The sequence below is a fragment of the Varroa destructor genome, unplaced genomic scaffold, assembly GCF_002443255.2.
Source record: "Varroa destructor unplaced genomic scaffold, Vdes_3.0 BEIS01000006.1, whole genome shotgun sequence".
NCBI lineage: Eukaryota > Metazoa > Arthropoda > Arachnida > Mesostigmata > Varroidae > Varroa > Varroa destructor.
The window spans coordinates 17,687,387-17,975,744 of record NW_019211459.1 but is presented as its reverse complement, the minus strand read 5'-3'; the positions used below and the strand labels follow the sequence as shown (position 1 = coordinate 17,975,744).

At 41.4% G+C, this 288,358-nt stretch overlaps 14 protein-coding genes and 4 long non-coding RNA genes across 82 annotated transcripts in view; 9 read left to right on the top strand and 9 right to left on the bottom strand.

The window, feature by feature from the left end:
* Eph (Eph receptor tyrosine kinase) overlaps positions 1 to 16,376 on the top strand; it is a 328,008-nt gene extending 311,632 nt beyond the window's left edge. For 3 of the 6 annotated variants that reach the window (XM_022809914.2, XM_086993023.1, XM_086993024.1), the window contains 6 exons: positions 6,100 to 7,057; positions 7,373 to 7,449; positions 7,975 to 8,013; positions 10,073 to 10,581; positions 10,903 to 11,613; positions 11,889 to 16,376. In XM_022809914.2, coding sequence (XP_022665649.1) covers positions 6,100 to 7,057; positions 7,373 to 7,449; positions 7,975 to 8,013; positions 10,073 to 10,581; positions 10,903 to 11,613; positions 11,889 to 12,143 — 2,549 coding nt within the window. In that variant the 3' untranslated portion in view covers positions 12,144 to 16,376. The remainder of the gene's footprint in view (positions 1 to 6,099; positions 7,058 to 7,372; positions 7,450 to 7,974; positions 8,014 to 10,072; positions 10,582 to 10,902; positions 11,614 to 11,888) is intronic. The other 3 variants (XM_022809916.2, XM_022809919.2, XM_022809918.2) reach the window with 3 other exon arrangements.
* A 3,476-nt stretch (positions 16,377 to 19,852) lies between these two features.
* Positions 19,853 to 47,300, bottom strand: Su(dx) (WW domain containing E3 ubiquitin protein ligase suppressor of deltex). Of its 2 annotated transcripts, XM_086993025.1 has the most exons (13): positions 46,326 to 46,736; positions 38,292 to 38,436; positions 36,105 to 36,344; positions 33,878 to 34,318; positions 28,861 to 29,315; positions 26,610 to 26,846; positions 26,027 to 26,221; positions 25,487 to 25,585; positions 25,079 to 25,256; positions 24,532 to 24,886; positions 24,197 to 24,341; positions 23,841 to 23,955; positions 19,853 to 23,545 (listed from the first exon to the last, which is right to left on the bottom strand). In XM_086993025.1, the coding sequence occupies exons 3-13, from the start codon at positions 36,172 to 36,174 to the stop codon at positions 23,373 to 23,375; spliced, it is 2,463 nt and encodes an 820-aa protein (XP_086849151.1). In that variant the 5' UTR covers positions 36,175 to 36,344; positions 38,292 to 38,436; positions 46,326 to 46,736; the 3' UTR covers positions 19,853 to 23,372. The 2 variants fall into 2 exon arrangements, with proteins under 2 accessions (XP_086849151.1, XP_022667261.1); XM_022811526.2 differs by lacking the exon at positions 38,292 to 38,436 and having other exon boundaries at positions 46,326 to 47,300.
* A 270-nt stretch (positions 47,301 to 47,570) lies between these two features.
* On the top strand, positions 47,571 to 64,109 carry LOC111252899 (uncharacterized). 2 transcript variants are annotated; one of them, XM_022811527.2, is made up of 5 exons: positions 47,571 to 47,771; positions 48,545 to 52,449; positions 53,143 to 54,164; positions 54,459 to 54,816; positions 55,334 to 64,109. In XM_022811527.2, exons 2-5 carry the CDS (start codon positions 51,580 to 51,582, stop codon positions 55,766 to 55,768), a joined length of 2,685 nt encoding a protein of 894 aa, XP_022667262.1. In that variant the 5' UTR covers positions 47,571 to 47,771; positions 48,545 to 51,579; the 3' UTR covers positions 55,769 to 64,109. The 2 variants fall into 2 exon arrangements, with proteins under 2 accessions (XP_022667262.1, XP_086849152.1); XM_086993026.1 differs by lacking the exon at positions 47,571 to 47,771 and having other exon boundaries at positions 47,817 to 52,449; positions 55,334 to 59,313.
* A 4,006-nt stretch (positions 64,110 to 68,115) lies between these two features.
* Positions 68,116 to 75,500, bottom strand: Art7 (arginine methyltransferase 7). Of its 5 annotated transcripts, none has more exons than XM_022811529.2 (13): positions 74,638 to 75,500; positions 74,044 to 74,215; positions 73,589 to 73,679; positions 73,069 to 73,233; positions 72,744 to 72,907; positions 72,357 to 72,526; positions 71,683 to 71,848; positions 71,405 to 71,532; positions 70,898 to 71,108; positions 69,976 to 70,124; positions 69,255 to 69,435; positions 68,718 to 68,842; positions 68,116 to 68,470 (listed from the first exon to the last, which is right to left on the bottom strand). In XM_022811529.2, exons 2-13 carry the CDS (start codon positions 74,155 to 74,157, stop codon positions 68,281 to 68,283), a joined length of 1,854 nt encoding a protein of 617 aa, XP_022667264.1. In that variant the 5' UTR covers positions 74,158 to 74,215; positions 74,638 to 75,500; the 3' UTR covers positions 68,116 to 68,280. The 5 variants fall into 5 exon arrangements, 4 of the variants coding, with proteins under 4 accessions (XP_022667264.1, XP_022667265.1, XP_086849162.1 ...); XR_015330299.1 differs by having other exon boundaries at positions 68,330 to 68,470; positions 69,269 to 69,435; XM_022811530.2 differs by having other exon boundaries at positions 73,589 to 73,660; positions 74,044 to 75,500.
* Positions 75,501 to 75,652: 152 nt separating this feature from the next.
* On the bottom strand, positions 75,653 to 82,548 carry LOC111252902 (acyltransferase PGAP2-like). The gene is made up of 2 exons (XM_022811532.2): positions 81,141 to 82,548; positions 75,653 to 79,765 (listed from the first exon to the last, which is right to left on the bottom strand). Exons 1-2 carry the CDS (start codon positions 81,279 to 81,281, stop codon positions 79,139 to 79,141), a joined length of 768 nt encoding a protein of 255 aa, XP_022667267.1. The 5' UTR covers positions 81,282 to 82,548; the 3' UTR covers positions 75,653 to 79,138.
* Positions 82,549 to 84,772: 2,224 nt separating this feature from the next.
* RpL6 (ribosomal protein L6) lies at positions 84,773 to 87,786 on the bottom strand. 4 transcript variants are annotated; one of them, XM_086993055.1, is made up of 6 exons: positions 87,743 to 87,786; positions 86,766 to 86,878; positions 86,260 to 86,415; positions 85,773 to 85,904; positions 85,237 to 85,515; positions 84,773 to 84,964 (listed from the first exon to the last, which is right to left on the bottom strand). In XM_086993055.1, exons 2-6 carry the CDS (start codon positions 86,874 to 86,876, stop codon positions 84,839 to 84,841), a joined length of 804 nt encoding a protein of 267 aa, XP_086849181.1. In that variant the 5' UTR covers positions 86,877 to 86,878; positions 87,743 to 87,786; the 3' UTR covers positions 84,773 to 84,838. The 4 variants fall into 4 exon arrangements, with proteins under 4 accessions (XP_086849181.1, XP_086849183.1, XP_086849182.1 ...); XM_086993057.1 differs by lacking the exon at positions 87,743 to 87,786 and adding an exon at positions 87,686 to 87,710; XM_086993056.1 differs by lacking the exon at positions 87,743 to 87,786 and adding an exon at positions 87,626 to 87,650.
* Positions 87,787 to 90,010: 2,224 nt separating this feature from the next.
* LOC111252551 (uncharacterized) lies at positions 90,011 to 97,854 on the top strand. 8 transcript variants are annotated; one of them, XR_015330300.1, is made up of 5 exons: positions 90,011 to 90,248; positions 91,236 to 92,677; positions 92,847 to 92,951; positions 94,662 to 95,494; positions 95,643 to 97,854. XR_015330300.1 is itself a non-coding variant. In XM_086993039.1 (4 exons), the coding sequence occupies exons 2-4, from the start codon at positions 91,324 to 91,326 to the stop codon at positions 94,814 to 94,816; spliced, it is 1,614 nt and encodes a 537-aa protein (XP_086849165.1). In that variant the 5' UTR covers positions 90,011 to 90,248; positions 91,238 to 91,323; the 3' UTR covers positions 94,817 to 97,854. The 8 variants fall into 8 exon arrangements, 6 of the variants coding, with proteins under 6 accessions (XP_086849165.1, XP_086849164.1, XP_022666407.1 ...); XR_015330301.1 differs by having other exon boundaries at positions 94,662 to 95,795; positions 97,381 to 97,854; XM_086993039.1 differs by having other exon boundaries at positions 91,238 to 92,677; positions 94,662 to 97,854.
* A 1,758-nt stretch (positions 97,855 to 99,612) lies between these two features.
* LOC111252552 (uncharacterized) lies at positions 99,613 to 119,800 on the bottom strand. 7 transcript variants are annotated; one of them, XM_086993045.1, is made up of 5 exons: positions 108,505 to 111,220; positions 102,550 to 102,714; positions 101,495 to 101,745; positions 100,769 to 101,324; positions 99,613 to 100,532 (listed from the first exon to the last, which is right to left on the bottom strand). In XM_086993045.1, the coding sequence occupies exons 3-5, from the start codon at positions 101,740 to 101,742 to the stop codon at positions 100,182 to 100,184; spliced, it is 1,155 nt and encodes a 384-aa protein (XP_086849171.1). In that variant the 5' UTR covers positions 101,743 to 101,745; positions 102,550 to 102,714; positions 108,505 to 111,220; the 3' UTR covers positions 99,613 to 100,181. The 7 variants fall into 7 exon arrangements, with proteins under 7 accessions (XP_086849171.1, XP_022666411.1, XP_086849173.1 ...); XM_022810676.2 differs by having other exon boundaries at positions 102,550 to 102,697; XM_086993047.1 differs by having other exon boundaries at positions 102,550 to 102,697; positions 108,612 to 111,220.
* A 4,381-nt stretch (positions 119,801 to 124,181) lies between these two features.
* On the top strand, positions 124,182 to 126,760 carry LOC111253571 (uncharacterized). 3 transcript variants are annotated; one of them, XM_086993063.1, is made up of 4 exons: positions 124,182 to 124,623; positions 125,181 to 125,274; positions 125,480 to 125,738; positions 125,941 to 126,760. In XM_086993063.1, exons 3-4 carry the CDS (start codon positions 125,532 to 125,534, stop codon positions 126,103 to 126,105), a joined length of 372 nt encoding a protein of 123 aa, XP_086849189.1. In that variant the 5' UTR covers positions 124,182 to 124,623; positions 125,181 to 125,274; positions 125,480 to 125,531; the 3' UTR covers positions 126,106 to 126,760. The 3 variants fall into 3 exon arrangements, with proteins under 3 accessions (XP_086849189.1, XP_086849188.1, XP_086849190.1); XM_086993062.1 differs by lacking the exon at positions 125,181 to 125,274 and having other exon boundaries at positions 124,187 to 124,623; XM_086993064.1 differs by lacking the exons at positions 124,182 to 124,623; positions 125,181 to 125,274 and adding an exon at positions 124,633 to 124,771.
* A 6,519-nt stretch (positions 126,761 to 133,279) lies between these two features.
* Positions 133,280 to 190,450, bottom strand: LOC111253570 (dual specificity protein phosphatase CDC14C-like). 9 transcript variants are annotated; one of them, XM_022813174.2, is made up of 12 exons: positions 186,736 to 190,443; positions 153,672 to 153,844; positions 151,418 to 151,510; positions 145,042 to 145,335; positions 144,521 to 144,658; positions 141,274 to 141,431; positions 141,017 to 141,100; positions 139,535 to 139,957; positions 138,782 to 139,123; positions 137,799 to 138,251; positions 136,348 to 136,442; positions 133,280 to 136,121 (listed from the first exon to the last, which is right to left on the bottom strand). In XM_022813174.2, the coding sequence occupies exons 1-11, from the start codon at positions 186,791 to 186,793 to the stop codon at positions 136,373 to 136,375; spliced, it is 2,286 nt and encodes a 761-aa protein (XP_022668909.1). In that variant the 5' UTR covers positions 186,794 to 190,443; the 3' UTR covers positions 133,280 to 136,121; positions 136,348 to 136,372. The 9 variants fall into 9 exon arrangements, with proteins under 9 accessions (XP_022668909.1, XP_022668914.1, XP_022668907.1 ...); XM_022813179.2 differs by lacking the exon at positions 137,799 to 138,251 and having other exon boundaries at positions 138,794 to 139,123; positions 186,736 to 190,441; XM_022813172.2 differs by lacking the exons at positions 133,280 to 136,121; positions 136,348 to 136,442 and having other exon boundaries at positions 137,078 to 138,251; positions 186,736 to 187,382; positions 187,471 to 190,450.
* Positions 179,447 to 210,128, top strand: LOC147754941 (uncharacterized). 12 transcript variants are annotated; one of them, XR_015330314.1, is made up of 5 exons: positions 185,032 to 185,171; positions 193,216 to 205,034; positions 205,445 to 205,557; positions 206,213 to 206,335; positions 207,141 to 210,128. It is a non-coding gene; the product is annotated as an uncharacterized LOC147754941 (long non-coding RNA). The 12 variants fall into 12 exon arrangements; XR_015330309.1 differs by lacking the exons at positions 185,032 to 185,171; positions 205,445 to 205,557 and adding an exon at positions 190,331 to 190,461 and having other exon boundaries at positions 193,216 to 193,278; positions 204,933 to 205,034; XR_015330308.1 differs by lacking the exon at positions 185,032 to 185,171 and adding an exon at positions 190,331 to 190,461 and having other exon boundaries at positions 193,216 to 193,278; positions 204,933 to 205,034; positions 205,445 to 206,335.
* On the bottom strand, positions 198,953 to 229,235 carry LOC111252790 (monocarboxylate transporter 9-like). Of its 7 annotated transcripts, XR_002674351.2 has the most exons (16): positions 228,883 to 229,234; positions 227,635 to 228,498; positions 224,603 to 224,705; positions 216,665 to 216,808; positions 216,269 to 216,405; positions 215,746 to 215,911; positions 215,428 to 215,558; positions 214,955 to 215,224; positions 214,667 to 214,732; positions 214,265 to 214,425; positions 213,554 to 213,683; positions 213,175 to 213,316; positions 212,454 to 212,660; positions 212,231 to 212,262; positions 211,765 to 212,032; positions 210,791 to 210,979 (listed from the first exon to the last, which is right to left on the bottom strand). XR_002674351.2 is itself a non-coding variant. In XM_086993033.1 (15 exons), exons 2-15 carry the CDS (start codon positions 227,803 to 227,805, stop codon positions 199,145 to 199,147), a joined length of 1,896 nt encoding a protein of 631 aa, XP_086849159.1. In that variant the 5' UTR covers positions 227,806 to 228,498; positions 228,883 to 229,235; the 3' UTR covers positions 198,953 to 199,144. The 7 variants fall into 7 exon arrangements, 6 of the variants coding, with proteins under 6 accessions (XP_086849159.1, XP_022666971.1, XP_022666972.1 ...); XM_086993033.1 differs by lacking the exons at positions 210,791 to 210,979; positions 211,765 to 212,032 and adding an exon at positions 198,953 to 199,191 and having other exon boundaries at positions 212,242 to 212,262; positions 228,883 to 229,235; XM_022811236.2 differs by lacking the exon at positions 211,765 to 212,032 and having other exon boundaries at positions 212,242 to 212,262; positions 228,883 to 229,235.
* Positions 229,236 to 229,367: 132 nt separating this feature from the next.
* LOC147754940 (uncharacterized) lies at positions 229,368 to 234,135 on the top strand. Its single transcript, XR_015330322.1, has 2 exons — positions 229,368 to 229,519; positions 233,074 to 234,135. It is a non-coding gene; the product is annotated as an uncharacterized LOC147754940 (long non-coding RNA).
* Positions 231,012 to 233,423, bottom strand: LOC111252752 (uncharacterized). Of its 2 annotated transcripts, XR_002674334.2 has the most exons (4): positions 233,104 to 233,423; positions 232,407 to 232,762; positions 231,591 to 231,832; positions 231,012 to 231,094 (listed from the first exon to the last, which is right to left on the bottom strand). XR_002674334.2 is itself a non-coding variant. In XM_022811126.2 (3 exons), the coding sequence occupies exons 1-3, from the start codon at positions 233,421 to 233,423 to the stop codon at positions 231,714 to 231,716; spliced, it is 795 nt and encodes a 264-aa protein (XP_022666861.1). In that variant the 3' UTR covers positions 231,162 to 231,713. The 2 variants fall into 2 exon arrangements, 1 of the variants encoding a protein (XP_022666861.1); XM_022811126.2 differs by lacking the exon at positions 231,012 to 231,094 and having other exon boundaries at positions 231,162 to 231,832.
* A 5,080-nt stretch (positions 234,136 to 239,215) lies between the features above and the next one.
* On the bottom strand, positions 239,216 to 259,242 carry LOC111252957 (UDP-xylose and UDP-N-acetylglucosamine transporter-like). Of its 4 annotated transcripts, none has more exons than XM_086993044.1 (4): positions 259,220 to 259,242; positions 242,046 to 242,428; positions 241,444 to 241,648; positions 239,216 to 240,850 (listed from the first exon to the last, which is right to left on the bottom strand). In XM_086993044.1, exons 2-4 carry the CDS (start codon positions 242,408 to 242,410, stop codon positions 240,374 to 240,376), a joined length of 1,047 nt encoding a protein of 348 aa, XP_086849170.1. In that variant the 5' UTR covers positions 242,411 to 242,428; positions 259,220 to 259,242; the 3' UTR covers positions 239,216 to 240,373. The 4 variants fall into 4 exon arrangements, with proteins under 4 accessions (XP_086849170.1, XP_086849169.1, XP_022667396.1 ...); XM_086993043.1 differs by lacking the exon at positions 259,220 to 259,242 and adding an exon at positions 258,969 to 259,159; XM_022811661.2 differs by lacking the exon at positions 259,220 to 259,242 and adding an exon at positions 245,681 to 245,822.
* On the top strand, positions 244,259 to 251,881 carry l(3)07882 (Nucleolar protein 14 homolog l(3)07882). Of its 5 annotated transcripts, none has more exons than XM_086993027.1 (7): positions 244,259 to 244,502; positions 247,239 to 247,395; positions 247,643 to 247,888; positions 248,443 to 248,639; positions 248,912 to 249,309; positions 249,621 to 249,844; positions 250,027 to 251,881. In XM_086993027.1, exons 2-7 carry the CDS (start codon positions 247,285 to 247,287, stop codon positions 251,401 to 251,403), a joined length of 2,553 nt encoding a protein of 850 aa, XP_086849153.1. In that variant the 5' UTR covers positions 244,259 to 244,502; positions 247,239 to 247,284; the 3' UTR covers positions 251,404 to 251,881. The 5 variants fall into 5 exon arrangements, with proteins under 5 accessions (XP_086849153.1, XP_022667389.1, XP_022667394.1 ...); XM_022811654.2 differs by lacking the exon at positions 244,259 to 244,502 and adding an exon at positions 245,329 to 245,465; XM_022811659.2 differs by lacking the exon at positions 244,259 to 244,502 and adding an exon at positions 245,985 to 246,126.
* A 63-nt stretch (positions 259,243 to 259,305) lies between the features above and the next one.
* On the top strand, positions 259,306 to 260,555 carry LOC147754939 (uncharacterized). The gene is made up of 2 exons (XR_015330321.1): positions 259,306 to 259,750; positions 260,202 to 260,555. It is a non-coding gene; the product is annotated as an uncharacterized LOC147754939 (long non-coding RNA).
* A 233-nt stretch (positions 260,556 to 260,788) lies between these two features.
* LOC111252637 (uncharacterized) lies at positions 260,789 to 269,399 on the top strand. Of its 3 annotated transcripts, XR_015330320.1 has the most exons (5): positions 260,789 to 261,190; positions 263,112 to 263,492; positions 266,077 to 266,238; positions 266,925 to 267,127; positions 267,796 to 269,399. It is a non-coding gene; the product is annotated as an uncharacterized LOC111252637 (long non-coding RNA). The 3 variants fall into 3 exon arrangements; XR_015330319.1 differs by lacking the exon at positions 266,077 to 266,238 and having other exon boundaries at positions 260,941 to 261,190; XR_015330318.1 differs by lacking the exons at positions 263,112 to 263,492; positions 266,077 to 266,238 and having other exon boundaries at positions 260,966 to 261,190.
* Positions 269,400 to 288,358: the final 18,959 nt, after the last annotated feature.

The window sequence follows — 288,358 nt, the reverse complement described above, 5'->3', positions numbered from 1 at the left end:
AGCATAAAAGGCGCTGCTGCCCCGGGGCATCTGCCCATCCAACAGTTAACTCAGGTGAGTTAAGGCTATCGCATTGGTGTTGTTCACACTCTTGTTAATTGCTAATCATTTTCACCTTTGTGTATCTGCCGCTTTCGCTCAAGGCATATTGGCGTTGCTCAGCCTGAAAATGCGACATAACCCCGAGCTATTAAACGCAAGCTTGATAGTCGCCCAACGACGAGGCAGCGTCGGCTTTCCATTGATGTTCCCCTACTAAGCGATGCAGGAAGAGTTTTGTGGTAAGAACCGATGGACAATTGACAGCTACAGCGGCTTGTGAACAATCTAAAAGGAGAAAGGTGAAATCGAAGGAGGTTACTTGGTAAAGCCAACTGCAGGTTCTGCAAGGTTCAGAGGACAGAGTAGCTGCCTTCCAACTGCTGTTAAAGGTCGTCTAGTCGTTCATGGTATTGTTGCTGATTCTCCCCTTGATGTTGATGCTACCTACTGTTACGGATTCTGCTGGCTTTATTATCGCTTCGAGGGCTATCTTTGCCGCTTCTGAGGACGATGTTGGCGAAAGCAAATTCCTTTCTACGTATCGAATTTTTCGTCGCCTCCTAGGCAGGGCGGATATGGGCGCGAACATGGCTCTACTCATGAGAGGTTCTAGGGCAAATGAGAGTACGCAGCAATTGAGAAACACACTGCTGTCATCGCACCGCTACCGTTGACGTTTCTGTTCATTGATCCAGTTACGTGCACGAAATTTTCCACCGACACGTAGAATAAATAGCGTTTATCGATACCGCTCTTATCCGGCAAAAGTGTGCTTCGGTTAAAATTGCTAGGTTCGCCAAACATATATACGTACGCGACGTACGTACGTGCGAACAGGTACACTACAGGGTTTTCATCACCGAAGGCACCAATAGTATTATCTGAACACGAAACATGCTATCGGAGCAGGCATGATTTGGCAGAAGCTACGTTCATACTTCCGCAAAGAGCTCTTTTTGTTTTAAATTAAAAGCACGGATAAATAACATTCTATTTTTTATATAATAGGTATATTTTTATGTCGATGGAAGGACGATTGAATTATGCGTTTGTACAGTTTGGGTATTACTACGTCAAGAAATACTGCGCACAAAGCGTTATTTATGTGCTGTTCTAAGATGTGCACAAGGGAGCTGCCGGTGACCTTCAGGGTTTGGAATGTCCATCTGCCTTTCATCTGGGTTTCATCTGTTTTTCGATAAAAGAAAGCTTTACTAAAAGTCAAGACCGTTGTTGAAGATCAACGCTGCAGACCTTTTATTATACATACTTCTTTTCTCTCGATAAATGCGATTATTATTATTTGTGACGTTCCAAATGCTAAGACTTCTTGAATCAACTAGCAGTATCAGAAATAGGCGACTTTGCAGGGGAACCTGAAAAACGTAGTTTTCGATATGGCAGAACGTCCTTGCAAGGATTGCTAGCTATATATAGGCCGTAATAGCGTTGCACTGTACCAGAAAAGGTTAATTAAGGGCTGCGTGAACTGTAGATATTACGTAGGTTTTCGCTTGTTCACAGCAGACCTCTAGAGTATTAACCAGTCCTGCTACGACAATTTATTCCGTTCGTGTATCGCATACAGCTTTAGATAATCTGTTGTTTACTCAAGTCGTTTTATTTGGAGGTGTGCATGGGGACATATCCAGACAAACACAATGACATAATGAAGGCCTATGATGACAGCGGTGGCACAGGGGTGCACTTTTTTTGTGAAAGAAAAATCATTGTTTGGTTTTTTGTTCACATGCAAATAAATCTTCTCCGGGTAGAGGAGGTTGCTTACTGTCTTGCGCGGAGCAGGGGTAGGCTCATGGGCGGTGATCTTAGGCGGGGTTATACTCGAGCAAGACAAAGGGACATAAAAGGTACCAATGGTGGTCAAGCGTAGCCTTCTCCTCTGGCCCTCGTCTATGGTGGCGGCAGTAGATGAGAATAAAGCAGTTCAGAAGGAGGTTGGACACAGCAGACCACAAGGCAGACAAAAGAAACGAACAGGCCTATGCATATTTAAAGAACAATTGGAGAGGGCCTATTTGGAAAAAAAACGCAGGCAAAGTGGGGCTAAGGGAGAGCCAGTGAACTGTAAGTTTCAAACTGGAGGTTTCCCTACGAGACATAAGGGGGCGCTGCAAAGAGACCGTTGCCTAGGGGTCGGTGCGCCCTTGCTCCTGGATTTATTCTAAAAATCAGAGCAGAGCAGTGAGAAGAGTCCGCTTAGAGTTTATGGTGGAGGAAAAAGGGACTACGGTCTGGCTTTATAGCTCGTGGAAAACGAGAATAAAAGACGGAAAAATGGTTGAGTGGTGGAAAAGAACAATGCTAACACTTTGTTAACGTCTCTCCTTCTACTAAAAAGCCGTCATGAAACATAACGTATTCGAGGACGTAATAAAGTGAGAGGATTAAAGAAGAAGTGAAGCAAGAAGCAAAGAAGTCCTCAATGCGAGCACTCTCGATTACCTTTGCTTCAGCACCTGGAAAACTCATCGATCTTGGGTGAGATGCCGCCGAGCTTCGGCATTACTTTTACCTTTCATTGCGGGTATGCAGTTTATCGACAAATAGCTGACTCGACTCCAGTCGACCCGTTCTCATGAGTAAGCGAAGTATTGAAAGTATAGCTCATTTGTTTTGTATGAGCAGATTACTCGAGCTATGGACAGTTGTCCGGCTGACAAAAAAAGCAGGCGGACGGGCGGACGGACGGGTGGCAAAGCTCTACCGATAAACTTATTACATTAGCAGTGGCAGCAAACGCTACGAAGGTTTAAATTTGAAAGGGTTCGAGTACGACGACTAAGATGTACGGTACTGCGAAGCTGTGACGCAAATAATGACGATGCTAACGATCATTGGTGATCTTCTGATTCTGCTAGTACGTGAGTATTTGTTTCTATAAGTGAGTGCGGATCCAGTGAATATTTGCTTAAATGTGCGGTGATGGTAATTGTCGTTCACACGAAAAAAAAGTATAACAGGAGACGTATATATGAGCATCGCTGCACTGGAAGGTACACGAGGCAGGCAGACTGAGATGAGTGTTGCGTATAAGACGACAGACTAAAAAAAGGTTGTATCTCGTGTATCCAGATAAGTTTATAACGAGATTATGATGACCTTAAAGGGTACTATGTAACTCTGGAGAAGCTGTTGCCAAGCGTCCTGTACTAAACCTTTATGATGCCATATGTCATTCCCTTTTTCTCGTCCTTAGCAATAATGGATTACCGTATTGGTTCTGACAAATATTTCGACTTACGTTTATCTGTGCTACTGCCTTAGCGCACTGAATACAAGCGTCTTTGTTGTCGGCATTCTCCCCCTCGTAAAAAGTAAAATGTACAGGAAAATACCTTGTGTTGAGCAATGTAATCTGAATCATTTTACATTAGTTCAGCTTTCGGTTTGTTAGCCAGTGGCTGGCTATTCCTCGAGTTGGCTGAAGATGAACTAGTCAACATTAGTCGTTGTAAGCAGGGACCGTTTGCATTGTAATAAGACTAGTCCTACCGTCATTTGTACGCAACGGAGCCGCAGTCCAAGCTACTGGCCATCAAATCCAGCAATTGACAAGGAGGGTCCAACGTTGCCACGACCGCGACGGATTCGTTCGGTACAAGGCCGCCCCACTAATTTGACACTCCAAATTGCAAAACGACGAAAAAGGCGAAGGAAACGCACCAGGGAGACCACCGGCCGATGCTTTCCGAGTACTGCAGCATCAGGACCAACGGGAACAGCAATGGGTTTGTCGTCCCTTTGGGGCTCTCCCGAACTCTGTCCCTTCCACGTGCTTCCGCTCGCAAACCCACATTCGCACCATTTGAAATCCATATAACTAGATTGGCGGTGTTACTACCACTGCTGCTGCTGCCGATTAAGTTGATTATTATTTCGAATTAGCTACCAGAAGCTTCCACCCATCTATTCTCACTATGCCCTTCACCTAGCGGCGTGGCTACGTGCCATGACTCGTTCCTTCGCCAGTACAGACACGCTTCGTGTGGATCGCCTCACCGCTTCGTAACGGTGGACTCCGGCACGAACGTCGATCGGGGCGATGAAACGAAATCGGGTAATATAAATTCTATGCAAAAGACCACTGGACCAATCGACAACGGTTCGGTCAGCAACAGCGGCAACTAAAGCACCGACGAACCCAGGAACTAACGTGGCGGTAAAATAGACGGCAGAGATAGGGACGGCAGAACTGGGTTGAGCCGTGAGACTCCCGAAACTTCCCCTTCTACGCCAGGGGAATTCGCTCGTGTCCCGGGGGTGTCATTGATGTAATGAAATTTGCCGCTCTTGTCGGGCAACTTTTGGAGCACTGCGCAGACAACGGTGCTGCCGCAGTTCATGGCAGCAGCAGCCGCAGCGATGAACGACAATGACATCGACGTGGATGACGGCAAGGAGTCAGTCGACTGAGAGACGCAAAAGTTCTAAGAGGAACGGAAAAAATGAAGGCTGCATGATTCCACGGCAAATGGACTCATCTATTGACCCATGCTTAACAAACGAGGAACTGTTTCTAGATATATTGAAACAAATATAATAGGGTTGAAATAGTGACGGGTAATCGTCGTCAAATACACTTGTCTGGATAGGTTCAATTTGTGTGTCCGATTTCACATTTCCTTAATGTAGTGCGTGCATGTTAGGTTTTATGCTACTTTTATATTTGCGAGGTCAGTAAAAAGCGTTTTGCGTATGTTCTAATCGTATGTATTAATCGTACCGATGCTACATCGGCGTTCTCTCTGTGTTCGCTCGGTGCAGCTCTATGCTAATAGTTTATTCTACGTATATTCAGTGTAGTGTCATTATCTGACAAGCAGATCATTGCAAGATAAAAGACATCTTTTATAAAACGAAACCTTCTGACCCAGGGAAGTGCATTAGACAAAAAGAAAGGATTACACAGGATTTATCCGTATCCCTGGACACGCCTAGGCGTTCTAGCACCTGTATGCAATATATAGTTGATCTCGCCGATGACAACCAATGATATAGGCTGATATTTGAACCGAATGTTCAGTATATTATATTGCTCTTGGCGGATTATTTGTCCTTGATTAGGTACGGGATGGACTGGATCATCACCCTCTAGGCGCAAAGCGCTATACGCAAGCCATTGAGGCCTACAGCCGACTGTAGTAACCGTAGTGGTGCTCATCTACCGATCCAATTTTGACAGATAGGCCCTAATATGGCCCAGGTACGAAGCAGTTGTCGCTCCCAGGGACCCCAAATGTATCACAGTGCGATATCAGCACTCGTCTGTGTACAGTGGATCAAACGTACGGTCATCACCCTACGAATGATCATATTTCAATAAGCAGTAGTCTGAATAGTAGAAGGAAATTAGACATGTAAGAGCGTTTTGTCTGTTATTTGCACTACAGCACAGAATGGCTACTATCGCCGCTTATTGCTGGAGTAGACTCGTAGGGTGCTTCGGTCAGAGTAGTTAAGTTCCGATGGAGCCCTGGCAAATATCCAGAAGAGTTCTGCCCGCTTGAAACTGGTTAGCTGACGAGGAATGACAACGAGCAACGATAGCTAAGCACGGCCATAGGCCCGTCTGCGAATCGAACAGGCCAAAACGGCAGAGGGAATAGACGGTGTGTAAAAGAGAGCAAAGAACCTGCTAGTTCAGGTAGAAGCTAGCTTGAACGAGCAGGAAAGAACAGAAGCTGCCATTGCGTATAGTGCGCGAACATCTCGATAAATAGTCCATTGGTTTGGCTCGTTCATTGTCACGTATGCATAGCGACCTACCCATGCTTTTGCGAGCAGCCGTTCTCTAATGGCTCGTTTAATACCTGAAATAATCGCGGTAGCGTTTGCACGGGATTGCATGCATTATTGACCGTCTTTAAGAGCATCGTACTAATGGTAAAAACATACATTACGTTACATGCTGTCACATCTGATCCAACCTATAGATAATATCTACGTATTATTATGTATTGATATAGTACATATCGTTTAACACAATGTGTGTTATTGCGATGTCCCCCCTTTTATTTCATTCTGTTTTTGCAGCGTGTCCACACGGAATGTTCAAATCGACGGTTGGCGACGCTCCCTGTCAGCCGTGTCCACGTAACAGTGAAGCACTGATCGAAGGTTCTCCCGAGTGTCAGTGCATCGAAGGCTTCTTCCGTTCACCCAGCGATCCAAAGTCAATGGCGTGTACCCAGCCGCCTAGAGCGCCCCAGAATCTCACGTTTGCGTTTGTTGATCAGAGCACCGTAATTCTAGTGTGGAACCAACCGAGAGATGATGGCGGGCGACGCGATACAACATACCGTGTGCGCTGTGACGCGTGCGGTGCCCAAGCAACCTATACGCCCGCTCAGAGCGGATTTAACGAAACGCGCGTGACGGTGTCAGGTCTTAGTCCTGTGACTCGCTATCGCTTTGAGGTGTTCGCCGAGAACGGTGTTACGCCGGTTGCTGGAGAAGAACTGCGCAAGGCAGAAATACTTGTTCGTACCGAGCCATCAGTGGCATTCGTCATCAAGAAGGTCTTCGCTCGACCTGTGCGTATAAACGAAATCATGCTCAACTGGGACCCGCCGAAGAGTGCAAGTAGCAGTACTGACACTACAATAGAGCGTTACGAGATTCGCTACTTTCCGCGGAAGTTCTCAAAGAACGAAACGATCGTTCAGACAAATATGACACAGATTTCCATTGGCAACCTCATGGCAAACACCGAATACGGCTTCCAAGTGCGCGTTCGCACGCAACGAGGTTTTGGCGAATACAGCGAGGCATTGTACCGTACAACGGGAATCCAACAGGGCTCACCCTTGGCGGGAATCGGTGGCATGAGCGGTTCGGCATCGGTCGGGGGTTCCGGCCATTCAGGCTTGCGCCAGTCAGAAGGAGCTACTGATTCTAGTACCAGTGGTCAAGTGACCGTGATCGTCGGCTTGTCTGTTGTCGTAGTAATTGTCATCATTGCGTTAGTAGTGGCCTTCCTTTACGTGAAAAGGTACGTAGTTTTTCACTGATAGCCAGCGTTCATTTTGAATGAATGCTTTCGCTAGAGTTCATAGCCGACCTGTTTAACTTGTCTACAGCATCCAGCGTCAATCGTACGTAAATATTAACCCATATAAGCGTGAGTAGCATGCAAACGGGCTACTCTCGACGACACTGACGGAAGTCTAAAGCTTCACGTGATATATATACATATATACATAGCTAGCAGTTGTTACAATCCAATGAAGGTGTATATTATGTAAACAATCGATTTGTCACTATCTAAAATCAACAATGACGGCGATTGTGTGTAATTTATCTTCAGGAATAATGAAGAGTGTAATAAGAAACAGCCAAGCGACTGTGACACTCTCGAGTATCGGAACGGGGAAGGTAAGAAAAGTAAGTGCAATCTCTAATGCTTTTGCCGCTTTTCATTGAATCCATTTTAATTAATCGATTTCTCAACATTTCGGCTAGATTATCGTGAGCAGCATGAATCTCGTTACAACTCGTAGTTAAAGAAAAGCTGTGGTAAACAAACGTAAATGGGGCAAACGTCTACCCTATGTTGCTTCCCCTCTTCCTTTCCTACGCATGACTAGTAAAAGCTCTTTGAGTTCCTTTAACCTGCTGCACAAGATAAGTTACAGAAAAACAAAGGTAACAGATTTTATGATTGGTGCTTCTGTATTTTTTTCTATATATATATATATATATATATATATATATATATATATATATATATATATACATGTTTTATATTTGCAAGCATTTGCGTTCTATCCCACTCTAATTATACCTGTATCTGTGCACAGATATTGCTTTAATAAACTTTCATAGACACTCAAAGATGCGCAATACTGGCCATCGGTTCTGTTTCTTACTCAGCTAACAATTTGCCTGCTACTTAACATCTGTTCGCAGTGGTGGATCAAGGGCCCCTGGTGCAGACAACGCCTCTCTGTAAGTATACCCCACAACCTTGTCGCTATAGATTGTTATATTAAAGTCGAAACCTTTAAACCGATATAGTTGTGAAGCTCCATAGAACCAAGGGTTTATTGCTATTTTGGCAATACTTGGCCGATTGGTTAAGCATGACCTCTAAAAAATTGCACATATTTCTAGCGTTCCGTACAAAACATCGGAGAACCATTACTTCAAAAAAAATGCTTCAAAGACCACTTTTCATGTGCCTTCTTTGGCGGTGTACTCGCTGCATACTGATCAAATCACCGTTGATTGATTCTACTCAAAAGATCAGATGTTTATTGAAGCTATGCAACCTAGTAACCTATATAACCCTTCATAATGTCGTTATTCTATCAGTAACCTAAGTAAGCTAAACTTATTCCTGCCTCTTCTAACTAACTTGCGCATATAGGTTTAAGGTGAAATGGGTATCATAAATATAAATACAAAAATTTGTTACCGTACTCACACATACTCTTTACCTAATCGTTAGCTACAATTTTTTCTGTATTGCCCACATTTGTATTGTGTTGTACATATTGTATTGTAAGCCCACATTTTTTTTCATAGTTTATTCATTTTTTCATGTTTATTCATACTTGCATCGAAGGATAGTGAGTCTACAAAGCTATCGGTACAGCAAGTATAACCCTTCATTCAAGCACCTGAAATTATTCAATGCAGAAAAGCATAAAGACAATTTTATGCGAACCCAAAATGTGCGTGCTATATCAGTTGAAAGGCCAAACCTGCTACGAGAATAACCCAAGTGTTCCCTAGCGGCAGTAGAGGCCGTTGATGTTCTTCCGTCATCGTTCGAGTTAGATGGCATTGAGTCGGTACCTCCCCGTTAGACGACGTTATGACAATACCAGCGCGGACCAGTGTCCCAGGCTCCAATCCCATTTTTTCGGATGCATCTTTGAACGCGTGTTTCGCGACCCTTCGAGGGCGTCGTCTTTCTATGCACTCTGCTTGTGTATGTCTTCCTTGCTTCCTCCCCTCAGTTGCCCATTTTTACCCCGTTCTTCCGCTATGGACAACTTGTGTACGACAACCATTGCAACACTGAATAGCGTGTCTGGCTCCTTACCGGGCGTGACTGGATCCGTTTCCGTAACCACGATATACACGCGGACGCTCTGCTTGTTGTGCCCGTCCACATGGATACTAACTGACCGAATGGCCATGCGGGTAACCGGGTATCTGGCGTGCAGACGGATCAACGTCCATACACATCACTTCCATAAATAATGCACTAAGAACCTCTCCCGATGGGTGGTATGCGGATGCTTCCCGTCGACTGCCGCCTGCTTCTATTGCGGTGACGAACGTAGCTGCCACGTCCGCCGTGGTGCCGAAAAATAAAGGGTTGCTTTCCTTAGTTGAACCTGCGACTAGTCGCAACGTCGAGGAAGCTCTAGTTCGCTTTTGTTCGAAAGTAGCACCGCCCGGCCGCTACGACATAAACGAGAGGAACGTTGGATGACCAGCAGAGCAGGACAATGGCGGAACAATGATGTTAGTTAATCGATCAGGACTGGCAGCCTGTGCCAGTCGACGTACTGATAATACAAACAAGAACACACCTATACAGATAAATAGGCGGACTGCATACGAGATGTAGGGTGCTTGAATTGTTTCAGAACAAAACTTGTCCATGTTACCTATGATCCTAAACCAAAAACGTCTGTATTCGCTTGCTATAGTCGACGAAGTTCACAAATAAGAAGGTGAAACCTATTTTGGAACCAAAGCGACCTAAAGCCCTCGACTGACACAAAGCAACTTCCACGAAAATGCCCTAGATAGTAGATACATGAGATTGCCAACTAAATGCGCACTATCTGGCTTTTTAATAAATCACGTATTAAATTCTTGCTTGTACACATTTATCAACCTCAATACTTTTCGACGCCTTACAGAAGTAGCAACCTTTACGGGATCACTCAAGAAAACACTTGAATGGCTTAAACGTTTGCAAAATAAATCTACCATTACAAGTATTAATTTGAGTTCGTGCTCCTCCTGCTTTTATTTTATATTGCAGTTACCACGCCGCTATTCACGAACTGTGGGACGATTGGCAGTCGATCATACGTTGACCCACATACTTATGAAGACCCACAGCAAGCTATGCGAGAGTTCACTCGCGAGATTGACCGAGAAGCCATCAGCATCGAGGACGTGATTGGGGCAGGCGAGTTCGCAGATGTGTGTCGTGGGCTGCTGCGACAGACCACGCAGCGTGGCGAAGTACGGCTAGTTCCCGTTGCCGTTAAAACTCTGAAGCAAGGCAGTACCGAAAAGGCGCGCAACGACTTCCTCACCGAAGCGACGATCATGGGCCAGTTCGACCATCCAAATGTCATCTACCTCGAGGGCGTAGTCACACGAACATCACCCGTCATGATCATCACCGAGCTCATGGAGAACGGATCTCTAGATCAATACCTTCGAGATAATAAGGGCCAATTCAACATGATTGAGCTGGTCGCCATGTTGCATGGCATCGCCTCAGGCATGCAGTATCTGTCGTCAATGAACTTTGTTCATAGAGTAAGTTAGCTTTAAATGCTACTCGTTTGTTGTAGATATATGACACATATGTCCTATAGAATGCTGTATGGTAGCAAATGGCGCACAGGAAGTCGAGTATTTTCAAATAAATTTCTATATGACTATGACGACATTAAATGGTTGAAAAGCCTGAATTAAAGAGAGTTTTGTGGTCGTAGTGCATTCAGTTGTAGACTCTTATTAACTTGCTTATATTCCACCGCTTCTAATTTACGCGCCGGTACAACACCCGTCATAGCTTATTGTTCTGAACAGTATCCCACTAACACCAAACGGTCATCTGTATGTATCTTTTTACAGGATTTGGCCGCACGCAACGTACTCGTTAACGCCGAGCTCGTGTGTAAAATTGCCGATTTCGGTCTCTCGCGCGAAATCGAGTATTCTGCATATTCTGGCAGTAAGGGCGAATATCGAACATCGGGCGGAAAGATCCCGGTACGATGGACAGCGCCGGAAGGCATCCAGTTCCGAATCTTTACAACGGCCAGTGACGTCTGGAGTTTCGGCATCGTCTGCTGGGAGGTCCTATCGTTGGGCGAGCGGCCCTATTATAACTGGCCAAATCAGGATGTCATTAAAAAAGTGGAAGACGGCTATCGGCTGCCTCCACCCCGCGACTGTCCTGAGGCTTTGCACATGCTCATGGTCGATTGTTGGCGGTCCGATCGGACACTTCGACCAAGCTTTACTAGTATTGTAGGCACCCTCGAAGGTCTTCTTAAACAACCAGGCACACTTCGACGACTGGCCGTCAACAACAACAAGCAGCAGCATCAACTTCTGCAAGGCGGTGGAGCTTGCCACCAACGTTCACAGCATAGCTCGACGCTACAGCTCAACAATGTAGGCGTTGCAGGGTCCGGCCTGAGTGGTATGGTTAGCCTAGGAACCCAGCCCCACAGTAGCATGCAGCATCTTCAGCAACAGCAGAGCGCCATCTATGGCTGTACGCCGAATTCAGTAACGTTAGGCGGTGCGCACTCCACGATGCAGCTGCATCATAACGCAGTAAGTTTACAGTACAGAATTACAAGACGTTAATTTAATTGGAAAGTGCCACCTGTAAGATTCTTTGTCGCGGTATTAATATTTTATGTGATTTGGCTGAGGTATTCAATTGCGGATGCTACCCCTATTGCCTCAATCAGAGGCTAATTTAAAAAAAAAAAATAGCTTCAGTCCGATATCACGGTTTTGCTATTGCCCAACGTCTGTTCGAATAATAACAGAGCTATGAATCTAATTGAATCCTATTCGATGCTTGACGCTTTTAATACTCGCAGGCCAACGCGCGTTCAGTGGAAGAATGGCTCACAATGATTAAAATGTCACGCTACCTTGATCATTTTCTACGTGGAGGTTTCACTACCCTTGAATCAGTTGCGCACCTAAGTCATTCGGACTTGGTTCGGATCGGCGTCCAGCTCGTCGGCCATCAAATCAAGCTACTCAACGAAGCCGAACAGTTGCGAGCAGGACGTCAGGCAGGTGCTCATGACCTCAAAAGTCAACAAGGACATGATGGCTTCCTTGTATGAAAAGAAGAAATACAAGGCACTGTTTTCTGCCGGCGCACATTGGTCTCAACCGAATACATCGAATATAGAGAAATAGCCGCACTGGAGATTAGCGCGAATATATAAATGATAATAGTGAACTAATCACATACGATAATTGCCCGCTTAAAGCATACGCGGTCAGGCTAAGGGGTCACATGAAGGGGCGTAGAGGCAATTGGGGGGAGCAACACGTCATCAACGACAGAAAAAAGGTTGCCGAAGGAAGCTGACGTTGCTCAATGAATATACAGCACGGGTTAGAAGACGCGGAAGTACGTTAAAATGCAACTAAATATAAGGCAGATTAAGGTGACGACTGTGCAGATTTCGCAAATGCATTGGCTGTATGGGCTTGTAGTCTTCGAAATGCTTGGGCGTATGGCCCATGGCCAAAAAAAGGGCACCGTACTGCTCACGGTCGAGCTATGCTGGCGTCCTAATCGGACAAAAAAAGCTCGCTGGCCCGACGAACACAAGGCGGATAGACTCTAGCTACACACAACGACAAGACTGATGCAAAGTCACATTCCTACATAAACAGAGATAATGAAAAATAATAACACACAGGGAAAAAGGGAACGAAACGCGCAAGAACGCAAAAGTGAAAGGAAGATTGAATGAAAGAACATTACCATGCCGATAGTGGTCATGATAGCTGATGAGGGCCTTAGTCGACCACCGATTGGCTTTGGTTAAAAGCTCAGCCGAGTCTGCTATGGTCGTCAGGACAAATTGTGTTTAGGCGTACCAAAAACATCGGATTCCTGTCGCGATGACTGACCGACGTCAAGGCAGACACCCTCATCCGCGCATTAACAGCGTGCGATCAAGCCCAGCAATCGAATGGTGTTAGCTATACATATATATATATATATATATATATATATACACACATATATATATATATGTATATACATATATATATATGTGTGTGTGTGAAAAGAGCGGATCTAGTATATAGAGTACATAAAATAGAATCGAGGAAATGATGCGAGGTTTGATCTTTAGACGCAAAGGAGGATTGGTAGCGGCGGGTAGAAGAACACCTCCCGGATCCCCCTGCTCTGGGATCGACTGCGGCGGAATAAATGAGGTAATTTATCGAGACTAATATTTAACAGAGTGTACTAGCCGCTGCATAGATGAAACACGTAGTGGAATTGCATGGTATTTAGCTGTTAACGAATGCTTGAGTCAAATGGAATGGAGTTATTTGCAAAAACGAGCGAGATTGATAAAAACGTAAGGCAAGCAATGAAAGGAATTGTTTCAGGGGGTAAAAGAGGAATGCTTCGTACTGCTGCTACTCTGGATCACACGTGATCTATGATATGTATTTTAGCAAAGGATAAGAAATCGAGGAAAGAATGAACAATATAAAACGTCATTAACGCATACATTAGAAGAGATATATTTATCAAAAACAAAAGAACATATATTGAGCAACACTGTTATATGGGCCACACACACAAATGCACATCGATGTATTGTTGGTGACCCGCTGTACTTGGGCGGCCACCATGTTCAGCTGAGATCTGAAGCCAATAAATAATGACAATAACCAATAAATTAGCAACATGTTGACCAGAATGTAGCCCCTTCCCGACCTGATGCCCCCCGTCAAGGAGGAAGCGCATTGGACTGGCTAAAAAAAATGTTTACAAATCAACCCAGATGCAGAGACACATCCCAGTAAGCACTGCATTGCAAAATACAGATGTACTGTACATACATACTAGCCGTTATATATATATATATATAAAGCACGACTGCTAATTAAACCAACAATTATTATTACCGATTAAGATAATGATGATGCTGAGCAGTAATCCTGTAATAACGACAGACAACGAGACATGTGATTTACGTGAGGAAAGAATGAGTAAATCCGAAGGTCATGAGGTAAAATGCGCGTTCTCGCCCTGTTTTTCCCCACGAGAATGAAAGCAGAGCACTTCTTGCCAGCCACAGTCGTGCAAATGTGTCAACTACTAAAGAAATACCTCCTAATTGTCGATTTTTAAAGGTAGCGCATGCGGTACCCAATAATTGTTGAGATGACTCACAGAGAGATGAGTTGTACTTAAGAGCGTAATTGTTGAAGCCTGAACACGTCTATCCATTCGATTTTGATTTTCAAACATACTTTTCTCCTTGGATGTAGAAATCTATCTACCTCGTTTTTTTTCCTTTCTCTGAGCATCAGGCCATCATGGAAGCGTCAAGGCGTTTACATTCTGGTCATCATGGTCTTCGTTAGTGTACATATCTGACAATATTATTGACGATGATGGCGAGTAAAGCAATGGGGTGACAATGATGATTTAATTTAAAAGAATACAGTATATGAAGTAAATTCACAAACGGCAACAAATGTGTTTGTTTCTAACAAAGGAATAGTAGCTAGGGAAAAAGTTCTCTAGCGGGGCCACGACCACAAGACACAGTGTCAACAACACATATCAGTCAATTATGCCAACAACATTGTAAAAGCATGATACTGAGCAGCACTGTTCGGGCGATGACTTCATCGATTACTTAATTTATCGTCATTGTTTGAGGTACTAGCGAAAAAGGCTCAATTTTAAAGCGCGTCGACGCGCTTATACATGCGACAATGTACCGTAAACGCACTTCGCGCGATACCATTTAACATAATTTTATGTCGCATCACCTCTCAAATAATGTTTCACCGGTCAGTGTTCCTGAGGACTGTGCAATATTGTTAGCCATATGGTGGGTCACTTGGACTTTGACCACTGGCTTCATTTCATTACAGCCTTTATGTTCCAGCTTGTAGCATATCTATAGAGGTATTTATTTCTGCAGTCTTACTTCTGCTTTCCTCGTTCGTCTTAAATCTATCAAAATTTAGCAATTTTAGAAAAATAAACACGTGTATAATGCTATGTATATGTGTATATATGGCTCCAAAATCGATTGGTAAACGAAATCAAAATATTCCTCTATTTGAAACTTCAAAGTTTGTCGTCGATTAGATGCTCACTAAGTGTTTCTGTAGATTTATGTATATATTCTCTATATCGAAATGCTGCTAACAAAATCACAATGAAGTCGAAATGACTCACCAGTACCATGACGCGTTCCAGGAAAGAAAATTTACCATGGCTATTTAGCATATGTATATTTAATAAACAACTTTCAAATATTTGTGAGGTGATGCTGGGTACTCGGGTCGCGAATGTGTTCCCTCGCAAGTGACCCAGCGGTGACCGCTGTTCTAACTGAGGCGAAATAGTGGAACCCGAAAATGTTGGAAGCGAAAGCCAACATGATGAGAACGTATTGACAAACGCGGAAATGGCCGATTGTTGAAGCTAACTTTCGTTCCGCACAAGAAAACGTCTCCCGCTATAATAAGGTGGAGGAACTTGTATTATAATTAGTTGTACATAAACCGTGTATATAGAATAATAATTATACCAATGCAATGGAACGCAAAACGATGATAACAACAGTAACATTAACGAAAAACCAGGCCGCCGTAAATAGGGACTTAACCGGCTAAGCTGGTCGAAGAGACGGAAAAAACTAATTGGCGGATAGAAAGTTGATTGTAAGTGAAAGTAAATTATTTCGGTTGAGAAAAAAAATCATCAATACACATACAAATAGAAACTGGTCCGAAATGTCAACGTGGGTATAGACGAGGACGGGGCAAACAAATGAAGCATACGACGATTTATTAAGTACTACTAATAATAACAATAACGAAATGATGGTCGTAACGACGAGACAAGGCGAAGCTAATGAGTGAAGCTAGAGATAATAATAATAATAATAATAATAAGTAATAATAATAATAATAATAATAATAATAATAATAATAATAATAAGTAATAATGAAAACAATTAAATGATGGCGAAGTGCAGATTATATACAAGATGCAAGACAGAAAATATGGACGAGAACATTGAAGGGGGCTGAGGTTTGGGTGTATTCAAGCCAAGCATAAGCCACTTCAAAAGGTAACTATGAGTAAACCTGCTCCCAGACGGGAGCTTATACTTCAACTAACTTGGTTAATGGAATAGTGGCAGATGTCAAGCAAGTACTCTCTGGCACCAGGGACTTCAAGTTACTTCCCACATTGCCAGCAAAAGCCGCAGAAAGTGTTCCGTCACTTTGGTTGTATATATGTTTTCCACCGGCTTTGTTTGGTAAGAATAAATTACGATTAACAAAAACTATATTTATTGTTTTTTACATTTGTACAGTTTTACATTTGAGCTTAAATACGGTGTGTCTATCAGTCACAAAATAGCTCATATAGAAACTAGGCAAGCTATATTTATAGTGGGTAATTACACTCGAAAATATCCGTTGAGTCAAATGGTTTACAAAAATAGGTATAACTGGTTTACAAATGTTATTTGAGTGTATTAAGTTAGATAAAGACCATTGATTTACGCATCGCCAAATGCGGAGGACTCCTGCTTCATCCAGATATGAAGGTTCCAACACACAACTTACTTCTTTAAATCGCGTTAAAGTAAACCGAGTAAACAAGGTGTACGTCTACAAACAAGGTATACACTAACGGTACCGTACGAGACAAACTGCAATCTACAATTACAAATTACATAAATTTACAATTTTGCTGTAGAAAAATAAGCCCACTATTGCGACCATTCCGTGAGTGACTTTCATATTTAGATATCCCAAATGTATCTGGACGTCCAGGCTAAAAGCACCCTGATTAGTTCGATGCATGAGACATAACAAGTCGTTGTCCAAGTTATAATACACAACTTAACGAAATAGGTTATTAAGTCGCTTCGTTCGAGCGGTAACTTCCACAGCTACGTTAACAAACATGTTAAGATGATCGTATCTTATCATCTACAAATAACTAAACACAATAGCGTTTCTGCTTGAGATGATGTCTACCAGCAAAATCCTCTTTTGGGAAAATTACGAAAAATTCACTCTAGAAGCCCACAAGCTCTGCAGATGTGGTACGTAATTCAGATTGATCACAGAATATGATTGTTTATTTAATGACAAAAAATTCAGATATATACAGATCTGCTGACGCACGCTCAACTGGAATAAATTCATTGTTCTACCCAATTTCACTACTTCGGACTCCATTTTGTAGCAGCCAATTTCAAACATATATTATTTATTAGAACGTTCAATTCTAAGGCCTTTATTTTTTTTTAACTACGCTGAGTTTCTTGGACTGTATTCGAAAAAAGTGTTTAGGCGTTCGACGATCATCGCTGCTAAAATGAAAATTTTCAATAAATATAGAGAAAAATACTCTTGTGACTTTAGCGTTGTACATTAATTCGAATATTTCTAAAATGTATAACAAAAGAAAAGCCAAAAATTTAGCCGAAAGGTTTACCCTCTGTGCGGAGAGCTATTAAGCTGCTAGACTGACTTTAATTTATCCAGTTTGACTGGTTGATATCACGGTCGAGTCTAGCGTCTAATATATCTCGGGTACGCTCCGAAAGTTTCATTCATGAAAAAAAAATTTCACCATATTTATTTTTTATCCATTTATAATGTTTTCATCAATCTGGTCGATGCGATCTACGCAATTTGATGGTTATAAACCTACATCCAGCTATTGTGTTGCAGTTCTCCATAGTGCCTGTTGCGACATTGCTTAGCATTATTACATTATTTCAATAGCCCCGCTATTTTAGATTCGTTGTAACAGTGACTATACGGAATTTAATAGTATGTTTTTTCCTTTTTTTTTTTAATAGTATGAAAGGATTTTAATTTAACGATTCTGTTCCTCTATAAGAATCTATTGGAACTTACCTCGTTAGTTTCTTTTAATCAGGCCATCTTTCTGTCTCAACTGTCCCACGGCGAAAAACAGCTGGACAGACTTAACCTCATCTATATATTATAATCCAACACAAAATCGTGACTGTCGAGACAGACTAACTCAATTTTAGCCTTATCTCAAAGAGCCCTACACAAAAATCGACTTTCCACTAACAGCGTTTATGTGTTCCCTTAGAGTCGCCGTTCCGAAACGAAATAAAAATCTGCGAAGTACAATACTTTTGCGAAGCTGTCAGGTTTTCAATGTTTTTGTTGGTAAGAACATATAAGTATGCAAGTTTTTACAAAGAATATCTTGTCTTTGGCGGCACCCTAAACGGTCTCAACGTTTACCGTTTGCTGGCCAGGGAAAGCATAGAAGCTCAAGTCACCGGTATAGACCTTATGTCAAACTCCAGCTAAATAAAAGTTTTTTACATTAAAAAATATTGCACGGAAGGGAAAACGCCTGGAGCACAGCTAAGAAGTATGTTCAACTGTGTCATAAAACATATGATTCTGAATGGGTTCGTATCCTATGTATACATCGCTGATCAACTCCTGGTTAAGAAGTTTATCTTATACGGTAAACTCAATCAAAAGCCTCAGGAAAATTGAAGTAAATACAATTAACGCGGTGATTTTTACATAATGCCTGGTACTAGATAATTGTGACAAGTTGCGGTGCCGTTGATTTACGCTTGAAAGGCGAGGCTACAATATGGCTACTATGATTTAAATAATATCAAACCGATAGGTGTCACATCCTGTCTAATCTGCTGTTCCAGTCAGCTGGTTACGATAATTCTCTCTTCCAGATTTACTCTGTTAATAAGCTCATCTCGTCTCCCTGTTGAATCGTTCCAAGAACCCGATCACAAAACTCTACTTACGAATTAAGTTTAGCCGGTGTAATACATTTTGCCTGAAACCGCGTCACGTCATAAGTGCCATTTACTCCTTTCTCCTTCTTCTGATTTGTTATCCTGCAAATCCAGTTGTCTTACTGAACTGAATCCGTCTTCCTCTTTGAAACTTTGTGGCAGTTCGAAACTTACCTGCGGCACTATTTTATCATTGGTTCAACTTAACCGATTCGTTAACTTTGGCCCGCCGCCTGTTGCCACTCCGCACGAATCTCCCATAAGAACGCTCTAAACGTTATGATACCACTCTGTAATAATCGGGAAACAAGTTCTACTGTGCGAGTAAGGTTTACCTCAGGCCGTGTACGTGATGCCAATTCGAGACCTCGCGTAACTCAAAACTGTTACAGCTATTCCCGTTCTCCCACTGGAATACGTTTGTAGTATCACTGCGCTTGGGAAACATCATGTTTCCCCATTTCAACTTACCTATTCTCCAAGCCGAATATCGGCGTTATTTAATCAATTACTAACAACTTCAAAACGAGGTTTTAACTCTTAATTTGGAAAATGAGAAAAGTACGTCTTCTTCCTCGAATTGTGTTTTGTACTGCTGATATAGCGCCTGAAAGGATAACAACTTAAATTAGGAAATGTCGATTAACTATTTGGAAAAGGATCATCGGAGCAAAGGACTTCGACCTATATATAAGTCCTATTTTGTGTTACGAATTACCTATTTTGTATTAATCAGTTCTCATTATTGCTCTAAAACTGCTTATAAACCATGAATCGAACACTCAATAATACTTAAGAAGAGCAACGAAACATGGGAAACCAATACATATTTAAGGCTGCCGCCAGAAAATTCTTAATCGATTCTTTCCCTTATCGAAGATAATTTTTATCGCTACTCAATGAAGGGGTGATGTCCAGAGTGACTTTAGGTTCTTGGTTTCAAAATCAAGTAACTGCCTGTTACATTAGCTGAAAAGAGACACCGCACAATCTCAAGAGTAACGAGTTATCATTAATATTTCCTTATTTATTTGCCATTATCATCGTTGTCCATTATCCATCATCTATGTATATCATTATATTCATCGAGTCCTTACTTTCGCCGGCTTTCCGATGACATTTGTCGACCTTCTGTTTCGCGTCTCAGTTTCAGCTGTGTCTCAAACTGTACAGTCGCGTCTACGTACCTCAACTAACCTTTAAGTAGCCTTCCTTGCACGCCATTTTCAGGGAACACCTTGTCGTTATAACATAAATATTTCCAATTACATTTTTAATAAGCATTTTTGAACTTAAACATTCAAGCGTTAGTTGTCAGCGGCTTCAATTCATCATCAGCACCATGGGGCATCGTCTGTACCTCGCATCTATTACGCATCTTGAATTGGTTCGAAATTTTATTAGAAAAAGCATTCACAAGACGCCTAGATGCATTTTTTCGTTGTTGTTTTTTCTATTCGCTCTATAGTCAGCTTGTCTTTCCATCGATATGGCTTATCAATTTGTGTTGCTGCGCCTAACGGTTTCGACCGTTCCTTTTAAACAGCATATCCCCTAAAAATGTCCTCCACACATTCTCTCGCCTGCGGAGCCAAGAGGTCGGGAAAATGACTCTTTCCTTCCCCCTAAAGAAAAAGCACACACGTTAAACACTCTGTTATGTTGTCCGGTTTCTCTGGTCGTCAGCCCGTTACTCAACCAGTCTTCACGTTTGTCATTTTCACAATTCTCTGTTCCCTATAGCTATATAATCGTCGTCACGTATTGATTCAATGATAAGCTTCTCACGTCAACTCAATCTTTTTCTCTGGTTTTTTTTGCGTTCGCGTTGTCATTCGGTATAGTATGTTCGTTCTAATCTACTCTTTTGTTTTCTGTACTTCTTCCTCAGCGGCTCACATACGTCGCGTTTTCATTGCAGGCTATGCTGTCTTTTACATGATGCCTAGCCTAGCTCTTTTTTCTGTACTCGCCCTATTTTTTTCCAGCTTCCTACCCGGTTAGTTTACCATATTAGTAATTCTTGTAATTATAGTATTTATTATCTCTATTTACATGTATTTGCACAACGGGGCGGTATCGGCCGCCTCGTCGCTACCGTCGTTTTTCATTTCAGTTATATTTTACTTATCTGTGTATATATATATATATATATATATATATATATATATATATATATATATATGTATTTTGGTCTTGCATGTGTATTATGACTGTCTATCTGTCTGAAAGCGCAGATGCTGGCGCGGAATGAGTCATTGTTTTTTGTGCAGACGGGTTACGTAACCGCCCGCAAAACGATAGGGATCTAAGATGGCTGTCTATTTCGACTCTGTTTCTTTCTTTTGTTGCGGAAATCGTCTTCGGAAGTGATACTGACAAGACTTGCCGACATTTGCAATTCATTAGAGTCGTTATCATTCTCAGTTTATTAGCGTCTCGCGTCCACAGCCCATTACTTCGTTTTATTCGTTCGGTCGGCGGTAAGCTAGTGAAATAATCACTGAGAACCTCTACCCTGCCGAATCGAATTCATCCTTATTTAGTTTACTAGCCATCTCCCTTTTAAATCTGCTCCTTATTTTCGTCCCACCGTCACCTACAGGTCCGCGATACATCCGCATGCTCTATGTTTGCGTTGTTTCAACATAGGATGTACAACATATCCATTCAATACGAGAGAAACAGAATAACAGAACTCGACTGTTTCACCCTCAATCAGCATCACAACACTATAATGAATTGCAGAGCCGACGTCGCCAATCAACCGAATGCGTGACGTCGTTGCCGCAACAAACATAATACGTTTGATGTTATAAACCACCAACGGTAAATAGCAACGAAGCAGTGAAATGCGTATATATCGTTTGTTCTCGTGTAGCGTCATCATCTTTACTACTATTATTATCAGTCTGAACGTTGTTTTGGTATCGGTTCATGGTCGCTGAGGTTGTCAGTTGCTGTTACTGTCGTTGCTGTGGCTGTTATGTGACAATGTGTGCGTTCGATGAAGGGGTCGACTTTCCCGAGCCTCGAGAAAGCGTCAAGGAATAACAGTCACTATGGATCTTCTCGACGGAGTGGCTATATCTATATGTATCCACATCGACTTTTCATACGGCTAGCATGAAACAAGCAAATGCGCTAAGTCGTCAAATTTTGAAACGACTGGATCTTCAACCTCGAGGAGGAGCAGAGCGTAAGGTCCCCTTTCCATTTCTACGAGTGATCAAGCCAAGCGCTTGTATCAAGGGTGAGCTTCTAGATCAACGGTAACTTGCTTGGACAGTTTCTACCCAGACTCGTATCAAGCGTCACGTTTTGATATTGGCTTCAGCGAGCGTTTTTCTATTTTAAATCGGCTGTTCTAGCTTCCTCTCCCTAAGCAGAGAGACGGTCAACAATGACATAACATTATTCCGGAATATGATCTCCGACATTCAGTTGCCATCCAAGGTGTTTAATCTGTTTATGTGTTACAATTGGTTATTTTGAATAAATAGGAAAATCGTTGACGAGCTTTATCGTAACACTGAGGGTCATTGCATCATTCCGTTGACGCGTCTAAGAATACTAAGCCTTCATTGAAATACGTCTCCTCTGTACCTTACGGCCTACTATGTACCTTCAGCTACCACCAGTTTTAATTTACATGTCCCGCTCTTTCGTGGGCCGTAACTTCGCACTTCAACTACTCATTGATCTTTGATTTCTAGACCTCAACAAGCCTCTTAAAAATGGCTACGTACATAAAGATAGATAGCATGTTTCTACTTTCGTATACTATGCTAATGATCCGTTTGTGTGTGGCTGGCTTGACGCAATGGCCCAGCAACGAAAAAATCGAAATGGAAGAAGATGACTTGTACAGCAGGAGAATTTACATGCAAAGTCAATAAGGTTCTACCAGTGGCAACAATATTAGCTAAAGCTTCTTTTTTTTTTTTTTTTGTTTTTTATTATTGTTAGATAGTCCTATTGTAGCCAGAATCATAAAAAAATGTAGCGAACTCCGACCAAAATTTCAGATAACGGCGTTAAATGGACATAACCTCCATTCTCTGCCTGTTGCATTCGATCGGTCAAGCGTTCTACTCTCTGATTTAATCTGTGCCTGTGTGTGTCTAGGTGTTTCAGTGTTGCGGATCACCTCGTCCGTGCTCTCCATTTGTGTTACATTTTTGGCGCTCAATTTCTGCTGATTTTTTATCCATAGCAGTTGCTCTAAGGGTAGTGAATAACTAGACAACAAATAATAGTAATTTTGTCGTTCCCGAACAGGAACATTGTCCTTGCGAGAGGGACAGATACAGCGCTACAGGCCGACAATCCCCCAGAGCCTAATCCTTGAATTTGCGGCCACATGTATCAATCAAGGTCGCAGCTTCGTTAACGGTGGCGGCGACGGCGGCAGCACCAGCAGTAGGTTTACACTCTTTGCGTCTTCATTAATTTCATCTTTGCCATTATCACCATCACTGCCAATTTCATTAAATGAGTCAGTCACTCTGGTCACTCTTGTGCGAAACCTTCAGTTTCCTCGATGGCGTACGTCAGCTTCTCCACAAGCTGTTCGTACGATTTGTATGGTGGAAGATCTAATCTGTTGAAGCACGTGTGACTCCGGGGCAGCCACGTTTCTTTGCCGACCTTTTCCACACAGAATCGCTGCGGGCCGTTACTTCCTGTAATTAGCAGACATCACGGGAGGACGGCGAAATCCCGTTTAATAGATGATGGAGTCGAGGGGAGCTGCTAATATCTTTGTATCTAGAAAGAAATCTAGATAATATGTATGGCTTATGTTTGATTAGGAAATGTACAAGATGATGAATTGAGCTATTACGTAATTATGGAAGTATACCTAATTGCTCATCGTACTATATCAATACTAATGCAAAACAAACCCGGTAGCTAGCGTCTTTTCAGAATCATCGTATTATGACACCTATGCATTAAGGCAAGTGCGTAATGTATTACCCATAAGTTCGGCGAAGCCGCCAACAGGCACACGGCACGTGCCTGTGACAAATTGCAAAAGTCTCATTCGCTTCTCTGAGTCCATCTCGCGGATAAACTGCCACAGCCAGATCACCTGTAGAACAGCGAATTCAGATTTGGCATTTTCGCCGTAGACAAAAACGATGCATACTACTACTACTACATGTCGAAGGTCGGTCCAGTTCCGATTGTTTATTATTGAAATACTGAACTTGGATTACGCAATTACATCCTTTTGAAACTCACCAGTTATAGTTACTTTTTCCAAAACCGTCCGTTTACTTCAAGATACATAGCGAAAAAGAAAGAGATGAAGAACTTGTTTAGACTCTGACCTGTTTCGAAGACCTGGTGTAGTGTCGATATATGGTATTCTTCTGCCAGTCATCAATGTCAATTTCCTGCATTCCGCAGAGCATCAGTTCCAGCTCGCGTTCGTCGAAATAGTGCAGCCACTCAAGAGGAAGAACCTCGTTAAACCTGAAAAATAGTGTACTTTGATTTTTTCCTAGCGAAACTTTATATATTAGTCGATCAATTTTTGTTCGCCTATAGTCAAGCGAACATTTTTTGTTTTTTTGTAGAGTACAACTCTCCTGACCCACCCATCGATAATGGACATAAAAAAAAAAACGAGCTGACTATACTGAAGAGGCAAATATTTTATTACCCGTCAAGGAAAGATTTTGTCTGCTCTTCTTGACCACGCGAAAAACGCCAGTCAGTCATAAGACGAAGATACTCATCCTTGTTCTCTTCGCACACACGAATCTCGGCGCCACCCGATTTTAGCTCGTGCGACTGGATTTGCCCAAGAATCTCGAAATCAACGCTGAAATACAACTCAAGCTGGCATTCCTCGACATTGTTTTCGCGAATCCATACGAGTGAATTGTAGAACTCGTTGTCTATTGATTCGATGTCTTTCATCGTTAGCTTCTTACCCAGCATACGCTTATAGAACGGCAACGTAAAGCCCGAGTAGATAAACTTGCCATGAAATAGTGCCATCGCAATAAATCGGCCTGGAAAAAAAAGATATATAAAGATTACCATTTCTCTAAAGGCTGTTGGTTCACGCATAGGTGCAATGATTTACGTACATGTTTTGACGTTTGCTTTCATCATCTCGTAATGCATTTTGGCTTGTTAAATACGATATCTTCAAATAGAGAACGACATTATCTTACGACGGACATCGTCTTCTTAGCACATACCAATGAAGCGGAAATACAATAGATGATCAGGATTCACTGAACTGGCAGGGTTGATTTGAAGGGAATAGTTGTTTTTGCCCGCGTATTCAAACAAACAGTACATAGGATTGAGCACCTCGTGTGATAGGAGGAAGAACCACTCGCGAGCGATTCCGCCATAGTCTAAACCTTCCTCTCCCTGTAGAATACATAGAAGTAAATAACGTACAGGCGGTTAGGTGCAAACGTTCCACATTAAAAATGTTACCATACAGATAGAACAACAGATAAATGTTTTATTATGGCATAAGGACACTCTCTCACGATACAACGTATCGGCAGGAGGTCTATGTTACCCATACAACCCTATTCTAAATGTTAGATTAAGTAAACGGCAATTGAGGTAAAGTCGTGGCGTGTTAGACTCACCTTGAACGTAATGAAAAGTCGACGGCGTAACTCGTGGGGAGCAACACGCATAATTTGACTAAACGAATCTTCGAATATTCCATTCCGGCTCACAGTTACCTTCCGTTCCAATAGTCAAAAGCAGTTATTATTAATGAGGCTGATAGGATAGGATAGAATAGGATCAGTAGTTAAACAAGTAACGTAACCTGCGAAATTTCTACTAAATACCAAGTAAAGCCCCTATTAAATTTGAAGCAGTCATCAAAAAATAGTAACTCTACGATCCAAAAACATAGATACTGACCGTGAAATTTGTTTCATATTTTTCCCAAAATAAGTATCTTTTCGTTAAGTGAAACCTAGATAAAATAATCACAAGGCCATTATAATGATTTTTAAGGTATGCAAACGTTTCTCATTGATTTAACCAATATGTTGTTCCAGGCAAACGCATGCATCCCGTGCGGTTCCATTGAAGCTCCACATGCAGGTATTCATACAGGTTTGGTAAAGATAGTATATCGGTAGGGCCATTGTTGTGTTTCGTCGTAATCCTACCTTTATATGGCTAGGTAAAGAGTTACAGTGACAAAGATAGCGGAACTGCGTAAGTTTCCATTTGAAGTTTCTCTCGTATGCCAGTGGCACCCCATATGCTCCCTTAGGCCCTTTTCCTGGCGGGTATGAACCGGGTCGAGGGTCACTGAACGTCGTTGTCCTTCTGTTGTGGTCCACGAAGTATCTGACTCCATCCTGAAATGAAACAGTTAAAAGAACTCGATTGTGAACATTGCTGGGAAAAATAAAGCCTGTGCGAGTAAGACATTTCCAGTAAGTAATATGGATTACTGGATAGGTGTAGAAATTACGGATTATTATTATAATTAAAAATTGTGCATCATGGATAAGTGTAGAAATAAAGGTAATATATCGGTAGGGCTATTGTTGTGTTTCGTCGTAATCCTACCTTTATATGGCTGTGTAAAGAATTACAGTAACAAAGATAGCGGAACTGCGTAAGTTTCCATTTGAAGTTCCTCTCGTATGCCGGTTTACCATTAACCAGCAAGTACCATAACTATTGCACCTTGACCTAATTTCAAATGCAGCCTTAGCTAGCGATAAAGTTGCTTACACTTACCTTGGTGTACTTGATCTCCCATCCAGGCGGGAGCGGGTCTTCTTTGCCCTGCGTTCGGGGGTCCTCCCACTGTGTCGTTTTGTTCTTGTGGTTGACGAAGTAGACCCGGCCGTTGGGGTCGATTCGCTTTTCCCATCCTTCAGGAAGCGGGCCAAGTGGGTCGTCTTCCTCGACCTGTACAGGAGTGTGGTAGAGGAACCGTTGTTGGCACTGCTGCATGGCCTGAGCCTGGGTTGCCTGTTTGGTTGAAAATTACGAATTTACAACATTTTCAAACGGCTCTGTCTGCACAAGCTGCACTGAAGGCACGATCGACAACCGAAACCCCCCACTATTCATACTGGCATAAACTTCAAACAACGGTATGCGCTATATGTGATAAGCATTGGAAACGAAAACGCTGTAGTTGATTAATGGCAGAGTTATGGCAGGGATAGCTTGCCTCACAAAGCCAACTATCAAGTTTATGTTGATAAAGACGATAGCTTATGGGAGTGATGCTAAGTCCAACGTGCAATCTAAAGGCCCCTTTGAACAAATTCATGGTCATAATGAATAGATAAATCATTATAACTCTTTCCTAAATTGACACCATTACGAAATTGGGATGTTTCTCTGATGCTGCTTTGGGTTTTCTTATGATAGATCAAAGACAAATTCAGTAACGATATGAATTGGCACACGGGTATCAGTAGCGTCGCCATTCAGAGCCGTAATCTGATGAATGATTTATGGTGTTTTTTCGCGGCAATACAATAAACGTTAAATGTTGCAGTTAAGTCTAGCACGTCTGCATATTTTACAGCGAATAGCCGTCAGCTGAAAACCCACAGGGATAGGACAACAATCATCTGTATACACATCCAGAATGGGGTCCTGATACATCACATCAATTCCCGATATATTTGCGGTACACAAATCAGACTTAGTGTCAATGTTAGCTCTTATGAAAAAAAAGGCGAATTTGTAATCGAACTGTCATTAACTTTACTGATCTTCACACTTTGTCCTACGGCCTCATCTCATAAGACCAGCACAATTAATTCATTAAGGTAATTGCTAAAAATTAACTAAGTCACAAGTGACGATACAAGATAAGACCAAACTTTTTCCACGCTACTATCAACCGAGGCACATCGACAATAATCCTATAATAGCCGCTGATAAAGTAGCGCTCTGTCGTGCCCTCACAAGTAAAATGAACACCAAATTATTGTGTGACAATGCTACAGTCTCTTCTATATCTGGGCTGATGGCAGTTGTTATATATCTGATCGCTTGCAGCTGATCGTTCATCAGCGTTGCCGGCGCCGATGGTTCAGTAGCGGAATTATACTAAGTTTCCCTTTGCAACGGCCGCCTTTACCGACGCTTGGTCAAATACTCGGACGCACGTCGTCATCGAACCATAATGTCAGTTCTGCTATTGAACCCGCCCGCAGTCGACGTGGGTACGTTTATAAATACTTCAGTGACCCAGTACGTCGAGAATAACATCAAAAGTCGTCCCGGCCTGCAGCCGGCAATATCGCCGAAAGACATTTACTGAGGGACTAATGTTTCCAGTCGAGTACGTCAAACGAAACCGTTGCTGTAAAGCCATTTCTAGCATTTCTTAACATGCTTTCTCTATTAAATTTCACCATCCTCATATTACGATTCACAGACACCGAAGTAATGTCTATAGCAACGTAAACAGGGCTGATACGCGGCCACGCAACGCATATTGTCTGCGCAGAGATATCGGCAATGTATATAAAAGACATAATACGACCGTACGCTTGAACGGCTCTATCATCGAACAGGGTCCCAAAACCGCGAAACAAATTCCCAAGCTGGAGCAGTGCGTCCTTGTGACCATTTTAATAATCGGACATCTGGATGGCGTTTGATACGGTAGTTATAGATGACGTTCAGTAGAATACTGATGACTAAATAAGGCTGTTACGATGCAATTCCTTACAACGAAATAATCTTCACGGTCCGTTAACGACTCCTTTTAGAGTAGACTGATTTATAGTTCAGATATCTATAATATAAGAAGAGTTGACCAAATTCGGCTAGGGCTAGAGTTAGGCTGCTTAGGTTGAACCGAGAAAAGCGTTGCTATACGTGTTTGTCTACGCAGCCGACTAGTAACAGTAGCATCATTTTGAATATCTCGGCCATCTATGAAACGCCTAATGAGTAACATTTGAATTTTCCCTGTTTGAATTGGATGAGTTTTGCACTTGAAGGGTTCATTTCCCACCTGCCAATGCTGATAGTTGCGAACGCTCTCTGGCGTCGGACGTTGCCAGGTTGTTGTCCGCGTATTGTGATCCACATAATACACCCGTCCCCGGTTATCCCGTCGCATCTCCCAGCCTGAAGGTAGGGGCTGTGGACGCTCCCAGGTCGTCGATCGGGTGTTGTGGTCAACGTAATATTTTCGATTGAATTGGTCGAAGCGGACTTCCCAGCCTGGAGGAAGTTCCTCGTTTGCGGTATCCTCACGACTTGAATTGCCAGCTGAAGTTCCACTGCTGTTGCGAGCCGTCGCTCCACTGCCGCTTCTCTGGTCACCTCCGCTTCCACCGCTTCGCGGAGGTCGACCCCCAGCGGATGTCGTATCTACAGTTGAGGAAAGCGGACCCGATCCCGCTGGTGCCATGTCATCCGGTCCTGAATAGATGACTGCTACAGGTGGCAAACTGAATACCCCCCCTGGAACGACGAAGTCAAGGAACAACGATCAAGAGTTAGAAAATTCGACGCTAAGTGAACTAGACATCTATATGAATACAGGACAAGCTGTGAATTAACAATTCGATTTTTCTAGCTGTCTGTTGTTAAAAGATTGCGTATAGCCCACTTTGTAAGAAGACGATCGTGGAATAACATTGGAATTAATGGGCAGATGGGAGTAAACAAGTGTGGCTGTGTGAGTGAGATCTGCTAAGAGATGAAGATGCTAATATGGTTGAGCTAAATATAGTAACATTATCAAGTTTCGTTTGTTTCGGCTTTATAGGGAAATGCCTAGTTTTGCGTTTCTATTCGTGGCACGTTATGAGACACATAAACCCACATTCTTATCAGTAGTAGCATCAAGTGATAGAGTAATAAGATCTTGACGTTATCAGTTGTCACAAATCAAAAGTCGTCTGCTAAAATACAGTAATGTCACTGGCTGGCGACAGACTGGAACTACAGTAGAATGATTTGTGGTCCTCGATCGCGGCCCCCAAATGATGGACGATGAACATCTATTATGTCACCATTCAGATTAGCATTTAATGTTTACGAATATTACCAACATGGAGCTTCACTCTATACGAACGATTGTCAATGTCTCCAGTTAATAGGCTGGTCCAAGGAAGTATTTCGATTTTAAAGGCACTCCTCAAACTGGATGGACTATGCACTATATAGCAATAAGGTCGTTTAAGGACTATCACATTGTCTAGACGTTGACGTCATATATGATGATTAGCAGAACCTAGATACACATTATATATTAGGGGAACTTGCCATGGATAGAATGGATCTTAAAATAACACGGTTTTATATGTTTTCTTTTAATAACAATTAATCATTTTAATATATTGCGTCGAGACATGTGTGATGTCCACGGTAGGTCGTACAGCTCACGATGCGAAAGTTCGAACGTTGTTGCCTAAATAGAAGATATGGGATCTATCATAGCGTGAGTTCTATTCTACATTCGAATCTAAGCGTTTCTTATCACGTTCTGTTCGTAGCCCTATTCTCCAGTCCGAGAAGACTGTATATGTAGTACAGGTAAACAGATTGAGAACCTCTCAAGCGTCGATCTATCTTTTCTTGTATCTGAGCTAGCCGATGTCATTAGTCATTTCGCCAATGCCTCTGTAGACCTTGCTAATAGTTTCGGCAAGGTATGAAGACTTTCAGGCGTATATGACATAACTAGCTGAGCTTTCTTATCTAAATATCGAATTTGTCTATCATCATTTACCAAATACGCGGCAAACAGCTGAACAGGAGCCGATGTGGACTGGTGCTCAATCGCTTTTTCCAGTCATACGCAGTCACGTAATAATCAAAATCTAGCTACCCACAAGTCGAGCCAACATTATGCCACTAATCACCGAGGGTGATGCAACAAGGAAACTGTAACTAAGAAGTTATTTAGAAAGCGTTTGCGGAGCTAAAGTAACTGGTCAAGAATACGGAACTTGCTAGAACAATGGCGCCTACGCAGAAAAATTCAACCACGGTTAGTATTTCTTCGATCGGTAAGAGTAGGCTGTAGATTCATGATAAACAACGTGACAGCAGGAAGACAATGGCTCACTAATGAAGGGACAGAAGTTACATGCCCCTTAACGGTTTTCATAATCAAGTCGAAAGTTACGATGTTTTTATTTATTAGGCCCAAGAAAAATTGAAAATGAGCTCGGAAAAATAAAAACCGCTACGAGCACACAGCTTCTTTGGCGTATAGCATTTATAGACAAAGCAAAAGAAGCGGTGTGACTCCGGTCATGAATTGCATCAGACCAATAGTTGGGAAGAAGCTAGCTTCCAGGAAGCTAGAAGGCGACGTTTCGAATTCATCACACCATTGAAAAACTAGCAACAAAACAAATGTTTCGTATTCGGAGACTAAGCGGAACGGTCCCAAAATGGCAAAAGCTCAGGTTTCTCTACGGCACCGACAACTTACCGCTAGCAGAGAAAACTAAACGTGTTTTGTTTCTTGCCTTAAGAGCGGGTCTTGGTTTGCGCCTAAATAAATTCCATTAGTGAGAATCGATCAGAGCTACTTGAAGTTGCCGTACCTGCTAAAGTTACGCGAAGCTTAATATAGCCAATGTGACAGTGAGTGCGAAACTATAAAGCACCGGCTCGTCGGAGCTGCCAATTCGTGAGTAGCGATGGCCGGTACTTGACGGTAACCCTATGCCTGCGAATTCTCGTGTATCTAGGTGGGTAAAAGAGACAGGCCTATGTCAACGGAGATAACTGCGAGACGACATGACCGTTTTACATCGAGCCTATATCAAGGATTGCTTGGAAATCGAAGCGAGAGTATCAGCTTAATTAGCTACTACCGTATTAGAATCAGAGGACTAACATTTTTGTTCATCAGAAAAAATTGCCATTGTAAAGCCAAATGTATGAGCTGCACTTGCAAATGTTGTGCAGCCAATATGGGGAACTGACGTGAAAAGTCAAAGAAAAAAAAAAGAGAATTTATGGCTAAATTGGTTAAAAATTAGGATGAGCTAGGGAACATGTAGATTAAACTTCGATACTATAAAATTCACTAGAAGATAATATCTATATAAAAAAAAAAACGTACAGCGATAATAGCTTTCCCGCGCATTAACACCGATATGATTAAGTTTCTCCTGATCGGCTCCGGTTGAAAAACGACCTTTGTGATCTTCAGTACATATTTATTTCGTCGAACACTATTAGCGGTTGCTTATATTATAGGTCAACACATCTCCATAGATAATCTACAATCTACATAGGTACACAGACAGCACTGCAAGAACTTTCCTGCTATGTTCAGGACACCGAACCCGATTTTCACACTTACAGCCTCATAGAATCCATTTGTACTCTAGCATAGTCCTGCACTCACACCGAGAGAGACTAGCGGACACTTGTTAATGAAGCGAACAACTATGTAACTTTGTATGTCAACGAAAGTTCAGTTAATTAACTGGGTGAGCGCTAAATATGAGAGGTCCCTCTTTCAACATTATGTCGTAGGTTCTCAAACTCTTGCAGGTTCCACTCGCGCAATTTGAAGCGTAGCTTCATCTGGCAGCTCACAACAGCAGTTGGCGACCGCTAGAATAAGAACAGCTAGAACTGGCTTTCGCAACTCTTGTTTAACGATCAGTACTTTGAACCCTGTGAGTAGACTAAAGGCGACGGAGACGCAAACGAGTACGTGAAAACGCCAATGAAAAGTTTCTCGTATTCGCGTAAACAGCGCCCATGTCCTGTCAAACTAATGTCGACTCAAATCGTCATAAACCGCACTGGTAGGCAACTCAACGAATCTTGTGTTAGAAACGACAAATGAACCTAAGGCGACAGTATTATACCAGTATAGATACCCAGTAGGGGCACGTAAGCCTACCGATACGTAGGCTCTGCTCTCAAAGACATGCTACCGGGACCCGAAACGCGTAAACATGTTCTAGCAAACGCAACTAAAATACAACGTTTCTATAATTTATGGTTACGAAAATGCAGTTAATCCGTGCAGCACGATCAGACGGTATCAGACATCGGGCGATGATTTGGTGACTCAACAAGTTCTGAGATATCGCAGGCCGTCGAATCCTATACAAGTGTGATCGCAATGATACTCTTAAAATACTGATACCAGCAACGTTTCCATATGGAAAACAACATGACCGTTTTCGATTGAGTCAGTTTGGTTAAGCAGATATGGTCATTTAATGGCGTCACATTGAATTATTTATCATATCAACTTTAATAATAATTGTCGTTGATCTTTAAAGGCTCCCGCAGGTTTTTGCGAATATTCTAGTTCTACTAAAAATTGTCCAATAATATGGAGGTAAGAGCAACGCGTCGGGACCGCTGTTCAGTGTCTCGATTACCTCTATGACTAATTTATTCCCGTGATATAGGGAGTTGACTATGCGGAATCAAAACAAAGCGGAATCTCTCTATGTAAATCATACTTGGATTTGCGTAGTTGAGTGCTCATTAGGGGATTGAAGATCAGCCAATCTAGACAATATCTGGTTTAGGCGGAAAACGAGGCGAGAATTTAGTAATATTAACAATGAACAATAACGGATCAACCAGCTACATATCATCGACTGGACTCCAATCAGTTGTTTAGCATAACTAATGCAGCGTCCGACAGAAGCGAGGAGATCAAACAGGCCTATATTGGGAAAAAAATGTTTGCCAACAATTTCTGCAGTTATGTTCTTCGTGTGAAGATCCGAAGCCGGTGGTGTGACATACTGATAGTGACTTCCTTATCATCATGATACTACAGCGAGATAAGCATTTTCACTGACATGTGACAAGGCAGCATCGGCTTTTATAAATAGTGCGGCGTCCTGGCGGACAGTCGTGTCGATATTTTTACATATTTTGTGCCTGCCTGGCTCGCATAGTGGGTAACACACTTTTGTATTTACCTTAAAACCGTCTTCTCTATTTATTTATATCATATGTAATCATTCTCGAAAAATTCTTGCCCACAAAATATGTTTTCGATTTGTTGATATCGTACTCACCTTGACCAGGCTGTGCGCTCGCTGCACTTTTGGCTTGAATGGCGTTCGGCGTTCTAGGGCTCGAGGTTGGTCCGGAAGTTCCATTCATGACAACAGAGTTTCCTCCGCCAGAGGTATTGCTCGTCGAGTTTCCTATCGAGTTTGAGGGCACTGCGCCGCTCGTGGCGCCTCCCGCTGCTCCACCCTGGCCACTTTGGACCGCGCCGCCGTTAGCTTTGCTCTTGCGTTTGACTCGGGCTTGTTGAGTTCCATTTTGAGCCTGGCTGCCACCGGCCTGGGCGTTGCTTGTTGCCGTCACCGAAGCTGCCGGCGTTAGTAGACTATGACCGGCTGGAGGAGAATTTGGAGGCGGATATAGTGACACGTCAAGGTGAAGCCCGTCCAATACTGTCATAAGGTAACATCCACTGGATAGATCTAGGTGCTGAGGATATTGACGTACTTTAATGGACAGAACAGAGAAGTTGAAGAGGAAATCAACGAGTCAAAATTCATGAATAGTGAACAATGGATGTGAACCTGACCTATGTATTGAACCTATAGTATATTATACCTGTAAACATCCGCATAGGAAATTGAATAATTTTCTAGCTGCTACTATTGGGCAAACAAAATTTCAACAAACAGTACTGCGGGTAGATATGATGAAATAAACCTTTAATTCTGCTGCAGTAAAAAACATGTCTTTTGCTAATTTTTTTATTTATTATTTTTGTTAGACGCCAGCCGCTATAGGCTGTAAACGATTTAGACAGTAACAGTTAGCCATAATAATTTCAAAAATCGTTCAAGAAGAAGAAGAAGAAGAAGAAGAAAAATCGTACAAGATATCCTAGTCGCAAAAAAAAATGGACAAAAGCCAACGCTATAAATGCAAGAACATCTTAAGGTCAGGCTATTACATTCGATAAAATCGTGCAGAATGGAGAAACAAACAGGCGATGCGACGCTCCACCTTATCTATAAGCAGCCTTGTCCCTTCAACAGACTACATTATAAAAAAGGCTATCACGGAAAAAGAAACTTTACTGTTGTGGTCTTTATGCGAACGGCATGAAGCAATTAAACCTAATGCAGGTTCGGCTTGCTAGCAGTCAGCTAAAAATAATAAACGACACCATAGTCGATAGTCTGACAGACGTTTTGCCCACCTAGACGCTGCTTGCAAAACGTATTCGCTGGTCCTAAATTGAAATACACCTAAACCTATCGAATGTGTGCCTATTTTTTTTAGCGGTCTTGGTGAACGATTACAATTTTCAGTGGTAACGGCATGTACTATACAATCGGTCATAATGAAATATGCCATGAAAAACAATGACTGCCAGATACACAGACTAATCCAACGCTACATTTTTTTTTGACCCAGATTCGCTATAGAATGGACATCCTTGATAATGATTTGTGACCTATTGGTCGTTCAATTACTGATGATCATCTCACTTAGGCTATAGCGCTATGCGTCGTTTGCAGCTTCGGAAATCAGCGTTAGCGGCACGGCAATCTATCTTCCAGTAAGGCATCTTTTAATGTATTAATATTGCGGGGGTTATGCAAAACGCTCCATTATCTCAAAGTTTAAGACAAACCCAATCCTGCAAGTTCTACTGGAATTCTCGAACCGCACGGGGTGGCCAGCGAATAATAAAATTTAATTATTTTTCTGCTTTATTTACATTTATACTGCGCCGTCTGAGGTCCCTTTGAGATGAACTTTAATTGGACTGCCTGTATTTTATTACGTTTTACTACAGTGGCTACTAGTCGTAATAACGAACTTGACGTCTAAACGTTGACCGTCATCGTGTAAGACATGCCACTCTGCGAGTCAATAGTTCCAATGCGTATTTTCGCTTGATCTCATAAGTCATACTGAATTGTGACTGCCTGTATTTAATTTGAATCAACTTATTATTTAAGTTAGCTCAACGTCACGGCGAAGAAACCATTTTTTCCCAACCACTCTGTAATGGCACACACAACCTAGTTACATCATATCGTCATTGACCGAATGAATGTTAAAATCCCAGTGGAAAAAAATGCAAACATTTTAATTAGGATCTAATTTGTCAATCAAGTGACAATTTATCTAGTTTACCGCGCAGCTTATTGCATTCAGTCAAGCTAAGTATTTAAATTAGTCCAACGAGCTAAAATAGGCTGTGTTGAGAGAATGTATTAAGGAATACTATCAACATGAGTCAGAGACGTTTGATTGATACGTTACATTTTCCTGAAGTTTTCTCGAGCAATGAGTATAGGTCGAGAGTGGCCTCTCCGATTAGGTCGTCCTTCATGAACTGGTGGTGATTAAAGACTCGAAATAGAATTTTCGAATATGGCGAAACGAGCACTGGAAATGTTTCATCCCACTTTGGGTGCGCGGTTCCTTTACAGTGGTCTGTTTTTACAGCCGCCCCACCGTCGACGCTGATCTCTACGTATGGATCCGGTTTGAACAATATACCTGCAACAACGTGAAAGAGTTATGCTTAGAATGGTACAAACTATATTAGGCTGTGGTACAGGAATGATCTCCTCAGTAGCTTCTTACTTGGAACGCTATTTGTAAGCATGTTTTTGGTTTACTGTAGCCTACGTGTGCATCTGCATGGAGCAACGGGTTATATGAGATGCTTTCGTTGTCATTCTAGGCGATATCTGCGTGAAAATCCCTCAGAATCAAGCCCCCGTACGACACCAAAAATTTGTTCCTAGTAAGAACTTAGCTGGAGTGGCTCTTGCTGGGCTTCTTTTTTCAGCGCGCTTATGAAACCTAATCGTAACCATACGAGCAACTTCTTTGTACCTATTAGTCTACTTTTCCTTGCTAGCTATCATCACCGGTATTCAATTCCCTGTAGAAAAAAATGTTGTCAACGCTGATATTTCTGGTGTGCGTCTGCTCGTTCGTTCATAGTCACTATGGCGACTGATTCAGAAAAACGCGCAGAAGTCACCCAGGCTACGCTGTTGTAGCTGAAAAATAAATCTGGCTAAAGGAAGGCAAGCCCCAATTTCTAGATAACGGTTTTACTCGGCAAGGCGACACACTGTCCAATACATGCTTCGCGAATTACTATCGCCTTGTATATTAGCCATCAGCGCTCGTTTCCTTTATAGCACGCCTTCTAAAATTTGCCTACAAGGTATCAAAAGACGGCCCATGCTTTTTTCAGTGCTAACTTACTTTCGATATATAATATCAAACCTATCCCACACGTCTGACGTGCAGACTAAACAAAGTAAGCTATAATTTGAGCTCTTTTTATTCGTGGCGACGATTAAAGCATTGCAGATTTCTACGATATTGTCTGAAATGTAGTCCTTACACGGCTGAACTTGCAGTTCAAAAGTTAGAATACGCAGAAAACGCTAGGTATTGACGAAATTTTCGCTATAGTCAAAACAGAATTGACTCTTTTTATATACACATCTGGTTAGGTATAAACTAGCTTATTCATAGATATAAACAACGATGATTGGATCCAAGCTCGTTCCGTGTTAAGAATAGGACCAGTGAAGTATATAAGAAAAGAACACGTGCGGTGGGACCTCCATCTTTATCAAGTCCAGCGAGCTTTTACGGAAGTTGTAAACTTGCCAACATCTGCTACGTGAATATTAATACTGGCGCCGCGAATAGCGACCAATGTTTCTTAATACATCAAACAGATATTCAAAATAATTATTTTTCTATTGCGACAATCGGGAATTCTTGACTGATGATTGTAGACCAGCGATGTCTTAGATTTTACGTAGGCAAAAACGCCTTCCAAGGATCGAAAAGTATCCAAATAATTAATAATAAGAAAATAGAAATAAATAATAATAAATAATCCATTAAAGTTTATATAAACTTTAATGGAGAAAGTACTGATTGAAGCTACTATTGAATATTTATTAGATTACAACCACCTGTGAAAGTGTCTTACTTATAGAACATAAATATTCTACACATAGTCTTTCTTCGTACTTCAAACAATTTTTCGTTCCACAAGCAAAGTTCGACAGACTGAAGAATCTATTGAGCGCCTTTCTATGTACCAAGTAACGTGTTCATATCGGTAGCAGATGGGACTATCGAAAGCAAGTAAGACTGCGGTTTCATCTTCAGTGCAAATATGATTCTAGCTTAGGTACATAAGATGCTGTTTAAATTCTACATGCAAAGCCAGACACGTACATTTTTTTCAGCTCTATATGAGGTAACAAAAACACGCAGCAACAACTATATTTGGCATCGGACCGCCCCTCACTTAACTTAGCTGGGACTCAGCTTTGAAAAAGCTACCCTGACAATTTTTAGAATTGTCAGTAGGCATCTCGTGAATTTCCTATCCATATATAAATGCTGCTCCACGAAAAGAAGCTACAAGAAATTGCCAGTCATCACCAACATGTCTATACGTACCAATTCCATGGACCCATCCTCCGTCACCCGGAAGATTAAAGACACATCATGCGTTACAGCAATCTCCGAAAGTCGTGTCGACCCGATAGATTAAAATGATGTTTTATTTAATCGCAAAGATCACCTCCGAGCAACGCTCTTGCGCCTGCGACAACTCACAAGCAAATTTCAAATTATTTCATGAGCGTCACCTCGATGGCTGATAGACGAGCTAAGTTTTCTGCATGTTCCTGCTATCCTCACCTAACAAACACCTCAGATTTGTTGTTGTCCTTTCTAGGACAGCTCAGGGCTAAGTATCCTATATTCAAGAGATGCTTTGGAAGTGAGTCTTCTTGGAAGCGCGCAAATGCGGGCTAAAATGGTTCCTGGCGTAGCTTTATTAGCCCAAATGCTTTTGTTCGGTCTATTCAAGTGAATGCAAGTACACGTGTGTATTTGTGTATATGGTGACAAAATCATCAATCACGATTTTTGGACCAATAGGTCTTGTGCCATACCGTGAATGGCAAAACTATTAGAATCACTGAGGTGTTGAAACCTCTAGTTGTTCTCAGCTAACTAATAGTTATAGTCAGGAAGACCTCTTCCCTGTAACTCTATTCACCTCACCCATTCATTTCCGGAACAATAACATAAGGAGGGAGCACCTGCGTGAATATATGACTAGCTCAACGCATAGCTCTAATGCTTCCCTTCCGGATCAAGACTACGTTAGGTCGTTGCAGACGTGGTTGAACACAAAACGAATTAATTCATCCTCGTTCACTTTTACCTATCGATCAGTGAATATCATCAACTCACGAACAATCAAATTTATAAAAAAATAAAAACGACTTATACGATGATTGAAGTGAGACGCTCTATTCAACCGAAAGCATCATTTTTTTGACACGAATGGAAATAACCCCTTGGGGGCATATGTATGGAGGTAATGTAGAAAGAAAAACATTTGAATTAAAAGCAATTTCCAATTATAACATTTCGCTTTTTACAACCTTCGTACAACAAATATCAATACAGCATCGTGCTATTGATTAAATAAAGCAAACATACAGTAAAAAAAAAAAAACGAACTCTGTAATGACTCTCCCTCTGACGTCGAGTTTCCGTATCACGCTCATAACGTCTTCAGTGAGTACGTTATTCACGAAGTAACTTCGAGCTTCGTTATGTACCCGTAGTACAAGTTAAACGAGTAAGCGTGGCGGAAACTAAGCATGTCATCGGTCTTTTTCCGGTTGTTCTCTGTACGTCATTCATATTCTACCAACTGGAAAGATACACTATCAAGGCTTAGAATCTATATACATTTCTCCTCATTCACATCCATTCCACAATAAACAAACACAATTTCTATTAGAAGTTTTTGGTTTCATAGCCAGAAACGTTAGAAAAACTACGGGTAACACTATATCGGTGCAATAACGTAGGAAGGTTAATTGTGCCACGCCTTACTGCACTAAGGAAAAACCAGCAGAGCAAACTTCGCTGTTCAATTGAGGTTCTTGGAGTTTCCATTTTCGAAAGACCTTTACCGCTTGAAGAGTGGATGATAGCACGGATAATTAAGTTCGTTATGATAGGTATTTTTGAGCCCGACCTTATGAAAGCAATAGCTGATTAGAAATATTAAGAAGTCATCATGATTTATGTATCATATATAGATGGTTCGTCGCCATAGCCTATTGAATAAATGCTTCTGGTTTTACGTCGGAAACTACGTAATCATGGTATTTGACGACCCGCTTATTGTACTGCTTACTATCTTAAAGTTCCAACGATTTCAATTTGAGGCGTTCTATTAATGGTCATTTTTTTATGTAAACCTGAATTGGAAAACTTGACTAAGAATTTTCCCTAGTACCATGATCTTTAGACGTGACTCAACAACAATTTCTCATAAATTATAATACTTTAGACTTTTCTAAACTTGAACAGGAAAACACTTAATTTTTCTTTCCATCGGATAATATCAGCTACTAGTACCGCAAGTGTAGATGTACGTATAAAATTGAAAAAAACACTAAATAGAAAAAGGTGATCAAGGTTAGACATTACAGGAAATTTTAATATCTAACATACAACGTTAGGAAACAATTTAATGACAAATGATGCAAAACGCTAATGAGCTAATTTGCCAGTTAAAAATGGCCGCCACGTCCGAAAAGCGAGGACAGACTGCAGATAGTCGAATTTTCCTAATGTACTTCGGTGCATGTTTACTCGAGATTTTTGCTTACACTTGCATCATTTCATTTTCTCTGGATCAATGCAAGAAAAACGTACGAGTTCGCCTTAAAAATAAACTTTAATCTTGTATGTTTCTAGAAGGGGTCCCTTTTTAAGTTGAGATTATTATACAGTTATAACAACACAGTAAGGATGATGCTCAATAAGCTTGTATTAGATCATGCTTTAACATACATTCTCGTCTCAATAGAGAGAAGCAAACTCTTTCTTATAATTCGGTGTCGGGAATTCTGTTCCGTTTTATACTACCATGTTTTCGTCGAAGTGTATTCGAATATTCAACTTCTTGTAAAGATCCATCCGCTGGTTAACAAAACATACTGCCGTACTTCGAAATCTATCTAGCTAAAGTGGAAAATAATTCCAATATGGATTCGTCTATATTTTCAATAAAGTACGCCAATAATATTTATCATCGTTACCCATATTTTCACAGTGTAATATATAGTTCATCGTCAACATCGTCGCATCTTAAATAATATGATCTTAAAAAACCCCATCTACTATTAAATGTTTGATGTCTTTGCAGTCGGATAACAGTAAATAAAGGTAACGATTAGTTCAAAATAGAATAAGATACTGAAATTGTTTACAATAGGACGTTTAAAAGCCAAAAAAAAAGATATACGATACTCTTTTATTCAACAGACAATAACCTAGGCTGTTTCGGATAGGTAGTATCTCGAGCGTTTTCTATTTTAAATATAGGTAGGATTACATAATCGTCGGAAACATCTGACCTTGATATGAACGTTGGTCCTGTCATTTGGATGACCTTTTCCAATTTCCTGAGTTCGCAGAACTCTGGAGCGTAACTTATAGCTCATATAATGTTCGTATGTGGCTCTTAGCTTTTTTACGGTTTGATAGTAAAAATATGTTTACGTCGTGTTGGAAGATATCAAATGCTGAATAACAAAAACTGTGTAAACAAAGTGTTTAAATCAAACGATCCGATAGTTTTGATAGATCTGATAGTGCATGGGCACAGTGAACGGAAATTATCTGCCGCGAAGTGTTTCTATATTGACAGATTTCATTAACACCATCAGAAAGATAAATAGAATTAAACTTTTAGGAGCTTCGGCAAAATTTCCTTCGCATCTTATATAGGACCTCAGCAGCTTCTATATTTGATCATTGATTTGTGTTAGAGTCTCAGCCGGGGAATAACCCACAATTCAAGAATAGTCACCTAAGAGTTTCTAGCTGTCTCTATTTATGTTTATCGGTATAAGGGTTCTTAAAATATACTTATTACTTTGTAATATTACATAGAAAAGAACAGATATGAAAATTCAATGATTCCCGTCGACAGGATCGTACAGAAGAGCCTGATAAAAAGACTGAACATTAGGTAAGGACCAGCGTCCTTTATCGTTGTCTCACTTACGTAAAGTAAGCAAAAACCTCAACGTTGACAAATACGTCACATCAAGACGAACAATAAGTCAATAAAGCACTATATAAAGTCACTAAAATACCGCAGTTTATTTTCTGCAATAACTTCTCTCATACAAGATTTACGAGGCTTCAATTGAGAACGAAGTGAATCTTCGAATGTCATCGTAAACTCCACCAGATCATCTCCATATATATAGCAAGCATATTACAATCGATTTAAGAAGAATCGCCGCCGAAAATTGTCCGGATCTGCCGTTCCTGAGTATTTATACTCCATGCATTTTTATTTTTATAAAATAAATAAGTTTCGTTGATATTAGTAAACAAGGACATTATGAAGACAAGCGATTTTTTAAATGCAAATGATAAAATACCGGTGTGTAAAACAGCGCACTTTCACAGTATGTCATGCCCCTGATTGTATTGCTTGCCTCATCTTATTTTATACTCACAGAAGTACCCTCCCTCGTTGGATGTAGCATTGTATTCAATAGAACATGTTGCAAGTTTATGTCGAAAGCGGCCTTCATCCGTGAGCAAGCCGAGAATTAAGCGAAACAAAATTGCTAAAAAGATGTAGTTTTTAATTGGCTCATGTGACGTCAATACATGGCCCATCGCATTATCTGTCCGAAAATTATCATACTAAATACAAATCATTATAACTAAATTCCCCATATGCTTAGTACATGATAAGCCTTGAATGTTTCTGTTTTAATTAAAGATGATAGACGTTTATTTATTGTGAAAAGAGACGTTAAATTTGACAGTCACAATTGTTCTCGACTTCGCCACTTCTAGCCTCAGAAGAGTATCTGCAAAGGCACGTCTGATTCGAATATTGCACGAAACCGCTTATGAAACAGAACAACCAGTGCTTCACAGATGAGTCTTCGACTAAATCTCTTATGCAGTTTTTTATGCAAAATCGCATAATTACACTTAGCCACATGTAATTTGTCATTGCTTCTCATAGCATGAGGCTATAGTTATCATGCATATTGAAGCATTCTCTAGATAGGTATAACTGAACGTTCGTTATGATGTAACTTTGAAAATGTTCGGAAAAGTTTCGATCGAAATATTCCATTTGGCGGGTCAAGTCTCACCAAAAACAAAAGCACCAGCAGCGTCTCGTTTCATATGGTAGCCTAAAATACATGTGAGTATATCGATATGCCATGACTGGTAAAAGCCCCACTACTGCATAAAGAGATACGCCTGCCATGCATGTTAAACATATTTAGTGTGCGATACGCATGTATAGTACCTGTAGGTCTACCTTTCTTCTTCATTTTAACTCTACTTGAGAGCTTAATTTTTCTTTCTGTACACTCTGTTCCAGGATTATTCCCACTCACATCCTGCTTCTAAGAGCAGCTCAAATAAGCACAAGAAAACCATAGAGCTGAAATAATAATGTATTACCTGTATATATATATAGGTGTCTAACGCGTGTATAAAAGATGATTTAAGACCGCTTGACAATGCGACTTTTTTCAACCACCTAATTGACCATGCTTAGTTATTATAGCTCGCGTATGGGAAGTTGTCTGTTGTGCTCCCATTTGTTACGTTGTCCTTGCTCCAACTGCTTGTTAAACCCTGCATGCACATCGGTACACCGCAACAGATTCAACCTGCCCCAGCTGCGATTTGTAGTACCGACTGCCTCATTGCACTAGAGGTAAACCAGATTGGCATCTGTCACGCACCAGGTAGAACTTCAGATTTCGTATTACGGTCCTCCGGAGACAGTATTATCATTATGATTCCGTCCCTTAGATTCGGATAAGGATGGCTAAACTCGTTCCGTGTATTCTGCAGATCTGGCCATATAACAGAAGCGCTTCACCAGAAGAAAGGCAATACGCGTGACTGCTTTGTTAAGCAGGACTCATAAGACACCCACTTCGGAAAATTCGGAAATATATATATTATTATTTGCTTCTTTGTGATGTGTTTTCACAGAAAAAAGCGAACTCTGGAATTATTAGGCCTACAAGACAAAGGCGGACTCCCAAGCTTTATCAAACGAGATCTAAAGATAAATAGGATAAAACCTGGACAAAACCGCCCTTAAACAGCCATCTTGGCAACCATTTCAAATCGCGCGAATGCAGTTGTATACTACATGTTTATCTATCGGAGTTTTGTACATTAGTGTAGAACATCAGCGGCTCCAGTTTAGATTTTCGACATTTTGCTTTAAAAATTGAAATTTTATAACATTTGATATGGGAACTCTGAGCTAGATCTGCAAAAGTGCTGGTGTGTAACTTGTTTAGGAAAACGTAGACCGATCTGCACAGATACATGGTTTGCTAGCAACTAATTCGTCGGTGTCGTACGAAATCTTGTGCTGAAGCACAGTATCAGTTGATCCCGAGTCAACTCGCTTTACCTTATCAGATGTTTTGTAAATAATCGTTTAGATTATCAATGCATAATACCAGTCTTAAGAAATGACATATTATGGGGGGCCAGTCTCCTTGTTTCTTATAACGATTTTTATTTATTGTCCCTTTAGGATTTTTTCAATTTCTGCTTTACCAAGATTGTCCTCATCAGCTGAGACTATCAAAACAGGCTAAATAAACACAATACAGTATGTTTATGACAATTTCCTATATCGATCTGTGTTAATTCTATTTGTGACACTTCCAGCAGGCAGTAGGAACAACGATGGCAACGTTCTCCACACTGAGCTACTTGCAACCCTGTTTATTAAACAACCCATTCCGATGTCGCTTTCGCTGTTGTTGTCCTGCTCGCACGCTGCTGAAGCAAAAGCGCAACAGGACACATTGACCAAGGCTGTAATTAAATCGCCATTATCACTATGGTCCTTTTTGCGTCCGTGTTTACGTATGCCATAAGCTTCAGCCGGACATCAGCTCTTGTGGTGCGAGGGCAGATATGCTTAACACTGGGCTGTTTTTCCCTAGTCTGCTATACGTGAACGAGCCTTTGTTAATGTGTGCGCTCTTGCATCGCTACCGCTATTACGTACTACTACGGCGATACGTAAAGCCGGTACTGGCTAGTAGAAACGATTCGCATCTAGGTGGTGAGACCGATACCCAGCCAGTCTACTATGGACTGCCGCAACGGTCGCTCTTGCTGTGCAACTAACTGATCAACGACAGCAATATGATCATCACCAACAGCAAAAACCACAGCAGAAGGAATGGTACAGGCGCTCCTGTTGGCCATCCGCACACGTAGACGATAGGCAGCTATCAAGTCAAACAAAACGCAACGCAAGTAGCAATCGAACGGCAAGACAGACACGATAGCACCATCTACTTTTACTCAAACTAAAGATTGCCAGCGCGATAAAAATGAGCGGAACAGACGACGCTAGGCGCTGTTGAAGCATCGACAGCGGCTGCTACTGCGAAGCTCAACATAGAAATAAATATATGCGTATAGTCGTGTTGTGTTTATGTGTATCATATACTAATCAATATCTACTTATTTAACGGTCTACGGCAATATGAATTATATAAAAGGATAATCCTTGTTTGTTCATCCATTATCATCTTATTTAGTTGATGATGCTGATTCTGTACTCAGGCAAACGTCCCTTGGGTAACCTGATGTTATAGGTAGTTAGTTATAGGTAGTACATCCTCTGACTTATTATGCCCCCATAATAGCCTCTCGTAGTAGCACCGCAATGGCTATTTAGTCGATGTGTTATAATATGGATGATGAAATACTTCCGAGATATACGAGACCTTGATATTGTCTGTAATAGGACACAAGCTCGCTTACTTAACCTGCCTGCCGTTCCTCCAAGTCAATAATATTATTAACATAAAAAAAACAGTAGAAATTACTGTCATTGATACAATGGAACGAGTTGCCACCAGAGTGTGGGTGATTAATCCAATGCCCCCATTGGATGCACGCACAGAGTACAAGCACATAGCAGCAAATTCGCGCAGGTACCATATTTGGCGAGCGTAGCTTTTAATCGGCCGGAACGATCTCATAACTCGATGACTCCACTGATATCCATATCCAGCCTTGCAACAGGTTTACATAGAGTGAAAGTTTCTATTGAGTTGTTTGCTGACCCATGGGAACACTATCAAAAATGGCAGTAACACCCATTGTAAGGTCTGCAATAATTACTACAACAGGCAACGTTACAGATGGCTATTACAGCCGTATGAACTTTCGATCGTGAGCACAGGGATGCTGTGAAGATTATGTGCTTCGATAATCTCCTGTATTGACATTATCATGAGAACTGACAATGTTACCATTGGGCACTGCGTATGCTCTATTACGTACAAATCATCAAGCAGTGTTAGAGCATAGTACTTATATCAACTAGCTTCAAAACCATGACGTGTATATACTCACCAGACGAGTGCAATTTAGCTGATACTGCTGTAATGCTCAACTCATATAACGGGTGAGCAATGGCGAGTGAGCCGGTTGCCGAGGGTCCAGGCTCCGTAGCGGCCGCCATGGCGCGGCCAATATCTGACGGAGAGCCGTGGTACGGCACTTCGCAGCTCGCAGAATGCGCAGACGGAGTTAGTCACAGGCTAATTCGAACAGAATGACGGTGACGTTACGCACACAGCGTCAAATTTATATTTACACACTCCTAACTCCCACTTACTCCAAATGGCGAGGAATGATAGCACAGAACCAAAAACAACATAGACACTCTCGCACCTGCCTTCTTCCTGCGGCTGCTATTGCTGCCGCGGCAATACAGCCAGCTCGAGATTCAAGCCCGATGAAACGCAATTTTCTATGATTTAGCACACTATTAGTAACAGTAACAAGGCACTATTAACTCATAATAGTTGAATCGCAACTTATTGCTTGCAACAGTCGTAGGACGGAGTTGTTCGTATAGCTCTCACCAATGCCACTCTTCTCTCCACCGGTTGCTATTTCACTTTGTATGTACATATACTGCAATAAGGTAATTCGTTCTGGTCTTCTGTTGTAAAGACGGTAACGGCAACGATGACGAAAGACACAGCAACTGGTAAGCCCGAAGGCATTAGCTCGACTTTGCTTAAGTCGAAACAGCGGTGTGAACAGTCACGGAGCCAAACTCACAACAATTACGATACGCCGTGATCAACTAACTATTGGCTAGCGTTCCAATGGTCTGCCGCTGACCGACTTGACAAGTAGCCGTTGTCCCATCAGACACCAGCAAATACATCCAATCGTCACGCAATACACGCCAGCGACTCTTCAGTCCTCGGTCTCTTAAGTAGTCGCGGTCGTTCGTCACTCGCTGCGACCAGCGACTTCCAACAGCAGCTCCCTTGTACCCGGCCGTCGTTACAACAGCAGTAATACGGTCCACTCGTCGTCCGGCCCTGTGCTGCCATTCAAAACTGCTATGCCACTGCTGCGGCCGCTCACTCCTTTCGCCTTCTCTCGCCCTCCTCTATCCTCGTCCCATCTGTGTCTGTCTGTTGGTCCGTGACGAGCAGCCTTTGCTTCGCACTGCCACCGTGCTGTGGTAGTGCCTTAGTTATTATGTTGGCATGAACGACGCCATTTTGGTTATCGTCATCGGCGGCGGCGGCGGCGGCGGCGGCAGCAGCAGCAGCAGTTAGCGGCACAACCTCCGACTAGCCATACTTCAACTCTTCGTTCCGTTCCTACGAAAGCCGAAGACAGCGAAGGCAGGCAGCAAGGGGAACAGCTGGTCACTATCATTCGTCTGAAAGCAGTGCGACGTGAAGCGAAACGTGATTCGACTCTGTGTTCATGGCTGCAATCTCCCATAATGCCGTGGAAGTTACAACGTAATAGCTAGAACAGAATAGCACGGTAAGTGACGGGTTTTCAACTCGAAAGGTCCTTCAGTGTCGACCCGATCGCCCGACTGTTGTTGCCATGATGCGTTCATCCGACAGGACAAAGACAACGATTAATGGTGCAGATCAAGTCGAATTGGGGGACTGACTATTTGTAGTTAGTGTGATTGTTGTCGTTGTCGTTGTTTTTTGGTTCTTGTTATTAGCATTCTCTCTTTTCGTGCATTCTGTCATGGAATTTTCGATTGACATTGCTCTTTCGAGCCTTTTTTCTGCCTTGGTAAAATCATTTTACCAGCGGACATAGTGGTAATGGCTAACAATTAGCTAGGGGGTCAACTGTGTGTGTTTGTCGCCCCACGGTTGACTCAAGTGGCAAATGGCAATGCCGAACCAGACAAATACCCCTGTCTGAGGTCCGAAGAACGTGAAAAATATGGTTCCTTTAAATCTTTATCTCACCAATTAAAGTGACGATGCAATAACAAGCAGAAGCCTAATAAATAGGGAAAGTCGTACTAGACATCCCCCGGATTACGTCGTTGACACGAGAGATTTTACTAAAGCTTTTAGTAAAGGAGTTAAGTAACAGAACTACAGCGGTAGCATTTCGGAGCCAGAGACTTTTTAACTTTTCTATTGTCGGCAACGAAGACATAAAAAGGACTTACATATAATTATATGTAGGTGCGTTGTTATATATATATATACACTGGACATATTTATGAAAAATTATGATTATCACATTATGAGTATTTATCTTGTTTTTGTTGATACTGCATTCAGAAATAGGTTTACTTGAAAGGAACTTGAACGATTGAAAATGTCGACAACAAAAAGCTTCGCAAATACAGTATCTCGTGAGAAAACTTCAGGTCTGCCGCCGAACATGGTTACATCGACTAGCCTATCAAAGTCAACATGAGTTGTTCAAAAGGCGCAATTCCAACAGTTTTTGGCATGTTCGCTAAAATGATAAGAATTCATTAACTTTGTCGTTTTCCAATTTCATTTAATTCATTATTTCTTCGATTACAACGGCGATTCGAGTTTCGCGCTCCTTCTGTGTTTATTATCTCCTCTTTGCGGCAGCAACGGCCGCGGCAGCAGCAGCCGAGCAGACAAACAGAACCGACGGAGCTGCGCTTAAAGGCGATACCCGTCAACCCATTCGATCGAGCACTGCAGCGAACAGGCTACCTTCTCTGCTGCGACAGGCCAGCACAGAACATCTACGCGTGGAACGCATCTGCCTAAGTTGCAGATCGCGGCTCCGCTATCAATCCAACAATCGACCGATTTGTCGCGCTCGAAAATCTGTTGTGACGTCAAATTTTCGTCGACAACGAACACCGATCGAAGAAACGCTTTCTCTAGTAGAACGCCGTCGATTGACGTCTCGGCTGGATTTGAATTTTCCTCATACGTTCGCCAGAGTCGTCGTCTTTGCTTATCCTCCTGTTATTACTAGCAGAGTCAAAGCGGGCGACAGAGAAGTCTTTGCGAAGGCAGCCATTACCACAGTTTTAGATGTGGTGGCGCTGATGCTAATGGTGAAAAACAACTCTGTACTCAATCGCATTAGAGAGAACCAGCAGCAGCAGCAGCATCGTCACCACGAACAACAGCAAAGGTAGCAGCCGTTCCCGCAGCAGCAGCAGCAGTAGCAGCAGCAGCAGCAGCAGCAGAGCGGTGCACCGCCAGCCACTGCCGTGAAAGCGAGCACCCATAGTTGATCGGGAGTGTACGTAATTGTGTTACTACGTTCGCAGTTCCCAAGGCTGCTGCAGGTACTGCTATAAGCAGAAGAGCAATTGGTGGTTCTGCAACTGCTACAACTGACTGCTAGAATAGTGAGTGCGAAAACGACGAATTTCACCATCCGCAGGACAGGCGGAATCGACGGCCACTGTTGAAAACGAAGACTGCGTTAGACGGTGCTAGCGGACACTACTGACTGGGTTTTCGCTGCGCATAAGTCTCGAGGACAAAGCGTTTTCGGTGCGAAACCAAAACGTCTGGTCGGTTGCTGGATTCGATGTCGCTGTTTGTTGCGGGTGCCTATGAATGAGACAGGCGAATGCATTGCACAGGCGACCGTATTTACAACGGCAACAACAATAACGACAACGGCAGCGGTGACGTCTGTGTTGGAATAACGCTCGTAACACCTGCGGGATAAACGGCATTTACTGCACGGTACGCGCGAACGCTAGTACGAAGTGGAAGACGCCGTCAGCCAACTTCAGCCGGAGTAGGAGTAGCAACAGTAGCAGGGCCCGGTCAGTCGAAGGCAACATCTCAAAAGGTGTTGCGCTTCAAACAGCGCTTCACTTAGCAAGAAGTAGTGGAGCAGCAGCCCCGAAAACTGAATGGGGAATAGCAAACTACCATTTACCGTGTGTCTGAATGTCGTTGTCGGCCTGTGTGTGTGTGTGTGTGTGTGTGTGTGTAAGTTTGTGATGCCCATCTAGAACACCACGATCACGACCGTCAGCATCAGCACGACGACTTCTGCACCTGGACTCGAATAGTTGGTTAGATACAGTTAGTCTAAGTCGCTAGGGAGCCAGCGGCCTCAGTAATAGCGGTCCCACAATATGAGAAGCAGAGGTGGCCGACCGGTACGTAGGCAAAACCGAGGAAAACAATGAACGCACATACATTTTTGAGCGACATAACGGACATTATGCTCTTAGAGCATTGAGAATTTTCGAGTTTAAGTGCAAAAATTGAATTTGTAGTCTAGTTCAACTCAATGGGAAGTGGATTTGGGGTTACGCTTATTTGACGCCAAGACGCTAACTGTCAAAGAGGTGTTTCCTCATCAGTGTTTCAATCACGTTATCGTCACATCATCATCATTACCATCAAACGATGATGCATATTGTCTGCAACACCTAAACGATGGATGGAGCAGAAATGAGATTACGATACTCAACATTTAGTTGTTCCGTCGCCTCTTTTTGTCGTCACTTAGCGTGAATAGCTTTTCAAATCTTACTAATCAAGTACGACAGGAGAGGAGTTGTGCTAGAATGCGAAAGATCTTCCGTTCGCAGCTTCCCTTACGCTGTGCGGGATCGTAAACGACAACAAGACGAAGAAAAGCCATTCAGCACCGTTACAATCACATACTACTTTGAGTGTGTGCGCGGGTGAATCTACACAGATATTTCTTTCGTTTCATCTCGAGTAGTCTCGCCGCGTTGGCTGTGGTGCGAGCTTGTTTGCACCACGCAAAGGAGACAGCGACTCCCATCGTTGATGTTCACCCGTTAGATCGTCTTTTGGTGTCGACAGTTCCGCTACGAGGAAAGCCGTGTGCGGCAGACAGGCCAGCTGGGATAGCGGATTGTACCAGTGCTGACGCTGTGTTAGTGATCGTCGTGTGTCCCTACGAGTGTGTGTATGTGTGTGAGTGCGTGTGCGCCGTGCGGCAGATAGTCAAGTCAGTGACGGTGTTAAAAGCAGCCACGGTTGATCGTCTTTGTTGTAGTACGAACTGTAGCAGCGGCTGCAGCTGCAGCAGCGGCAGTAGCAGTGTTATTGCTGGTGGTAAATGTTAATAGCCTGACGTCTTCGTTCAGGTTGAGGGCGGGCAGTAAACCAACAGGCGGTCAGACTGGGGCCAGTGACGTCGAAACACGACGACGACGCCGACGCCGGTGAAAGACAGCAGAGGCCGTCAATTAATGTAAGCCGCCAGCATTGGAGTCGTAGCAGTGGCAGCAGCAGTACTGGCAGCATACGATAGCGATAACAAAGAAACGGCGAAGACTCAAGCTAAGACAGCTAGATCTCTCGAGACAGTATGCAGGATGGTGTCACTAAGCGAGCACGACGTGTTTTTGTGGTTCCGTCAACTTCCGTCGTATCGCCGCCTAGAGACGTTATGTCAGATCCTGAACGTCTGCGTACCGCTTGAGGTGCGCTTCGTACAGAACTATCTGACTAAGTTGGCGACGCGCGAACAGCTCTTTCTCAAAGAGCATGAAGTTCGCGCAAACAATCCCATCGATGTGCAGCGATTAGCTGAACATGGCGGAGGTCCCCTTGATGCCCCGTCACGATCCCGGCTGATTGTCTCGCTTGCATTGCTGCGCTGCGAGAGTACGCAAGTCGCAACAATTCTTTATAACGTTCTAACGGGTGGACTGCCTCAGGAAAAGAGTTCACTAGCGCTTGAACCAAAATGTCTTGAGGAATTGGTATTGCTGTACGCTATGTCAGCCCTACATCCGGCGTTTACCTACACCCAGCAGATATCGTTGGAGAGACAGAAATCGAGTCTCGAAAAGTTGACACCACAGTCAAATCAACCGACACAGCCAGCCGCGATAACCAACATGAATTCCAAGGGACCAGCAACATCAGTTGGGGCCGCCGGCGGAGTAGGTGGAGCGCCGACGGTCGGAGTAGCTGGAACGACCCAACCAGTTGGCGTGGGACTTGGTGTCGGTGTTGGCTTACAGTGCCCACCTGGTCAACCCGTCTATACGTATCCGCTTCCCGTCATCAGCTCGTTGATTCCTCCGCAATTTCAATGGTGTCATCCGCCACCGAATGTCAGCGTCAACGTAAATACCGTACAGATGCAATCCGTCGTACAACCTGGAGCGCCTCCGGGCTTCGCACCGAGTGGGGCTCCACCTGCACCCACGCCGCAGTCAAGCGCCAAACTCAACCAGGTGGGTATCCAATAGCTTTCGATTTTCTATGTGTATAGCTGAGCGATACAGAAGAAAAATGCACTTCGACGCTTGCAAGTTTATAACGTGTTTGTTTAATAAATAGCTGAATAATACTCAATTAGCGATATATCGTTACATAAAATTTCAATTTTTTTGTATATTATCGATTACTATTGACCTATTCCAAAGATAAACCAAATGCTAGCGTTGCGAATCTTAGCTTACCTCGCTAATCTTGTGAAAAAAGCTCACACGCCATTAGTTTTAGTCCTTCAAAGATCTCTCCCTTATCGATGTTATGAACAGACTTTTTTGTTGTGGTCGTGAAATTAGTAGACGCTCGTTCAAGAGTTATCCAGTAAAATGGTATTTAGCATCCAGTGGTCAATTAAAGGTAAATATATTTGTTTAAGAGTGTTATAGTAAACAGATAACTTGACTTAAACGCATAGTTCTAATGAAGGTATATGCTGAAATAGCTTAAAATCTTTCTGTAATACAGCGATCTAAGGAACTCCAAAACATGTTTAAACGTTTGGTTAGCATTAGAGACGTCAATACACATATAATAAAGTTCCCTCAGTACATATCACAAAAACTGCGTAAATTATAATTCGATTATATTTGTTTTTCTAGCCAGTAACATAGCAGACGCCTGTTTTTTGATTGTATATTACGCGTGCATCATAGGTGGTAGTAAAGGCCAATATTCCGGTGCATCCACAAAAGGTTTCGTTGTGCGGGACGTTCGCCGACGGTCGCCAGATGCATGTGGTCAAAGATTATGCGCAGATAGCCGAACTTCGAAACAAGCTAAGCAACTCGACGAACTCGTTGCCGTCTCTATCGACAATGTATAACAATAATACAGAGGCTGTTCACAAAGAGATTCGTGAGCTGTTCGATGAGATTTGCACTCATTTCGCCGATCTCGACATTGTGAGCAACTTCTTTGATCGGCATCATCCGACGACGACGCCAGGATCCGGTGTGCCCACACACACGGCTCAGGGAGGCCACGCCGGGTGTCAGACGCAAGCAAGTGGTCCTGCTACACTACACCATCCACTAGGACCTACTCGATTCATCGCTGCCCAACCTCCGCCGCTATACACGACAAATCAGCATCACCATCATCATCGAGCAGATGTTAACATTGCCGATGGCGCTGTCTACCAGGTGCTGCGCACCAATCAAATGAAGAAATACATTCCAAAATTTCATGACGTGGCGTCAATGAACGACTTTTGCGAGTTGACACCCGATTCGCTCAAGGCTCGAAATTTGTCAACCACAGCGATTCAGCGCGTGCAGCGTATCCAGGCGCTTAACCTGAATGGATCAACAGGAGGGGCAGATTCTGTGACAGGCGGGAATGGACTTGTTAGCCCCAGTGGCAACAACGGTGGCCCCCAGCAGCAGCAACACCAGCTTTGTGCCCCCTTGGCAGCAGTCATTGCAGGGGCACAAACCGGTGGTGCCGCAAGCTCTGAAGAGGATTCGACTCCTCCGTCATCGTCGCCTTCGCCGCCCAGTCATCAACCGCCATTCAACACGCATACTCCACCCCCGCATTATTACGGGACTGCAATCGTCATGCAACATACGATCGTTCAACCAGAGGGTGCCGCGTGCACAACTTATTTGCCAACAACCTACCCTGGTTATCATATCCCTACGTTTGTGGCTACCGCGCCACCCCAACAGAACGGGTTAGCTATATAGTACATATAATACGTTTAAATATCCAAATATGAAGATAGGACATGAAACTGGCATAGCTGCTTATCATTGACTCGACATCAAGAGACCGTAATAAATATGCGAAGTCGAATGAGTTTTGATAATTATACATACTATTAAATAGAATGCACTATATAATGACAAATGATAAGGTCTCAGAGTCGTCCGTGATCTACGCAAACACTCCCATACTTTGTCCTTTCATTAACCTTCATCTCCCATGTCTTTAACGCCATTTTGGGTTGTATTGCATTTCGTTACAGAGTCGGTTACGTAACATCACAAGGCGTCCAGGCAGTTACATCAAACGGTCAACAGATGGTGCACCATCCGATGTTGGTGCACACGCAACATAGTGGGCACGCAGGACATCATTCAACTAGTGGCCAACACGGTGGCGGACATGCGCCACAGCAGCTGTTGAATGGCAGCGTCGGTGGCCAACTTCACAACGGTCAACTTCATAGCGTCACGGTAGGAGGCCTTACGGTGGCTACGGGCCTGGCGCCTCCGCCCTCCGCTCCTCACGGGCCTCTTCTGCCGCCCACAGCGACGGCAGCAACCGTGGTCACAAAGGCGAATGAAAATTGCCTGCACACCACGTCCACAGCCACACAGCAGGTTTGTGTTGTATACAACGGTATCGTTTAGTAGCACTTGTATGACTATGCTTTGGATTGGGCCGGTTATTAATTATTTTCATGCAATGACCAGTGAATGGAGTGATTAATTTTTTTTTTTGTTTCCATTCTGTGTCGGTTTGTGCTTCATGCTCGCGTATTTCGTACGTGAAAATACGAGGAAACAAAGTAAAATAAAACGTTGTTTGTAATAGTAGACAACGTTTAGTAAAACAAACAAAGCAAAATTTAAGAGTGAAACTCGAGCGCGATGCATTTATCGTATAGGCTAGCAACATATTTATTGCGTTCATGTATAATATAGCATAAGAGGCCCCAGACATTACAAATCTCAATAGCAGCGTTGTAGATCTGCAATTTGTAGACGCGGCCTGGGTGGACCTCCAAACCGTTCGAGCGTTTTGCTAATGATAACTAAGAAAATCTCTGCTGTCTAATCGCATCTAATTTAATTATTTTTATTTATGCTGTATTAATTGTCATCCCTTATGAAATAGTTGCCTTCGGGGGTTGTCACGGTAACGCACGGCGGGAAGTTTTTTCCATCTTCCCCAGTAGCGGCAGCAGCAGTACCCCCTTCCCTAAGCCCACTTTCTTCACAACCTCCTACAGCATCGGTGGCAGCCGCCGCGGCCGCAGCTGTCGCTGCAGCAACGGATGGCCACAGCAACCACACGCTAGTACAGCCGCAACAAACACAACAGCAGCCCCAAGCACCCCAAACTCAGCAACAACAAACAGCTCAACCGGCACAGCAGCAATCGCAAGCACAGGCGACCCAGCCCCAACAGCAACAACAACAGACCAGCCAAGCCCAGAAACAACAAACCCAACAACTGCAGCTCCGGTCGCAGCCTCCTCAACAACAACAACAACAACAACAGCAAGTACAGGCAGCACAAGCAGCGATAACAACACCTGCGACGATGTGATTCGTAGAACAACCATTAGTAGCCGCTTGGAGCTAGCTTGTCTTGTTTTGTTTTGGCTATATTATTAACACCAGTGAGATAACTCATTAGTGTAACTATTATTATTAGATGAGAAGAATTAGCCACGATAACAATAATTGATTAAGCAATAACTCGTTGATTGACTGCTGGCAAACAGACAGAAGGCTGATAATTATTATCGATTCCTAGTTAACACATTATTGTTATTATCAGGCCAAGTCGTTCACGCTTGTCAAATCATACTCGCTATCGACAGAATCAAGGTGTCGATATTAAGAAGTTATGATTATTTTATAATTAATATTATCGAACACCAAAAATTAGGCTGATTAGATGACGATAGATATTATTGTCATTATGACCACTAATATTATAATAGTAATAATTATTACTATTATTCTTCTTTAGACTGGTTGGCTACTCGAAGCTAAGTAGTACCTAGATGATCGATCTGTAATTTTTTCGTTACACGAAGGTTCTATAATAGAGAAAACAAAAAAATATAAATATGATAACAATATGAAAAATAATGAGCAAATTATGGGAGCGCGCTAGAATACTAAGAGGGAACGGGTGCTTGACACCGTCACTTAGGGTAGTTTTTACAGGGGCAAAGTTGAAGTGGGATGATCAAGAAGTAATTATTATTAATCACGATAATAATTACGATACTATGATATACGTGACATAGTGGACAATATTCAATTCAAGAATATTGGTTGATGTTTATCGGGATCTAGTCTTGGTATACCTGATGACTTCTAATGCTATATATTTGTTGATTAATTATATATAGAAAGAAATATCAACGACGTACAGAAAAACAATACGGTTAAGAAATAGCTAGACGCTTTGTAGATTTATTGAACAATGATCGACTGAAGGATTGTACATATCTCTATACAAATTAACTATACATATTGTAGTCGGCGGCGATATCGCGAATGATGATTATTATTGTTTATGAACTGACTGATTGATTTTAGTGTAAATGTGTTGTAGACGAATGCATAATAGCGACAAAAAGATTACTTTTAGTCGAAATTGAATTCATAATAATAGTAATAATCATATTGACAACAATCGGCGGCGGAGCTTTGGATTTTGTTCGCTACGCGACAGAACGAACAGTTCGATACAACGACGTTAATGACAGCACTAGCAGACGACAAAATAAAACTACATCCTATAAAAATGAATGTAGCATGGGGCAGAATAACAACCATTTGAGCAAAATTTGAAATAAGTCAGTGCGCTTTCGGAGGACCTTATATTAGAAAACAATAAAGCGGTCGGCGAGGACTTGGCTAGTAACCAAACAGCTTCACTGCAGATACAGTAGCGCTGTAAAAAAAAAAAAAAATAGAGAACTTTTCAATCAAGTGCGAATAGCACGATTTTGATTTTTGATCAAGCTATACAGAGTTGTTTCCTTTTTGTTTCTCCACAAACAGACGGCACGGAAACCATAGTGATGTTTGCCGGTTACAGGACATGGTCCGGAGTAAGGCCACGCCATTATAGCTCATTGAGTTAATGAGAAGAGGAGGTCAGATGGCCGTGGTTCATGACTGAAGAGTATCTTTGTTCCTTTTCGCTCTTTGAGTCAGTCTAGACCATCAATGAATCTCGTATTTACTGATATTGCTAGCTTATAGATGAAGCTATAGTCATTAGGTTATGTGTTAGTCTCAATGACACGCACAGTTGTGGAAACGTTTAGTAGTCATTGGAGTGGAGTTGTTTGAGCGAAACCACAAGTCACAGAAGATGACGGCATAGTACGTAGACGAATATTGTCACTGCCATATGATTGGACCGAGTCATGGCTAACTCAAGAAACTAGCACGCCCTAAAGACTCAATGGCTTTTTATGACGAATGGAAGACTGAAACATGGCCGTGATCGCGCACGTAGCTTGGGTCTTTTGAGGTATGTGAAATGACCGTTTTTGGGATCTCGTACCAAAAGCCGATTTCCTTGTTACAATCGCGTCTTTTTTTATTCACGATGGGCCAGGATCATAAAGTCATTCTATGCATTGTCTATGAACAGAATCAGCGAACAACCCTCCAGTGGTTGTGTTTATATCGCGTCTGTAATCAGGTGGTTTAGCGCGTTGCCGTCGGTGTTTCGCTCAATTATCTGAGATCCAAAAAAAAAAACCCTGAATAGCCAGTCAACCACCGATTTAATCCATGAGGCACCATTCATAAACTTGCTTTTACGGGGTCTGGCATAACAGCCTGGAGCGCTCACACATGCACCATGAACTATTATCCTAAGTGAACCTCACCGTGAGGAAAGAATTGTGACTCGTCATAGTGCTAAGAGGGCGTGAAGAGCACTGCTCAATTTGCAGCGAATGGTTTCTTAACAGCGTAGCTCATCAACTCTTCTGCAGACATTTTAATCCTTCGTGGTGTTGCGAAGCTACGGCGAAGTTTTTCCAGCGTTATGTTACGATGCCTGTTGTTGCTTCAATGCTGGCCTGAGTCTCCGCAGATCTCATTTCCTGTGCACACCGCTATTGTGCCGCGGCTGTCTTGCGGCTTTGAAGACCACTCTCGTCTATCTGATCTCCAACAGATTGGTGGTGCTATGATACAGCGAAGTGTCGTGTTGTTGGCGAGTGCAGAGAAGCTCTCGTTTAAAATACGTTTAGCATTTGCTTTCGTCAACATTTTACATACATGCGTAATATACTCGTTTGAGATTATAGCAAATAATATTTTATCGATTCTAGAATTGCATAAAGTTTATTGGGAGCATGACACTCTCGGTAATGGCGCGGTGTTTCGCAACCAGTCTGAGATGTCCCATAAGAGAAGTGATTTACCGTTGAAATGGACGAACAGTGTTCTGTTCAGCTTAGCCGTCTTCGTTGCAAAAATACGTATTCTACAAACTAATAAATATAAATAGTTGATAAAGTGTGCATGTCGATGAATTGCGAAGTCGCGAAGAAAGAAAGATAACGTGTCTTTATCGGGAAAATTGCTAATCAAATATCAAGACATTTATACGGCTTTCGGAAGTAATGTTCGTGATAGTTCCCATGTATACTTTGAGGCGACAATTTTCGTTTTGGATGCTGTAAGTTTTTGTTTTCTAGCTATGTGAACTACGGTTGCTCACCAACTATATATTATTCATCCGAATCATCCAAATCCATTACCAAAAGTTCATCATTTTTATGATTTGACCTTATGCTTGTATCGTATGTTCTTAGCGATTATTTGCCTCTTTGTATATCGTGCGCATGCTATTCTGCTATTATTACGGCTTAGCGTGATCTTTGGTCTATCATTTTTGACTCACCAAGTAAGCTTCGTCGAGCTTTAGTTTTATTTACATTCAACACCTCTACAAATATACCTCTTTTACTCGTTCCGACAAGAACATAGATGGAGCAATGATAACGAGATTATTATACGGACCATAACAAAATAGTAACGGTGCTAGAAACAGTACGAAATTCAACAACAATAATAAAATGAGTATTACTGTTGCTTTTAATTCTATTATTAATATTATTATTATATATTATATAACTTATATATAAGTACATATAGTAATGCTGTTGTTTCCATATATATAATCAAATGTGTCAAATACAGGCGTTTCTCACAAATGACACTATTAGCGTTAAACCGGCTTACTCTAGGCTTAATTTTATCATTAAATAGTGTTATATCTGTACATGGCGTTACACGACCGTTAAGTATTCAATTCAGGAGAGATACTGCACACAGATGCAGTATGTGCCACCCCAACATTACGAATCACTCGCCGTTTTTGCGTGACTAAAACGGGTCGCTCAAATCGCAGTGCTCAAATCAACAACGAAAAGGCGAAGCTAGAAAACCATCTTTTTGTTATCTGGTCCTGTAAAAGCAATAATAATAATAACAATAGTAATGACAAATCATTAGCGGTCTCTATTCGTTCTCATTAAGTGCTACATATACACGTTGCTGACATAAAAAGAACATTGTCTTTTTTTTCATTTTTATGTGCCCTTTTGAGTAATTCAACAGCAGTTGTAACTCGGCAGCCGGTCTTAAACAGCCCTCGTTCGATAATCATTGGCGGCGTTGATTCGCGCGTATATGTGATGCTGTGGTCCTTACTGCTAACTACAAACCATAAAACTAGTCTGTAAGTCTGCGTCTTTGAATTTTCATCTTTTTCTTTATTTGCAATAAAACTGAACCGATTTTTTTTGTAAGCCAGTGATAGCATATAATGGTACAAAATCCGAGCCCGCATGATCGTCAACAGTAATAAAAAAAAAAACCTTAAAAAAATGTCAGAAATACACAAGTATAGAGCATGTACTAACTTTTTCGATGTTAACTATTACGATGTTTCCAGCTTCGATAATAGATGAAAGATCAAATATAATATATTAGTGCACAATAGGCAATATATTGGACTTGACAACTGTATGACTAATATTCGAATTTATTAATCAGCGTACATTAACCTGGCCGCACTTGCTTGTAATAATGGTATTCAACAATATTCACCATGATAGCAACGAAGAATTCAACATATAAAAAAAAGAAACAAAAATAAGGTATGCCTGGGCATCGATGTTAAATACCGATGGACACGGGCCAACAATTTATTTTATTCTTCCTCATTGTGTTGTGCTTTGGATAAGTTAATGATTAAAAATCGAAGTTGCACACTTTACAGACGAAATGTGGTGCTGATGCTAAAACTGTCGTCGCAACTGTTTGAATTTGATTCGCTGCCAAACATCGTCAGTTTTGGGACTCTGAAAGGAGGAAACCTTGCCGCAATCTGAAACATTGCTTGATTTATACGGAGTGATATCGTTTCGCTCCGGACAGGTGCGCTCTTGAAATAAAATTACCACACATGTATGTCAACCTTTTTATGCAGAATAAGCCTCTTAAATGTTTGATTCCAAACGGACACGGCCTAGCCCAAATTGTATTTGTCCGGTTCGGCCTAACGAACAGCACGCACGCATGCTAAAAAATGTTTTTCAGTAGCCCTGTAGAAATTATTGGACCGCTATAAGCTAAGGCAGTTGAAAACTGCTTATTATAGAAAGAATGGAGTTGACAGACCAGAAAAGCATTATATATGGGACAAACTGGATGCGAGATCATAACCTATGACCCCAGGAGAGGTCGAAATTCAGTCATCGTAACAAATTCTAGTCAGATTGGAAAGCAGCTACCAAAAGTCTTTCAGTCAAGCGCATTACCCAGCCTGACTGGCCCTGACATACGTACATCCGCATGCATCACGTAGCTTCTATGGTAACCTTGTCAAGGCGCACAAGGTCAGCGCATCCAAGATTTTTGCGTTACGATGTCTGATTGTTGATATATTCAGTTTGTTTTTCTACTTTCTTTCGCACATTTGCTTTCATATCTTTTAAAAATATTAAACGCATCTAACGATCAAACTTGGTAGAAATATCCTATGTATGGCCATACAAAATCGAGAGATAAGGCCCTGGCTCATAGTCATTAGCCTTTAATATTCTACACGAAGGAATGACTGATCTTAGAGTATTGTCTAGTCTCTTTTTCTAAGGTGTTACTTGTTGTGCTGACATAATTGAATATAAGACAAGGAAATATCCATGAAGGTGACTAACGAGTAGATGGGGGCAGACGTTTATGGAAAGGACGTTGGAAACAGTATGTATGGAAAGAAGTTGTATGGTTACCTTGAAGCCGCTTTGTCGTATGTACGGCAGGGTTCGGGGCTTTTTCAATTTGGCCCGCAGCATCAGGCGTTGGGCAATCGCTAAGCTGAACTCGGCTAGTGTCGTAAAGACTAAGCTAGGATCTTATGATTTGAAACGTAAATGGATAATATTGATGGGTTCAATTCGATAAGAACTTAAATCACTGTTACCCTATATATATATATATATATATATATATATGATGAAGCAACGAACTGCAATACTGGATGCAAAAAAAGAATGCTCTGATATGATTCCCGCAATTTTTCTTGCTGTAAAAGTAAAAGTGCCCAATATATTGTATGGTTATAGATGTAATGCAATGTACCGTAAAATTCTGTAGATTAATTCTGATGATTATTATAATAAAGAGAAGCGGTGATATCGATAAAAAAATACTTCATGAGCATTTACTGCTCTGCGTTAAATATATATCGCGCACTCCACGACAAAAAAAAGATCGATTTCACGGAGAAAAAAATCTCAAGAAAAGCGGATACATTTAACCGTTAACTAATATTTTCAGCTAATATAATATTATGACCTTAATTAGTATTATTATTTTAATGGTCGTTAGTGCTATACTTAAAGCAGGCCATGTTACTCCGAAATATCTGGTCATGAGTAAAAAAAAATATATGTAGTATGAATGTAATAATCGATCATCCGTTTGTTGATTAGGATATGTATTCTGGTGATGCTCGTTATAAATATTGGATAATAATAATGATAACGATAACAAGAAGCAAAAAAGGTACGGTCCTTTTTACCAACAATTATCTGCCGATTATATAGATAAAGTACAGCGTTGATAATGATTATAATAGTATCAACAATATCAAAAATATCAACAATATTATATAGCATGTAATGATAAAAGTAACAGTGATGAAGACAACAGTAACATATTCATAGATAAGCGAAACCACATAATGCTCTTGACTGCTTCCCATGTCCCCTGAGCGCGCAAGCGTCAAGTGGCAGGGAATGATCGATCTTACGGAAGCCTTTGATGAAAACTGTTGTTCGTAAAGGCGCTGTTAGCGAGTGTATGTACATGCTAGATAGTGGCCAGAGAATGGTCTGGCAAAAACAAATTCTTGTATGTGAATTGAATCTTGTTTACCTGTAAACTGCTTTTGCCAGTCGGCCAGCAGCTGCACCTATAGTAAAAGCAGTCAAAAGGATACCGTAGCACCCATTGTGCGTATGTACTATCCGCAACGACAGGATAAATGGCCCGCGAGACGAACCTTCAGAAGACTCTCGTCAATGAGATGACTGAAACATGGTTGCTTAATGAGATACTGATGATAAAATGGTGTGGAAACAATAATAGAAATGATGTTGACAATACAGATAATTATTATGATGACGACGACGACGACGACGGTTATGACGTTGATGGGGCTCATGCATCGATGCACCCCATCGGCATCTATCGTTAGGTCTCATATATATATATATATATATATATATATATATATATATATATATATATAAATGTATTATAGATCAATAACAACCACTGATTGCTTGGTGACTGCATCGTTGGTAATAGCTATAAGTGAATTAATTAAATGAGTGAATGATAAGCTTGCTGAGCAAAAACACTGAGTGTTTGATTGACGATGACCAGTCGAATGAGATAGCTAGTGATTGACTAAAAACTATACGACAGTAACACCCGATTGACACGAAACAATTAACGAGTAAGAATATCCTGTCTCGTCGGCACGTCGAAAAGACTAATAGGCAAAAATTAAACGATGGTGAACAATAATCATAAACAACGATTATAATAACAGTAATAATAATAAACAAAAGGAAAACGCTGATTCCCTAAACAGTCAGTAATATTTACCGGTAACGACGGTAATACTATAAAAGTGATTGTTTCATTGATGCGGGACAGATTCGTGTGACAGCAAAAGACAACAGATCGCAGATACGACAAACAGTTAGAAAAATAGTGGATCTTGCACAGTTTTTGTTTCTTTTCGCGGAAGTGCGTTTTAAAGCATACACTCTGCTACTCTAGTTCGCGGGTAATGGCGTCGGATAAATGAAAAACGAACCTGTTTTAAAAAGACTGCTAAAAAAAAGTGATGCTTGAGATATGTTGACAGTGACCGAGCTATCTATTACGACGGCTTGATTATTCCCATACGAAAAGACCAATACAATCGAATAATACTGTCAATTCGATTTTCGATTCAAGGCAGTTTCAGTGGAGTATGGTGCGCACCAAGCAATTATATGTATAGCTTTATTGTCACTATCGAAAGGCGGGGGACAGGGGAACCGCTAAAGGGAAAAAACAAAGAGCCAAATAACCTAATTGTATCCCCCTAACTTTATACGCTCTTTATTTTCGACTATTACTTATTCCTGCGTTGCAATGCACCGTACATGGAAATCCTTTTCCACTTTTCATCGACTACTTATAAGTCGGTGACTTCCGCCGCAAAAATCCGAATTAAGGCACCGTTTATAGCTAGCTATAATCTGAATGCTTAAATATCTAAATAGCATTTGACCAATTAAGTTTAATAAAGATTACTGAAGAGCGTTGTTCCATAATTAACAGCAGAACTCATTTTTCGTTTGGCAAAACAACGATCTCATAAAATATAAGCACTATTGGGTTCATATGTTTCACATGCCCAAAGAACTCGTTAGACTTGCGCAAGGATAAAAATAGGAATGTCAAAAGCCATGAAGACCAAAAGCAAGCTTTCCAAAACAGACATGTAATCTTTAAGCAAATTTTACGTCTCAGTTCACGTGATCTTCGAAAAATTGCTTGCATTTTCAATCCAAGGAATCGCTTGACTGAAAGCCCATTGGATCAGTATCTGCAAATGACTTGGAAACCAGACTGTTTTAAGTCAATGCCGACACTTCTTTTTTAAGCGTAAACACCTTTGCTGCCTTCCATAAAGCCTACACATCAGCCAACTTATATACACACACAAAACGAACATTTTTAACGACAACACATACTTGAAAACGTATAATTTTTTCCTAGGATATTACTTTAAGAATCATGTCTTGTTAGGTATATATACTTTTTGGTGATCGATCCTCGGCCTGAAGTGCCTGGGGAATCACTCAGGGCACTTCTACGATAGTTGTGAGGTGAGCGCACATGGCCTTATAGCTAGGCAACTTCTACTTTTCGCCAGGTAATCGTATAATTGTTATGGAGTCGATAGCAAGCTCATCCTAAAAACATAAATTTAATAACAAAAGGCAATATAAGTTAATAATTTGTTCGTATTATTATTTATTTTCCTTGATGAGCATATTTAAGCATATATAGAAAAAAAATTTGGTCAGTTTTTTAAGATTTTAACTGTTGCTTCAAAGTAGTTTAATTGAAACAAACCATTAAGAGCATGGCACGAAGACATACCTCAAACAAATTTTCTCGTACTATACTTGAAACTGATTGTCATCGCATTTTATACAATATTGTTTATCACAAGGCAATGGTGCTGAGAGATTTCAGTTGTTTTTTCATAAAGTATTGATTTTCTGGGGCTAGAAGCACAAAAGACCGGGAAATATCTGAGTTTGTAGAAACAATGTCAGCGATTCATCCACCAAAAAAGACAAATTCAGCGATAAAACGATAGTATCTAACAAGACTAAATTATTTGCGTGTTTCTGTATTCTGTAATGGAGGGTATAATTCCTATGGAGCTCGAAAAAAATAGCAGCGCAGAATAACAAATAAGAAAATAATTATTTTCATTGATTTGATTGTTCCTTTTCTATTGCTTTTGCGCATGTGTAATATCATGTATTCGTTTTTTGTAGCGTGTATTAACTTCAATTTGTCTGACCACTATACCGTTGAAATGAAACCGGTAAACTGAACCTCAGAATTATCTAATCTTTATTACTGATGTCAATGCATAATGATTATAATAACCAAACAGCTATAATTCTTACAGTTTGACAAGCTAAATAACTGGTTATAGGAAACGCAATAACCTAACAAAGACAGACGGCAAATGACATGCTTTGTAAATGAACTGTACGTCTGCAGTGTGTTAAACGTTTAGACTACATCAGAAGGATTTCTCCCACCAATTTGTCGGGATAAAGTCTGACCCTTATGTGCGTACCATGTTCCAGCGAGCTGTCGTCTAAAACTCGTGCGTAATAATAATTATAATAATATGATGATGATAATAATAAGAATAGGACAATATGGTAAGGATAACCGTAATATTGACAATAATAAATAGAACATAATAATAATAGTAATGATAATAATAAGAGAAATAATGATGGCAAATAATGAGTTTACATAACTATACCTAATGTAAGAGTAGAGATACTCATCAAACTACTATGGTAGCAAGAATAATAATATTGATAATATTAACAATAATAATGCGTTATACATGCCATAATATGCCGCCAGCCACTAACCTGATATAAAAGAAAAAAGAATTCGAGTAGAAAGAGGTTTAAATAGCTAACCGTTGTTTTAAATTGAAACATACAAAAAAAACAAGCGGTGAAAGAAGACGAAAAGCCTCCGTTATAGTTGTTCCAATAAAAATATTGTAACAACTTCGCCTACAACAGCTGTGACAACAGCAGCAGCTATGAAAAGTTAGGTCACGTAAACGTCTGTAAACAACATGGCTGTGATGCATATTCATTCCACTGTACACGACGACAGCCAATATATAAATTGACTGGAACATTAGATTATGTTGCTGCTAAGGGCACATGAATTAATTACGAGAAGTCTGAAAACGAACGCTCTCCATTGGAGATGTAATTGCGCGACGATCTATAGGCCATTCACGATGTACTGCTCATACACTGACGATTAACAGACCACGGAGTCAACCTTGCCAGGTTAAGGTTGCTCTGACTGAGTCGATATGGAGTGAGTCGGAAATGTGAAGCGGCAAATAATTTCGCCTCGTCCAAAGAGCTAAATGTATGCGGAAGTCAGCCATATACCTGCCGCCCTTCTCCGGAGACTGGTGGAGTTGACATCTAATAGTAATTAAGAGAGTTCGGCAATAGCTTGTTGTAGTATCTTACAAATGTAACTTATAATATATGTACACAACTGGATAGAGGAAAGCAAAAGGTGGTGTTGTCTGTTTCGGACCCGGAAAGAACATTATATTATAACAGAGAATCCAATCTGGCAACTGCTGGAGGCCTTTCTTTACCTTGTTTTGAAGGTGCAACATATGATAAAGAATAGTGGTTAGAGGCGGGAGGTCTTTGCCGACGCAAATGCCGTAAGACATCGCCACACTAGTGAACTATGCAAGTTCTTGCTGTTAATATGAACGGTCAACAGATAGAGTCAACGAAGTGTCCGCTCTCATCTGGCGGATCAAATTGACAGTTACCACTATCTTTTGCGCTCTCACTGAACCGAAAAAACGGAGAATGCTTATTGTATTCTCCATCGATTTGCTGCGGAATAAATGCTTGCCCTTTTCTTGCGCCCTGACGAATTTTTCGGTCGGCGTTTTGGCGCTTTCGGCAACTTCATCCCCGTCAAACTCATGACGAAGTTCCGATAGGTTGCAGAGATCAAAGGACTCGGGAATAATCCAATGACGATGTGCATAGATTGCAAACCATACTAGCCTTTTACATGCACTTCTTTATGGGAAAAAGGATAGCGACAGGAGAACGAAGGAAATCGCAGTGCGGTTGACTAGCTGACTACCCCAATGCATAACGGTAAATAGCACACAATTGCTGTCTAGTTGTGGGGTAAGTTGTAGTCACGCTTTTGTCGAAGTATTATTGATTGAGCAGTGAGTGGTGGCGTATGCTGTCGATACGGGCTAGAGCTGCGTGTGGTTACGGTGAGGGCCATATACGGCTAGCTATTATACATATAATACATCACAGACAACGTACGAACCGGTCGATGAAACAAATTTGCTGCGGTTGGTAATAACTTTTCTCTTATAATGGCTGGTTGTTCAAACAGGTTATTTGTTACCTGTATCATTAAAATAACTTGCCATTACCGAGCATCACAGCAGGACTGACGACGATTATAACAAAAAAAAACAATAATAATAATGTGTTCTGTGTATTTGAAGGATTTGTAATTTATTCAACAGTACCAATAATAAAAATAAACTGATAATAACAGTAATAACAACAACACTATAAAGCAAAAACGTCAACTACGAAAGAAGCAACAAGAAACGCGACAAAACTCGATTATAAAAAATGTAATGATAAAGCTGGAGGTAATTAATTTTGAATAAAGCGCGATTAAGGGATTCCACAAAAATCTGCGTCGTTCATGAACAAAATGACCGAAGTATTTAAAAGTAAGGAAAATACCGCATTTTTCATAATGTAATTAAAAAAAATAATCTGCTTATAAATAATTAGTGTCTCTCTTCATATTCTCCGTACCTCAGTCACATGAATGTTGGGTAAATTCGCAAGAAGTTTACCCAACATTTATGTGATGGGAAGGTAACTACTTTTCTCCTCTTATAACAACAAGAACCAAGGTAACTTCCTCATTTATTTCCATGTTAATCACGGACGATTTAGAAGGCGAGCAGGATGTCTTGGTATGGCTTTACCGTTTTTTATTGTGAAGCAATAAATTACTAGCGTAATTTGAAATCAATAAAATAAATATAACATAAAATTCACCGAACAGTTATAATTTCTCCTTCCTTATTACATACACAATTGCTCTAGTTTCCATAGTTTAAACCGCCAGCCTTCATATGTTAATGGATATTTCAGCGATATCAGGAATGGAGAGTATAACACCTTGTTTAACGTAACGGTTCCAAAGCACAGGCGCCCCTATGCTCGGGGGTGCCGTCGGTCCATGGGATATTATCGAACCATTTCCTTCTCCATATTGATGTTCCATCCAAAGAGCGATACCGTTGCTTTTAGCAATTCTTCTGCAAGAATAAAAAAGCAATAGGGACAAACTGGCGTTAGCAGACAAAACGACATCTGCTTTGGTACTATGAAGAATACAATTGCATACACTATGTACGCATGCAAATGCTTGCGTGCGAGTCAACACACAGTTAAATGCAAGTAAGGCCGATGTTTACAGATACATTATTCTGTTGCTCCATAAACGCACCTGTTTGTTTCAATAGATGCAGAACACTTGAAACGAATAAGAGTCAGGATACATACGTGAAATTCAAAACAGCTCCAGATTTGATGTCTTTGGTAAGTGGAATTGAAAGCCCGCGAGCCACTCCTTCATACTCCCACAAAGGCTGGGTTTCCAAAGGGTCCTTAGCTTGGCTCGCAGCAGCCTGGGATTGAAATTCGCGAGATAACGGAATCAGGTTTGCATACATGGCCCTCTTAAGCCAGCCCCAACCCAGTATTGTATAAATTTTAGGAATCTACCGAAGTTATTTACTAAAAGGCACCACCTGTCAGGTAGGCACCGCCTATACATACTATTTAAGAAAAGGGCTACAATATAAAACCATACGCTTCTCAAAAATCCTGCCAGTTAAAAGTAAACATTGGATACTCAATTAATAATCCTTTTTTACTCCCAGTATTGTAAGAAATGGCATATTTTACGTTTTTCAGGAAATTGAAGCTATGTTACAGCAAGTTCAATATTCTCAAGCATATTTTTTCGATTGTTGTTCAGTCCATCATATTACGCAGAGATATGCCAGAAATGATATTATCATGCTGTATAACACATACCTCAATGAACTTACTATACTCGGTTAAATCGAGTCCAACGGTTTTTACAATAGGAGAGCGTATTTTGTACAGATGTTTGAAGTCCATCTCCATTGCCATCAAATAAGAAGTATGCGGTAATCGGCGGACACGCTGAACGTTCAGGGATTTCAGGATAACATCGAGTGCTTGCACACTCGCCCTATGTTGACAAACACCAAAGGCGTATAGTAGCAAAATCAGTTGAACATTATGTTGTTTTATACGTAAAACATCAATTATCTAAGTTTATTATATGGAATAAAAATTTACCTCATTAAAAAGGGGCCTGACTTTGACGAATCTACGATCTGTATGAATATATAGTATATATAAGTTTTCTTAAGTGACTTTATAAGGTATTTTATATAATAATAATCATAATAATAATAATGATGATAACATCGTACCATATACATCGATGAGAAGTTTAAAATGAATGAGAAATTAACTTAAATTCTTAGGCAATATAACATTGGTGAACTTTTGGTATGGCTTTATATTACGAAGCACGATCAACAGCGGCTACCTCAAACGATAAGAACACTTACACCATCTAGTCATGTAACCTATGCCAACAACACGGATTTAATAATAATCAGTTCAATAATTATAACGAACATTCGGTGCAAATTTTTCATATAAACTAACCGTTATAAGCCATTGGTTTGTGTCACTTGTAAAGATCTCATATATTACTAACCAGGGTGTCATCGCGAAGCTGAAGCAGACGTCAGCAACGACAAGCTCGATCGAGCAAGAATTGTTCTCTGGATCAAAGATATGACAGTTCTTAACGCCGTTCATCTCGATGATGTTTCGTGTAAGCTCTCGCGTTACTTTTTGATTGTCCTGGATGGTTATAAAACAATGGTCATTTTTAGCTTTGCACATCTAAAACTAACATGTTTCACTGCAAAGTGTGCAGATGTACTCAAGCTTCCTACCTTTTCACTTAAAAAAATTAAAAGTAAATTAATCCAAATGTACACACCATTAATTATTATCCGTTTGCTATTTTAAAGATACTACGTGTAAAGTGTTTACTAATCTACCACGAATTTTCTACAAGTTTTTTGAGGGGCTTATTGAATAACATAATGTATTAGAGTTTTGATTTAATTTTATAGATTCATATGCTACAAAGAGTAATGCAAGTATGCAAGCTTAAACAATAAAAGTTTTTTCAACTTTCTCATTGGCTTTATATTAATACCGCGTGAACAAGTCCTCTGAATCACCTCTTCAGCATCAAGGACTCGCTGTATTAGAAAATGTAGCCAAGGTGGGTCTTGCTGTACTTATCTGGGATTTGTGAGACAGATTTATGGAACGGTAAGATAACCATTTACCAACGCTGAGGTTTGAACCAGCGGTAGCTGCATACTCATAGTTTGTACGGTGACGCACCAAAAAAAAAGGACGCGCGCAAGCCAACCGGATTGCGCCGTTCCTAGCCGATAAAAATCATATATTAGCCGTTTCTCAAGGAAAAAAATTATAAGAAATGTTAGAGTTCTGTGCATTTATAGAAAAGTGGACGAAGTAGTCCACGAAGCAGTGGAGGATTTTTAGGTTTCGATTAAGGAATACAATTATTTTAATAAATCCTACTGAAAGCTTACAACGACATAGAATTGCTTTAGCGGAAAAGCCTTAGCTATTGATACAGATACGGCCATCCCTCCCTCGATGACTAGCAAAATGTTGCGCTCGGCTGCAGATTTGATAGAATCGCACATGACATTGTATAGGGAAGAATCCGCCAGGTACGCGTTGCGGTATCCTGAAGTCGAGTAATGCACGCCACAGGTGCAAAAGGGCTTTGGACTCACACTGCGAAAACAGAAGTATACAGAAAGGAATAGAAGAATAATGTGCTAGTAGACGCTCTGAAAGGTTGGAAGCCGTTAAATGTACTCATCATCCATCATATGAGGAGAGAAATGTGCGTTGTTCTCAGTGTGGCTAGAGGTCATCAATTCGTTCTATCGGTAATTGAAACACATAAAGAACATACAACGTACAGATTTGTTTCTGGCTTCATAAGCAAAGCAGTGTCTAGCACAAACACTGTCAGTAGACATGGACTAATCGAGAACACAAGAAATCATTTATGCGGGATCACTAACCTTCGATCATTAGTTGTGTTGAACCAGAAGCTATACTCATCGCGATTACATTGCAGCCATCTGCCGGAAATATTAGGCAGTTGATAGACAGCCTGCATCCAATGATCTCTCCATGCCAGATTCGCACCCTTGAAAATTTAAAAACGATTGACACCACAGTTGACTAACTTCATCAAAAGGATTTTTTTTTGTCTTAGGTCGTGCTCTAAACGCACAATGGAGATATCAATATTTTTATCGAAGATATTTTCTATTTAATGGGTACGTTTTTATATTACCTTGGGGTGCACCCACCGCGGTGCCGTTGACATCATAACGTCGGGAGCCATTTGGCTTTCCCACCACATGATCACGCATGGCGACCAGTCCTTTTGAGTGTTACAGTCAGTTGGAAGCTCATAGGAATACGTGTATGGCGTCTTCGAACAGTCCGATAGATCAAAGCTAAAGCCACAAAAGATTAACAAAGAAAAATCATTACGATGAATAAAATACGATCGCACATTTGCGATTAGCTCCAATCGATACAATGCTAACGTGAGTGATCATTAACAAATGCAAGGATCATTAACAAATAATTGCTACAAAGCAGTTGCTGATTAAACAGTGGGCCTTTGAATCAATGTCTAGTAGACCTAATGCAAGCAAATCTCTAAAAAATAATGGTCAGTTAGGAATTGTGACGGTAATTTGTCAGCAAGAAAATAAATATTGTTGATTAATTGTCGGGTATTTAATCTCAAGTTTGTGGCTCATTACTTGGCTGGACGGACCGGCGTGAGGGAATACAAGGGAAAAGAGATTTTTTCAAGCCTCAAATCCAAACAAACAATATAACAATGTACACTTTTGTAAAGATACATTGGCTGCACACACAACTCGCATTTTTAGAAGTTAACTATCTTTTTGGAAATTAAATGATTGCACTAAACATAAGTCACACTGAACTAACTGAAAGGTGGCGGTGGGCTTGGTAATTGGGTCGAAGTCCTCATTGTCAAGTTGAGACGCCTGAATGTCGTGAAGTGCGGATGTACCAATACACTCTTCAATGCTGCTGGGAATTAACAGTCCATGTTTTGAAAGAACATAATGGTTTCTAAGAAATGGTGAATCCACCACCTGTTAACAAAACAATATGAAATATATTTACTATACCTCTGACATACTGATAAGATTAGTTTTGCATGTGATTAAATAGCTGTTAAGTGTCCCTGGCGTTTAGAGGATTGGGCGCCCTGTTTATTGGCGTTTTCGTAATAATTATATTCATTAAACCAACAGAGCCCCAGGCAATTATTAAATTGGACCGTTCTTCTCGTTAAATTATAACTCTTACCTGTGTAAATATAGTGACAGCCTGTGGCACTGAAATAAAGTCGTCTGTAAGTAGTCGTTTTACGGCATCCGAATAGCTTTCAATCAAGCCCTCACCGATGCACTCTGTGTCATATAATTCGGCAACAAGAAGGTTTGCTTTCTGCTCAAGGTCCTTTCCTGGTCCTAAAGGAGGACAGCATCATAGTAAGAGAATCCACAGTTATCAGGTTTGCAGGTGTAATTATACTGCTCTTCACTTTTTATGAGACTGTCGAATAGTTCTACACATGTACTTTAACTTTTGCAAAAAAGTTTTTAAAAGAAAATAGCGTCGACGGGCTCACCGACTTCCAAATCCATGGACAGTTTGCTGATAAGTTTGATACGACCATCAAATCCGTTGGCTTCTATTACTTTACGTGCAGTTGTAATTGCTGGGCCATATCCGTCACATGCATAAAGGATATCAGCGCCATGGCGAGCTGCCAACATCGACAATAGGCTAGAACCTACATTGAAAGACGGGTAAATGAACTTAGCCAAAAAAATGTATATAATGTTTACATTTTTGGAAACCCTTTTGCAGTGGTAGGCTTACCTGAACCGAAAATAATACTAATAATTATTATATTATCACTACCAATAATTAGTAGTTCAGCAAAATTCAATTCTAAATAATCCAAGTACAGATGAAACCTGGAGTGTGGAAATTATTACAGAGCTCGGAAGAAGCAAATAAATTTCAAAGCAGGCATATTACAGTTTAGTCAGCCCAGCTCTTTTATTGCAAAAAACCTTTTATGGGTTGTATTTAAAAAAAACAACTTGTTGTACACTGATAGCAGGACAACCATTGTTACTGACCTGTGCCAATGTCGAGTACGATAATCTGCTGTACGCCCCTAGCACGTAATTCTGATATGGCCCATTTGATACCTGTTTCGTACAACTCATTCTGTCAGACCAAAAAAAGTAGTTTTTATAACACGTTCCCGTGAAGTTCATTCAAATACAAAACTATACAATTTTATCGAGAATTATGATTATTTAACGTTTTGTCATATTCATGGAAGATCGAGAACTGATTACAAAGTAACTGTTCGCGCACTTAAATTCTCAACAAATATCAAAAACGCACGTTTGATCCCCCTGTTAGTTACAGATATACAAGTTTGTCGTTTGCCACATGCCTCCATGCATATGGGTCTACATGTAAAAGTAACACGGAACAAGACGTAAAATATGCCCACAAATATTTGAAAAATTCAAACGCATGATGACACAAACTTTAGACAAATACGAAACCTCTGTTGACCTACCCTTTCTGTATCGTGCAGCATATCAGCAAACGCACTACGCACAATATCTTGTGAGTACACGTCACCTAAACGTTCTTGAAACTCATGACAGAAGAGTTCTATCGCTGAATCCATTCTCGCTGACAGAGACACTGAATCGAGCTTCACTACTCAATATTTTAGAGACTTCAATCTGTAATATTTGCTAATTTGCTTTTAAATTTGCCATATGCACAGGCTTCATTATGTTGATCTTTATTTTAGTTCTATGTTGCTTCTTTTTCAACTAGACGAAATACTTCTTACATTGTTGATAGCCTATAATTGGTACTGAAGGTTTTTTTTTGATATTATGTCTATGTCATCCGATCTAGAAAACGACACCAAAAGGAACTACGACCATAAAATACGGATAAGCTGTTTTAATATTCATAGCTCTTCACTTCTGTCAAACTGAGCCGGTTACAAGCCAAAGATATTCGATGATCAGTCCTTTTGTAAGAACCAATACTAGTGCTCTATTTTCTTATGGGATACACTACAGTGTGCTATATCCTGCCACAGAGAATATTATCCTACAAACTTTTAAAAACTAATTTTGAATGTTAGTAAGACCTTGTATACAGTTAGGAGGGCGCCGAACGGTTGAAGAGCGCGGAATCGTGTAAGCATGCACTTGTTATTGTGGCAGCTGGTGCCATCTAGCGGTGACAGGTAATAAAATTTGGTCTAGGTTCATGGCGCCAAAGTACGCTAACGCTACGGTGACGTAAAACATATTTGTTTACATCTTCAGAAGGTAGCTTTTTCTGTAGTTTGACTTGAAAGCTTCTGTTTTGCAAGTTTGTCAACAATATTAATTGTCTGGATCAGTGAGGCAAAGTGACGGAGAGTAAAGGGAGAAAAAAGGGCTTCAAGGGCAGATTATGCGTAGGAAATAGAGCTAGCATTCTTTTCTGCTTAAAAACTCAATGGACTCCGAAACGGATCGACTGCTCCCAAAAAATGGGTACAGCCTTTTAAGACCTCTGGAAGAGAAAACCTTTAGTGTACAAAAAATAAAAAATTCAGCGTTCTCAGGGTGACTGTTTGATTACATTTTACGCCTCTCTGTCATACACTATATTACGAATAAGAGAGTTCTTTGAATATAAAAAGTACAACTTTTACATAAAAGTGCTCCGTGGGTAGATGCTCTGTATCCAAGGCAAAAGTTTGCATAGGGTCGAGTCAGCCTTAAGTTCTTCAACATGCATATTTTTTTTTTTCTCTATGACGTTGAAATGGGGGTACAAGCATACTCCTGTAATGTCCGCCCTATAGCGATATATCCCTATAATGAGGCGCACTTATTATACTCGAGGGTACAATTGTTGAAATACGCCTTCCTACGCGTTTTATCACTAATCACCTAGTAGTTCCTATGCTTATACTGAAGACATCTTCATTTGAGTTAGTTAAATAAGTGGATGACAAGAATGTTACAAAGATTCGAATTCTATAACGTATTCCAAGTATTTTCTTTCAGGTTTTACAAGAATCATATTTTCACTTACGATATACTTACTTTCGAAAGCATACCTGACTTTCTTAACACAATATCATTTTTTATGAAGAGATACACAGTGTATAGAGTGCAAAAAGCTTTTATTAAAGTGTTATCATTGTTTTTATGTTATTCATTTCCCTACTTATTGCTCGTTGGACTTACATCAACGTGGCTAGTTGCAGTTTTGTAACATCAAGAAAAATTAATTGAATTCTTATATTTTAAAAAATTAATATTCTAATCATGGAAGTGATTTCTTGCCGTTATTTGAAGTAACATGAGTGTCGTTGTTCTTAACATTATCAACTTATCGTTTTGCTTACAGCAAAAACTAGGAGCTCCCAAAAATTAACTACAATTCTGGAATACAATAAGAAACAAGACCTTCGTCATTTGTTTATAAACTCGTATGTTCACTCATGCGTTTTTAGTTCGTCATTCTATAGCGCATATGCATATAACTAGACAAATAAAAACAAAGAAAATTAATTATAGGTGTATGTATTAATTCTTTGAATCTAAAATGGACGTCTGTGGCCGCAAAACATGAACAAAAAAAAGTGAACGTGTCTCAAACCTATATGATGAGGCATCATTTCCGCTTATTCGTTTCTTTGCAAAGCTACAAAGTAGCTATGCTTCAAGCTTGTCCGCTTGCGCAAGAATTCATTCATTCAATCATTTGTCTACTAGTGTATATTTTGGCTTGAAGTTCGTGTGATGCAATACCACTCTACATTGTTACGATATAATTGAATTTGTTTTGTCTTGCTTGTAGCTTATTTCATTCGACAAAAATCTATTGAAGTTTGAAGACCTTTAAAAACATGAACATTAACAGAGCAAATATACTACCAATAATACATAACAATTGGCCGCTTTATGACTTTTTAAGCTGAAGGCGGCTGTATTTACGGTCATAAACCTATCAGGTCGTAGTCAGTGGCGGCGAGATATTTTGATTCTGGATGATATAGCACAGTAACAGCAGTAGTGTCAACAAGGAAGCAGCACAATTGTGTATTAAATTAACAGCTTGTACAGAAATAAAGACCAGCGCAGAAGCGCCGTACAAATGTTGAACTAGTCATTACTGCACAAATGTGAATTTCTTCAGCACCTGGGAAAGTTGAATATAGGCAACAAAAACTTTGCTTGTATATAGCCTATATGTTTAAATTACTAGCAACTGTAATTAGACATATGGAGAAACCGGCATGCGATGCGTACTGTTTATCATCGTTACAATGGTATTAAAGAAACCTCGGCATGATTATTCAGTCCAATTCAGGTACGTTGTTATTGCTGTTTGGACTATGTTTTGCGGCGCATTACTAATAACTAATTACGAATAAAACAAATAATACATAATAAAAAATTCTTAGCTAACGTATTTAAATTTAAAAAAAAATTGTTTCAAGAGATTTATTAACGGGTAGCAGATCAATTTACCTGGTTATTTACTAACAGAATAGAGAAAGAAGTAGAAACAAGTAAGACTAGAGTAAGTACGGGATGAAAGATGAGGAAGTGACAGGGTACGCAAGATAACGTAAGTATGCAAATCAGTGGTACCATATTTCACCGATTCAGTTATTAAATGATTATTACTTTCTAGAATGTAGAGCGCACCGACTTTGTAGACCTTTTCAGCAAGTGCTTCTGCACTAACATTGGCGTATTGATATCTATTACTGTTAGAAAGCACAGTTAACAGGTCACAATGTTGTACTGTGGGCAGATGGAACGGGACGCATATTGCATAAATACAAGCACTAATCAGCGCTAAAGTTTATCATTTCCAAAAATCTACAAAACATAACATATGGATTTGTACAACAGTGTTTAACACTGACTGAAAACATGATGACTTTTCGTCTTTCTCTGTTCGCTTCACCGAAGGGTATATTTTACGATAATCGTTTGTGCGTTCCATTTTTTAAACCAATTTTAACAACGCAATTTGCAACAATTTCAATACACCTATAAAATAAACGTATGCAGAAAACATGCTTAGCATATTTTCAATCGTCTTAATTGTATAAGTAAAGTAAACACAGTACTGGAAAACATTTCTTGGTCGACCTTTGACCCGAAGTATCTCACGTTTTGTTATTTGAATTATCTGTGGACACCACAATGGAAGCCATGAAATGTGCATTCGGTCTCGCCGCCATGCATTGCTAGCATATACCTTATTATACCTTCTTATGCAATCACTACGGATTAACTTAAAAAAATAGGCCATTAGCCACCCAGCTGATAATTTAAGCTGATTTTTTTAAATTGGTGTTAAAACCGCGAGCAGAAAGTGCTCTTCCATTAATCTTCCTCGACTACCTCCCGAAATCAGCTCTGAGATTAATTTTAATTTGCACGTATGTTCTGGCAGCTGTTTATATTCGGCTAACCCAAAGATCGATTCGATAGGAATTATGATAGTGAATGCAAGTGCACAACTAGTAGGGAAGAAGCATTTTAGACAAAATTCTTTCATCCAGAGTTGTACGATATGAGAAGCAAAACTTTAATAAGACTGTTGTTCCACCGGTCTGTAGCTTGAAAATTATGAGAGTGTTCTGACAACGCAAAACGTTCATGAAATAATCGATTCTAAGGTAATATGAAATTCAAAGTTGTCGACTGACGCAGGCAGAAGGAGACAGGGATCGAACTCTCATTCGGTTTAGCATCAAGTTAATACTTGCAGTATTCGCTTATAAATTACTACGATACTTATATGTAGTAACACTTTAAATAGCAACATGATATTTACTTAAGCCCCCCCCCCCCCCCACCCCCCCCCCCCCCCCCGAGATCATAGCGATGTCGGTCCACGGAAATGTAGGACACACAATAGAACACGGTTATACTACTTCCGAGTCACCTAGAGTCATTCACATTCAGGCTTATTATACCCTACCCTATTCATATGCCAATAGCCTCACGGCTTTAAGGTACACTTTGTACGTTAGATGTCATAAGATAGGTCAAAATCTCATAGATCATCTCTAAAAATAACCCACCTATCGAAAGGCTTTCAAAAAGTTTCATTAGGTTAGGAAATTGACCTGCTATACTTTAGCAATCATCATCCTAGCGTCATTCTTATATACTCTAAGTTACAACATACCTATGTTAATCGACGGTTTTACTGTATTAAGTGTTGCGTTATCACGGCGTGGAGTCATATAAGCGTTCCTCTAAAATAAGTTCCGGACACAAGATTGACGAAAAAGTGGAAGAGTTTTCAAGGAACCACGCAGTAGTAGACTAACGGTTTTTAAACAAAGAATTCTCCATGCAAACGACGAAGAACCTTTGAAGAAAAAATGATGTGACAAACAACCAACTGAGAATACCTATTCACTAGAAATTTTCCAGGTACTCAACTCTAGACTGCATGGTACAGAGTAAAGATCTAATAAGCGAAACAGAACAGGGCTAATAAAGAATCGAAATAAAAGTAGACAAAATTGACTCGAATTTGGGCGAGCAGACCCCAAGAGGCCAGGAACGTGCAAGAAGGCCATTAGCCTTTTTGCGATAACTTCCAACGACGATGGCCTACGAGAACGCGGTCCGCTTAAGAAGCTGCACAGCATCGTCACCGCCTTCCCCTGCTGACCCAACGACGATGGTGGCTCCATCAAAGTCGTAGTAGGCGGTTGCATGGAACGCCATATTTGACAGGACAATTAAATATTCAGCAAGTGCGAATACTGTGTACATGTAGGGCTCGCAATAAGCATTATGCCTATAGAAGGTCGCTGCGCAGATGGCAGAACAGACCAGTGTAGTTAGGCATGCCCGACGTTTGACCAGCAACGACTGCCGATGCTGCATGCCCCGCCGGTGCTGCTGGAGCCGAGGTAGCACGAAAGCACACAAACACATGTATGCTACACTAGTTAGAAGGAATGTGATGAAACACTTCTCATGAACCGGATAGTTCTCTGATGACGAAACCATGGTAAGGCCAAGCAGGCTTGTATCTTCAATGAATTCGAGGATGAACGCTACATCGGCTAGCAGGCGGTATTGTACGGGAAGAATGGTCCGGTGCCAGCTTCGATACATAACGGCAAACACAAAACGCGGCGCACTGTGTATACCAATTCCGGTTCGCCAGACGAACTTCTGAGGAGAGAAACTACCGATAGCTGCACTAATTGATGGAAGAAGATTTGCTACCTGAAATATGAAAAGCGTGTGCAAAAACAGACATTATATGAGGGAGTCAATGTTAAAATAGGAATAATAACAATTATATGGAAAAAGAGAGTAGCAGGTATGACTGGCTGGTATAAATACTATAGCACTTAACTAACGTAATAATGATTTACTGTTGACGAAAAAACGCTCTCCTTTTATGTTTAGATTGCACTAATAACTTTATTACGAATCGAAACAGTAATTACTATTCTATGTGTTAAATGTCTTGTGGCAAAAATGTTTAATTTGAAAACAGGAAATTGCTACGTTATCAACTTTAGAACAAGGCTCTAGTCTGTAGACAAATTAGAAAACCGTGCGCTCTCTTAGTGATGCCGATTCCATTCCTATCGTTACATTCTCGAACAAGTATCGAACGATCCGGAGTCATTATCGCCTGTATCCATTCGTTTCGTAGGGCCTTGATTACCATCAATCGTATCTACTTGTCCAACAATGGAGTATGAATTCCTTTCCTTGACGTTCTGGGAGTTCTTTCTACAAAAACTGCTTCTAAGTATTCATGGAAGAAGTTGTAGGGGGTAATATGAGCTATACTTTAGCGTTTCTTTTTGTGGATTCTGAAAGACCGAGTTCTATGCTAAATAAGACTTTTTTTACTTATAAAGCTTTTTAATAAGATAAGCGAAAATGCAACTAACGTTTCTATACGTACAGCTTATGAAAATTTGTACTAAAACTAAATAGGTAAAATAAAGTAATTAGTGGCCGGTTTATGAGGGATACAACAACATAAAAGATACGAATGAATGGAAGATACGTAAGCAACGATTTACGCGACGTGAGTAGATAATAAAAGGTCAGCCGGAATACCGAAGTTACAATAACTCGTCCAATGTCTATACTTGAATGATTACTTGTTTAGCTCCTAGGGTCGTTCCTTGATATAATTTAAATCCTTACGTAGGTAATAGGCATACAAACGAGGTTAGAAACAATTCAACTGAAGTGAAATTGGTTAACGCTTTTTGTTAACACGGGCAGTCTATGCATTAGATAAATTTCGTCTCATTGTAATCGAACGAACTTCTCCCAAAGGGTTAATGCGCAGGAGCAGAAAAAATAGCATGCAATTCTAACTATTTACTGGCATCTCTTCATAATTAACGTACTTGTTTATATATTTCTAAGAAAAAGAGGCAAGCATCAAGTATTGGGGGCGCGTCGGATTTCTCGGTGTACACATACAATTGATTGAATCTGAGATAATTTCTAATCTTTTTATTATTTACATAACCTTGAATAAATTCAAACGCAGCGTATCATAATCAAATACTCGAGCCCTTCAAAACGCTTTAAAAACAATGCTTTTTATCAGGAACATTAAACCTACCTTGCAGTGCGTTTGCGTGCTAGCGGTAAAGTTGAAAATTAGCGAATAACCGATACAGAAGATGAAGGAGAAAAGCGGTAAAGAAACAACGTACAACGCAATCGATGACGCATGGTATGTCACAAGCGTCGAACGCGACATTCTTAATTTGTTGGGCTAGCCTACAACAACAAGAAAATCCAAGGCATCTTCCTTTCGACTATTGACATCACAAAAATCAACGACGAAATCACACAGCGCCCTCGTGCGATGCACAAACGAATGCAGTGTGAGCATACGTTAAATACAAATATGATGAACAAACGCTGCTTATGCGTTATCGCTTGATCACTGTTAGTGGCGTGCAGTGGTGCTCCCGATCAGGTCTTCGTTGCTGTCACCCACAGAATCCGCCTCAAGGACGTATCAGAAAGGGAGCAACTATTTGGAGTGTTTGAAGTAGATTTGCTACTTTTTTGAATACAATACACTGTCTTGTTTTGGTATCGTAGAATACTATCGATACGTTATAGGAGGTACCCTTATGATCGCATCCTCATGACTAACAGAGAGTTGATTTGGCTTGAACAACGAACGTCAGAGATGGCACGTCAGCGAACTGATGTGAGAAGTACCAACAACATCGGTTGCAATCCGCCCGCCATCATTCTCCGATTATTTCTTTATACGGCCAGAATAGCCTTGTGGCTTTCTGGTGTTGGATGTCGTGGCTCCACTGTTATTAACGCTAGTGGAGTCAAAACTGTGATTTCCTATTATAAGCCGAGAAAATGTCTCAAAAAGAGTTAGCAAGCAGTACGTACAACGTTGCACTGCACGGATGTAGCATTAAGAGAATATTCCCATCAAATAGGAGCTCAGTGAGAAAGGAGGTATCTATCAACAGTGATCCAGGTGAATCCAAGAAATATAGAAGAGCACCATATTTTTTAGCTAACACACACAATGCAGCGAGCTTCTCAGGTTGATTGCCCGTCGAGCCGTTGGTACTGATCATCACTAAACGCATTTGACTGTCGAAAGATAACAGTCACTGGTCCCAAAAGCAGTACCAATAGCTGCAACAGCAGCCGCCCCCGCCAAGGCAGTCAACAAAAACACTTGAAAATACAGCTGACACCCACACTACTGTAGCTGTTTTCTAAGGTGGGAGCACTCATTCTCTACAGTTAGATCGAATATGCAACGCGGGATACGGTCCTAATGAATCAAGTCCGTTATAGGATCGTCATTCTTCCTGCGAATTTCCCAATCAGACATGTAAGCCAGGTCGAAGTGTCTTCATGGGGTTTGCTAGGCTACTTTGAGTTAGCGTGTGGATGTGGCTGCTGCACAGAGACATTGCGATATTTTTTATCAGCTGCTGTGTTGGGAAGTACTAAAGATTGCGCAGTTGCGCAAATACGAAGCTACTTAACGCTTACCCATGTACGCAGAAGTAATACTTCCGTAAGACGTTTAAACTACTCCAGAAACAACGCGTATTGTGGAATTTAAACCACAGTCGATGAATCACCTACCTGCACTATGCATCTGTCTTTACAGATGACGTCTCTTTGATAAAGTTTCAAATAAATCAAGACGCTTCAGGGTACAGCTAATCTGCTTAGCTCTAATGGCCCTCACGACTGCGATACAGAAACCGATATAAATAAGTCAGGTTTTGGTTCGAAGGGGGTCAATGGCTATTGATTCGTGCCTGTCAATTTTAACCGAGCGATCGTGATTACAAATACCAAAGTGAATATATTTTATTATGATGGAACATTTGGTGAAAAAAACATCCAGTGTTTATAATTTCGATATCACTGGTTTCACTGGGGCAGTTTGGTTCGGCATGCGCAAGAAAATGTGGACAATTATACGCTTGCAATAGGTCGATACAGGAAATGGAGATATTTCAAAATAGTTAGAGACGGGTTATTTTTATTGAGCCAATGATTCTGTACCTCAAAATAAGCCACAAAAATAAACGTTGCATATAAACACCCCCCTTTGTCATATAAAATCAGCCTTGTTTTGCCGCTTATGCATAAACTCACTCATTTAATCGTAGACTTGATGCACTGCAATGTATATCGATGGAGGGGCTCCGATCAGAGAGCCCTCTTTATCTCTCAATAGAGGCTTTGCCGTTCAGGCTTTTGTTTCGTACTATTGATGCAGATATCAATATAGAAGAATTGGCAGTTAGGTGCCATTAAAAACCATATTGTTTTTCGATATTTCACGTTTTTTTTTTTCGCAATGAAGTGATTTTCAGCCTTAGCTATTCAATCTAATTACTTTATGGAAACATGTAAAAATAGATTGCTTACTAACAAGCATTAATGTCGCCTGCTACATTTCGCCTGTATCTTTCATCTATCAGACACCAGTTCTCTAATTTGAAATATTTGAGCTGAGTACAGCCAGTGCGATCCTAGGGGAGAGCTTTATACACCTGGAAAATGTAAGAACATAATTCTCACGAGAGGTGCTTTTACACAATAGCTGTGAATAGAAACGCGCGTTCAGAAGCCGCAAGAGTCTCAGGCGATAATAACAATAATAGGACACATGAGCATTTTTTTTTTGAGACTCTCAAACCCGATCGATGATATCAAAGCCATTACCACTCTTCATCGGTATTAGATGGTTTGCTATATATGTTGATACTGAAACGAAAGAGGCTGGTTGGTTATCGACAAAAACAAAGCTTCAGCTTCTGCAAAGCTTTTTGTTGAGCTACGGGCCGTAATCGAAAACAAAATTATTTAGTTACCTTCCATTAGTGTTCCTAGTCACCTAGTGGTTTCTATTACTATTCATTAAATCGATAATAAACGCCAAGCGTATGTCAAAAAACGCCATTCTCACCAAAGGAATGTGTCTTTGCGATGTTTGTGACGCAGTGGAACTAATTTCGAACTAATTAGGGGTAGAACAAATAGAAGCGTGTACGCGTGACCTTTTTCCATAGCTGACTTAATACAAACAATCCGCAAGAACCACACAGAAGAGGGGGCTATCCCGGCTTTAAACAAACAAGTTACCACTGCCCTATCACGAAAATTATAACATTGTAATCAACCACAACTGTGCTCTGTGTTACCATTAATAACTTAGTTTATCTCAAAATATCAGTGATTCTCAGCTGTTAATTGAATCGGAGACCTTATGGTACAAGTTTGGGTTTTCATTTTCCCCGCCACCGCAGCAGTTCAACAGCGAAGATATAAAATTCAACTTAGGTTGTAAAATCTAATTATACCATCGAATTAAACTAAGGAGGTAGTCTAATTATCCTTTTACGTCATACTCCCCAATACGTTTATTGCTTGTAACACAATAAATGCCGATTTATCGAAGCAAATTTGATACATTTAAGTTATGATATGAAAATACGATCTTAGTTTTATCAACCGGTTTCGATCAAATCGTCCACCACCACAGTAATAATCAAACTTTATTAAGGTTATTGTTATTATTATTATAGCATTACCTGTTGTGCTTAACACTTGATCTACCACTCCCGTCAATTTGACCGTTTGCAAATTGCTATTGCAAGTTACCATATTTTGAGCACTATCACATCGTAATTCATAGTCAACACGTTAAGTAAGTAGTGTTCCAAATGAAAAAGGAGTACGCCAAGTTTTTTTTTACTTTATTTTTTGACCAATGCGGCCCTGCGTCATAACGAACTGTGGTTTATTCTAAAACTTCAGCGCATGAGGATACATCCTCGAGTTCAATGCGAAGGGCTTCTTCAGATACTGCTTCAGGACCTCCGCATCTGGATTTTTCCCGATCACTTCCAAAAGCTGGCTGTCCACCTCAACCTGAGCATTCATAAAACGCAAATAGAGAAGCAGAAGAACGACCAAGAATATATTTAAAATCCGAGATAATAAAAAGATGAAGTCTATGATGCGTAAGTCATTCAGTGAGTACGTAACATCCCTCATCCTGTATCGGAAGGAACTATTGGAATAATAAAGGCCTCATCATTTGAACTACTAGATTGAAGATATTTTCTAACACCTTAGCCCACTATCATAAGATTACATGTAAAAACTATCATTAGGTATGATAACGGGAAAAAATTATCCACCTGCAGTTTCCTCCTTTCTTCGGACGGGATGAAGTCCACCTTCCTCTGCTCGAAAAGGTCGCCTCCTCTAGCTGTGTTACCCTTGCTACGAGGCATCTTGGGCTTAGCGAATAGCTGGTCCTTAAGCTGCTCCGAGAGCTTCACGGAGGTAATATCGAGCTTGGTCGAGGTTGCAATTACGAAGTTCTGATGGATACGGCGCAATGGACAGGAATTGAGCTTATATGGGCCCGTAACAAGGAGGAGACCGGATTCGAGCTGTTTAAGGTATACCACGCGCTGTGTAACGAAGAAAGCCACAAAAGAGCACGATTAAGATAATGTTGCTTCATTTGGTTGATATCTAAAAATCAGGGGTTTTTGTCAGGGTTGGATTGAAATCACCATATCATATGTATGTAGGAATTCTTGGAATTTGTTTAGTTGTCATCATACCGCTGAGATGCCTGAAATTGTTCTTAATTAATTATAATTAGTTAATACCTTTCCATCGCTCATTTTTAGCAGTTTTAGTTTATAGCAGAGTGTAAACTTACCCTTCCACGGTGGCGTCCGGCAAGAAGGATTAGTACTGTGCCGGGCGTGATGCTCTTGCGAGCCGCGCGGTAAACACGTTTGCGAGAGGTCTTCGGAGGTTTCAGCGAGTCCTCAGTAGAGTAGAATTTGCGCTAAAGAATGTGAACAGATCACATCATTCATTGATCTTCATTAAAGCATTCATTTTACTGCTTTTCGTCGCAATGCAGATAATATTGTGACCTTTTTGAGAGATAATATTATCGAAAAACATAGTTCATAAAGTACAAATGCGGAACATTTGGTACTTCGTCATGATCATGATCGTAATTAATAATTATAATGTCTACAACAAAGTAGCTGAAGCAACAAATGGCGTTCCATGTTAGATTTCATTAACAACCAATGATCTTACCCCAGGGGTTCTAGCACTTGTACGTGTTCTGTGAGAAAAGGCGAATAGAACCTCTTTTGCGATGTATCTGCAGAAAACGCCATGATACTTACCGGTTTTTTGACAAGAATCACACGCTCTTTGCCGTTCTTATCTCCACCGATTTGCTTGACAATAGTCTTTCTTTCGACCTTCTTAGGTGTTTGGAAGGCTTTGGCTAGTTCGACTGGATCTTTAACGAATTTCCACGATCCAGTGCGTCGCATGACCTGTATAAGCAAACAGACGACAGGTTAAGGACCCGCCTGTTAAAAATGACATTCCATCCTTACATAACAAACGCATTCATTACATACATCAAGGATGCACCTGATATATGCCAAACAAGTACAGGAGCGTAAAATTGTACAATCGTACGCAGTGTCAGACAGTACAAGTGTAAAAAAACGAAAACGCTCGTCACGGCTAGCGTGTTCAGTAAGAAGCATGTCATCACAGGCGTACATGTGCAGATGTTGAACTGCTTGGAAGAATATGGGTCGATTTGTAGCACTTGGCCAATACTTCAAGTGCTTAATTAAACACACACTTCAATTTCACTCAATGCGATTTAGCTCACCTGCGCATTGGAGAACTTGCGGATTCCGCGAGCGATCAGCGGATTTTTCAACTCTTTATGCTTGACAGTCTGCACCGCCTTCTTCGCGGGCTTTTTCGCTGCACCGGCCATGTCTGAAATAGGGTACACACAGAACATGACACGAAATTCAATCATACAAAAAACTTCATAGTAAATCAAACGCCACTTTGTCAGCCATCGATGTTTGTATAGTTTGTCCTTTTTTTTTGACACTTTTGAGTCTTGTGCAGAACCATTATAACTATCAGGGTTGGATTGAAGTTTTGAACTTTGCGGATATTCTTGAAGTTCATTAAGCTAAAACGGCTACCACAAAAGATTTGTAAATTTGCTCAACACATTGAAGACTCGCACTTCAGAGAGACAAGTTGTGAAACAACACGTTGTTTCACATACTCTATTGTAAACAATGATATTTTACACGTGAAATGAAGCATATCGTCCTGGCAGCGGCCCTAATTTTAAGAGAAATTTCTAGAAACTATTCCCTAGAATGCATTTACTTTCCAATTACAAGGTGGGACAACATCACAAAAGTTCCTTTCGAAAGAGACACCACATGTTATATTTGATTTGGGCTTGTCGCGTACTTCGTACAGAAAAAAAACATTTAAAAGCAACGCTATTAATATTTTCTCTTACATATTGGGACATAAGTCTCCAACTACATGATCTAAAGGTACGAGCACTGCTAGCTTCAATTAATAATAACAGATTTTCTGGCAATTCATCAGACTTCCATAACAGAGAGCAAACATAGCTAGAGAGAGCACTAGAATAGAATCTCAGACGAGCTAGCATTTCGCTGCGAGACAAGCGGTTTCACATCTACACGTTACATGCACAAGATAGCGATATCCTTAAATGTATCCTTTCGTGCAAAATTCACGTGTATTCACATTAAATTTATATTGATTTCATCGGATTTCTTTCTACACCGCAAACCACACACGCACCTCGTCTTAGAACGCAAGCCTAAAAGGAAGCACAGTAGTTTCGCATCCGCCACGTCGGGTTCGTCTGGTTGCATGGCGGGAAATTTGAACTTTCGAAGTGATTCGGTGTAGATACAACATAACGGCTGGTGTACTTGTCCATAATGCCATAAACAAAAGGAAAACTTGAATTTGGAATAAATCTGACATTTCTTGAAATCTCACTTGTAGTTTTCTATTGAGTTAGTCTTGTCAAAATTACAGTTACGGCAGGTATGGGATTTATGTTCCATGACTTGATAAACGCACTATAATACATCCAAGGTAAATTATATTAATCAGCGCTACTTAGTTTTACGTAATATTTTTAACTGTACTAATAATTGGGCATTATAGACGTTTTTGGAGACTACTAAACAAGTTAATACATTTAATTTGGGTAATTAGATAATGACAAGGCATGCTATTAAATGAATCTCATTGCAATAGCTTAAAGCATACAAAAGTTAGTTGGATTACATGTTACCATATACTTGTGACCTATTTATGATACAGCAATTGCCTCCTAATCTAATTTCCTAAGCCTGTTCGATGCATCCACACATGGTATCTGTTATGTATATATCGAATATTATTAAATATGTTCCATACGAATTCATTCTTAATGAAACATATTTAATAATATGCTGGTTCCGTAATCCTTTTGTTTACAAAAGATTTTTCTGCCATTTGTATTTCAATAAACTTGTCCAAGTCCCTGGAATGTATCAGCTAGCTAAACAGACGTTGGCCTATTGGCCTACCCTTACCCATACGTCTCTGTTGTATAGCCATTAATCTCGTATAACAGTCCCGCAAAACAATTCATTCCAAGTAGTAACTGATACAACTACAGCGTTATCCATATGATGGGTTATCAACATTATGTACTTCGTATAAGTGCAGAGATTTCGGTTATACGGGGGGCGATATTTCAAAGCATCTGCTGCTTTGGAGTTGCAAAGCAAAGAAAAACTCCATGATCTGTAATAACCTTCCACATGTCAACGATACCTATTCCAGACTACATAATTCACTGATTGAGGCAACAACCTGACGTGTCCCGGGATTTAAAGAAATAGCAAAAAACCTACTTATGACATGACAGGCTTCTTTCACAAACGTAAACAGACCGTCCGAGTAGAATGAGGTACAATACAAATTATCCTCTGCCAACATCAGCTAGTCTGCAATGGTCTAGTTAGGGTCAACGATCTGTTGTACGAAATAGTTGAATAAAATGGAATTGTACATATATATCAACCTCGTTATTCATAAACTAATATACAATCCACTTTGTTTTTCTGGAAATGCAAGTTAAAATACCTAACACGGAATTGCTATATTTAAGATTGCTTAATATTAAAAAATAACGCTTGATTAACTGAGCTTAGCTATTGATTGTTAAGAGAATATTTATTGTTGTGTATTACAACTCACTTCTGTACTGAACTCTAAATGTAGTTCAGATGTCCATATATAAATTGTACCAGCGATAAATGCAGCAACGTAACCTAATATTTTTATTTGTAAAGCTTGCTTTATTAACTGACAGCCACACCCAATCATTTAGTTATTAACCATGATCGATAAAGCTAGACCTCTGTGGAAGAGGATAGGAAAGCTGACCTTTACCATTGGGAAGAATTGGTTAACCGCATTTTTTCAAGTATATTACCCGGTATATCATTACAGAATATAGTTCTGCTGCTTAAAATTTCTTGCGTAAAAAAAATGTACTATTTTCGAGGGGGGGTGACAAGCGCAATTTTTGTCAGTACTATTACTGTTATTTTGGTATCTTCAATGCTTTGCTAGAGTTCATCGATTGTGCCGGCGTGCTGCTCTCAATTATACCATTCTATTCGAGAAGAAAACTCTGTCGGATCTAAGACACCCAAAGCTGATCGTCATTGTCCATGCAAGCTATATGAAAGGTTCCTACAAGTTATTGGGGGAAAATTTGACTATGGTTCCTGTATTGCATTTTGCATGTTGTTTACTGATATTCACCGAGTCTCTTAGACATGTCTCAGGTTTAACTGTATTCCTGGTTAGGATTTTTTAGCCGGCTAAAGTTTAATGTTTTTTTTTTGAAAACAGTTTAGCTTGGCGCAAACTGCATTCGTTCATAGTTATTGTTTGAGAGCATTTTTTTTTTGGCTTACATAACCACAACATTGTCAACATCGTTTATCTCTACAGCCGCATCGAACGATGACGCCATCAGATATTTTCATTTACTAGAGAGTATATTCGAATGTGGAGTGCCTTTTTCACCGATGGGTTAGTGACCCCGCTAAGGGGGCTTATTCAAGAGCGGGAAACTATACACTGACTTGGCTAGCATTCTTGTAGCTACCGATAAAGGCGAGTTAGTACCCTAAGAAGGCGCCAAAATTTGCTTGGCGGGCACATGTTCGCTGTGAACTCCGTCAAATCCTCGCGTATTGTAACCACTCAACGAGCTGTCACATAGTCGACAAAGGTATGGTACTTTCATAATAATGCTGATGCGTGATGTAAACAACTGCAAGATATCTCCGTTAATCGCAATATGCGCGGGTACAGTCCTTTTGCATTGGTTATTAACAATAATCATATGTAGTGTTTGTATTTATCAACGTTTAAAATGTCGTGTGGATACCTAAGTTATTCAACAACAGCTTAATTTTTCGAATACTAATAAATCTATGTAGCATATCGGGAGATACAGGGATGAACGAGAGTAGATTTACGGTTAGAAATGAAAACGTTTAGCTGTGTGTATATTTCTATTACGGAAGACTTATTCCGAAGCGGTTACATTCACTGGAAGAGATTTTGGAATAGTCAAGATTTGTTGCGCAGAATCGACGCAGAGGTTTCAGTCATTCGATGGCCGTTGGCTGATAGCTCTTTACGAACATAGAAATTCTCTTTAACCGATAATGATGTTCGATAAATCGCTTAGCGGTAATCGAAATTTGATTGTTCTCAGTGAAAATGAAATAAGTAGAAATAACTAGTCTTTAGCCAAGCAGTGATTCCTGCCAAGGGCCGACATCTACAGGTTTCCCCAAACGGACAAAGGGCTTTGATGAACCTATGTTCTTCTTTTTTGCTAAAATAGTCCACGGCGATTCGGCTGAAATACGAATCAACTGATCTTCTCTGCAGCTGCGGATTGCTTAATGCTGCCGCCAGGGCCTCGCTCATAGTCCATTTTAATGATGAGCGCGAACGTCCTAATGTCGTTTGAGCGGCATACCTATAATATTGAGTTCAAGACAACATACCAAAATACTATGAATACGTTTTGAATCACTATTATTATGAATAGAATATTACATAAGCAACTCCTACATGTTTGTACAACAGATTCAGAGATCAATTTAATAATCCGTAATTAATCCAAATTTTGCATGAAGATCAAAACAGTGAAACACAGCTAACGAAAGATTTCAGTTTTTGTTTTTCGATTGTGCCCTTTCAGAGGTAGTACAACTTTAGCAATTTCGAGCATCTCCGTCAATTCATTGCTCTAGCAGGCCAAAAACAACAGTAATCTCTATTACGACATAATGAGCGAATCGGAACATTCATCTTCACCTTTATTTAGGTCCGTGATGCCGTACACTCTAGCTAAGGATATTTCCTCAATTAACTTAAAAGAATCGGCGATAACTGCACCGTTGTCCGACTCCACGCCTCTGGCAACACCTTCTGGGTTTAAAAAATGTTCTTCTTTAAATCAGATTTCCATCATTTCTTCAGCTGACAGTTCAGTTCTACCTGATCCTCCCTCGAAAGACAGCATGGAGTTGCACATTTCGAGGGCTAGTCGAGACTCCACGGTCTCTTGGAATAGCTTTCACAAGGACCTTGGAATTTCAAAGGACAGCACTCCTGCATGCGATGGTCTAAAGGATGGGGCTATAACGAGTGCGGCCTCTCGGGACAGCAATGTCAGAAAACTCAGTTCTGCTCTACCCAGTGCTGGTACAAGTTTAGGTGTTTCCGCAAAAGATAAAAGCGTTTCTCCTAAATTTGCCATGAGGGACGTCCTTCCTGCAACCTCTCCAAAGGACGCCTCTCCAAAAGACGTTCCGACGAAGGACGCTGCTGCGAAGGACATCCCTGCAAAGGATGTCGCTGTAAAGGATGTCATGGAGAACGACCTCGCTGCGAACGACGTTGTGGAGAAGGACGTCGCTGCGAACGACGTTGTGGAGAAGGACGTCCTCGCAAACGACGTTATGGACAAGGACGTCGCTGCAAACGACGTCGTGGAGAAGGACGTCAACGCAAATGACGCCATGGAGAAGGAGGCCGCTGCAAGGGACGTCGTGTGGAAAGACGTCGCTGCAAATGACGTCGTGGGAAAAGACATCGATGCCAAAGACATCGGGGAGAAGGATGTTGCTACAAAGGACTTCGTGGAGAAGGATGTCTCTACGAAAGAGGAAGTGGAGAAGAACGTCACTATGAAGGAGATTGTAGAGAAGGACGTCGCTGCAAAGAATACCATGGCGAAGGACGTCACTATAAAGGAAGTCGTGGAGGAGGACGTCATTGCCAAGGAAGTCATGGACAAGAACTTCGCTGCCAAAGACGTCGCGGAAAAGAATGTCGCTCCAAAGGAAAAAGTGAAGAAAAATGTTGCTACAACGGACATCGTGGCGAAGGACGTCGCTGCAAATGACACCCCAACACCGAAGGATTCATTTAGAGAGAACAAAACATATAGTGGCGGCGGCGTAAAATCAAACAACAAAAGCAATAAAGATGGAGCCGCGACACTCAGCCCATCAAAAATAACTTTGCCTAATGAGCTGCGCTTGCTTGATAGTATGCTGGATTCGAATACTCACCAATTCAAGGCTGCAGAAGTCATTCGAGGGTCCAGGATGATTCGAAACATTAACGTCATATGGGGTGTGTAATTTTGCTAGTTTAATTTTATTCATCTGTCAGATTAGGTCACGTATTCAATAACATATCATAGCCATTAGAATTCATGACAGCTTTTATTTGTTTCACTCTCTACTCTCAGCCGCAGCACACTGCGCCGACTAAACTAGATCTTCGTGTGCGTTAATTCCAGGTGCGAGTAGTATAGTACAGTTGAGTCCGTCTGTGAACTCTGGAGCGGGATTCTATCCTGACCCTGATTCTGACTCGGATTCCGATTCAACTCGTGGCGGAAAAGGTCCAATATTTTAAGCTCTACAACTGTTATAAATGTGGGCCTTGCTTTTTCAGGCAAGGAAAAGACTGGACAAATGTGTGTCACGAATTTTGTTTTCTGTCTTTCATGTAATAGTTTTGCTTTATGGTTTATTCGCAGTCTAATTAAGGTATATATGAATGTCTCAGGTATCTACATATGAGAATGAATATTGTCACCTCCTTAGCGTTCCATATACAGGTGCTGGTATTTCATGTTGCAGTACAATGAAATTGTGCTCTCTTTACATTTCTTGGACGAAAACTACTAATTGGAAATATTTGCCCTTTATTGGACTAGTGCATATCAACGCCAACATATCCATTGAGAGTATCTAACGCTGGAGGCATGTTTGATCTTAAAAAAATTGTTTAAATACGTTTCTCTGTAGCCCTGTTAAAATGGGTAGCGCGCCTGGCTAAGATTGCGGGTCCGATATTTCTCGTTTAGTCTTTTCCCGAATTATTTAGGTTGCTAACTTGTTATGGTAACAATAATAAGTTGATAAGAATAACAGATCGTGGGTTCTTCAAATGTTGCCACAGTGGGCAATATCATGCTCATGAATCCTCTTTGGCGATCTTTAAGATACACTAGTATCTGCAATCCCAAATTTTTAGATTTACGCAGAAAGTCTACGGATGTAAAATAAAACTTCTCAGATTGTTTTGTACATGGGCGTGCAAGTCGCCTGGCTAAACCGATGGATTACTGACGTCTGATGGCGAGCACGGTTACAAGGCTTTCTCAGCCTGTGTGCATATCTAATTAATGTTTGAAGATGGCTCATGACCTTTCCTAGCACTATTACATATAAACTGTCTTGGGAAGTTATTTGAAATTTAGTATGCACACCCCAAGTTAGATCGAGGAGCAAAGCCTTTAAAGAGAAAAAAGCACTTTCTAAATTATATCGGTGGTTTTTCTAAATGGTATAAATTAGTATTTATCTAGATTTATCGTATCTACAGTAGTCGATTAATGATCAACAGCCCTAAAATTTTTATAGTAATTCTAAGGCTATCTTCCAAAGATCCGAGCCCCAAAAGCTCAACCAAAATGAGCTATTTGATGGCTGTGAACCTTTTACATCCATAGCCCTTACTTAAAGTTCTCAAGGTGCTCAAGGACAGGAATGGCAAGCCTTACTCTATAGAAGATTTGCGTAATTCAAAGATATACAATTCGAAGTTAATATGTAGGATAAGTGCTGAATATTCCGCTAAGCTATGGGCTGTATATTTCAACATGTTAAACCTCTTTGACTAAACGACCTGAGGCTTCGCTCTATAGCTCGTATACGGCAGAAGCGACGTGATTGATGAAGCGCTGCAGGATACGAGATATGGCCATTCATCTTAGATAAGGCGTGGCTTGGCTTGAACTCTCCGAGTCGTACCTTTACTTTTAAACGGCTCGAGTTCGTTTGTCCTCCATGCCGTTGAGGAATTCAATTATGCCATAAAGTTGAATTAAATACTTCGTCAAAAGCCGTGAAGTCGAAAGCGTTGGCAAATCGCGGTAATATAAAATATAACACGGCGAGTATGTTTGCGTTAAATTGAAGCTGTATTTCATCAGCTCTAAATAAATCGAAGGCCAGTGGACATTTGATCAATGTCGTCTGGAGAGGACCTTCGGGTGGTTAAAAAAGCTCGCTCACACTAATTGAATAATAAATTATTTTTTCAGTATGTTGCAGGAATAAGTTTGTAAAATCTATTCCAGTCGAGTGGGTAGCTCATAGCCTGAAGATCGATCGCCAGGTTGATGACGTGATGACATGCGACATGTCCAAATCATTAAAAATATACCGGAGATTTTCGAAGCTTTGCGGACGGCTATGATAGTTTTTTTTTAAAGCTGGTAATAGAATCAACCCTATTGTTACCATTATTGAAGCTTTTTATTGATAGCCGTACCCTAAACTATACGTCAAACAAAATGTCACGTTAGTGTCTTGATGTGGCTTCTAGTTGCACCGGATTATATCCGTTCAAGGCCTCGAAGGAATTATGCTTTAATCGTTCTTGATTTTGTTGTTCTATTCAAGATCTGGAGAAAGTTTCCACCATAGGTATATGACAGAAATAACTCTATAGACAATGAAATTATTGTCTCGAATGTATGAAGGCAAGTTTTTTTTTTTTACAAAGGAATCTATTAGAGATTTGCGTACTATACAGATTCACCGCTGAACTTCATTTCATCTTGCATATTTTCGAATCATCAACCACATTAACTCGTAATACTATTTTTCAATGATTCATAATGAAACTATTTGGCTTCCACGGCTCAGTCAAAAAAAAAGCGCCGCTAAGTGTACATATCTGTGTTGTTATGAAGTGAGGCGTCTGCAGCTAAATAAGCGTATCGACGTGTCCTGTTGTGCCCACGTACGCATGCGCAGACTTAACAAGCGATGCAGTAATATCGCCCGGGACAAAATTTGCCTTGCGCTCATGGGTTTTTTGAGATTAAATGACACAGCCTTGGCAGTGGTCTGTTGACTATCGTCACTCGAGGTATATCAAAACCATTTCTCGTATTTTAAGACAGGAAGCGTAACACTGCAACAGGCGTTAGTTTCAAACTGTTAATTTTCCACACTTATTGCATAGCTTTTATCTGATATTAACATGCTACTACTATCGTTTATATTTTGTCAAACAGTGTAGCACAATTATGTGCCGATACGTCGGCAAACTAGTGAAGTTGACCCAAATGGATATGTCAAAACATCGTATACGTTGAAGTGAGATCATCAACCATTCCAACTCAGTCTACTTATTTTGGGCACAGGGTCTCTCAACGAGGCAATCCAAGGTATGCCGTCAGATTGCACGATAGGACCCTCTCGCTACATTAGCGATCTAAAAAAGTATTAAGAAAGCTAATGTGGACATCTGTCCTATTGTAGTATCTATCTCCATGCTGCAGCGAAAAATTTAAGTGGACCAGATGAACGCTTATCACAAAATATGGGTGATTATATATAAATTTTAGAAAAATTTGGATTTTTATCCTTTAATTTAGAAAGAATAGCCAATCGAAAAATCCTATCAGTTATGAGATCTTTAAGCTTCCAATGGCTATTTTTCCTCTAAAAAACTTGCATTTTCTTGCTATACTAGCTTTGTGCAGTCTCAAAAAATAGTTTGAGAAAAGCAAAACTAAAATTTAACAATTAACTTAAAACTGTGCCTTTTAGGCAGATTACGATCATGTTCTGAGTTGAAAATGAATGCTATTGTCTTTAACGAGTGGCAACTACGGAAGGGAAGTTGAAGAAGACAGCGTTGTTGTTGTTGTTGCTGTTCTTGTGTTTTAAAAGCAAACTACAAGCATTGGTCGCATTTCTTTTATTTTTATTAATATCAAAATAAAATATTACATAATTACTATCACATAATAGACGTGTGGAATCGGAATAACATTTGGATTTTGGAAGAGAACCGAAAAACGTCGTTGGCGAATCACAACACGTTCTCTACTTGTTTCTTCGTGTCCAACAAAATGAACTCCCTCAACGCGGAACCATTCAATTATTTTTATATCCGCTTTTTATCTCTGTCTCATATATATGTATAGCAATGAATAAATACATACAGCTTGCTCATAACTGAGTAATTGAAATCGAAAAGTATGCAACAACCTAGGAAAATGGTAAAAGGTATATTAAAAAATGGTCATCTTCATAAAAATGAACAAAAAAATCCACCCTATCAAAAGCGTCATATTCGGTGATTCGTTAACCATACAAAAGCGATTTTTGCCCTTCGCAATTATCGGAATGCATTAACAACAGTTTTCCGTTACAGACATCGATTAACACCCCACTGGCCGATCACTCCTTGCCCGGCGCGATCACTAAAACGCTCCCATTCACCAGACATACACTCATACATACATGCACACCAATGATGATAGGGGCAGTTAATAAGAGAAATATTTAATTAATAATTATTGATTAATGAATAATAACATGTTTTTTGTTCGTTCGGGAGAATAGGTCAAGACATGAACAGGGAAAAAAAATTGGAAAGCTTATATAGTTCGGTAAATCAACACCACGTAGTTGTATAATTATAGGGCCGACAGGTACTTGGAATCAGATTATTAATGAATGTGACTTGTATTTATGTACGTGTATGTAATAATAATAGTGCAACGAGCCAACAATTATATATGGTCCAGCTAAGAAACCGTTACATCGGTGTATATAGATTAGAGAATTGTACAATGTTGTAGAAGTGTTCACTCGATGTTCCGGACTATGCAAAGCTTATTACTGTAAACAAAACGATATAGATTCGTTTAAAAAAGAACAATAAGCCGACATTGATATGGATTCACAAGTGACAATTTCAAATCATAATGATCTTAAATTGTCTTTCGTCTGTTTGTTCAGTAATCATCGACTCTTGACGCAAAACAGACAAACATGGTATGTATCAGTGCTTGAAGAGGTGTACACGTACGTAAAATGGTTACGTTTTGTACACGTAGAGAATCATGGATGAACCTTAATTATAGTAGTGATACCGATGATTATTGTAGAAAAGAAGATGCGCTTGAGTATACTGTTAGTATCTAGTTTGTACGGTAATTGCTACACAGTGTCTAAGGAACTTAAAATGAAAAATCTTCGGGAAGCCTGCTCATCAACGGGGATTAGTCTATCATTCGACTCGGACTCGTGATGGGCGACATCTTCTGCTTCTTACTATATGACTGGATATTACAAGCGAAGTCTGCTACCGTTTTAACCGAGGCTCATCAAATATCGGCGTACATAAGATAACATTATAATATTATACCCGACAATTGACATATCTTAACGGGTACCAACTTAATAGACATTTGGCATGTTTTTAAATCGCAATTTGTCTCTTTTTTTTCGCTATATATATTTTTAGTTCACTGGGTGTATATGTATATATATTTGCTGTATATCAGTACCCTTAGGGTATATAAACAGTTTGACGTTATCCCTGAGTAGTTGATGCTACATGTCGCAATCATATTCAGTACCAAGTTCCATGATAAGAGCTTGCCACATACTACGGACGCAAAAGGGCCGCTTCAGACACAGATTAGGACCATTATTTCTTCTCCTAAATGAGTTTAATTTTAGCGCCACTTTTTGCATTCCGACAGTTTATCCTCCAACGTTTTCCGACGCCAGATACCTTGTCGACATTAACACGAGCTGATTTTAAAATGGCTCTGTGGCTGGACAAATGCGGGATAATAGTTCTTAGCGTTTATCTATTAAAAGCCTGTGTATAATTTACTCTTTCTAGTTTCCATTTCTAGTTCCATATACTATAGACCATCGCCGAGATCGACTCTCGCACTGTAGAACCCTATAAACGTACGCAGTTAGACAATTTTTTGCATTTTGTACAAAACTAAAAGTAGTGTTCCTTCTACTGTGTGCCGGAAGGTTATAAATAACTGACGACACAGAATTCCAGTTGCCGTCGATACGATGGTACCGAGCGTACGATAGTAAATAGCTCTAGCGTCTGTACAAAACGAAGGTTGGTGTCTCCAATTCAATTATGTAACACATATTGGACTGTTTACGAACCTTCTAGCATTAGGTTTATTTACTCATGTACTAATCAAGCCAGCATCTGACAGAGATGTCACTTGCGTCGGGCCCTCTCTGTTGGACTTAGTCCTAGGATCTATCTATCTCCTTCTATAGCTATGTATATATATATGAGGACAATTTACTAAGCTGATATGCTGTACTTGACGGGGTGACCGTATCTTACATCGTTCACTGGACAAAATGCAACGTTTTCGCGTCATTATAGATATCGTTCCCTAGAGGTGGAGTCGTTGGGTGGCTGGCATGCTCACATCTTAGTAATACGTGTAGCATAAACGTAAATGTCTAAGACATGCACTCGGGTTTTCTATATGCTTAATAACTGTATTTTAAATGACCAAAATAATACCGTTGATATCGAATGATTTCATCTATTATTTAGTAGTTGAAAAGGGAAAATATATACGCCTTTTTTAACGTGACGTGTGTTCTAACCTATAGGCATAATAAATACTGAACAAAATCTTAATAACAGCAACAACAGCAGTAACAGATGACAACCAACCGAAACACGACGTTCATTATACACATGCACAGATTCTAGTCTCTTTCTGATCTCGATTATAGGACTACTACCCTATATATTTGAACTTTGCTATTATTATTATACTGACACTAAATAATAGCAAACTGTGTAGCTACCATTTTTTTTAGTTACGGTCTTTGACAAGGAACCACTTGTACTACGATTTCTTCTAAGGTAGTATTTGTCGTCATCTCAGCTCGGTGGCTCATATGCACGCCTATAAAATTAGATAACCGATGACCGATAGCACGATCGTAGGGCAGTGAATGTTTTGTACGATTTTGAAAGCAGATCGACAATGTATGGGCGACGTAGGTGGTGCATTCGTATCATTTGAGGACCAATTGGGCCGACTCTGTGAAATAGCGAAATATCGCCTGGTATAGAGAAAATGCACGCTGCGAAACACAACTCAGACCGTCATAGAACTGATGCTTAATGTGGATTAGGAACGCCATTGATAATGTTTTTAAACAAACCCAATAATAACAAACTTTGCGCTATCTCTGTGAGAGACAGAATGAAACAGCACGCTTTATTCAGTCTGTTGTCTGTTTAGAAGGCTGCAGGGGGTCATTTACATTATACACAAATGCACCGTTGATTGATGGCGGTAACGCGATTGGCGTAAGCGTCCTCTACTATTTTGCTACGTATGGGTCTAGTATATTATAGTGTGTAGATTTCGCTGTACGATCATCGTACTTATAACAAGATAGTGAGCGTGAAGAAAAACAAAAAAAATATATATATATTTCGAAATCACCATTGCACTTCGCTCAGATGATTTGAAACGTTCCTAATCGACTAACAACGAAAATAAACATGCGGGACGTATTCGCTAGTCTTTAGATGGGCGGTAGTCAAGTAAATGGGCTTATTAGGGTAGGCAACTCCGGAACAACCTGGATTGACTCGGCGAATGAGTTAGCCAATATAATGCTAAACGATATCCCAGTGCCTCCCATAGGCGAACTGTTGTCACAATATTGTTTTGAGGATAATCGCTAACAAAGTTGATAAGAATGGCGACGATACACACAGAGCCGTAAGTGCTCGCGTGTCACTGGGTGACCGAGCATGCGGGGGTGAGGTTCTGCTGAAACTGTTGTTCTTCGATTCCTACATTCATCACGGGCTGCGTTGTGAAATGAAGGACATCACTCGACATTCCCGTTTCTATTTCGTTCAACAAGTCCGCGTCCAGAGGAAGATTGCTGCTGTCAGCTTCGACCACGAGTGGCTCACTACTTGTCGTTGACGTTAGGGCAGTTGAGGCGATCGAAGACGAGGACGCGGAAGATGCTATTGTCGATGAGGTGGGTGACGCTCCTGTTTGACAACGTTTAACGCCTTCTACAGAAACTGCTTCCAGAAATGCCATGTGATTGGAACTGACGCTGGGACTCCAGGCCTAAAAAAAAATCGCAGCAAATTTTAATTCGACCTTCCCAGTTGGTTTAACGTTTCAGGGTAATGTTTCAAAGCAGTATATTTAAGGATATGGAACAGAATAAATTCGGCGGTATTGTGGTTACCATTTATGCCTCATAACTAACATAAAGAATAAGAACGTATTATTGCGGAATAATGGCTTAATGACGAAAACGATCCTTATAAGTCGTAACAGTTGTACTATAATCGTCTTACCCGTTGTTTCATGTCTTCGCCCACCGAATTGCTCGCAGGAGGGCAACGCAGCAATTGCAGGATGCAGCTACGGGAGCCCGCTTCGCTTTCGTCTACGGCAGACTTATTTCCGCAATACGGTGATATCGCACTGTGGCTATGCTGCTGCTGCTGCTGGGGGTATGATCGATCCCCTGTACTACTATGGTCAAGGATATCACGCTCATGCGACCGTTCCCCGCTGGTTGCAAGCCGGTTCGTTAATACTGAGGGGGCTGACTCATGCTGTTGCTGATGAGAAAATTGTCCTACCGGATGGTAAATTTGGTGCTGCCTCGGTTGATGTACATTTGAGGTTTGTTGCGGGAAAATGTCAGATATTACTGGTCGTTGCTGGTACAAATGTACACGCTGGCCGTTTTGGTGTTGGGCTGTAATGCGGGGAGGTCCGTGTGGCGGTCTCTCCACACCAGCGGTCAGCAACTCGACAAGCGTCAACGGCTGCTTCCGTACGCTCAGAACCTTTGCATTTCTAACCATGGTTGCTGTTGAAGCTGGCCTTATGGGTAGTCGACATCTGTCATAGAAACAAGAATATAACATGTATTTCTGGTTTAAGGGTACGCGCGAACGCACACGCCTAGCTTGGTATAAGCGGTTCACCGGCGATATGACTGATTATCATACAGTATGATATATACGCATACAGAGCAGTGTGGTGTGAATAGTTAGTGTAGACGTAATTACCTGCTTGTGTCGCGGATGCTGAGGCACGCGTCACTCGATGAGGACACAGTATCATCAGCTTGCGTGGTAACCCTCTGGCTAAGCGATGTAGACCTTCCGCCCGCAGTTGTAGCCAATCCTTGCAAGCTTTCTTGGCAGCCAGGAGCTTCGTAAGGAGATGGTCGGACCGTCCGCTTACGTCTAGCACTCTCTCCGCCGCCACGTCCAGTCGTCGCTAGACGAGCTTTAAGGTCCTCAGCCTCGTACATTTGCTATTGATGGGAACAAGTCAAGGAAAAGGAAAGAACAACGGCAACAAACGTTTGTTAGCTCGTATGGATTTTTTTTTTATTTTGAACTGGCAAACGCCAAGCCAACCATCTGTCTACTATATAATATTAGCCCACTACTTAATTACATACACTGATTATTACACCTGTTTATAAAATAAAATAATACGTAAGTAAATGTACATTGTTGAAGAGCGTTGTGTGTACAGCCCGTGTGCTTGCTTGAAATGGAGAAGATGTAGTAATAATAATGGTAACGTTTCTGAATCGAACTCCTTTCGGGGAACGTAGCTCATATCCTGTCCCTGTACTTTAGATAGTTCTTTCTCATATCGCTAAGTTTTCACGAGGATCGGTAATATTTTTTCAATTAATGTGCATAAATTCTAATAATGCACATTCCGAAGTATGGGGTTACATGGGGAGAGATTATTATCGGAACTGGCAGCTTCTTGCTTTAAGTCTAACGGCCTATCTACTTTGCTACCATAGTAATCTACTATGGGAGCAGGTTGCCTGATAGTTTAGAGCGTATTCAAGACATATAATAAATATTCTGGAACAAATCGATTCAACTTCACCACCATGCTCTTCGCATGATGTTTCTAATATTTACTGTGTAAGCGAACCTCATGCAAAGTTTTATCCAGACGACCCAGTGTTTTAATCCTCATACATGTAGCATCTGACATCAGATACAAAAGCTGTGCAAGATAATCTCAATTAAATTAGCGGTAACCGGGATTGGCGACCGTCCGTGTGTGTGTATATGTGTGATTGACTCACATTCGGTTAGATGATTTATGCGGGGAGAGCCCACTGGCCTGTTTAAGCCACCTGATTATTGCCTGTTAGTCGAAATGACCGATCGCCGTTGGAGCACCAACAGAAATAGCAGCTGAAGCGAGTGGTTGTGGCGATGGTGCATGAAAAACTAGCATAAAATACACGCTTAACCAGAACAAGGAAAAATGGGGAAAATCTGGATTGAAATCGGTACAAGTCGACAATGGCGGAACGAGCAACGGTGACCATGATCAAGAGCTGCCAAAATTAGAGACAGGAGCAGTTCGCGCAGCGGCCGTGCTCCGAAAAACCCTTGCATTTTTCATTATTGTTTTCGGCGTTGCGGGTCAGTCCTTCAACCATCACTATTTTACCGTAAAGTTATTTCCAGCCTGCCTGCCTGCCTACCTGCCTGCGAAACATAAGGACGACGACGGCAGCGTCGGCGGTCGAGAAGAACGCTAGGGCTCATTCAGGCTCTTATAACTGCGGAAGAGCCACAGGTCTGCAAACGTTTGGCTGCACCCTGCGGCACTTTGGCTCCCATATGCTCTACAGTAGCGATACTGTAACTTAACTGATTGCAGCGATGATGTACGTATGAGTAGTAACGTATACAGCACCACACAAAGGTTAGCGGTCCTGATCGATTAGTGTTGCTGGAAAAACGGCCGATTCTACCGATGACGAGGCAAGTAAGATCGTTTTTACTAGCGTATTTAGCTTGGAAGGAAGAAAATTTGGGTGGACCAAAAAAGAATCTGGGTTTAGCAAGTTTGGTCGCTGATTCAATAGGTTGCCAATAGCTGCTAACTTTGGCAACCTATTGAAGTTGGCGAGGCCGAGTCTTTTTTGTTGCAGTGGTCCGAACGTACGATTGCTAGTGACGGAGTCGAAATCTTTTTTGTTTCTCAGTTGGAGCTAACAATGGAGAAAGTAAGTAACAAACTATTTTATAGTTATTTTTTTTTTTTGTTTAGGACGCGTTTTCATATTAAGGATCCTGACCAGCCTGTGTTAAAGGAAGTACAACAATATACGTCAACAACAAATATGGTATAATATATATTATACCATATGTGTACGTTGACGTTACATTTTATGTATATATTTATTTGGTTATGTAGTGCGTTTATAGAAATATTAACTCAATGAATAACGTAACGGCTTCTGGTACACCAGAAGCTTTCTCCATCATGCTTCGTATTAGCAAACTCGGCTATTTTATCTTGGCGTCGCTTTCTGCTATGCCTGTTGAATAATCAGACGACAGCGTATAAAAAACAGCTCTTTTAACTGTAATCTAGCATGTAATGCGGTGTTTTAACACATTGTATATAACGAATAAGCCACTGAGTACAGGATAATGTGATCATTACATTGCGGAAGTATCTTTCGCCAACTACGCACATAGATTTTTAGACCGTGATAATGCAAATTTTCCCTGTCATATCAGGCTGGTTGTAAGGCACATACGTAGAATAGGACCCAATTTGTAATTGCGTCGGCAGGATCCATCCGAGCTATACTTCGTGCGGTTCTCGCTGCGCTAATCTAACATGTACATGAGGCGGTTATCACTGCTTGAGTATTAGAAAAGGAATAGTTTGCAAGTAGGCTGTTCTCAAAGCTGGTCCACTTACGGCTTAGCAGTATGCGGCATTAAAAAGTAGGTTGCAAAAGCAGTTCCTGACCCAGTATCATGCTATTTATGTTCACAGCCATTACGACAGAACTGAGAAAATCATCATATAAGTGATACATTTTCTCCGAGGCCGAGACAATAATATAGAGGTTTTCGAAATGCGACGCGCAAATAGATTGATAGATAATAGGTTTAACAATATCATAATGATACTTAGAGCATGGTTTTCTTTGGCAGCGAAAGGGTCCCAGATCTGATATTGGGTGTCTGTGATGTAAAATATAACAGTAAATAGAACATAGATCAATTTCAAACCTAACGTCATTTCTCTAGCATCTTCTCACAGCTTGCGTGCGTAGTGCGCGTCCTCCTGTAATCACAGATTCTAGTTCGATTGTAAAATCTGCTAGTTGGGTAAGAAAATCATCGAGCAGCGTGTATCTGTGACGTTTTCTACGAGCTGACCCCAAGTCATTACCCACTTCCGAGACACTCTACAATCTATTGCACCACCGCCGATTTTCTCTATTGACTATCGTACAAGTTTTTCAAGCTGATAGAAATTCAACTAATCAGAGCGCATATAGAACTTTTCCTATTTTTTTCCCCTTCATGGTCGCCTGCTTGTTCGTTTTTTCGGGCCTTGTTGTCAATCGTTGTCCGTCACACATAAGCAACATAGAAAACTAAGTAACCAACGCTACTGGGAAGAGGAGACAAGCGAATATAACCGAACATTTGGAACTACATCCCATACCGCATAATTTCGAAAAAACCCATACCACGTATCGTGAACTTAGAGTGCGCGAATAGGCGGCCCTAGAATATCAACAGCAGTTCTGTACTAAGGTCTAAGGGTGTTTACTGACTTATCTAGCGGTCCGATTTAATGAAAAGCTACTTTTCCACTGCACTTTTTTTCGAAGACAATCTTCGTCCTCATCTTTTTAGTTTTAGTTTTAAACGCATTACCAGCCATAGCCGCCGTCGACCGCTCACATATGCGCTATGTATCTGACTGTTTGTGTGTGTGGGTGAGTGAGCATATATATATATATCCGGCGCTAACGTGTCTCTGTATGGGAAGATATCATCGAGTACTTGCCGACGTTCAGCAGGCTATGTGCCAGACCACAAGCAAAATTACTGTCTACTACTGTCATTACGGCTACAAACGCCGTTGCGACGACAGCAGCAATGGCGACAGCATACACACGACAAACAACGATCGCATGCTGACGATCGGTGCACGCCAGACTCAGCTGCTCCAGATCAGGTCGGCCCTAACGCGATTACTGCTACTCTCCGGCACTGTAATACTGGAGCTGCTGCTCTCAATGGCACAATTACTTCTTTACTATAGAGGCTAGTTGCCGACGGCCGCTGCCGCCGTTGTGTGAGGGTGGGGAATGAGCGTCGCCGGCGTCGGCTGCGGCGACTGCGGCGCTAGCCCGCAAGTCAAAGTTGCAGAAGCGATTCAAAAACCGGAGAATGCCACGGTTATCGACCGATCAATATGAATGAGTAGCCATTGCCGCTGGAGTGATGGCAGTAGCAGCACAGACATGCGTTGGTCACCATGGTGCCGACTGCCCTGGGAAGCGGAACCGGGTCAGATTGGCCCCTTTCAGCAGTCAGTCAGTCAGTCAGTCAGTCAGAACTAGTGCTGCCTTCGATGGTTGTGTTTGCTTTCGCTCTGGCTTGTTCACGCTGCGTCCGGTCTCATAGCAGCGGTAGTAGCATAGTGGCCTAACGGGCCAAGCAGTACCAATTTACTGAAGCCGGACCGACGTATACGCGCCCACTGTAATAGAGACTGCTATTGCCATCTAACTAACTAACGGATGAACTAAACGACGGCCACTGCAGACCTACAACGGCAATGATGACGGCGTAACTTTTTGTCGCATGCGAGGCGACTGAGTCGACGCGCGACACTGCAACACGAGCTTCACTGAGCTTGGAACCGTTATTAAGCTTTAGTCACACGAAACGGTTGCTCCCCTTCCCCAGCGTAGACGTTACCTAGTCTCGATATCCAATACACACTTCAGACATGTGCCTAGCTAGTGTTTGTAGCGAGACAGGCGCCATTATTGAAGCGTGATGGGGACGTGGTTTTTTGTGTCAACATCGGTGTGAACTATGTTACCACTGCCATCCTTGCCGCTACTGCCTTAGAAACGACAAACGCCAGCTTAACTAGGCAGCAACTGCTGGAGCGGTAAAAGGCCGAATAAGTTAAACTCAGTCGCCAAGCCATTATAGATTGCCGCTATATTCGACGACGACAACACTGAACATCAAGCGGCCATAGACCAGTGGCAAGCACCCCGCAACGGGCTTCTATTGACTGCTATAAAGTAGGCATGGCGTCCACACTGAGACTCGGGGGGCGATAACAGGGACAGCAACAGGAGAAACTGCGGCAATGTCGGTTGCGGTTGTTGTACGATCGAAGCCCACTACAACTCCATATAGTGGAAACAGTAACTAGGGCAGTGGCGCGCGCGAGCGAAAAAACGCTACTGGAACAAGCGCAGCTGCTAGGAGAGATAGACAGACAGACAACAACGGCCCGGGAGGAGGGAATTCAGTCAGCCAGTAAAGTTGTTTCATCTAGTGAACTTGCTTGGACCTTTGGTCTTTGTGCTCTTACTCTCTGCCGTCGACAGTATCGAAGAATCAAGCCAAGCGATGAGACTTTAGGAGACAGGCATCCGTAAATTTGTAAAATGGCTCAATTGATTGAAATGAAAGCAGCAAAAAATTTGAAAGTGAAGAAGGACACCAAATGCCCACCCGAATCGCACTACTTGGGGCACCCAATTGAAGATGAAAGGGCTTCGCTTTCCCTCTGTGGACCTCTTCGTTAGAGTCAGGAGGAACACACTGGCACGCCGCCTTCCGGCTTCTGTTGAACTGCCAACTTTGCTTCTATATCTGGCGGCCGCATTACGCGGCGCCGGCGTTGATGGCAACGACAGAGGGATCTGATCTATTTGATATGTAGTGGCGGCGACGGCTTGGCATAACGCTTGGGGATGAACGCGTCAGCTGATCTCAGAATCACTCACTACTATTATTATTACTAGCCAGCCGAATGGGACACAAGCATTGCTATAATGATATTACAGGCGGCAGGAGAAATAGTCTATATATATCTCCTTATGAAAAAGGTGGGCTAAAAACAACAGGAATAGGGTCGGTCGTGCGACCTGATAACCAGACCCGATGGGCAAAGTTGACTTTTCCCCGATCCGTAAATACTTCCTTAGTCTTGCTTTTTTCTTTCTTTTTTGCGTCATGGTCGCTAGATGATGAGCCCACGTTAGAGCCCACTTACCTAGCTGTAACAGTGTGACGAGAAACTCATTATAAATGCATTCGTGGAATATTATGGCTACGATATTACCAGACTTTGTCGGTAGGATTGAATTTTTTCCCAGCAAAATCAATCAATCGTTTTCTAGACAAAATTACAAGGGACGGGTCGGTCCAATTCGCTAACAACATTCTCTAGGCACTTGATCATGGATACCTTGTTCGGCTAATTTCAGGTATTGGCAGAGCATTTTTAGTTGACTCAATCAAGCTATCAATACCCAAATCATGTTCGTGATTCAATTACAGCAGAGAATAGGGATCGCGCCCTTAGGGATGGTATAACTGTAATATCCAAATTAATCTGTTTCTGTAAAGTCAATAATTAAATTATTTAATTAATATATATATATTTCTATGGCGTTTCATAGCAGCACTTCATTGGCCTTTGAGATATCTAACATAACGTATCGGCAGAAATACGTTTGTTATGCATCGGTGTTATGGAGGAAAGTCTGAAGTCCTTGCAGGTACCCTAAAGACATTTGTGCATATTCGCGTATTAGATATTTCAGTACGCAGTACGCCGTACGCAGTATATCTTCTTTTACTAAACTTGATTAATACCCTAAAATTTTTCAGCCTAGTTATTCATTAACCGAACGGTAAGCTGAGAACCATTGTAGTAACTCCAACAGAAGACGACAAACGTTAACGTAAATGGTTGCAGACATCAGTCTGGGCCCTATTGTTTCATTCTACTCACTCTGTGGCTTTCCTCGCAAAAATCTCTGCTCAAAAGTAAGTTTCAATATAGTTCGTTTAAGCAAATCGTATATTCTGAATTACATACAGTTAGACAATGTAACATATAAACAAAATGTGTGGCCTGCGCTTCTAACAGAGATCCCCCGTATAAGTAAAATATAATGTATTGGCAATACCGATCTGATTCGGCAGTTGCCGAGTTTCCTATGTCAACTTACTATGCAATTCCGTCAGACGTTCTCCCGTCCTTACGCCATCATGCATCGCCATTTCTGGCCTTCGACTTCAAAGACGGAAGAGGAAATACCTTTGTCCATTCACTTACCGGAGTTTGTCTCAGTAACGCTGTTAACAGAACGACCATTGTCTTCACGGAAATCGTTAAATTCGACTTCTTACAGAACACGTATCCTTTTTTGCGTTCAAACGAAGTTGCGAACCCAACGACACCTATACATATATATTAGGAAAGTCGGGACATTTAATTTGGCCTTCATTTATTTGTTAAGGCTGCTTGCTCTTTCGTCTGGGACGACATTAAGAACACCTTTACAGTTCTTTAAAAAGCAATCACTAGCACCAACGGAAAACACATAATCATGACGATTCTTTCCTCTCAACTCCGCTGCGTGCACAATTCGGAGGTCAACACTTATTGTTACTCGCATATAAACCCTTTACGTTTTAATGGACCATTTCGGTCCTTTCGAGTACAGATAGCTTCCACTCCACGCAACTGCACAACCGTCACAGTCTGGCTGAAATAACACCATGCGAGTGATATTTCACATGAAGCGGAAACACAATGACGGATAATAGACGAACGACGATCTTTACTAGCGAGATTCAATAGTAATACACTTTTCCCGGGCGCTTTTACTTTCTATTTTTGTTTCGTTTCCACCGGGAACAGGGGTTCTACTTTGATTACGATCGAATTGATGGTGCCAGTGGGTACAGGCAACTACACAAACCGCAGGCTACTGCCGCTTCAGCAGCCCCCATTGTGCAACAAAACAACAACAACCCCCGTGAATATCACCTCGCGAATATTTCTGCCTCTGTTCACCAATACCAGCGTCAGCCAGTCGGCAGGATTGGCGAAAGAAAGCATGTGCTATTGCTGCCGTCGCTAATGCCAATCTGCTTCCGCCAACGACTGTAGCGCCGCCTAGCGCCACCTCGTCTAGTTCCTGCTGCTGCTGCTGCTGCTGCTGTTCGCTATGGCCTGCTAGTCGGCTCACCACTACTGGCTGTTTCCCTATCAAAGGCGTCGTACAGCTCTTCACAATAGTTTGGCTATATTTCTATCTATCTGTCTGTCTATCAGTTCGTCCGTCGGTTGTTCTGGCTGTCCACGTAACGCGGCTCTTTCCCGCCCGCGCTCCTTATCCGCGTGAGACGCTGCTGCTGCTACCAAACTGCCTCAGCGACGATGTCTATCGTGGGGCCCTCTCCTGGCCGGAACTGCAGACGTGGGACCACGTACAGACGAGCAATTGCCACCACCACTAGACGCTCTGCTCCGCTGCTGCGTTTTCGTTGGGTTGGCGTTTGAGCTGTCTATTACAACGTGCGACTCATTGTATCCGTAGCCGTTACAAGGGAGCGACAGCCCGCGGTTTCCCGGTCGCAAGCGTTCAGCTGCTGGTTGACCTGCCCCTGCTGACCCGACTGGGCCTTCAGCGGCTGTCATGTCCGCTTTCCCTTTCAAAGCTGCTGATGGCATCGGTGCTGCTCGGGGAACAGCTGACGACGAGAGCTAGCGACGTGCCATTCCTGCTTTCTGTGGCGTCCGAACCTGGTGTAGTCGCCGCTCCTTCCCTCCCTCTATGCTACAGCTGATTGTAGAGCAGTTGGCACTGGCAGTCGTGGAGTTGCGGAATCAACGGACAGTCGACTGCCATTTGCTGGAGTTCATTTAGAGCAACACTGCAGCGGTAGCAGTAGCGGTAGACACGAAAAGCTTGCTACCAGGACACAGGGACAGACAGATAGGATCCGAACTCATTGGGACTAATAGACAAACTTCTACTCGTTCAGTTGCTCACAAACCACCGGCAGCGGACCATTCGTTCACCGGGGCGGCGACGACGACGGCGCCGGCGGTTGCTTAGCTTTTTCCCCCTGTTTGTTGCTCCTGCTGCTCCAAAAAGGTACCGACCATCATGAGCCACAAAAAGGCAGACGAGCGACCAAGATACGAGCCGCAAGGGACCTCACGCCGGATAGCACTATTGTAGCAAGCAGCTGGACGAACGTCCACGGCACTTGGTCTATTGAAGACGCCACATCGGTTGATCGCCGGTGTTGTCTGACGTTAGCTACTGGCATAGCGGTACCGAAGCGTCATGACACCATCGCAGCATCGTTTGGTCCGGTCATTCCAGAACATAGACCAAAAACAGGCAATACTTCAAATCATATGCGCAAGCAGATGGGGCGCAGAAGCGTCCACGTATACACCAAAGAACAAGCGTCTGTTCATCGGCTCATCGAATGAACGAGCCCTCTCCAGTCAGCTTCAGCAGTGCTGCGAAAAACCGTCCTGCGGAGCAGTCACCGTCGATAAACCCGCAAGCATAGGTATCTGGAGGGGCACAATGCATCTCAACACATTTACACAGACACGCCGATAGTAACCAAGGGCAAGTGGCGGCACATGGAACCGTTAACACCTGGTCACCTGGAGTATCGTGCTATAGCAAATACGCACAAAATGACATACATGGGGACGGACAGCGGACGACTGTTCCGTGAAGTCTATTCGAAATCCCGCGAAAGGGGCGATTGGTCAGCGTAGACACACAGGCTAGCAAGGGCGTACAGAGCGACACGCAGGCGATGTGCATGCAGCCAGCGGCATCCAGGGGATCGACTAAATGAAACAATAACAATGTACTTTTGGAAGACCTACGACTTGCTAACAGAAACCATACTACTATTACGAACGGAAGTCGATCGAATTTTAGATTGGGAAAGATAGCAACCGATAGCACAGGAGTCTCGCTTGTTGCAAGTTCGCTAAGAAGCGCGGCGTGGCTACTTATACAGAATCGAGACGGGGATCAGCGAAACGCGATAAAACAGATGGAAACAGCGGATAACAACACAAGTCTAACTTGTGCATAGGTAAGCTGCGAATATGGTTCAAAAAACAGTTACTGGGAGGGAGCAAAAAGTCAAAGCTTATCTCCGTCATGGTCAGTTTCTTAATAATTCAGTTAAATTATGGCAGAATAATGGAATTGTATGAATAGATTAATGCCACTCGTGGTTTACGTAACAGATGGTACTGTAAGGAAGCGAACTTAGAATAGGTATAGTTCCACATACGGTTCTATTTCTATTGTAATGTTACTGATGGGTTGGGCACACAATAAATAGATGATAGATCTTCTCGATTTTTCGAAAGTTACTTATTATTCGCGCTAAGTAGCGTTCAATTATCTAGTTCCGAATTCTACTATTTAGTTATCGCAACCAGCATTTCCGCTTTAAACGCGTACATTGCTAACAATTGTCATTGTATTTTTTTTTTTTTTTTCATTAAATCTAGCTATGTCTGAACGACTAAATCAAAGCTCCGCGTGTCTGTTCCTTATTATTCAGCTCACCTTCTTGAACCCTGATTTGTTGATGTTTGAATCTTGCTTCGCATATTCAATATACCTTACATTTTAGTTAGGTAATTTTAAAAAACAAAGAAAACGTTGAGGATCCCCATTCTGCCTGCATGAGTTGTTTGTCAGCCTAGCGTGCAGGCAATTAGCGTTTCGTCAGGAACACTTACGCATCCCTGTCCACAGGCAGGCAAAATCCTTGCAAGGGTCTCGCAGAGTCGGCATCTCTTAAATGCATATGGATTTAGCCTGGATAGCGCCATGATCTCCACATTGTGTCAAGACTACGGTTAGAATACACCAGCTAAATGAAAAAATGCCAACACTAAAACTGTAAACATATAGAACTTTTTTTTTCTATCCAGCTTAAGTGCTACCATGCCACATGCGGAACATACGATTTAGACAAGTGATTTGCTCATCACCATGTTTATGGACGAATGTAGTAGAATTTATGATGGATGAGGGCTCTTCTGTGAGGGCAAATACGCCAACTTGTATCAGCCGTCGGACATCAATAATATGATCATCCCGTTGTTTTTGCTGTTGACCCCTATGTGTTGTTCGATGACGGTATCCTTTAGCCAGGGTATGGGCGGAAGTGTTGCCTGTCTATTTGTTTTCTGTGTGTGTTCACGCAAGGGGGGCGGAGAGGCGTCATCTAGAAGGGCTCCATCCGCCGATGCTGATACCGTCTCGATCAGCCGATGTAACCGAACTGCCGTTTCAATCCGGAAGCGACGTCGCCGCGATTTGCGACAGAACACCAATAAGTACCCGCAGCCGTAACTGCAGCAGTAACACACAGTTTCTGAACTTGGTCTGCAATGCGACTGCGATTTTTGGTCGCTCGTATGAGTTTAACCTGTCGAGGCCACAGATGACTTGCCTACATTATCAGCCCAACTATTTCACCCTCGCCCTTATCGACCACCCTTGCCAATTGTTCTCCCGTCAGCCCTCGCCTGTGGTCCATCTGTTACATTGATGATCGTCAAAAAGGTGACAGATTGGACGCGTTATAATGCTATAAGAGCACACTGTAGTATTTGCTGTCGTTTTGATACTGTTGCCAATTGTTCAGCCGGGCTTCGCATACTGCAAGGGAGGGTCGAGTTCGGTGGCACCTGTACAGTACCACTGCCTCCTCTCCGATTGCTGTTCGACCACTATCTGATCGTGACGCCATCTTCACTGGCATGACAGCGTGCGGTGGGGTTAGGTAGACAAGTTAAAAAGGACCCGCGTGAGCCCAAAAACGGCTTAAGCGGGCTTTATTAGCAACGCAGTGATGGCTATAGAAATAGTAACAACAACAACGGCTGAGTAGAAGAAAAAAGAAGTTGGGAAGACTACAGCAATGACAACCATGGCACATTCGCACCTCAAATACTTCGATGGGTCTTCGTTCTTACCTATACCATCATAACGAGGCAATTGCAAAATGGAGTATAGCGGAACGAATATGTACGATGCCCTGTCGTCGATTAAATGGGGATCTCGTCATGTGTCGGTGTTTGTGTGGGAGAACCTGTGGGGCTTAAGTAGGGATAACCATGATGATGATCGGCCGGCTTAAATAAAATAATACCTCATACGTTCAAATAACGATTGTAGATTTTCGTACGCATATATACATAATTACACATGTTTATGTATACGTAAGAGAGAGAGAGAGAGAGCAGCCCGTGTGGTTGCGACAAGTGGCATATCGCCACTTGATCTTCCTCATTATCATCAGCAGCACAAGCATAAAAGCCTTACCCTGTTCGCTCAACTATCACAGGCGTTGAACGTATACAACTTCAGGGACTTCATTCAATGTTACAATCCATAATATACATTTGCGCTTTTTAAAGCGTTACTGATAATACTTCTGCGTGCTTACAGAGGGACCACTGAACTTCAGCGCAATTTTTTAATTACAGAAAAAATTATTGACATGTTATGCAGCTGGTGCGTCATAGCGCTTCGCGTTTGACGATTCTCGTCAATCTGCAGACGACTTCTATCGCCGAGTCATAGTTTTTGCCCCGTATACTGTACAACGTTAAATTAATTAACAACGGAAATTTTACTCTAACGAACGAATAAATTAATCATTGAATTTACGTAACGCCTAAATACGGCTCGTTTATGGTTCAGTTACGATTATTAGCAATTGTACATCGTTGCCGGTGTTCGTCTGCTGGATCCTAGCAGGCGCATGACAGGGGTATGTATTTTACTCATTTTTGGCCATCGGAACATTCTAACTTCGGCAACAGTATCCGCATAAAACAATCTCGGTAAGAACAATCATGCTTACAACTATGGCGCTAATCCCAGCTATGAAAACCCGATGACTTGCCATCGTTATTTCAGGAGCTCGGCGTGAATTTGCAGCCGATTAAGGCCAAGGTAGGCCTGTTTGAAACACCCCGTACTCTAGGCCAATTTGTATTTGAAGCGTCTCGAAAGCTGGATCCCAAATCATTGTTTCTGTCTTTTGCGGTACTATCACGAACTGTAGATTGCTCGGTCGACATTTATCTGTTTTTAAGTTCTAGCTCGTTCGATTGGTCCACGGCATCCGTCTATAGTGCGGTTAGGTAACTTGGCTTCTTTAAAGTACTCTTCCTGCTGAGGCATCTACTTTTGGCGTCATCATTTTTCCGCCACTGTCAAAGATCCGTCTTTGCGTATGACAAAAATTCTGTCGCCCTTTGTATCGCTGTTTGCCCGTGCGGCCGTGCCTTCATACGCGGCGTTTGCCGTTAGCGGTACTGTAGCGCGTTGCCAAGAGCTGTCGCTGCCATACCCAAGCGGGTTACTGTATTACTATGTATGGGTTACTGAATTTAGAAGCTTGTTGCGCATATTACCAACACCGGTCCTCTGCTATTTGGCGAGCTCCTGATCCTAAGTTGCTGCTGGGTCGCTTGCGGACGTTGCCAAGAGCAATAGCACGCGTCGTCGTTAAAGCAATGATGGGCGTGCTGTTGATAGTAGAAACGATGGTCGCCATTGTAGTATCGGTTGCGTCGGCCTGACGGGTACGAGCGAAGGAGCGAGATCGGGTCGACCACCGTTGGCAGCGGCAATAGCATCTATGTGATGTGCTTTTGGTACACGCGGTCCCCCGACAGGTCACCGCTGTTGTGTGCCGTTCCTGCAGCCGCTGGTGCTACGCGCACAACCGTTGCTCAAAGCTTCCTGTACTTGGCTTAGAGCGGCGCCAGCAGCTGTTATGACTACTTCGCTGCCGACGCTGCTACTGCGGCTGCAGTTCAACAACGGAAGAATGGAGCAACGTCGTGACGCCAGCATCGGGGCCGACCGCGCCGAAGGAGACTCGGTCAGGTCGCGAACGACAACGACGACGTTCACGTTAATGCTGATACTGCTGCTACGGCGGAATAGCACCGATTCAAGTCAAGCGAGCGCCGCTTGCTTGGCGTGTCAATCGAACGGTCGAAGTACGAGACATCACCTGTTGAGACAGGCTGCGGCCATTTGACAATGAGCTGTTGTGGTTACTGCCACCGTAGCGGTCAGCGGGAAAAAAGCGTCTGATCCGGGAGCTATATTCGAAAAGAGAACAAACTAGTGTTTAGAAACCTATAGTACCTAAATACACTGTGTGAATGCCGTGATAACACGCTGACCCCCCGTTCTCGATATGGCGCAAGTTCTTTCCCACCTCGCCCTCAGTAACTAACGAACGTTCGTGTCGTTTTCATCTTCGTAAGTTTTCGCGTAGTAACGATCAATGTGTCATGTCAACAGAACTACCTGAGCTTTTGTAGTGACGACAGATATTGCGACAGGTAACGCTTAGACAGAGATGATGGAAACTTACTAGCCAGTAGTTGCTAGAGCCATCACGGTATAGGGGGTGTATGCTCGTTTTATTAATTCCACGGCATAACAGAAAGAAGGTCGACGTGAGGTTTATGAACGCAACAATGCCGCTCGAACATTCACGTGACGTATTCAATCTTAAAGATAACCAGTCGCCATTGCCGATGACGCGAGTGGCCACTTCACCGTCAAGGTTATCTTAATAACAGTGTACAGTTCAGAAAATGCATAGTGAATTTACCCAAACGTTTTCATGACCCACGTTGGTGCCTGTACAGCATATCCCACAGTCGTTTCTGTAGAACCCGTGTAAATGAGTCAAAGAATCGATTAGATCGGCTCGGCACATTTCAAACTGAAGTTGCCTATTGCAAAAATTTTACGGATAAATGCCACTTATCTAACCAGACTAGCAGTATAAATTTTGCTCGCTGTCCGAGGTAAAAAGACCTACGTTTACTATACGGGGCTACGTTTACTAGTTTCTACTAGAGGATGGTAAGTGAGGTAATCACTTATCAAAAGCTTATGTACACATGGCCATAAACAACTTACGATCCACCAAACCTTTGTGGGTCACTAACAAGATCGGTAACGAACAATCATCGAACATCGAATGACAAACAACTATTACCTAATCATTATAATAACAGTTACCGCTATAATACTATATATTTGCATCTATATCGAAAGTGGGTTTTGTCAGTAATGTGATTATTTATATATATATATATATATATATATATAACATGTATAACAATTAACTGTATTATGTTATACTGTAACAAGCGAATCCGGCATATCGACTCTGAAATTAAATAATTTTTAGGGCTAGAGGATTATTTTAGTACGTGTTAAAGGGACTCTCCTTTATTTTTTACCTGTATGCATCAACGCTCTGGCAGTTTCTGGACGCCCATATGCCTACCTTTCACGTTTCCATGTATAACTTCTCTATCTATAAGCTCTCAAAGTAAATCGACGCTGGGATCGACGTGCTTGCCAGTCAGCTATTTTTTAAAACATAGAAAGCCCATAATCGCACGGACCTGGATCGGGAGAATAAGCGAGTTCAGGTTAACGATGGGCGTCCCCTTCCTAAAGGCGTGGGAATGAGGTTTGGCGTTGTCCTTAGGTAAGCAGACTGTGTCGACCGTCGAGGCAACAGTTCATAAGTCTTCTAAGGAACTCAAGATCTGCATTCATTAAGTGTCTCATAGTAGGCGGACTCCTTTGCTAATCATTGCATGTACTACTGAAACTACTACTATAGAACTTGATTTATATTCAGGGCAACGCCATTCGTTCATCTGGTCACTCTTCGGCTAATGTTTCGTCTATTGCGATGTGATGCTCCAGGCCGGTTTTTTAATCAAATAAAATTTCGCAAATCACACGCACCGATTTGTACGCAGCTTCCTCATAATCAGTATTTTGGTTATGATTCTGTAATATGGTAGGTGTGAAACGCCAGTTTTTGTCTACGGAGCTTTTGAACTCGAAGCCTTCGTGGAAGGCCTCCTTGATTTTAGCAACGCGTCCTTGCCCGACATCTGGTTGCGTCCTTGCTGACCTTCTACACTCTAAGGACCGTTTTTGGAACGTTTGCACTGTGCGTTCATTTAAGGCCTTCTCGCTTTATGTCTTTACCAGTCATCGATTAATTTCCGCAGCGCTGTGGTCATCATGGAACCAAGACCTAACCACTGGGCGTTGCCTTTCGCGCGTTTTTCTTTTCTTAACTCGATTCTCCTGGAATTAACTAATATAGTTTTTGTCTGCAAGAGATGCATAGTTCAAAAGTCATTCAACTTTAGAATTCACTTGTAACAGCTTACACATTGTTCATCCACCATCTGCTTGATCTGATTCTTTGTTATTTTTTTGCATTGTAAGGACACCTGTCAATAGGGTGCACAAGGGCCATATTATCTCCAGTTAAAGGCTCTTTACCTCGGCGGTTTGTGAAAAATTGCTTACGTAACTTACTGATACCGTCGTGTCGCACTACTGTGAACGAGCTTAGTTCTAATTTTAAGGAATCTATAGCTGCCCATACCGTGGCGAGTAAACTGCGTGGTAAATGTACGAAACGTACGGAAGTGATGTTATTCGTACGCTCAGAAAATGGATACGCTGCTTAAGAATCGGTCACTCCACTACCTGGGTTACCGTGAAAATTTCAAAGCAATTTTACCCCCACCCCTGATGGTTAAAGCTTGGCACATATAATTAAAACTGTACAGGGACTTGACACACTCTGTGAAATTATTTAGTTTGAAGATCATTGTAATCGTATGCCATCAGGAATAATTAGTCTATACTTAAAATATAGCTATACTAATGAATAGGACATGAACATTTCAACATTAGAATGGCAGTGAGACTTTTCAGGGCACTGTACACACGAGCTGTCTGGATGTGCGTGCATGCATGCACGCATGCATGCATAAGGCACGTGCAGAAAATCGACTGACTCTTGTAAGATGCCTTGTACCCACAGAACCCTTTTGTAATGTTTTAAGTAAAAGAGTTTGTGAAAATATTCTCTTAGTGCTTAAATATATATACTCTACATGTTTAGTGTGTTGTCACTAAAATGAGGACAGTTACTTGCGTTAGTCTCTAACGTTCTGTAAAGGACGTTAGCGCTGGTTTCTATTCAATGCTTGAAATGCTCTGTCCGTATAGAAAAGTCGGGGGTGTTTCTGAGTTCTTAGTCTTGCGCCTCCTTAATGTTAGGTTGCTGGATTGATGCTGATCGGCCTCAGGCTAATCGACCGAAAGTTGTGTTTAAGGCTAGGCAAGATCTAAATTTGCAACAATGCAAGGCTCCAAGCATCAACATATTACAATGAAAACGGTTTCTGGCCACTTGGGTATCTGCCACGAAATTTTGTAAATAATAATCTACATGTTCAGGCTTTTTTCAACAAAGTGTTAGTTGGATTGTGCCTTTGTTCTGGTGTAAAAAAAAGTACTTCCTATTTTATAGCTCAACTTAATGTAACGAGCAATGGAACTTGATCGATCGTTTTTAATTATATTTCATTGCTAAATATCCTAAATGCCGCCACTCTAGTATTATTGGATAAGGTGCGAACGTACGGTAGATTTGACAATGCAGACAATTTTTCTCCTGTTTCCTACTTCATGTTCGGAAGTTACAGTTATTTTAATATCTAGTATCACGATTAGGCTACATTTGTTTTATCCTATAATAGAAAGTAACAAAGTGGCAGTAGCATATTATTCGTTAGACCGCGATTTTTCTATGAATGTTAAGCCGTTCAAAATGCCGATCGTTAATTAAGCTAAAGAGTTTCCTTATCGAAACTATATAGCTATATATATATATAGCTATACACAGTTAAATGTCTAAATTGTAAAAAAATTAAATGTCTAATAGTGTTTTATTACAACGATATCTAATCCACTTGCGTACTTACCACTGCCAGTCCAATGAGGTACATCAGAGCTGTCGACAAGGGGAGTCTTTCACTAATTATCACTTAATTACAGAAAGGAAGCCAATTTTTTGAAGCCACGGTTTGTTCGTCGAATGCCACTTGTGTAGTTGGTAGTTCAATGATGCTTCACGTCCGTTTTTCGGCGTTGTGTTCCCTCCGATAACAGGTATTTCGTGTTATCCTTCACGAACCTAATGATCACTCGATTACCCCAATAAATCGAGGGCTATGGATTACTACGAGCCTGCCCCTCTTTCACGCACACTCTTTGCTTTCATCGACCGAACCTAACTCCAGCCTACGATCTCACTGATGCTGAACTGAACACGAAAAATTGCCTTATGAACTCCTATCATCACTCACTGCATCGGTTCCACTGTTTCGAAAACTCTGCACCCAACCTTTTCACAATCCGTCCTGAAAGATTTGCTTGTTCATTCGCGCACACGGGACGCTCCCAGCGGCTTCACACACGCGCGCACACAACGCTAAGCAACTAACTTCGACTTACTTGCCTTTACCGTCTTTAACTCTATCGACCTTCTTTCGACGCGTTCCCATTCGCGTCGCTGGGCTGGCCGACTTCGGAGTTCCGACTGGCGAACGTCAATGCGTCCGTCCCTGTTTAGACCAGCTGCTCCAATGTGCTCCGGTCTTTTCTGCTCTATTATGCTTTGCGCGCTCCCCAACCAGCCCATGTACAGCTTGCATAAACGGAGAAGCTTCCTTTTTCACGTTGCTGGTCGCGTTTCAGGACGCTCTTGCGTGTGTGCCCATTCACTTCCACTACTACGTTGGCTCCGTTGCTGCTCCTGATGGCGTCTGATACCGTCACCATTAATGCGCCTGCCTGACTGCGACTAGCTGACTGCTTTTGCTGGCTGTTTGCCAGTTCTACAGGAATAGCGGCAATCATTTGTCGCGTGGACCTGCCGCCAGAGGGCAGCTCGTGCGTTTTTCACCGTGTCTATTGGTCCATCCGTCTGATCTACGACGTAATCCCGTGGCTCCCGCAGTAATCCCACGTGTGCCTCATGTGTGCGCTGTTTTTTAGGGACCAGTCATCGCCATCAGACGCTGCCATAAGCTAGCTAACTAGTTCGCCAGCCAACAGTCAGTAAGAGAAGTTGTTCCGCGCAGTGTGTGCCAACCTGAAGGGGGCCCGTGAGCGCGGTTGCGGCTTGATTTCAGATTGAATCGACACGGCGCAGGGATTCGTGAGGCAGCGGTAATGGCGGTAGCGGCAGCAGCAGCAGCAGCAGCAGCGACAGTAATGTCGGCTATGGCGTCAGGAGCTGTGTCACTAGGTCATCAGTTTTATATGGGTTGTTGTTGTTGTTGCTGCCGCCGCCGTTGGCGCAGCCTTAGCTGGTTGGGAGTTGCATTGGCGTTGGTTGTTGGCGCTTTAGCGCTGGCTCGTCGCCGTCGCCGCAGTCGCTGACGCCGCTCACTTACTGCTTCGTTCACTGTTCAGCGTTTTCTCTGACGCAGCCATTTCGCTGAGCTCTTTCGTTTGATTCGTTACGAATCGTCTCGAACGGCAGTTGCGTAGTGGTTGTTGATGTCGTATGTTCACCGCTGACGTTCGCTGTACTGACGGCTCTAGGTTATAGGCACCGTCTGATACGCGCGGGAAAATAATACACTCATAAACAGCCAGTCGACTTAGCAATCCAAAGTCAGTTGTTCACAGGTAAAAACTGACAGATGGTTGCTAGCAGTCGACGATCAAGCATCCGATCGTAGTCCTTATCACTGTAGACAGACAATCTACTAACAGCAAACTAGTCGCTGTCGGATTCGTCCATCTGTACTTGATTGCTCGGTCCTTAGGGTCCTCTTCTGAGTAGAGTCATGTCGACGTTCCCGCGTAGCGTACCTCATCATTCTAACAAGCAATGGGGGTACGTCTGGCGCTGCCCGTGCACGCTAGCACAGGTATATCTTATACAGTATGTTCTGTTCTTGCTTTCGGGGTCCTGTAGATGGCGACTCAATGACTGAGGTGGTGGAGGTAACCCCTTGACCTACAACAGCAGCAGCAGCAGCAGCAACAACAGCGGCGGCGGCGACGCTCAGTTTACCCAGTCAGTTTAAACTCTGGCCGATTGGCAGAAAGAATCATAAAGAGCCGACACCGGTGCCGAACGACATAAATCGGTAGATATATACAAATACGCATACTCAATAGCATACTCTTTGTACTCTCTACGTACAGAACACATCGTCGCTCCATTAGGCCCTGTTGCTAAAGGTCACCTGTGTTGTTACGGGGCACGCGCGTTCCTGCTCGAGCCATCCACAGTGGCAACACCTTGATCTCCCACTTTTAATGCGACTTCAGTAGAGCTTTCACAGACGAATCAGCTGTGCATTGACTTGAACTGTTCCTCCGGATCTACCCTATGTCAACGTCTTGGACGGCTTAGGCAGATATAGTGGGCTTGCAGTTTCCACGATCGCATAATTGCCGATAAGGACAATTATCGTCCTGATCAAGGCGGGCCTAGACAATGCGCTGGTGCCAGGTCACTGATGTATTTGGCACACATTTTTCACGTAAATATTCTGGAACACATTAACGTTCTCTCTAACAGAAAGAATACAGCCCGGATAACGTTAAGCAGGCGTGCAGGAGATGCAATACAGCATAACAGATTAATTATTTTTTGGTTTTTATAAAAACTGCTGTCAACGCGCGTGTATATCCCTGTCTACGAGAACGGTTATGCGGTAAAATAAAGAACACGTTTCTTTCCCCTCGATCTTCGTTTGCTTTAGTACAAATAAAATAACAGTGTTTTTACATGTGTCTCAGTCATTAACGAAACAGTCGAACGTACGTCATGTTTAACGGCTTGAGTTGTGTGTACAAGTAATATTATTATCTACCGGCATTGTGACCTCCTTTCAGTAACTTTAGATGCGGTACTCTGTATTAGCTTAAAGCATCGATCTCATTTTCTAAAATAAGTGCGTTTGATTGACGTCGTTCGAAATATCTACGGTTGACAGTCACCGCAATTTATCATTAGATCAGTCTTCCTGACTTCGGCGGCAAGCGCTGCTAGAAGAGTGGATGAGTATCTCCAACCAGAAGCCCACCGCAAAAGCTTATCTTCTCGAAACAAAGCTGAACGACATTTGGCGCAGTCACTGATAGATCTAAAATCAACGCCAGTGTCAAACTAATTAATCAACTGCCAAAATATGCTCATAATTTCTAGTGAGCCGCAATGGCCAGTCAATCACGTCGATGTCCATAATCTTGTTCGCAGAGTATCTTACATCGCTATGAAATTATCAGCGTCAACTGATCCGCTTATCCGTAAGAGAGCACCTATCAGAAAACATGCATCACTTGACCCCGCTAGAAACTAATTCACCGATCTTCACCCAAATCATTATTTACGATGCGTAGACTAATGAAGCTTCGCTGCACTTCGCCACGGCCTCAGCAGAAAAACGGGTTGTTGAACGCCGATCGCGTCATATCTGAACAACCTAAAGAATACTATTGGGAAAGACCGATCATATCGGAGAAGCTAGGCTCTAGAATGCACTCTATCTCTGAATTGCTCAGGTCGCAGCACCGAACTAGGTCCCTGATGTGGCCGTACAATTATTGCGCAATAACAAATCGCCATAAATAATACTGCCCTTTTGAGTTGAGAACCGTATTAAATATTCAACAATCAGGCGCTAATCTTTCATATTGTACATACTTGTGGGGCCGAACGTAAACACGCTCGCCTCGTAGTTGCGTTTTCTACACGCATATGGCTTACTTTTGTTCAGGTGCACGGTAATGTGATAGTTATTATGGTGCATACTTGCATAATATGTATATTTGGAAGTAGAAAAACAATAGAAGGCTTTAAAATCGTACACCTCTTCGGTGACAGATTGTCATTGAACGTAAAACCATCGACTTAGGAACAGGCTGGATCTACCCTTGAACGGCGTACCTTATTCAGCTTATCAAAAATCCTTTCAGCAGGTGCTAATAATTTTTTTGCTAAGAACATCACGTTTGGTGGTAGACAGACCCAGTGATTACTTAGATGATTTCATCAGTTAACAGAATCCAAGTTTGCCCTGTCAGGTAATGACAGAAAACGGTTTCATTATTTTCTTGGATACGCATAGCGTGACCGCTTTGACATCATGCTGTGTACGACCCTTTAAATATAGTATGAAGAGAACCGAAGTATGGAAAGGTAACGAAATATACATTGTTTTCATGCAGAAAATGAAAAGACCTGGGATTACTTTAATTTCAATGATCGACGCTACCGAGGCACTGCAGTTCGATTGTAAGCAGTTTCCGTGCTGCTTCATCGATTAGCTAAGTTGTGTTCTGCGAACCCACAACTTAGCCACATAAGTTATTCATTAAGTTACAATACTGTGGCCAGCCCCAATAGTGGATATGCTTAGGGTGGATAAAAATAGAGCCGACGAACGGACATCGTTCTGCAAATGTCCTAGAAGTCCAGGTTCTTTGACTAGTGACTACAAAGGATATTATGAAGAATTCTGTTCTACATTACATCCATTTCAGGAATTCTTAAGGTATAGCGATTTTTTCACTGGTTTTTGCATATAGATGTCCTATATTCTGGAGTATCTTTGAATAGAACGCCCCTGATAGTTTGGCGGATAGCAACAATGGATTTCCCTAATTCGGAAAATAGTTTCCTATTGGTGGTTAGGAAGGATCGAGAAGATTCGATTTTGTTTGCAGTATTGTAGTAGCCGTGATAATTTCTGTTGATACCTTCCTTAGGAGCATATTGGCATGCTATACCAAGTATCTCTGTAAGCGAACCAGCAAAGATTGAGCGAGCGCCGGCTAATGATATAACTATGCCACGGGTCGATTGGTAACGTAAGTATCTTATGTCTTCTAATACTAAATAAATACCAAATTACTAGATAAACAGGGGATCAACACCAAGTCGTAATCGGTATGTACGATATTTATAGTTCTCCTGGCTTTTCATACGGATAGATAAAGAACAATAGACATAGTTTTGTAAAATGGCGCATCTGTTAGTTCTTGTAGAGACATGATCCGTATGAAACCTAAGACAAGTAGGCAAGTTACCTTCTCAAGTCTAATCTTTTTTCATACTTGTGGACGAGCATGGGCGATTGGAATTAGCAGCTGTGCCTAATCCATATCTGCGCTGGCCTAAGTTGTTCCGAAGCGCCATCTCGCGGCTGGTGAGAGCTTTTCAAAAAACGACAAAATCTATCTAAACTCTCGCGGCGGAAAGGGTAGGCCGAAAGGAGCTACCCAGACGGTAGTTTTCTTGGTGACGTTGAAGTTCCAGACACGAACCGGACGTCAGCTTCGTGGACTAAGCTTGTGCGCACATCTGTTAATGTCGCTTGGGTGAGAAATTCAGACGTCCGAATCTAATATCGAAGTTGATCTAGGCATAAAAAAAGCTTGAAACAACTGTGGCAGCTGTGAATTCGGGTGCTAGTAGCTTGAGCCTGTCATTTAGATGGCCTAGTGTTCGTGCATCGGATTAAATGAAGTAGGCTTACAATAAAATATTAATTCGTTTATATAAAATAAGGCTTCTGTAGTATTTAACTTATCTGATCTGAATTAAATTGGTGTTTAATGATGAGCTAAATGCGGGCTCCGACCTCGTATTGGTGCACGCCTTTCGTGGGACTGCATGAGTCAAAATGTGTTTTCTAGCGAGGGTTATGTCGACTGGAGCTTAGGTAACTCGAAATTTCACCTTTTTTGATTCTCGATAGCCGAAATTGCGATTAGTTTTTTTTGCTTATAATAAAGCAATACCTGACTAACTGAGGATGAAGCATTATGATGAAAATCTGAAAGATACGTAGGTAGCATACTGCTATTGATGACACACAGACGTGGATAACTAAATATATGAATATCATTTGTCCTTGTCAATTATGCATACACAGGGCCCGATGTCCAATTGGCTGTTGGTTTTTGTAACTGCCACTCTTCTAACCTAAAATATGTTCCGTATACATGGAATCGACCTTGATTGTACATGTATGAAAAGTCGTTTGTATGATTTTATCTTGCCATATATCTGATTCATATATTTGACGGGGCCAAAATGTATCTTCCGATGAGCCCGTTTATTTACCACCTGCAGTGTGACGTTGTCAGCTAAAGTCCGTCTTAATGCTCCGCGTATGTGCTGTCACGGTTACAGCTGTTGATCTCATCAACAATTGCTGATTGTGATTTGTAGGTTATAAAAGGTACCATTGTTCTTTTGGTTCGGAACACGGTTCGTCTGGTCGATGGACGTCCAGCGATGGCGTGGTCAGCTTCGGCTGGTAGCCGCTTGCGTTGCTGTGGCAGCCTCAGTCTCATATGGCATTCATCTGTGGTTTGACAAGGGACGTCAGGCTGCTCTTAAATATCTGCTCGATATGCATCAACGACTAAGGCGCGAACTAGATGAACTTCGGGGCCAAGTTGACCAAATGGGTACTATTCCTAGTCAGGTAAGTTTGCTATATTTTGGGCTTTCGTAACAGAGTTCAGGTCCTTCGGGAGAAACTTGCAACTACGTATTAATTTAATGCCATTTAGTGTGTGTGAAGTAAACCAGCTTAATTCGATTTGTTGCCACTCTATTTGCTCAGTGCTACCGAAGTGTACTGCATAATATTGCTATCCTAGAAATCTTTTATTTATACTTTACAGGGAGCTTTTGATGGGACGAGCGGTCAGGCATCGCGCAATGTAAATAATACGAGACCTGGCCCAACAAAGATTATTCGCGGGTCGTGTTGCGAGGACGATGGCACGACGCAGGCCGATGGTGTAAAGAGTGATGACGAAGAGTTCTTTGAATTCTCTGAAGTATAAAATGACTTCGCTTCAGGTCGTTGCTCAAGGTTGGTTGAGGGGTGCGGGCGCAAGACGAATGTAGAGCTGGTCGAAAGGATAGATTAAAGCTGTGAATGAAAAAATAGACCGTTGTCCGAAGCTCATGCGAATTGTATACAAGAAGACGTACTCCTACGAGACGAGAGTTCTATATAGTTGCCTAAGCGTATCTTCTAACAACATTCAGTTTTAATGAAGAATAATCAACAGGTTGATGATTTGATATGTTGCAGTGGTTATGAAGTTGAATGTTGAAGTGGTTATATCCTTATAGAATTTAGCTAGCTGGTGAGCATGTTTCTGCGACATGACATCGCACACTATGACCCTTGCCTCAAACGTCGCCTGCTGTACAAGAAAGCTTAGAAACGCTGCAAGAAAACCTTTGTATAAACTTTGTAGTAGCGTTGTAGTATACTAACGGACCGAGTCGAAGTCAATCCTTGTAGCCTAGAAGGATGGTGTATAGACTGCGAGCCGAAGTCTTGGCAGATTGTAGCTTCGTATCTAATTATTAACAACTATAGTGACTATTTTTTTCAATATTATCTTAGGTAGCGATCGCCGCGATCTGCATGAAGTTTTGATCATTACAGAAATAACTATTTTTTAAAAATAAATATGGCTGAATGCACCTCTAGCAGTACTGAATTAAGTAGGCTCATGGCTTAGAAGCTGACAGTAACATTGACTTGGTCAAGCTCTATGGATTAAATTTTTCAATTTAACCAACGAGCAGAAAATTGATGATGGGAGCAAAAACGTATTTTTTACTCATTTTATATATTTTCTTTACATAAATCTCTCGATTACTGCCCGTATATTTACTTGCTACTTAATTGCTCTTACGATTGGCGGTATTTCTGGCTTTCCTCGGTATGTATCTGTACCATGTTTCCTCCTATATGGCATTGAAAAGCACTCTTTCCTCTGGGGGACAGTTGTAATTTTGTTGTGCAATGAGCAAAATCGATATCGGGTTCAGGCTCCAGACAAAGATTTCCTGCGGGAAATTATGTAAATCTTCAACAGCTACTTCTGTATCGCCTATGGCCAGGTCAAAGAGTCGTCGTAATAGGACCCTTCTAAGGGTAAGTTCAAGGATGCAACCCTATACCGGCACCACTGCCCTGTGGGCCATCAGAGGCCGATTAGGACCTTGGCTAGCGAGCAAGTGGTTAACTGGCCGAAGATACAGGCTACAAACACTATAATAACGTAGGCATCTTGAATCTATATAGATAGCTATAGAAATTAAGCAAAAAAACAAGCCGTAATTTTTGGTTCGATACTCTTAATGTATTTAAAACGAAGTCTTGTTTCATTCCCTACGAATAATGTGTTTGTTGTTAATTACTGAATTACCGATGTCAATAAAATTATTATGTCCATCATTATTATAATTGTTAATATTTTTTTTATCATTCTATGTACAACAATTAGAATTATCGAAATAGCTCTGTTCGTTCGGCTAGACTCGTCGCCAACGATTATTAAGTGAGTTTATAACATTTCGAAAAAATTCAAAGTCACTTAACTTGCGTCCAGCCTTTTGTCTTCCGTCTTCGTTTCTTCAGTACGATTCTGGCCGCTCGTTTCTTCTCCGTACTGTGTGTGTGTGTGTTTTTATTACTTCTATTACACAAATGTGAAATTGATAGTAAGAAGTACTTGGACATATAGGTCTATCCGCGCCGCGTTCCGCCGTAAGTTGCGTTTTTACCATTAACTGTTAATTAGTATTGTTATTATTTTTGTTAATGCTTTGACTATTCCATACTTTTATAACGGTTGCAATTGCGTTAAGCTCTGCTTGTTTCGTTCATTCAGCCTCCGCTGAACGAACGAAACAAGACCCTGCGTTACCGAATAAGCGATCCATTTTCGCGCGAAAGTATTCAGCGCGTATATTTGTTTACGAGCGACGTTCGCTTTTAGCTATGCGTTACAGTCGTACGTCCGACGTCGACGATTCGTTCTTACAAACCGCTAGTAGACGATACTTGCAATTTACCCTTTACTCCGCCATGACTTTAGGCACGAAAACGTATCCGGGTCCATAAAATGTCTGCTTATGTTTGTTCACGTCGTCCAGTGGGCCCGAATGATGGCTCAGGTAAAACACGACAGAATCCTCATCGTAGGTCTGTTGTATGCTCGACCCGAAAAAAACTAGGTCCGCTAGCTTTCGCATTCTTGAAGAACTTTACTCCAAGAAATTATAGATTTGTTAATTTGAGTTGAATCTGCATCATGTCAAGGTTAAAGGTATTTGTAGTATTTTTTCGTCTCCTGGAAGAGCATGAATAGTCTTCGAAGAAAATCGCTGATTCTATTTGCCAAAATATAGTTGCGTTTTGCTTTGTTTTTTTAGTCCGAAACGTGTGTTTATAAATCTTCACTTCATCCCACGAAACGGTTCAAATCTAGGAAATATTGTTTAAAAATGAGGTTTGTAATGGCAGTCCCCATGGCAGGTCCACCAAACTGCTTTCCTTCATTCCGCAGAATAACCAAGATATGCTTTTTCTTTAGCTTCACTCGCCTTCTTTGTAGCCTAGTATCTGATATACTACACGTAGTATTCTATAAATATACATATACATCTGCTGGAAGGCTATGTATTTATATGCAGAGCAGATAAAATGGCTATTTTTTCGTTCGGGCGAAAATTATTTTTATTATGAGATTTTTTACTTTTCTAGGAACGCTGTAAATAGTCATAACAATAATAATTGAAGGCAAATTGTAACAAGTAGTAGCGTGTTATTTGTTGTTTCATGTACTATACCTTAGCTCTGATCATCGAAAAAGATCTACTGCCAACAAGGTTCTACCGGCAATTAACACTTAGGACGACACTTAGGCCACAACGGCTGTTTCTAGTTGATCTATGTACTACCGCGTTTGCCATTTGCAGAACCGTCAAGACGCGCAACTTGGCGCTAATGGCCAAACTTCGGCAATTTCGTTTCATAAGTAAATACCAGCTGTCATGAGCAGCCTTTCTGCGATAATTAAATTTAGTACACATGTTGCGACGTTACAACAATAACAAGATAAATGTAATCAAGATATTTTCAAATTGGCAAAAATGACCAGAAAAAAAAAGTTCCAGGCTTATAGATGAAGCTTTTTAGGTGATCTCTGATACCGCCTTGTATGACGAGACTCTAAATATCTCCTGGCCATATATAGATGTTTAGGGGCGTGCAAGGTTGCGTTGGACGATCAATGGCCCTCGAAACTATTACCCTCACCTACCAAAAAGGTAGAAGAAAGCATAGTATATTAAGCGAGAACAAACACATCAATTTGATCTATTTCGAATTATATTTTCTTTACTTTATTCGAAAACGTCAATTTGGACCAGGCTCCTCCCAGTTTTTACGAAAATAGACATATATATATATATATATATATATATATATATATATATATATAGGAGAAACAAGAATAAACATTTTTTTTGACAAATTGTCAGTTTTGATAATTCGAATGTGTCATGCGACGTGTGAGCTGAAGGGTGTAGCAGTGTCGTATTTGCCTGTTCTACTTCTAAATCGGGCGTAAACATCGTTCCATATTAACAGGAATCAATCGCCTGAAGCACGGCCTAATTAAGGCCTAATAACATTTTTAAGCCAGATAATGTCGCTTCTCATAACAACCGTTAGACACCTAGGACTCTCCTATGTTGGTAATGACAGCTTCTTACAGACATCGATCAAATCGTTGCTGATGCATGAGAAATTAATATTAAAAACAAGTTCCTTTAATGCTGCTATAATAATCAATTCGAGACACGACAGTTCGCTCGTGTGCCTGTTGTAATTTTTACTCAGACCTTTAAAAATCCGGATGAACAGAACCATAAACATGAAATCACGCTACCAGTTAAAACTGAAAAATGATGGCAAGTTGCGTGTCTTGACGGTAGTTATTTATAAACCTATTCTTCTGCGGGAGTCGGCGACGATCGCTTCCGAACTTCCAACTCTACGTTTCTGCTAAGGCGTTTATATGAGGGATATTCTCGTATGTTTGAATTCGCGCAGATCAGGGGTTATAGCTTTTTCTTTTTATATCGACGGGTACATACCGCTTGTTCCGTTTGCCAATAATAATAATAATAGTAATAATATTGGCATTTGTAGACGAGTGTAAATTAATAGCACAATATATTGTATATGGTCAGTTTCAGAGTATCGGTTTGTAAACGTCTTGATGCTATCGGCAACAATGGCACACTAATTAAGATAGCCCAATTTACCTTGGCACCTTCGAACGACCCAACTTACCCTGGGCCCTAACAATAATATTATCTACGTTATCTATTATTACATATATAACGTTTTTAGACGTCATGTTCCAGATCGCCTCGGGATTATCTGGGCCTGGATCGCCTTGTATACGTATGTAACATTGACACATTCTTATACTTTTGTTGGCCTAAGTAGGAGAGAGTTTCCGTTACCGTCATCTGCGTTGCAAGAGACCTGAGTATATATATATATATATATATATAACTAGAAATACGTGGACTGCGTCTAGTAATTCTCTCTACTTGTGTTCTGCTAGTAAATGATGTTTTATATATATATATATATATATATATATATATAGGATAGTAACAGTATATAGATTGGACGTACTTGATTGGCTACTCCAAAGTAGTCTTCCAACGCAGATAGTATAGTTATTGATATTATGCATTAAGTAGCATATGCACGCCTTAGATGCAATGGTACGTACGTGGTGCATTTCAAAATGGTGGTAGCGGTGATCTGGCCGCATATGCGGGCAACAAACACTCTCTTCGATGCGTAAGACCTTGTAGTTATCGTTACTTCGCTTCACAACGACTGCAGGGTAATTCGATTCGCGCTATCGATTAAAACATAGAGCTCATGAGGAAAGAGGAGTGAAAGAGACCAATACGATGCACTGTCAGATCATTAATTTTGAGGTGTTACTTGTTCTCCTTTCGAAAAAGGGCCGAGTAGGGCTAGGGATTTCACTATATGAGAGACAGGGAAGAAACAACAACATTTTCTAGTACATAAATTGACTCGGCTGAGGTTTACTTCGTTTTCGTTTCGCCCTTCTTCCGCCATTGCAGTTGTTTATGTTGATGAGTATGGTGCTCACAATTGTAATAATTAGAAATACCGCAGAGTCAGATGTGGCAAGAGTCACCGAACAAAACAGATGTTATTATCATAGCCGATAAAGATGTCAACGTACTATACTTTTGCCGGCTTCGTCCAGCTTGCCCAGCTTCTGTTGCGTATTTCACACCCCATCAAAAATCTACTGGCTAGTCTCGCAATGAAGTGACAAATTGTCGTTATTAAAAGCTACGAAGTATAGTTATTGGGCAAACGAAAATTGTTTGTAGATTCTTCAAGTGTACAAAGCGACATACTTTGTAACAGTTTACCTTGTAAGCACCGTAGGTCGGCTATAGTAATACCTACTTAAACACTCAGCACCTGTCAGTAATTTTGCGGTGATGATTAAAGTTTCACTGGAAATTATACCAGATTTTTTCCCTTTTCTCTCCGTTCGTTTTCATAAATTCATCATCATGTTATTATGATGTTACGATTAAAACATAACAATGAACTAATATAGGTGTCGCTCATTACATTTGTTCCTCTACGAGTCGTCTCGGTGTCATACCACTTGGAACATTGTTGAGGTCGGCAATGTTTAAACATGAATCCTTTCCGTGGAGGTTTTTCCCCTAATAAATCGTACGTATTCGTATACACACGTACATAGATTACGTCTATAGGCGATGCGATGGCCCCGTGAGTACTGACTGAGGTGTTCGTGTTGCTATTGCATTCAACATAGCGAATATGTCTCTTTGATTTCAGAGCGAATTTCAGAATTTATCTAGCACCAGCGTTGCTACAGGGGTGCGAATGTACAGTTGATGGGTTCTTTTCATTTACCATTGCAGTGAGCCTTTGAAACTAGATTAACCCTATGGACACGTGTGTAGATTGTTCCGTAAGACAAAAACGACATACAAACGATGCGACAAGTCTTCCTTGTTTTACTATTAAATGCTCAGTATTGATACCAGTGACGACGGGCCTATAAAGTGCTCACGCTTTATTTCGCTGCACCCCTGCACCCAACGCTTTATTAGATATAATTGACTAAATCGATATTACTCGATCGTTTGATTGTAGATGAGTGTGCCATAGCTACAGCAGGATGTTCGACAGAAAACAATCAATCCCAGAGCGTGTGTTTTCGGTCGTCCTATATAGATTGATTGGAGGAAATAAGTTGTATGTTATATAGAGGAAACGTCGTCAATCAAAACACGGTGTAATCGAAGTTCATTCACTAGGCTCTCACAAAAGAAACCTGTAAAAGGCACTCCAACGGTAGCCTTTATGGCTAGCTGCAGTAAGTATTGAAGATCAAGCGAAACGATCTGTACTTTGGTGGTCACGACAGCAGCAGATGAAGCAAAAAGCTAAATCTGTAGACAATATCTTCTCCACCGTCTAAACGGACCGGGTTATTTCGACGCATCTGGAACAACACGTCAATGTGAACTACTTGACGGTATAACAATGGCTGGAATGACGGATTTCTTCGGATAGGGCAAAAAGACGTTACACTGATTCAGTAACATAATTGCGATGAATGAACTGATCATCGATGTAAGTGTATATGGGTACATACCGTACCTAGGTTTGGCCTACGGATATACGTTGCTATAATACAATTCCATAGGTACATTTAGAATTTATCTCGCCATTCATGCCATCTACAGCTCCGTGTAGTAATCAGTGATGATATTAATAATAATCCTTTGCATTTCCTAATAATTGAATCGCGTAGATTTCGCTAAATGTCGGTGGCATCGCAGAGATGAAGACACGTTATAGAGATCGAATTCAAAAGCGAAAGAAAAAACTTTTAGTAACCAATGATTAAAGGTATGCCAAATATTAAATGTCTTCAATCGGTACTGGCCCGTATATCGAACTACGCACGTATAAAGACAGTGTCACAATTCTGTGCTGAGAAAAGGGGTCAGAACGTAGGGATTTTGTCGTCACTAAATGAACGTCGCCCTCCCTCCGGGTAATTGACAATAATATTAATAGTGATCAGAATTACATTCACGTCATAGACTGAAAACGTTTATTGATGATCAGGTGGCAAGTTGTTTGACATGTCGGGCAGCGTATTAACTTTTTCTGTTTGCGGCTGATGTATATGTATTCAGAAATGGTGATGCGGTCCTCCGACCGAAGTAGGTCCAGTAAAAATAGCGCCAACAACAATAAGTTGGACAGTACTCTGGCACCGCGCAGCTCTGCTGATATCCCACCTACGGTAAAGTGTGATAGGGATGATGATCGATCCGCAGGTCAGTCAGTATCCAAGGCCGGAAAACGGCGTCAGCTCGCGCTTAAGGACAGTTTAACCAAGAAATACAACGCGTACATAAGTCATCCCATTACTATGTTCTTTACGACAATGGACTATTGAATACTATATGACACAGGGCTATACGAATTCCGGCCGTGCCAATGAGCCCAGGCCATGGCGGAAGTGCGTCAGATATAGCAGAAAGGATATTGGCCAAAACCCCTATGTACGTTCAATTGCCATTTTGACTCAATGTCGTTCCCACATTGAGGACGTTTGGTGTTGCCGTCCATTGTTCTTCATAGAACACTGTGGTTCAATGACTTATGTCTATGGGAGATTCGCGCAGCGTTTCGTCGGACGATCGTAAAATTTGTTTTCTGTCGCCCAGTCGCCCTTTCCGCCCTTTAATTCTGCATGTCGTTTTGTGTCGATTATTTAGAATAGTCTCTGCTATCTTTAACGTACTCGTTTAAATTGCAATTTAGGTATGCATATGTATTTACGCATGGGGTCGGCAAATCTATGGAAGAGTGACAACATCCGTACAGCGTATCTGCACTGACGTATCTGTATTTCTGATAACTTAAAACTTAACTTGAATCTGCTCCGCGTGAAGATGAGAGCGTTATTATATGAACCCTAACGAGAGTAGTCGTTGATTAGATTGTAATCATCGTCAATGACTTATTATGACCAGGTGTGTATACAACAAAGTACAGATACTTTAGGACTTACAGATACGTAGCTTTCCCACTTCAGTTTCTAGCTTTGCGTATTTTACAAACACCCGTCAATGGTGCGTAGTACATATGCTAATAATAACCATTAGCCGATATAATCCATAATAGTTTTTATATGCATATTCGTTTATGAATATAGCCCAACCCCCATTTATTCTGTTGGGAGCACGGACGGCAGTAATGATTTGAACCTTAGACATACGTAGATTTTGGGCTGTGACGTAATTATTAGGAAATTTTCTCTTCCTTTATAACGAAACTCTCTCAAGATGTCTCGCAGGACTATCAGATCTGCAAAAGGTATGGCTTAATCAGCTTCATGATGCTGCCTAGACGTGTCACAGTACCGTCTCAACGCTTGCTGAGTATGTGTTCCTTATCAATATTTTAGAGGCAAAAAGTCAGAATATATATGTTATACGGGTACAGCTAGAGCTGTATCACTGACCAGCAATAAAATTGTTATTATTATTATTATTATTATGCTTCATCGTCATATATTAGTTATTATTGCGCTGTGTCCTAATATATGTATGTTTAGTTGGAACATTGTTTAACAGTTGATACTCTCCACGTAAAGATAGAGACCACTGAGAAGCGTGACCTATAAACCGACCAAACAATCACGACCTGAATGACGTGCCGAAAATCCGCAGCGTTTTATAAGCATCCGGGTTACGTGTTCGTCCGTTCCGTAATTAGTTGTAGGTTTACGTAGTATGCGTCGCACGCGTCTAATTCATTTTGTGTTTGCGTCCTAATGGCATTTAGTCAGGGGAAAACGCTTCCATAGTATGACCCCTTTCCCACTGCGGCCGTCAGAGATGCCATAGGGTACAACAAGAACAACAACAACAGCGAGGTGGCACGTGATTTGATTCTATACACATATACACGGTCGGATGTTGGGACAGACGTTTACTCTGGCATCAGCAGAACCATAGAAGTACATTGCTAAGTTTCGCTAAATTATCAATCAAAACACAGTCTGGAATCGCACATCGAGTGCAATATAAATGTGTTGTTTTTTGGCAAACAGCCCTAAGATCGGACTACGATCTGAGACGATCTTTTTAGGATGTTATGATTTTCCATAAACGTAGAGTATCTTTCGCCGCCTTTTCTCCCTGTAGTCCCTTGAAAACGCAGGGACCGTCGTTGCCCAGCACGTTAGCAAATCGCGCCGTGTCATTCTTGATATCTACTGACTACAAATACACATCGTGTTTAGCCAAAATTTTGGTACGGACGGGTGATGGTTGCAGAGCTCGATACGTGACGATCGGCCGATACTCGATTTTCGTTCTGGGCTAGGCAGATCAACACCTCGGACTAATTCTATTTCCTTGTCATTATTACGACAATGAAATGGCTTGACAGTTCAGGCCGTCTGCTAGCATATTGCTATTGAGCGAAGGTGTTGTCGTGAGCACAAAAACAACGTTCATTTTTCTATTCTCCTCAATGTTGCTGTGGATGCTATTGTTGTTGTTCTTGTTGAGCTAACGAAAACAAAATGTTACGTACGTGCTGAATTGGACCTATTACAGCTCGATATCGTACTAAGTAATTATTTCGTTCAAATTCCTCCGTGGCTATTAAAGGACCGCTGGTAGATCCTATTAAGCGTATACAGGCGTCCTGAGTGGGTACGAAGACTTCGCATAATCGGTAGCATTGTTGCCGTTGTCGTTCATATCGATGTGCCGCCCAGATCCTGCCGCAAACGTGTACATGGTAGGTAATGCTAATACGGTATTCATAATTATTACAATTATTGTGTAAGTATTTATCACAGCTAGGGTAGCTTGATATGTGTCTGGTTCCGAGGAGTAATAGTTTTACCTGAAACAAACCCGTGATAATGATAACCTTTATATAGAACTGTAAAGCTTACAAACGGACGGAGCGCCTGAACAAATGACTAGCTGTATATGCAGGGAAAAATCAGGGCGAATAGTTTGATGTATAGTTAGTAATGCTACGAGCTCGAATGTATTTTTGCAAGTCCTATCTGTGCAAAACTTCTCTCTTTAATAAGTATATAATTTAATTTCACTGACTTACTTACCAAATTCTACATTTGGACAGAAAGCCTATTTGTTTGCAGCCGATGTGGCTCTGTGTTGAGGACTTTGTGATCGGGTCAGCATCGTAGCGCGGCACCTGCTCAGAAATCGACCACCCCAACGATAAAAAGATCCAAACGATATGAAAGCCACTTAGTTGACTTCCTGACTTAAAGATGGCAACGCTTAAGGTTTTTTTGCTCATACCGAGGCGATTAAAGGCGTTCAACAGCAAAAGCATTAATCCTATGGGTTGGTTAATGAATTTTTAGGCAGATGACAAATTTTCAGGACAAAAATAGACTAAAAAGTATAATATTTTTTTTTTGAAACGAGCATTTTTCATCGGCATTAACAGGCTTAGTGGTTTCCTTTGTTAGATATTGTAAGCTAGCACACCTCCGAGCACATTTATTACGAATGACATCTCATATGTGATTTGCACGGGATATCTTCGTAATAAGACAGCACCAATAGCACCAAAGCTTATGAAAGGAATTGCACAAAGCACCAAAATCGATAGCCTCTAAGCTACCCTGGTGTAACCTCGAGGAAGACCGTTCCTCAATGTAAAATCTGTGTGGTAGAACTATACTTCGCTCTACCAATCCATCCAAGTAACACATATGTAGGATTGTCATCCCTTGAGTTAAAAAGCAAACGAAGGGAACAGCCAATAAAGAGCTAAATTGACTAAGCTACTCTAAAAATATGAAGAAAGACAACAAGCCATGAGGACATACTTCTTCGTTTGCGCAGCTTTTTTTGTTTTTTATTAATGTACGAGCATTCAAAAATCAAGCACAGCCACTAAGATCGTGTTGCGTAGATTAGGTGGGGAATTAGCAGCAAGAGGATAGTTGAAGCTGTATGCGGGTTTTAGGGTCAGCTCTTTCCGATCGCATGTCCTTGTGTTAAGGGTGCTAATCAGTTGGTGTGGTCGAGTCTCAGGCACGGCAGGACATGATCCGACAGTCGTAGATCCCTGCCGTAGGTTAAAGCAAAGTATTATTTGACGTTCAACGAGCACACAGGGACACACTCTTTAATGGATCACCCGTGACGAGACGCAGAACCGGCCTGCTACGTTCGGCCGGACCGTCTATGTTGTGATGTGGCCATTAAAGTCACCGCCATCAGCGGTCTCTGCTAGATCCGAACAGCTGGTAGACACCGGGTTGTAGGCATAGGCTTATACGACATGGAGAATTAGTAAGGGGCGCAAAAGAAGCAGCTGCTCCTTGAAAGCGTCTTCGATAGCAGCTATAACAGCATCAACACAGTGGACGCAGATGGCAACCGAGAAAGCTTAGTCGCGCACGCGTGGTAATGAGTGAAAACAGGCTGGATAAGTTAGCAGGATCGAGCAGAGCTTGCACAAGCTGTGAACGGGCGCCCTGGTTCGACACATAAGCTAGCCATCTGCTCTAGACAGATGATCTGTGTTATGTACCGATTCATCGAAGCTGTAGTTGGTGCCATCAGTCGGGAGGCACACCTGCGTGGCGTTCCTCCACTGCCAGCTCGGCTTCCAGGTTCAGTTTTAGGCGGTCGTCGAAGTGGTGTTGAGGTACCCGAACCCCCACCGCTACTTCCGCCGGTCGCGTTCCCACTGCGGTCAGCATTGCCACGACGTCTTTCGGCACTTCGCGACGGCCGTTTTTGTTGGCTTCCCTGTGAGGAACCGCCAATTGCAATTCCAATGCCTGATATTGTTCCTCCTCTACCAGCAGCAGCCCCAAGTCCACTTGTAGGGGACGTACCCACAGGCGGTGTTCCTAACGAAGACACTTCGCGTCGACTTAACTCGATCTTGTGAAGTTTCATACTTTTCAGAGGTGACATGTAGTGAGGTAGCGCGCAATCGTCATAGCTTGATGGGCGCGAACTCTGTGAGGTAGATATGCTGTAGGGCAATAGCAGAGCATTGTGATACATGACTGGCTGTTTTTAAAAGGTTTCAGAATTGCTAAAAAAAAATTTGCGTTTCACAAAGTTCGCTGAAGGTAAATCCTGTTCGGTGGTTTATTTTTTGTCGGAGCTTGTCATGTTATGGACTCTTTAGTAAAAGTATCTATCGATTTAATTCCATGCAACCTCTGAACTTAAGTGACTTCGACCAAGCCCACATCTTTCCCGCCGACTACTAATATATTTGCTAGTAAATACTGAAGAATACGCCGTACTTGACTCATATGCGCTCGAAACCGTTATATTGTTACGATAGACGTACGAAATGTACACAGCCCTGTGATATTTGGTAGGTAATGAAACACGGATGTACGGACTCATCCTTCTCAGATTCAGGTTAATACTAAGTTAATGCTATATTGGATTAAATGCAATGGCAGATCTATATGTTCTGATCGGCATAACAGCTCTACTGATCTACTCTGCCAACTATATGACAAAGAAACAATCAGGAAGTTAGTTTACTTGGGGACTAACTTGGTTCCCGTTGCGGTAACGCTCCGCGAGCTGCGATTTCGTTGGGCTTTGATTTTGACCAGCTGATCCCCTTGACTCCCCCGTTCCTTTTCGCGAGGTCCCGTGGGTCCACCGGTGATCCTGCCAGCTCCATTCTGTCCGTTCTGGGCTGTAGTAGCTCCACTGGCAGTTGTGGCCACAAACGTCGATGCTGCCGATGTTGACGACGGGTTACCATGGGCGTTGTTGTTTTCACAGTCCAACTGTATTCGGTCTACTTGTGATAGTATTTTCTGCAGACCCCTTTCCGATTCGACTGAAACGGACTCGGGTTTTTGCAATCGTCTAGTGCTGAGAGCGGTCAAATGACAATAACAGAGCAGAAGAAATCAAACACTTTAATAATCCAAATAATGAAGAGCGACGATGAAAGTGTATGGAGAAAGACTCCAAGGGTTTGCTTTTTTAAATTGGATATTTTAGACTGAATCCAAATCTCCTCTATGTATTCGTTTGACGCGAATGATCATTTATTATTATTATTATTATTATTATTATCGTACACGCCTAGCCATAAATGCTAGCTAGTCAGCCTTTATGGTCCGAACATAGATATCGTTGACTACTGGTTATTTTCCCGTTTTTGTCGCCAGCAGTTATACAAAATTAGAACTCATAGTTCAATAAGCAGCGTCCATATGCAATTAACACATCTGAATATCTGATGAATCTTTTCATGAGATAAAAAAAAAAAGACTTCACCTTGGAGTTAAACTCGCTGGTCGATGAACGATGCTCTGATGCAGTTGAATGGTAAAGTGATTTTCGTTCTTTTGAGTGAATGCAAGTAGAGAGTTGAGCTCACTATTTTGTGCTTCATTTGTGCCTGCTACTATCTGGCCGCTGTTGGCCATTGCAGGCGTCGACGTCGATGGCGAAACGGCCATAGCACTCGCTGATGGTGGCGGTGGCTGCTGTACGCCGACCGTTCCGTTGTTATTATTGTTGTAGATGGCGCTATTAAGATTATTGTTATTATTGTTGTTGTGAATTACGCTGCTGTTTATGTCGTTGCTAGGATTATTCGTCGGAGCACTGTCTGTGGTGGCGCTATTGTTGTTGAAACGATTGGACCGTTGTTGACTTCGGTAGATATCTCCCTGCAGCCAAAGATATGCTTGTTTCCTATCGTAAGCGTAAATCGGAGCAGAGCGGAAGTGATAACACAATCAAATGTTACTATAGTAGCAGCGAAATAGATTCGATTTAAATACAAACCTAATTGTGTAACGCTGGTACATACATACGCAACAGACTTTTTTTTTTTATATGTCCAACCATATTTTCAGCCGTCCACTTTTTGTCAAGCCTTCTTCTTCGGTTCTAGAAAAAAAACAAGCGTTTAACCTTTCAAAGTGGTTGGCTATGAAAAGCGATGATCGAACGTACTGCGGGCAGTTAAACACCCCCATCTGGGAACAAGTGTCAGTCGCTAATGGTCAGGGAAAAGCTTAGAAAAAAACGTTTGATTAGCCAAGGACTGGGTACTCTGTTGACGGGGCTACTTAGCAAGAAACGTGCCGCCTTAGAGATGAATAGATAATACGACTTAATATATTGCGCCAACATAGTGATCCGCATGGCCATGTTCAATTATACACACAGACGTTTTCAAATAAATTTTTTGCATAGGAAGACGACTGTATATAGAGCTAAAGCAAACAAATAACCTAGATGTTTCAAAGGAACTAATTTACTTAGATGAACACTATGGTTATTTTTAGTTGTTCGATATTATACACCGATCTTGCTCATGTATACGTTACCGCTTTTCCCGCAATGTTTATTCCTGTTTTCAGTGACAACATTAAGAACGCTCGAAAGGTTCTATTCTGTCTATGTGTGGCAAACTTAGAGACGGTCTGGGAAACCCCTCTGTTGAAGGTGCCGATTCAAGATCGTTCTTCTAGATATTTTTATTCCAACGCAGGTTGGCTTAGGTCTAAAGGTCACTAGAGTACTAGTCGAAGCAGTTTTCCAGCAAATTCGGCAGAAACGCCCGCTCCCTCTCATGGTGATTTCTCTTGACCTGTCGAGTTCCTGTACCTAAGTGCATAGATAGCTAATTCATTTACGGAACGAAACAGCGGTTACTTCTAGAGAAAAAATAAATAGAAGCCTAGTTCCATTGACACTCGTATGCATTATTTTCGGAGGAATAGCGATGAAAAACGTCTGACGTACTCCTCAAGCCAGTGCTGCTGATGACCAATGACACTTCCCGGCCGACAAATACGAATCCATCCGATAGCTTCAGCAGCAGTAAATCTGAAATTATTGAGAACGAGAGTCCACTTTTTTTTGACGAGAGACTTTTTTTGAGTCGAAAGAAATTCATTCTTGACCAAAAAATTGTTGCAAGCGTGGCCCAGTTGATTCTTATCGAAACGATGTACCGATTAGTTCATTATGGATATTACCTAGTAGAAGTATGTACATACCTGAAGTGTTTCATAATATAACAAGCGATAAGGGTACCGGTACGTCCGAGACCGGCCTTACAATGGACTGCCAGGGCGCCAGGCGCACTTTCTGCAATATCCAAGAATTCACGCATGATAGCGTCGGACGGCGTACTTCCGTCGACAAAGTATAGGTCCTGCAAGAAAGATTCAACGTATAACATTAATTCAATTCAAAACAAACTTACATATACATTCGAGACCACGCCAATCTCTAACTGGAGTATCACTTTCGTGGTGGTTGTCATTCGTTGAAATCATACCCATGGCAACCTAAACACATTAGGCCAAATGACAGCCCCCATACTTCGTGAGTAAGCCTATCGCCAACAGAGGACATTAACGTAACTAGTAATTAATGAGTCGAAGGTCGGCCTTTTAGGGAACACCAGCGATCTGCGCTTGGCTCGTCATTATTTGCAATGTAGTTACATAGGCCACACGCTTAGATCCACCATAGATTTGATTGCGGTGACTGGTTTTGGTTTATGATGATGGAAAAAACTGCTCTCCAGTAGATCTGCACGACGTCCGCAAATGAACAGAGAGGTATGAAACAAGCGCGCAATGACTGTACGTTTGTAATTTACATTCAGGTCGCTAAAAAAAACCTGACGACCTATAGAAGCACAATACGTGTACTGCAAAACGAAGAAGTCGCCCGAAAGCAGGCTTGAAGCCTTTCATTACTTTTCGTGTATACCCGGTAGCTATTTAAAATCAAGCTAGACGTTCAGTAGACGGTGTGAAGCTTCTGCACGAGGCAACACCGTTTTCATCCGTACACCCGCTATTTGGCTTTCTGAATGTGCCTCTCACTGGCCATTACCCGTGCCCAAATATGAATTTGATTACATTAGTATCAACGGGCTTGCTTTTGGCGTTGCGTTATTGAAAAATGGTGGGAGTTACCATTGTACACATTATCATGACAAAAGAGGATAATCGAACCATCCTAACGCGTACGGAACGATGAACGAGGGCAAAGTCAAGATAAAGCAGTTCGTGCAACCTCAATAATGAATGTAGAAGGAACAGTTGAAGGATGTTGAACGTTGTCATAGCACTCGTTATAAATTATTTGCTCAATGAAAATATCTACAGGTTTTCGGCCCCGATTTTATTCGAATTCAATTTTTGAGGCTTTTTTGTAAGCAAGACATTTTCAATTTTTTGCAAGGTTGTTTCTGCTTTGTTGAAGAATATTACAGTTACTCGGTAGGCAAATGAGGGCTGCCGAGATAGCAAGGAACAGGTAGATCTCCTTTCCTTCCTCCCGAACGATTTCTAGTCGGGAAGAAAATGTCTTTTTTGGTTTCTCTGTGTATGCAGGGCTTTTATGTCGTCTCCGAAACGCCTATGGTTCATAAAAGCCCCACATATGCCTTTTTGTAGTGACCCCCTCCCCCTCCTACGGAACATTCCGTCGGTGCAGTGATTGCTGGCTAGATCTAGAGCGGGTCAGACAGTTCCCAGATGGGGTTCTCGTAGAGTAAAGGGTAAATGCTGTTGCCATCAAGAAAAATAAGGAGAAACCTCTGAACGCAAAAAGTAGCTGCGGACGTATTTTACACGACAAATAAGGAAATTGCCATGCAGAAAAGTGTGAATTAATTAAGCATATTTTTTATATAACGCGTTTTTTTCAAACGACTTCGATCATTGCTAAATGTATTTTAAATCGTTATACGATATCTGGGGACGTCTAGGATTTTTTTTTATTTCGGTTGAACTCTTCTTCGGTCACTTCGATGTTGAAGGACTCGATCAGCGGAACAGGGTACTTTTTCTTATTTGATTTGCCATTTTGTAGAAGAAGGTTTCCATTGTGCACGTGTTCTCGTTGAAGTCGACAGGCCTGAAGGCAATTTGCGAATGCCCGAGTTTCAAGAACCCGCAGCTCAAAATGCAGTGATACGTCTTCAACGTTAGCCTCTCCAAAAAAGTGTTTTTGGTCCAAGCCAGCTAATTGATATAATAAACATTCCATGTTTCATGCTATTACTATCTATTGCTGGCTAATTCAGATAGAGATGGATATAATATATTTACAAGAATCAAATCTAACAGTTGTACACTGCCGTATATCATCTAAAAATATAATAATATGCAAATGAACGAAGTAAAACGCTGTTGTAGTACACAGCTTTTCTGCCTGGTCCAATTTGGTATACGTCCCATAGTGAAAATAATTAGCATAAAAATTATCGGAATAAGATTCGAAAGAAGAAAAAAAAACAAGCTCTAACTGGAAAGGATAATCCATAAACCTTTTAACTGCAGAACGGTTGGACCTTAAATATATGTATAGTTTAACTTAGATTAATAAACAACTCAAGTAACAATCAAATTAGTGCCTCAAAAGTGTAGGAAAAAGACGTATGAGATCAGTCCGTTAGACAGAGGCACACGTTTCACTAGTCCATACGCCATTAAATTTTACTCCTCTTCCTAAAAAATGTCCATCCTCAGCCTGTTCGTTATTGCAGCAGATTATACTTTCTTATCCGCTCAGAACGGGTTCTAAAGCCATAATAGACCCATCCGTACAAGGCTCATACGATTATATAATATGTAAGCCCTACCTGACCAACCCGATAAGTGTTACTCACGTTATACACAGATGAACTATTATAATAAGCAACTTGAAAAACAAGATTAATAATAATGATAATTTTTTTTTTTAATTTAGTTGCTTAGGTTACTTGTAGATGAGCGAAATTAGTCAATGCCAATGAGAAAAACCATATGCTATGTTACAGCATAGGGTTAGTTTTTGTCTGAATCTTATGGCACAAAATGCAGGGTTTGTCGTTCCTCCTGAATTTACAGCGTTTCACAGTAACATTAGCGATACTGGACCTCGTCTCTAGCAGTAATGTGTGACCTATGTGCATGATAATTATTTGGAATCACGGATTGCATATCTGTCTGCAATGAGGTCTCAGCTCTGTCAAAAAAGGCTCTTTAGTTTTATATCGTTTTCTAGAAATGGAAAACATGACTTTGCATCTTGTTGTCGATTTTGACACTTACAGGTTTAGCCGTTAGTCAGAGATGTCAAATAACGGGATTGTTCTTCATGCGTATTGAATAGATGCCTGCGGCCAACTTGATGAATTGTAATTGTGACGTTGTTGAAAATAATTTTCTTCAAAACATAACTATTCTTCGGCTAAAGGCCCTATTGCTAGTATGTTTATGTCAAAATGGATACCTTATTTACCTTATGAGTAAATCCGTTTTCCGTAAATTTGGAAGCGTCATAGATTTTCTTGTTGAGTCTAATCACTGTCGTCACATTGTGTTTCTTGAAGTAGTTGAAGTAAGTTTCCGGTCCATGCAATGGATGGCCGTTTTCAACCTGAATCAAAATGAAGACATTGCAGCGAATCGTGTTATCAAGAGACTAGACAAGAAGCTTTATTATAACAATGGTTCGAGAATACTTCTTCCATCGAGAAATACGTAGGTAAAAAATTGCCAAGCAATGCTGAAAAAAGCTTAGTAATAATCGCCCATTAATATACGTGGCTTTACATAGGCCACAATATAAATCGATTAATTATGAGTATCAATTCGAAGAGCAAACAATGGCTTACTTGTTTATTTGCACTATAGAAATATAACTTGAATCTTCATTTTCAGTCGCCTAAAAGTGATTTAGTTATATGCCTATTCGAGAGGTACTATTGTCTATAACCGTTCGTGTTAGCAGCTGATCCGTCAGGGATTTGGCAGTTATACCTTAGATTTGGCATGAGGTCCGCAGAACGCAAGGAATTTTCCTGGTACAATCCAGTTAAAATCACCGTTCTCAACTCGCTCGAAGTGTTCGTATTCTTCAAGGTCGAATCCACCTAAACTGAAGTCGATGAAGCCGACTTGAGCCGCCTTTTCCAAAGCTTTGAGACAATGAAGAACCGTGAGCTGATACGTCGTCGGCCCTACCGAGGCATCGCGAAACGCGAGAAATGGCTGGGGGCTCGACTGTTGCAGAGGACGGAATGCTTGCTCGGCGCTGCGGTCCAGGTACAGAATCTGAAAAAGTGGCGGGAAAATTAGAAGGGTAAGAACATTTGTTAATGTTAAAAATCCAACATGGACAGCAATACTGTGCAAAGGAGTTAAGCATTTTGCCCTATCTTGAATGATAGGATTACCTGACGAGTAATTGGGCAGCTATTTGATAAAGAATCTATCTCAGACCGGTTGTTGCTGGAAGCGAAACACTTTTTCAAGCGTTCGATATTGCTCGTCGCACGAACCGCGTGACTTGTGGTCCGCCAAATTTGTTCAAGTTGCTTATGGGGTTTGCATCTATTGCAATAGCAAATAACACCTTCTAAGTTGACACTGTTTTTAAATGTATCCGAGGCTAGATTCAAAGGGTACATTATTTTCGAATCTAAAATAGACGTCCATTGTCCCGGTCAACTGCGCTTCACTACAATACTGTCGTTGATCCGTCAATGGATGCCTGGATCTGTTTTTGCTCACCTTAAAGTTCTTTTGGAGCGCATATCTCATTACCATCAAAGCCCACCAGCTGAGAAATGGAAAAAATCCAGTAAACTGAAAGATTTATTTTGAATGTAAAGTGCCTATATGTTATAATCTATGGAATTTTACTCTACCCAACACATAACACAGGAGGAGTTGTTATAGCTGACGTTTTTCTATGACATGGTAGGAATGAGATTCGTTACGCTGTCGCGGCCGATGGCGATAGTGGATATCTGGGAGAACTCCCCCTGTATGGCACGGCCTGAGAGGTAAAAGGCGAAAGGAGAAGCGGTTTAATACTAAAAAGGCAGTGGAAAACATCGGAACTCCCCGATGGCGAACCGGACACATGGGCAATAGCGTCGACTGACCAATCACTCTATCGCGCCATTATAAGCGTGTCGTTTGATATTTGCCTCTAGGTACGTATATCTCTGTTCGTGGCTGCTTAGAATAGTGTGAGCAGGCGGCGGCTCTACAAGTCTAACAGAAAGAAGGGGTTCATAGAAGGACAGCAGAAACAGAGGTAGTTCTTGTTCACATAATATGAACAGAAAGCTCTGAGGGCTTTTCTCATCATTAGCTTTTCGGCTTTTGCTGGTCTATCTGCAGTACCTACTAGGCCGAAGGTCACGGGGCAGTAATAGGAAACCCGACGATCTCTAGTGGAGCTGTAATTTAAAAAAAAACAGAAATTTCTTCGTTGTTCTCGCTCACTGGTTCATATATGGTTCATATGAATGTGTGTGTGTTTGAATACTGTGTGACACTGCACCTTAAGGAATCAGGCGTCGGTAAGCAGATGTCAATATGGTTGCAGCTGCAGTCTCCGTGAAAGGCGAAGGTGACGGTGGAATAAAGGTTGATTAGTACAACGACAAGTATTCAGTGGCAGTATTTATTTCTTTAATTAATTATTAATTTATTTAAGAAATGACTCGTGTTTTCGTGACTTCTCAGAGTTAACGTAGTTAAGATTGACCTGTGGCACGTTTGAAGCGCATGTAACAGAAAAACGATCACATAGCACACTTGTCGAAAGAGATCCGGTACGTAAGCTTTGTGGCCTTATGAATCTAGGTAAAACTTTCGGCCGTTGCTTCTATTGGGGTTTAAACCAAAGAAAACCTGGTAATTATTGAACAACTCTTATCCTAGCTAATTATCTAATGTAAGAAAAAATCAAAAGGCCTCTTAGGTGAGTGCATTTACATCTAGCAGATGCATAACAAAAATAGCGGGCTGGCCAGATTTTCCGATATATCAACGTCTGTCACTCTCCAATTTTCCCAAATAGCACCAATAATCAGAATAAGTAAATGAAAAAACACGTTACATCAAACCCACGCTTCACTGTCACACTGTGCCATTGTATTTATTTACATTTACATTACACTGTGCCATTATACGATAGCGACAATGAACGCTAACTAGGAGCCTTAAACGCTTTATATGAACTGGTATACAAGCGCCGGAACAGGCATCACGTGTCGTCGAGAAGAGTATCAGCGCAAAATTAGCTGACTAGGGACTCAGATAAGGTGGCTGCGAAGATAATTAAGCCTGCTTCTGCAGGTTGTCGCCTCCAGCAGTGACGATGCCGGTAACAGCGAGGGTGTCGGTCAGTCGTTGTGTATAAGGCCAAACGCGGTCCGCGAGAAATCTAATAAACGATAAGCGAGTTTGGCTGAAATGATTTTGCGCCATTTGCCGATCTGTTCGTAAGCGTGGGCGCATCGGTTCCTTAACATACGTTTAAATCTAAAGTGAGCGACGCCCAAAAATCTGTGACTATTTCTTTCATTGCTAACCAACTTTGTTAAGAGTTGAGATAAGTTGAACGGATCTTACCAACATGGGCCGAAAGTGCCAATATAAATGCTTTACTAGGTAGCTGTTAGAATATGTATATGCAGGTGGCCATAATTCGATCTGTGTGTGTATTGGTCAACATGTCGGCCAACTGGAGTATCCTGCAGGCAAAAACGTGCAGTTGACATTTGCGCACTGAACTTCATAATAATATTATAAACTGTGATTATTAAATGATCGGATCTACAGCCAAATGTATTGAAGATCACGGTCACACATGATTCTAGCTATTTCAGGTATATCATCGATAGACCATAGTCTGGATGCGTGCAAGCAGATGTAGCTTTTAGACAGGTGAGAACCGCTACTACTGAATCTTTTCATAATTACGAGCATCGAGAATGACGATAGAGAAGGCAAATCATTCTTCGTTACAAAATGAATTTTGAAAACTTAATTGTTCCTCAGAGATTCGTCCTTTTTTTCCCGAATAAAAATGTATCGCGTAAAAGTACTAACCATGAAGTTATCGAATAGCGCTAACTGAATAGTAGTTATGAAGCCATTTTTGCTATATAGGAACTAGCACGCACAAGATGCCTCACTGGCTATCTCAGAGCTGCGGGCGAAACGATTATTCCGAATTTTGTTCTGATCTTTCTTGCCAAACCGCCGAATACACTGCATTATTTTACAGCAGTTTTTCAAGTTATATGGGTTTTATATATGTAAGTTCTATAACCTAAATTGTAGATTTACCGCAACGTGTCATAAAAGAAGGGTCGGAATTGTTGCTGCGATGGCTAAAAGGTGAAGGTGATCAGAGCAACGTTAACTGTTCACTAGCACCGATTTTTTTTTACTGCAGACATTTTTAAAACACTAAAGAAATAATCTATAACATTTGATTGGTCGCGTCGCGTCGCGTTCGCAATCGTTAGAAAAGGATCAATAAAACTTGAAGTAATTCAGACAGTTGTTTAAAGCTATATATATTATTTAAGGGTGTATCTTTAAGTAAAAGTAAGTGTTTAAGGGCATTTTGTCTTTTTTTAATAGCTTTCCTATTCTGCTTTATCCGTTTTCAGATCGAGAGAAAATAATCAAGAGGTTTCCCGCTTTCCAAGATGATGACTACATACATGGATATACTCTGGGGAAGACACAGTACAGCCTGCGCCCTTTTACCTTCCGAAGCAGATATCCTGGTATTCTACTGAACCTAGACCCCTCGAGAGCTTTTTTGTTCGTACGCCCGACACGACGATCTTTCTCTCTGTTGCTTTCTCTTTTCCTGCTTCGAAACTGTAGAAAAGGCGAACAGAAAAAGACGTGCTGCTTTTTACAGTCGACACGGTTGCGGCAAACCTTGATGAACACGCCTTCCAGCACCCCTCAGATCTTGCAAGCGCCTGATTGAAGAGCATTCATTCATAGGGAGCCTGTCACTGGATTGCTGCTAACGATTGTTGGCAATGGCTGCTGCAACGCCGAACATGTAAAAAATTGATTGGATAGAGCGATCAACTGACCGACGCCAAACGAGAGGAAGTGTTTCAAAGAGGAATCATTCGCGCAGCATGGACGTGTGTGTGTCTGTTTGCTCAAACGAATCCCTACACACATCTCCTGTTATGCCGTTGATCCCCTAAGAACGAAAATCTGTACTGGTCGGATGACTGGGTCGGTGTGTCTCCTAGCTGATTTCGTACGTCTAGACTTTGCAGCTTCTTGTGAAGCAATGGAATCTCCAGGAATTCAGTATCCTGGGAGCGGCCCAAGTCGGAGGGCGATGGGCTAGGAGAACTGTTCTATGCTAGACGGGGGAGCTCTCTCATCACACTTGAATTTAACCATATCGTTGTTTTATTCGTAGTCCTTAGGTGGTATGCGACAGCGGGTTCGTACGACGCGTATACATCTGCTGTGTGCAAGCGTGTGTAACTCGTCCAGTCGTTTGTTTCTTGGGCCTAGCTTCGACCAACAGCGGCCGGCGAGACATGTTATCGGCTGGCTAAACTTCGTCAGCTTAAAATATTAGACATTCTGTTATTCCTTCCATCTGCCATCCCCTTCAAATACTTGAAGTCCCTCAAGACCTTACTCCTGTCATCGCCAGGTGAACCAACAACCTGAACGAGTTACACGTCAGTGTCCATTGCATTGAGAGAATTGACCTTCTATCGCTGCTATTGTTTCAGTATTTGTCAAATCAAAGCTCTGATAGCCAAACCCTGATGTTATTAGGAATCCGTTGAAGTAAACTAACATCTATGTTAGCTAAAAATTGATAAGTAAACGTAGGCTCTGGCGCGATTTTCAGCTGAAATACAAAAGTAGATTGCCACTTTTTAGTGTACGCAATTAAAAAGGCTACTTCTTTTGAAAATCTTTATTTTCACTTATACATACCTAACATGATCTACATAGCTTAGCTTTTTAGTATGAAAATGTGTAACCATTTCGGTATTTGAGGTCCACGTATCTAAGGCGAGTAGTACAAATTGAATACTGCTTGTACTCAACGTCGTAGGTCTATCATTTTTAATAAAAAAGCTAATACTGCAGGCCTAACACTATGTTCCATTAGTAACTCAATGGATTATGTATTTGCCTGCTAATCTTAGAAACACGGTGTGCTCTAGGTTTAAATCCGGGCATAGACACGCATCGTTTCGTGCTGGAAGCCAATCGCCTATATGCTATAATGTTCAACGGCAGTACAGAATGTAAGACTAATAAACATAAAGGTCTGATAGTGACCAGAATCTTATTTTTTTGGGGGGTATGTAAATTGATATTAGGGGACTCCACCAGAATAATCACCCCGAAATATAGCAAACGCAGTGTTTCTCCTAGGCTAACATAAGGATATATTCAACACGATCTCACACAGCAGTAGGCACAAACCGTTATTTTTATTTACGCATACTACAGCCATGCGTATAGTTCCGGTACAGAATTGATCGTTCGAATGTAAAACAGCCCACACAATCCTTTCGTTCCATTTACGATCGTCATCTAGTCCAGACTTGAATAACATCTATTCTTTCTAGTCCCATCGGCAAGGACCGCAAAGTCAAACGATCATTCTATTCGAGGTGTCATTCTGATGCTACTCATTTTTTAAAATTTTTATTGTCTTTTTTTATATTTAAACCAAACAGATTGCCTCGTACACCCCAACCCTACAACGCCTTTGTATAGTTGACAAGCCTTACTTATATTTACAACACTGAGACCTTTGTGTGTACGCGGGACTACAAATCTTTACGACGAACGAGATCATGCATATCAGATACGTAAACGTCCAGTGTTTATGCGGCTCGTCAATACTGAGGCATAGTTAGGTTCGTAGCTTGCGGGAAATGTTGATGTCTGCGTTAATTAAATCCCTAGAAGCTCGCATCCGTACGTTTTTACTCAAATATACCGCGTCTCAATTCAGAAATGCTTAGAGCTTCTATTAGAATGGGGATAGATTACAGAGCGCGGAACGGAGCCGCGTACTCCGACATAGTATAGCGAAAGCGGGCCGCTGTAATCTCTAGAAAAGGCCCGATCCTAACTAGTTGATTTGTACAATGGCTGGTTTCATTTAGACATCTTGTTCAGCCAGCTAAGTAATTTTGGCAAAACGATTTTTATACTCTAAATATCTCGGACCGTTGACGGCAAACTTATTTTTGCAACACCAAGATCAAAAGGGTGCTCTGCTGTACTTTCATTGACACCTGCCGTCAAATACTCAACTGTCCGTACAACGCATTCTGCTATTGTTAGAGGGATTTTTCAAAAAACAAACCTGGTAGGCTCCAATGAGAAAAGCAGCATTCGCGCGTCGACGTTCCTCGTTCGAACAAAAGTGCACTACAGTCTTGCCGTTCGCCTCGCAGCTCTGGAATAAAAAGTAATTGAATATGTACAGAGATCAACGCTAACGAAAAACGTACAAGTGTAGTATGGCTATTATAAGTATGATCACGATGAATGAAACAAATCGGATTTATATATATATATATTCTATGACATGCATCGTACACGAAGTCGCAGGCAAGCCTACAAAAAATCGATTTTCAAAGAGACCGATTCGCTTGTAGTTTAGACGTAGGAAAACTCTTGTTACGGATATTTTAAGAGAGGACAAAAAGGGAAAAAGATCTATTTTGGAGGACCACGAATTCAACTTATTCTCATACCAGTTACAGATTATGGCGCGGTATCGAATCGTGCCAGTCTATGGACGCTTTCTACGACACTGCACTACATTATATTGTACGGAAGCGTAACTGATTAAGCTTATGCTGTTTAGATATGCATATTTTTGCCGAATTATTATTCATCAATGTACAAAGTGCGTGTGACAATCCATGGCAGACAATTTTCTCAGGGTTAATGATTTTGTTTCACTTGCATGGTTGATTGTATAGGTTGCATATTACCCGATGCTCGGTCTGTATTTACTAATTCGTCTGCTAATCACTGTATATGTGTTTAAATCTTGCAAGTACTGTCAATAAAAGAAAAACCGTCACTAGTTAGGCGCAACGTCAACATGATCGCATGGCGTATAACCATAAAAGGAGCTTCTAAGCTTCAAAAAACCTTTCTTTACTTTAATCACACGCATCAAGGGGTTAGGTAGGTTGCACTATCCATGATAATAACCCAGCTATACCTAGTATCTCCTTTTGAATTTCTGACATTCCGACTGCGATTTGGAGACATGTGAGACCATGATAAGTTTATGCATTATTTGCATTTTTCTTTTCGTTCGCATTCATTTGCAAAAGTTTCGTAACTACATTGCATATATGACGAATAATATTAGGGCTTACGGTGTACTATTTTTTTTTATATTTCTTTTTTACGGGAATTTATAAGCAGTTTCGCGTTTTACGGGTAAAACTGTGGTTCGTCACAAGGCAAGATTCAGCGTGCCATTCAGTAAACCTATTTTGATATATATATTGGATAGATTCTGTCTGTTGGAATATTTCTTGTTAATCTATCAATGATTGGCTAAAGACTTTGACGTCTTTAAAATTTGATTTTAAGCCAACGTCTGCCGACTGTTTCTTGTTTGGTAGTCCTTTCAATTGCATGTATGCAACCTGCCTTTATGGTCTAAGTCGGTCAATAAACCTTTTAAAATACAAACAGCTTTTGGCATGTATCGTTTACCTCGAGTATCTTTACCTAAACAGTAGTAATTTAGTAATGCAACATGAACACGCCGCTTCTAGAGACGCAAGATGTAATACCACTATTCAGTTTCATACGCTTTTTATACCGGAAAATGTTTAACTATTATAGTACAGTATATTATGAATTTCTACGCTAATCACAACGGAGTTTATTTTAGATTATATGACTATGAACGGCCGAATAAACAGAAGGCCGATTCATGATAGAATAGGCACCAGTGAATCTGTTATCCTCACTGTAATCTAGAGGTTCATTCACAGCTGTGCCTATTGTAGGGCACTACTGATACGTTAACAGCGTTCAATGGCTAATCAAGATTTTATCCACAATTTTGATTTAGATTAATTTCAGGCAACCTTTGCTAGAAACAACGCAGCGAATCGATTTAAAAAGTTCTCTTCTTAGAAAAAAAATGTTTGTTAATACAGCGCATCCTATAGGTTGGCTTAATGAAAACGTATTCATAGAATTATAGAATTCTTGTGTATCTAAAGGAGGCCAGCAGGTTTAAGAGAGTAATTTATTCAATTTTCGTAGATGGTCTAACGTTTGCAGGAGTGCTTGTTTTTCGTTCAGTACTGACTGCAAAAGTTATGGCGCTACAAAGAATCTAGGGGCAAATATCCTACAACTAAGCTTGAGGGTTCAGCTCCTGCAATGCATTTTATGAAATCTGGATACCAATGTGTGTTCGTAGGAGTTTAAGGGCATTTGATAAAAGAAGGAAAAAGAAAACAAGTATGTAAAACTCGGGCTTGTGATTTGGACAAATAAAAAGATTATAGGCATTTTCTACTGTAATTTGCGATCATCTGTTTGAGCTATGTATACAAGCTTGGTATTTAACACACCTTGAGCTTTTTATGAAGTTTACAACAGTACCGGTATAGCATAGCAAGATTGAGCGGTCCAAAGTCGGCGTAGAAGTTCTCATAAACAAGTTCCTCGTCGACACTGAAGAAGTGGACCGATGCCGTGGAGCGAACCCGGGCCGGGCTGTTGAGCACCGCCAGGTACAGCCCATCTAAAAATGAATCGAATGCACAGCGTTATTAACTTTCGATATCAGTCGTCGGACCCTCGTTGATTCTATCTATACTGTAGCTAAATATAATTTAACTTCTGCTTTTCTTCAGAAAGACATTACATAAATTAACATTAAATAAGCTATGCTATTTATCGGAGCTCGGTTCTTACAGTTTCTATAGGAGACGTCTTTCGAAACCTTTAAAATAACGCATATATTCCTACTGAGGTTATGACTGAAAGTTCCGACCGGCAAACTACTACTAAAGTATAGGGAAAGCTTATCAACCCCTACGTATAATCCCAGATCCCTAGTGTTGTTACTACTATCATCAGATAATCGTTAGGACACAGGTTGACGTTCACCGTTATCGCCTTAATCTTCGTTCACACTGGCCACCAGAAATGGTCAATGGTATAAAGCTGTTACGGACTGGGACCCAGTAAAAGTGTTATCTGAGTGAGTATGTTTCATGACAACACCTGCATTGACACTTAATAGAAATAGATAAGATTTTTGTGTGCTTTCGATCGACAAAAAAAAAACCAACCGCGTCACATGACTCTACTACATAGTAAAACTCAAGCGTCAGTAGAAACGGTCGTAAATACAAACACATTAACACAAGTGAGTTACTTACAACTGATGTCTTTGCTATTTGCCCTGTACTTCAGTTAACGTTCGACTTGTAATGCGAGAAATTTACGTAGTTGTTTTGTAAATTTTGATGTATGTAGAGCCTTCGAAGTATCGGGTATCTATTTATTTAGGTCTAAAAAGGTTGTCCAGAACGCTTAGAGATATCACCATCGACGAGATCTTTCGGATCTTTGTCCAAATAGTGTCATAGTGACCTACATAAACTTCATTGCTTCGTACATTTGTTTCCTACGCTCATATGTGATGATTATATATTTCTATAAACACTGATATTTACATGTAAGATCAAGCACAATATGTGAAGCGTGTTCATGTATTGACGAAATCTTCTCTTCATTTAATTGTCATGGTGACATGATCTCCCGCAACAGCATGACGCCTGTCATCTATGTCGATTTCAGTACCATATTGGCCAATTAAATTCGCGGATCTACGAAGGAAGCTTCAAGTTCTGCTTGAGTTACATCGATCTTTTACAAACAGGCGGCACCTCTTTTTCGTACCGTCATTGAAGTAGCACAGCTGTTATTCGTACAGCTACTGCTCTTAACCAACCAACGCCTCCGCTGGTCCAAAAAGGTCAAAGGAGACAACAACATTTTCTAAAGGAAGACGAAAAATATGTCATTTCTCCAGTCATGTATGTCTGCTATATTGTCATTCGTTAGGTGCCACACCCGACATAACCTTGGCGTCAGGCTTAATATTAAATTCTTCTTACCAGCAGTAGCTGTAAGAGATGAAAAATAAAGCAGAGATAAGACTGAGCTGCGCCACGCCACGCCCGCGCCAGACTACTGGTAGCAACTGGTTTTCGTCGCGGATGATGATTAGGGAACAGAAGTTCGGTGGGGAATATGGCGATATGTCTAAGCGTACACATGTCTATATTGACTTTAGGTTTTTGCGTCTTGGTCTCCTTCATGGGCATTGACGAGCCGGCTGCCTCTACGGAGTAGCAGCTCAGCATTGTGTTCAACGCGAGTAGTCTTTTACTTGATTTTCTTGCCGATCGCTGATCCCATGGATCCTATCAAAGTGCACGTATTGCATACTTTTGAGGATCGACTTCTTGAGGTAAAGGAGGGACTACGCAAAACCCGACCGTTTGGACGAACAGTCCGAACCTCCTGCTTACGAAGGTGTTCATGAGGGCAATGTCTGCCAGATGCCTGGATGGCAGACGTGCAAGTACCGTAGAGTCATTGAACTAGGGAGGTGGATATAGGACGAGAGAATTGGCCGGCTATAAGGCTCTTTCTGGCTTAGTACATTTCCCTGAGCCTTGCGGAAAACCGCTGAATAGAGCAAGACGCACTTTATGATCACTGACGATTCTGCCGAGAACAGTAGGCCTGCGATATCTGGCGCGTCTAGGTTGGCTGCGCGATCCTCCAGCCAGAAGCCGGATCAGGAAAAAGCCACGGCTTACAACAACGGTTGCACTCGTTCTCTGCAGCCCTCTTCTAGCAGGTCTTCTCTCGGGATAATTCGACGCCCTCCTCTGACGGTGCCAAAAAAAACTACGCCAATCCCTCCAGTATCTGGCATGAAACAGCGGCTTCCGACACAACCCACTCGTAGCCATCAATAGAAGGCCAGCAAACACTGGAACAAGGAAACTAACACTCTTGGCTGTCTCGCCGAACGCGCACTTCTGCAAGTAGTCATTCGCACTCGTAAGCTGGAAAGGCTTCAAGGAAAGGATAGATAGATGTCTACGACGTGTTTGAAACAGCAGCTCAATGGCCAACAATTAACTGAGATGATTTTCGAAGACTCTCAAGTAAGCAAAGGATGTTGGCTGTACAAAGTGTCTCTATGGAATATCCGTTTACATGGAAATCGACTCAACTGAAATCAATTAACCCGAAGTAATTAATAATGTTAATAATAATAACAACATAGAGTAAAAAATATCTGATGATCGCGCAAACGCCAATCGTTCTATTCTCATTAAAAACAGCCTAATTACGCGTCCGTTTCGATAAAACTTAACTAGAACAAAAAGCTTTGAGCTTTGAAGCTAGCGCTTGCCTTCGCAGGCTAAGAGGATATATTTCAGAATCAACCAGTCGCTTATTGTCAGTATACTGTCCTAACGAAGATTGTAACATATGAAGTCAAATCAGCTTCCGATGCGTAAAATCGTGGCTGCACGATTATAGTGCATTGAAGTGTAACGTTTTTCCCTCTAGTGTCTTTCTTTCTTGCCAATAGTCCGGCTGAAATAACCGGTGCGAGACCATTGACAACTTCCGTTGCACGTCGACAACGTAATATCTAACAAAGCATTACGAAGAGAAATAAAGCTAGCCTCTGCCATCATCTAGTCGACTACCTATGCTCACATGCGTGTTATCTGTATCGAATTGATTAGTAGCCTTGATGCGAACGTTGCTCAATACGTAGAGGCAGACGAGCTCCTATAAATATTTAAATCCAATGCTTATCTGTGAGGTAGTCAAATACGGATTATCAAGGTCAAGGTATCGACGGCATATATGTGTAGCCCTGGCGGTTCCTTTTTACCAGGGAATGTTTAATTGAAATGTACGTGCTACTTGAAGGTAACGTAATAAGTACTAATTATATCAATAGCTGTATTATTAATATTGACAAAAGAGCAAAGCCGTAGATAGGAGAACATATTTAACACCAAAGTAACTCCAATGTAACGCTTTACTTACTACTTTGTTAGTGGTATTTTTAGTAGCTATGAGCCGAAAATGTACGCCGTATAAATCATTCAAATTCTAGCCAATACAAGGAAAGATCGTTTGAATAGACCGTCGACAAGCTCACTCAAACTCATGTTATTGGTGTATAGAGGTGCTAGTTTCTTTATTTAGTACGACAATATCGATACTTAAGTAACCAGTTAGTGGCGTCTAAATATACGTAAAATCCGTGAAGTATTTGGGGAGCGCTTACGCGTCAAAGCGTAACTAATAACTTGTCTCGTCAATCGATTTCTTAGCGCATAAAGCTTTTGCTAGCATTATTGAGCATCGTCTCGGCTTGATGCCCTTCGCATAGAACCTGTTGGCGCCAAGGCGCCAACAGGTGTTGGAGCGTTAGTTTGAACTTCATTAAATCTTCTTTTATTGTATTTTACATGGCATCTGGGTCATGAAATTCGCATTTTCACGGAAAAACCGGTTTGTAACAAACCGTACATTTTGGGCTGACAGTCCATGACCCAACAGCACGCAGTAATCATGTAACTAATGAAACCGCATACGGAGAACGTCTTGTTCCAAATATAAACGCATAGGCTTCAGGCGAAAAGTAGCGTTGTTTTTCCCTCTTATATAGACTCTACAAGATTAGTTTCTGGCTTATTGCTTTATTACTTTCATAGTATCATTTCATCAGCAAAACACTTAGCATTATCTATCTTTATTTATATAATGTTACGAACGTCTATTTACGAACAACACAAAAACTCAGGAAATCGCATGAAATATCCATGAAAGAAGCCAATTAATTAATACTACAAACTAATGATTGCTGAACTTTAGTAGCTTATGAGGCAGTGAGGCGTACACTGTGCTTACAGGTTACGTTTTCGGATTATTACAAAACATAATTACCCCGAATATTTTTTTTAATAACTTTCTTGGTGATAAAATGAACTTCTTGCAACTGTATGTTCTTGCCTCATGCAGCTCAGCATAGCTGTTTTCTGTTGTTCTCGTCATTTGTAACAACTGACCTTTACCCTCCGAGTTTTCTCGTAAAGAAGCGTAATGATGGACCGCAGCCAAGAGTGTCTCGGCTATTGTAGTCGTTCGTTATCCTACTAGCTTAAAATATTGGCCGTCACTAATACGCTATAAGGGGCAGTACCTTCTTTATCTATATGTACATGAACTCCGCCCACTCATACATCTGTCCACACCTACGAAGAAAGTAAGTGACCCAGTAAACCTTATGATGGTGCAAAAGCAATGGTTTTTGCAGGTGCACTTTTTTTGAGCGTTATAATACGGCCTCGTCTATTGGTTACGGTAAATTACGAGTATGTGCCAATATTATAGCTAACTTGTAATGTGATGGGATTTGATTCCATAGATATCTGTTCATTCATCACTTTACGTTTTTAGGATATTCTTTATACGGCGACTGTCGCGGTGTACTCTGGTTTTTGTGTTTTGACCTGAACCTTCACCCAGTGGTGTGGTTACGTGTCGCGAAATATGCTTATTATGCTTTAACTAAGAATTATTTCGTCTCATATATAATGTACGTCCATAGTAAATAGCTAACCTCTCTTACTTGCCACACTTTAAAGGATGCCAAGGAGGAGGTCAAACCCCTTACCTAACCTAGGCCAGAGTAGGGTCATCCAGGAAAGGTAGATCTATATATATTTACCAACTCTACCGACATAGCATTTCCTTTCGCAAACGTATTAGGCTGGTCAGCATTCCCCACCGGAACCAAACCCTGCGAGCGTAGCATTGCCTGATCGAACTGTCGCACGGGATCTCAAAATAACTCTCACACGGTTGAGCGATCCCCAGGGATTCGTGAACATAAGAGAATCACCGAAGGATTGCGAACCGGCAGTAACAGCAGCGAAGGCATAACAAAAGCCGTAGCCATGGTTGTCCACTAACCATAGTGATATCCGGGACGAAATCTGAATAAGCAAGCTGGCTGGCAATGAAAGCACCAAAAGTCATTTTAGCCCCCTTTTACAGCTTTACTAGGATATTCTACTTGTATATCACAAGGTATCTTGGCGTATCAACAGTCCGCCATAACGGCGTTCGATGACCTGTATGACGGCCGTGTTACGTGTCATTCACACTAAGACAATTTGCACGACGCTTGTCTCATGTACTAAACTCCCGAATTCGCAATATATTTTTTGTCTTTTATAGGCCAACAAGGTCCAACTCCGCTGATAATTCTTAAAGTGAGCCGCTACGGCCTTTTAGTTAACCCTGGCCAATTTAAACATATTACGGGTGCACACATTATTGGCTGGATATTATAGCCGACGACTATTCAATTTGTAATCTCTCCTATCTTGGCCCAAAGTTATGGCTAGGGTTCACTGTGACCCTTCGAACAATTATGTTTTCTCCTCCATTGTAATTTCCAATAGAGCTTCGCTGTAGGTGTGGCCGACCAAAACTGAATCGCCTGCAGACGATTATTTTAGCATATTGTGTCTCGGTATTTTGAGCGCATTCCAGTACTGGATTTTGGATACTTTTTGTTATCTTACCAGTTGTTGCCATGACAGTATATTTTAATTTTTCTTGAATGGATACGACGCGAACGAGATCAGCTGCATTGAAAACCCTCTGTTAGACCCTCAATATTCGCAAGCTACTAAAGCTTATTCTTGCCACGACAAACAATCAGCAATTTTTCTCACATGACAACCCTACGTAATATAATCCATGCAACAAGTTTCATGAGAAAACAAATTTCGGCCATTTTTAAATTTTTGGCCGCTAGCAGACGACGTGCTCGGTAATATGCTGTTAACCATTCATAAGGCCACTATCATTATTACGCTGCTTTTACGATTCCAGTAATTTTTTCGATTCGGCCATTGCTGATGTCCCTGTCTTTGCCTTTCCAGACTTCGTGATCTACTTGTTCACCCTCGGATGTTGTTGCATCACGTACCGATATATAGTGACACATACCCTGCCACAGGATGTTAACCACTTGCACTCTCGCAATGTTGTACACTTCTTGCTACACGTGTTGGGATGCGTGCGATTGTTACATTGATCAAATTGACAGGGCCTCTCGTTGAGTAGCTACGCTGTGCAGCTGCTTTATATTCTCTTTGATTATTGTATGTTTCGCCTATGTTCCCACAGAAATACATCCAGATTAGTGGTAAATTGGTCAGGCTCCCAGGACCTTTTTAGCTCAGCTCTTAACCCCGAGATTAGGTGATATATATATATATATATATATATATATATATATATATATATATAGTTAGGAATCGTTGAGATGCATGTGTTTTTGATACACGTCTTCCTATGTAGGTTTGCTATGTTTATCAGCCTTAGTGAATCATTCCCGTTAGGTTCTTTTACCTGGTCGTTCATTACAATCTAATTGCCATATTTGCCATCTATTAAAAAATACTTACGGTATTCTCGATATTAGCCTCTGTTGCGCAGTTGTCGTGTACCAGATTCGGTCCCAGTTTTTACTCGCTGGGGGAATTCTATCTCTTCGCCGAGTTTTACCTAGACCGCCCCAAAAAACATAACGATTTGGAGCTCCAGCCTGCACTCTAGAAGTCGACGATCCTTTTCGCGATGTCACAATACTCTCAGTATTCACATACGTTTTTCGAACGTATCGAGCTGGCGCATGTAGTCGTATTGCGGCTTCTAAGGAGATTGTTGTTGGAGATGAAACAATTGTTCAATTTCTTCATCCGGCATGGCTGTTGGCACTTTCCGTTGACTTAGTTTACTTGATAAAATTGCAATTTTTTTTCAGGTCTCCATCGTCCTCTATGTTCATCCGGTGCGCTCCATAGTGATATTTTTTTGTGCAACAATAATAGTCGTGCAGGCAGTGCAATCGTGCCTTCATTATTTGTGAGTAGCATTAGCAGATGAACAAAGATAAACTCAAGCTCGTCGGGATTTGTATCACGATCACTACACTTGTACACAGTTGATACCGAGATCCTCTGGGGTTTGTTGCGCCCTTTTTAATTTGTTCTTATAAAAATTTCTATATATAAACTATTACTATACTGATATATTTTCAGAAGAACACGTACGTTATACTGCGTATGTAAAAAATTCACTAGTATGTTTTTATGGACCATTAAAACCAGCAAAACTCTTTTTTAGAGTTTTGCTTTTTAATATAACCGATTGGAGGTACATTGGCCTCACGCCTATACATTTGTGCATATTTAGACAAAAAGTTTACGATACAAGTATTTCAAAGTTGACGCATTTAGAAAAACACAAGTTCTATAGCGTTTCTGATTTATACGCGCAGTTATTATAGACTTCTTTTCAAGTACTTCTATAGCAACGTAGCCAATCAAGATCAAACATGGTGTACTGTGCCGCTATTGTATGGACTGTATAGTGCACTAAAGTTTTCTGAAAATATGTTACAAAAAATGAACGTTTCTTATCGACTAGGCTTGCTGCCATTTTTTTTGCCATAAGCTATCGAGCATTGATTTGCTATGTGCAATCTATTGTAAACTGTAGTTCAGCTGTAAGGTTCGGCGTTCTGCAAAGCAAGTTCAAAAAGATCTCCTAACACCTACTTTTTGTTTTCGCTACTTTCCAACAAAAAATCTATACCCTATTTGGTACAAAAACGAAAGTTGGTGGGACATCTTGTAAACCCAAACGGAACAGCCCTATGTGCAGATGAAGTCGGTCACTCTCTGGCTTTCAGCCAGCACCAATAAGTTTCCAAGTCCTTTCAAGACATTCTAGTATTTGAAACTAAAATCTGTACCTTCTACTAAATTATATTTAGCTGAGTACTCCCGGTCACGCTCATTCTGCACGTTTTCGTTTCCACAAAACTATGTGTTATGTGTGCTACACGTACACTGCAGCTTATAGCTCATGCGTATAGACACATTTCGAATCAACCATAAAAAATCTCTATTTCGAGCATTTTCAGTTTCACTCGGCAGCGGACTCAGTTTCAAGTACTACATTTAAGGGAATCGCGTATTCCAACAATTCTAAAACTATGTGTTTAGAGCACAGGCCACCGACTCACACTCCGGTGAGCGAAGTAACTCAAAGTAACTGTGTTGAGTGGATGGACATGCATCCATTTGAATTTTGCCGCGTATACCTATAAGTTCTCGCGCGAAAACCTCTGAAAAATCAAAATAATGATGGCGCTCGCGTTTGCACCAAATGAAATCTTTTTTCTAAAGTCTGTTCATTTTCTTCGATTCAAAACTCTTCTGCGCTATTAGCTGAATACATATTCGTTTATGTATATGCATATTATGCGTACCTATACAAATCATTCGCAAGAGCCCTGAGTACGTAGAGTAGATTGGCTTCCTTCGTTCTATTGACTGAGCTATATCGACTTTGATTGACTCGTTTGCGCTGGCCATTCATTAGCAGACCGAGGCCCGCATTGGCGACAACAAAGTCCTCTTCCTCCAAGCCCATGCAATAACAGTCTGGCTTACATTGAGGATGTAGCCAGGCACCTTTTCTCAGCTTTGGACTTCAGGTTTCCGTGGATATGTCGCTGCAAAAGGCGTTCCTCCGTCGGGGGACTCGGTTGCATAGAAATTGACTGTTAAAAGTGCAGCACATAGAGATGCAATGGGCTTTCAAAGGTAATTCCAATTTAATTACCGCTACAAGTGTCGAAAACGGTTGTGCCGAATGTCGAGACTCACGCTGTACGGAAGTCTGAGAAAGAAATCAGGAAGGGTCAAATGCACTACTTTAGTAATAACATACTAGTTCTACTATACTATATATTACGTTTCGTTTCACACTGTTACTATTGCTAGTGATGCCGGTGGCCGGATAATACGAGATAGTTTTGCCGCTTTCGTCGTCGTCACCGTCAATCAAATCGAAAACGACCAAAGAATACAGGGAATATTCATATGGAGCCATATGTTGCTTCCCATACTATATTCATGTGGAGACATAGAGTGACCGCAAAGTAATGGGCAGTTGGTCCGTAGGGAAGGAAACAAAAAGGAGACCCCTCCTACACATGAAGTATTCTAGGAAATAGGAGACAATGTCTATATGTTGCACAGAATGTTGGGCGAAAATTGCATTGCAAAAAAAAGATAGATTACATGATCAAATATTTTGTATTTGTCAGTCCGGACAGTTTAACATATGTGTTTATTAAATACAAGCACCATTTGCTTCAGTGACGCGTTTAATTTGGGGGGTGTGAACTACTCGTAAATTACTTTCAATCATTTCTTCTGTAAATCTGCGAACAGTTTTTGAATAAACATTAACAGTATGTTCAGCAATATGACTCTAGAGTCGTTAATGCTCAAACATGCCAGACTCAAAATAATTCATCTTTTGACAAAATTTGTACAAATAGGAAACTTTCTGCCATTTCTTGCTTAGCTGCTTAAGAGCCCACCGTTGCCTTCAGTGTACAATAATTATCATGCAGCACGGCATGTATGTCCGTATCAATGTTAACAGTAAACGGCATCTACTTCTAAGTCACGTAAGTTTTTTTCAATTGGATTGGCAGAAGGGAACCGAAGTAAACGCTAGGTCGGCCAAGGTCAGACGATTCGAAGAGATGAAGGCTGCTTCTTCTGCTATGAGGACCAAAAAGAGAAGCTATAGGAGAGCGTGAAAAAACCCGGAAGAGTTATAGCTCCCCAGAGAGACTGTATGAACGCTGTTACTGCTACAGGTACTCCTAGGCCAGATATCCCGACCAGGTTGCACTGCACTTTTAGGATGGTCAGTTAAATAGCATTCACTAACTTGGTCCACAACGTCAAATGGATACGTCTGAGAACTCCTCTGTTCGCCTCACTGGTTTGTCCCCTTGTATGACTTTTCGTATAAGGAGAAATACAAGAAGAATCCCTCGGTGATTCAGGTATTATAAATATCGGAATTTACTATATTAAACAGTAACTATGTATAGTGCAGCATTTAGTGCCTCTACGTAACTTTGACGTAGCTACATAGCTCGGGTGGGAAATAAAGAAAGTAAGAATGAAAGTGGGTAGGTAGAAACGGGCACGTTAAAGCGTAAACTTTAATGACATTCTAATATGCATAAGGTAATTAGTAAATTTCAAAACAGATAAAGGATAACGTTTCATATAATTGCTTAGCTATTGCAGCTTCATTTAGCAGAGTGTGCCACAAGGTGTGGCTAACTTTTGATTCAACCTATATTAATCTTCCCTGAAACATTGGGTAATCTAAAATAAACTGCCAAGACTGAAACTAAAAAAAAATTCACTTGCTTTCAACTCAGCTGCCCACCTCCTTGCATAAACCTTCCTTATTTCATCATGATTTCTGATTCCGAATGATCGGCATAATGTTAGCGTATATAAAGCATGTACCTGAAGGCTATAGAATTCACTTCTAACAAGTGACTTTTATTTATACGACTTTTATTATCTGATGACTTATAAAATAGGATGTCATTGCTGGACTAGATGAGCCTAACTAACTGAAGCTTATCCAGACGGGTTAATTGTGAACAAAAGGATTTATCAATCATGAAGAACATGAATCTTTTTTTGTCTGCAAATGCCATCATCATTACATTTTCGTCAAACGAGCAACTGCGTCGCTCAGATTATGCATAGATACTCATCACATAAGTTTGTAAAATGTTATGGCGCCCACTATAGAACACGTAATACGTAAGAGAAATAGTTATTCTGATTATCTAAGAGAATATTCGCTGTGATGTCAATCAGATAGACCAGACTCAATAGCTTATTCCTTAATAGAAACACAAGCTTTACGAGACAGCTCAGGCGACGTCTGGACTTCCTTTGCCCCTAGGGCATCGTGTCAATCGGTTTGCATCTCAACCACTACTCTCGCTCACTTCATTTGGGGGCCAGCATCAAAAAAGGTCTACGCTTATTGGCTTGTTTTACTGTCTAACTGGATTACAACAGTTCCAAATTCTAATCTGAAATGGCTGTGGTAGCGATGGTTGACTTCTTGAGGTGGAGGAAAAGCTTACATCGGATACAAACCTAATTTGCTCGCAGGGATTCATCCCGTTAAGTTTTCCCCAAGGGCTGTATTGAATTTCGTGCTAAAATGATGGATGCCCCAAAAATTCGCTTCACTCATTCAAAGTGTATCACGACCTTACAGAGCCTTGACTGTTTATTAGTGCATTATCTACTAGCGTCCCAAGTAAGCGTTGACAAAACGTGCGATTTGATTAAAGAGCGAACCACCGCAGGGCTGGCAGCGACACCCTCCTCTGCTTGTCTGCCATTCACGTGTTCTAGAAAATTTGCAAGAGTGCTTTGTATTTCAGCAGCGCTTCGAGATACGTGACGGTCGGCCCTGTTTTGATTTTCTGTAGAACGCTAGTGGAGTATAAAACAGCCTGCACATGACGCTGTTGCAAAAGGCTTTTAGAAAGTAGGACTACGGACCAGAGTCAGGTATACGAGAGGTATTACAGGTTGTGCGACTAGGGAGAAAGATTTGAAGATGACCTTCGTATTGAGAATCGCGGCGAGGGCAGACGAAAACGTTGAAAAAATGAAATAACTCTTGCTGCAGTATCTTGAAGCGTAATTTGAAGACGAGAGGGTTCATAACAATAATTGTGTCCATTCTAAGGAAACATAATCAACCAGCTAATGACTAATTTAAAAAAACCTTAACGCATTTAAAGAAGAACCGCCAGAGTGGGCCCTCTGTAACTTTTTATTTTTCCAAAACTAATAGGGGCCCTCAAAGGAAAAAGTGAAACAATTGAACTAGCCCGAGAAGGAACAGGAACAGAATGGGAGACTCTATTCCTACGTTTGAATTCTAAAATTTTCTGAAAATTGTAATACAAAGAACATTGAATGGTTTTTGATCGTTGAGGCATGTGAAGCTGGTACAGAAGCAAATTATTGATAATTTTTAACACTTGGTTAGATGTCTATAAGCACCCGTGCCATGCAAGGGGGAGTTGATTCTTAGTTATATAAGCATTTTGACTTTGAAGGAAAATGTGGTGGCCATTTCCCATTAGTGGACGATTTGTTTGGGTCAGCGGATGATAATAATAAAGCAAAAAATCAGACACATTATGCAAATGTTTTGCCTAATTTCCTACTGCTTTTACTATTCGACTCCGAGGTTTTATAAGTTACCCATTTAGTGAATCTAGTTCTCTTCCAAGCCACTCGTTGTCGAGAGCCGATTGCGTAACACTCACCCACTAAATGGTAAAGGAGGTTTAAATCTGTTTACCTCTAATTTAATTTAGCTTTCTTGACGCACAGACAAGCAGACCATATCAATTATCGATCTCATCATCAGATGCCGATTTCATGCCGTGGGCTTATTCGGCCCATTTCTTTTCCCGTAAAAAAAAAACATGCGTTACGTTTCTAACAGGTCTTTAGAGCAAGGCAGACTAAAACAATATATTGGATCATTATAGGGCCAGCCAACAATTTTCCATGCTTGTAACATATGTTCTTTTTCTTTTTTCGTCTTTGTTTAAAACATATACCTTTAAAATTTAGATTAAAGTGCGGGTATGATATAGCGCAGTGTTGTGTTTTCCACCAACTCGCCATTATTCGTAAAGCAAATCTTAACTTCTTTAGTAAGAATGCTACTCTGAAAAATGCGACGCCTATCTCTCTGATAGGGGGCAGTGGGGCCCGTCTGGCAAGGTAGCTGATATCTGAGCTACCGCCTCGAGCAAAAGAACGCTACGTTTCCCCTATCGTTAGACAGATCCATTTGCTTCTCCCTCGGGCTCACCCTCGTCCAACTTAGCTCTTTCGTTCTTGCTAGCTGTTAGATGATATCAACATTTCGAATGTTAGCAAAATCGACTAGCCAATATCGATATATCTATTTTTTTGTACTCTGAAAAAGAACCCAAGAGATCTAAAAATCAAATATTGATTTGTGGCACAAGTAGAACGCAGAACCTTCGCTGGGGAGTCAGATCAAGAAGCGTTCGACACTCAGCTTCGTTTTCTCTCGCCTCGATATGCCCCTGAGAAAAATTGTCTCAGAAGTACACCGTTCAGTCTTTATAGTTGATACGAAAGCGTAGTAGCCCATTAAATATAAACAAAAAATCGGGACAAGTTTAGCTCGACAATGGTCTTCGATAATGATAATGGAATCATCAGACGTGAATAGATCTTAATTGCTCGAAAGATTTGTCCTTCCAAAGATAGCGAACCGCGTACAAGTAAGTATAGGTAGCAGCAAAACTTTGTTTCCGCAACGCCGAACGGCGCGCATATGCTGATCAATTTTGAGTGAATCCATTAGCTCTAAATCCTTAAGCCTTTTCGTAAAAGGATAATATCGAATATTTGTGTTTATGAGGAAGGCGCTTACATCGGTGACGCTGAATTAACGTATGACGGACACATCCAAAATATATAGTGTGCTTTTGGAGAAAAAAATGTACAAAGAAACTAGCACACATATAGAGACTGGGCTCATTCGTGTACAAGAATCCGATACGGCACTTAGTTGTAGTAGTAGGCTTAGCACTAGTTGTTAGATTGAAAGTTTATTCGCATATTTGTGTGTATATTGAGTTTTACGCTGAATTCAGTACATCTGCTTTACACAAGCAGAAAAAAGCATACATACACATGGGCAAATCTCTGCGGTGTATGTGAGTTCAACGTGAGTTGCTGCCGGTCTGATGGCAGTATGCAGAAGTCGAAAACCGGTGCAGGTGCGAGAAAACGAAATGACCGTTTACTACAGCGCACGTCTACAGTCCTCTGCGTTCTAAAGAAACACGCCTGCAGCAAGTACATCCATTACAACCCCTAGCCCTTACCAACCATGATGATTGGATGAGATTCCTCTCGAGACACACGGTCATCTCGTCCTCTGCAAAGCGCACTTCAAATTAGGTGTGCCCAAAAAGAGGGTTTGGCTGAGAAAAATCGCGCGGGCGCCTCATCGATGTCCACTAAAATGAATATATTCTCCAAAGAAAATAATTTTTTTTAAATACTAATTAAAATGAGAACCAGCTTTGACGACCTCGAACGTCTATAGTGCTAAATATATATATTGAACGAATATCCATAGTACAAATACAGAAACACGATAGCTAGCTTACTTTTCTGTAGGATCAGAATACTATCTAGGAACCCACCTAGCAGTAAGGTTTACAAGCCAGTGATCGTGAGTGCTAGACCGAATTTGACAGACGACAAAAAATGCTTGTAAACGGACAGGTAAGGCAGGCGTATGAGTCTTGATGATGACTTATAATCTAACACGCACATAATGACACATTGTCCACTAAAAAAGTATACTTTATTATGTTTGTAGGTTACGGAGTAGATTGTATTCGTAGCTATAATATACCGCAATAAATAACACACACACACACACACGTGCATATACGACGATGCGTACTAACAGCAAAACACATTTCCTGCGTTTGTGTGGGATCTCAGTAACTGTGTATTCCTCCGATACAAAGTTGTGATAATTTTCATTCGATTCCTGTAATTACCACGTTGCCTTATTATTGCGCTTATACAGAATGCAAAGTTCAATCCCTATCATATTCGATCAATAGCTATGATACGGTCAATGTTGAAACATATCAGAAGTTTTAGAACGCGTTTACTGCAAACGGGCATTTCCAAGCGGCCTGAAGGGTTAGCGCGAAACATACGCCGAATTAATATGATCAAGTCGAAACACCGTCTTGTTGCAATCAAAATAGGCGGCTATGTATAGCTATCGGTTGGATAGACGACAACAAACTCGCGCATCTGCGGTATGAGTCTCAGGTGCTTGTTCACGTTGGCCTAAGTTTGACTCATGGGTGGACATTATGACTGAGTGCAGTAAACCGTGTGACAGGGCGGAGCGCGCCGCTTTTGCCGTTGCCCTAAATAAGCTACACGTTTCACCCGCAGAACATGCGACTATGCAGGGATACTATGGAGATTCTACTCATTAAATTCTAATCGTGTTTATTTTGCGAGATTCAGACATATCCATATGTCTACCTAGTTAGGGAAATTTAATTGGTATTGCAAAGACTCAGCCTTGCTGAAGTCAGCCTACTCGACGATGACATGGGATTCGCAATCCAAAAACGTTAGGCCGTTCAAACCCGCAACAGCAGCAGCACCGATGCGTCAACCTGCCGGCAGCGTCGTGAAGCTTTTTCATCTTCGAGGACTATGGTGCTGCCTTCGTGGGGGATCAGTATCGCTGGACTTATCAATGACTGCAGCCGTCACTTCTGCCCTTGAGCTGGTATCCTTTTAATTGACATTGGGTCTTGTGTCCCCGTAAATGCTAATGACATTTTATTTGTACCCTGTAGGTGACACGACGAGCGTAGTCGAACAACAGTGTGACTCCATAAAACGACGATAAAAAAGCATGTACTATTAAAACGTTTCGGAGCTCTAATCGCTTGCGGAACCAAGCAACAGATGTAGCCGGGTAAAGTGAAGCCAACTTCCTATACGCGCAAAGATTTCCACAAGGACAACAAATATAGAACGATGAAGAAATACGTTTCTAATTTTAATGATAGGAATAGAAACGTAAACTATTTCGGTAATAACCGATGAACAAATAATAAATGATAACTTTTTGTTCATCGGTTAACCTAGAAAACCTGGCCCATTAGGCTTCACTGAGCCAAATATTGCCATATGCCTAATTAATTATTTAGTCATCTTCATTTTTGACAGATAGTCGCCTATTATTGAACAAATTCAGTGCCTGGCGCGACGATAGTTAGCAAATATTACATTGATAAACTACTATGATGGTATATATATATAATAACTCAAAAATACCTAGGATTAAATACGCTATTAATACGCGACATAATACCCGACATAATACACGGAATAGGGCCGTCCGCGTTCTGGGTTAGCTCTCGCATGGTTCTGTTCTGTGTGTTAAAACCGAACCCATCCCCCCGGCTGCTGAGACGGCATCCGTTCACGCTTAGTCGTTCGTACCCCGACGTTGTGTGCAATTTATCGTCTTTATAATTGCAGCTAGTGGACGGGCAGTACATGATCATGGCGTGAGACCACGCAGCATTGTGTTGTTTTTGATATGAAACATTAACAAGTATGTACCACGTAACATACGTTCCTGTGTTAAGTCTAACGATGATCTTGTTCGGACAAAAATCAGTCCGTTGCATTGTCCTAACATGGGTCATCTCAAGGCCTTGCAGGCCTATAGCGGCCACCACCAGGAACCTCGCATCCGAATAGGAGCCTTTCATCACGCCACTGGATCGAATCTGGCTACCTTTAACGATGTCCTGCTTGAAAAGAACTTTTTACACAGCGAAGCGTTTTCGACGATTCAGCTGTAAATACACATCCGACAGTCGCATGTAAGCTTCGAAACTGCGCGTAGTAGTAGCCACCTTAGGGCAAAAAAGGTAGCTTTATTATTGCTAGGTTATTGAGTCATTGCTAAGCTGGATCTAGCAAAAGTCTATAACAAACTGGCACTTATAGTGGCCAGCCGACTCAGCAATGACGACGGCAACAGCTAGGACCGAACGTATTACTGGCACGAGCCTTAACAATATATGCAGCCTATCTACGTAGTGTGTGCATAGTGTACATTTCGTTATAATCTGTCATCATGATGTTATTACACATTATCGCATTATATTTCTTGCTACTAGCCCGTGTAAATAGTTACTGAAGTCCGGCATCCGAAATGATGCTGTGGAAGACAGCAGCTGGAGAGAAAAAAAAAGTACATAAACATCCGTATCGTCAATACATTTGCTACTGTGTAGAATTCTAAGTCATTGGCTTTGTGTGATCTCGTTCGCGTTAATTCTGTTAGAGTTGAGAAAAACTCAATACGGTACGTGTACCTTTTTTATTAATACAGTATTTCGTTTTGAAAAACACGGTTTTCGTAAATCGTCGAAGGGGTTCCACGTTTCTTATCATCGTAGTTTTCCAATTCATCATGCTCACTTTCTAGAATCAGGTGATGTCCAACGCTAGCGAACTGTGAGAACGAAAATGAGCAAGAGTCCACTATTGACAACGTAAAACTACTGCTTCCACTTATCGCCCTTTGGCAAAGATCCTCCTTTCAATCTTGTCCCCCCCCCCCCCCCACCCCACACACACACACATACGCCACGTTCACTGTCGCTCTATTTCTTTCTCTATTACCGGTTCCTCCAGTGAAAATAGTTCTCTCAGAGACGAGCAACAACACAAGGGTTCGGAGTGATTAGCCGTTTCATCAACGGCCGTCAGACCCAATGGCGACGTAATGCTTAACGCGTTTGCGTTCAAAGACCTTTTGATTATGTTGGACGCCTCCGTTGTTTGGCTATCATAGGGAGTCGGAGTGGAAAAGAGATAGAGAAACATGTCACGAAAATGAGTCTGCATAGTTCAGCGTCGTAGCCAAAAAGCGCCCAACGCATGTTTAGGCAAACGAGACACTCCGCTACGGTGATGCTTAGCCGACCTACCACCACTAACACAACAGCGGCAGTAGCGCAACCTGACGCGTCATCCCTGGGGAAGGCTGAAGCGGAATCTCACATGGCAAAGCGCATAGTGACAACGATAGATTACTCTATCATTCTACAACAATATCAATTCCACACATAGGCATGGGGGGGTGTACCTATGTAAACAGGCGTCTACGAAAACAGCAATTTGTCAAGCCATCGCCGTCATCGTGATTAAGGAACTTGTAGAACGGCACTCTCGGTCGTCTGGTAGAATCGGTCGGCGGAGAGGAAACGTCACGGTAACGCACTTTTGCATCAGTATTCAATGTTCAAGTAGTGTATATTTTTATTGTGGATAATTGTCCTATGGCTGTGCGTGTCCTCTGCCTTCATAAATTACCGGTATCATGTGAGAATGTACTTGGCGGGAGTGCCATTGCGTACAGGCGGCAACGATAGGCATGCTTGCCGAAAATAGGATAGCATGCTCAGAGAACCAAAGGTTTTAGGAGAATTTATTCTAATTCTGAGGGACCTGTCGCTACACGGCTCAGATAAATAGCTACTATCTTTTCCTTAGAAAAAAAACCTGTGTTCAGCTGATTGATTTAGATCTACCGTGACGTACCCGTCCATACGTGCCCTCCCCCCAGGAAAGCTATGATACGCCTATGATACAATTTGCCTTTCGGGATCGGTGAAACTCGTATGAAAAGATCATAGCGCAACACAAGTCCTCGTTCGAGATTCCATAAATAAGCAGATTTATTGTCATCATTTTTTTTATTGACTTCCAAGGTCATGACCCGAAATTTTCTGTCCTTACATTGCTTCTTTTCTTAGTTTAGCATACGCTTAATAATGTGCGTTTCTTTATTCGATCACACTCGTCATGTCGTACACATCGTTGATACTCAACAGCCCCTGGTTTTTTACAGCCAGGAACCTACTTGCGCAGGTTATCGCCTCGCTCGTATAAGTTAGGGTACCTTCGACAGCACCAACAAACGAGCAGTGAAAAACTTCGACAGCGAAAAACATCTTGTGAAGAACAACTCTAGCTTTGCCACGTAACTTGCCATAACCGCAAGCTATAATAAAGTTATTTTAAATTCTACAAAAACGTACGCTAAATGTATACGAATGCTTTGCTACGATATCTGCCATAAACATAGACGGTGACTACCAAGACCAATTACGACTTTGAACGCTTACAGCTATACCCACAGCATGTTTGGAAGCATTCTCTGCGTAAGTATCCTTAACTTGATAAAGTTTTCGAGTTCCACTATAAACACGGTTGAAGACTTCGCGTGGTAGCCCTCTTAAAAGTTATATTTAAGTAGGTTTTCTGTTTTCCCCACAAGGGTTTTTCACTTTTAGTTACATATTGCGTCTGCTACAAGTACCACAGAGATTCACTCACAAGGCTAGGTTTATGAACGGGATATAGCTAAAAAACCCTGCTTTTTTTCTCTCTCCATGAAAATACGCAACTTAATATAAAAACGGATGATTTATTTAACCCAGTGAGCCACCATCGTAAGGGAAGAGGTTACTGCTGAGCCAAATTCAAAGGCTACTTCCTTCTGGTATTAAAGCGTAGAAATAACTTTACTAGGAACAAGCTTTGTACTAAGCCGATAGTAATCGTCTTCCACGTATCATTCACTTAGTAATGCTACGGTCAAAAAGCAAGTAGTATTGTATTTGACATACTCCGCAATAGTTCTATTGTGGGTACGCTGAGCTTTCCAAATAAAGGAAGCTGTTTTCTCAAACGATAACTTATACATTCAACAGAGTCGAGAGAAGCGGGCAATTTTGACGGCGTCAAAATCACTATCGATCATTTGTCGACAACAAAAAGAGGGGACCTCATGGAACTCTCAATCCCAACCTTTCATCTGACTGCATGATCTATTATGTAAATATGACGAATTTTGCAGCAGACCTATGCGCTGCAGTATATTTTCCCATGGACGCCACGACGATTACGTTATCATAACTGTGATGAGTGCGGTGGTGGCGTGGGCAAGTCACCACAAACTTTTTCCTCTGCATACGCACGTACCAGCTGTATTCATTTAAATGTAGCCTAGCTCGCCCTAACGGGCTTAGGCCCGTTCGCCTATCTGGGACTATATCCGCTCTGACGGTGGCCTCCCAAACCGACCCCCCCCCCCCCCTTAACCTGTGCTTGTTTCACTTCCGATGGGGAAGTAAACGCTGCTTCATGAATTCACCACTTGTCAAACGGTCTATTTGGCGATCCTCGGACCTGTACAGAATGAGAAGCATGTACTAATATCCCTAAGCTTGTGTGGAACGTTCCGTAAAATGAAAAGGTCAATGGTGAAACGAAGGTTTAGCAAGCATGTTCATGATGTCCGCGCCGCGACAAAAAGGAGCTTCACTAAAAAATTATCAAGTTCACAGAACGAAATCATAATAAACGCGATTTGCAGGTTCATAAGTAGTATAGAAACATGCACGTTTGGTATATTATAGTTGCAAGGCGGTGTTCGCTGTCCAATCAGGTTTGTTTCTTATAAGAAAAAATGGGCGAAAAAACGTGTGTTTCGTTCGGCAAACATTTGTCCCTCGACGCCCACCGACTTTCAGCATCGTTTTTGATCCATTTGGACAGCTGCGTCTAGTAACTCCAGTCTACCTGGTTAGACGTTCAATTAAAGACGGGCCAGTCCCACTCGGTATTCTAGGTGTATAGTTCATGAACCTCAGAACGTCTCGATCACTGTAGATAAATGTAGTTATTATATACTAGTGAGGCCATGATGATAACTTCGTCAGTCTATAATGTTATGTAATTTATAATACAGCAAAATTTTATTATCTAATAATGAATTTGTACAAGCAAAAAACACAATATGTATTTTCCCTTTATTCGTTCTTACTCAGTCAAGAGTAGTTCCCGAATGAATTCAAATAGATCAAACATAGTATCATTTCATTAATAAAGGCTGATACGAACATAATATTATAGAAGCAAGGGCTTTCGATACACTTGATCCTAATACAGAACCGGCCTAGCTCGTCCGTCCATATGTTTCGAATTTCATGTCTGCTATCGCCGTTACGCATTCAATTAGACGGATGGCTTCCACCACGGAACGAAGTGTGTTTCTGCCCAGATTCGAACCTGGACAACAACGCGCCCCTAACATGGGAACACAAATACGTTGCCCACTAAGCTTTCACATGAACAGCTCGGCTGCCTAGAATCATCCCACATAACTAAAGATTTGAACAGGAAAATTGTCCGCAGTTTTTATTGCGATTCGTAATATTTCTGTCTACTGGAGAGAAGGATCAAGCTAGATACCTCGTGTATTCATTCGCTCTCGTCAGATGCTCAGTGAAGATCCGCTAATGTTAACCGTTTTCTCACGGCGCAACCGCTAAATGCAAATAGTGATCAATAACTAGCACGTGCAAGAGGCTGTGTCACTTTCCAACGACGGCATGATGGTAACAGGAGGAAGAGGGAGGATCGCAAGCGAGAAGTAAATCGGAACTTGTGGTACTAATCAATCGTCGACACGGACAACGATTTTTCGTATATATATATATGTATATATAAAAGAGGTTTTTGGTCCAATCAGCCTCGATTATGTATACAACATGAAATAATAATAACAATAATTGTAACAATTATATTAATAGCGAAAAGGGTGGGTTTGCAAATGAGAGCGCACCATCTTTTTATCCCTGTTATTCAGATCCATACCCTTGTACGTGACGTATATTTTGCGTCGGCTTTTGGCCACTTAAGATAGTCTTAAAAACGATTATCGCTACCATATCAGAAACTACAGAATAGGCAACGCGTATTAATTATCTCTATAGGTAGGTATGCCTTGTAGTGAGTGATATTTATGATAATGCGTGCGGCGGTATGACAGCGCCTACCTTAGCACTACTTAGAACTTGTTGGTTTTCTCATAGAATCGTCGGTTGCATTTTATCTTTCTATAGCGTTTTTCATTGAAATTCATGGACCTCAGAATGTCGCTTGACAATGATCTGTAACACACATGATACACTATCTATTCATACTTCCCCCATCAGCGAATTCAACCCAAGGCATCAGCAGGCAGCCGCATTGCCATCGCACCCGGTCAACGGGGCTTCTTTTTTGTTCGTTCGTTCGACCTCGTTTAAAGAGAATTTATAGCTCTTCCAAACCTATCAAAATTAACGCTCGCTGCTAAACTTGAGTTTAGGTTACCTCACACCTCTGCTTGCAGGACCTTGACCTCGTCCGCCCCTGATCGTACGATGCTGGCAAAGACACGAAGGCCGCGCCTTTTGCAATTCTGAACGATGCCTATATAACTGGCGTCATATCTGCAATGCATATTTATTTACGACGAGGCTATTGGGAATTCGGTTTTTTGCGAAAAGCGGCATCTGCTTCGCGTAAGTGTGCTGACGTACTTCCTCAGTCCATAGCAGGTAAGCAGTCATTGGTTATTTGATAATTCATCATTCATAGGATTTTCGAACTTTCCCAAGATCGACGCTGGGAGGTCGGTTCCGAGAAAGTAAGGCCAGCAGCTCCAAGAAGATAACCAGAAGCTTGTAGCGCCTAGATTCTGCTAAGTGCTTGACACGGTAGTAAAAGCTTAGAGAAGGTAGAGGAAGTTTGTAGAGAGGTTCGCTGTCTATAGCAGTTGATAGATGTTTAAAAATCTACATATGCGTTCAATGGTAAAAGACTTCTATAAGCTGAAGGTCGTCCCTCAGTATAATTTGACGCCCATGTTGCCCACAGCTTACATTGAGGTTCAGTCCACTTCAGCACTTAGTTGGCTTGTCAGTCGGCCATTTAGTGCGCCACATTTCACCATGATGGCTTTGAGATTCGTTGAGCTGATGAGGAATACAGGATGCCTTCTTCATATATGTGCAAAAATGTATAAATCGACTGTTTGCCTATGTAAACTTTTGCTCAAGTTGCTAGACGTGGCTTTGGTTCTGTTTTAGACTGATGCTTATTCAGCTGAATCAATGCTTGTCATTTTAGGTTCTCAATACATTCCAGATTTACTAGGTTTCAGTTGTATCTGTAGCTATTTTGGTTATTAAATGTATGTGTGTTTCATGACTCGCAGATATTTGTTTATTTAAATCTACCTTCATTATCGGCACACGTTTATAATTGAAAGTAAGTTATCGCTACCGTCATCCAAATGATAATTGACTGAACAAAAACGAAGTTCGAAATTCGCGCTGTGAATAAGGCCGTTAAAAACGTTCAACGTTAGTAATCGACTGATGCTTTACATTCAATCAAATGTTATGTAGTCTTACATAGTATTAAGCCATAAAAAATAATTGGCCGATATCCAACATTTCCTAGAAGTAGCAAAACGATTTACCGCTACTCGGATCTAATAGCATAGAAGTTTTCCCGTCAAAATATCGTCTAAAACTACTTCAACGGATTTGGTCTCTGTTTCGATCGTTCCTAAACGTGTTTTTAGCTTCTACACTATACTATATTGTAGACTTTATGCGAAGACGAACAGAATCGCAGTAAACAAACAGCCTTCACAACAACCTCTACAGGTACCAATATCCCTTCGAACTGAGGTTTTCAAATAAAAGAAATCCAAGAGCGTGACAATTAGCAGATGAGCAGGACAAACAAATGAAAAACTGGGCGAAAAAAAGAACGACAACCACTCGTCCACAGTAGCGACTTAAGGACAAACAGGAAGCGCTCAGAAGAAGCAGGGGCCGAGAAATATAAAGAACCAGCAGCTGCCACGCTGCAAACACGCTGATATAATCATACGCTTTCCCCATAGTTTCCAAAGGGTCCTGTACCATTCAGGGATCTGGCAGGCGTTCGTCTGCGAATCTGTTTACCTAGCACTGGCTTAACTGGTCAACATACTACGGTAAGGCAGTTGGACGAACCGTCATGGCTAGGCTGAGCCGAGCTAAACTGACATGCCAGAAAACCTAGTACATACTATAGCAGCAGGAAACCACGGCTGCCGCCGGCGACCTTGCACTAACGTCGGTCATGGGGCAACAATATCGCCATAGGCTCGCGCATACCATCACGCGCGCTGGAACAACAGAAACAACTAAACAGCCAGCAGCTGTAGTAGAAATAGCGGTAACTGGCGCTCGATCGAGCACGAGCTGGTACTGCAGTCGATACGCCAAATGCAATATCAGACAAAAATGACACTCCAATAATACACATACGTACGTTCGTTATCTGAACGTTCGTCCGTACGTGCTTGTGGATACGTACACATGTCATGATAGGGTGGCCGGTGATGTCGTCTATCCTTATCGTCGTCCTGATCAATGGTCCGACTGCGAGATTTGGGGGAAAGGATGATTAAAATCTTATTTGTCATATTTCATATCTTTGTCTTCGCTTTCGCCTTGACCATTGGGTGGTTCGCGTTTGCCGGTCTCCACCAGCGATATTGCCTGTTTCCAGTGGCTCCCTTCAAAATGAAAGTTACGGCCTACTACGTTAAGTTTTCTATCTGCTCTTGCCTACGGATAAGTGTTAAGGCGTTCGTTGGAACTTCGTTCGCGAACATGATGAGTTTTCTCTAAATGATTTTTTGTTGCAGGAATTATCTCCGGATCCATGTGATCACAACCTTTAGCACGGACCTGGCTAATCGTTGTCCGTAGTTTCCCAAAATTATATTCCACTAGATAGCTTTATCGACATGCCTTAATCATATTTGACAAGCGTGTACAAACATTGTTTTGCTTTTCAGAAAACAGAATCATTCAGCCGTGATGCAGCCGGAGCTATGGAAACAGTTTGTTTAAGCATCGATTAGCGATGCGTAAACACAACGCACAAATGAATGGTAAATTATAACATTATAAACATTAAATGGTGGACACAATAACACGTGGCCTCGCTGGTTTTTGGGTAATTTGTTCTCATTTGTACCGATATGAGTTCTCGTTTGTGTTTTCTCGTATTGCAAAGTGGCACACACGGTACATTGTTACGTGAGCCACAGAAAGAGCACGAGACGATGCTCTGCTTAAATATCAATAACAGTTGTAAATTTCATATGCTGTATACTAAGTTTCCTTATTGCTAGATAGTTAATCTCCTTCATAACCCTGCCTTGTCATTTTGAACAAAAGTAAAAGGTTTAGTAGGCGGAACCTTCTTCCAGTGTAGACTCTTTGATATATTCTTCAGATTGTGACAAGTGTGCCATATCATCTAGTTATATCAGCTCGTATCCGATGTCGGTTAATTTTGAAGCGCCAGCTAAGCTTAGCGATCACAATTACGCGTACCTCACCTGCGTTAGCCCGGGGTAGTCGTTATGATGTGAAGTCACACACATGAACAGGCACAGTCGCACGACCGCCGCCCGTTACTAACGTGTGCTCACTACGCTCACAAGTAAATCAGTCGCGTGTCGCTGTTCTCGAACGGAAATCGCGCGAAATTCGATTACACACCTGACTAAATAACAATTGATGTTTAGCAACGAGGAAAAGAGAAGCGTTCTTACGTTTTTCTGGCTGCCCTCAGTGGCTCCGGTGCCGGACCGCCGACGCGACTACCGCTGCCAGCGTCACAATCATCATCAGCGACAATTTGCACTGCCTATGGTAGGGCAATCGTATTAATATGTGGTCAAGTAGCGTGCCCCCTTGAGCGTATGTTGTTCAGCCCATCATCGAACGACTCCCGGAGGCTATCATACGTGTGGACAAACAAGACAACGCAATTATCCATAGACGGCATCTCTTCATTCAATCATCACGGCAACATTCAAGCCATTGTAGAGTAGCAGCAGGCATTGCCGTTGCCACCGGTGGAACCAAGCGACCAAACAAACGGTCAGAAATAACAAAATATTCGATTGTCACTTAGAGATAATGGCGCTATTGTCTATTACACCAACAGCTACAGTTACTGCTAGTACTATCGCCTTCACAGCTTGCACTCTGTGAAATTTTACGTCCGCCAGTATCACTGTAACTGGGCAGTTCTCGAAACGGCTGACGCTAGCAAACGCAACGCAGCACGACCCAATCTGTATCTAAGTGCAGTTTCGAACCCGGACCATGCCACACGCCCATAGATATCAATAGACGTGTTCACGTCACAAAAATTTGACCACTCGTACTATTATTCTAAATTTTAAATTCTTAAAATAAAGTTATTCTGGAGTAGAAGATGCGTTACATCAACGAAAACCAACGATTCTACTAAATTACCATCGTGCAGCGATAATACATTATGCGATTTGTTTGCTAGCAAATACAAACAGTTTCGAATAAGTAACACGCACAGCCATTGACGTACAGCTGTTAGTACAGCACCGAAATTCGAATTAATGCGAGAACAATGCATGCGAAAAAATATCGTCTGCTTCTCAATTTTGTTTACAGATACGACCCATTAAATGAGTGCAAGTAACGCCGCGTGCGGTGAGTGACAGATTGTACCTCTACACCATTCTGTCTCATTGATTACCTCGATCAACAAAAACTGACAGCCCGTTGTTGATACTGCTTGCAAACCACGGCTTTGCGGCAGGAGTGGGAAAACAGTCTAAGATAATCTCTAACGATGCCTGCACTAACTCTGCAAGTCAGGCACTTGACCAATAGAGAATCTAGAGATCTTGCGTGTTTATGAGTGTGTCAAAGACGGTATCAACGGAGCAAGAAAGAATAATGTCGTCGCAAATCGCGCGACTTATACAGTATTCGTGACCAGCCTCCCATGCGGTGAAGGGAAGGAACTCGCTTCCTGAAGTATCAAAGGGTTTTTAAGGACGGTAGCGTTTCAGCTCGATTGTTAACAAAATCTAATATAACCGAATATCGGTGGTCTTCAATACTCGACCCAGCTACCGTGACGATTTTCGACTTATAAGACGATACTTTCAGTATTCTATTCGATTGTCGTGGTATATTCTGTTCGACAACCGGCGGCATACTTATTAGCGCGAACGAATTGGTCGAATAGAAAAGTAAGTTTTCGGCCACAAACGTCTTGCTAAACGTCAAAAAGGCATCGGATTTTCGGCTAAAATCAATTTACCATCCATGGACTAGTTCGTACCACCATTACAACGACTTCTCCCACACAGATAAGTTGTACTAGCTAGTTGAGGTCGAGTGCTTGTACCTAGCCTATCGATCCAATCGCTAGGCAGTGCAAAAACTCGGCCAAGCATAGCCGGCACGGATGTTCCTCTATAGGTCACGCTCAGCATAACTAGATAGCTACCAGTATAGATAGTTATACTGGTAATAGTGTATGACACCGTTATGTAAGCGTCAAGGGTCGGAGTTTTGATCTTTTGGTCGAGTTAAGAGAATACAGTACGCGTTAGTCACACGAAACGACGGTAATACTTTAATAACAAAATAAAATAAAATAACTTAACAAAATCCTATAAGTTCAAAACAATTGAGAACTACATACTTCAAAATATGATGTTTATCGAATTCATTTACTTCACCTTGTCTGCGGCCAATGTACATATTTGACGATCAAAAATCAACGATTCGTCTCGATTTTCATAACTCTTTGATCAAAAATGAATAGGTCGTTTATTTTACACGATTTACACGATAAAGCAAATACTTATCCAAGTGCTCATAGAGTATCTATGCGGTTGATTTCATTTATATTACAAAACCTAATGGACGCTCGTTGTCCCGTTCAGAAAAAATGGCAGAATGCTCAGTGTATATACGTATTCATCGGAAGACTCGATACTGCACCAGAATATTACGAAATTTCGTGGCAGAAGCCCCGCTATTTTACCAAAACAAACGCGAATCACCAATGGCTCTTCAATGGCGCGAAAATTCGAATAACGCAATCATTTTTGAACACAAAGTTGGACATGCATTTGTGGTTTCGGAGCCGCCGACATCGCTTAGATATTTCAGTGCAGAAAAAGCAAGTTTTTCTTTTACAAAATCGTCTTGAATCTGGCATTACCGTCATCTGCCAAATATTAGTTCTGATGATTCGCCACAGCTTCTGACGAAGCCCTTCATGCGAGGGGTGACAGTCGGCATATGGTGGGATAGTAATACTGGTTGGTGACAAACCTGCGAATGCACCGATTGCAGTTGTCTGATTACACCGATCAGCTCGGTGCGCTTTTACAGATGCCCCATCTCCACTTGATACGATAATCCACTTACAATAAACTCCATATTTTTATATGCATATGCTACGATTACCATAGTAAAATAACTAAAATTTAACACGCCTGTATATTTTATTTGTGTATCGAAATCTGTAGCTATTTTTTCTGTTGTCGTTGCCAACCACCAAGTAAGTATTAACATTTCGGTATTAACATGGCGCGCCTGACAACTTGTTGGTACAATTGGTCACAGAAATAAGTCCAACTTTTGAACACACATTGATGACAAACCAGTATGGATAACCATCTCGAATAAGGTGGGTCAGAAACGCCCGATGATTGAAAAAGCACCACAACTGGAAGCTGGAATATTAAGTTCGAAACACGGAACGAACTAGCGGACCAACAGCATAGACCCTGCTTTCTAAGGTAAGGGGGAGTGACCTTAGCATCAGATTTTTTCAAGGTTTCCCAAGTCCTGCGTGTCAGAAGGACTATACGAAGAAAAGTTCATCAAAGATGTATCTGCCTTCACCAATTTTTTCTCTTTGTTCGAGCTCCAACTGAAAGAACAGGAGTACCTTGTGATGGTATGTTGTCCCAACTTGACTTGTTTATAAATAGCAAACAGCTTAACCAATTTTTGTTATTACTAATTATTTACTTTGTCATTCTTTCTGCAATTACCGCACTACTATTTCACGTATACGAATACAGGCTTTTTCAGTTGAACAACTGTGTTCATGTTATATCCGTCGCGTAGAGTAAAAAAAATATGTTCATTATGTTTTCTTACTATCTCCATAGTATACAGATAACACACTCCGGCAGTCTATTATTTATATATATATTTTTTCTTCAGTTACATTTTCTCTTCTATCGCCTTACATAGTTGCAAAAAACAGTGAGACAAGACAATGCCAGAAGATGATTTCGAAGAGCCAAGATTCTCACCATCAAACCTAGCTCCGTATACTATTGGTGTTTTACCACCGGTGGCAGGTCAGACTGCTCCGGAAAAGTTGTGCCGAGTGCTTCAGATGCACATAACAATAGTGTTACCACTACGATTACATATGAAGATAGAACAGGTGTTGTGGTACAAAAGAAGAATTTATCAGTCATAAAAGCGGAAACTTTTGCTAGCTCTCTTGCCTTAGTTGTTTGCTTACATCGACCATTTGCTATGCGATGACTTCAGCTTAGATGTGCAGCTTGCTGCCGGGTGCCAAAACAATCAGCACGATGAGTGCGCGTGGTCAGCTAGTGTCGCCGTTGTTGTCATCAACACGTCATTGTATCCGTCTGTCTCGTTGATTGTCCGTCAGTTTGTTGGCCTTACATGTTTCGTGTACGGTGACGGAAAGAAAAGGGTAAGGAGTGCTTCGTTGCTACTCTCAGAGGACTACTTTATGAAAACGAACGCTGCGATCAGCCAAGACGGAACAGTAACTGGGCGCCGTATGGCTTTGGGAGCGGCGGGCGGGCGGGCGGGCGGGCGTGCGTGCCCGATCGCGTCGCCAGCGTATACGTTCGTCGCACGAAAGAGTCTCAACAGTACATTGCTTATACTCAACGTGTATGTATAATATATGAAAACAGAAAACGTTAACCGTCGACCGCCCAATGGGTCTCGCTAAAAGAGCGAAGTCTATCTCTGCTTTTACGGTTGCACTCACCTGTGCGTTCGTTGTATACGCAATCCTTCTATACTATTACAGCCTCTGCTGACGTTGATCGTCTCATAGAAGTCTTACGTGGTAGTATAGTTGAAGTCAAGACAAAGTATCCGTTTCAAGTCCGGCCGATGGCGTCCTTAGAAACGTTGTGCTATTCCCGTCGTTGGTGTCTCTGACGCCGTTGCTTTCGCTGCGGCCAGTTTTTCATGTATGCGCGTAGTGATCACCAGCATATGAGCGTCGGTAGTAGTTTTAACCTACGAATGATGATCGAAAAAAGCATTCAGGCCAATGGTTCAGTAGCGACAATACAGACTACACCGGTTGTTGCTGGTGCCAGTGCTGATGTTGATTGGCAATTCACTAGTAGCTTTGCCGGCTGGTTAGCCGACGTGTGGGCCCTTTGCCACCAGCGCATAGCAAAAGCATAGATACACGTAAACGAACAGATGCAGTCAAGACCAAGTTACTGACGATGTGGCTCCCGCAGCGTCCTCGGAGGCGGTAGTAAGTGGGCGGTCAGCAAGGTTATACGTCTTGCAATTTGGAATTGTACATTGGCGGCGGTACGGGCGTCAACGTGGATAGTATCAATGAGCATGGGACCGGTCGCTTTTGTCGCTGCTCGTGATCGTAATAATGTGACTGATGCTGCGTGCAGAGTCGGTCGATGTCATTCTTGCCGTAGAAAGCCAACTGCTAGGCTAAAGTCAACAACGGCACCAGCCCGAAGAGTCGCATACGGTCGGACAGGGTTCTCTGAAGGCCCGGTTGTACTGGGCATATGGCGTAGAATATTCGAAAACGGCCCTGGCCAGCGTACTGGTTCTAAGTTGTGTCACTCGTTTGTTTGCAACGTGTCGTTCCGGACGTTGAATAGATCGCTTGCCCTAGTGGGGACTAACGCCGCTGCTGCTTTCACCGCGATAAGTCGTAGTGGTGGTCGCGCAGTAACTGTTGCACAATAAGATATGCGTGGCTCAACATCTAACAAGAGCAAACGCTTCCACGGCAGAGAATGAACGGACGAGCAGGCGGACCATACATTTAAATGGACTACTGCAGCGCAAACTACTGCCTGCTAACTACAAAGGTATATGGGCAAGTTAACCTCAAATTAGACCCACTTTATCGTCGTATCATCATTGTAATATATATGGACAACGTAGACCGCCGACGGAACCCGGAGGAGCTGTCAGCTAAAATGAACGAATTAAGTAACACAGAGACATAAGGTGCATACACGGAACATCGTGTTCTCTATGGCGACGGCGGTTTCGTAGACTCCGGCGACGATACTGGCTAACAGATCGCCATTACCGCCGCTGCCGTGAGACATGTCAAGCTTCTCCATGGATGACGTTTGCACCACTGTAACATATCTATATGAACGAGCGAGAATACATGCAAGTTTACACCATTTCGAGGTAAAATTAGCTGAGCCAAGTTTTAATTCGCTTCCGTAATTACCATCGTTGCAACTACCAAACACTGCTGCACCGCCATTGCCAATGGCAAGAATCGAAGACGCTTCAAGACCAACGTACTGTAATAAAGAAAAGTAGCACGCAAGGACGTACTGTCGACAAATCGTTTCACGATATTTGAAATCTGAAAATGACGAACGATGGCAAAGTAAGTAAAAATAACGATCATGATTCTCTCGTGAAGATCCGTGCATTGATGCCAAACTGTTTGGTAGTTTTTTAGAAACACGAAGTTCTCACTATGCTTTAAAGATGAGAGTTTACCAGTATCGGATACGTCAGTAGCTTGGTCTACCAAATATATATATTCACGTTAGTGCAATGACCCGCACAATATTCTGTTGTATAACATACGACAAACTTACTAGCATTTCTCTCGGTACCCACACAGAGTCTGACGGCAGCCGGCTGCGGCGCGATATGCTCCGCATATACGCCGACGTCGAAATTACATCCGTACACACATAAGCTATGAAATACATTTGTTAAGTCTCAGTTGCTTCCCTACCCTATCGACATAAAGCACACACACTCCAGTTTTCCGAAACATATCGGAATACCCAACTACTAGTAATATCATACTATACTAATTATTAGATAGTAATCGTGCTTCGATCGATCAATAACAACTTAGATTTGCTACTAGCGTTACAGAGCAGCGGCTGTGTACTTATGCGTTGTATCAAAAAACGAATACCGTTTTAATCTTCACAATTATACAGACAACCGCCCCACTCCATATTAGTGGCCTCGATTCACCTTTTTTGTGTAACGCCCACCTGGGTTACGCTGGACAATGTAGCCGAGTCGTATACGGATGCTCGCAAAAAATACACCGTTTACACATAAGCGCTGGCGGACGTGTGCACGGCCAAGTACCGTCGATGCAACAACACGAACAGATATAACAACGATATCAAACAAAAAAAAATACCTGTTCCTGCACCTGTCCAGCATCTACGATAAACATTCTACTAGCTATCAAAAATACGCCATCGTTCTCTGACTTGGGAGGTAACGCAGGATCAAATCAGTCTATCAACTATTGTGTGGGATATTGCTACTGATGCCACAGCTGCTGTCGTTACTGCTTTTGACGCTGCCACTGCCAGAACAGATTCTGCTACTCGCTAGCGAATGACGTCGTAAACGCCCGATCCACTGCGATGCGCTGCCACCACAGCTTGCAGAATATCTGCCTCTATTGGGCACGTGTGTGTGGGGCAGTAGAACCGCGTCTTAGGACCCTCATGGGCGCTCTGTTGCCCGCCCCTAATACGATGGCTTTTTCCTTGGCCAACCGAATCCCTTGTTGGCTGACGCGGGGCCTGTTCGCACCTTGTACAATTCGACCTCATCCGTTAGCGATATACTCTAGTGTAGTATAAGCCGCTCTTGATGCGTATAAATTGCAGCAGGGCATTCAGTTCATGTCTAAATTCACAATGGCTTGTCGTCAGTTCATTCCTATAGGTAGACGAAGGTATACTCGAAATCCCACATAAAATAAAGAAATATAATAACATACGTCTACACAAAATTGAATGAATACCTAAGTAATATAGGCATTTCGACAAACCAACCACTCTGTCCGGTTATCTACGATGTATACCTAAAAAAAAGGACAAGGAAAGAAGTTTTCTTCGCTTATACATACATATATATATATATATATATATATATATATATATGCAGGTTAGCTCGTCACTCACCTTTCTCTATTTCGGCGAGCTGTACGATCTGGTCAGGTTCAACACCGTCGAGCGCCATCTCTCGTTTTGTGGCAGAGTGGCCAATGTTTGACTATGGTAATGTTTCACGTGCTGAACCCTACCACGGCTACAACACTGGGTTGTCTACCCCCGTAAAAAGGCGTTCTATTTACTATCCCATGGACACTCAATCTGCCCACACAGACACTAGAGAAGACTTACTAAGTGATTGTTGATGTTCTTCCAGCTAACACACGCTGCTGCGTGTTGGTGACAAGATTCACACACCCAATCGGAGTCGTATCAAGTTGACCAAGCGCATTTATCAGGGAAAAAACACATCACCAAGAACCTATAACATATATAAACATGAACAACCTCGGGTATCAGCTCACGCACCGTAAACCACAGATACTCTGACCTAAGGTGAAGTACAGGCCCAGTTGTTGGAGGGTCCGCAAGAAGGCAAACAGATTAGAAGTTGCCGCTGGAAGTCGCTGCTCCAAACAGCGACCGCCGCTCGGATGCAGGAAAAATACAGATGTGCCGTAGTTCTCACAGTTTCATCGCGTATCCAATCACGCATGGCCTTTTCCGACTTCGGTTGATGTATACTTCATCTGATTGTGCTGCCCACTACCTGCCCACTGTAAGGATCAGAAGGCACAGCCATTCAATGGGTACGAACTTAAGGAAACGAGGTGCAGTAACAATGAAGCTCACCTATTGGCTCACCTTTGTAGATCAATTTTTTGTATAGCAATTCCTGAGTTAGCTTATTCTTATGCAAACTGACGGCGCTACGACCGCGACATTTTTCCACGCAAGAGAGAATTCGTCGGCTACTGATAGCAGCAGTAAGTTATGCCCCTGCCTTGGCTGGGCTCGACTCCGCTCCGTTTCTCGCCCCACAGTCTCGTACTGTTATATCGTACTCCTCAAGGAAATCATTAGCTATGGCAAACACATAGAGGTACACGATCAGTGGTCATATTCACGACGAAGCCGCGGTCGCCGATTCTGATGGTCACTTGCTTGTGGCGTCTGTAACGAACCGCGATCCACGGGCTGTTTTTGTGGTGATGACAAATCCAAACGATTACTAATACATACAATACTGTAACAGAGGCAGCAGCTGTAACACTGAGCAGTACCAGCAGAACTTGTACCGACGCTATTCGCTCTAACGAGACAGGCTCAATGGATCTAATAGAAGGTATAGAAAGTCCAGCAGCCGGTGCGGGCATCAGCACAGCGTGTTAGCGGGCAGAACACCAAACCGTACCGATCGTGACAACAGAGGCGAACGCGACTCACTGACCCGCCTCCATATTCATCAGAGTGGCAGCAGCAGCGCCTCCGATCACACTACTGATACTGCTGGGAGCGATCTGCAGCAACTAACTCCAGGCGAGTGCTGGCCCTCTTCGATTCGAAAATGAACGGACGCAACTTTGCTTTTTTCTCCAGTCACAATTCTGATGGCTGTTGCTTTTTTTGCTGCTTCCGCTGTGGATGTGCTGCTGCTGCCGCCGCCGCCGCCGCCGGCGCCGCTGCTCAGCACTTTCCTCTTCTCAGCATCACCGCGACGACCATCAGCAGCAGCAGCAGCAACAACAGCAGCAGCAGCAGCGGCGCCTCGAACTCGGAGCCACAGAAACCACCGCCGCGGTAGTGGTCGTAGCAGCGGCAATGAGCTGCGTCCGAATCAGAAGCACAAGATACATACGATCAGCAGCAGCTCGAGCGGCGGTCCCAGTCGCACAGGAGTTTCGCCAGTTCTCCTCTCCACACGGTGCCCCAATGAAGCCCACGAGAGCGACAACGGCAAATTCCAACCGACTAATACGTGTGGTGCTGGAGAATTCGAAAGGCAGCGCGAGAGAAGAGCACCCCAGAACGAGGGAGGAAGTAACGACAGCGCCGGCAGCAATGAAACTTTGGCGACAACGAAGATGAGCGGGACAATTGGCGAACAAAAAAAAAATAAAGTACCGCGGCGCTGTTCTTCACAATAAAAACAACAACAACCAATGCGCTAAGTGAGGCTCGTATACCGATTTTCGTCCATTGCTCTAGGATATAATATTCGCCTGACAATAGTCACAACACTAGCCGCGTTCACGGCGGCACCCGTTCAAGTGCGCAGGCAGTAGAATCAGCCCAGATAGTTATTGCTATCGTTGAAATGGCCGTAGACCCTTCCAAAGGCTGCAATAGGCAGGCGGGAACTGTGTAGTGATAGTTGTCATGGATCGACAACAGCGACAATTCCAGTTATCGCTTCTTTTTTTTTTGTTGTCGTCACCGTCCTGACATCCGCAGCAGTTCTGTAGTTCTAGTGGATGGTGCTGACGGTGGCAGTGCTTCTGATGATGCTATTTCTTGCACGAGCGGTCACGCTGGCGTCGCTGTAGTGGGCTTAACGGGGTCACTCTAGTCGCGGTTGTCGTCGACGCGCGTCAGGCTGGTGTCGCAGTTGCACGATGGCGTCATCATCTCTCGAACGAGTGGCACAGCCGGTGTTCATGCTGGTACCGGAGACTCCTGCGGCAATAACCGCCGCGCGTATAAATAAACATAGACGGGGCTAGACCTACACCGACATGGCGGCTCCCACGAGGCGGCACCAGATGACAGCGTCGCTTCTGCCCCAACCGGGCAACTGCAATGGCACCCGCTGCAGCAGCGACGGTAGCAGGCGAAGCCCTGTTAACGATGCCTCTGTTTCTATCTGATATCTGTTGGAATAAGCAGAATATCACTGTTTTTGATTGTTGTTTGTTCACACGACCATCGGTCGGGCTGTAAGTTACCAAGAGCTGACCAAACGCCCCATGGAATTGAATAGAACCGTGTCAATTTAGCTTCCAACGACGTTTCAGTTAGTTTACTCAATGCGCAGTATCAGATCAGAATTGTACGGGTGGCAGTCAAGTTCGTTGTTCTTCTCGGCTCTTCTGGTCATCGTTGAGGACTAATTTAGAACATTTTGAGGGATGGCAAACGTCCCGGTCAGTCAGTCGATTCCACAAACAGAAAAAACCCTTTCTTTCTGGAGCTTCCTTCCTATCACTTTCTAGTATAGTCGGTTTCTCCTGCATTCGCTCGTACTATTTCCCTAGAGTTTTTAATGCTTTATTCTATTCCTTTATCTCTCGTTGGTCACTTCTGGCTACACATACACACACATGCACGCACGCACTGACACACACACACACACACACACACTCAGATACAGTCACACACACAGACACCCCAAAGAGAAATATGGAGAGGGGAGTGCACCAGTGCACGACAGTCTCCGTGCGCGTGGCGCGCGGCCCGCAGCTCACAGGAGACGTTACGACGTTCGACAATCGGTGCTTGTTGTCGATCAATCGGTTGCGCTGGCGGTCAATATTCCAATTTTGTTGGCGGTGTGGGTGCAGGTGGTCGTCGTCTTCGATGTGACGGTGACTGTGAGCGGCAGTGCGATCTAACAGCCGCTGCGGTGGCCAGAAACCTGTTTTGCCTTGTCTGGGTAGCTGGGTGGCTGGCTGGCTGTATTTTTTCTGCGTCTAGCCGGGTCTGCTGTCTAGCCACCACTGACTACCGCTGATACCGAAGCGGAGCACAGCCAACGGTATGGACTCCACTACGCTAGGAGCCTGCGCTGCGACGACGACGACGACGGCGATGGCGGTGGCGTTGTCGGCTACTATCAGCCTGTGCGCGTATGCTGGTGTGAGTATAAGTGCTTTCTCTATGTGAACCTGGCAATCGTCTGCCTGAGCGTGTGTGTGTATGCTGGACTGCGAGTAACCGCCTGCACCGCAGCCGTTCACTGGTTCGTCTGTCCATCCGTCGGTTTGCCATCGGCGTCACAGGAGTGTGGCTGAATAAAGAAGGAAGGAGGAGGGAACCCATCTTGCCGCGTGTAACGGAGCGAGCTCGCAGACCGACAGCTGGCTCGGCAGTGGCTACGTACCAGCTACTGTACTATTTGCTGTACTAAATAACGCGTCTCCAGTTATGAGCAGCAACGCCCTGTTATTGGTACTTTCTCCCTTTTTCTTTTCGAGAAATAGGCCCATGGAGTAGAAGGCCACCGGACGATCAAACGAGTAAACAACACCGACTCGAGCTATACTATTAAATAGCAGCACCAGAGACTCTTGGCAGACGACAAAGCTACGAGGAGGCTGGCCGGAAAGGAAGCCTAGTAGTACTCCATGGAGTTCGCTTGCTTGATAGTAACAACAACAATAACAGCGTCGACGGCAGCGGCGGTACTACTAGCAGCAGCAGCAGCATAACCCAATACAGGCCGCATCTATGGCCCAGCGAAAGGAAAAGAAGTACGAAGAGGAAGAGTCGCCGACACCGTTGTTATCGTCGGAGTCGTGGCTTACAACCAACGAGGTTACGACGATGATGACAATGATATGGTGATCTTGGCTGCTGTTGCCGGCTGCCGCCATTTCGCATGACGACGACGTCGTCGTCAACGGCGGCGGCGGCGGCGGTGACTGCGGCTCCTGTCGCACCACAATCAGGCGCATGCGGCAGACAGACCGTATTGGGCGTGCGCGACTCCGGTCCACTCCACAGCTGCCGGTGCCAGTGAAAGTAACCCGCCCAGTAGCGGAGAGGGGAATTAAATGTTTCAAGCTTTACGTCCGGAGAGGGCAGTTGATGGCGGTGTGCGCCGGGATGCTCAACTACAGTAGAACAGGCTGGCAGAGAATGGTGAAAGGTGCGAGTTTGTAGGAGCTCAGGGAATAACAGGGTCGGGAGTCCTTGCATACGATACGACATCCATGCCTGCTTCCTGCCACCTCGCATGCCTGCCCGCTTTAACCTAGACCATTGCTGCGCTCTGCACAGATGTTTGCAGAACTCTCATGAAGCTTAGTTCGTTCAAGAAAGGAAAGAGAGAATAAGCAGGACTTTCGACAGACAGATATTCGCAGTACAAAACAAGCGGACTCTTGTTCCGACAAGGGTTAATCCCCGGCACAGTTACGTAGAGTTAGGCAGTAGTCGCTAGGATAGTCACCTTAGTCCGTAGCAGTTTGCTAGTCGCACAACCAGCACAAGGGGTGCTCAGGACGGGGGTAAACAGTACATGTGCAAACGCTTGCATACGAATTTGTTGACACACGAGGATTCTCTCAACGCACAAGCAGACTTAGCCTTGACAGGAGTAGAGGCAGAAATAAAGGCAAAGACCAGTCGGTCAGATCCAGAGCCAATAGAGCACTTGGTAACTGGTCGCGAGCGATTGAACCAATGGAGTGCGTTTTCCCCCCTCTGTAATCTAGCTACCTTGAGCTTCCCTAACCCCACTGTAAGAAATCGGATTATTGGGACTGTACTCTGCCCTTTCTCCTGATACCGCCACTGTTTAACAACGTGCTCTCAGAAAAAAACAGCCCTTCGCTTCAGGTCGTGGGGATCTGAGAATACAGGCCGTAACGGTAGGCCCACGCTGTGTCGGTGAAAGGAAAAGGGCGTACATTTAAGGGAAATGGTTTTTTCGGCTCATAGCTTACTGTGTTAGATGATTCAGAATAGCCGGTGTTATCGGTAAAGTTTAATGGAAAATGAGGCAATGTTATGTGTTTTTTAAGACGGATTTGACGGCAATTAAAGCGAAGTACAGTTCAATGTCAGTATTGACCACTGCATTGCTGGAAGAATATTATTAGTAGCTGTTTTGTTGATTTATACAGTAGCCCGTAAATCAGTCCGCTTAATTGTCTCCAGTAGACGTCACTAAAAACAACTAGATCCTTACCGAGGACGGTGCTTTTCCGTATCTTGTTCAAACCCTGTATTTTTAGGACTGTGAAACCAACAAAAATTTTGCATCCAACAAATGAAAACTTCGGCCGTTCTTAGTGATGTCCTGTTACTCATATATGCACTATTAAACTGCACTCGGTCTTCACCAGGTCAGCGGCGGTTCTCGTGCCGAGATCTGCCCATCTGCTGAAATATCTACTGCAGAGAAAGTATACAAAGCTTGTAGTGTATGAATAGATCACCTGCGCTACGCCGTCGTCCCTCGTTAGATACCGTATTGAACCTGGCCTTACCAAGACCACAACACGTTCGGGCGGTAACATTATCTAATATCGGACAATAGAAGGCCGTTTTCGTTATTTACCTGTAACCTTTTCTGAGTTGCTATTGCCTTTCTATGTTTTGAGCTTAGTGTCCGGTTAATCGTTAGCCGTTCCATCAGACGGACGACTGGCTCACTGGCTGCTAGCACGAAACGAAATCTGTCTATGCTCGGATACACCACAACCTATTTCTAGGAAGCACTGAACCCTATGCATGCCTATAGTACCTTTCCATTAGTAGCTGCTAAAGGAAGTAGAAAAAAATAGACAAAGAAAACCAAGACTAAAAGGTCTTTAAAGGCTCAAACGTACGTTCTACGTCCTATTTATTGTTTCGTTTCTGATTCTTCATAATGCGTCTTTGCAGATTTGCACGGTGGATCGGGAGGTTTTTGTTGCTGAATTAAGGATACGTCTACAGAAAACAGACGTAATATCGAATAACCTTTTTTACGTTCCATCGATTGGTATAATTTAAAAAAAATGAAATAAAATAAACTAAGCACAATAATAAACGCACAGCAGGCCAAGGCGCAATGCCTGGTTTTGTGGCTTGTCCATTGCCGTAGGATAATGAAATGGCAATTTCTTATATAGTTATTTCTAATTGTCTATATGCAATGAAAAAATCGCCGATATTCATCTAGAAGTGTACTTTTTTCTCAGACTGTTGTAAATACAATCGGTAAAAACAACTAATGAATCGCTATATAAACATGTCACTTCGGTGTTAGCTTGGGCGTATTTCAAACAGATATCACCCAAAAAAATTGTCAACTTTTTTCTTCGATGGTTCATATCGTAGTGTGTGGACGCTGTCCTCAGGGGCTATATCGTGGCTTAAAGAACTGTGGCGCCTAAATTCGAAATCTTGGAATGGAGGACACCTATTTCAGCTAGGATTAATTAAGTTAAGCCTTACAGCTTTAGCGTTTGGTGTCTTTCTCTAATTGAGCTCGTCAGCACGATGTGATGATAGCAGGATAGATTACAGCCTGATATGATCACTATCGCTTTGGGAAAGAAGAAAAGATGCCCTACGAGGCAAACGCTGACCCAAATGTTATCTAGGATACGACTTGTTAATTAGACTTTTAAAGGTAATTCGAAGAGCTCTTTTATACGTGTCAGCTATTGTAGCCTGTTGACAATCTGCGCTATTTAGCCTACGAACGGATCGCTCGGCACTGAATTGTTATATATTTTATGCTTAGGATTTAGAGAGAAAGTGTACTGTGATCCCAGATAGAGTTGGTCCTTCTTTCTTCTAGTGACGTACTATTGGTATAGGCATGTGAAAGTGCTAGTAATACATGCACCGGCGCCTAATATAGTTCAACTAAAATTAATTCAGGCAGAGCTAGTTTATGAAATTTAATAGTAAAAGTGCAAAATCCGTCATTGTCCTATGACGGAAGCAATGGTTTGTTCACATGTCGTAATGAAGCCATAACAAACACAGTAGTAAATGCCAATGTATATAGTGATAACTTTTAGAAGAAATCAGTAAGCTAGCTTCTCGTGAGGCTGTGTAATTAAATTTACGAATTAGTTCATTGATCCAGGTTTGTCAGGTCGGCCCGCGTGTCATTCTTGCTCTAAGGACGTGTAGCATTCATTCAATTCACAATATATTCGTTTCCACATTAGATGATAGAATCAATAGACTGCAAGCGTAGTGACATTGTGCCTATTCATTCAACTCACTCATTTGCTGATGGCTGTCCCGGCTGTTCTGAAAAACGGGAGATGCAAGTATACATATAGATATATAATGGCCAGAGCCAAACGCTTGGCGGGCTCCTTCCACGAACGTTGATTAACTGTCTTGCCCCCTAACTCGAGCCCCCTTCGCGGTATACCAAATTCTTAATACCTCCTTGCTAGAAAGCTTAACTATTATTGGTTGCTACCAAATTATCAACTGCGTATTCCTCAGTTTGTCACTTAAGGCTCATCATCGGGGGTTATCTAAGAGGAAGTTTCTAAAGTGAATCAGGAGCCTTATTAATACTCATCAGTGTCAGGTGTATTTTCAAGCAAACTTTTACCGTGTACTATTTTATACTCATAGTTTAAATGAATCTAATCTAATTAAGTAATACAAATATTCTCTATTTTAAGATTTTTTCTTCATACTTATCAACTGTGTTATTAACATAGGAACACCACCTTCTATAAATGTTCTTGCCTTAAACACCCCTCTCTGTTGAAAAAGCTGTTGGGTTGTGGCTGCCTGATCTTTTGTTTTCCCAACCTTACCTTCAGTGCGTTACGACAGTGAAACACTTGGTGCTGTCGTTATCATTCATTCGAAATCCAAAGAAATTACCTGTTTCGAGGCTTCTATCGTCTAAGTGAAACTAGCCAGTCTCGTAAAGCCCTCCTCTTTTAAACTTTACAACTTTTACCTTGCCTTTATTCATTTGAAGTTTAATGTCTGCAACGTAAATGTTCAGAGTAAGAAATGCCGGCTGCATATATTACTTTTAATATTTCAAAATTATACTTAATTCCCAATCTATAAATAATTGGCAGACTGCCATTCCTAGTACCAGACTTGCAAAGTCTCAATCGATAGAAAACGGCGCTCACATGCAGGAAGCACACAACAACAGCGCAGTTAGTTACTCCACCATAAAACATAGGTCACGTCCTTCATCCTAGGTTTCCGACGCAGTCTTGCAGTCGCAGATGTACTCCCGAGTCTGCGAGCACTTCGAGCCTGTGCTCAGCACGGAGCAAAGATGGCGTTGAAAAGAGACATTCTATGCGTTCATGGAACTTAAAGTCGGCGAAAAGTGATCTTGCCCTTTCCAATCATCCTGAGGGGATAGTTTGGATAAACGGCAGAAAAGACAGCAGTTGCGACCCCATTATATGTTCTGTTATGTGGTTCATTGTTATCGAATAGTGAGTGCTACTGCAGTAGCTATCATATGTCCCGTTTCTTGCCACTGTCTTGTCACAACCTCGTTCTAGTCCCGTCGGGCGGAGTTCTTTATGAAAGCAGGTTGAACACACTTCAATTTCGGCCCCTGTGGGGGACTTTCGCTGCAAGCGAAGCGATGCGCTAACTGTGTGCCGTTCGTTTTCGTCAACTCGAGCTCGACGGCAACGGTTGTCGTTAAACAGCGACGGCTCACACTGCTCGGCTATTAGCTCTCCTTCCGAGAGGTAGGATTAAGCGGGTTTCGTTGTCGTTATTATCGTCCTTTTCGGCTCCGTCTTCGCCGATTTCGTTCGCTCGAGTGGAATCATCCTCAGAGTTACGCCAACACGAAAGGAAGAGTATTTGCACGGTAAGGGAGATGTTTTGCCGCTGTCTATCTACTTGACTCGAGTGGGCAACAGCGCCTCAGACAGGCACTTAAAGAATATTTAAGAAAACCAGACATGTGCATAGGCATAACGGCCCCCGGCCTTAGCGCCGGTTAGTCTAACACAAACGCAACGTTAGTGCCCAATCGTTACTGCTCCCTGAAAACAGTACGAACATGCCTGTGCCAAAAGTCTTTTGCTCATTTTTCCCATGGGATCGTCACGAACATCGTGTTCTTTTAGCCATATCCCCATAGCACCGTATCGGAAAAAGGTCGTGAAGTGGGTGTTTACACAAATGAAAAGGAGCTATTAGGAGGTGGGAATAAGCCAGTTTTTCAACCAAGTGCTGGTAATAGAATATAAACGCTAGAAGAATGTTACGCTTAAACGAGTCACCTGAGTAATATTCGATCACAATTGCGCAATCATGTTTGCGGCATTCATTTACGTCTATAATAATGATCTAATTGTTATTAGCGGTATCATCGCTTGGCAGACAATGCTTTATGTCCTTAATTTCTGTATAGGCTTTTTGAACAAAACTGATAGTTCTTTCAGTTCCATGTTCTTAATCGGTTCATGTCTGAGACACCCAACTTGACCATCTACACAAATTTATGTAGCTTTTGCTCAGTCTATATAATCCCTGCATTACACAGATCAAGTGTATTGAGTGTAACAGTACAAGATACGCTTCGACCCATGTGGACTCGAGTTCGGATATTGGTACTTACATATGCTAGCGTAATACTCACAAGCAAATGCGTTTGTGACAGTTTTATAGAAAATACAAGTTCTTCGAAGACCATATAAACGAATGTGGATATAGCTATTCGCACAACAACATACTTTTTGCACGCGCAGTTCTTTCATTTCCTGACATCATGAAAACATCGCGGAGAAACGTGAAAAATCTTAACTGAAGCTTTGTATTGTAGTGACGATGTACCTAGCTATGACTTTCCTAACCTATAGGTAAATGCTGCGGCCGATATAGAGGCATTTTGGTATTCGTTGTAGTTTTCCGGCGTGTCCAGCCATCTTCTCGGAGTTCTACGACATAGTCACGGCTTCAACCTGTGTGCGTGCGATCTGCACTAGCGCTGCGTCCCTTTCGGTTTAACACAGAGGCCCGTTAACGAATATGTAACCAAAAACGTCTACTTTTATGTAAAGTACTTATGTAAGTACGTCAGACGAGGGTCCGCAAGGAGTGCTCTTTTGACATTCGTCACCTCAGAGCTTCCCAACTCAATGGCGGGCCCCATCCAAAGCTTTGTATTTATAAGTCCTTTATTTCATGCCGTGCATGTACAAAAGATGCTGGTACCGCTAAGATACTTTGCCTGAAAACGATTTCGCACACGCACACCCTATATCGGACGCGGAAGCTTGACCTGCTTTAGGCACGCTAGCTGACTTTCAGTTGTTTATATGTGCATCCGGCACTCGCGTGCATAAACTTCACAAAGACCGTGAAATTACGCAGCAACGTTGTAGTAAGGCAGTTCACAAGTCGTCACACTGGCGCAGTTTCTAGTCGGCTTCCGCAACCCCAGTCCATTGACCCAAGAAACCGCTTCTATGTGAATACGAGTGAAGGTTCCCAACATTTTGTCAGAAGCGCACATAATGCTCGACTGCGTGAGGTGATGCTTCTCGTGGAAACCGGTCCAATAGATGGGTTTTGCCCCACCTTTGTGTTACCCATAGCGTATTCGAACTGAATTCGACTGAGCTTCGCAGATTCCTTGAGCACTTCGGAGCAACGCTAGTGTGCGACCAGCCGTATACGTCCATCGGTGTTTCGAATGTCCTAGTAAATGGGTCAGGCTTTGTCGGTGTAGTTAAAAAATTGTAAGTTCGGCGGTAACATAACTCTCTGCACACTTTCGGTCAAATTCATCATCACGGTCCTAAGCCTGATAGCTTGGTCTAGCACTTCCTTATTCTGTATTCAACTAACTTCATTACCGGAGTTACAAGTGACCCATTCTACATAATTTCTTGGCCACACGTGGACTAGAGCTCAAGCTGTCATATTGACCGGTTGGTAGTGATTCGGTTTTGTGCTCACCTGTTCGGTGGGGCGATTCGTAAAGGTGGAACCTCTTCAGATTCTTGTCGTAACCTTTAGGTATCAAACTAACAACCTATTAAAAAACGACACCTATAGCCTACGGCGGTAAACTAAATTTAGTTTTTTTTTTTTTAATATTATTCCCATTATTATATTTTTATGGGACAGGTATAGACACTTGGCAGTATTGGAGATGTGTGCAAATCTCTACAATGCTGCAAGACACTAATCGTAGCTCGGAATCATAGGATCAACGCAGAAACGTCAGAATACTTGATGCCTTTTTCTGGCTTTTTAGGCCATCGTTCACAGTTCTATATTGGAGCTATTTCCTCGTTTGGAGCGGTTAACGGATCCTCTAAGAAGCCATAATAAGATCAAGATGGTCCTCGAGAGATGACCATGAGGTCACAGTTTCGTAAAATTAGTAGATCCAACAAAAAACCTTAGACAATACCTATCTGTCTGTTTGGTGGTGAAGTTTATCACGGGAAAAAAGGGAAGATATCTGAGAAAAAAATACTTACAACTGAATTGCATATTGGCCATTTACTTAATGATGATATCTATATTACTAGCGTTCTAATACAATACCTATGCGAAGAAAGTTCTTATCAACTATCACACTTAAAAATGAATGAATTGTCTCTTGGTTTTCTATTGTTGTTCTTATTATGCTAACAGAAATTGTAAAATCAGCTTGATTCTTATTCAGATTTATTCTAAAGAATTTTAACAGATGAGTGCTGCAAGCTCAATTGGTTTTTTTTGTACAGCTGCAGGTACACATTTCATGTATTGCATTGCGTTGTATATTAGTCCGTATAAAGAGCCTATTTTGGATCATTGACCTGTCTGTTTAGCCGTTGCAAGTGCTAACCATGCGTAGACGCTATAATCGAAGGTGCATTAACGCCTCAGCCAAGTTATACCATCTACCTGAAATATCATAATGTCTATACTTTAGCAAAAAAGAAACTATAAGAGACATTTTATTACTAGACATGGTCGCTTGTGAGATTATCTCAAGTGTAAAAAAAAGTACGAGTCAATAACGGATTGCCTGGGAGTCCGTAGGCGCATAGGCGTCGTATGCAATGATATGCTATCTTCCATCCAAATAGCTGATCGTTTCATTCCAGCCTAGATAGATTGAGCTTTTCGTACTGCCGATGAGGAGAGTCGCTTTGGACGTACTTAACTTTAGCTTTTGCCAAGACGAGTCGTTTCTGAAATAAGTTAGGCTTTTTTGACTCAAATTCAGCATCTGATTTAGTTGTTTCTTTGATCTCACAATAAGAATACACTATACAAATAGGTACTTCTCAAACGGAAAGAAGGGGGGTGTGTCATACTTCAATTACGACAAGGAATTGTGTTAAAGGCAAACTCCGAGAGGACGTCTGGTGAACAAAAAGGTCAATGGCAGTGTAAAGCTTATAGTACCGTCACGACCAGCCGATCTTGTCCTTGTCAAAATGGCTTAGAGTACGTAGGCAAACATTCAACTGAGTTGGACAAAATATGCTGTCCTTCTGAAGTCCTAGCCTGCAAATTTCCGCTACTCAAACGTATACAGGAGAAAAGATGGGAACAATAAATTTTAGACAAGAAAATAGACATCAGCGGCAAACAAATGAAAACAGCTAAAATAGAATCTAATGCTTACGCGTGTGATGTCTATAGTAAACGATCAACGGCACTTTTGACGTCGTTAGAAATTTAGGCTAGGACTCTAGCAAAAAGGAGAATTAAAGGTAGATTTCGTTACGATACAAAGGGAAGCCCCAACGAGGTTTGTGAAGCGAAGGCTGTAGCCTGGACGTTTACAACCATTTCGTGAAAAGGTCAACAGTAAAATCTTGTGCTCATGTCAAAATGGACAAGTACGCAATGAAGCGTAGAAAAGACGTGTTAAAAGCGAGACTACCGCAAAGACACAGACACCTTCAGTAGCCTTACAGGAAGCCGGTACGGTGTGTACAGAGAAGCAGGGATTGCGTTGTAAGATCAATGATGGCCGCAGTATCCTGTTTTTATGGTAGCTATTAAATATCGTACGTATGAATACGTAGAAGCGTGTGTAACAAAAAAAAAGGATGGAAACCTTTAAGCACCTATTCAAACACCAGTCGCAGCGTATGTGTAACAAAACATTTAGAACAATGGTTTACTATTAATTAATGTATGCTGGCATATTTTCTATGATTATTCCCAGGACAGAACAAAGTTATAAGTTGCTACTCTAATTGAATTTACTTCGTTTGCAGTACGGGACACTGAAAATTTATTTCGTTTCTTTATATGAACGCTAACGCTCTACTCAATACCAGTTTCTACTCGACCACCCGTCTCTATGAGGACAAGAAAAAATTTCACATCGTACTTCCTTGAAAAAAAACTCCAGTTTATTGTTATGGTTTCGGATCTCGGATCAACTACTTAAAGAGATCGTTAAGGGAAAATAACAGCCCCGTCGGGCTGTTACCATGAAGTTTGCATTATGTGCCTAGGCGAAGTGTCGCGCCTGAATACTGTACCTCACGGTTCTCATGGTAATGTCCAGAAGAAGTCCAGTACCGAAAATTGTGAGAGACTGCAGGCTTTAGTGGCAGTATTTTGCCAAAAAAATAGGGTCAACAAATGGGCATAAATGACGCATTGCACAGCACCGTTTTTTAGCAGACATGTGATATATTTTAAAGTCAACACTGAATAAATTGCCGTTTGCTTTCATATAAAAATGCTTGTAGAAAACTATGATCTAATTCGATATTGTTGGACTTGCCACTCGAATAGGACAGTCTAGTACACAGACATCTTAAAGTACGTAAAGCTAATTTCACCGAAGGGACAGCTTTTTTTTTCGCTCTTCGGTCAGTGGTACTCAGAAGCTGCAGTAAACATTTACGTTTCAAGTTCTACATCCAGTGTCATGTTTAGATGTTTCATCAGACGGCTGGCTCCCAGCACGAAACAAAGTTTGTCTATGTCCGAGTTCGAACCTGAACCACAGCGCGTTCCTAAGATCAGCAGATTTATTGTTGCCTATTAAGCTACCACAGGGGATCAGTAAATCTAGAGATATCTTACTATTTGCTATCCTCTGCCGGATGAAAAAAAGAAGCCAGATTTCGTCTTTTAGCCTTCGACCATTCGAATGAAACCGTCTTCGAGTCTCTTAGCAAATATGTCCGAGTTTCCAAATTCCTTTAACAGAGAACTTAGTCGAACTTACATTGGGCCTACGAATATAATACCTGTAATCATGCTACCTAAAACTAGCTTTTTTGGCGCGTCTGTGAAACAAAGGTTCAGTTACCACAACCACATAGTAATGAGCGAAACTCATGGGGGAAATAAGCAAAGCCCGGCTCTTCAATTCGACTTGCAAAAGGGCTTATAGGTCGCGTTAAACCATTGAGTTACGCTAGGAGAGTGAACATGGTTCTGTCAGCGACTTGCTCTTGATGGTGACCGTAAGTTTCCCTAGTGAATGCGCAGTGAGACATATTCCCTTATTCCCTTATTATTCCCATAGAACCCTTTTTCTGCATTTGGTCGCGTACGCTTATTAAATTGTGGGAAGAGTGGGATTTGACATACAAATTTGCCTTGTTACAGCTTTCTTGATACGGACTGGGCGGTATAGCTATTGGCGTACTCTATACATCCATATATCTTCCAGTTGCGCGAACTGGAAACGCAGTCTGAAGATTTACAAATTGGCTTTTTGGCACGCAGAAGGCCATTGGCGTGACGATGCTAATCGGCGAACAAAGTCTCTTGGGCTTTTAGCAAAAGAGTTCGATTTTCGTTTGTTTTCGACGTTTTTATTTGGCGATTCTCGCTGGATATACCCATTGACAGATTGTTCTAACAAAAATGTCATATACTCTTGCGACAAAAGTCGATTCTATTGTTGAAAAATTGATTCATATTTAGTAAGCAGACGAAAGCAAAGTTTAACCGAATAATGCTATATGGAAAATAACCGGAAGGAGTTGAACAGTGACGACGTTAGAGACCTCAAAACTTGTACAATTACAAAATAAGAATGAATTAGCCTGACGGCCAAGCCCGGGTAATATTGGATTGATTAATAAATAATTCCGAGACAATCATGTGACGCTCGGAAATTCTTCTTACTACATAATGCGTTAGAGATATTGTTGAGCTCGGTGCTCCATGCAGTTCGATGTCTCTGGTTAATCCGCCTTGTTATGTTTAATTATTACTCGGCACAACTGGAACATGGGACCAAATGCAAAAAAAATTCCAGATTCAATAGCATAGGAGAACCCTGTAATAGCAAAGGATTTGTACAGCTGTCATTTATAACGCGCGTAAAATTCGACAAGTCGCTTTTGTCGAACTTGCATCTTTAGCATCTGTACGCAGTCCCAGCGTACCGATGTACATACGGCATGTGGACACGAGACAAGTGATTAAAGCGCGCCACATAAACCAGACGTGTCCAATAAAAAAACTGCGATTTACACCTCGTAGGTACTACAGCTTTTACTCGCTCTGATTTTATAAATAATTAGGGTTACAGTGTTGTCACACCTTCCAGTGACCTATACCGCCATTGATTGTTTTCTACGTTACTGCTTTAGGGCCCTACCAGAAGAAGGTCACGCTACGGCAGTGATGATTAGCGTATATTTAAACGGGGCGACCTGATATTTATTCATAATAATAGTACTGTCTTCTTGGGTCAGTGTGGGTTCAGGTTTAATTCTATTCGGGTTTTAGCGCAAGTCGGTATTTGGGGCAAAGGTCTCGGGCTGTAAACGAAGCCGGTCCTTTTCTGAGATCGTTCGATCCATCAAGAACTCCAGTCCTACAACGAACGTGAAGGAATAGAACATTGTAGAAACTTCTAGCAATCACGCACTAATTAACCTGTTAACCTGGAAAGTGGCCTAATTAAGTTTTATTGAGACGGTTGAATTCCTTATTGTTAACATAAGCGTTTATCCTTGTAGTCTTTTTGGATATCGAATTGAAGCCTCTGCTACTTCATAGGTTCTGCGTTGAAATACCACGGATTTTAAAGTAGCAACCCGTTCGCCCCTCAATAAATGGTCTATAAAATAACACTAATAATAAATCCGATGTGTGTTTGCTTAGATTATATTGCGGTTTTTTCATATGCTTTGAAGGTGCTATGTTTTTTACGGTACATTTACTAACCCAATACTCTTTGTGCATTTATGAGGAATCCCGCTTTGCCCCTAGTGTCAATAGTATTCGATAACTTCGATTCTGATGAATATTAGGACATTAGTTGTTGCTGAAGACTTCGCAACTCAGTTTCTAGCGGCTCAGTTCTATTATATGCTAATGCTACTTCTTAAATTTGCCCCTCATCATCTTCCTAATTGGCCAAAATGGACGACTGAGCATTGAAATTGAAATTGGTAAACTTACAGATAGGGCTGCATGAGTGCCGATAGGCGTCGAAATGAAATAGCCTCACTAGAAAAGTCAGTCTTTATCAATCTCTTAGAAAAATCCACGGGTAGATTACTAGAGTGGTGACGTAAAACGGCATTTGCGGCGCATTGTTCGTTCCATTAGTTGCGTAAAATTCATGTCCGAAGTACAATCAATGGCTTCTCGATTCGTGATCACGTTTGAGTGTGCCAAATAGTTCCGAATACACTGGGATGTATTTAGTTGGGCTTTTTCGCATGCACCCACGTATAGTCAAGAAGTAACGGCACAATCAACTTATATCTATGTTTCTTTTTTTACCCTTTGTAATTATGAGACGTTCGAATTATGATTTCCAGCAAATCTGATCAATATTTTGCGGTAAAAAAAACTAGAAATACTAAGTATCGTAGATACTAGCTAGCGAAGACGTGATAAATATTTCCATCTATATCGTTTGAATAGAAAAAAGACACTGCACTATATATAATTAATCAATTTGTTCCATTGTTTATTGTGCAACACTTGAGCGTTGATGCCTTAAAGCGTCTTCGCAAGCAACTCTAGATGGACAAAAAAAAAACAAGTCGTTTTCCATATTTCATGTTAAGGAAAAAGTTATCTAGGCGCGACCTGCTTTTGTTTTCGACTAGAGAGGGAGAGAGAGAGAGAGAGAGAGAGAGAGAGAGAGCGAGCCTGAAATTTCCGTCAATCTGTTTAACTTTTTTTGAAATTGCAGTCTCACGCAATAGTTAGAAAAGCTAGACAGCTTATTGGAGGGTAAATAATGAAATAAAAAATGAATAAGGTATACCTCAGAACGATTTTGTCTAGAATCAGGTATAGCGTATCGGATTTTGTCGCCTCTGGTTTTCGTTTCAGTCTTTGTGCGAGTCATCTTTCGCGCACCCTTCAGCGACTAAAATATCGAATACTATAGTATAAAGACAGGACCTTTTGCAAAACAAAAAATTTGCTCATCTGCCGCCATTAAGGACATTTCGAATGTCCAAACAGCATCGCAAAACAATACGATGCCACGCAAGTGTGAACGGTGTAAGCTTTTTTCAACAGCTGACGCATTGCGTTGTCGACATTGCGTAACGGCACGGCCAACGAGCGTTACCTGTACTTTACTGACGTGCTAAGCCTTAGCGCAAACAATCGTCGGACACAAAATATCTAATAATAGGCACTAAGGAACGTCATTAATAGTACAAATTTCGCTAATATATTAGGATCTTCATGTGTTCCGAAGAGTCCTTCCGTTGTCGTTTATCTTCACCTAGGTTCATTCAGCGCCAATGATCAAGTGTTCACATCAGCCCTATCGTCTAGAGGTAAGCTACTGTTATAAAGGTATTTTTCGTGCGCTTTTAAGTTAGTAGTTTACGAGTGAGATGAAATAATTACAATACGCAATGAACTATCTGGCTACAGCGTCTAGCTTTTGTTCATTCATAGGAGCCGAGAAAATTAATTTGGGACTAATTTCAAAAGTTCAACATGGAAAACTTTCTTTGCCTGCATTTATAAGATCGTCGTAAAAAATATTCCATCGGTACGAACACTAGGTATCTCTATATCTACTACATGATTCATCTCACCGACATATTACCTCCTTTATTATTATTGTCCAGTAAATGTTGACGCTACCAATGATGGCATTCTTAATAATGACAAATATTGACTACTCATTGGCATAAATCTTCCAGAAGCTTACATCGTGCTCATAAAAATCTGATTTCAGCTATTTCTTCTACATGACCTTTTCTAGTGAAGAACCTAGCGGATCTTCACAACAATAACGAGAGAAAGCTGTAGATGCCTCCAGCTCATTGTTTAGCAGAAAAGCCGGTTCTGGTATGATTCCTCAAATTTAGGTTAGGTTAGGTTAGGTTAAGTTAGGTTAGGTTAGGTTAGGTTAGGTTAGGTTAGGTTAGGTTAGGTTAGGTTAGGTCATGCTCGTGCTTTATTGTTACCTGCTACATCGTAAGCTTAAAATAGCTATTAAATGATTTTTGTTTTCATTCTGTGTTTAACAGAACCCGCTTATTAACTTGAGTTTTATACGTTGACTGGTTTTGCTAGGTATGGATAAATCGCCTATACTACAAAGCGGTTTTCTTGGTTTAGAATTTCTTTGGGATCAGCTCTTATCACGGATGCACAAACAGAAAAGGTTTATAGGCGAGCTCCTTATTGATTGAATAATTTTTTTCTTCATGATACGTACGCACAGGTCACATTTTGAATATGTGTACATGTATAACTAGTCAATGTATTTCATTGGAGGCGTCTAAAGCTGACTTCTATAGTACCTGCCATAGTCTGCTGTGGTGACGAGTGGGTGACGAGGCAGCTGGGCAGGCTTCAGAAGCTTCTATCAGATCGACGTGTTCTGGACAAGGTTACGTAGCAGTATTACATGTCGGCCAATTAATTTTGGACAGTTCGATTACTTATCAAACCGAAAGAGCAGCAGTCAAGGAAATAACAGCATTCAATCCCATTGCAGGTAACTTACACAAAACACCCGTAAACGCAGCAAGCTGTTGAGCAATCGATGACACCCAATTGTTTTGGTAACGAGCGGAGTACCAAAGTAGCCATATTTGTGTTCACCACTTTTGGCAAACAGGTTTGCAAAAACTAAATTTTCCCTCTTCTTTCTAAAGTACAGCCTCCAATCAAACCCATTATTTTGTAGCTTTTTCTTTCATAGCCATGTCGGCGGTTCAACAAAAACAAAGTTTCTGAGGCCTCCAGTTCGCCACTATTGTGAGGTTTGTGTAAATAAAAACAAATACGTTTTTTTTTTCACAACTACTGTCCTGCTGTATTTCACTTACAGCAATGTTTAAGGACAAAGGTGGGCCAATCAATGGAACAGAAAGATAATCGCCCTTCCTCGCCGAACGTTAAGCTAACCGAAAGGCTAAAAAGATTGTTACAGTGCTTTTATTTTATTTATTTTAAAAAATTAAGTGCTTTTAATCTTTAAAAAGTGGATCAAAGTGATCAAATCGATGAGGTGAATCAAAATCAAGATTCGACAATGGCGCAGGTAACCACAGATTTGTATCATCTTCTTGACAGAAGCGGTGTCTCATATGTACTGCCCAATGAAACAAACTCCTATACAACGGGTTCCGTTGTTAACGACGAATCCGCTTACGTTTTCCATGCCGGAAAGGATATCCTAATTGAGAAGCACGCCGTAGGTGGAGATACTGTCAGTTCTAGCGAAGATCCCTCATGGGGTGTAGTATGCTCATGATACTATCGCAAAAGGTGCTTGTTCACACATTGTCGATGCTGTTCCAGACGGCCGCATAGCTGGAATTGTAGCACATTACGAACACTGCCATTCGTTTGAAAAACTATCTGCAAATACTGGCAATCCGAAACATATTGAACCAAATAACAGCCCAGTTTGATTTCAGATTCCACCTGATCACAACACATTAATGAAGAAGGCTCGTGCACGTCGGATGACGGGACATTGCGTGCTGACTGAAACAGACTCCACATTTACTGATTCTAAGGTCGAGATTCCTTGCACCGGTGAGGTTATCTCAGGAAAAATGGTTGGGACATCATCGCTGTTGAGGGGACGCCTTACGCAATTGATGGTCTCGTTATCTTCAGAAATGAAAACCTTTAAGGCAACGCAAAGCAACGCTTAATTTACGTGGAAGAGGGGTATTCCGTGTCGGAAGGTATAGAATGCTGTGCGGCCGTTACCGTCGCTAGCAAAAACGCTGACATTTCTCACGATGTTTCAGCTCAATGTGACAACGCGGTCGATGCGGAAAGAGAAGATTCTGAAACTGTATAAGACGAAACCGAGGTCTGGATAGCTGGCTATTCTTTATCTTAATATTCTATTGACGCAGTTTATTCACGCTAAAGATAATTTGGTCTTATTTTATGCTACATCAGAAGAGTCTTTCAACGTAACTTAAGTATAGTGTATTTCGGAGGTAATGTTAAGTTAAACCAAATAACTTACACGCTTGACACTAAACAAGTAGCTATTTCCGAGTGCTGGGATGTTTATGCTGCTGTCACAGTATTGTCGCGTGCATTAATGAGGTTATAGCTTCAATCACGTCAATACATTGTACATGAAACAGCATTAACAGGGCCAAGATTGCCCCGTTTACGGCGATATGACTGGACAATATGGTGTTGTGTAACAACCTGAGCCATGTTGACGATTCAAGCGCAGAATATTTTTAGCCAAGTGTCTTCGACAACACTTACAATGGCACCATTTAACAGTAGAATCTACCAACGTGCCCCGAAAGTAGAAGGTACGCCAAATAAAACCGTCAAAATTCACAGCTTGTCACAAATGTTTCGTTCAGTAACAACGAGCAAAAAACAGGAGCCCAAATAATATCATACACTGATGATCCTGGATGAAAATGATGACTCGAGGTACGACCATAACAAAGTACGGTCATCTAATCCATTAAAGACAACTAATGGTCGATGAAGGTCGGAACATTCGTAGTGAAGCAGGAATCCGCATGAAAACTATTAGAGATCTGGGAATTCACTTTAGCTCAGGCCGTTTATATCGACAATAACGGACATTTAAATTAAGCAACCTAAACTAGGAGTCCTGCGATAGCTACAAGTCACGTGGAGTGGGAGAACTCTTTATACGGAATAATGGTAATAACGTAGAAGCCGCGATAAGAATTGCATCACCAACGAATGAATTTTATTTTTTTTATTATAAAATTATTTTACTTTTTATGTTTGGATATCCTCACCAGCTAAACAATTATTTAGGACAACAGTTTACTCGATCATTTTGGGTAATACCATAATCAGTCAAATATGGCTAGAAGATGCACTTTTTTTTTCTTCAAAATTTTTTCGCGTTTTTGTCCCCTGACAACTATCGCTGCGCTTCGTCGGTTTAATTGAAGTATAGAATAAATCATGTGGATAGTTCCACTATAATATTCACGTGTAATGTACGCCAAAAACGTCCGCACGTTTTACCTGCTACTTCATGTTGACCGAAACGAACTATCATTGATCAATGATACACGTCAAGTTTTGGAGGAAAACTCTGTGTATTTATGGAAACATACAGTGGAACAATTGTATCACAAGAACCGGAAAGCCATCCCCTATTTCGAAAATGTCAGATTTACTCGAAATGTGTCCTTGAACAATTTGTGCTAAAGTCGTCGTCATCTCGATGATTATTCCACAGAGAACACCGGTTTCAGTAGAATGTACACTTATTGCACGTTCTGTAGTACGGCACGATATATCTAAGCTGACTGATGTTTGTTCATTTTATAACGTACAGCCGCCGGAATTAAAAGAGCATGCTATCTGGGTTTTCGCCCTTGCATTTCTAAATCTAGAAGTCATGCCGAGCTTATTTAATCAAAATTTTCAATGAATACTATAGTTGAAAATATTACATCCGCATAAAAGTCGTATTTATTATCATGGTTGTTTCACTATTAGTAAATAGAAACAAAGCAGAAGCTGAATTGATGTCGCTGGCGCGAATTTTACGGCGGATAAACTTATGTTGTTGGGATTTGGTTAGGTAAGTTGCGATGGACGTACGATTCCCCAGGTAAGGATACTTCATCAAGTGTTATGTATAGTAAGTTAGCGTATCGCAGCGGGAACTCGTTACGGAAGCAAGCTATCTGAACGAGAACGCATTAGGAGGGAAAGTGGACATGCCGTTGCGTACTATCGGTTTGAATAGGGTTTGCAAAATACATCCATACGAGAAATATCGTAGCAACATTTTAGCATTACCTCTCGGCGCGAACAGATTTATCATCTGTTTTAGGGGACAGCTTGAAGTTAGTAACCGAAACGAGCAATGCGTTGTTAGATTATTCGTCGGTCTATATTTTATCTCCTCATGGTACCCATATGTGTATGCTAAGTATGTTCTTCTCGATGAGCGGCAAAATGGTCAAGGCTTAACGTCAAATGAACAAGAATTAAGCTTGTCGTCGTCGGCCAGGGCCCATCGGGTTCTCTTCTCCAAAGGGAAAAATTGCGTGTTTCTTCATCAGACGTTAAGATTTTCCTCTGCCTAGCGTGCTCTCAACAAAGCAATCTTCAACTACACAGTTTTGTCTTGTCTATTTTTATGAATATAGTTCACTCACGTATGTTCTGTATAGATATGATTTTGTGCATATATAATCCTTTTACCAATGGTTTACCAAGTTGAAGCTCTCAAGCGGGGAAGCCGACTTTCTATGGAAGAAATACCTGGCGCTCTCTAAAAGGAAGACTTTGAACTGTGATATACGCTTATATGTACACTTTTATCAATACGTTTACCATTAACATCTGTATATCTACATGTACCCCATCAAGTTTTAAGGATGTGAGCTTCAATAAAATAACGCTGGTTGAGGCTTAAATGACACAGCAGATCAATGTTTCACTTCGGCTGTTGTTGTAGCAGAAAATGGTCTTATCTCTAAAGTCCAAATCAAACATTTTTACTTATGATATTTAATTGAACTATTTAAGTAAACGGGAACCGAATTCGCTATAGTAAATAAGTCGAATGTGCATAAAAAAGATGATCCAATTATGCAATTGCTCATTCTGCTTTCAAGTTCTTTCTTCAAATGATCAATGTCTCAAACACGATAAAGTTTAGCCAAATTTTCCTGCATTGATAAAAGTGTGCCGGCACACAACGATGTTTTACTTCGAACGCCTTTTGCAAAAACACCCTAAATCGAGAGTCATATTAATAGTTTTGCAAGAACTAGAAAAATGAAAACCAAATGACTCGTTATCATCTGGCTTCAAACTATCTTACCTGGCAAACCTGAACACTTCAACGAAAAACCTCACGTGCATTTTGAAGGCCGCTTGAAATAGATTTTCTCTAGTTTCCTTATGTTATATAATATTTAACCTCGCTTAGGATTAGCTCTATAAAAATGAATTTTTCAAAAATTAATAGTCGTCGCCTCATATTTGGACACGCCTTCATAATGGTATTAGTCTGTGACCTCTTACCCTCCGAACAATTCATGTAGTGCATTTGAATAGTAGAAATTTTCTTCGGGACTTCGTGATGAGCATTTTTCACTGAATTTTATTCCAAACAAACGTATCTACATAGTCGCTAGGAAGGAACAATTGTTCAGTCTGCAGGCACAATAGCGCAGACAATTCAAAATTTGCCACAGGGTTCGGTGTTTGTAGCAAAAGAGGACCTTCATTATTCTACACTGGAAATCTGTTGTCCTTCTCCCAGCTGGAACAAGCACAAAATGTCAGTGTAAGTAAGCGATGAAGTGCACATCGAGGTTGTTGTTAAAGAGGGACATCTCGATGATGCCTGTATTGAAACGCCCACCGTCTGACGTCAGGCCTAACAGAAAACTTCAGCGAAATTTCAAGCGTTTAACCGTTAAATATGTATTCTTGGCGTTTTGAAACAAAACACAACAGATGATGTATTTATAGAGATATAGTCAATTACTGATTTAGATAACAAATGAAAAGGTCAGTGTTTAGCTTATGTTGGCTCTATTGTGGTCATTTCTAGTAGCTTGCTTGTGTGGGGATATAAATACTCTGTATACAGAAATTTCAACACTATATATATATATCTTTGTTGTTGGATATATATATATATATATATATGCATCCCATATATGCGATTGTCGAGGCGTAAGTGGACAGCCTTTTTCCATTAGGCACCGATAATCGGACTATGCAAATAGCGTGGTGATTTCTGATACAACAATACCTATTAATTGCCAGAGTTGCCATACTGCTTTCGTAGTGAAACGTATACAAATAAATTACTCAGCGAGCCACCGCGTGTCGTATAGGTGCGTATTGCACTAAATCTCAACAAGGACTGAGACGCTATTGATACCGTCCGTTACCCCACGGGCGCTACTTTTCCTGTGCCATCTTCGAGACACACTGAACGATATCCGAAGTTGAGTACCCAACGTTTTTTCTGAACAAAGACAAGCTAGTATTATATGTCAGTGCCTAACTATCTGGAAATCGACAGCAAAGCCTTACTTGAAAGACGAACGTCTGTGCGATTTTAAAACTTCTCAAATCACGAAAATCCAGTTAGTTCTACTAGCTGTCACAACTCGCCAGTCAATCGAGGACGATTGATAGTGGGGATTTTGTCCATCTAAGGCTGAATAGGCAGATATCCGAATATATGGATTAAGTTTTATAATGTGACATTGGGTCGATCACGCCTTCGTACAAGCATCAGCTTGAAGAGCCAGGTAATGGCCATACATGCATTGGCCACGCAAAGTAACCGATATAACTCCTGCAAACGAAAAGCGTTCTTAAATTAAAAAAAAGCTTATCCTTTTTACACAATTATTTTATTACACAAATATGTTACACGCATATTGCCCTAAACTGGCTTAGGTCTAAGTCGTATGCGACTAGATTCCCCTAAGATAGCGTCTGTGAATGGAAAAATAAGAACCAGTTGATTGAGAATGTGCTATGCAGTGCCTACCTTGTACGAACCCTGGCCATCACGATAGTATCCTGAAAAAGCACGAGCAAACGTATATATGAGATAATTGTAGTAGCATTTAATGCTGACTACGAATTCACCTACGAAAAAATCGAGTAATGACGAGGCTCTGTCAGTTCCGCACTTTTATGGTGCGACTGTTCTGGGTTTTCTGATTTTCGCCGAGTACTCCTTAGGTAAATGCGTGTTGGTCAACACGTACCAATAATGAAAGGTCGCACGAGCATTAGCAGCCCGCAGATGCATGAAGCCGTTGACACGTTCAGCGTAAGCCTGCGAAGGCCAAAACTCTTCGTGATGAACATTGGCAACAGGAAAATCCGGGCTCCGTGCGATGCACCCATCCCAACAGCTGTTAGTATCAAAGCCACGTACGAGCGCGAATGCATCAGGCATTGGAACATGGCACCTGTGAGATGAATAACGTGATAAAGAAAAATAATCATAAGTTTAGAATAGACAACGTAATGATAAATAGATAAGGTTAATTTCGTAAAACGCGCGTAAAGTTTTAAAAAATACGCTTCGTACAGAGCCTGAACACCTTAAGTTCGCAATCAAACAAAACACTCGGTTGTACGAGCCTTTGTGACCTCTCTTCATCCACCAGGTGTACCAATTTCATTTGTGCTGCATACACCGACATTGCCAATGTGTCGAGAGAGATATTAATCTATCGTTAAAAACCGCTGAAATTAGCTAATCATCTCCGTATTAGTATCTCTAATATCGCTTCTTTACAATATAAATAAACAATGCACATATACGGACGTAAACACACTACGACCGGTGTCCGAAGTTAATCGCCTACGGCAAGGCTCAGCGGCAGTATCGAACGTAAATTCTAAGCATTTAAGCCAATGAAAATTTCACCTATGCTATATAACGCCTATTTTAGATACACATCCCGTAAGCAAACTTACTTTGCAGACTGCAGGCAAACAGCACTATAAGTTCCATTGGAAGAACATCTGCATCGGCAATATAGCCGGTTACGAGACGGGCCATCAGATCTCCGAGGCAAAAAGCGGAAACAAAGTACACTGACTCCTCTGTCGGGAATGCCTATAGAAAATCAATAAATAGCCATAAAGATAGAATCCGCTTTGCTTTCACCTTACTAATTAAGTTTTAACAATAGTTATTTTCCGTGCGTACAGATAAATTACTTTGTAGTTGCTGAAATCATTCGGTTTCTTTCCATAGTAAACAACCATTAGCGTAATACAAATGCGATATTTGGTCCGAAATACGAAGGACTACGCACGAAGGTCTCGCAAGCCTGGTGCAGATGATGCAAACCTTGTCATAAGCGAAATCGAGGATCGTAAGCAGGAACACCCCCAAGCACAGCTGCACCAAAAACTGCGAGAACGTCAGATGCCAAAAGGTGATGGTCAAGAACGGTCGAACTCGTTTCCATAGTTTGTACCTTCGCGAAGTGTTAGGGAAAGTTCGAGTCATATTATGAGTCCGGACATCGATACTATAGACATTTAATTGAATTTGAGAGCTTGGGTCGAATTGAGACAGCTTCTCAAAAACAATTCTCCAGCTTTAGCTGTTCACGCTTCTGTGCTAGGGTTTTTGCATCCAGACGCTACTAATGTTTCGGTCTTGAAACACTGCTAAGGTTGAGGGTTAAAATATGTACGGCATATATAACTATCCATAAAAAAAAGAAAGACAATTACCGAAAGGTGTGAATGCGACAAGTGCTATGCATGACGTATCTGACCCGTGGATTAATCTCGGTCAGCTAAATTGAGACCAGCCTTATTGGTTGCCGTTTGTAATAAAGAAGCCTTTAGTAGTTCTTTTTCAAACGAAAGTCATATCTGTATTTTAGTTAACTTTATTTATTAGATGATTATACTATATTTAACAATTTCGAGTGTGGCCAAATATCTCCTATTTTTTTTTTTAATTCTATTACGTTTGTGCAGGGTTATACATACTCAGTGTCTGTGCTGCGATATGAAGCTGTTGCCTGTATTTGACTAACACGCATACCTTTTGCTGTCATGGTATTCGCAGGGTCCATTGGAGTGACATTCGTTCAATCTACGTGCCTTGGGAAGCTTTGGTGGTCTGTTAATCGTGGTCGAACTGCGCCGGAACTCCGAGTACAGAGTATAACCCGTCGGGATGTGGGGAAACGGCATAAACAGAACCTGCATAATGCAAATTGATAGACATTCATTAGAAAAAAATCTCAATTTTGACACCCTGCTTACTTTGCATAGTCATCTGATCAATCAACAGTAACCAACTGGCAGACTTGTTGCATCAAACCATATCGTATAATCTATATTTTCTGTTTGATTTTATCTTGTTTTTAAATCTCATCTTTGACCATTTTCTTTGTGTGAACAAGTACTCGGAATTACCTCTTCGGTAGCATCAAGGACTTACTCTATTAGAAGACATAGTCGAAGTGGGTCTCGCTAGACTTGTCAGGCAGAAGTTTCTCCAACAAACCTATGAGGCGGCGTGGTAGCCATACAAGCAGCGCATTTTGTCTTTTGTATCGAAATTCCTGGTGTTCATCATACTCAGAGAGCTATGAACTATGCATAATATTAGTGAGTTTATGGCGGTAAAAGTTATTATATCATCGCCTCCTCTTCCATGGTTTGCGTGTGTAAACCCTTTTACTTGTGTGCGAACGAGCAAACATTACAAAATAGACTGATTAATAACCTGCTGTTGATCGCTGGCGCCGTTGGGGGCATCCGATACTAAAGGAGGTTCTAGATGGCTTTGTTCAATCTGCTGTGTTGATCCGTACTGAGGAGGACTTTTACTTGCAGCGTGCATATCACCCTCGGAGGCGCTATTTTTGAATTTGGCGCCAGGTGCTGCCTGGAGATCCTGACGAATCGTGCTAAAATCAAGCTTTCCATCACTCTGAATGTACTTCGAGTCATTAATTTGATGGATAATGCTTGCTAACTGCACTTCTGTGTCCACCTATAAAAAGAACATACCAGCTAACATATAGGCCAAGCTAGTATTGGTATTACAGCGAACCTACAACCGCGCCTCGTTATGCTGGAGAAAGTGAAACGCATATCGGTAAACATAGCGTTCTTGAATACTTCTTTAGTGATCAGATGCGATTTTCCGCAGGATTAGTTTACTGCCACGGATCAAACGGTACCGTCTATATATACCTGTGACGTGGCCATTCCCCCTCCTTCGCTCACGTAGTAGCGGATGTCCCCCTGAGTTCCCTTGGTCTCATCCTCGTCCGAACTATCATCTTCCATTTGCGGCTGGAAATGGTTGATCCAACTTGCCAATCCTGAAATATCGGAAAGCCTATAGATTATCTGGCGTTATAGTTTAGGCGATGCGAGCTTCAGAACAATCACTGTAATATCCAAACAAAGTCACGTGAAAATAAACTCTGTATCGTATACAATTCGAATGGGACGAACGTTCGATTAGGCCAGTTTATAGAGTCAAACAGGTAAAAATTATTTTCAAACCTTTATTGGCAACGACGGCGTTTGTGAATATACTTTTTCGTCGTTCGGTGGGATCTCCTACCATCCATGATGGTGATCGAACAGCAAACGAAAACGCCAAGGCGTTCAATACGCATCCTCCCAAAAGGAGCATCGACCAATGCAAACCGTAATTTCGTAGCGAATACTGTGATCAGGGAAAAAGCAACGTGAGTTGTCTAACCTCTAATATAGTTTCCTACTATTCATGGCACCATAAGAACATTTCGTTAGTTACAGTGGTCCTTTACGAAAGCCTATCACCCGCGAATTCAAACACCATGTGCCCCTATGGGTAAAACGCGATTCTTGACCCATGGCGATGACATAATATATAATAACCGAATGTTTCCTTATAATGAAGTTAATTCAACTGTATTTTTTTCATATGCATGGTTTCTGCCAACACATCGCCAAATGATCTATTCGATGTATCTAATGAGTAATGAAACGTATGAGAATACGATTATAGTGAGTATCATATGTACTAAGTAAAGTTGTGCACCTCCAGTAAAGGAGGGAACACGATTCCATTGATTGCTGCAAGAGCTTCGACCACGCCAGCTGCAGTTCCCCGCTTTTCAACGAAATGCTGATTGATGCACACCTGAGTCATCAGCACAGCCCCACATGTCGCAGCACCTGTCAGTCAATAAGTTTAGGTAAGGCTCCTCCTCGATTGGCTTATCCGTGCAATACTTTCACACAACATATAATCGAAGCTAAACACGGATAAGTTGTAATTATCTTGGTTATATATCTAAATGTATGTTAAACAATGTGACAGGCAAATTTGTCACCGTCCTTTGATAGACATTGCACTTGGGTGTCGTGCACTGTGATAAAACATCAGTGAGACACTTGTGGGACAAATTGATTTAATGGGGGTGACTACACTTACCGTGAATGATTCCGAAGAGTACCGATAACCAGATTATATCCGGCGCAAAGTAGCAGAGAGCAACAGATAGCGCTGATACGAACGACGACGCGATTATAATTATTCGGATCGGGAGACGCCTCGAGAGTAGACCGAATACTGGACCTGTTCATGAGGGGTAAGACAAGGCTGAAGTCGAAATGCTCCTCGTAAACGATACCTTGAAGCGTGTACGCAACTGCAGACAGGTAGGTGTTTATACTGGCATTTTGCGGGAGCGGAGACTTCAGCCTCTTATCTCGTACTGCGCTTACGGGTTTCGTATGCAGATAAGGATATTTCTAACAGCACAAGCCTCTTTAAACGGATTACATTTTGACCTACAGTGTAGAATTGCTTTAATGTTTTTCTGAGTCCTATAATACAAAGGTCCAGACTTTGACGCCTTAGATAGTTTGGCTCGTAGACAAGGTTCCGCTGTTTATTCCGTATCCAATGAAGTAACTCGTGGAACGAATTAGGTCACTCTGGCTTTTCTATTGAGAGCTAACCATTGCAAGAAAACGTGACGATGTCAAAAAAGAGTACTACGACATGACATACATAAGTACAGATTCTCTTTGTTTCGTATTTTGTACGTGGCCATATGCATAAAGGGATAGATTATTTACCGCAATAACCTTGGTGCCTTTGGTAAATTTCCATGCTCAGGGAAAGCACGTTTCTTTTCCGTAACGCAATCACCTTGTCGATGTGAAACTTTTCGGCGAAACGTCCCTTTATCGCGTAGAATATAATTAAATATTGCTATGAGTGTATTCTACCATATCGTACGGCTTTAGAAATATTTTATATGGCATGCTTAGTTTACAGCTAGAAGACAACGCTTTGACGAGGTCCTCTATGAGGTCACCGTTCTCGTGTCTCACTTAATCACCAAGCTTAATTCACAAATTTCATTTGCTCTCAGCCTGCGCACCATTCCTAGCTATATGCGTACATGTTCTACGCTTGAGATGTCAGTAATGTCGTTATATTCATTACGCAACCATACGGCCGTCGACAGAATTGAAAGCGGAGGCAGGTGTCAAGATTAATGTTGTTCTATGACTCAGCGATCTTCAAAAAGCCAGCCGTGACAATGAAACGTTTATGGTTCCAAACCATTTAAGCCTGAGTACGTGCTGTCATCTGATCGACCACCGGATCCAGTAGCAATCAATCGTCGATGGATCAATGCAGCGGCGAGCTGCCCAGTGAAGTAGGAACTTCGTGACCTCTCATAAGTATCGCAGCTATTCACATGAACTGGTTCTGAGATTGTCGCCAACGGTTTCTGAACATCGTTGGTTTAAGTCAGTCAACAACTTGGAATGCTACAGTTCATAATATTAATATGCACCCCGTTACGCACAAAAGTCGGCACAAATAAATAATAACATTAGCTGTATAGGTTTGATTTGTCAGGCCTGAAGCAGGCATCAAAAAGAGCGATCTATTCAACGTCTGAAGTCATTGAAATTGATCAAAGTAAGCAAATATCAAATCACTTTGTCGCGACCACTTCACTTTATCTCATTCTGAATAGTGTAATATTATGTCCATCGTTGTTTTTATCTTCATGTTTGAAGCACGGTTCGAAGAGCAAGGCATATCGAAATTTGTGTCGAGTTAAAACTCGAATTTGCAAAAAAAAAAAAAAAAAACAATCTAATCTGTTACAGATCACGATAGGTTATGATCGTTACGTATCTAATCTGTTTGATGTCGCGACCAAATAAGTGAGCACCTAACATGAAGAGCTATTTTCAAGCGCTAGGGCGAAGAGCTCTTTTCAATGCTCTTTTATGTAGTAGGCAAAGTGTTAAGCGTGACCCTACAGACCAGCTCACTGGGTACCATCGAGAAAGCGTACACGTCGCGTTTACGTTCACGATCCGCCATAACACGCGTTCCCAACAGACGCACTACGCTGGATAACTTTTGACTGTTTATTAGTAATCCTCTTCAAGTGACAGACTCGCGCTCTATGCGCGTTCGAAGCAGCCCGCTTAATCGTAATGGAATTCAACGGCGGACAGTAGATCGTCGAGGCAAAGATGTTGCGTATGGCGCCATAGTTGACAACACGAAACTAACATAGATAATGCTAAATGTTGCCGACTACAAGACTACCGCTGTGGTTTCTCGAACAAGACGTGTCTATCGCGCCATAGGCGCCTGAGAATGGATTTTACTTAGACGTTGTCGTTTGTTTCTAGTGCTATTGGGAGCGTGTTACGTTCAGAGGTTTCAAATTCTTAACTTTTAGAAAAACTGTAGTATCCGAACAATACAGTTCTTTTAATACGATACGTGAACTGCGACGGTAGGAGCGTAACGTTGATAGCAACTAAAGAGACTATGGGTGCAGCCGTTCACGCAGCGCGTGTGTCTAAGGAGACGCACTATTGTGGCAAGCTATAGTAAAGAATTAAACTGTATTTATTTAATCATATGAGTTGTGTGCCGACGGCTGAGCTCGGCCCTCAGAGGTTCTCAGACATAAGGTCAATCGCTTAAGCCGTCAGGCCGTAACGGTGAGAAATGTAAGCAAATATCCGTGGCATTAGTCACGATCTTGTGCAACGAACGATAGGAAGCGAAAAGCGCAGATTCGCTTTTCAGCCATGCTCGTTAGCTCTTTCGAACCTTAAGCGACCATAGTCAACTATTACCTATTAAACGACCATGTCGGCACTTATTCCTCATTCAAATATTAGAACAGGTGCGGTTGTCTTCCTTCTTAAATGCATCAAAGATTGTTTTGTCACGGAAGCAGAGCTAATATCTGATCGGTAGCACCAAGAGACCGGTCCCATTAAGGTTATTGGCCGTCTCGTATCCTATCTGGGACGTCCGCTACATCGGATAGCAGTTCTACTAGTTTCTTGGCAAAAAAAAACAGTAAGTAGCCATTGGAACAAGTTGGATAAATATGTTGACTACGTTCATTTTGGAATATTAAAATCGATCATTTGAATGAACTCGTGTCGCATAGTAGAACGGATAGAACCTCATCTGTAATCGTCCAGCGTCAAGTGGTAACAAGGTAAACATATCAAAGGGCAACTGAAGGCCAGTCAGGCTTTTTGTCCTTGAGCGAGCTTTCGCAGATTTATTATGCGCATAATGTATATTCTTCTATAATCACACGAATAGCAATATTTATTTTGAAACGTAACATACAATTACGGTAAATAGACTAATGCTACGTTTTGATCCGGCTCGAAGAAAGCCTGCACTTTAAAGAACTGAAAGATACACGAAGATATAGAGAAATCGTATCAAGCTGGAGTAGAGCGTATGAGCATAGCAACATTGCTGCAATCGAAACATAATACCACGGATCTATGTAGAAAAGACTTTTTTGAAAAGGCCCTAACGTGCTTCTCTATGCGTGAATGTACTCTAGCTTCGTTAGGCAGGTTTTCGCTTTCCGTCGCAATACTGTTCCAATATAAATTTTAATGCTAGTTCAGGTTGTCTACAGTTAGTTGGACGTCACTCTGAAAGAAAACATCGCCTTTATGTCTTCCTGCGTTTGTCTTTTCGCGTACCCGTGTTCGAATGTATCAAATACCACACTTTGTCACCATAGGGAAAAAGTAGCCTTACGTTCTATGATTTTTTCGACTTCTATATCATAAATTCCCGCGATTTATACGGCAAAACAGGATAAGCTGACCAGCATGCTGGCGGCTGCGCTCAGAAGAAAATTTTCGTTAGTTTCTGATTACCTAGACTTGTAGACAAGACATTTATTCTGAACTCTAAAGGCACCACTTTTTCCCGAAATACGCATTAACTGTACTCGAAACTTTCTGGTCGCACAACAATGCCTTTTCGTTCCTGCTCGGTGTGCCTCCGCCTTTTCAATTGGCCCAAGCGGTTCCTAGGACCCAAGCAGGCACAAACCCCGATAGAATTAATTTAGCCTGCTCCAGTTGTGCTAATACGTAGTATTCAACCTCACTGATGCCTCTATATGCCACCACGAACTTCATCTAATGCTAATTTGACGGCTTCTAATGACCCAGATGGGCAGGCCAATAGGATGTTTAAGTGGGCCAATTGGCTATGCCACGTTAATATTTCTAATTACTTGTCGCATGTCAATATTGACCGGATTTTCATTTATCAGTCGGCTTCCACTTATTGTAACAGCTGACACTTATCTCGTGAGCACGGTGTGCAGTACTATTAAATCAGTAAGGTAATGTCTCGTTGCGCCCGTCGCCTGCTTCGGTAGCCCTACATCTAGCTCCTCGCTACAGAAGCTGTTTACGAACAAGGACCATGCACTTCGAGGTCGGAAACTCATTTTCGAAGAAGAAGAGATCCGTAGCGTACCCAAATCACAACGTGAAAGCACGCAGCGGTTATGTCCTGGTCGAACTGGAACCCATTCGTTGAATATTGACACCCAAATCAATTCTGGCGTATGATTTAAAGGCAGAGAGCGTCACCCTAACTTGGTGATAAAGGGCATTCTACGAGACACGTCCATGGCGAACTTGCGCTACGCAAGCTTTATCTACGAACACAGTATACGATCATCAGGATAACTGAGTTGAAAATTATGTAATGCGCTATTGCTACTGCAGATGCGGCCGTATTTCCGCTTTCTTGCAAAAGTTGCACTCTGAGATATGCTCAGTCCCAACATCGATCGCTCTCTGAGTAATCAGCCGTCGATTTTCATAGAATACTGTAATACACTCGAGTCTGAATTGATTTCTGCAAACAAAATTCAGGCTATTCCACTCAATCGTAGAGTTGGAATAAATGGAAATGTTCTCTTTCGCAGCCTAAGGCAGCCTGGATCCCCATCAAGTCTGGACGGTGGCCGAGTCAACCAAAACGACGTGTTTAGGTTATACTACGCTTGCGCTGTATAACAGTGATAAATACGTCTGACTATTTCAAGTTTGACGTTCATCCATTTGGGGCTACAGGAATGACATCTAATTTGAAGTTACTTTACATTACGCACAGAAGCATTATCATTATATACATCTAACAGGAACGTTAAATTTTTATGACCGACGGTACAACTGACAAGCACACCTAGTTAGCTTAGAGAGTTCAGGACAAAAGAAATAGCTCCATGCTCCCCGCCGTGAAGCTTTCGCAAGTTCGGTTTCGGAAAAAATTATACGTTAATAATAAAAATATCGATACGTACGTTGCTCTATGTTACTGTCGAGTAAACACTTATATTGAGTTGGGCTATTCGCAAGTAAAAATGTGCTCCAATTTAGTCTTGACACATTCTCAACCCAGTCGTAGCACGATCCATAGCGGACTCGATAGATGTCTTAAAAAAGAATCTTACTACTAAAGACTGTGCAGACGATCGTACGAACAGAGCAAGGGACGTTCTGTGCCGTACGGTAACAATTTTCAACTCAGTATAGGTATTTCCTCGTATCGTAATGGATCGTAGCGACGTCATTGTAATGCTTTATTATTTAAATCTATGCACAGCAGTATTATCGTAGGTGTTTGCTAATTTTTTTGTTTGTTGCTAAATTGTTTGTTTGTTTTATGTCATTCACTAAACTTGTCATGGTCACTATGTGACGTAACACCGATCACGGAAACTAGTTTTCGTTATCCCCCCGTTAAAGCTCTTCGTGTAATACGCCGCTAGCTGATCGCTACGACGTACGGTGGGCGACATCGGATTTATAGCGGTGCCAAACATGAGCCACGCATCGGCATATACGTCTGATAACACTGCCGACTATAGTTCATGCTCTTCGAGAATGATCCATCTATACTCAACCGAATCGCTGCTTCGAGATTAAAGCGGTTTTGAGGTAGTGTGACAGGCAATTCCCACGTTTTATTGCCACTCTTCGACTATCAGTTACGTGCTAAATATGAGCGATAATGTCGTATCGTTGCCCATTTGATCAAGATTAAGCGCCATTATAAAAGACAACGACTACATAAAAACGGGAAGGGGGACCAACCGAAGGAACAGAGCGAGTAAATTCAATATGAAAAAGAAGTCGTCCGCCATAGCGTGTTGCAACTGCACCGTCTGTCCGGTTTGCAAAAACATAGGTTGGAGAAGTTTATTTGCAGGCTATCAAAAGAGGGTACTATTATATCAGTGATGCTTTCGTCATCCGCTTAGCTTCGTTCCGCACAAAAGCGTACGATTTCGACATTTAAACATCGGAGAAGTTAGTCTTCTTCACAATGGCAAAACTTTAATATTGACCTTTCTCATAATTTAACAGCATTCTGTGCTCATTAGCGGCCTGCGTTACTGTAACCCAGATTACGTATGTCATATAGTAGCCAGAAACCGAATAAAGGTGTTTAAACCTTAGAGTTGATAAATGTCAAAGTCAGTGTCGCTATTTTTGTAGCCTAGCAGCTATTATGTCCAGTTTTGATTGGAAGTGACCATTTCGTCCTGCTCGCTGGCCGAAAGCCTCCCGAAGCGTCCACTCGAACGGGACAGGGGGCTGTGTTAACAATTGTTTATTTGTCGCCGTTTTTATTGTCACTGAGATTTAGAAGTGCAAGACCATATTGTCTGCACTTTGCTTCCAGTAGTTTTCCCTAGCTTGTAACGATTCGGCAGTGATTAAGCATCTGGTTCAGCGTCATCATCAACACGAATGTGGAACATTATGTTGAATCGCTTTTAAAAACGACAACAACGACAGTAACCTTGTTTGATAAACTATCAGCCATCTAGGGCACTTCATTCATCTATTTCGAATGCGGTAAGGTAAAATGTGCTATTCTGGAATGGCTGAACGCGCTGTTAAAAGGCGGATAGATCCCTGTTGCCATGATTATGTTGCTTCTAGGAGAAACCATATATCACGGCAGTCCAAAAGAGCCAAACAAACATGTCACAGCGTGATTTAATCCGGTACGTTATCAGATGCGTGATGTTGGTTCATGTTTCTATTCCAAACATCGGTTCCATCGAGTTTCGCCAACGTGACACGATACAATTCAACGGATGCTTTGCTTTCTAGGTAAGTTCCTTTGAATTTTAGACGAAGTGGCCAAAAATTTAAAAAAAAGGGGCGGGCTTAAAATATCGGTGAAGAAAACGAAGAGAAATACTATCTGCGGATGGACAAGTGGTTTTTCATTACCTCTAATTCAACTGTAGACTATGTACATGGCATTTTTGCTTCTTCACTAAAGTTCTGTATATATCGAAAGTCGTACGCTGAGCATGTTCATAGTGTGAACTCTTACTGAGCTGGTGAGGTCATGACGTGAAGCTATTAAGCGTGATTTGAGATCGAATTGGAATTAAAGTTCGCGGCTGAACTACTGACTACGGTGGCCTTTAAATGTATTTTTTCCACAGGACCCTCAAAAAGCATAGTCTTGCATCCCTCATTTACCTTCAAGATAGCAGTAACAGTATGGATTCGCACGAACTAAATTCTGAACGGAAGCCTGTATCGTGCGCCGATAAGGCTATGACTGCACACCTGCCTCCATAAACTATAAAACGAACAAATATTTTAATGTTGTGACTAACAGGAAACAATTTCATAGAAATCACATATTGCAGTAAGCCTTCACATTTTAGCTCTTCTCGAGACGACAAAGAACCCATTGAGTTACGCCCGTCTGTACATGTGAGGCAATTTGGAAGGAACGATAAGATCGTTGAAGTGAAATGCCTCATCGAGGTTTTGAGGCCTCGTCCTCGCGATACCAAACAAGAGAATCTATCATGCCTGGTGAAAACGACCATACGCCCTGCGGCGGGGCCGCGTTATAGTTCATTAACTTATATGGTCAGCCAAAGCGATGAAAGAGTATCCGAGATACAGTATATAGCACTCATGCAAGACAAGCTGCGTACTAGGATTTTAGCAGTTACGTGCGCACAAGTTAACCAACGATAGGTTCAGATGAGCTCACCTGCCAGATGAATGAGAGTAGTATGCAAAGCGAAGGGCCATGCTGCCATTTCCCTCGAACACTTCAACTCGATGATCCATGCCACAAACAGAACCCCAACAACCTACGATATGAAAAAAAGGTTATTAGTTAAATGTATTCACTTTTGGATCAAAGGGCTGCTTCAAGACGTTGCTTCCGGTCTTCGTGATATAAATAACCAGAAAGTAATGCCATAAGAGAATCGAGCTGAAATTTTCTGCATAAAACGGAAAAATCGTTGACGCTCGACGGATACGTTCTACGATAAAATAACATCTATAAAATCTACTTTTTACCGATAAGTGTACAGTTTGGTTCATTCAAAATGCGGAGAGACAGGCGCTCCTCCATAACTTAACTCTCAGTCCCCAATCAAGCATTACGCCTACAGGGCAATTCTGTCTGAAAATGTCAGTCGTGTGGGTGGCGCTAAACGTTCACAGGTTCTGACAGAGTTAGCGGTTTCGGATTAACATCACAAGTTTCCAGGCATCGAGTATTAATGTTTAAATCTTAGCTAAAACTACTGATTTTTGCTATGCTCTGATAATAATCAAAACGTGTACAGAAAAAAGTCCAGCTTGTTTTCAATTATTGCTAAATAAAAAAAGAAACACGCAACACTGGTCAAGCATATGTTATTATGATACGAAATACATCGTTGTTGATCAGACAGCTTAGCTGTTTACTTTGTGGTCACGCATATGTGAGTGATTTAATAATCTCTGGCCTCTAGCATTCAGAAACTTGACCGTTTAAGACAGCATTTTGTCCAAATTTACAGGTAAAACTGAGCGCTTTTTAAGCTACTTGTTTAACATGCTGAATAAAACATCGCGTATCAATACTAGTCTATGGGAAGAGATAGCAGCGAACACCTTCTGTTAAGTTCATCCGATTCTAACTTGAAAAATGTAATGCAGTCCAGTTTTGGATACGTAATTTGGCGCAAGTAAGGTCTTATTCCACTGACGTTAAAAAAAAAATTGATATTGCGACTCTAGATTCGAGAACATCCACGGTTATCGATAAGATCTAGCTCTGCAACAAAAGGTCGTGTAAATACGTCGCAGCAATCGCGGACCTTAATAAATCGGTAGACGTTTAGAAATACTGAATCGTCCCAGAAGTACTATTCAATGACAGATGCTCATAGTATCCTTCACGAATTCCATGAACATCACACGTCAGATCGCTTAGTGAGTAACTGGACTTGTTTGAAAAAGCCATACCTGTCATGCAGCAGGATTCACTCTCTATCTATTAAATTGGTACTGGTACTAATCAACAATGACAGCCTATTTACTAGTCCCGCACTGGGATCTTTGTCTGTTCCACGAAGAAAGGAGGCCTCTGCTCTACCAGCTAACCACGACCTGCAACAACCTTACCCGGTGCAAGCTCTGCTGTTCTGTTTACTGGCTAGCGCTGCATAAGCAAAAAAAAAAAGAATTAATAAAGATTTCAGGTTGACAGGCCAAGCCATTTGTTGTGGGATATGTATATCAAGCCTTAGGTAGGAATGATAAGTTACAGCCCTTTTTCCAACAGCTTACTCCGTTGACATGATCATACAATAGGAATAAAGACGAACGATCTGAGCCGCCTACGAGTAATGCTAGGATGACTCAGTTTCAGTTTCTTGCAAGGTTAGCTGGCTATATGACTTGATGTTTACGCAAGAAAAAAGATATAGCGAGTTTCGGGCATGAATAGGACAGGATAAACCAATGGACAATGTTAATTTATTTTGTTTTTCTTGACCCAACCTGATTAGAATTTATTACTTATTCTCTGCATACAAGCTGGGTTCGAGGCCCAACGCAACACTGGTAGTATTCTCACAGGTGCGCCGTCAAGCTGGAACGATTACCTAGTTTCATAGGTGGCCTATTATACATCAGATGTACCAAACTGTGTCACCCTGGAATAGAATCTATGAGTTCCGCAAACGGAAGCAGATTACAATGTGCAAATTGACAATGGGGTTTTGCTAATTTAACACTGGAAGTAAATTTACAAATCACACATGACAACGAGGCTGTTATGGTCTAATTGCGCAGGATTTAATCAGAGACTAAACAGAATATGGTTTCTTTTCGTACTAAAACACCTTCATGACATACTCGAGTGTCGAGCCTCTTAAGTACGATATCGAACTTCCGTTGCTTCCAGTTCGATACATACAGACAACTCCAATCAAGGGAGAATTGTAAAAAGCTCGGCAATACAATTAATGGACACTTGTTGGACACCCGTCAACGACAAGATGCGCAAACATTATTAGATAATATTGACAGCTGTTCGCTTGCTTGCCATGTTTTTTTTTCTTTTTCTAATTAAGAGCAATGCAAAAAACTCTTGACGTTGTTCTACTAATACATACTACATAATATAAACGCTAGGCCGGTAAAGCTCGGAACGGAACTTCGGTGGACGTGGCAGATTCGAATGAGATACTGCTCCTTGCGTGGTCTATATATTGGAAGCGTCTATAACACTGTACGAATAATAAACTTGGCTCATATGTTGCAGTAATACGCTCATCGACTGCTTGATATTTTACATAAACATGAAAATGGCTTAGGTATGCAACGGTTTATTTAATTTCTACCCGAACTCAATGAAGCTATCGTCGGTTTGGAACGGGATAACTAACAAATGTTATAACGAAAATAGATTCGACACTGTCTTCTAGACTATGGTCCGTGTCCGATGGCAGCCAGGTTCACATATACGGACCGTTGTCACGTTCTAAACATCGTTTATATTGTACGACTTATATGCGTTTTGTATTTAATTTCGATAACTGCAGAGTGTCTGCTACCACAAATTGTGTGAAATTAAAGCATTTTTATTGACGAGTCAGTAAAACGAAGTCTTATAACTAACGTGGCCGGCACTATATACAGATAGAGAAGTTGTAGTTCCTGTGTCATTATTGTATTTAGTCTAGCTAGCAGCGTACGGCTCACCTTGCCATGACGCGATTATGGAAAATGTGACAATACCTTTGATGAGCCGTGCATGAACAGGTTTACTCCGCCACAAGCAAGTGCAATTAGCCAGGAGTACTTCGAATCCGGACCCCTTCTTCGCAGAGCCAGCTTCGGTTTACGTTCCGGACAGCACGACTGGCGCCGTTCCTGAAGATGTGGCACGTTTAGTTGAACTGACGGCATCGCACCCTTAATTTAGGCTGCAGTTTAAGGCAAGCTCAATTTTTTGCCAATGCACTGTTAGCTGGCAGCAGTTCTAACTGCGTCAGGGTACCTGAAAACAGGCTTCTCTTTTGACTAAGAGCAATAGCAATTTTAGCGTAAACTGTTAACGAATTTGGTCAGGTATATAGTCCGAGACGCCTTTTCCTAGTTACAAGTGCCTGAACTGTTGTAGGTTTGTATTGCGTTGTCTATTCGTTTTTGTCAGCATCGCATAGACTCTTTTGGGGCTTCGATATGATTACATAGTTTTCATTAGCTCTATCTGTCCTTCGGTTGATACAGGAGAACAGCACATAACCCTGCAGCCACTTGCGTCGTCCACGATTTTTTTCAACTATAAGTCACGTCGAGCAAGTCCGTCGAGAATCACGAGACAACGTATTATAGCGTATAACAAAGTAGCACCGTCTATTGCCAAGGAGGCCGGCGGAGTTGATATCCTCCAATCCGGTCAATATTCACCACATAACACACGGCGCATAACCCAGCGTAGCGCTTCGAATCACGCCGTCACCTCTTTGTTCCGATCTGGTTGACGATAGTCACCTTCTGTGCGCTGACCTATGACAAACAGTGCCTCCGACGACCGTAGAGCACCAATCGGCGAGTCAAGGGATGTTCAGGTGATGGTAGCAGATACAGCCAGATCACCTGACAATACAGTTACCAGCTAACGTTAGAACACTTGTTATTAACAACCGCGATAATCGAAACGGCAGCAACAGCAGCGGTAGCGGCCTCCTCAGAGGGCGCACCGAACTAAACACCGCGCGCTGGCCGTCTACGCCCTGGAAATAACGTCTGCCGGTACCTAGTCAACTATGCCTCCAAAATCTAGCGGCGGTACAAGTAGTACTAGTGGGAAGTGTATATTGCTATTGCCTTTGCTATATGTCGACGGGTCTGAGGATTTTGCTGTGCGCGTCGTCAGATGTTGAGCGTTTGATTCCGACATTAGGGCGGCGGTGAAACTAGTTAGCAAAACAGGGAACAGGCCATTGGCGGTAAAGGTTACATATGTGCAAATTTACGCACCGGTTTAGGCAATGCAGGGAGCCGAGGCCATCCCTGCCGCGTACATCCTGTTCGTTCTTTCTCGGAGAACGCCTGCTTGGGCATTTCACATACCAACTGTTGTTTTATACACGTACGACACGAGGCTACTCGTCGGCGGATGTTGGCGCCATTAGTAAATGACGTATTGACGTATCTCTTATTAACCAAGAGTCTAGAAGCACATCACGTCCGGTTGGGATTTTGTCCTGTAATGTCGTGCGCTGGCGTTGCTGTGCCTAAGAGTACCCTGGTGTGCTACCGCAGATGTTATGCCTGCGCGGCCTCAGCGCGCTCCAGCCAACATCGGCCAAGAACAAGCGGTATAGAAAGGTAAGAGCATACGTTTCCGCTCTAATTCGTTATTTGTTGCCGCTGGGTCTTCCTCCTCCACAATCGCTCAATGCTGTCCTCTCTCACGTTTACATCGACTTCGCCCGCCAATATCTTGCGCTAGTTGTCGGCGCCGGTGTGGAACAACCAGACGCGTCACGTTAACAATACCGTTTCTAGAGCAGTACTAAATCGTTCGGAAGGTTAAAGAAACCCGCTGAATCGTTGACGCTAACAGGCAAAGACAAATTCGTACTCAGATCGTACGCTGTTTGTTGCTGTCCAGGTAAGCTATAGCAATATGGGTAGAAACAAGAGATGGCGTACTATATACTACTTAACCTTAAGTTCGTTATTGAACCAAACAGGCCAAATAAAGGCTTGGCTTAATGATTTTCTAGAACGCATAGGGTACGCCTGCTCATCTGCTGCGATATGAGACATTGCAGGCCTCACGCTTTTATTGTAATTAATCAGACTTCGGAAAAACTCTTCAGACAGCGTCCCCAGACCTTATGCAGGAGGTTTTTTTCTGTAGGATTTCTGTATCAAGGCCCTTTGTACATTATGTTCAATTTTTAGTATTGACTGTTGTTTGAAATTATGAGTCGATTGTATTAGCTCAATTATATCAGTACGATCGTTACACAGATTATTCTTTTGGAGTGAGGCTATCGAAGGCATCGTAAATGAAAACAATCATATTAGCCGAAACAACAATGTTTGGACGCAATAGCACGCAAATGTGACGTCAGTAGGAGAACATACAATTTTTCCCATCGGAAAAAAAGGCTTTGCGATCATAAATTATAATTCATCCTATTTTCCAAACACGTCCATGATGGTTCACTCAACAAATTCAACGTATACGATGATGTACGGCACTACGTGATCGGAATGGCTTGGAACAAAACTGCAGATCTTGCAGAATAGATTTACCGTAGCGTGGGTGGCGGAACACCAATGGTTTAAGGTAGTTTGTCTACAGTTTTGCGGCATAGCTAAGTTCCGCTCCATGTTCCTTCAAAACAAAGACTAACAAAGTGTCTTTGAACGTACGAAATTCATACGAAGGGGACCATGATTTTATTATTGGTGGATAAAACTAAAAAAGCACTCCCTTTTATTTTATTCTATACATGTAAGCGGCCTTATACATTAAGTATTCAGACAATTAGAAATTCTAGCTGAATAGGGTACAAGCGGTTATAGAAGCCGTAATCCCAACGTTTCATTCCTGGCGTATCTTTCATATTTGTTTTGCCAGTTAAATAGAATAAGAGCACGCGCGTATGAATAGTCTTTGCGAGCGAATCTTCTACCGCACGAAGCAGTCTTTATGCACAAAAGTTATAGACAAGTAACCATTAAATCTAAGCGCAGAATGACATGGCAAGGCCGTAAGTTTAGATAATTTCGAAAAACCACACAATCTGCTTCTTGCTGCTTCTCCAAATCAAGGCTCCTATCAAACCCATGTTGACTATTCCTATTGCCATAGCTGTTCACGACCACCTTCAATCGAACCCGTCTGGGACAACAGACAGTCTGAAATCCACGAGAGACAACATTTATTCTACCATCTATTGCAAGCTTGGGTAAAAAAATCAATCATTTCTTCGACCCCACTAACCCAAATTGGAAAGAAACCCACAAAGCCTAAATTCAAGTATGATTGACGATATATCGCTTCATACCTAATCAATTCAAGGACTCTTGCCGTATACCTCAGCTATATTGCTATACCAACGCTGGGTCGTGGTGCCGATAATGGCAATCGGTTAGTGAACAGCAGTATTTCCTTAAAAGCAGTACGGTCGTTTAGTTGAAGAAGCCACTACAAGAATCTGTGTGAGAGAAACTGAAAATCGCATCAAAAGCCATACGGCAGATGCAGTAAATAACTAACTCAGCAAACACACACCGAGGACCATCGTATTACAAAAATGAACATTTATTAAATTGAAAACTATAAGGCACGCTACAAGCGCGCGCATGACATCTGGCTTTTGAATTCCCCTCTCCAGAATAAATCCGTCCTTGTTATCACTGCCGGCTGCTATTAAGCAGCTATTGCACTACATATCCACAAGCTACATCAAACTCGGCATGTTTTGCTTTGCCCTACTGCGAAACAAATGCGTCTGTTGCAACGCAGTTGTTGCTGCAGTGATCAGGAACTCGAATATGTTAAAGGACTGAATTATTTTCCAGAGAAGGAGCTACTTTCCTTCGTTTTGTCATGACTTTCCTTCTGAATATAAATACGTTAACCAAAAAGTTTACCGCTAAAAATTCGATAAAGGTATTCACAATACACAAGATAATTTAAAAGAAGTTTCATGAACGAAACTTACAAAACCACATCCATTGCTTCTTCTTTTTGAAAAACTGCAAACTGTTCCTATGTCTAAAGTTAATAGGTAGCGTACTGTTAGCTCATAGGATTTAGAAGAGTTTGTTGATGGGTCACGACAGACCTAGGTACGCCCACTCATTCTGGGGCTATTCATGCCGCCAAGAGGTTTGAAGCTACCGCGAAATCTACCACCAAATAAAGGATAGTCAAATAAGCGACCACACACTGGACAGTAGTAACCTGTAAGAAACCAAAGAAAGAAGTACACCATAACATTTAGAGTGAAGTTTCTCCGCAAAGGTCTTCGTTATCGAAATTCGGTGTAGGCAAGCCGCATGTGGACATAAGAATCTTGTATTTTTCATTTATTGTTACTGTTCTGAACAAATGAACAATTGTTGCTTTTATTAGAACAGGAGAGGATTTCTTCATGATAGTCCGTTGTCTGCCGTTAAATACTTTTAAATTTGGCCAGTCTAGCTGCAGGTAGGTAAGTGTATCTTCCCAATCTAGCTGCGACTAAGCATACCGACAGCGACACTTTCGTTCGACACTAGATCGTGTCTGGAATAGGCGCTGAATCGCTTTCAATTGACTCGCTCACCGCATCGAAAGACCCATGCAACTGCCTACTATGCTTCTCATGAACTCGCATGAGACAATTACGTTTATTCAGACCAGTAATTTCGTTACCCGAGAGTAGCATGACAGTATGGAAACGGCAATCATGTTACGGCGACGTCAAGCGGCTCTACATCGAAAACACCCCGGCTTAGACATCAATCTTTTGGTGACGTTTGAATAGAAAACGTACCGTACTGTCCGTGAATGGGCATACGAAGTTGGGGCCTGCCGTAGGCAAATCCTGGCTGTTGCCGACGAAAATGCTGATTACTTGGCGATGTTTGGTGTTGAAGTGGGGGCCTGTGCGACCCTGACAGATTGGATGCTCCCGGATCGCCGAACGTGATGGGTTGACCGTTGGCTGATCGAACGTTCTTTGCGTCGAAGCGACCACAAGGCAGCGTCCATAAGTCGAATGTTACTGACTGGTTCCTGTTAAGCCATGGAGGTTCGCCAACCGACATCACAATAGAATTTCGGTGTACAAACACTTCGCGCTGGGTATCCGTTCGAACCAGGAAACCGTAATGCATCTGCCCATTATACCTGATCAAGTGAACAAGACGCACCCACGAAGTGTGATATAACATAGGCCAGATCTTAGGTGGATAATTTGAAGCAAGCTTACCTTATTCGCAAGTTTTGGTTGTACAGGCTTAGTAAGCGAGGCGTTTGTTAAGGCATAGTAAGAGCACTAAAAAATCAATCCACGTATGCATCTGACAAATTAAAGCAAGGTACAATTGGTAGTTTTATTGTGCCAGCGCCCATTTTGCAAAAAGTACGGGTTTCAGTTCATGTACAGTTTGTTTTATAGGTTGAAAGCTATTCACGTAAAGTGTTATTTTTTCTTACAGAGTCACACCTGAAGGCCGAATAGAACTCACCATTTTACTGTCGCGTGGAGATCCTTCGCTATCAACTCAACCTTGTGTGTACCTTCCGATTGATGTTCAGAGCCCTGCTTGGCGCTTGGACTAAAGCCATTGGAGCTTTCTGATTTAGCCCTGGCGTTTGCTGCATTGTTCGTTACCCGGTTACTCTTTTCCGGTGAGTCTTGAGCGGTTTTGTCGTCAACGTGATGGACCTTGTTGTCGCTACTGATTTTGCTCTGAAGCTCGTGAGTAGAGCTCTGTGGTTCGTCTGCATTTATCTGTTGAACCGAATCGTTGGCGGCATCGGGCACGGATACAGCCTCAACTGACATTGTGCCGCGTTAACACAGCAACTTAGGACCTCACACTATCGTTAAACACAACCAAATTCCTGCAGCTCACGCTGCTTCGCAGGTAACGTTTGCAGCCACGAGTCGAACGAAAGGAAAGAGGATTATCAGACTTTGTCGTTTTTCCAATAATGTCGTCTGCTAATTAGAACGGCAGATCGCCAAGTGGTCTTTTAGATGTCGGGAGATCTTTGGTGGTTTGAAGTAGAAAGAGACCGTCTTTGGAGAAATTTCTCGTAATCACTATTTAGCTTCCTTACTGGAAAAAGCACTGAAAAGTAAGCATAAAGTGATCATCCGATCTAATTGAAAACAGATCTCATTCTTCGAACACACACGAGGTGATTAGAGATCACAAAAGAACAGCAGGTTTGTTTGGAGTTGAGATATAGTGCACTACTCAGTTAACTGTTTTGTATGAAGAGAACCTTCTCGAATAGTAAGATAATCTCCATTACCTAGTCCCGAACACACATTTTTTTTTATTAAAATACATAAATAAGCATAGAAAACGAGCATAGAATGTCGACTTGATCAGAAATGTCAGTCGGACCACCAACCGAAGTTATGTGATGACTTAAACTTAAGTGAAAAACATCAACAATCAATCACGTACTCTATAGCGTTGCGTACAGTGACACCGTCCGACATAATTAAAGCAATAAATAGCCGAACAACGGTATCTAATGATTTCTGAGATTTGTCATTTTTTGAATAGCTTTTTTCCGCTATTTGTCATTATAACTACACTACAATCTTAGCCACAAATAAATTTGCGCAGCTCAGTTTACATCTGAATTCGTCTAAATATTATAACCTTTATATAGAGCTTGCAATTGAACGTACGTCGGTTTGAGGTGTAACGCTTTTTGTTTTAAATAAATAAGTAGAACTACTTCGCGCAGAACCATATACATATATATTACTGAATCACGTTATATTTGTGTGAATAAAGGAAGCTATACTATATAACATCTACTAACTTAAACCTGCATGAGCAAGCGTTGATGCCCACAAAGAGGACTAGGTAAATCTCTTACTTAAATGTATAAATTGTCATATCCTCATTGGATTGAATATATAGTTGCACTTACGGGGAATGTTGAATGGATTAATAACAGCATCTGCAGCGGGTGGTTACTGCACTGGATATTTAGCCTTAGCTAGCACAGGTGGCTGATGGGATGATCAATTACCGACCATGGTGCTTCTTAGAAATAACAATAAATACCACCACATTGACTCGATCGCTGCCTCAATTTCGAACGGGCCCTACCGACCTGGGCAAATCGGTCGAGCACAAAACAACACTAGGCCAAGTTACGTCATCTTGTGAACATTGGCCGATAACAACAAACACTTAGCCCAACAGCACCAGATGTCGCTATATTTATTGACGTATAATGGCGTCTTATAAAACACAGCGAATTTCACTTTGCTGAAAGCTTTTTTTAGCTCGTGGGTAGATTTGAACATACATTGCTGTTGTTGATAAACTGTAACAATTCTTGTTTTTCAATTCTTCAACAAACAACATTTGAAACAAATATACATAGTCCCTTAGCTCAAAAAACGCTATCCTGTAACGGGCTTCTCGAATACGACAACATACTCAACAATGATCTGTACCTGTCTTTGTTGTACCCACCACAGTTTGTTGTTTCAACGTTATTGGCAGCCCCAGCCTTTTGCGTGGCTTGAACTAATTATATTCATAATATAGAGTTATGGGAACTGCATAACATTTTGTCCTGACGTGTAACATAGTAGTATGTATGTACATAGTATCTTGACATGTACGGATGCTGGAGCGCCAAGTAACTTATTAGCTTCAATAACGAAGGACACGGTCTCATTGTGGTTATTACAAATAAATTGATTTCTCGTAAGTGTCGTAGTCTGAGCTTTCATAATTGTCTAATAGCCGTCTTGAGAATTAGAGTTCCTTACAGTCATGATCACTGGACAGAGGGGATTTCAAGCATCTTCGCAAGTTCGCAGCTGCTAGAACTTATTCAGTTATGCCGCAGACCAGCATTTTAACCTGAAGACATCTTACTTTGTATGCTGTTTCTGTTTACGTTCTTTTGTTGACCTTTAACAGTATCAAATGATGAACAACCAGTTGTGCAGTTGCTACCCAGTGTCAAAGCCCGGAAAATATGAAATGAAAACTGCACAGCTAGGATGAAAAATATAGTTTGAAAGTAAATAACTCCGATCTAGGATGAAAAGCAAACATCTGGTTATACATATAAGACAAATATTATTGAAACCAAATATGGCTGCTAGTTAAGGTAAATCGGTAGAGAATTGGAACATTGTTTTGGGATTAAGACAAACGGAAGCAGGAGCTGGGCTAAGAGACCAATCATATAGTTACACCTTGACCATATTATGCTTATGACAAGTTAATCACATAGTGAAGCTATATGAGTAGTGTCATACAAGGCACAATGGCTTTAATGTATATAAGTTGTGACGCGTATCAGCCCATATAAAAATGAATCACCTCACGTAGACGGTGTGTAAGTTCATAGCCGTAGCAAACTAATGGTTCAATGGTGCGCCTTAATATAGAGACTGTAGGTTAAAAGAAATGTTCAATAGATAACATTCATTTGCCTCATCATCCAAACTCTGTAATTCTGTTCCTAATATATGTGCCTGTTAGTTATGTGTGACATTTTAGACATAGATGTCTTCTCTATCTACGGTCCTCGTGCATTTTGCGATGAGCTCAATTCGCCTTTTTCCACCTAGCACTTAGCCTCTTCTACACAGTGAAAAGCACACATATGAATTTTTAAACGCGTTCTAATGGCATGAATAAGTCTTTGGTACGGTATTTCAATGGTATGATTGTGGAGTGTATTTTCTATTAGGTTTCAACTTCAAGGCATTAAACAATGAAGAATATTATCGGATTTTGAAAAATGTGTTCTGCGGTATAAAGCTTGAGCACGTAACTATATAGTGCTTTCTCATTGAAAAGTTTCAATACGTATATAAGCCATATTTCATCACATGTAAGAAACCCGTGCGTCTCCATAACCTCTGGGTCTTCGCAGTTTTACATTTAGTATCGCCTTTCGTCAGACAGCTAACCCCCAGCACGAAACGAAGTGTATCTATCTATGCCTGGGTTGGGATTAAATCACAGCGTGTCCTTAAGATTAGCACGCGAACATGTTACCCAGTAAGTTATCACGGTGACATTGCACCGCTAGCAATAGTACTTGGTAAACAAGTCCATGTCAGAAGAGGACTCTATTCTAGGTGATATTATCGAGGTTGCACAGCTGTGAGGCCGGATTTACACACTTTATGGCTTTCCTAGCGTCTAACATCATTCCAAAACAGTCGAGCGTCAGTTAAAGATCACAAAACCCTTAACCTAATTTTAAATGAAAACAAAGCGAGAAACTGCGAAAATAAGCTCATTACTTATCTTGTATTCCACAAAAAATCCAGCATCTGTTTTGTTCTGTGGGATATTAGACCAGTATGGATAGTTCGGTCTACAATGTTTAGCGTCTCTATTTCAAATACTCATTTGTGCTATGGATGCTGCTCTGAAGTTTGCTTCTGTGAATAGAGCGTCCCCTATGTTTAGTTATTCTGTTCGAAGTTCGGTACTTCTATGACGTGCTCCTATGAAGCGCTAAGTACCTTTGCTCTCCGAGACCAGATAATCTATCAACTGCAAGAAATATATAAACATGCTTATTTGTATGTTATATATATGTTAGGGGTCCATGAATCAGTGAGGGTATAATTCGGTCGTTATTGTTAACATATATCACTAAATTGTATCAATGTTAAACCATTATAAATAGCAATATCACATTTGGCTCGAAATATAATTAAAATATTATGTATAGAATATGTGTAGATGTGCCATATCGTAAAAAATAACTTGCAATTAGAATTGTATATTGAAAAACTAAGTCCAATAACTAGCGATCTTTATGCTAATACTGCTATCGTCACAATTTTTATTTCATTCAAGTCAAAGACATTTGATCGAAATGCATTAACAGTAGCAGTCACTGATAGTCTGATTTGCTGCCATTAAACGCTGAGTTATTCCGAGGCCGATTTATAGAGACACGTAATCTTCGAGGCCACCTTAGGTAGTGGAGACCACCGTTACTAATGGAAATAATGGAATCCTTACTATAACCATTGAAAACTCTCCATATTTCTTACGTTCTATGCTAAAAGGATCCAACACATGGAAGTACCCAAAACCTTGCAGACTTCTCAGTTCATCTTACAGATGTCATCTCAGGAATTTGACGAGATGACATCGCTTGAGGCGGCAACCACTAAGTGTGGACGCTGTCTCCAGAGCTCAAACGCAGTAAAAGTTAGAGTAAATAAAAGTTATAATGTTTTAAGCGAGATAAAATCTTACATAGAGTGGCCAGTTAGACCGTTTCCGTCGAGCAGGATATTATAACCGCCAAAATAATTTACATTAGCCAAAAGCCATTCTACTGTCCAAAATGCGGAGAGCGTTCCTCAAATGAAGGAAGGAAGTAGACGCTGACAAGGGGGAGTTCATCTGCGACACATGCCCCGCAGATTTTAATGACCCCTCGAGTCTTTTCTCTGATACCTAAGCGTGCATCGAGCAGATAAACCTCACAAGTGCAAACAATGCAAGTCCGTTACGCACCTGCGTCTTCACAAGAAGGCTCACGCCGACTTGAAGTCAGTCCATTAAATCTGCAGCGGACGCGCTCGTGGTCACTATTACGGGTCGAGTTTACGCCGACACATGGCGGTCTCCTATATTAATATCCAGCCGCATACGGCCAGTGCAGAGCAAGTTTTCCGACGCGATCGTTCACATACGAATACATGCAAATGTCCTTCATGCGATAAAGGCTTCGAGCAGAGGGGCGATTTGCGCGTCCACTTGAACGCACACACAGGTTCCAAGCCATACACCTGCGCGATTTACTGATCTTCGACAATGCTGAAGACACTGGTTAGCTATCGAGAAAAGATCAAGAGGGAAAATAAAGTTACAACCAATCTCAGCTACTAGGCAACCGGCGTCGAAGAGTTCGATGAACTATGTGGAGGCCACGGATACTCCTTTTCGCTACGTTGTCTGTCGACGGCTATTCACCGTCAACATGATTTGGAACACATACATTGTCCAAGAGGATTTACTTGTACTGTATAGTCCTTTGCGAAGCTTGTATTTATTAAAAATATCTAGGTAATGATTCGAAGGGTTCATACATAGATAGCGTATAAACTATGTGACGCTTGGAGGTGTCTTCCATGTACACGTCTATCCAGATAAAGAAAATGAACGTATTAAGAAGCTTTCAGTAGAACAGAACCGCCAATTAGCCTCATAGCATACTTAATACTAATGTTTTACCTCTGACCATTATTTACCTGTAAATCATACCATCTATCAGTTCTAATGATAAACATGTACGAAACACTTTCAAGATTTATAAAGAAAATATGCAATCGAATATTGATTGAAGAGCGTCTGATTTCTATGGTTTTATGTGCTTCTATCTAGATTAGAGTTTGCGTAAACTGGGACTGGGAAGTCAATGGACGATGCCTCTATAGTCTTGATGGGTATGTGGTAATGAATAATTTGATATTTTTTAGTCTGTCCGTTACAAATTCCTATTTCAGGAGGTAGTAAAAGCTTAGCCACCCAAAATGCATGACGTTTAATTACAAACTAGTGTCCAGATCTAAAAATTAATAAACGACAAACAAAAATAGCCATATCAGATGGTATAACTGCGAATATAACAAGTTTTATTTGCGTCGTAGCTTCATTGTATACCATACATCATATGAAATAATATACAAACAATGTTTACATATGTTAAAATCCTACACAAAAACATTTGTTGTAGTACAACTAACGTATACGTATCTGAGTTTATGCCAGACAGGTTGGTTATCGGAATATGGCTGTAGAAACTTTTTGCCATAATTGAACTTCACTCTGCCGGAAGTACTGGTATCCAACGGAGTATATGGAATTTGTGATATCAAATTAATACTTACTATCTTATTGCTAAAATTAATTAGATTGAGGAGTAGCACCCGCGCAGTCGACTCCGTCATCATGAATAGGAAATCAGAGACATTATTGCTGGCTGCCTACAACATGACGTTTTGTTATAGTCGCGTAAAAACTTCAACATTTCAACGGCTTGTTTGTTGTAAAATAAGCTTGTTTGTCGTCGTCAGCTGAATTTGTGTAATCGTATGATGTTATTGACTGTATCTCATCATGATGTAAACAAGTATTTTAAAAATAGTGATGATCACAGGCATGCAGTATACACCTTATCTCCTATACCACATTTTGGGAGGTGCACTAGTCTTATATGAGATCTGGACTGTTCAGTTATCTTAATCGATTTGTATACAGTTTTACTTTGCTTAAATAAAACTGTCCAAGCTTTTTCATTTAACTGGTTTTCTATATGTTTTCACCACTGTTTTGTCATACGTTCTAAATTCACTTTCGAATGTGTTTAGAAGATGAGGATTTTGAAAATACTAACTAGTTAATGTGTACTTTCATTCATTCAGAGTTATATATATATATCTGTTACAAACAAGCACTACCTTACCTACACGTAATTCTTGCCATGTGGCTGAGACACATTTATTAAATGAGCTGTAAAGAAAATTGTAAGATCATTGGATAGTACTATTTTATATGTCTCAGCATTTATTAACAACAACTACAAATAGTGGACTGTGCTAATCATATTTGCTCTGCTTTTCCCGTCTCAGATATCTCCTACCACGTAAAATAGTCTAATATTCTATTTCGTCACAGGTTAAAAACTCATGAAGCGACGTTTTCTACACACCACTATATGTATTTTCTGCTTGCAAACTTTATTATTTTTTAAACATATTATTCAATTTAATTTATCTCTAGATTTTTGTTTTTCTACTTTGGAGAGAAGGACTTTCGCCTGCTTGTCCTTCGCATCTTTTTGCCCTGAGGACGGCGGTGCATCAAGAAATAGCAACGTACCGATGAACACCAGAGCTGTACCAATCCAATGTTGAAAGGAAAATTCATTGCCAAAATAAAAGATAGAGATGACAAGTGAGACAAACTTTCGCAATGTAAGCACAAGTGTAACGGTTAGCGAAGTACATTCGGTACTTAGTTTACACACGCTGGTGATACATAAGTGCTGTGTCAAGATATTGGCTAGTAATGAGCCGATACCAGTCGGCAGGCCTAACGTTATCCACGAGCTGGGCGTAGCGGCCAAAATTTTAAAAGAGTGCCACATCTGAGGTGTAAACATCACGAACACAGGCAGTGCCAGTGCGTGTATGTAGAACATCATTTCACCCGGGTGTTTGCCGAAGTCAGCTGTTACCTGCAATAATTGTAAGAACAATCAGGACTAAGCAAATAAGCTTAGTAGTTTCAGTAATGGTGCAGTTACCTAGTAAGCTGAGGAACACGTGGCGTGGTCTAGGTTTGAAATTAAGCGCAATTCAGGTTGGGAAATGGCGGCCGTCGATGCTCAGTGACGAGCAGCAGTATCAGACGTGAAGTAAACGTATCACCCGCTACAAAGGTATGCTCGAAGACTATTTATTTTCAGGTATATAAAGCATAGCAAAGTTGGTTCGTACGAAATTCAGAGTCGTTGCAACGAATATTTCTAGCTAAAACACGTTTATAGTAAATGGGTACTTCATCTGCTTTAGAGAAAAAGTAGCCAAGATTATAAATATTTAGCGGTCGCTTATTTCAAAACATATTGATTAGGTACACTGAACACTCCAGTCTTCTTTCTTGCAAACCTCACGTGTGCTTAGCCTATAAAGAAAGCTGCTATAGTGCTAAAGAATAATTCATCCTAGTTCGGGATGCGCTTGAAACTTACATCTAATCTAGCAAAGCTGGACTTCGAACAAAATGTAACCGATTTACATTTGGAGAAAGCTGTCAAAGTAGACTTACTTTTTCCTGTAGAATTCCCATCATAGACGAAAGCAACAACGCAAGAATCAGAATTGCTATACCAATAATCTGTGTCAGAGAAAAGGTAAGATGGCTGCTTCTTGTGTCAGCCATTTGTTCTCGGGGTGCAGCACTCGCCATCGTGCACACTATGATTCCAACGGTTAGAAGGCTTACAGCGCTGTACTTTCGAAACGAATATGATCTAATTGGAAAAAAAAAAGGAAGAATTCTTATTTTCGTTCGTAGATTTTTGAAGAAACCGATTGTTGTCAGTATCTCAGCTTGCCGTTATACCCCGTTCGGTTGATAGAGATATGCATGTTGAGTTAACCTTTCGGCCAAATTACCATATATACTTCTGTGAATACAGAGATGGGCCTTTAAATTTTGTCTATATTGGCCTACAGGCATCCTGCGTATTAGCAGCATCCAGATTTCAAGTTATCCGTATGGCAAGTTGTATTCATTAATATATGCTATGCTGACACCACCGGAAACAACGGAGGTTGTGCTGCTCTTCACTAATACAGGGTTATCTAATAAAAATAAATAAAGGTCTGTTTAACATCCCAATAGAACTATGTTAGTTTACAACTTACCTGTTAAGTATAACGATACCCAACGCCATATTCGATAACAAGGACGCACTTTTAAAGATCATGTGCAATGGCATAGGAATATCGAAGTTGAATACATAGTTGTTTAGAAAACTCTGAGTGAAAAATACCGCAACCATTTCGATGTATCTTGACAATGGGACAGCCCGCTTCTTTCGGAAGCAACGTGTCTCACTGAAAAACTTCTCAACGGCGATAAAGGCGAATTGTGCAAACGTCACCAAAGTTGTACAGCCCGGCTCCAGCCTAACCAGTTGTTCGAGAAAGACGACATTGGAGCAACATGCGCCAAACGTCATGCCCACAGTTGATGCCGGTGCGTAGTCTAAACCAAACGCTAATGCCATCTTTCGACGAAGGTTGCTCTGCTCAAAAAATACAAATTAACAGAAAACAACACTTTAAATTGGTATTCAAATACAGAAAGCTTCAGTTTACCTAAGGAGAAAGTTTACACTGAAAAAACAACATATGTATATATAATACAGTATATTGTACAATAATGTCTCTAGCTGTGCTAATACAGACACAGCCTCCCTTATCGCTAAACATTTGAAGCTCCTACAGTATGCTAATCTTCGTTCTAGCCTCGTACTTAAATTACTACATTTCTTATTAGCACAGTTTTTCACATTAAAAAAATCACCCTGTAACCGTAGAAAAAAGAGGTTATAATACCAACAAATTTTATCCTGACTTTAAATTTTTGCTTTATCGCCACGTAAGCGTCCTCATAAATTACATTGAAAATCGCTTGTATATACCATAGAGCGCTTATAATTTGAGTTTTTATTTCGTCCAACCCCAGTCTTTTCGCCATTGAGACAATTGTTGCAGAATGATTAGAACCTTTAATGATCTTCTGCAATGTTTTTGTACAAAGTTTACGACATGTATACAGGTAGTTAGTGCTATATTCGAGCTTGTTCTGATTCACTTGCGGGCATCAACGCTAACAACGTCGTTCGGACGCTGTGTTTATACATGTGTGTACCGAGACGGTGACAGTTCGGCGTTAACTTGTAAAGTCCTTATTTTGTCTGTAGCAGAAAAACTACACATCAAACATTTTTGCTTGTGTTGAGGGAAACGAAGATTGGAAGTAGTAAGGGTCAGTACTAAATAGCTGGAAAAACACTACAACTGGTCACGAAAGGTTAAGATTTTCTAAGAATTTATTATGCATCTTTACTTTGGTGCGTAAATTGAGTCGAATTTAACTGTTGCTCGAGTTTGCCAAAGGAAACAACTGTAGTTCCTATTACATCTTTTATAAGGGAAGCAATAATACTTGAAATCGCATAATCAAAAAAAATAATGCCTGATTGCAACCCTTTTTTACATTAGTAAGTAAACCAATCAAGTTCATATGATCGACCTTCCAGATACGTCCGGGACAGCCGAAGCATAATGTGCTTATAAGTATTTTTTGATATAACACAATTTCAATTTACTTAAAATACAACTATGATGTTATGCTTTAAGGGCAATGGTCCTCTATCATTTATTTGACTTCGAACTTTCGAATATGTTATCATATGACAGAATAGGTCCATTTATATGTAACGTCCATTCCTTTTTTAGCAGTTTGTTGTTATTTAATATAGTAGAAAAAAGCTGCACTACTTTGCCATCAAGCTGTCACCAAAATGCGTCTACAAAAAACAGGAGTTCGGCGAAAAAAAGAACCACTAGAAGATAACACCTATTATACCATTTATCCATATGTTTACAAACCCCCATAATAACTTCCTTCTTATTTTTACTTTTATCTACAACTATGTAAGTGATAATCAAAGAAGCTATGTAAAAGACCTAACAGCTGTGTAGTGGCAACATTCTGTGTACTTGGTAGCTTGCCAACTTTTTAATAATAAATAATTTGTGCACAGATAGCTATGAATTATTTAAAAAAATCACTTCCAGTTAACTCAGCTGAAATCTATTAAGTCGACCCTATTAGAGCCTTACTTAGAACATACGGGACTCGCTTTCAGCAAGCGTTGTTGTTATCAACGCTCATGTAACTAGCGCTGAGCCTGCACTACATAGTGCCACCCTTACATAAATAGGTTTTTCAACCCACCCATATGGTAGGGCCGATGCGTCCGAGCTAAAAATACTCTCTATAGCTCGTCGACTCTTCTCATTGGGGTAAATCAAACAGCTGATACTAGTGTCTTGCTTTCACCATCCCTTAGTTATCACGCCAAGCAAGAGATAGCATTTAAGTGCTAGCACCTATCGTGTATCCATCACAAAATAGAAATGTTCTAGATAATAAAATGTTTTCAAGCTTGGAAAACGGACTGAATCAGCTGAACGACTCTTTGAGCCGAAAGCGCGAACAAACTCCTACGACGACGTCACGCTGCGTGTTTACTTGCCCCCTGTTGCCTTCTTCCACCGTTTATACGTGTAACCGAACATCGTTGCCTGGTGAGCACGCTCAAATAAAACTCTACAAATTGTTATGCATTATACCAGAATACCTTTAAGGAGTTATGATACCAACTCGTATACTCACCAGCATCGAATAGACCGAGGGCGAAATAAATGCTCTAACTTGCGCTTGCAATTTTGCCATTAGCGCCACATCATTGCTATTAGCACCAACACCATCTGCATCGCTGTTTTGCCCAGGCGAATTAGAATTTGCAACATTGCAAGTGATCGTATGGTTTTTACGATCTCTGAGGACCGGCTGTGAGATTGAGTCTGAATCCATCATTTTGTGTAGAGTCGACTTCTCTTTTTGTATCAGGTTATAACTGTCATATTTTGTCTTACGTCAGTTTATCAACCATGGACAACTCTATTAATGCGCGTTGCGCGAAATGAAACAACCAACTGACGCCCAGGTTCCCACCTTTAGCGTTCTTCCGCTGGGTTATGTCACTAATGAATACCCTTGACAACTACCCTTTCCCTCGCCCAGTTCGGAGTGACTGCTATGCGCATGTTGTTGTTAGCCATTTGAATTGGATGGCCTGGAGACAAAGTGAATTGTAGAGGATTAAAAGAAGAGCCTATGGCCAGCCAATCAACTGACAAAAACAACTACGTTTCTGTCTCTAGAGATGATCAGAAGGTTCATATTTTTACGATCGTTGTATGCATAGTAATTTTTTCTTGGGCTGGCGGCGCCGTCATTGCAAAGCAGACTAATTCACGAGCATACCATAACAGGTTGTCAATAAACTACTCTTACAAAAATATTACACAAAAACAAATTGACATAACGAGCAGACGCCATTAAATAAAATATGAAATCCTTATATTTTTCAATATTCTTATGTAAATTAAACGTGAAAAGTTGTCTCGAACAATTGCGTAGTTGAACGTTGTTTTGGTAGTAGCCGAGAGAAAACCAAATACCTAAAAAGGGAATCAACCTTCACGGTTTGTATTCATTAGCTTGCACATGTCGCCACTTGCTTCGTACACTTAACGGAAGCCGGCTTATGAACATATCAATGTATTGCCTAATTTTGGGTAGATCGAAACAAGTTCGCCAGTACAAGAGTTTAAAGGCCACTATCTACCAATTACGTGATATTTGTAAACTGGCAGATTGCTAATGTAACTATTACTATTATTATTATGGAACTACTTACTTTTGGTGTTGCAAAGCGGTAGGTCAAACGGTTCGGGCTTCTGCCGATAGTCGAGTAAATACTGAATCACTAAACAGATCAGCTGTACGTTTCACTGAGTGTCCATTCACAAGCTGAATTTACTCAAGCTCAAAAAACTCTTCACTTTTATATTTCAGTTTCCTTATAATAGTCACCGCTGTTATTTATTTCTAAGATGCCATGGCAGTGAAGCTCAAGTACTTGCGCCTCTGTAGAGCAATATACCACGTTAGCATTCACCTTTGAGAGATTTGGCGGCTCTGCTCTTATTTACTGCAGTCAATCAAATCACGCATTGCAAGGATCACACTATGACTAAATTACTTTGGAGTTAGTTTGTACGGTTGAACCCTGGTTGCTTCTACTATTGAAATTCTGCATCTGGAAACTGTTTGTCTCACTTTCTCGCGTGTGTACTAATACAGGTACACGTTAGATAAGTTAAATATGATTGCCCCGTAAGGTCCTAGCATTATTACGTTTGCGATGTTTTCTTGTGCCGTTTCCATCTATAGACACCGCATAGACTAGGCAAGGAGCCTTTGCTAAATTCGATAAGGGGGAAGCGGCCAATCCAATGTAAGTGGACACGAAACCGGCAACGTAAAACGTGCAAAACAACATGTGGTGTGGATTGAGAAGCGAAATCAATTTCACCCGTTGTCTCTTTCGACTGCTAGACGGCGTGAAAAGTTGTGGCTCCGACTGAGATGCGTTCATTCGTATAGTTAGTAGTTGTTTTACAAAACAAGAACTCTAAAAATTTTTGCATCTTATCTTCAAATATACGTGCGAAAGAGCAATCACTGGTTGAACGGCATAAAATTCTTATTCGAAACCCAACAATGGTTCGATGTTGTTTTGGAAGGATGTTTTAAGTAATAAACATTTGATTTTTGTAAAAGATTTGAGAAGCTAAGATCTTCTAGGTTAACGGAAGTCAAACAGTTATATATATATACATATGTTTGCGGTAAATGAGCTAAACATGCTAGCATCCTTTATTGAGGGAAAGAGATGTGTCTAGAATGAGAACGACGAGTTTCATTCCGGACACCCAAAAGCGCAGCTAAAGTTTGTTTGTTGGTGACTAGCAGATGACTACTGCGTTTGGTGTTTTTTGTTTAGGTTTTCCCTTGCCACATGAGCTCTGCACGTGTGTTCTTTTTCATATGTCGAGTTTCTTCTTTTGATAGTATTCGATATGGGACTGTATTGTCAATAATCGGTGAGCCGTTTTTATGGACTATGGTGTCGTGCAATTATACCCTAATGATTTTTAGATTAATGATGACAAAACCTGTTCAGCTGAGAAACAGATAAAATGCTACAATCAATCCACTGTGTGGCCCATTGATACACTTAACATGTAGAAGTCGATAAAGCATTGGCGAAGCGCATGTTAGTATACTTAAAGACAACTGGTATGGAAATCGGAGTTGTTTTTAGTTTGTAAAATTTCGCGTCCGTTAGTATGTGTTTGTGATCTACGAGTTCCATAGCTAAATTGTGTTTTTAAACGTCCTCGTTTAAGAAGACTGAGCGCGTGATTTTTCGTAACACGGTCTGCGGAATCTACAGGAATGGCAAAACACAAGAAAAAGGTTTTACCTGACCGGGTGAACCAGACTAAGCCGAAAAAAGATGTAAAAAAGAATCCATTTGAAGTAAAGCTTAATCGACAAAAACACCAGGTAATTAAAGTGCTGCTTAGAATGGTAAAACTAGTGAAATATGAAGAGAGACAGTGATAAAGGAAAGCATAATACTTATTATTTTTTTAAATTAATGATATACTACATTTTCTAATAGTGAAATAAAAACATTGGTTACTATCAGACTACAAAACAATATAAATTAAATCGCTCACCACTACAGCGATAACATTGTATCTGATTCGTTTGTGTGGATAACGTAAAGTCTTTTCGCTCTGGAATTTAGGTGATCAATCGGAAATTCAAATGTGAGCGCGGCTTGCCTGGTGTAGCTCGGGACCGCGCGATTTTAAAACGCAAGGAGACCCTGCTTAAAGAATATGTTCACCGCAACAAAGACAATGTTTTATTGGATAGGAGAATCGGCGAAGGAGATGCTAATCTTGATCCTGACGAAAAGATTGCCCGGCGGATTGCTCGAGAGAGCACCCGTAAAAATAAGCGGAATCTTTTTAATCTGAATGACGATGAGGTTAGAAGAAATATCTATCAAGTCGAAAAAAGCGATCTTGTGCTGACGGAAATTAATAGCATCTTTTTTCCTTATTTTAACCTTAAAAATTCTATGTCAATGGATGTACTCGAGGAACTAAGCAATTAAACAAAACCAAAATTGCGATATTTCTCAAAAAAAAATACTGTGTCCTTGTGGAGATATTATGTGATTTTATGGCAAAAATCGGGAAAAATAGATTTTTTTTAGCACCTATTTTTTGTCTTTTGCATAAGCTTGGTCATTGAGGTTCTTCCTAAGTCATTATACTGTAGATGTATTCTAAAAATCATTGTTTATTTCACACAATTATAGGTTTTTGGCTGATTTATTATTCGAGCATTTATTAAGCATTAATCGGTCTTTTTATCTATGGGCAGGTTTTATTATGTTTGTCATCAACAGAGCTAGCTTTCACAACTTCGGTGGGCCATATGTTAGCAAAAATTCTCAACGTTCTTTTTAAATGTTTATTGGGGCCATAGGGTATAAAATAAGAGTGCTTATCTAAGTTTGTTTGTTATACATTGCAGGTCCTTACCCATTTAGGCCAGTCAATTGAGGACGTCAACGCAGCAGATGACCCAAGATCGGATGACGAAGATATTTATGATAAATTGGATGCGGCCTTTGTGGGCAAAGCGCATTTCGGAGGATTCCTCACGAAAGCAGAGGGAACAGAGGAAAGTCGAAGGCGCGCTATCGGCGAACTTATTGCAGAGACCAAACGGTTTGTGATTAGCCGCACGTTTTTTTTTTTTTAATGAAAAAGAAACAGAGTCGCTAGAGTGCTTACTTTTCGCAATATGAAACTTAACTTCCGCCAAAATTAAGGAAGAAATTACATATTTTTGGTGACAGTTTTTTTCGCAAAAGCTCTAATACTTTATTTTTCAAGTTGACTGTTATGCTTTTTTGAACAAAGTGTACGTAACATATTTTAAAACGAATTTTGAAAGGCGCTTTGTTTCAACCAACTAAGCTGATTCTATATTTTTTTAGGTTGAAGCACGAACGTCAAATCGAAGTCGATGAAAATGTGAAATTGACGGAGGCGCTTGACTTAAAATGGAAGAATGTGTCTTCGCTGCTTGCAAGCGTACGTTCGGGTGCATCAGCGAAGAGCCAGGCAAGTTCTGATAAGCGTGTTGCTAACAAAGACGCTTCAGATGTATTCGATATGCTTGTAAGCGAGTTACAATATGCGCCACGTGCTGGAATAGCTACTGATCGCACCAAAAACCCTGAAGAAGTTGCTAAAGAGGAAAGAGAACGCCTGGAAGAGCTCGAACGTCGACGTCTGGCTCGCGCTCGTGGCGAAGACGACTCCAACGGTTCAAAGCGAGCAGCTGCAAAGCACCGCAGTGCAGATGACCTCGACGATGGATTTGCGATAGAAGGTTAGTTCTGTGATAATGCATACAGGAGTATGGCTTTTCAGAAAAGCTTTAATAATAACGGGGTTCACAGCAAAGTTCTTTGATGCCATATCTGTTTCATGAATAGCAGATACAATTATGTATTTAGTTGTTTGATTAAATAAGGCTAGCGCGATAATGAAGCCAAAGGTTAATAAAAAAGGTCCATGGGTATATCAATCAATTGCGTAAACTCTTTCATCAGCCTGGGAATAAATGTTGCTCATTGCCTTATAAATTATTAAATTATTAAAAGAAAGCTATTAAATTATTAAAAATAATTTCTCGTATAGATAATAATGATGATGGAGATCCGAATGGCGAGGCTGGTACTGATGATGACAATGGCTGCGAAAATGCCGGGTCAGATGCTGATGAAATAGTTAAAAATAGTGAGGATGAAGAAAAGCCACGTGATGAAGATGGTAGTGAAAGCGATACTGCGCCAGAAGATAAAGACGGTGAGGAAGATAACGGTGAAGAAGAACAGGACGAAGATAGCTACGATGATTTAAAGGTGTGCGGAACATAGATAGGGTATTCAATTCAGTTACGTTTATTCGCTACACATAGTTGTAAACCTAAATATAGCGACCGTTTCTCTTTTAATTGTCGGGTTCACAATTCTGTAGCACTTATGCGGTCTTAATTTTATTTTATTTAACGCACTTCCCTTCAATGCTACAATTTGCGTTTCAGAGTGATTCGGAGGACGAGATAACAAGTAATGCACAGGCTACGACTCAAGGAGATACAAGCGTTAGAATTCCAAGAAAGGCGACAACTGCAGCAATTTCGTTAGAAGCGCTGACAAACGACATTCCGTATTTGATCGCCGTGCCAGAAAATATGGATGTTTTTGATACGGTTATTCAAAATCGAACCTACACGGAAGAGTTAATCATCGTCGAGAGAATCATAACCGGAAACGCACCCTCACTGCATGAGGGAAACAAGCGTCGTCTTGAAGGCTTTCTCAGATTGTTAATAGATCGAATCTTTGTTGTTCTTGATGAGGCACCGATTGGCGATGGAGGAGTTTTACCACCGGGCGTGCTACAGCTAGTAAACGGACTTGTTGTACACATTTATCGGTTAACAGAAATGTCTCCAGTGGCGTCTGCTCGAAGTTTTATTGAAATTGTTAGAAATATTTATCGGGGTGAACGTTCAAAGGGACCGAAAAAGGATAGTAGTTTTCCTGGTCTTGAACGACTAATTATGTTCAAGCTAATCAGCATATGCTTCTCAGCGTCTGACCAGAAGCATGCCGTAGCTACGCCAGCATTGCTGTGCATGGCCCATCTATTAACTACTTGCAGAGTGAATGATGGAAGAAATATGTTACGTGGCATTTTTCTGGCCCAACTGATGCTTGAGTACGTCGCTTTTGGAGAAAAATACGTCCCTGAGGTAATATCATTTATCTTGCGACTGCTCAACGAATCACAGCGTTTAACACTCTCCGGTGTCGTTCGTGAACAAGATCTACGGCTCCGCCTCTCGGATCTATATTGCTCACGAGATCTGGAACTGCCTCGGACAGTGAGGTGCAAGATTATGTTCGGTCTGCTCAATTTGATTAACGTTGCTGCAGACGTTTTTTCCAAAGTGCCTTCCTTTGCAGAGGTATTCAGTACGATTCACCAGAGGCTTGGCAAATTGGAGAGTAGCTACTATCCGGAGTCGCTCAAGAGCTTGCTTACAACCGTGATTACGAAACTGTCCCGTGATCGCCCTCGAGGGCCGCTTTGTCGCAAGAGAAGCCGACCGCAGATGCTCAAAATGTATGAGCCGTTAATTGAAGAAAAAGTGGACTTGTTGCGTAAAGTGCACAATAATTCTAAAGGTGCTAAGGTAGAAACAAAGAAGCTTCAGGCCAAATACAAGAAAGAGTTAAAGAGTGCTATGCGAGAAGTACGGAGAGATAATCAGTTTATTGCGCATCATAAACTGAAGGAACAGTTGCGTCTCGACCATGACCGCAAGATGAAAGTAAAGAGATTGTTCGGCGAACTGGCAACCCAACAAGGCGAGCTGAATTCACTACAGAAATTAAAGGGCAAAAAGAAGTAGAATGTGCGAAAATTGAAACAATGTCCATACGATGTTAGCAGCGTGAATAGTAAAAGCATGTATTTATATATGACAATTATTTAATACAGTAGTTCTGGAATGGAACTCACTCGAAGACAGGACTGTATAAAATAGCTAAGCGACAGCAAGAAGATTGACGCTAACCTTCAGCGCCTTGTTATCTGAAACATCCTCGTCCAGCGGTACTTTAATAAACGTATTACTGCTGATATGGGAATAAAAATGTGTTGTTTGCTTGGTACCAGCGCGGTGGCTTGAACAACAAAATCTTTTAGTTGGAAAAGACAAGTACTTCTGGTCCAAGCCCCCATCGACACATATTACCGTATAGTATGTGTGACTCAACAAAATACGTTTTCAACCACATTTTTCTTCTACGAAAGAGAGTGAAATAAATAATAAATAAAATAAAAAGAGTGGCCTTTGGGAGCGTCTCTTCAAAATGATTTTAAGCTGATTTGGAGCTTCTTTCTCTATATTTAATAAGCAGAAGACGGTTTTGGCTATCATGAAATCAGCTAACAAGTTGCGATTATACACACCTTGGTCACTGCTTTATGCATAGATTTTGACATATAAAATCCTAAGTGAATTTTTAGCCGACTCTAAGCAATATATATATGATACGTTTGTCGATCTGCTAAAATATTTGAGAAGAATTCTCAGTATAAGCATGTAGACAAGACTAGGATCTTCTGTGAAAAAAAGCGTAAATTATACCAACTTATGCTGCTATCGCAGAAACTACAAAAAAGATATGTCAAACTCTCAAAACCTCAAAAGTTCTATAAAAAAAAAAGACTGATGAACTCTACATTTTTTCAATCCGTATAAAGTTAATATTCTTGATTTTAACCAATGTAAATTTAGGTTTTTTCATACAGAAAATCTTTATACGTCAATTGACCCGTTTTGTATGAATTTCCAGATTCTTGCTGTACTCTTTCAGCCTGGCTAGAAACTGCGGGTGATCTATTTATAACCCAACTGCTGTGTAGCTGTTGTTATGAAGAAATTGTTTTTAATCTACGTAATTTAGGTTGCACAGGTATAAAACTGTCTGTTGCTGACGGCCAAATAAATTTCAGATAGTTCAATTTCCTGCCCAAAAGTAAAGTTTTTCCAGAATGCCTAACATGGACAATTTAAACCAAATACCTATACTAGTTTATAGGCTAACTTTTTGCGTTACTAAATAGATTCGACATGGACGTTATGCATCTAACGGCGGCATTGGTACTAATTGGTTTCACCACCGTGCAAAAAAATATTTTGATTTATTGCATGAGACTATTCCCTCCATTTGAAGAAGAACACCTGTCACACTTCGGCGAAAGGCGAAGTTATGATAAATGTCTCTCTTTCGAGACTCAGGTCTGACATCGCCGTTAGGCATCCATCAGAAGGCTGACTCCCAAGTACGAAACAAGGTATGTATTTGTCTAGGCTCGAACCTACACCGCACAAACTAAATAAACTTAATGTATTTCATTTGTAATCTGCGCAGAAATTAATAGAAAAATTGTTGCCCATGCAAGATTGCGTAGCTACGCGTTATCGACAAATGGCGAAACGAGTCAAAACTTGTCACAAGCCTAACCAGATAGCCTGCCACAATTAAACAGTGAGAATGCGTGTCGAAAGTTCGCTCTATTTCGCATAGTTTCGCGATTAGAAAACACGCAGTAGTCAAACCCTACCGATATTATCCAGATGCATTTTATAAACGGGGTATTTCGATCTGAAAAAATGAAAATCCATAACGAGATTTCCAAAACCTTTACCCTATCTCTTGTATGGATATTTTCGCAAAATCTAAGTCGAAACGATATTACTTGTTAGACTGAGCATAGAAAAGCATCCCAGGAGTTTAGGTCAAGGGTAATGCTCGCTTTCAAGGCGAAACGTCGTGTCTCAATCAAGCCATAGTTAAAACACGCCAAAAAACTCTCAGACCTGCTTGGCTAAATTTTATCAGGGCAAACCAAGGCGGGTCTAGAGTCTTTTGCACCGCTACCAGTGGTTGACCCTCGCCTACTGCAGTTGTCACGAAGTTTAGCATATCGCACTTGAATGAATCATTTTAAACTGCTTTCGAGTTTGAAGAAGTGAGAACTTGGCAACCGGAAACCTAAAGTTTAAGTCTTTCGTATAACCTGTTGGCAGAGAAAACAATGAGTTCAAGAAAAAATAAAGACACAGTCAAAAATTATGGTTACCTAATAGTTCTCGTAGGCGATATAGGAAAGCGGCATTTGATAATGCTCTTTGATGAACTAACAATGGCTTTTATCTTGCCCAGTGTGTCAAACAGTTGTTCACGAACGAAATAACGCAGAAACAGCGGATCGAACTGACCCAAATAAAACATTTACGCAAGACCACTTTCGGGGACGACGATGCGGTCACAGCGGGTGGATGATATTTTTTAAGATATCTGGACAGATTTTGCCAACAAGAGCACGACGAAGTCTGGACACGATACGATATTTAAGGCTAGGGGAAATTTAAAAGCAATTACGATAGCACAATGACTCTAATGACAGAGATAACATCAAGAATTTGTGATTTCCCGCAATACGACAGAAGTGTTCGTTAGCTCAAACAGGCCAATTTAACAGTATCTCAGCGGATATCAGCAGCGTGGCTGAATTCACCGCAAACACTAAGCAGTGATGCGTTGATAAGGGCACCCATGAACATTTAATCGCTCAGTGTACATATCGACGATCCTAGAACAGTGGAATCTTGTACACGACAGGGATTATCTTCAACCTTTTCCACAGGGTTTTTCGATGGCGGGTCTCATTGAAAACATGCCCTTTACTTATTTTCCGATCATTACGACTGACGCATGGGAATCTATAGTCATACAATTCGTTTGCTGGATTGGTAGCTATGGTGACAAGCAAGTTTATTTAACATGCCTTGATTCGTTTCATCGGTGTCAAGAATCAACATCAACTGTGAGATGAACGAGGCGAGCTATCGATATTGGACGTTGTTGGATTTAGTCTAAACATAGGGGTCGTAGCACTCGTAACCTGTTGGGCTCCTTCATGGTGATTTCTTCAGGGCCTAATTAGAGCCCGGCTTTTTAAAAAAGCCATCCGAGCGATTTCCATACTGTTTTGGGAACCGCCTGGATGGCTTTTTCAACATCGGATTGATCAGGGCGTAATAATCCTAACTCGAAGCGCGGCCAAGGATAGCGTAATGACTGAGAAAGTCAGCGCTGGGGTACCAGCTATTCGCCAACAATATAATGGTCTAACAGCAACTAACCCCAAGATTGATTTCGCATGTCGTTTTCAGCTGGCAATACGGCGTTGGTAACAATAATTATATAATATCTATGCTTTATCTCGGAACGTATCTTCTATTCGTCGGTATTTCTGAGCAATTCGTGGGGCACTCAGTTTTATACGCCCTTTTACGAGAGAAATCTGCGCCATATCACTGGTAGCGTTGGGTGACCATTACATTTGCCGTAGCCTGCGCAACCGCCGTACTAAGTGCTTTCCGATTCTTGACATTGGGACTTGGCAAGTATATTGTTGCAGGTAGCATACGCCTTTAAGTTGAGATATATTGAGCTGTGGTTCTCGTGCGATCTTGAACAGTTGCTTCTACTCAATTGTACCTGGTTTACGTTGCGGAGCTGTACGCTATCTAGTCTTTGCGACTTGATGCGCAAACTGGCGTCCACTGTCGATACTTTTGGAAAATACCGGCTTCATAATAATAAACGAGTATATATTACCCATCTTATACGCGGCAAGGAGTTTCTTGGCAGCGAGACTTGCACTCCTACTGTCTGAAATCTTGAATACGAAATTTGGCGAAACTTCTGAAAGTACTTTCACTAGATACCCTGTTCATTTTGACAGGCTGACAAATGGCTAGAGTGAGCGTATCTCCGCTTGTTAGAAGAAGTATAACTATAGCCTGATACCAAGCAGCAAACTTCAGCAACTTCCCGCCAATGCCATATTTGTCAGAACAATGCCAGAAAACTGCTGGACGTCCGTGAAATATTAGTACTACTTAAACCGGTGTACTGTACAGGAAACAGTAAAGGCACCATAACTCGGTTCTGAATAATTAATATAGTATATTCCCCTTTGCTCTTTCTTTCTTCCCATCGCTAAATAAACTAGTGTACCAATTCACATCCGTGTAACAAAGAGGGGGTAACTAGACCAGGTAAATGTAAGCGCTTTGTAAAATACACAGTGAGGCAGATTTAAGATTACGCCTGTTGTTCTTTCAAACCTTCTTTTGCCTTCCTGATAAACGGAATTACACCTTGTTTGTTTACAACTTTATGGGCATCTTGTGTATGCTAACATACATTGGACTGTACATATACACACTGTAGCCTTTTAGATAAACTAGAGACAGAAAGCTTTCAAGTGCAAAATGAATTTCATATGTAAGGGCTTCCATGCAGACATTCTGTATTTAATTAGCGTAAATGTGTTCCAAATAAATGGCTTCTAAAATTAAATATATTAAATTAGCATTTCCGTTAAAGGATAACATTGATATTACATTCTACAAATCTTCATCCCATTAAGTCTAATGTGTCAGATCTTCATCAATCAATAACACATGGCAAATATTTCAATTAATCACGCGTGAGCATTTTCCATGTTGAATTATTTATTCTAATATTTTCAGTTTATTTGGGTTTGCGGAACAGTTAGCATGGCCATTCGTAGTACCTCCATATCAGAATCGCTAGAGGTTTAACCCACCTTCTACACATGCGCATCAAACTCCATGCGCAGATAAAAATAACACATACGTAAATATGTGATGTATTCTGTGAACTAATATCCATGGTTGTTTATGGCTAGTTTAATATACCAAATAAGCGAAGTAGCAAATGTATAGTCATGTCGCAAGTAGTTCTAGAAAATGATGAATAACAAGTTACAGGCTATTCAAGAAGTAGCACAATTGGACGCAAGTTGTTGAGATTAGAACGTTTATAAGTTCGCCTTTCTGAACTAATTTAGCAGCGTTTTTTATGATGTGTCATGCGCGTTATCCTTCGATTAATTTTTTTAGGTTGCTTCTTTCCATATAATGGAACAGTTTTCTGATATGGTTCAATAAAAGTACTTCAACAAAGGAATCAATTCTAGGATAAAGAACGACACATGGACCCCCAATTGAGAAGCTGACATGATACTATTTCAAGCAGCGTGTTGATGCTGCGTGTTAAGCACTTGCAAACTCCCTCATAGGTTGTAAATGTTAGCTATATTGCCTATAAGTAAATAAATAAAAGTTATATCTTAATTGAAATGTAAAACTTTTATTGGCACAAACTAAGTTATGCCTAAGATCCTTTCGGTCTCATTTATTTTCTGTTTATGCAAATAGCAGGCAATTTATATCGATTAGCAATAAATAACAATAACCTACGTTGTTAATTTTATTTGGAAGTCACATAGTAGGTGCCTTATTGCAATTACGTATAAGTGTTCTTTTTGCATACAAATCAGCATTATCATCAGAAATAATACTAAACGTTATAATTTTTATTAGATTTCCGGTAAAAGTATTTTGTAACATTCTGCTATTTGCACTAAGTGAATTGAATTTGGCTACACGTGATAAAACGAATGACAAAACGAAGTCCGGAGCTCAATCTTTTTGCTTTTGTCAGCCAAAATGATAGTTCATCTTTTAAACATTGGGATCTATCGATTTTACTATTCCAAAATGGAACCTCCAATTTACCGACAATGTTTTATTCCAAATATTTTCTTTGGAACATAATTCGTGCATTTAGTAACTTTATAGAAAAAAGCATAAGTCGGAAGACTCAATATCGTTAGATATACATTTTTTGTGTCATGTGTATAGCTATAACCATACGGCGATTTGCCTGCACTCTGCACTTCTGAGTGCGGACTGTCGTAGTACAGCTCAATTGTATCGCTGCGAACGCCTCGCAACACAAAGCGTTGATGAAAAAATAAATAAAGCTAAGCAATTTTTATCAGTCGGAAGGAGCTAAGTGACTTCCTGTACAGTTGGGTTCGGTGAACTCCACGAGTATGTACATGAGAAAAAGACGGTAGCAAACTGCCCGGAACCCGATTTTAGTCAAATAGAAATGATTTATTTGACGCCAATCCTTTCTCAGTTTAAGTATACGGCCTACCGCGTGCCTGCTGTATTGCTGCACAAAGATGGTTCGATATACTATCGGTTCTGCGGTCTGTGATTGGTTTCAAAAGCAAAAGTAAGGGTTACAAGACCATCCACATTTATTAAAAGATTTTTTAACTTCTTGGCTTTATATGGATTGTACTTTAGATTAGAATCAGATCTCAAAGACATATAACAATAATAATAATAATGCTGTAAAATTATTTATTGAAAACAAATACATTACTTCGCTTAACAAACATTGTATTAAGTTCTCGGGAAGAATTAACGAGGCAAACCTGGCACATGTAAGACATTGATGAATAGGAAGTGAACTTGCTGAGAGCAGAAAAGTAAACATATTTTAACCATTTACGTAGAGAGTAGCTGTATCTAATGTCACCTGTCGTCCAGTATATGCACTACGTAATAGTGACATGATAATCAAGATATTTACGAAGTGGACTCTGTTTTCCAAACGAGAAAGTGATTATTATATTTCAATGCTCATGAATGTTTTCGGTATCTTCAATTAAAAATATGCACCGTTTGTAACCAAACCCAATTGCAATTTAAAAGACGTTCACCGTTAAAAACTTTCGCGCGCGCACGCGCTCGACCACAGAGCGACTAGGTTAGTTATACGTAGGAAATGAAACCAGAAAAAACACCGATTTCTATTTGTGTACGGAAACAGTTGTAATCACCGCGTAGCATTACGGTCTATTCCATTCCATGACAAACATGTCTCTATAGCCCAATCACGCTCCATGTGCTTTGGACAAACGACTGTTGTTGAATACATTCAAACAAAGGTAGACAAATAGTTGTACTCCTCTTACTACGTGTTCTTTATAATTTATGACAATCTCTTGGATTTACGTTTATAACTTGAAAGCAACAAAATATTTTTTGGTTCTATTACAACTTAGAGTCTATTACAACTTTCAATATTATAATAGCTATATAATTATAGATCGTACAACGTTGGTCGGCGTTGAAAGGGTCAAAACAAACCGGTACTACAAACAGCTGTCGGCGAATTCGTCTTACTGCTTGTCGAAGGGAACAGCTTTGTTTGTCCTACGGACAGGACGTGAGCAGTCTAGAGCTTGATAATTTTCTATAGCCACAGTGTAAGGTACCGTCCATTCAGAGAAAGCATTATTTTGGAAGTATTTAGAAGAAATTAGCTTAAGATACATTCATGTTAGCCTTCCTTTAATGGCGAATCAACTTTTTGAACGATCTAATATTATTTCTATACTGTTTTTTATCCGAATACCACGGATTTATCAAAAACTATTAGAATGTGATAGGCGCATTTTCGTCTAGTTATTGCCATGAGTATTCATTATCTATAAAAAGCTATTTACATTATGATTATACGTAGCATCAGGATCTCCGTTCGATCAATCAGCAGCAACCGGAGCATCTCCACAGAATGTAATTTTAGTTCACTCACTAATTCGAAACTAAAAATTCACTCACTATCCTTTTGGGGGGTTCATAGGGTTGCGCGAACCTGGACATCTAAGGAAACGATGGTGTACCTAGAGAGGGCAATTTAGAATCTTTTTAGGTTTTGAAGTAAAATTAGTCGACACATTTTAAATACTATACATACGGCCAAGTGGCAGGTACTCCCATTTTGGCACCGCCGCACATCACGTTCTTCCGATGCTTCTCATCTACCCCTGCCGTGTACCAATATATTCTATATTGCGATGCGATAATGGTTAGTGCCCTTTCCAATCTGATGAGCCCGCCTCCGTTGAAGGCTTGTGCCAGCTGCAATCTGTGCAGTTGCGTGGCGAGTGACTTGTCTCATTCATCATCCTGAGGTTTTGAGGAAAGCTCCCATAGACTTTGAACAGAAACGATCCAATGACCGCTTCGTTTGGCGGCTTCGCTGCGATACGTAGCATTGAAAGAGGGCACTGAAAGGTACATGAGGTTTCATTCATTTTTGTTTATCGAGCAGCTAGGGTTTTGAAACTTCTACAACAAGTAGGATCGTTAACTTCGTGGAGAGCGCGTGGTTCTTTACGCTGTGTGCTTAAGCAGCCGAGTGCACACTCGTTGCTCATGGAAGAAGTTTAATAACGAAAGCGTCAAGAACAACGAAAACAACTGTCAGGTTTCATTCTGTGTTCAGGTAATCAGACGCTTCTCGATATTTGTGATATAGTTGAGACGTATTCTATGTCTTTTTGCGTTAGTTGCCTTTGTGTTGTAGATTTTATTTTAGACAAGGAACACCCTTGCGGTTTTCTTGCAATTATATGTACATAACTTAGCTCAGGCATTGTTGTTGTTGAAGTCTTTTCTTTTGTTTTTATAGTTTTCTCCCAACAGGTCCACTCTACTATTCAAACATTATTAAGGGAATGTTAATAAACTAGTGGTCCTACGTTGGCAAGACAATGCTTCGCTAGACCTCCGAACAGTGTGACATGAGCTGAATGGCAGGCGGGTCGCCTAAGGCTGCCTGACTTGTCTAGTACACTTTAGGAAGCGCCCAGGAGCAGAAAGCCCGCGCGCGCTGCGCGTATGAGTTGTTCGATACACCTTAAATAAATGTCGTCAAATATAACATTCTCTTACAGGTCCCTGTATACCAGAAGCTTGTAACGCATAATAAGATTCTAGCAAGGACTACTGCAATGACTACCGCTGTATTTCAGCTAATGATACAGGAAGGAGGTTAACTGTGTCGGACTTGAGTGGCCTCGTCCACCTAAATATTTCATTTAGTCGTTCTTGCGTCTAAATAAGTCCAACATGGAGTTATAATTAAGTCCTTTTTCTTCTTTATGGTCATTGTTCGCATTCGTGCGCATTTATTTTCTATTTGATCGTTTGATGTACTTTTGTTGCATTGCTTGAAGAAAACATGAAGGGAAGTAAGGTACAGAAAAGTGTGTACTAATGCTTGAATAAAGTTTCTTTTTTTCTACATATGGCTAATCTGTATTTAAAAAAAAAACTACAGTTTCTGGTTCCCACAAGGAAGTGCAAAGCTGAATATGACGCGTGATCTCTATATTGATATCTGCCGTGCATTGAACATAGCAGAATAGTTTGTACTATACTTCATGTACTACACCTTACTGGACTCTTTATATAATCGCTACTATTACAAAACTTGTATTTGTCCGTAAGATGTTCTGCGTTTGGAAGAGGTGGCTTTAAAATGATGCCTCGGCAGTAGACGTCTACTTAAAACTATTTTTCATCCTACCTATTCCGGCAAACTGTATTCGCTTGTAATTCTATCGTTGCTCCAAAACCAGTATGTTTAAATGCTTTCAAAATTTACTACCTTAATCGCATACATCGTTTCCTCCATTCACACTTTTAGACAGCATACAATGAGGAGGAAGTACCGTCACATGCTTCTGCACGTTGATTGCACGTCGACTGAGAGAACTGTTGTTCCGGCGGCTCATCGAACAGGGAAAAAATGAACAGATCCCTCTCAGTGGACTGAGCCTAATCTGTGTACAGACTTCTCGTATAATGAAGTTACGATCCTACTATTTATGTTCAGGTCTTCTTTATCTTCAAATGCGAAGATGCCGCAGTCCGCCAAAAGGTAGTAATTTTTATTTTTTCGAGAAACATATGGAAATTACAGTGTGTCAGGTGAAGATGGCCTAAAACGAATCAGTGCAAAAAAAAAACAATTTAAAGGAGTTTAGATGGCAATGAAGTATAGTGTTTTACTGTCTAGGGAAAAGTCTTGAAAAAAGAAATGGTTCCAAGCAGTTCCTTACTAGCAGTATGTTTTTCGAAGATACCACGTCACTGTTTTTAGCTCTGCAAAACGGTGCTTCAAGCTTCATATAAGTCCGTTCCGAAAATTTTATATTCGAAACGTTGGGTTGGACGGCCAGGACTTTGGTCATAACAGAGCAAAGGCAGATTGTTAATTTGGCTCTCGCCAATGACACACACTACACGACCAGTATGAACAAAGAAAGTTATTTTAATATTTATATTTAATTTATGTTTCTCTTAATCGGGTGATGGTTTTTGTCAATATAAAGCAAGTACAAGCCTTTGAATATTTCATTTTAGCCAACAATGTGCGAGGTATTTCATATGTTGTATCATTTTGTTTAGATCTCTGATCTGCTCTATGGTTAAAACAATTACACAGCCTTTAGTGATCATTAACTTACTATTATCGAGATATTCGTATGCCAAATTATAGGCGGTTGTTGCTATTTTCAAACGAACGTACGTATTCGCCCAACGGAGTTGAGCGCGGTATATAGAGTAAGTTGACTGCGTCTGCTTTGGCCAGCAAAAGAAATCACATCAAAATTACCTACTTGCCTTAGTTAATAATACGACTCCATTCATTTGTGCATTACGCTAAGTGTATCATTGGCCTTTTTCGAAGCTCGTGCTTCCCATTGCGAATGCCCGAATTTGGGCATGACTGCTTGCCTATTTACACACTCAGCGTGTTCCACCCGCGCCGAGCTGCTGAGCATCAGTAAAACGGAATGTGTGACGTGTCTCCACGAAACGTGCAGTATTGTAAATCTGATTTCGGATTCCAGCCCTACGACTGCATAAAAGAAACGGCAAAAGAACAGGGACGGAACCTTCCAATTCACAGAAGTCTTTTTCTAACTGTTGCACTACGGTTGGTCCTGGGACGTTGAGATACCACACAAATGACAAAAATGGGCAAAACATAGGAGTGAAAAAATCGAAAAAAAAAAGTACAAGATGTGGTCTTTTCAAATCGTATCGAAATTACGCTATAAATGCATGTGGCCTTTGGCATTGATGGAGCTAATTTAAGATGATTCAATAACTTGAATACAAAAATCAACCTTCAAATACGGATTAGCGAATTTAGAAATGGTCTGCTAAAAGAGGCAAATGGACGCGTTATAACTGATCTTTTCCTTTGTTAGGTATTAGGATGGCTTTCAAAGCGGCCTCACCCGAGAAAGGCAAAACTGTGCATTCAATATATGCAAACAGTATTTAAATTAATATTGTTGAAACAATCTCGAAAGCACACAGGGTATCATAATTCCTTGTTCCGATTACTAAACGCATTGGCCGGGTTCCAAGAACTATTTGTAAGATTAAATGTGTTGATTTTGATTATCTTCCAGCCGTCTTTAATGTAGTCTCCTAACTTACTGAGCAATGGCAAATAGGCAACGATACATTCAATGGATACCAGCTCGTTAAAAAAGAATTCGCCCCCAAAACCTAGATTGCGATGTCATATCCGAAGGTCGTACTGCTGGTAATATTCAGCTTCAGTGGGCAGGTATTTCCTTATAAGCCAACCACGAATCAAAGCTCGATTTGTTAGTATGGAAATGAGGAGGTCTGGGAGAGGAGGCGATGACAAAACATCAGATCGGCAATTGGACCTTGGTCTAGCTGCTTATAGATAAAAAGATGTGGAATTTTTAGCACAAATGATCTATGCGAATACGATTTTACAAGACGAAATATACACTGCTTCTGTGATATTGCAGTAAATCAAGGCGGGCAGCATCAACCCAACACGGACGGGAGTTGTGTTTATCCAACAGCTGTACGAAGTGAATGAAAACAATATTCCTCCTGATCCATTTTAATATTCATGGTTACCAACTGCCACGAATATGCTAGAAAAGCACAGCCAACAGAGTGTTCTGCTTGCCCACAAAACAGGAGTGCGCTGTAACTTTACAGCTAGAAATACTCCCATATGCAAAATCCCTGTCGAGTATCAAGGTAGAGACAACTATCCAACTACCCCACCGATGTAAAGGCACTATTCGTTTTCACAGTCTAGTATTCCTTCCAGGAAGCCTCATAAGGACCGAATCGGCTCCCGACTTTCTGTGATTCAACTCGGACCCTCTAACCCCTCGGTCAGTCTGTCACACTCTCTTTAATCGTTTCCCTTCTCGGAGCAGTTCGTGAGCCTGCAAGCGCTTAAAGCATTCGTCGGCTTCTTGGCCGTAAACGATTCAGAGATCGATTTTTGTCTCGAAATTATGTCTGTTTGCCGCATCACGGTCACACTACGTGTGCATAACGCGTATCTAGCGGCTACTTCTGCTAATTTGTTCAGCTAACGCTTGGTTACCAACTGATCAACTAATTAATTGTTTTTCAGAAATTACGCTTGTACTACCTTGACCTAGTTCAAAGCGAGAATAACAGCGCAGCTACAGCAAACTATGGAAAAACTGCTATATTTGCTTTACTTAGAGTTAATGTCGTGATAGCGGAACGCACCGTTTCCATTACGTATTGCTAAGTGAAAGTTTGAGGCCATATTTTTGATCTTATAATACCTAAAACGAAGCCGTCGATGTACGGTTGTTTTATAGTAGATGTAATTACTTGTTAAACAACTTTTGAACGAAAGTGATAAGTGCGTGTTACGAAAATCTTCATCGCAAGGCAGTGAGAAAGATTTAGTTTTGAGATATTGTCCAAGCGATTGTTTCCTCTATCGCGAAGCGTCACTTGTTGGAAATGGATTGATGAGCAGTAGACCATGTGCTTTGATTTTTGAGAATACCTTCTAGAAATTGCTTACGTAGATAATTTTCGTTGACACCCTTCTACATGATTGCTTCCATTTGATTTAAAATGCTTCTACATTAGTATTGTGCGTTAGCGTAAAATCCGTTTATAGATATGGTGACTTAGGTCGTACATCTCATTAAGGACTTCGCGAAGTCGGATGTACATCAGATTATAAGAAATGAGGAGCATAAAAATCATTCGTTTACCTGCCTTGCTGGAGCTGATAGGTGAAATCGATGTACTTGCCGTTTACTTTCCATATAAATAAGAATAAAAGACCGTTTTAACTAGCAAATCAGATTAACATTGATAGAGCTATGATAATTAATTGGAATGGTGGGCTGAGGTGGAGACGTTAAAGTAGGATGGTAGCGCCCCACGCCCACCTATCTTTGTCCTAATGGCAACTAATGTTGGCTAGTAGCAGCAGCTAATGACAAGGTGAGTAAAAGCATGTATTTTGACGGCCGCAGATTTTAGGGCTGTTAAAAAACCGTTTTGCCTTAAAACCATTAATGGCTATATATAATGTCAACTCTTTGCTTCACAGTTGAGTCTGACTTTTATTTACAAGTTAGACGAAATGTTCGGCACTAGATAGAATTGGAATATCCTTGAGCTCTAACCACAAAGTAGTGAGCAAAATCATATCACCATGCTTAGCTGCCAGGAGTATTTTGTTAGAGTAAGTTTGCCTGCATAATATATTATGTCAAATATTTATGTGTCTTATTATACTGAGCGAGCACATCCGAGATAGCAAATATATTTTTGCTGTGTAAGTAAGTCTTTTCGCTATGAAAAGATTATTCACAAACTGTAAAATTTCACCCTGGGCAAGCTACATCATGGCGTTCAGGTTGGTTGTTTCGTTGTGTCTTATCGAAAAAACGTTTTATTACGTGTGTTTGTTATTTTTACGTCATAGTTTAAGCTGGTTCGCAATGTCGCTTGCTATCCTGGACGAGTGAACCATTTCTTTCGCTCTCTAGTTGTTCTTTAGGTAAAAAAGTATACATTTTTTAAACAGCGTTTAAACATCGGCTAGTAGTAGCATGGTCAATTTGAACAACACAAGGGAGGTATGCCTCGGTATTTGTCGAGCCCATTTAGACTGACTGTATGACGTAGACACAAGATAAGGTTTCTGTGATTCGCAGTTTTCCGTATAGAGGTCAGCCCGTCAATATGGGACGTCAGAAACGATCATTGTCTCTGTACACTCTGTGTCGGTTAGATTTGTAGCAGTCATCTAGTAGATAATGTTAAGCAATATTAGTTTTAACCATACAAGCAAATGTTTGAAAATGATATTACGCAACTTCCCTAAAATGTAGGAGACACTAGAAACGTCGCGCTAGTGTATTTGCAGTTGTGTACGGCGGTCTGTTTCTAGCCTGATAGATTCATCCAAAGTATTTTTATACAAACACAAACTGCCTACTATGAATAACTATATACTTCTTCTAATCCATTTTAAAAGGCTACTATATTATCTATTATTCAACTTATACCTGCCAAAAGGTGTAAAAGATAATGAGATATCGAATAGTTTTCAAAAAGAGCGGGTCGTAATTCATATTTTCAGGTAGTTTTTTTTTTTAATACTGAACTTACTGACTTCGCAGGTGGAATAACCTTCTGCATAATAGCCTTGCGTTCATACGGTCTTGCCGGGTAAAGCGTATTTTTGTACATTAAATTTCACTCGTCTTTTACGCAATAGTCATCTTTGTCCTAATTCCGCTTTATAAAATATTATAACAACTGAACTAGTCCTTTCGTGCGATATATTTTGTAATATTTCCCATTCGAGACATCTCCATATATTGCCAAAATGCTCCATATAGCAATACTAATATTGAATAGGCTTAGCCTTACAAGTGGCGTCTGTGTGTCGTTGCCAATCTCTGACAGACGTTCAATTGGCGCTCGCGCGTAGCTACGTGTTTGGTTTGCGTATGGGGCATCCGACTCTCGTCATTTCTCGTGCTTCGAGTTCGCCAATTCTGACGCGAAAAACGTTTTCAAGATACTCAGAAAAACACGGCACAACTTGCCATATTTTTAACACTTTAGGTAGGAGAAGAAGGATCAGTCGAATTTTCACTAACGTGCTGCTTTTTATAGAAGCGTTTCGTAGAGGACTTCGAAATGTATCTGCACCATAATACACAGCTTAATATGAACGGGCGTAGTATTGAGAGACGTGAACATGACTCAATTTTTTTTTAGTGCGATTTTTGGTCAAAGCCCATATTTTTGCTTACCTTTCCTCAAAAATTTGATGAAGACAAAATATATTTTGCGAATGAAAATATAAATTCCAGATAAACGCTCTTATTTGGATTCAGAGATTTGGAATTTCGGAATAGAACGTGTGTTTGAATATGAAATCAACCCTAAGTACAATACTAAACCAAAACAAATCGAAACAGGGGTCCCAGTCCCCATTAGTGTTGACTCTCGTAAAACCATTATCTAGAAACGAAAGTAGGAACTGAGTACAGCACATATTATTTAGACGATTTCCTGGACTAATCCGACTATTATCATGTTTCTATACAAATATTTTTGTGTCTATTTGAGATGGTCCAGGTTCAAAATCGGGGTTAAACGCACTTCGTTTCGTGTTGAAAGCCAGTTGTTTGATAATATCAAACGTAAAGTTTGAAACATTTATTTAATTTGGATTCTCAAGTTAAAGCTAGAATAGTCTATTCGTCGTGTCTCAATATGCTGTTCTGTGATCATCTTTGCATTAGGTTTTATGGACGTATATAGTGAGCCTGATTGTCATGCTACTGAATTTGCCTAGTGAGGCATCGATATTAACCCTCCGTCGGGCTGGTAGATATCCTCGGAATTGCTGCTCTTGTCATCGGTCTCTCCTGCGAAACTGCTGCCGACCTTCAGAACCTTCAGTACAGAAACGACGCACAAAATGTCGAACGCTAGTGCTATACCGGTGCGTAGCCTGGAGTAGTATTATGTCTGTTTATTTAGACGCAAACTAGGATATAACATAGAGGTGTATATTCAATGTTCAGACGATAAATTATATACATTCTGTACCTACTAAATTTTTACCGGTTGCACAGAGCTAATGCTAAATGTATAGAATTTACGTATAGAAATCAACGATTTTTATGGCTAACTTAAGCAGAGACAAAATGGCGCATCACTAGACGATTTACACATACTAATATACTTTGTACGCTAAAATGTTTCGTTCAACAGTAAGTGTTTGCAATTTACTTGCAATCAACCTTGTTATTAGATCAAGACCAGTAATAAACTGTTGTCTTTGCTACTTCGTGCCTCCGGGTTTGTGGAAGTGCTTCAATGAGACCCTTCTATGGTGGGGAATGTATACTTTAAGGTGTTCAGTCGCTCTACTTACGGAAGTACTGGCTATTCGTTCCCGAGTTTTCACCACTGTTTCTTTCAGGGAGGCCCCTGCTTGAGCACAGCGCTGATCAGCGCTGTGGAGCGTTAGTGTGCTTAATAAGCACAAATTTGAATTTCAGTCAGATCTAAGCTTCTGCGATAAGTAGATAATGGTTCGACCTTTAGGGACTGAATGATCTAGTAGTTTCTTATCACTGAATATCTTGTTGTGTATTTTGCCGGTAGCTCGCTGCACTCGTTGCAAACTAGAGGACTACGTGGAATATGAGCTATCGACTAGCCTTGCCCCTTCCGCCAAAGGTCTATCGCCAAGTGCCATCGTGCTTTAAAGCGCTCTTGTTGTGCGAATTTCCGTTCGTCTCACGTGCTTAGACCAGGCAACGATTCTGAATACGATGTGTAGTTCTACTTTGTATTTTCGTTAAAGTGATTTTTCGAAAGGCCCACCTACCAAATCTTAAGTCCCTGACGATTCAGAGCATCGGGTAAAGCTGGCCATCAAGTATACGACGGAGCGCTGTACAAGCTATCTAAAAATGTTCGTATTAAAAGCTAGTATACGGTGCTTATTATGTGCCTACAAGTACGAATAGGCTCATATAAAACCATATCCAACAATTAGTCTTGCCTAAAGCAAATATAAATACGATGTATCCTTAGATAAAAAGAGCACAAAGCACTCTTTCTAACTGCGAATCAATGAACGTGAAGTGTTTCTATTTCTTTTAGGCGCCATTTAACTCATTACAGAAAAAAATTGACGAACGCCAGTAAACGGGTCAATATAGCACTGAGACTATAGGATGTAACTGCGAATAATGTTAGATAATGATACAAATGAAACGACAAGGAATAACAACAGAGCGATACAAAAGCATCGTGTATATTAGAAAAACTAGATAGATCGTGAGTGCGAACCAGAAATATCGTGGTCTATTTCAGTAGCGAAACGCAAACGTGAATTTATTGGAGCTCAATAAAAGGGAATTTAAGGGAGTCTGGCTACAAAAATCGGGTTAGTTTTATCCTTTTGTTGTAAGTGCTGCCGTTAGATCAAAGACTACCTGTCTAAGGACATTTTTTAATACTTCCAAAATAAAGTGTAATGTTCTGCTTGCTAAATTGTATAAATATTAATAATTTCAAAAAGGGTTTTTTACACTTCTGCAACGTCTGAATGATTAACGTCAAACATCGAGCCGGAAGGTGCCATGGTGCCGATGCCTGAGGCAGCAAGTATTCTTGCTGCTCTTCTATGAACTTACTACGAAGTGAAGTAAGCGACGAAGCCATATGTCTAATTATACGACTCATCATAAAAAACAAATTGCTGACGACGAATCCTCAATATAATTTATCGTCTAAGTCAATTCTAAAGTGCTGCATTCTACAATGTTTACTGGTGTCGTTGCTCGTATTTCCGGGAAGGACACGCATACTGTCCATTCATGTGCTCTGGAATCACAGTTTTGTACATTTGTTCCCCTGTAATATCTTCGGATATTAAAGTCACGTAGTTGAGACAAATTTGAAGAGGCTTGATTAGCAATCTGTTCGACCTCTTTGTAGGACCAAAAACGTTTCAAGCAAAAAAAAAATGCCAGAAACATTATAAAATTCAGCAGTTTCCGATCTCGCCAAGCAATCGTATAGAAAATGTTGGCTAATACAGATCCATAGCAAAAATGATTGCAAACATAATGGGATGATACATGGTGTTTGAATCTATATGATAAACTATTGGATTCACGATAATGCACAGTGCTAGCTAAACATTGTTGCCAGATAGACGACAAAATAAAAAAAAACGGGTTTTTGTTCGGCCTAAAGATATTATCTGGATTGAGCGATTGTGACGAACCGATCATTGAAGATGTTTACAGTTAATAAGTAAACGCAAATAGCTTCGTAGCGTGTACATACAACGTGCCAATAGAATAACGTTTGCTGACAAATCCGTGTGGAAAGTGCTCAATTAAGCCATGCGTTCAGAATAGCCGAAATTAATTTTTGGCGAAACTTTTGCGAATCTCCAAAACCCTCCAAATGACTACGGTACGTGTTTAGGTAGCTTTTTTTTTCAGCAAAGTATTTTCGGTGTGCTCTATGGTCCAGTGCTCTATAACCAGCGTAATAGATAGTTGCTAAGTAACAGCTGATTCGAGTCTAAGTTTGTCAATAAAAATAGAAATGCTCCTTTCCAATATTCTCGGTTATACACAGAAATTCTATTAAAAAAAAACAAAACAGGAAACGGTACCTGAGCCATCATGACTACACATTAATTCGTACTACAGGACGAAGGTGGACACCCTGCACTACAAAGTGTACAATGCAGTTTTTCATACCAAGCTACCAAAGGGCAATACCAAAGACCTCATTTTTTAATAATATGCAAGATCAACATCAAATCGATTTATTTCGTTTTACTCTGAAAAAAGCGTCAAGTTTTTTAAAAAAATGCAGATCGTCAATTAGCACGACTGGTAATAAATACTTTCTAGTTGTCGTCGTTATTGAGACCTCAAGGCTGACTTCAGGACTGCTTCACCTATAACTTATTCATAACTTGAAGCTCATCATGGAGCTGATGGTGATATAATTTATTACTAATCAACGTTTAGCCACAATAATTTTTCTAATCCCAACGTATTCACAGTACAACTTCAGCAACCGCTGCAGTTTGCAGCCCTTAATAAATAATTGAATAAATAATTAATGGCGATACACCGAAATATCGAAAAGTCATATTTATTTGAGCCTTAATTTTTGATAAATAACTTCTTTTTATTTATTTAGCATTTGAATCGGCACTCTTATTCCCTGTCCTCCATAAGTATTACTGCTCTAATGGTTTTTGTGAACTTCGACGAAAACACTTGCGTAGACAATATGCAAATTCTAACGGCTGTCTCTGACCAATTCTGAGCAAATTTGGTTCCGCGGGGCGTCAATCTACACACTTCTGGAAAATACCCGGTACAGTAGCGACCCCTTGTGGCAGTTGTAACTGAGTGTTATATATATATATAGTTCTTTTCATATACTTCTTTTGTACATATGATTGCCGTTTAAGAAGGCTGTATTTGACTGACTGAAATTAGTTTAACATGGAGACTACGGTTACATAGTATGTTTAAATTAAATGCCAGTTATAAAAGATAGTTCTATTACAACGCACGAACTGCGTCTACGTTACTGCTACCAACCTGTCTATATGTGCTATACTAGTCTAAAAATTACAACCCGCGCCATAACCATCATAAAAGATGGGTGCACCGAAATGATCCCTTACTTGGTGTGATTACAGGAGAACTTTGAGGGGTTATACTGTGTCTACCTAAGTGCGTCAGCCATGATGTAGTGGTGTAGGTGTTTGTCTATTAACTGGTATATGACAAAGGTAGTTCAGATTGCAACATGGGCAAAAATTCAATTAGACCCTCCAGTAAAAATACGGGCGATTAGAAAAATGACAATGAATGCAGTTAAAATTCGTTGCACTGCTCGATTTCTTCAAAATGCGTCTATTGAGGCCCTTGTATCTTGACAGATTTCGAAGCAACGCTCAGACAGTGAAATGAAGACCTGTCGTGAAGAGGACAGCGGAGTCAGTTATTGAAAAATTTCATTATAGAAAACGTTTTGCTGCTCACAATTAGACAAAAGAAAAGGCATTAGTGCACGCAAGAGCAGAATGTTAAAATAGCTGTTTCACGGGTGCATTACAGAACTCCTGACCGGAATGACCAGAGTTATATCCTATTACCTTTCTATTCAACTGTAGTTCGATTAAATTCGGAAATCTTATTCTATTTCCAGTTGGTATGATTACTAGTACTATAAGTCGGTCAGTAAAAAGACATCTATGTAGTATTTGTTCAAAGCTCGCTAAATCTGCTGACTCTACAAACAAAATGGAGCAGAGACAAGCAGACGAGTTGCAATTACAAGATTTCGACAATATGTTAAAAATAATTTAAAACAGAAGTATGTCTCTGGTTAAGCACATTGCGTCCAGAATGATGAATGTTTTTACATTTACCCCACCGAGGGCGCTGCGGGTTACTGCAGCCCAATTTGAGAATTGGGTGGCTCCTTCCGGAGTATCCGGGAACGCGTCCAGAGGGCGCTTCGATATTCCACAACAGTTGTATGCTTTCTGCTAATTGGTGCAGTAAAGGATGAACGATAAGAAAGAGTAGCACACGACTCCAAATTTTTCCTTGCGTTATTCTCTGCCGATTGAGGAAATAGCTCTAACTAAAAGCTAGACAGTTTGCTGTCGATCATAAATCATCTTTTACAGCCGACAAGTACATGCTTGGTGAAATATACCGAATTTATTTTTGCGCAGCAGCCATCCTCTCTGGACAACTGTACGTACTCATATTCAAGCGGCGCTACAAGCGTACAAAACATTTGCTTGAGCCTGTTTCCAGGCAGGATCACTGAGTACAACCTGAAATCACAGTTCTAATACTATCACTAAAATGCAACCTGCTGGACATTTGATTTGCTTTGCCTACCGAAAAAAACAGCCTATGAATAAGCTACAGAAATTGAATATATTCAGAGTGAATTGAAAATTTCAATGAAATGAGTGTATGGGACAAATTTTGAGAGAATTAAGTTTAATTTGGCCGATACAGAAAAAGGTCGAGTGCTTAGAATAAATTAAGGCGCACAGAAACACAGCGCATGACTGAACTAACTACTGAAGTAGTTTACAGTCACGACAAACTGGAAATATCCATTACATGTGTTTTAAATATGAGTTATTAAATTTGGCTCGCATAGGAAAAGGTGGAGTGTCAACACGAAAGGGGCGCTCGAGATATGCAAACGATTAACCTAGATCATACAATTTTGCAAGGTCGTTAAGTTGTGGTTGTTGGTAGGTAGAGCTTCATCCAAAACTCTTTAAAATCATTGCTCGACAACGGACAGCGTTGCTATTATAGTGGTATTAATTAAGGGATATTAGGTGTTTAACGGCCGCCGTGCATCGCCGACCTGCGACCACTATTTCCTTAGCGGATCTAACAAATTAACCTATTCTAAAAGAAGAGAAACGAGCCTTTTGGAGCATAACCGATCATTCAGAAAAAGAACGGAAATTCAAGATACGTCCGCGACATTTTATATAAGAAAAATAGCTTTACCTATCGCAGTAGTGTTTGTCCTTCGTTGGCTATATATAGGTACGTACATGAGGAAAACGTATGGGCGTTTTTTTAAATTCTCCTTTTTTTTGGAAAGTTATGTAAGATACTCTTGTTTCCATGAGTAATAAAATCACACATACTGCGCATCAAAAAAAAAACTAGCCCATTTGTGACTCGGATTCATGCTCTCACTTCGTAACGCATGTCCATTTCCTTCGAGAGCCGTAATGCAACTCGATGTACAATGCAAGCTGATTTAACCGCAAGTATTGAAGCATGCGTTTTTTTCCGAGGCACCAATAGATGATCATGTATAAATCTAGGCAAAGTTTTCGTGTAGCCAACATTAGACCTTTCAAGCTGGTTTTTTATCGATCTTGTTCGAAGGGACTCGGTGGGAATGCGCACCTAAATGTTTGCCTGTGAACACCGCGTGTTTGAAACGTTCGTGCCTCTGTCTTCAAGTACTGTGTGAAGTTTTAGATCCCGTACTACTACTATTAGGCACTGTTTCAGACGGCTGGCCGTCCCCAGCATGAAACGACACACAGCCACGCCCGGTTTCGAATCTAAGTCATCTAATATTTCTTTAACTTCAGTAAGCAAAGATGTTATCACTGTACCATTACGCGGACATGACATAAAGAGAACTAATATTTGATCATCGATATCCATGTACAACAGATGGGCCACTACTCAGATTTATTTTATCTATCTTTATTATCTACAAGTTCTTTCAGTTGCAGACGTTGATTTGGCAGTTGTGTTGCTCTGTTTTAGCGAACAGCAAACACCATCGTTACCTAAGCTTAGAGGGGCGTTTATTCCGCCTAGGTTACTATTTGTCGTTTTGATGTAAAGTAGCCTCGATTGCAAGCCCTATACGACAGTACTTCTTATTCCAGGTTCATTTCAAGTGATGACAGTTCGTTTGTCTATTGACCGTTGTCGCAGCTCACATAATTCAATAGGACCTCGGAAAGGCTCATTTTGTGTTAATTGTTTTCTGCTTAAGGTGCCTATAAGAAAACGGTTTGCTAGTTCTCAGCAGGGGCACGAACAGACTGAAGCAATAATTGCGGACTGAGGGAATGACTTCCATCTAATTTTCATTCTGTAAAACAGGCTCCCGCTTTGCCGTACGAGCCAGCAAATTATACATTAGCAGTATTTAGTGTTGCTTATTCGAAGTAATGTTTCATCGGATGCTCACCTTCGAAAATCAATTTTCAATGAAGATCTACCTTCTAAATCTGCAAGAATCACTTGTAGTGATAATCAGTAGCAGCCGAAACGTCACCGTGGCCATTGGACCCCCGAGCGTTTCTTTGTCGGATAAAATTGATCTTTATAGCCAACACACAGATGCTAGGCCAATGAAATAGAATCAACCTTCTCACGGAATTGTCTATGAAAAAAGACATTCTGTTTCGAAATGCCTCAGGCGAATGGCGATGCCGTTCACCGAATGTCTACAGTACAGCCAGCTTTTCATTGGTGTGAGTATTATACGGCTTTTTTCGATGAACCAGCAGCAAAACGTCAGGGATTCGAAGTGGGTCAGCCAAACAAAACCCCCGCCAAGATTTGCACTGGTTGTGCTCGATGCGTCATCTTCCCACTACGACGCCGTCACGACCTCAGCAAGAAAAACATCGGCCGTACACGCATTATCTGTATCTATTGACGATATTCACGGTGACGCTAGAATCAATAACATAGTACTAACAATAATAGATAGTGGATGATAGTTCACTCAATTGAGAAATTTGCGCGCACAATCCGATTAGGGCCCGTGGACGATTAGCGCGACATTTTTACCAGCATGAACGGGAAAGGCTAATTAACAGCGGTTTTTTGATCTCTCCTAGTACCTTCTAGGCGGCCTGGACTCAATAGAAGTGTACGTAATTCTATTCGTAATAGCTATACCCCTTGCAAATATGGCCATTGAGTGATACATCAGTGTTCAAACTGTATCTAAAAAAAAAAAATTAAAAAAAAGAATTAATTCATAAGCATTGTGAAGCAAGCACGGATTAGCTCGTCGAATCGCACAATGGCGCCGTCAGAAGGTTGATAAACAAAAATGATCGAATTGGTATTGTCGCCGTTAGACTGGACTGCCGTCTCATGAATGCCTCTACGGGACGGAATAAGACCGGTTTCGTTTTTGAGAGCGTTTATTATTAGTATCAAACTGTTTCCGACGAGGCCGACGATAATTTTTCCAGAAATTCCAGAATTTTTCCTCATTCGTCTCGTAAAACCTTTGCCACTTATTTTGGCTATTATACAAGTTCAAAGAACGAAGTCATAGACTAGCATACAGACGAAATCGCTCTTCTAGCGAACATTAACTAACATTCCGTAATAAAATATTTCATAAAGAAACATCTAACTAGCGACGATGCATAGCTATCCCGTCGCGGTAGACTAAAACATTTTACGCAGGACATACATAAGCCGAGCAGTGGTAATGAGTCGTGCTTGGTGCAATAGGATAGCTTCGCTCGCTCTCCACGCTTACGACTTGTACGTTGGCTACCGCACGTCTCGAGGGCTCATAGCGCCAGCCAACAGGTAGGCGCGTCATTGACTATAGTTGCCCTTCGTACCGCAGAGTCTGAGTTCGAGTGACTTATTGGCATGTCACAACGGCGCTGAAGAGGGGCATTCAGTATAGCAGAATTTTCCTGTCGTGTTCTCTTTACTTGGCCAGCCACAACGAATCCCTCAGCACAGCCTAGAAAGCCAAACAGCTCACTACAAAACGAACCTTTTGCTTATCTTTTGACGATTATCTCCGTAGTTAACTGAATACGTCCGATACTTTAGAGGTCCTAAAGGCTAGCTCTGAGAGGAATCAGAAGATGACTCAGTTAGCGCGAGCTTTCTCGTCTGGTGGTAGGCGCTATCTCGCATGAAACAACCTCGCAAAAAAAAAGTGCTACGAAGAGAGTGTCAGATCTTTGCCAGCTACTGATTAGACATCCATTGCCGCGAAGTCCCCTTCTGCGGTGATTTATTCAAATGAGGAAAAATAAAGATTATTAGTATCGTCTCATCACCGTCAATGAACCGCAAATCAATAGGTATATATATCTGAAGCTAAACAAACGTCTAGAAAACATGAGATATGAGACAAGTGTTCAAACAGTCTTGGACGACAACACGGCCAACCGTGTGTTTCAGGCTGACGGCACCTTTTTTTTTGGTGGTGTGAAGACCTGAACGCATCAATAAAATGTTCTTGGATAACATCCGAAAATTAAACGCAACACATTTTATAAAAAAAAAAAAGCTCAAATTAAGTTTGCATTAATAAAGCTCTAAACGCTGTCATATCAATGGAAAATAGTTCTCGACTTAACCACCAACTTGTTAGTCAGTTCTGCTGTATGTGAAAGTCGACATTAGCTGAATTGGAAGTTTGTAAAAACTTACTATCTGGTTGTTTCATGCGGGTTGAGACACTAACGCGGCAAGTTTCCTCTTAACAAGTATGGCATAGGGGACAGGTCATATTCGTCAGCTCTATTTGTATATATCTAGCTTCCAGACTCAGGCACGTAAAATACTGTGTGGATTCTAAGCGACCTAATCTATCTTTTATCATCATCATCTTATTATCAGCCAATGTTCGACACGAGCAAACGCCTGATCAGACACAGGCTTCATGCAGGGCGATCTTTTTTCCAGAAACACATTGTGTACTTTTATAATGTCCAATAAAGCAGAAAATGGCAGCGAAACAGGCCGAAGTCTAAGCACAATATACTCGACTAGTCACTGAAAGAATATACAAAATGGAACTAGTTGGCGAAGGCGGCGCGTTCCAGCAGTTAGAGCATTCTTACTGCTGGCGTCGCTGTTGTTGTTGCGCATGAGTCACAGCGTGAGACGACGAGAAAGTATGGCCCGCAGCCGCCGTTGCCAGCATCGTCGACAGCCAGCTCAGCCTTTCACTTATTTGACGATCATCCCGTAACTGGCGTCGTCGTCTTCGCAGTCCAACGCAACTGGCCCAACAGCTGCGACCGTGCGCCATTGGCATTGGCTGGTGCCGAACAACGCGAGTACCGGCAGTCATTACGCAGAATCGGTCAGCGGTAACAGTGACATGAATCAGCAATACGCCGTCATGTCGAGAGCGGCAGCGCCAGCGAAACGAAGGCTCGTCATTGACTGGTCGCTCTTACGAGTACTGCTGTTGCGCGCCATTGCGACTCATTTTACTAGCGGCTATTGATGGAATCACTGCTGTTGCCGTTGACGTTGCCCCCACTGATCATTCAGCAGCGATGGACTATGGAGTTCCGTTTTTGTCGTGTCTGACAGCTGCAGCGCCGTGGGGAAATAAGAATTCCGAGACCCGCAGAAGCGACGGCGTCGACGATAATGACGACAACCAGTGAGCGTGCAGACCGTGTAGGCAGGTGGCAGTGGCAACAGTACAAGAGTGCAGATCGTTTTAGTTTGACTGTTGCAGAAGCGTTTGTGTTACAATCGATGACGAGTAAGAAGAGTTCAATGGGGGACTGAACGGAGCAGTGCTTGACGCTCGCGAATCGACTAGGCTGAGGGCACAGTCGCGAATGCCAACTCGGGCTTGACAACGGCTCGGTTCCTAGAATGCGTACAGATTCGACACTCATTTAGAAAGTGTTTTCGATGTTTAGTGATACTGTTGTGCCACGATGAAGATAGGCGTTGCGGAAGAGAAACGACAAACCGTGAAGCAGATGTTCGTTCAACAGATGGAAGTTCAACTGTGTGTATACCACCTGACCTGATGCTTGACTCCTTACCGCTGCAGCTGTGTATGAAAGCGGGCCTGATACCTTTCTGATCGTGTTCCGTGATTAACTCTGTTTCGAAATAATCTAATATAACCATACAGCGTTGGTGAGTATAACAAATACAATGACGAATGACTCTTAAATCCGTATACCGTAACAATAACGAGCACACTAAACGACAGTAATCGCCTAGCGCTACATACTCGAGTAACTGATCGCTCACAATTACCATCGCCTTGTGAAACAGCTATTTTGAGAACGCTTGAATAATTTAATTTGTCGGATACCACGACGATTGAACCTATTTAGAGTGGGCCAAGTGTGAGACTGAACACGGATCAACGCACGGACAACTCTGAGATCCTGCATTACTTCTCAGCCATTGCCTGTAAAGCACCGAATGTCAAACCGGATTTTCTTTTCATTACTACGAATATAAGTTGCGGCGATACGCGAAACTTTCCAGCAGGCAGATAATTTTGCTTCACATTCAATGGTCATCATTTGAGTGTCGGCATATTTAACGAGAGGCTACTCATCACACATGGGATATCACACTTCGCATTTCGTATGTATTAGATATACTACCGACTTTGGTGGCCTTAAAGTTCCATAGAATAAACTAACAGGAATTTTTTGGCCGGCTTTGTGGCCATATTTCCAAATCGCGGTTTGGCTAACGATTGAAAAAGCGTCGGCCATCCAGTTCAATCTGAAACCGAACTATGCAGCGCGCGTCTGATCTTCCATCAAGCCGCTGAGCTGTTATTTCCAGTTAAAATCCGTACGGATTTTGGAAGAATTTTAGTTATGATTTGGATTACAAACAAGGAAAATTCATAGTCTTTTTTTGGAGGTTTCACTGTTGCAATACTGAAACTCTTCTTTGCGGATGTCCAGTGATTGGAGACACGTGTACTCGCGTCATCGGTGCACGTTTAGGTTTGCCAACGCAGTTGATCACCACTAACCCTGAGCTCCTATTAGCTCTAATGTAGTCCGCTTCTCGATGCCCCATGTGTTCCTGCTAGAAAACCTAACATCTGACCTAGCCCAATAAATAAACACTGATATATTTGTACCTACATAGGATTTCTGACCTACACGGAAAACATTTTTGGTAAACTGAAAGATTCTCATACGTTTTACTAGTGTACTAAGTTTCATATTGAGTATGTTACAATGCAGTATATTATCCATTACGCGTCCCGAAAAATATCTGCAGGCCGTTTCTACAGATGAAAGCTACAACCGAAAGTGGAGCTTTAAATTATACATTTTATTATATGCTCTACTTTGACGTTCGCGCGTCGTAGACAAACAGTCCCAGATAACGCGGCTCGATATGAACGTTTGCTTGTACCCATTCCCGTCTCGTTAAAGGGCCGATTCGTATGAAAGTCGGCCACTTAGTGACAACGAATTAGCTAGGTTCCGCGTACCCTGCCAATAGAAACGACATTGAAGTAAGCAATCAAACTCATAGCTTAGTTCGTTCACCAGGCCAACTTCACATTGAGGTATCTTCGTCTATTACACACCACATGCCAAAATGGTCAGAGTTCATTTGTTAGCTTCAAGTGACCGGCAGCTTCCGAGGTCATTTACTGAAGGCATAACTGTTAAATCCTCAGGACCCCCATCTCAGTACAAACGAGGAAAATTCATAGCTTCCTTTTTTTGTTGCAGATTTCACTGTTGCAATACTAAAGTCAAGTGATGACAAATCACAAGCTTGAGATCGATAGACCTTAAATATGCGAATCAACGAAATCGATCAACTTTAGGATTTTGAATTGACAAAATTAGATCAGTACAATAATATTGGATTTGTTGGTAACGGCGACCTCTTAGATAGACGCATAGATGCAGATAGATGTATTTCGAAGGAAGACAAAAAATCGTCGACAATTTCGTTGAGAAAAATGGGAATTTACCGCTGAAGTGTATGGGCTTGTAAACCCATTTTATTTGAGTTGTGAGGTTTAAGCAGTAACTGATCCTTTCAGAGTTACGCTTCGATTCCAATTGAGACTCAACTTAATATGGACCCGTTGCACTTACATTTAGCAGTTGCTTTGTGAGCAATTATGTCCAATGCGAGCGTTACCATCCATCGAATTTTGCTATTGGCAACGAACTGCCAGGTCCGTTTAAAAGGCTAAATAACGCCTGACTTAGAATGAAAAAGTTTCCAGTCTAAATGAGCAGATAAAAAAAAATGATAAGCTTCTGTTCTTGCAAGTTTGCTAATGAAATGAACTATCATACCTAGACTTACTCTAGCATAAATTAAGTGTGCCTGTAAAGCTACAAAACCCCAGAAATGTGGTTTGTGGAGGAGGACAGCATGAGTCATCGCCATTGTAACACCAACAATCTGTATTCCAAGAACGGATCCTTACAGAATTAATATCTGGCTGTTTATTTTGTTCACAAGTACGAGTAGACCAACCGAGTTCCAATATCAAATATCGAATTGATATAAGAGTGAAAGGGAAAAGAGGGTTGAGAAGTGGTAAATGAGGCTCAACTATGATAGCTCAAAAAAATAACCCAACAACAGGGATAATCAGCTCTACCAAATATACACACGTGTATATAACTTGTTATAATTTAAGTATTATCTTACTAATATTATTATCGGAATAGATAGTGTGTTCGACACGTAGAAAACATTATAGAAAATCATTTATATTTATAGCTATAAATATAGTATATTAAGGTATATTTTTCGAATGAACTCCGTGATCAACTACCACAATAATTATTTCACACTGAATGTGAATACCTAATAATGGTGCCCCTTGCATGTTCCTGTTTCTATTTTGAACATACAGGGCATCTCGAACAAGCACATAAAAGTATGCTTTCCCACAATGGACGCCATTTCCAAAGACTGGGCTGGGAAATTTTTTTTTGGGAAACACAACTTTTTTACCTTAGAATACCTGTGTTGCACTTTTTGGCTTTCCTGTTGACTGGCTAATAGAATTTTTGGCTTTTTGCTTCATTTGTTTGCTTTTCCAGTTTTCTTATGTGCTGTATGGAAACCATTTATTAAATATAGTTAAAAAGCCAGTGTGTGGATGCCAGATCGCAAGCTCATTTCTGACATAAAAATCATGTGCTTTTTAGCAGTCTCAATCGACGCCTTTGTTTGCGTTTAATTTAGCGTCTTGGACGAAATTGTTTATTGACGTTTGTCTTAGGCATTGGTTTGTGTGATCTTAAATAAAAATGCATATATGTTGATTTACCAATGCTCCAAACGATTTGCAAGTGCTCACATGACGACCTTGGTACTCAATTCTTTCTAACGCTGCAATGTGTTTTAGGACTTCCGAGACCTGATCACCTAGGAATGGTATTCTAACTGTGCGACTGGCTTCTTCATTGGCCACAGAAACCCTTTCAGGCACGCATGATTAAACTTTATAATATAAATTATTCTTAACGTTAAAATGTAGAAATAGAACATGGTGAGCCTACTATTTTTTTAAAACATGACTTGTGCTTATCGAGTTGAAAGGGAATACTAACCAAGATATTATTATGAGTCGTAATTTCGATCTAACCCAGTTTTTGCAAAGTAAACAAACCGAACTTATGCTATGAAATCGGACTGAATCAAAAGATCACGCAATTAATAATTCTCCCATTACATTTAGTTTTGAGGCTGATTCTTTCAAATAACCGTATACGCGACGGTGCCTCTTGATCACGTCGGCAATAAGACTGATCTAGGAAATTTCCTAGGATCTAAAGTGAGCAACATGCGCATATGTCAGAAGAAAGTCAATACCTAAATGTGGCCTTCTGTTCATGTGATGTCGGTAAATCTTGGTAGAATCATTCGCTAAATTAGAAAGTTTTCAACGCTGATAAGCCCGCTATAGATTTCTTCATAGAGGGCGCTGTTCATGCTCTATTGGTAGCCTCTACCTATATTCCATTTGTAGACAATAGGATTGGCCGATTAATAAGTAGATATGTCATGTAGCATATCTTATTGTAGGCCTTTCCCCGCTTTAGGAACGAGGAAATGCTGTTTATCAAAAAATTGATTCTTCGAAAGTAAATCTATAGCTTGACTATTACATTCCGCGTTAGACCACTTGTCTTTCTGTATCTTTCATAGACTGATGCTTACTATCAAATAAGTCCAGTAGTATACATCCAACGACTTGGTACGCTTACATTTCTACCAAATCGCTGACGTTCAAAAGTCTAGACGGGCGCCTCTGTATTCTGAGATAACCCTACCTAACGTATGGCTTAAAACACTGAAAATACGGTTTGAAAATACAGAATTAATTAAGAAAATGTGTTCACTAATGCATATTCAAACAACCATAAACCATGCTTTGTACGCTGAAATTACGGAAATTTTCCGCGTTGTCCGCGTACGTGAACTTTTTTCCGCTTACTTTCGCATACGAAACGCTACATAGTAACATACACCTGGAATTATACCTACTATTAGAACAATATCGTGTCTACTACTTATTGTTACTGTTAGATATTGATTGCCAACATCTGTCCGAGTCACCATCACCATTCCAGGCTAATGTTTGTGTATACAAAGGCCCACGGATAGCTAGACACTAAAGCAGACACTCAAGCCGGCAGACAGTAGGGCCTATACCAACCGAACAGGCGTTTTCTCACTGATCTGCAGTAGCCTTTCAGAGTTCGCTACGCGAGTTCAGCTACTGCTGAAGCCTTGCGAGTTGATCTGGTCAGTTGATATGGACGTCGACCAGCCGCGTTACTGCTCATTGGCATTGGCTAAGTAACGGGCTTTTACGGTCTGTCGGAGTCCTGTTTTGCTAGCTGCTAGGGTTACTGCCGGCGAACACCGCGTGCGAAGCCTTGGATTCCGCCATTTGTCGGTGAGCAGTCCCCGGGGGCCCCCGCTCGCCCGCAGTGCGGAGAACAGGAGCAGCAGCGCGCGCTCAAACCTTCCTACCTTTCGCTCCTACCGCACCCCCGCTCGCCGTTGTTGCCGCCAGCGTCGGCTAAAGCATCGGCAGCGAAAACGGCAATCTAGCAGCAGCACGCAGTAGACCAAGCGGGATTGACTGCGTTATGCTGTGGCTATGGGGTGTTTCAGGCCACCCAGGCAAGCACAGTTGGTTTGTGTGTATGTCTGTGTCAATAGCTATGGCGGTCAGACTAGCACGCTCGCTGCTCGCCTAACTGAGCTTCAACGAGGGCTAAGAAAGCAAAACTGGGTGGGTGCGGAAGATTTGTGTGTGACCAACCATAAGGAGTATAGGAACATGGGGTGGTTGTGGTGTCGGCGACGGCGGCAGCAGCAGACCAGGGTGAGAAGCGCAGACCCGAAATGGCCCAATGCCAGGACCAAACAGGCAAGCAAGCAAGGACGAAGCATCTAGCAAAAACAGCTTGCCGCTTGAATTCCATCAAGCTGCAGGCGGTTTTCATCTCGCAGCAGCAGAAGACCCGGAGCCCAGCAGGAAACGGCAGTTTTAGCTGAACGCTGTCGACGACGTTGTGATAAGTAATAGTAATCACACGAAAAACGAAGGCTAGTACATCGACATGGCAACGGTAGCGATAGCGGCGACGTGGGACGGTGGTGGGATAGTGGGCGAGCGAACGTTCCCAGATTTCTATCATAACAGCACCCGGGGTTTCACACTGGCTCTGAAACTAGACTTGAAACTAGAACAGAGCAGGCCAAGCCAAGCCATCAGGGTGGGGCCTGAGGATTTCCAGATATTTTTACACTGATCGTTTCATTACGCCAGAGATCTACTGTAAAATGTAAGCATGCTGTAAGGCTGCATGCGGCCTACGGTCAGATACGAGTAGTAAGTAAGCGTTTTGCGAACGAGCAAATGCTGTACTTTGACAACCGGAAAATACAATTTTTTCATATTTCTACTGACCCGCTTTTACTCGTTGTTACTAGTGCGTCAGTCTATGCCAGATGATGTGGTTCAACACCCATGATCATATTGGCTTTTGGGACACAGTTTCCTAAAAAAAATTAGAGAAAATACAAGGTGCGAGTGAAAATGGGTTTTGGTGGTGAAGAGTACACTATCTAGAAATGTAAACAATCAGATCCGATTTTAAGCGTACATTCTTTACTTTATTAATGAATTCGCAATTTGTCCCTTGACGCCACCCTCTTCCTATGGGTTACTGCATCAGACTCCAAGCCACAATTCGGTTTTGGCCAAGCTGTCTACTTTTTGTCGTACTACATCGATTCTGTTATAGCTCTTGGGGTTTGTTAATAAAGCAATAAAGAGAACCAAGCTGATTTATTGCTTCTTAGGCGATACTTTTTGTTGGCAGAGAGCACCGCAAGAACATAGAGTTTTAACACCTCGTGCGTAGACACGATTATATGCTAACATGCTGATGACGGTCAGGTCATCGTTGGATCAGTTGTTTTACTGAAACGCCTGTTGGTCCTATTACCTGCTCGCCCAGCTGAAACAGTCGCAACAAGAGAGCAACAACACCTGTCGATGCCCCGACAACATCAACAAATGCCCCGATTGCTTTTCTTGGAGATGATGCTACGATTAGGCGGTGAGTCCTCGGGACACTTCATTGCTCGTAATGTAGCCAGCACCAGATATAATAGTCGTAGCATTGGGGGGAAAAGCGATACCTTAAATCGCTTATATCGGACACGCAATACTATTAAATCTTTTGTCTAGGTATGGCTTTCACTTGTAATCGCATTTATGAAGATTTGACCAGCCCCAGCTAACTGTTACCTGTATATTCGTTTCACCATCTGCCGATAATTATGTTGTCTTACATGCAACTCATAGTAGAGTGCTTGTTACAAGAATAAGGTGTCTAATAAAGCGATTGACAACACATTTAAAGAAGACAATTTGACGACACAAAAGAAGACGAATGCAACGAGTCCATGCTGTCGCATGTGCTAAACACGGAAGCCTTGCAGCATTGAACCTATCCTATTAAAATATGGTTCTGTCGTGCAATTAATGCGTGAAAATGGACTACGCTTTATTTTGCAAGCATAGATATGGAGAGATGTATATGTACTCTATAGGACATAGCTTTTCAAAGACTTGGTTCATGGCCAAATCTTGATATGGCTATTGCATAGAAGACGCAACAGTTGATTCTTGTCGCTGAGTGCGGACAAGGGACTTCGATCCCATCGAACCACTGAGTATATATAGTGAGATTTGGAAATTTTAAAATGGAGATAGCTAGGGTTTGGTGGCGGAAGCTGTTAAGTTGGTGTTAGGCAGGGGAAATGCATTTTTACAAGAATAGGGTCGGGAGATATATGGACGCAAATCTATATGCGTATTTACAGCGAACTGCAGTCTTTGAGACGTAGGTCTAGCGAGACCACAGGCATATATAGACTTTCCTAAACCCTTTAAGGCGAATGTCAACAGAGCTCTCTTCACATTTCCGGCACTTGCTGTTTACTAAAAAAAATATTTCGATTTACTCCTTTAGAAACAAATGCACGTGGTGTATCGTTTCAATCGAAACGTGATTTAAAACAAAAAAAATTTATCTGGTTCATGTTTATATGAAGGTATGCTCGGTTGCATAAGGCCGCTATGGAAATACGCTTGAAAATCTATTTTGAAACTTTTAATGAGGAAACGGCATCGACGATCAGCAGCACCAATAACACCGAAGACGAGGCCGAAAAAGTGTGACAATATGGAGTAGTGTGAGGAATTATCCAATTCTACCCTGCCTGTTAATTACTAATAGCTAACAAACTGGGTAGAATAGTCAGATTAGATAATGACTAGTCTAGCCGTTCTCAGGTGGCCTTTCGTTAGTCTCGTACACTGTGCCCGTCTCACTCATATGTTTTGCCGCTAGCGGCTCTACAAGTGTCTGTCTGGCTAGCTGCCTGCCTGCTCCCCGAGCATGTGACCAGGTTCAAATAAGGACCCGCCACTATCATACCTGTTGGCATGATCTTCTAATCTTTGTAGCCTTCTCTGTATTGAGGCGCTTGTAGCCTCAAAATGCAACGGCGAAATTTCGCCTGTCGCCGCTGCTGTGGCCTGGTCGGGTCGCCGCTGTCTAGCCGACGTTCCCAATCACCAGTTGGGCCGATAGTCGAATATATATGTATATGTCTCTATATGTATGTGTATAGGACACAGATGGGCAAGTCTCCATATGAAATTAGAGATTGCCATTGCTCTCGGGGGTTCATTCCAGCTGAATCACTCCACTGGGTTAGTTGGATGAGCTCTGGCTTAGAATCGTCCTTGCGAACGCTAGCGCAATGGACATTGCTCTCTTTGAGATCGGATATAGACGGAAATGCGCGCGCCCGCGCTAATGCTTGACGCACGCCTCGATTTTTTGCGGAATCGCGTTCTGATACCTCGCTCTACTTCGAATTGAGGTTAGGTTGCTGCTGTTAGGTGCTAGAGCGTCTGGTAGTAGTAGATTGTGGACGCTGTTCGCGACAGCAATTCGTGGCCGATTGGTTCATAACGCTGATCGTAGTGCTGACGATGGAAGCTGCCGTGGTGAGGTAAATTGCATCACTCAGTCAGCAATGAAAGTCGCCGTCGTTGTCAGTGGCGGTAACCGCGGTAACGGGTAACAGCATGGACGGTAGCGCACTGCTCTCGACACTACTAGACGTACGCCCGCACACGCATAGACGCGCACATTCTCTGCTTTTCTCGCTCCTGGAGCAAACGTCCATGAGCGAGGAAGTGAGCGGGCCTGGAAACAGCGTCTGGGGGACATTGTACTGCCGGCAATCGTGGCCTTGGTGGCCTGCCAAGGCCCAGATGTTCCAAGGAGGCGAGAGAACACCGCCAGCACGGCGTCCCTTTAACAAGGCCCCGCCATCCTCTGCAGCATTGTAGGGGGCGCTAACCACGGCTGCCACCTCGGCGCATGACCCACGGAGGCTTGATAAGCGACTGGCCCGGTGGACTGCCGCCCTAGTTCTTCCAGTCAGCCGTAGAGTGCACAGTTCCTCTATTGGCGTGACCCGCATGGTGTGTGTCCCGTAGCGCCCTGTAGCGTTTGCCCGGTGCATCGTTACGGGACCGTCCGCAGCAGAGCAGAGCGTCCAGGTTTTTTCTAGTAGCAGCTGCTGCTTTTGCTACTACCGCTGACACCAACAATCGTTGAATTCTAGCGAGCGACGTCAGGCTAGTTCTACTCAGTGCCTTCTTTGCTGGCGGAATCTGAGCGCCAAGAGCCAGCTGAAAGCGAGCTCGGCCGCTCGAAGTTTACACATCTGCGATTTAACAATGCCTGCCATCGCCCTCTTCGTTTCGAAGGAGACTCAGCTGTTTTGAGGTTCTTCTATAAAAATACCTACTGCAAGGCTTTACGTTCTGTATTCACCATGGGCGGACTTTGTGTCCGACCTTCGTCCGCCATACTAAAAACGCTTGATGTAAACTCCCCCACAGTTTAGTTTATTCTCCTTCGGAAGAAGAAGCGTTTTCTAAAATCAAGACCGGCAAATATCGAGGTAAGTAAAAATCCGTATAAATTGTAGTATTAGTCATCATTGGACCAATTCCCGATTACGAGATAGATACCAGGTCGGCCAAACAGATTTCGATCCTTTCGGATGTGATCGACCGCCGATCTGTACTTCCGATCAAATCTATATTTAATCATTACGAAGCGTTTCTTGCCTTGCATTTTGATCTACAGTTACGTCATCCGATACTCGTACAACGTAGTTCATTCTGATTTCATCACATTGCTTGGATAGTTTTTCGGGTTTTCACCTATATGTGCAAACGCCATTCTGTGGCTTTCACCCTTACTTGAGCTTGCTGAGTAGAATCAGGCCAGAAGCGATCCTTTCGGGGGCTTTGCCCTATCTTAAGGATCCCTGGGATGGAGGGGTAGGCAGAAGGCAGCCAGGAAAATGGCGCATGCGCCACCAGCCCCTAGTCTCTCTCGCGCCATCTCCGGGTAGCGCAGAGGGAAAGGGTCGCAGGAGCACCGCGTCACCCAGGCCTCGTCCAGGCCTCAGTTTCTAGGTTTTTGACTCTGGCGAGATTCGAACGGGGCGGAAGGGCGACGGTGGAGCTACTTGAGGGCCTACAACCGCCCTCTACTTTCATTTGCCCCCGGGCCTGCGACGCGAGCAGTACACCGTTACCGCAACGATAATGCTCCTGCAGCTATGGTTGTCTCAATTCACTATTCTAATATAGGCGTGCCTGTCGGCCAGCGCTCAACTGACTGTGCCCACAAGTGGCAAGAAAAGTGGCACCAGGTAAGTATTTACCAGACACCGCTTCTGAGGTAAGTATGACCAGAAGGGTGTTTTTCTATGAATAAAACTACAAAGAGGAAATTTCGCCAGCCGCAGTCGTCACCGTACAGCAGCGTTCATCGGCGTCATCAACTTCACCAAAAATCTACCGGAAAAACCACCTAGCAACGATTAAGTTTTGGATCCCCCTCTTTTTTTCTATATCTTTCACGGAATTTATCTCGGTCCCCCTCAATCTCTGTTGTAACCAAAATCTCCAGTTGCGCCCCGTGCTACGGCAGGTGCTTGTGGCTTCATCTCACGCATAGTCAGGTACCTGAAGTAGCGCGCGGGTGCGTCTGGATCATCGTCAGAAAAACTACTGCTACTACTAGTACAGAACATACCTACGCATTAGGGGAATTTCGGCAAAGTCCATTGCCGAGCCCATCTGCTGCCTAGTTCGGTAAGTATGATGATTTGGCAATCTGGTTCCCTCGGTGACGCTAAAGGTCACTTGGGTCGCCGGGTCGCGAAACGCTTCCGTCTCACGGTCGCGCAACCCAACGCAG

What these genes read in the sequence shown, in the direction of transcription:
- LOC111252899 (XM_022811527.2), top strand. Translation starts at nt 51,580, where the DNA reads ATGGTGTCACTAAGCGAGCACGACGTGTTTTTGTGGTTCCGTCAACTT. An exon ending in GCGCCACCCCAACAGAACGG is followed by an intron (nt 54,165 to 54,458) that starts GTTAGCTATATA and finishes ATTTCGTTACAG; the next exon opens with AGTCGGTTACGTAACATCAC. An exon ending in CGTCCACAGCCACACAGCAG is followed by an intron (nt 54,817 to 55,333) that starts GTTTGTGTTGTA and finishes CTTATGAAATAG; the next exon opens with TTGCCTTCGGGGGTTGTCAC.
- Art7 (XM_022811529.2), bottom strand. Translation starts at nt 74,157, where the DNA reads ATGGATTCAGCGATAGAACTCTTCTGTCATGAGTTTCAAGAACGTTTA. An exon ending in AGTATAGTAAGTTCATTGAG is followed by an intron (nt 68,843 to 69,254) that starts GTATGTGTTATA and finishes TTTCAATCCCAG; the next exon opens with GCTGCTGCGAGCCAAGCTAA. An exon ending in GGAGCTGTTTTGAATTTCAC is followed by an intron (nt 68,471 to 68,717) that starts GTATGTATCCTG and finishes TTATTCTTGCAG; the next exon opens with AAGAATTGCTAAAAGCAACG.
- LOC111252902 (XM_022811532.2), bottom strand. Translation starts at nt 81,281, where the DNA reads ATGTCGCGTTCGACGCTTGTGACATACCATGCGTCATCGATTGCGTTG. An exon ending in GCACGCAAACGCACTGCAAG is followed by an intron (nt 79,766 to 81,140) that starts GTAGGTTTAATG and finishes TTCATATTTCAG; the next exon opens with GTAGCAAATCTTCTTCCATC.
- RpL6 (XM_086993055.1), bottom strand. Translation starts at nt 86,876, where the DNA reads ATGGCCGGTGCAGCGAAAAAGCCCGCGAAGAAGGCGGTGCAGACTGTC. An exon ending in CCGGACGCCACCGTGGAAGG is followed by an intron (nt 85,516 to 85,772) that starts GTAAGTTTACAC and finishes TTCGTTACACAG; the next exon opens with CGCGTGGTATACCTTAAACA. An exon ending in AAGAAAGGAGGAAACTGCAG is followed by an intron (nt 84,965 to 85,236) that starts GTGGATAATTTT and finishes ATGAATGCTCAG; the next exon opens with GTTGAGGTGGACAGCCAGCT.
- LOC111252551 (XM_086993039.1), top strand. Translation starts at nt 91,324, where the DNA reads ATGAGCGAATCGGAACATTCATCTTCACCTTTATTTAGGTCCGTGATG. An exon ending in AAACATTAACGTCATATGGG is followed by an intron (nt 92,678 to 92,846) that starts GTGTGTAATTTT and finishes CGTTAATTCCAG; the next exon opens with GTGCGAGTAGTATAGTACAG. An exon ending in TTCAACTCGTGGCGGAAAAG is followed by an intron (nt 92,952 to 94,661) that starts GTCCAATATTTT and finishes TTATTTTTTCAG; the next exon opens with TATGTTGCAGGAATAAGTTT.
- LOC111252552 (XM_022810673.2), bottom strand. Translation starts at nt 108,650, where the DNA reads ATGGTCGTTCTGTTAACAGCGTTACTGAGACAAACTCCG. An exon ending in AGCATCCGCGACACAAGCAG is followed by an intron (nt 101,325 to 101,494) that starts GTAATTACGTCT and finishes TTTCTATGACAG; the next exon opens with ATGTCGACTACCCATAAGGC. An exon ending in GCGAAGACATGAAACAACGG is followed by an intron (nt 100,533 to 100,768) that starts GTAAGACGATTA and finishes ATTTTTTTTTAG; the next exon opens with GCCTGGAGTCCCAGCGTCAG.
- LOC111253571 (XM_086993063.1), top strand. Translation starts at nt 125,532, where the DNA reads ATGGACGTCCAGCGATGGCGTGGTCAGCTTCGGCTGGTAGCCGCTTGC. An exon ending in TGGGTACTATTCCTAGTCAG is followed by an intron (nt 125,739 to 125,940) that starts GTAAGTTTGCTA and finishes TATACTTTACAG; the next exon opens with GGAGCTTTTGATGGGACGAG.
- LOC111253570 (XM_022813172.2), bottom strand. Translation starts at nt 186,793, where the DNA reads ATGGCGCTCGACGGTGTTGAACCTGACCAGATCGTACAGCTCGCCGAA. An exon ending in TATATTATGAAACACTTCAG is followed by an intron (nt 141,101 to 141,273) that starts GTATGTACATAC and finishes CAATAATTTCAG; the next exon opens with ATTTACTGCTGCTGAAGCTA. An exon ending in GGAACCAAGTTAGTCCCCAA is followed by an intron (nt 138,252 to 138,781) that starts GTAAACTAACTT and finishes ATTGCCCTACAG; the next exon opens with CATATCTACCTCACAGAGTT.
- LOC111252790 (XM_022811236.2), bottom strand. Translation starts at nt 227,805, where the DNA reads ATGCCGTCAGTTCAACTAAACGTGCCACATCTTCAGGAACGGCGCCAG. An exon ending in ACTCTTCGGAATCATTCACG is followed by an intron (nt 216,406 to 216,664) that starts GTAAGTGTAGTC and finishes ATTGACTGACAG; the next exon opens with GTGCTGCGACATGTGGGGCT. An exon ending in GTTTGCCTGCAGTCTGCAAA is followed by an intron (nt 212,661 to 213,174) that starts GTAAGTTTGCTT and finishes TTCATCTCACAG; the next exon opens with GTGCCATGTTCCAATGCCTG.
- LOC111252752 (XM_022811126.2), bottom strand. Translation starts at nt 233,423, where the DNA reads ATGTCAGTTGAGGCTGTATCCGTGCCCGATGCCGCCAACGATTCGGTT. An exon ending in CTCCACGCGACAGTAAAATG is followed by an intron (nt 232,763 to 233,103) that starts GTGAGTTCTATT and finishes TCACTTGATCAG; the next exon opens with GTATAATGGGCAGATGCATT. An exon ending in GCCCATTCACGGACAGTACG is followed by an intron (nt 231,833 to 232,406) that starts GTACGTTTTCTA and finishes GGTTTCTTACAG; the next exon opens with GTTACTACTGTCCAGTGTGT.
- LOC111252957 (XM_022811660.2), bottom strand. Translation starts at nt 244,794, where the DNA reads ATGATGGATTCAGACTCAATCTCACAGCCGGTCCTCAGAGATCGTAAA. An exon ending in GGTATCGTTATACTTAACAG is followed by an intron (nt 241,649 to 242,045) that starts GTAAGTTGTAAA and finishes TTTTCCAATTAG; the next exon opens with ATCATATTCGTTTCGAAAGT. An exon ending in TGGGAATTCTACAGGAAAAA is followed by an intron (nt 240,851 to 241,443) that starts GTAAGTCTACTT and finishes CAATTATTGCAG; the next exon opens with GTAACAGCTGACTTCGGCAA.